A 243,793-nucleotide genomic window follows, 5' to 3' on the forward strand; every position below is an offset into this window, starting at 1 on the left:
AAAAAGATGACAGGACTGAGTCTGTACTGAGTCTGGGACACAGTAAGTGCTCACTCAGTGTATGGAAAAGTGATTTATCACCAGCACAGGCGTCTCCACCCTAGAGTTTATGGATTTGTTGCAGATTTTGTTCCCAATGCTGTCACTAGTCTGCACACCAGGCCCTCCCGGTGGTTCATCCTCACAGCTTCTTTCATCATCCCATCCCAGGAAACTCCAGCCTGTCCTGGTCTTTGGCTTACCCAGAAAGAAGACAAACTGGTTTAAAGTGAAGCGTGATGAAATTCAGTCGGACATGAGGAAGGACTTACCTCGTTGGTCGAAGCCTGGATGGGGTGAGCTGGCAAAGGAAGGAGGAAGGGAGGGCTGGGTTCTTGGGGCGGGGCCCTTGAATGAGCTGGGCACTTCCAGCCCGACTCGCTCACCTCTGGGATTTGGACAAGTGTCTGGAGCCCGGTGGCTCTGGGTTCATCACGTGCCGTGAACTCTCTCTGGTCCTGACACTGGGCTACATTTGTCTCTTCCCTCCGCTGGGACTTGTGCTCCCCTTGACACAGGGTTTGGGGTTTGTGGGCAACTTTGGGAAGATACTGTGGGGTTTTCATGACATCTACCAGCTCCAGCTCTCCCCTGTCTTGGTTTCCCTTTGATGACCTCTTGAGAAGATGCCAATCAGAGGGGGTCTGCCCAGTGCTACATCCTTGGCTCAGGGACCAAGGAGGCCTCCGGGATCTGGGCTCTGGGATGGTGATGTGGAAGGCCCTTGGGGAGAGTGCTTGGCGGCAAGTCCCCAGCACAGACTGGGGGCAAACAGGGATGCAATCCTGTTGCCAGCATTTTTGTTTTGTTTTGGCCACACCACATAGCATGTGGGACTTTAGTTCCCCAACCAGCGATCAAACCTGTGCTCTTGCAGTGGGAGCACAGAGCCTTAACCACTGGGCCACAAGGGAAGCCTTGTGTTCAAAGGGACATCCACTCCACAGGTACAGGAGCCACATGTAGGTTGTGGGTTGGAGCCCTGGTGCCTCCCCAGCCAGGGTTATCAGCCCAGTGGGTCACCCTTGTCCCGTCATGGTCCTTACTTCCTGGACCACTTCTCGCTCCACTGGGGGACTGATGCCAGGCACACTATGGTGAGAAAGCTGCTCATAACCACTCCAAACCTGGGCCAGGACCCTTGCCTGGGCCTGAAATTTAAGGGGGTGCCAACTGCCTGCAATGCAGGAAACTTGGGTTTGACCCTTAGGTCAGAAAGATCCCTTGGAGTGGGAAATGGCTACCCACTCCAGTATTCTTGCCTGGGAAATCCCATGGACAGAGGAGCCTGGTGGGCTACAGTCCATGGGGTCGCAAAAGAGTCGGATACAACTGAGCAACTGAGCAGGTACACACGCAAATTTGGTCATAGAGGTAATGTTTGTCCTGAGAATGTTTGCTGGAACATCAGTGGATTCCCAGCAGTTGTTAAGAACTAACATTTCCCCTAGTGGTAACATTTTGCAAAAGTCTATTACAATGTCATAAGCAGGATCCTGACGTGCTACAATCTTACTAGCAAGTAACCACTTTCTTATCCACTTAAGTGTTTGCAGTTCCTCCTCCCTTTGGTCTCAAAGTAAAACAAAACTCCGCTTATTTCTTGTGCTCACTTGAAAATATTGGTTTGCCCAAAAAGTTTGTTTGGGTTTTTCTCTAAGATGTCATGGAAAAATTTGAACAGGCTTTTGGGCCAACCCAGGAGAAGGTATCAGATGGGACGGTGGAAGCAGGTGCCTTCCGGTAGGACCTCCTGGAGCAATGAGCCTGTTCTCCGTCTTTGCAGCTACCAGCCACACATGGCTACTGAGCAGGTGCAACGTGGCCAGTGCAGTTGAGTTCCTTTTCATTTATTTATTAATACATTTCTTTGGTCTAGGGGGGCTGCTGTCATCCCTACCCCTTTGGAGAATGCAGGTCACAAGACCCGATATCTGTGTTTCACCTCCAGTCCTTGGTTGATCCTCAGTCTGTTTGTCCTGAGCCCCAGCTATATAGATGGTGCTCAATAAATGTGGTGGGACCGGATGAGTGAGTGAGGGCTCTGGATGGGTGGTCTCTCCTGGCCTTCTAATCACCTCCATATGGTTCTGGCCCTGGCACGTGAGACTGGGTTTGTGCTCAATATGCCCATCTGGAAAATGGGTCAGGGCACTGGAGTACCAGGAGACTGGGGTCCCCCATCCTTCACACCTTCACCCCTTGCTGGTGCAGATCCTTGGGTCTCACGCCCCCTGATGGCCACATAAGAGAATTCACCCCATCTGCAGAGGCATGCCACTGGTGGCTCAGATGGTAAAGAATCTTCCTGCAATGCAGAAAACCCAGGTTCGATCCCTGGGTCAGGAAGGTCCTCTGGACAAGGGAATGCAACCCACTCCAGTATCCTTGCCTGGACAATCTCATGGGCAGGGGAGCCTGGTGGGCTACAGTTCATGGGTCGCAAAGAGTCGGACACGACTGAGCGACTAACACAGACACACACACACATGCCACCAGGATGCACACCACAGAGCAAGAGATGGAAGCAGGGCACAGGGACCCAGTGGGAGTTGGAGCACCCTAAGCTCTGCATTTGCTCTGGGTGTCCCATCAGGGAGGAGGCGTCTCAGATGGGGTCACGGAGGTGCAGCCACGGGAGTCACCCGCCCAAGGGCATGGAGCTGATGTGTCCTTAGTTGGAGTGCAGCCTCTCTCACTCTCTCCTCTCTGCCTGTCTTCCTGTCATAAAGGAAGTTACGTATTTGTCGGCTCCACATCCAGAACCACTTTACATCCCAGAATAAACATATATAAAATATATTTGCACCGTGGGCTAAAAAGAAATCCCAAGGGAATAAATGTTTTAATTTGCCATGTCCATGGTTTTCCTGATAGCCAGGGATGGGGGGGTGGGTCCTGCCCACAGAGTAACCATCCTCCCACTGCCTTGGGACCAGGGGGGCATCTCCACGCCCAGGTGTGTCAGGTCGCGTCACCTGCAGGCCAACCTCTTTGGAGTGCTTGTCTGGTCTTGTTTGTTTTGCCTCCTTGCCTGGCGTGTTTGGTATCAGGGGCCTCCCCTGGCTTGGGGAGGAGCCAAGGAGGGGGAACTTCACCTTGTGAAGAATCTAGGGGCCCAGAACCTTCTGTGAGATGAGGACTTGGAGGCAAGGAAGCAGCAGAGGTTGAGGGAGCTCAGGTGACCAAGCCCCAGACCTCCTACTGCTCCAGAGGTGTGAGAGCTCTCTTGCTCACTCATTTGCTCCCTTGCTCTTTCTTCTTTCTTTTTTTAATTTTTGGTTGCACCTTGAGGCATATGGGATCTTAGTTCCCAGACCAGAGATCAAACCTGGGCCCCCTGCACTGGAAGCATGGAGTCCTAACCACTGGACCACTAGGGAAGCCCCAGGAGGTAGAAGATTTATTTTAAAACCCTGCATTGAGGGCCATTCGGGTGGAACTGCCAGTCCTGGTTGCCTGTCATGTTCATTCCCTTCCGTTTATTTATTTATTGAATTAAAAAATGTTGTTTGTTATTGAATTATAAGTTGATTTACAATATGGTGTTAATTTCTGCTGTCCAACAAAGCGATTCAGTTATACAGATATATACAGTTTTTTTTTAAGTCACCACTTTTAATTAATTAATTTGGCTGCCTTGGGTCTTTAGTTTCAACATGTGGGGCTAGTTGCTCTGAAGCATGTGAGATCTTAGTTCCCTGACCAGGGATGGAACCCATGTCCTCTGCATTGGAAGGTGGATTCTTAACCATTAGACCACCAGGAAAATCCCCACATCGTTTTATATTTTTTGTATTCTTTTCCATTGTGGTTTATCACAGGATATTAAATAGAGTTTCCTGTGCTATGCAGTAGGATCTTGTTGTTTATCCATCCCATATGTAATAGTTTGCATCTGCTAACCTCCAACTCCCAACCCTTCTCTCTTCTACCCCCTTCCCCCTTGGCAACCATAAGTCTGTTCTCTATGCCTGGGAGTCTGTTTCTGTTTCACAGATAGGTTCATTTGTGCTGTATTTTTTTTATTTTTTATTTTTGGTTGTGCCGTGTCTTCCTTGCTGCATGGGCTTTTCTCTGGTTGTGGCAAGGGGGGGCTGTTCTTCGTTGCAGTGTGCAGGCTGCTCATCGTGGTGGCCTCTCTTGTTGCAGAGCACAGGCTCTAGGGTGTGAGGGCTTGGGTAGTTGCAGCACATGAGCTCAGTAGTCATGGTCCCCAGGCTCCAGAGCTCAGGCTTAGTAGTTATGGCACATGGGCTCAGTTGCCCTGTGGCATGTGGTATCCTCCTAGACCAGGGAGTGAACCCATGTCTCCTGCATTGACAGGTGGATTCTTTACCACTGAGCCTCCAGGGAAGCCCTGTGCCATATTTTAAATTCTGCATATAAGTGATATCATATGGTATTTGTCTTTTTCTGACTTACTTCACTTAGTATGGTCATTTATAGTTGCACCCATGTTGCTGCAAATGGCATTACTTCATTTTTTTTTTTTTATGACTGAGTAGTATTTCTCTGTGTACATGTACCACGGCTTATTTATCCATTCATCTGTTGATGGAATCTAGGTTGCTTCCATGTCTTGGTTATTGACAATAGTGCTGCCATTGAACACAGGGGTGCATCTATCTTTTCAAATTACAGTTTTACCTGAGTATATGCCCAGAAGTGGGATTGCTGGATCATATGGTAACTCTAGTTTTAGTTTTCCATTCCCCAAACTCCTGAGACAAGCTTCCAGCATGTAGACTGGCTTGATTTTTCCCTTTCATGACTTACCTGGTTATCTCAACACCACCAATCATCACTGCTGTGACCAAGAATTTCATGAAGAGCTTCAAACAACTGGCTGGACTCGGATGAAGCTGTCTTCTTCCTTTCCCCAAATCCAGTCACATCCTCAGATTGTGACCTAATGAGGCTTGTGCTGTCTCTTGGGTGAATCTTCTACTCTACTGTCTAGCAAACTCCACAGTCTGATGAGATGTGAGAACTTAAATGGCCCCAAAATTAAATCCAGACAGAGCAACTGGCCTGGGCTGGGTCACACTTGTTTGGGGTCCCCCTTTGCAAGTGGTCCCCTTAGGATTTCAAGGAGAGGCTGGGGGCTGGCTTCTCAGAAGTGTTTCCACCTTGGGTGCTGGCTGATTTAGGCCAAGTAGAAATAAGAAGCATCAGCCAACAGCTGACCTCATGGTATGGACAAGGAAAATGTTTTCCTCCACCTTCTTTTTTTAAATAAAGACTTTTAAAACAGAAAGAATCATTCATTTATTTGCCTGGGCCAGGTCTCAGTTGTGGCATGTGGGATCTAGTTCCCTGACCAGGGATTGGACCTGGGCCCTTTGCATTGGGAGTGTGGAGTCTTAGCCACTGGACTACCAGGGAAGTTCCTCCTCTACACTCTTATATTTATGAGGGACGGCCTGAGAATTAAACTGATGAAAGATATTTTAACAGGAGACAAAATGTACCGATGTACTAATTTTTATTTTTTCTTTGTAATGTTTAAAAACTTTTTATTAATTTTTGGCTGTGCTGGGTCTTTGTTGCTGCATATGGGCTTTTCTCTAGTTGAGGTGAGCAGAGGCTACTTTTTATTGTGTGGGCTTCTCATTGCAGTGGCCTCTCTTGTTGTGGAACATGGGCTCTAGGGTGTGCGGGCTTCGCTAGTTGCGATTCCCAGGCTTTAGAGCCCAGGGTTGGTAGCTGTGGCACGTGGGCTTAGTTGCTCCTCGGCATGTGGGATCCTCCCAGACCAGGGAGTGAACCAGTGGAGTCCTGCCCCAAGGTCACAGGTCCAAGGCTTGCAACAAGGCCACAGAAGTGGAGCCCAGAGCCAAGGTCATCTCCAAAGCTGACTGAGTCCCTTTTATAACCATTGCCCAGAGCCCCCCCCCCCCAATTTGATGGTTGCCCAGAGATCAAATTGCCAATATCCACTGGTCATTGAAAAAGCAAGAGAGTTACAGAAAAACATCTATTTCTGCTTTATTGACTATGCAAAAGCCTTTGACTGTGTGGATCACAACAAACTGGAAAATTCTTGAAGAAATGGGAATACAAGACCACCTGACCTGCCTCCTGACAAATCTGTATGCAGGTCAAGAAGCAACAGTTAGAACTGGACACAGAACAACAGACTGGTTCCAAATTGGGAAAGGAGTACTTCAAGGCTGTCTATTGTCACCCTGCTTATTTAACTTCTATGCAGACTACATCATGCAAAATGCTGGGCTGGGTGAAGCACAAGCTGGAATCAAGATTGCCAGGAGAAAAATCAACCCAAGATATGCAGATGACACCACCTTTATGGCAGAAAGCAAGGAAGAACTAAAGAGCCTCTTGATGAAAGAAAAAGAGGTGAGTGAAAAAACTGGCTTAAAACTCAACATTCAGAAAACTAAGATCATGACATCCGGTCCCATCACTTCATGGCAAATAGATGGGGAAACAATGGAAACAGTTCAGTTCAGTCGCTCAGTCGTGTCCAACTCTTTGCGACCCCATGAACTGCAGCATGCCAGGCCTTCCTGTCGATCACCAACTCCTGGAGTTTACTCGAACTCATGTCCGTTGAGTCGGTGATGCTGTCCAACCATCTTATCCTCTGTTGTCCCCTGGAAACAGTGAGTGGCTTCATTTTTGGGGGCTCCAAAGTCACTACAGATGGTGACTGCACCCATGAAATTAAAAGACGCTTGCTCCTTGGGAGAAAAGTTATGACCAACCTAGATAGCATATTAAAAAGCAGAGACATTACTTTGCCAACAAAGGTCCATCTAGTCAAAGCAATGGTTTTTCCAGTGGTTATGTATGAATGTGAGAGTTGGACTATAAAGAAAGCTGAGAACCAAAGAATTGATGCTTTTGAACTGTGGTGTTGGAGAAGACTCTTGAGAGTTCCTTGGACTGCAAGGAAATCCAAGCAGTCCATCCTAAAGGAAATCAGTCCTGAATATTCACTGGAAGGACTAAGGCTGAAATTGAAGCTCCAATACTTTGGCCACCTGATGCAAAGAACTGACTCATTAGAAAAGACCCTGATGCTGGGAAAGATTGAAAGCAGGAGGAGAAGTGGACAACAGAGGATGAGATGGTTGGATGACATCACTGACACAATGGACATGAGTTTGTGTAAGCTCCGGGAGTTGGTGATGGACAGGGAAGCCTGGCGTGCTGCAGTCCATGGGGTCACAAAGAGTTGGACATGACTGAGCGACTGAACTGAGCTGAAAGCCCCCCCGATCATTGCCAGCAGACTTCCTGACCACAAATGAGGAAAAGATGCCCACTCCAGTGCTCATTCTGTAGTACCCTAACCAATCACCTAACGGCAATCTTCCAGCAGGAATTTTCTTTGTCTTAAGGCTATAAACATTGGCTACTAACCCATGAAAAGCATTGACTCTCCCTGATCTGTCATGAAGTTAACCCATGGCTCTTGCAGAGCCCTCATCATCTCTGCTCTTTGTTCTTAATAAACTCACTCCTTTCTGAAATGCCTTGTGTCTGAAAATTCTTTTCCAACCCATGTTTGAACTGCTGCCACAGAACCCATGTCCCCTGCATTGGCAGGCACATTCTTATCCACCAGACCACCAGAGAAGTCCCTGCTCTACCCTCTTACATGTATGAGTGGGGGCCTGCAGATTAACCTGACAAAGAATATTTTTAACAGGAGACAGAGTGTATAACTGTATTGATTTGTAATTTTACATGCTTGGGGCATCAAAGAGGTAAATCCCCAAAGGAACAGTGAGATTTGAGAGCTCATATGGACTTCCCTGATGGCTCAGATGGGAAAGAATCTGCCTGCAGTGCAAGAGACCTGAGTTTGATTCCTGGGTTGGGAAGATGCCCTGGAGAAGGGAATGACAACCAACTCCTGGTATTCTTGTCTGGAGAAGTCCATGGACAGAGGAAACTGGCAGGCTACAGTCCATGGGGTCACAAAGAGTTGGACACAACTGAATGACTAACAGTTTGGACACAACTGAACAACTCACACTTTCACTTTCAGACCATCATATTAGAGGAGAGGTGGGAGAGAGAGGCCACTGATGGGAGAGCAGACGAACTTAGGGAAGATAAATGGGCCTTTGGAGACTAGTTGAGAGACATGACACTTTGTGACAAACTCTGTCTGGGAGCCCACTTGTCTTCTCCCACAAGAGAAAATTAGAGTTGACTCTAGGCAGAGATTTATGACAATACAAAGCTCTGTGTTTAGGCAGAGAAGAAATTTCAGGAACTCAGAGCGCTTCAGCTCAGAGTCATTCTTATGCCAGAGTGGCATATTTTTGGATGGCAAAGCCTGATCTCCAGTTGTTATTGTTGTTGTTCAGACACTAAGTTGTGTCTGACTTTTTGCCACCCCATGGACTGCAGCTCACCAGGCTCCTCTGTCCTTTACTATCTCTCGGAGTTTGCTCAAACTCATGTCCACTGAGTCAGTGATGCTATCCAAACATCTCATCCTCTGCTATCCTCTTCTTTTGTTTTCAGTCTTTGCCAGCATCAGGGTCTTTTTCAATGCACTGGCTCTTCACATCAGGTGACCAAAGTGTTGGCGCTTCAGCATCAGTCCTTCCAATAAATATTCAGGGTTGATTCCCTTTAGGATTGACTGGTTTGATCTCCTTGCTGTCCAAGGGACTCCCAAGAGTCTACTCAAGCACCACAATTTGAAAACACCAGTTCTTCTGCACTTAGCCTTCTTTATGGGCCAACTCTCACATCCCTACATGACTACTGGAAAAACCACAGCTTTGACTATGTAGACCTTTGTCGGTCTGCTTTTTAATACTTTGTCTAGGTTTGTCATGGCTCCAGCTGTCTCCTTCCAAGTTTTTTTCACTGCCTCTCCAAATTTTTCTTCAATATCAGTCATTTTTGGTGTGAGTGATATCCCTGTGGACAGCCCCAGTGTCCTAGAGTCGGCCAGGCAGGAGAGAAAATGACCTCTCACCTTTCTTGCCTATGATGTTTTCCTAAAAATTGCTGAACCCCCAGAATGAATGAAAACTCCTGGGATTGGCTATGTAACAGTGCCCTTTAAAGGCCACCACCAGCTTAGACAGGGCTGGGGGTGGTTCAGTGACCCATAAGTGTATAACTCAAACACCCTCCAGGAATGACTGAGGGTCGCCGGAGGAACAAACAGGAAACAAGACAAGGAAGTGAGACAAAAAGGTTGGCGACCTTCCCATGTCACTTCTGCGTCCCAGTGGGCTGAACTTTCTGCCTTCACAGCTAATCTCTCTGCCTTTGAAAAGACTCTAGACTTGAAGGTATGCTGGTGGCTCAGTCATGTCCAACTCTGTGCGACCCAATAACTGTAGCCCACCAGGCTCCTCTGTCCATGGGATTTTCTAGGAGAGAACCCTGGAGTGGGTTGCTATTCCCTTGTCCAGGGGATCTTCCTGACCCAGGGATCTAACCTGGGTCTCCTGAATTGCAAGCGGATTCTTTACCTTCTGAGCCACCAGGGAACTTCAGTTCAGTTCAGTCACTCAGTCGTGTCTGACGCTTTGAGACTCCATGGACTACAGCACGCCACACATCCCTGTCCATCACCAACTGCCGGAGTCTGCTCAAACCCATGTCCATTGAGTTGGTGATGCCATCTAGCCATCTCATCCTCTGTTGTTCCCTTCTCCTCCTACCTTCAATCTTGCCCAGCATCAGGGTCTTTTCCAGTGAGTCAGTTCTTTGCGTCAGGTGGCCAAAGTATTGGAGCTTCAACTTCAGCATCAGTCCTTCCAATGAATATTCAGGACTGATTTCCTTTAGAGTTGACTGGTTTGATCTCCTTGCAGTCCAAGGGACTCTCAAGAGTATTCTCCAACACCACAGCTCAAAAGCATCAGTTCTTCGATGCTCAACTTTCTTGAGGTCCAACTCTCACATCCATACATACTGGAAAAACCATAGTTTTGACTAGATGGACCTTTGTTGGCAAAGTAATGTCTCTGCTTTTAAATATGCTGTTTAGGTTGGTTATAGCTTTTCTTCCAAGGAGCAAGCATCTTTTAATTTCAAGGCTGCAGTCACCATCTGCAGTGATTTTGGAGCCCAAGAAAATAAAGTCTGTCACTGTTTCCATTGTTGCCCCATCTATTTGCCATGAAGTGATGGGACCAGATGCCATGATCTTAGTTTTTTGAATGTTGAGTTTTAAGCCAGTTTTTTCACTCTCCTCTTTCACTTTCATCAAGAGGCTCTTTAGTTCTTCTTCGCTCTCTGCCATAAGGGTGGTGTCTTCTGCGTATATGAAGTTATTGATACTTCTCCTGGCAACCTTGATTCCAGCTTGTGCTTCATCCAGCCTGGCATTTCTCATGATGTACTCTGCATAGAAGTTAAATAAGCATGGTGACAATAGACAGCCTTGACATACTCCTTTTCCTATTTGGAACCAGTCTGTTGTTCCATGTCTGATTGTAACTGTTGCTTCCTGACCTGCATACGGATTTCTCAGGAGGCAGGTCAGGTGGTCTGGTATTCCCATCTCTTGAAGAATTTTCCACACTTTGTTGTGATCCACACAATCAAAGGCTTTGGTGTAGTCAATAAAGCAGAAGTAGATGTTTTTCTGGAATTCTCTTGCTTTTTCTATGATCCAGCGGTTGTTGGCAATTTAATCTCTGGTTCTTCTGCCTTTTCTAAATCCAGCTTGAATATCTGGAAGTTCACAGTTCATGTACTGTTGAAGCCTCGCTTGGAGTATTTTGAGCATTACTTTGCTAGTGTGTGAGATGAGTGCAATTGTGTGGTAGTTTGAACATTCTTTGGCATTGCCTTTCTTTGGGATTGGAACAAAAACTGACCTTTCCCAGTCCTGTGCCACTGTTGAGTTTTCCAAATTTGCTGGCATATTGAGTGCAGCACTTTAACAGCATTATCTTTTACGTAATGCCAAAGGATGTCATAGTCATCAGCAAATGCAGCCCTCCAGTGTGAACCAGTGAGCCCTCAGGGAAATCAGGAAGGAGAAGAATATCTGTTCTCTAGCAGCCATCAGACTGCAGCCACTCCCTAAGGTGAGCCCTGAGGAAAGGAAGCTCAGGATGCTGGCCCCAGATAGGTGAGGTACAAATGAAAGGAATGATTTCAGTGAGCATGACTCTTGCATCTTCCTGTACATAGAAAAGGGCTAAATTCCTTGACTTAGGATATCTGGTTTTCTTTAACAATAATCTTTTGACATTTGGACTACCTGCCTTTTGTTACAAAGTTCTGTGTAACCTGGCTCTTCCCCTCACCTCCTTGGAGCAGTTCTCTCAGGGTTACTTGAGATGGTGTCTCCTGGGCTTGAAGTCCTAAAAATTCCCACCAAATACAACATAATTATCAACTTTTAGGTTGTGAATATTTTTTTAGCCCACAGGAATATTGCAATTTTGTTCCCATTTTCATTGTTTAAAGAACCTCCACGCTGTCTCAGTGGGCTTCCCAGGTGGCGCTAGTGGTAAAGAACCTGCCTTCCAATGCAGGAAACAGAAGAGATGTGGGTTCGATCCCTGAGTGGGGAAGCTCCCCTGGAGGAGGGCATGGCAACTCACTCCAGTATTCTTGACTGGAGAATCCCATGGACAGAGGAGTCTGGCAGGTCACAGTCCACAGAGTCAAAAAGAGTCGGACACAACTGAAGTGACTTAGCATGCATGCGCACTGTCTCCAGAGTGGCTATTCCCAACTGACATTCCAGCATCAATGCAGGAAGGTTCTCATTTCTCCATACCCTCTCCAGTCTTGGTTCTTTGTAGAGTATTTGACAATGGCTATTCTGACTGGTGTGAGGTGATACCTCATTGTAGTTTTGATTTGGATTTCTCTAATATTTAGCAATGTCGACATCATTTCCTGTGATTATTTTTAAAGAGTATGAGTGAAACATCTTGCAATTGACTCTTGAACATTTGCCCTGTGCTTTAATGAACACTCCTAGAACATTCCTTGAAGGTAGGGAGTGTTTACTCACAACCTCAGGAGTCTTCTGAATGTTAAGTGCCCATCAGCGCAGCGATCTTGTTGTTATGGTAAATGGCACAAGGCGGCAGCATTTTGTCATGCCCCTTTTTTCTTTTTTTTTCTGTGCAATTTCATTTTGATCTTATATTGGAATAGAGTTGATTTCCAATGTTGTGTTTGTATAAGGCATACAAGAACTTAATTCAGTCATGCCTAAATGCATATCTATTCTTTTTTGGATTCTTCCCATATACAGAAATCCTAAAAAATACTGAGAAGCAAGAATCAGAGAAGAGAATAAAAATGCAGCAAGAGGTGGTGGAGGTGTTGGAAACAAATGTAAAATCCAAGAAATGTAATCTTGTAGAAGCAGGGCTCTACAAATTTAAATCACGGAAACTGGATTCCGTGTCTGGCTAATGTCACTGAGCATAATGCCCTCAGGCTTCATCCACCTGCAGCCTGTGTTAGAACTGCACTCCTTTCAGACTGGACAACATTCATTGTGTGATGGACCACGGTCTTCTTGTCCATTCTTCTGTCGAGGGACACATGAAATATCTACATTCATCTTCATATCTTGTAATATTTGTGGAATAACTTCAGAAAGTCCCATGATTCAAAAGTCATTCACCATTAACTACTTTATAAACTTTTTCGTTTTGAAATCCATCAAAGCTCAGAAGAAGGGAAGAATGTATGTGAGCTTCACCTGTGTTTTGGAACAAACGCTTTAGGGTATTCATTTTATTCCCATGTGTGTGCAATGCGTGTGCGTGCACCTGTTTGCGGACGTGTGCTATTCGTGTGCACAGTGTGTGTAGGTGTGCAGCGCATATGTGTGCGGGGAGTGGGAGGGAGGGCTGGTAGTGGGTCATGGGCTGGGGGCTTGGGGCCAGAAGTGGGCAGGCAGGTGCAGGTGGGAGCTCCCCGTGGGTTCTCTGCTCTGATGGCATCTATGCCCCACCTCTGCCCACATTCCCGCTTGGAGGCAGCACAGTGCCCAGACTGGGAGCCTAGGAGGTGTCAGCCCACCCTTCCCCCTACCCTGCGGGGAAGCAGGACCTGAGCCCGCTCCACCCAGAACTAACCATCAGGATGGACTGACTGGCTCTCCCCGCCCGACCCTGCAGGAATGTTCTTCCTGGGAGTCTGGGGCAGCGCCTCCTGCTGGAAGCCTGGGACGCTGCAGCCGGGCCACTTCCGGTCTGTCCTTGCAGGACACTGAGCCGCGCTCCACGAGATTCCTGGCTCTCCTCTGGGCCCCGACCACCATGTGGCCGCAGAACCTGGTCACAGTTTCGTTTTGCCCGTTGAAATGTTTAGTGACAAAACTTTTGTTCCGTTTGCTGATGTGGGTGAAGTGTGGAGCCCAGTGATGATTTCTTCTTCAAGAAAGGTACATGTGGGTGAGCCCCCTATCCAAAGATGAGACACCCCCGGTGTGTGACCTGTGCCTCCTGGGAGCGCAGTCCTAAGCTACTTTGAATCTACATGGTAGATTCAGACCTCTCTAAGTCCTGTCTACACTGATTATGTTTAGGTGAGACCGTGTGCTTCTATAATGAGAACATTAACACCTGACCGGGTTTTCTGTGCAGTAGGACATGGAGACCTGGGTAGAGACCCGGCCCAGCCTCTGTCCTGGAAAACTCCATGCCTGTGTCTGAATGTCAGTGCTCAGATGTCTGGGGTCTGGAGCTGAGGTGGATTTCTCTGGGTAATTGTGCTGTTCTCTGAGTGGGGTTCCACGGCCCTCCCAGGGGTCAGTGCTGAGGTAGGGTTCTTAGTCTTTCCCTCTGATAAGTTCACCTTCCCTGGGGTTCATCGAGACACCTCAGGTAGGCTACTTGATTGTTGTTGTTCAGTCTCTGAGTCGTGTCCAACTCTTTGTGACCCCACGGACTGCAGCACACCAGGCTTCCCTGGCCTCCGCTATCTCCTGGTGTTTGCTCAAACTCATGGCTGTTGCGTTGGTGATGCCATCCAGCCATCTCATTCTCTGTTGTCCCCTTCTCTTTCTGCCTTCAATGTTTCCCAGCTTCAGGGTCTTTTCTAATGAGTCAGCTTTTCCCATCAGGTGGCCCAAGTATTGGAGCTTCAGCTTCAGCATCAGTCCTTCCAATGAATATTCACAGTTGATTTCCTTTAGGATTGACTTGTTTGATCTCCTTGCTGTCCAAAGTCGCTCAAAAGTCTTCTCCAGCACCACAGTTTGAAAGCATCAGTTCTTTGGTGCTTAGACTTCTTTGTGGTCCAATGCTCACATCCATACAGGACTACTGGAAAAACCATAGCTTACTATATGGACCTGGCTTGTTTACACATTGGGGGCCCGCCGAAGACCACAGCCATGGTGTCCTGACCAAGGGAACATGTGACCCCAGATTAGGGGTGTATCTGGGGACTGTGTGTCTCACCCCATCTGCGTAGGTCAAAATCATGTGCAGAGGGAGACCATATACACAAAACTAAGAAAAAGGGAAGAATACATGTGAGCTTCACTTGTATTTAGGAATTAATGCTTTTCAGTATCATGTTATATAGGCCTGTGCCTATTCCCTCTTTATCCCTGAGAGGTTCCCTATCCCTGGGGCTCCTGGAGACTCCTTGGGTGAGCTACCTGGTAATTATTCCAATTCACCAGCACAAGCATGACAGGAAGAGAGCAGGTTTACCTGGGCAATTGATTGCAGGGCACATGGATCAGGCAAAAAACCAATGGGCAGCAGGTGAGGTTGCTGCTGTGATCTCCTTGCAGTAGGCCATCCACACTCAGCAGAGACCAGAGCTGCCCCTCGTCTTCCAGCCCAGCGTCTGGTGTGTTTTTGCAGCACCTCAGTGGGATGGCAAAAGACCGAAACTGTCAGCACCAAGGTAGTGTGTTCAACATTATCATGACAGCTGTAAAAACAATTACTATTACATAGAACTGAAGGGAAAAGAGGAGGACTTCTCTGGGACAAGTGTGGGGAAGGAGACTGACCCAACACTTCTATCTACCAAGCCAGGAGGTTACAGGAACTCACTCGTTTCCACCATAGGGGCCCAACCAGCAGAGACCTGGTGTCCTAACCAAGGGCCTTGCCACCCCAGGTGCAGGGTCTGAGAGGGGAGCGTCATCCTAGAGACTGTGGATGTGTGACCCTAGGTGTAGGGTCTGGGGAGGTGGGGTCACCCTGGAGACTGTGGGCTTGTGACCCCAGGTACAAGTCTGGGAGGTGGGGTCACCCCAGAGATTGTGAACATATGACCTCAGGTGCAGGGTCTGGGAGGTGGGGTCACCCTGGAGACTGTGGACATATGACCTCAGGTGCGGGGTCTGGGAGGGGGGTCACCCTAGAGACTGTGGACATGTGACCCCAGGTGCAGGATCTGGGGGTGTCACCCTGGAGACTGGATGTGTGACCCCAGGTGCAGGGTCTGGGAGGTGGGGTCACCCTGGAGACTGTGGACATGTGACCCCAGGTGCAGGGTCTGGGGGGGTCACCCTGGAGACCGTGGATGTGTGTCCACAGGTGCAGGGTTTGGGGATTGTGTGGGTCTCACCCCATCCACATGGGTCTGGATCCTGTACCCAGAGACCCCATATGTGCTCTTTACCTCGGTGTCCCCTCTGAGATTTCCAACATCTGAATTGAGAGTGTTGCCCTGATTAACCTGTGGTCCTTTTTCTTCTCTTCATATAGTTACATTCACATGGGGTCAGGCACCTTTGAGTGAGTTGCTGCTCTGTGTTCTGCTGAGTGAAAGAAAACCTTTGGTGGTGTCATATTAGTGTCATAGTATGTCACATATCTAATTCATACGGTCACCACTGTCTGGTTTCCTCTAGACTGAGTTCATGTAATTTAAATTGTAATTTAATGTTATTTTATATTGGGGTAGAGTTGATTTCCAATGTTTTGTTTGTTTTAGGTGTACATGAACTTGATTTAATTATACACAGATGTATATTTATTCTTTGTTCAGTAGAGTCCCCAGTTCTATTCAGTCAGATCCTTTTTCATTATCAACTTGATATATATTAGTGTATATATTTTCATCCCAAACTCTTAATTTATCTGTCCTTTCTAATTTTCCTTTGATAATCATAATTTGATTTTCTCAATCTGTGAGACTTTTTCTATTTTGTAAATTAGTTCATTGGTGTGAACTTATAGATTCCACCTGAACATGATATCTTAGGATATTTGTTCTTTTCTCTCTGAAAAGTATTTGTCAAATGATAATTTCTTGGTATATCAAAGCTGCTGCCAGTATCGTTATTTCAGTCTGTTTTAAGGCTGAGTAGCATTCCAGTGTATAGATGTACCACGTAGTCTTCATTTTTCTGTCAATGGACAGTTTGGTGGATTCTGTGTCTTGGCTATTGTAATATTGCTGCCCTGAAAATCAAAGTACACGTGTCATTTTGAATGATGATTTTCTCTGGACCTAAGCCAAGGAATGGGATTGCAGGATCATACGTTTAGTGTTTCAAGGAGCCTCCATGCTGTTTTCCATCGTGGCTTCACCATTTACATTCCCACCAAGACTGTGGGAGGATTTTATTCTCTGTACATTCTCTGCGGTAATTATCCTTTGTAGATCTTTTTGACGATGACCACTGTAGCCAGTGAGGTGGTACCTCATAGTTTTGTTTGGTATTGACTTAATAATTACTGGTGTGGACTATCTTTCCATGTGCTTTTATTATTATTTTTACATCTTGTGAGAACAGTTTACCTCTTCAGTCTGGCTTCTTGAAAGTTGACCCTGTTTGAAATTTTTTCCCGATGATTTAACCCAGGACATTTCTTGAGGGCAGGTGTCATTTACAGCCCTCTTGGACTTGTGACTATTACGAGCCCTTTAACATCTGTCTTAAGGTGATCTGAGCCAGCTAATTACTCCCTGTCCCTCCGCCTTTCTTTTTTGGTAACCGTGAGTTTCTATTCTAAGTCTATGAGACTGTTTCTCTTTTGTAAAGCAGTTTATTTGTATCCCTGTTTAGATTCCACAGAAAGTAATATCCTATATTTGTCTTTCTCTATCTCACTTACTACACTTAGTATGATTATCTCTAGTTTCTTCCCGGGAACTGGAAATGGGATTATTTCATCCTTCTTTATGTCTGACTAATATTGCATTGTCTACATGTACCCCATTTTCTGTCTTCATTCATCTGTCCTTGTACATTTAAGTTGCTTCTGTGTCTTGGTTATTGTACCTAGTGCTGCCATGATTGTTGGGTGCAGGCGTCTTTTTAAATTTTGGTTTCCTCTGGATCTATGCCTAGGTATGGGATTGCTGGGTCATTGGGTACATCTATGTTTAGTTTTTTAAGAACCTCCATAATGTTGTCCCTAGTGGGTGTACTGACTTACATTCCCCCCAACAGTGTAGGAGGGTTCCCTTTTCTCCACACCCTCTGCAGACTTTATTGTTGTAGGGCTTTCAATGTGGCCATTCTGATCAATGTGAGGTGATACCTCATTGTACATTTGATTTGCCTTTCTCTAAGAACTAGTGATGCTGAGCATCATTTCATGTGCTTTATGGCCATCTTGATGACTTCTTTGGAGAAATGTGCATTTATTCTTTGGCCACTTTTTATTGGGTTGTTTGCTTTTGTTTTCTATTGAGCTGTATTAGTGGTTTGTATGTGTTGAAGAGAAATTCCCTATAGGTATCTTTGTTTGCAAGAATTTTTTTCCATTCTGAGGGTTGTCGTTTTCTTTTTCTTTGGTTTCCTTTGGTGTACAGATGCTTTTAATGTTTATTAGGTCCCATTTGTTTATTTTTGTTTTATTTTCATGATTCTACAAGGTGGATCAAAAAAGAACTTGAATTTTATGTCAAGGTGTGTGCTCTTTTCCTTAAGAGTTTCATAGTATCTGTCCTTTTATTTAGATCTTTAATCTATTTGGAGTTTATTTTTGTGTATGGTGTTAGGGAGCATTCTAATTTCATTCTCATTTTCATGAGAGGCTAGGGAACCTGCCTGGTGTCCTCCACAGTGGCTGCTCCCAATTTCCATTCCCAGCATCTGTATAGGAGAGTTCCCTTTGCTTTATACCCTCTCCAGCAATTATTGTTTGTAGAATTTCCATCTATGGCCATTCTGACTGGTGTGAGGTGATACCTCCTTGAAGTTTTGAGTTGCATTTCTCTCATATTTTGCGATGTTGACATCTTTACATGTGATTTTTAAAAATAGTGTGAGTTAAACTTACTTATTCAAATTGGCTTCTTGAATGCCTGCTCTGTTTTTAATGTTTTTCTGTTGTCCTCCCCTAGGACATTTCTTGAAGGCAGGTGTTTTTTACTTACTACCCTCAAGCCTAGTGAATATTAAGTACCCATGAGCAAAGGTTTCAAAGTTGTTGTCATGGGAAATGGCCACAAGGCAGCAGCATGTCTTTATGCCCCACCCTGGTTACTGGGGGAACCAGAGCCTCAGGGAAAGTCCTGTTCCTGGATTGTCAATTAGAGTGGAATGTGCTAGAAGAAACACCCAAGGCTTGCATCCCATTCCTTCTTCCTTCCTTCCGCCTCTGCCCTGGACGCATCCCAGTTCCTGCAGCAGCACTCCAGGGAGGGGGCTTTCATCATAGGTGGGGTGACCCTAAGGAAGGAAGCTGAAGGTGGTAACCCCATCACCTGGAGACATGAAGCCCAGGGGGCTTTGCAAAGCTCTTCCAGCCCAGAAGCTCCACATCCTTTGGGTGTAGTAGGTATAGTTTCACTGCACCTACTGCAGTGAAACTGCCAGGATCTGGAGGTTGTGGCTCCGTGCAGAGGGGAACAGAGACGCCAGTCCACGGGGAAGGGCTTATTGACTGGCACATCCTCCCAACCTCCCTCAGCCCCAAGACAGTTCATCCAAGAGACTCAAGCCTGCCCAGGCTTCAGGGATGTGGCAGCAGCCCAGGTCACTAAGGCCTGAAGGAAAGAGAGTCAGCATTCTCTTTTGGTAATTTGTATTTTGTGTTGGTGTAGATGTGACTTACAATGTTGTAGAGTGTGTTTGTGTTTTTGCTTCAGATGTACAGCAGCATGATTCACTCAGGCATAGCCATGTATATGTTCTTTTATTTTTAGATTTATTGCTTTATTTTATTTTATTTTATTTTATTTTTTATAAATTTATTTATTTTAGTTGGGGGCTAATTACTTTACAATATTGTGGTGGTTTTTGCCATACATTGACATGAATCAGCCATGGGTGTACATGTGTCCCCCATCCTGAACCCCCCTCCCTCTTCCCTCCCCATCCCATCTCTCAGGGTCATCCCAGTGCACTGGCTTTGAGTGCCCTGTTTCATGCATTGAACTTGGACTGGTGATCTATTTCACATATGATAATATACGTGTTTCAATGCTATTCACTCAAATCATCCCACCCTCGCCTTCTCCCACAGAGTCCAAAAGTCTGTTCTTCATATCTGTGTCTCTTTTGCTGTCTTCATTTAGGGTCATCGTTACCATCTTTCTAAATTCCATATGTATGCATTAATATACTGTATTTGTATTTTTCTTTCTGACTTACTTCACTCTGTATAATAGGCTCCAGTTTCATCCACCTCATTAGAACTGATTCAAATACGTTCTTTTTAATAACTGAGTAATAGTCTGTTGTGTATATGTGTACATTTTCTTTTTTCTGTTCTCTTCCCATATAGTTTATTATGCAGTGTTGAGTAGGGGTCCTTGTCCTATTGTGAGTTGTTGTTGATTATTTTATAAAGAGTCGTGTGTATATGTTCATCTCCAACTTCTCATTTCCTTTGCCCACCACCTTTCCCTTTTGGTAACCATAAGGCAGTTTGCTATGTTGTGAGGCTGTTTCTGTTTGGTAAAGAAGTTAATTTGTTCCCATTTTTAGAATCCACCTCCAAGAGTTATCCTATGATACTTGTCTTCCTTTGTCTTGCTTACGTCCCTTAGTATGATCATCTCTACTTCCTTCCTTGTTGCTGGCCGTGGCGTGATGTCACCCTCGTTATAGCTGAGGGATACTGGTCTGTGTGTGTGTACCCCACCGTGTTTGCCCATTCATCTGTCCTTACTCACTTAGGCTTCATCCGCGCCTTGGCTCTTGCACACAGTGCTGGCATGAACGTTGGGGTGCATCTGTCTTTTAAAATTATGGTTTTCTCTGGATCCGTACCCAGGAATGGGATTGCTGGGTCCTACAGTACTTCTCTGTTTAGTTTTTCATGACCCTTTGTCCTGTTCTCCTTTGTGGATTTACTGACTTTCATTCCCACCAACAGGGAGGAGGGTTCTTTTCCTCCATTACCTCTCCAGCATTTATTGTTGTGGATTTTCTATGCTGACCATTCTGACATGTGTGAGGTGATGCCACTTCTGATCCACAGTTCTCTAATATTTATAGATGCTGAGTATCTTTTCATGTGCTTCATGGCTATCTCTATGTCTTCTTTGGAGAAAGGTCCATTTAAATCTTGTGCCCCTATTTGACTGGGTTGTTTCTTTGATATCGAGGTGCATAAGCTGTTTGTATGTTTTGGAGAGAAATTCCTCATGTGTGTCTTTGCACATAGTAGTTCCATTATGAAGTTTGTCTTTTTTGTTGTGTTTGTGGTTTCCTCTGATGTGCCAGCGCTTTTAAGGGGAGTTAGGTCCCATTGATTTATTTATTTTTGTTTTATTTTTCATGATTCTAAGAGGTGGGTCAAAGAAAAACTTGCCGCATTTTATGTCAAAGTGTGTTCTGCTTTTTCCCTTAAGAGTTTCATATTATCTGTCCTTTTATTTAGGTCTTTAATCCATTTGGAGTTTATTTTTGTGTATGCTGTTAGGCAGTATGCTAATTTCATTCTCATGACCATTTCTTAAAAACCCTGCACACTGTTCTTCATAGTTCAGTTCAGTTCAGTCGTTCAGTCGGGTCCGACTCTGTGACCCCATGGACCAAAGCACGCTAGGCCTCCCTGTCCATCACCAACTCCCGGGGGTTACCCAAACTCATGTCCATCGAGTCAGTGATGCCATCCAACCATCTCATTCTCTGTCGTCCCCTTCTCTTCATGCCTTCAATCTTTCCCAGCATCAGGGTCTTTTCAAATGAGTCAACTCTTCGCAGGAGGTGGCCAAAGTATTGGAGTTTCAGCTTCAACATCAGTCCTTCCAATGAACACCCAGGACTGATCTCCTTTAGGATGGGCTGGTTGGATCTCCTTGAAGTCCAGGGGACTCTCAAGAGTCTTCTCCAACACCACAATTCAAAAGTATCAATTCTTCGGTGCTCAGCTTTCTTTATAGTCCAACTCTCACATCTACATGACTACTGAAAAAACCATACCCTTGACTAGATGGACCTTTGTTGGCAAAGTAACGTCTCTGCTTTTTAATATGCTATCTAGGTTGGTTATAGCTTTTCTTCCAAGGAGTAAGCATCTTTTAATTTCATGGCTGCTGTCACCATCTGCAGTGATTTTCACCTTTTCACTATCAGTGTGGGAGGGTTCCCTTTTCTTCACACTTTCTCCAGCATTTATTGTTTGTCAACTTTTGGACAGCGGTCATTGTGAACCATGTGAGGAAATACCTCATTATAGTTTTAATTTGCATGTCTAATATTTAGTGATGTTGACATCTTTTTGTGTGGTTCTTTTAAAGGGTGTGAGTTAAACTTACCTCTTGAAATTGGCCACTTGAACTCCTGCCCTGTTTTGAATTTTTTTTTTTCAGTGACACGTAGGCTATTTCTTGAAGGCAGGTATTTTTCACTTACAGCCCCTTGATCCTTGTGCATATTAAATACCCAGCAGCGCTGCTTTTCATGGTGTTGTTAAATTAAAAGGCCACAAGGGGGCAGCACTTCTTCCTGTCCCACTCTTCTTTTTTTCCCCTGTAATTTCCTTGTTATTTTAGGTTGGAATATTATTGATCTCTGATGTGTTTGTTTCAGTTGTACAGATACACGATTCAGTTATGGATAGGTGTTTATTTATTCTCTTTGGGTTCATTTTCCCGTATAGGTGATTACGGTGTGTTCATCAACTTTCTTATGCTCTTCAGTAGTTACTTTTTAATCATCTATTTGATGTATATTACTGTGTATATGTTAATTCCAAACTCTTAATTTCTCCCACTTGTTTCTGAAGGTTGGGGTCTCTGCAGAGGGCAAGAGACACTCCAGGTCCATTGTGGAGGCACACTGCCTGCACATGCTCCCAGTTCGCTCAGCCCCAGGACACTCCAGCCTTGGTACCCAAGCCAGTCAGGCTCCAGGGGTCTGACACCAGCCCAGGTCACTATGGCCTAGGGAAATAGAATCACCATTTCTTTTCCCATATTTTTCTGTTTTTACCCTATGATTTGAACTGGAGTATATAGGTAAATTACAATCTTGCGGGTTTTTTTTTTTCCTTTTCAATCTAATGCAGCTTGATTTTCTTGGTGACCAGAAGTTTCTTTTCTAAATCTATTAGGCTGTGTTTCTTTGGGAAAGAACTTAATTTGTATCCACTTTTAGATTATACCTAGAGGTGATACCATATGATACTTGTCTCTCCCTGTCTCCCTTACTTTGCTTGGAATGATCATCACTACTTTATTTCCTGTGGCCAGACTTAGCATTATTTCCTACTTCCTTATTGTTGAGAAATATTGCATTGTGTACATGTGCCCCATCTTCTGTTTCCATTCATCTGTAATTTCTACATTTAGCTTGCTTCCCAGACTTGACTATTGTACCTTGTTGGGCTGAGATTGCAGGGGTTCCCATGTCTTTTAAATTTTTTATTTTCTCTGGGTTCGTGCCCATGTGTGGGACTGCTGGGTCCTAAGGTACTTATGTTGCAGTGAAAAGTGAAAAAAGAGGAATTTGTTGCAGTAAAAAGAAAAAAAAAAAAGAAATGAGTTTTTCTCTTTCTGCTTCCTGAGAGCAAAGAAGATAAAGGGAACAGTGAGCAGACCTGAACATTCCTAGTTTTTTTTTTTTTTTTAACTTTAGCCACTCCTAATTCTGCATTTCTATAATTAAGTTTGCTTTCCTGCCCCCTAACTCTGCAGGAGCTAAACTTTGCACCTATTTAAAGTCTCCTCTATACTGGGAACAATTAAATCATACTGAGGATAATCAGTCTAATAACACTAGAAAGCTAGGCTGGGTGCCTTATGAACAATGCCAGTATATAGTTTCCCTAAAAAATAAGATTTGGTATGGGACAGACTAAGTCAGATGACAGGTATATACTGGGCTGCACATAATGGAAGTTCTTCAGTTCTTCCTGATGACCTTATTATCACTACCTATATTGCTTTCTATATTGCCTGTTTCAAAAGTGTTGCCCTGAGCCTATTATACAGAGTGAAGTAAGTCAGAAAGAGAAACATCAATACAGTATATTAACACATATGTATGAAATTTAGGAAGACAGTAATGATGACCCTATATGCAAGGCAGCAAAAGAGACACAGATGTAAAAACAGACTTCTGGACTCTGTGGGAGAAGGCGAGGGTGGGATGATTTGAGAGAATAGCATTGAAACATGTATATTATCATATGTAGAATAGATGACCAGTGCAAGTTCAATGCATGAAGCAGGGCACTCAAAGCTGGTGCTCTGGGACAACTCAGAGGGATGGGGGGAAGGGAAGGTGGGAAGGGGGTTCAGGATGGGGGAACACATGTGCACCCATGGCTGATTCATGTTGATGTATGGTAAAAACCACCACAATATTGTAAAGTAATTATACTCTAGTTAAAATAAATGAATTTTTAAAAATTAAAAAAAAAGTGCTGTCCCTTACATTACCAAGTGTGTGACAAAACCGTTATGTAATGCCCCCAGCTATGGTCAGATTCATGACCCTGAAGGGGCTCTTCATGACTGAACCTGCTGACCTTCAACACCCCTTGAAAGGAGTTCAGGGTGGAAATTAGGAATGAGGCACTCTGTGCTTCATCCAGCTGGGCATTTCGAATGATGTACTCTGTGTAGAAGTTAAATAAGCAGAGTGATAATAGACAGCCTTGATGTACTCCTTTCCCAATTTGGAACCAGTCTGTTGTTCCGTGTCCAGTTCTAACTGTTACTTCTTGACCTGCATACAGGTTTCTCAGGAGGCGGTCAGGTGGTCTGGAATCACATCTCTTGAAGAATTTTCCAGTTTGTTGTGATCCACATAGTCAAAGACTTTTGTGTAATCAATACAGCAGAAGTAGATGTTTTTCTGGAACTCTCTTACTTTTTTGATGATCTAACAGATGTTGGCCAGTTGATCTCTGGTTCCTCTGCCTTTTCTAAGTCCAGCTTGAACATCTGGAAGTTCATGGTTCATGTACTATTGAAGCCTGGCTTGGAGAATTTTGAGTATTACTTTGCTAGCATGTGAGATGAGTGCAGTTGTGCAGTAGTTTGAGCATTCTTTGGCATTGCCTTTCTTTGGGATTGGAAGGAAAACTGACCTTTTCCAGTCCTGTGGCCACTGCTGAGTTTTCCAAATTTGCTGCCATATTGAGTGCAGCACTTTCACAGCATCATCTTTTAGGATCTGAAATAACTCAACTGGAATTCCATCACCTCCACTAGCTTTGTTCGTAGTGATGCTTCCTAAGGCCCACTTGACTTCGTATTCCAGGATGTCTGGCTCTAGATGGGTGATCACACCATTGTGGTTATCTGGGTCATGATCTTTTTTGTATAGTTCTTCTGTGTATTCTTGCCACCTCTTTTATTTATTTATTTATTTTATTATTATTATTTTTAATAAATTTATTTATTTTAGTTGGGGGCCAATTACTTTACAATATTGTAGTAGTTTTTGCCATACATTGACATGAATCAGCCATGGGTTTACATGTGTTCCCCATCCTGAACCCCCCTCCCACCTCCCTCCCCATCCCATCCCTCTGGGTCATCCCATTGCCCCAGCCCTGAGCATTTGTCTCATGCATCGAACCTGGAATGGTGTTCTGTTTCACATATGATAATATACATGTTTCAATGCTATTGTCCCAGAACGTCCCACTCTCACCTTCTCCCTCAGAGTCCATAAGACTGTTCTATGCACCTGTGTCTCTTATTCTGTCTCGCATATAGGGTTATCGTTACCATCTTTCAAATTCCATATATATGCATTAGTATACTGTATTGGTGTTTCTCTTTCTGGCTTACTTCACTCTGTATAATGGGCTCCAGTTTCATCCATCTCAATAGAACCGATTCAAATGTATTTTTTTTAATTTGCCACCTCTTTTAATATCGTCTGCTTCTGTTAGGCCCATACCATTTCTGTCCTTTATCGGGCCCATCTTTGCATGAAATGTTCCCTTGGTATCTCTAATTTTCTTGAAGAGATCTCTAGTCTTTCCCATTCTGTTGTATTCCTCTATTTCTTTGCATTGATCGCTGAGGAAGGCTTCCTTATCTCTCCTTGCTATTCTTTGGAACTCTGCATTCAAATGGGATGCATTTGAATATTTACTTTTCTCCTTTGCCTTTAGTGTCTCTTCTTTTCTCAGCTGTTTGTAAGGCCTCCTCAGACAACCATTTTGCCTTTCTTTTCCTTGGGGATGGTCTTGATCACTGCCTCCTGTACAATGTCACGAACCTCCATCCATAGTTCTTCGGGTACTCTATCTATTCGATCTAATTCCTTGAATCTATTTCTCACCTCCACTGTATAATCATAAGGGATTTGATTTAGGTCGTATCTGAATGGTCTAGTGGTTTTCCCTACTTTCTTCAATTTAAGTCTGAATTTTGCAATAAGAAGTTCATGATCTGAGCCACAGTCAGCTTCCGGTCTTGTTTTTGCTGTCTTTATAGAGCTTCTCCATCTTTGGCTGCAAAGAATATAATCAATCTGATTTCGGTGTTGACCATCTGGTGATGTATGGTGACCATCTGTATCACCATACTCAGTGATGGTTTCAGTCTAATGCCTTTGCAAAATGTTTCCTCTTCAAGATTTATGAAAAGGACTTTAAGTTTCTAAATTTCAGAACATAATACTGAACAGAGTAAAAAAAGAATTGAAGCATTATACTGAGAAACCTGAGGACTTCATGAAGCTGTTAACAGAAAGGATTAGTTACACAGAACTGAGTAAACTGGTAAGCATGGTTGTAATTTTATGGTTTTATCTGAAAGAATTATTGGTTTAAATCTGTGTTTTCCAGGTGTAAGAAAAACTTCTTCAGTTCATTATGATTTGCAATAAATAGGTTGGTGGATTATGTCTTTTGGAACATTTATCTTTTTCTCTCTACTTGGTTGATCCTGCCAGTAACATATGCTTGTTTCAAAGATTAAGCTATGTATAAGTGTGTGTGGCAGTTTCAGTACAATGAAACTACAGATAGCTCATTAAGTTAGTTACGGCTCCTTTGACCACTCTATTATTATAAATGGATTATAGCTAGTTATACTAATCATTAATTAAATTTGTTCTTTGTCTTCAAATCATGCTTTGTGTTTCTGCTGCTCTATGTCGTTGTCTGCATTACTTATATCCTGTCTAATTTGTAAGATTGTTGTCTCTTACAGTAACCAGTGTGTAAATCAGGCCTCCGACAAAACTTCTATGACTAAACATTTTAGAAAAAATAATTGTAATAGTGTGGTTTTTGGTATGGGAAGAAGCAACGAGGGAAAGTGTCTCCTGGATTATAGTTAGACAGAATCCAGAGAATTTTAATTATTGATGGAAGCTGGTCCAAAACTTAACATCTGGAGTGAAAAAATCAAGAACTTTTTGAGTGAACTGGAATGAAGCTCCCAGTGCCTTGGGACCAACTTTGATCATGAAAGGTTTCCCAGTAATGGTCCTTCATGAGCTAGAGGGGAAGGCCTGAGAAATGGAATCAGCGATTGCAACCCTTCAGTGGAGCCAGTGTGCCCTGAGAGAGGGGAAGGCCATCTGCCTGGCAGTCCTTAGACTGCAGCCGCTCCAACCACTCCCTGTGGTGAACCTCGAGGAGACTCTGAGAAAGCAGGATGACAGGCCCCAGTTAGCTAAGATATATTAAAGAGATTGAATGAGCCCTGACTCTTGCATCTCCCCATGCATAGAAACGTGCTAAATTTCTTAAGTTGAGATGCTACTTCTTATGTTTAAAGTTAAATATTTCTAAGTCCACAGGTGTAAAGTAGGCACTTTTCCAAGAGGAACAAAGGAAGACGAGTCTCAACGTTTAAAAACACCAGCACCAACGGCAGGCACTCCCAGGAAGATCCATCTGACAAGCAAAACGGCTCCCCTTGTCCCACAGGATTGTGGGATGGACACTGAGACTGGGGATTTGTTACCAGGAAGGGTTAATTTTAAATTTATGCTGGATCTGCTTCTGTGACTTTAATCCTTTTTTGTCATTATAAATATACATAAAGGTCTTCTTCAGGGAAATAACCTAAGTTGCCCACCTGTGAAGGACTGTAAGGAAGTGAAACTAATACATTCCCCTGCCTGAGGCTCACCATTCTAGGGGACATTTGCAAGGATTGAATAGTCTTTTTTTCTTTATTTCCTCACCTGCCCCTCTCATCTCTGATCCATAAAAGAACCTGGCAACCAAGCCCTGACAAGATGGTTATCAAGGCGCTAGCCTGCCATCTTTTTGGTCAGCTGGCTCCTCTATTAAACTCTCTTCCTTGCCACAACCCCTCGTCTCTCAAATTCATTGGCCTGTCTTGCGGTGAGCAGAGCGAGCCAGGACTCAGTAACAGTTGTGCTGCAGTGTACATCTGGTGCTTGTGCCTTTTGATCGATGGTTTTCTCAGGATATAGGCCATGGTGTGAGGCTGTCAGATCCTAGTTTTGATCTCTCTGAGAGGTTTTTTTTCAGGCCTTCGGAGACTGTCCATTATGCTGACTGTTGCCGGTGTATATTCCCAGAAACAGTTTAGGGGTATTCTTTTTCCTCCAGGCTCCCGCCTGCCTTTATTGTTTGTAGATTTGTGATGATGGTGGTTATGACTGGTGGGATTTATTTCCCGTTGTCGTTTTGATTAGCATTCCGGCAGGAATTCGGGATCCTTAGCATCTTGTCCTGTTGTGGAGGTTTATTTTGTCTTTTTTTCTTTTTTCTTAAAGGGTGTCAGGACACTTTAACTTCGACAGTTGGGTTCCTGAAAGTCTGGTGTGTTTGGAATTTATTTGTCCCGTACACACCCCAGGACATTTCCTGAGGGCATCTGTCATTAACAGAATCCCAGCCCTTGTGAACTGAGGTGCCGGTGAACACGAGATACAGTTTTAGTTACAGAAATTGTCCACAAGGTGGCATCAGTGTTAAGTCCTACCTTTAGTTCCTGGGATAGCAGAGCCTTCAACACACGCCCAACTGCCGAAGGATACATCTGGGAAGATCTTGTTTTATACATTGTGAATATATATATATATATATATATTTACACCATTTACATCACACTTTTGATGCAGAAAAAAGAGAAAAAACTGCAACTCTGGGTTAGGACACCTCAGTCCTAAGTGAGGTTGGGTACCTTCTCACCCCACTTGCTTCCTAGGGCTGGGAGTGCCCCATTTTGGTTATGGTTGGGGCCATGAGAGCCTCCTTTGTGCCTCAGCTGATAAAGAAACTGCTTGCAATGCGGGAGACCTGGGTTCGATCCCTGGGCTGGGAAAATCCCCTGGAGAAGGGAAAGGCTACCCACTCCAGTATTCTGGCCGAGAGAATTCCATGAACTGTATAGTGCATGGGGTCGCAAAGAGTTGGACACGATTGAGTGACTTTCACTTTAGGGAAAGTTGTGGCAGAAATTGAAGAGGAACTAAAGAGCCTCTTGATGAAAGTGAAAGAGAGTGGAAAACCTGACTTAAAACTCAGCATTCAAAAAACTAAGATCATAGCATCTGGTCCCATCGCTTCATGGCAAATAGATGGGAAAACAGTGGAAACCCTGTCAGCCTTTATTTTCTTGGTCGTCTTCTTCACCTCCTGCCTTCAGTCTTTCCCAGCATCAGGGTCTTTTCCAATGAGGTGGCTCTTTGCATTAAGTGGCCAAAGTATTGGAGCTTCAGCTTCAGCATCAGTCCTGCTAATGAATATTCAGGGCTGATTTCCTTTAGGATTGACAGGTTTGATCTTGCAATCCAAGGGCCTCTCGAGTCTTTTCCGATACCACGGTTTGAAAGCATCAGTTCTTTGGCGCTCAGCCTTCTTTATGGTCCAGCTCTCACATCCATACATGACTACTGGAAAATCATTCTTTAATTATTAAATTTTGGGCTGTGCTGGGTCTTTGTTGCTGTGAAGGCTTTCTCTAGTTGTGATGCGAGGGCTTCTCATTGCAGTATTTTCTCTTGTTGCAGAGCAAAGGCTCCAGAGCAAGCCCACTTCAGTAGTTGTGGCGAGTGGGCTCAGTAGTTGCAGCTCCCAGGCTCTAGAGCCCAGGCTCAGTAGTTGTTAGTCGCTCCACGGCATGTGGGATCTTCCCATACCAGGGATCGAACCCATGTCCCCTGCTTGGCAGGCAGATTCTTAACCACTGGACCACCAGGGAAGTCCCTAGGAGACTTCTTCCTAACTTGTTTTCCAGAAAAGTTACACCAGGAAATTCCCTTGTCTCTCCCTCGCTGACGTTGAGTAGTATCTTTTAGCATGTCATTTTGAAAGGCAAAAGAAAAAAAGCATCTCATTCTAATTTCCATTTATTACTAATGAAGTTAAACTTTTCCCCTCTTATTTATTGTCTTTGATTTGTTCTTTTGTGATTTTGTTGCTTGTTTCCCATTTACCCACATTTTCTTTTTGATATGTAGTTATTAACCCTTTATTATATACATTGTAAATATTTTCCTACTTTGTCATTTGTCCTTTGATTTTGTTTTCTGATGGCACTTTCATTTTTAGACAACTAGTCTTTAATTGCAAATATTGTATCCTTTTAACTCAAGAATATAAGTGAAAAATAAGAAGGTACATCTCCCTTTAAAGGAAAACTTTTAGCATCAATTTACTCTATAGCAACAAGCAGTCTACAACAGAATGACAACAATGCCCTTGGGAAAAGCCCTTGTGTTTTTAACCCAGAAATTATAACTGTAATCTGCTATCAATTCTAAGTATTACTCCTTCTTTAAACCCAGCTCAAGTCCTATTCTGTCAAGTCTTTTGCAACTGCTCCAGGTGTATCATCCTCTTCACTCTTCTTGAATTTATTTCAGTGAACATCTATTGACTATCTCTGAGTGCAAGGCGGTGAGCCAGGTCTTCTGGGAAGAAGACACAGCCTGCCTTTGAAGAGCTTACTGCTTAGTGGAGAGAAAAACACGTTTGTTACATGTCCAGATGAAATGAATGCCCTATGTGATTTTTAACAGGTAGATTCTAGGAGAGGCACCTGGGAAAATCTTCACAAGGCAGGCTGTGAGAACAGGGTAGGAAAGGGCTTGGAAGCTGGACTGTGAAGATTGAATTTGGGGTAAAGACTGCCCAGTGTGTTTTCTGTTTAGGATATGTGTCAGAGACACAGAAGATAATATTCAAGAAGTAATCTGGGGTCATAGATGGAAGACTTTATATGCTAGTTTGGACTTTATCCTCTGCGGTAGGATGCCATTAAAAACTTTCTTCTTTTTAAAAAGTGGCTTAAATTATTTCATGACTATGAAATTAATAGTGATGTTTTCCCAATTCTCAGTAGTTTCCCAAATATGTGAAGAACAGAACACATGTTAAAGAACCACTCCTAATATTTTTCGGTTTATTGTGTGAGGTGTTCTTTTTACATCCATAGATATATATACCATATATATAGCCGTATATACCATTCTACTCACATAGAATTAGACCACTAACTGTCCCATAGCTGATTCTCCCTTACTGCCTGTTGTAACCAGTGCTGATGTGGTGAATGGGTGGAGGAGGAGGCCCTGGAGAGGTTATGACAGGGTCTTTGTGAGAGATGGTGAGAGTCATCTAGCTAGGGCAGAAAGACAAAGATGGACGACAAAGATGTTTCAGGAGGAGAACTTGCATTGTATTGCTGGTTTTCATTTTTAAAATCACATTTCCTTTGTTGCAATTTTCATTTCCTTATCTACTTTTTATATTTTATTTTCTTAGCTTTTGCAGAACAAATGCTGGGTCCCTTGAAAAAATCATTTCCGTGGTCTCATAGGTAATGGAGCCTCAATCAACTTGGAATTTTGTTGCTGTCCCCTCTCTGCAGGGGGAGGAGGGAGAAGCTTCCCCTGTTAAAGATCGTTATTGATGTATGTGGTTTGGATCCATTCTATGATCGCTGAGAATAGACAGGAATTAAATACTTGCTTGTACTAAATTGCTGGTACAAGCAAAGTTTATTGACAGTGCTTAACAGGCTTCAGGCTCTGAGCTACACAAAGAAATGTGCCCAAGGTCACAGTTAATAATTCGCTGAGCCCAAACTCATACCCCAGGCTGTCTGATTCCAAAGCTCATGCTCATTTACCATGCAAAATTGGATCACCAGTGCTTGAAATTGATGTTCTGTGTGTTTAATAAATAAACTAAGGAAGAAGTCATCAAATAAAAATCTAGCTTATATAATTTATAGCTGTGCATCTGAACATACTCTGCTTTAATATATTAAGTGATTCGTTTACAGTTTGAGGACACATTAGGAGGAGAATGCCAATGACATCCAGGTCCCCAGGGTGCTTTTAAATTTTGGTGCCCTGCTGCCAGTGAGGCCACTGAATCATTTCTTCTAGTGACCCAGCAGTTTCCCAGTAAACATTTCCCAGGAAAATCAAATATGTAATGTATATTTATAGCAAAGATAAAATTCTATAGTGTTTTGATCATGAGAGAAAGCAATAAGAAGGACGTTTGGTTCCTATCTCAGTATCTTAAATTTGGAGGAGGTCAGGGCAGACAGCTCTTTGTATTTTTAAAGTCACATTAGTAAATCAATATAAAATTAAAATCCTTCATAACTGTATTATATTATGTAGGACCATAGAGAAAACTGAGTGTTGAAGAATTGATGCTTTTGAACTGTGGTGTTGGTGAAGAATCTTGAGAGTCCCTTGGACTGCAAGGAGATCAAACTCATCAATCCTAAAGGAAATCAGTCCTGAATATTCATTGGAAGGACTGATGCTGAAGCTGAAGCTCCAATACTTTGGCCACCGATGCGAAGAACTGACTCACTGGAAAAGACCCTGACAGTGGGAAAGATTGAGGGCAGGAGGAGAAGGGGACGACAGAGGATGAGATGGTTGGATGGCATCACTGACTTGATGGACATGAGTTTGAGCAAGCTTCAAGAGTTGGTGATGGACAGGGAAGCCTGGCATGCTGCAGTCCATGGGGTCGCAAAGAGTTGGACACAACTGAGCGATTGAAGTGAACTGATGCTGCATTATGTTACACTGCCTATTCCAACCCACGCTATACGCTCTGAGCCCCATAGAGAGCTGAAGCAAAGGCTTTATGTTTGCAACTGTCTTGTCTTGGCTTCAATAGGCACCTTCCATTAGGCTTAGTCCACAGCCTGTCTCCTCTGCCCCCTGCAGTCTCAGCAGTGCCTTATTATCTTTTAGGAAGAGGAGTGTCTGGGGCCCCAGTAGGCAGGAGCCCCAGGGACATGAGGGGGATGGGTCACCCAGAATGGCTGTAAAGGGACTTCGTCCAGATACCAAGCTTTTGTAGTCCTGACTCCAGGAACAAATCATGTTCTGTTCTTGCTTACAAGCCCAGGGGAAGCAAGAGGGGCCTCTTTTTTCTCATGCCTATGACTTGTTAAGGCTGTCCTCTCTGAGGTTCAAATGAACTTTATTTCTAAATCTTAGTAACAAATGTCAGATCCTTCACCTCTGAGTTTTCATATCTGCAATTCATTTTTCAGGCTGTTTTTCTAACTCCTCAGACTATCACCTGGTTGCTCAGTAGGAAACAGGAGACTTGGCCTATGAGAGCTAGAAAGCTGTGTCCTGGCCAGGCATAGCAGGAGAGGATGCCTTTTGCTGCCTTTGGTCATCCCTTCTTGGGCTATTTTATTCTCATAGGCAAGTTTTTCTTAAGCCCCCGGAGAGAACTTTAGGGGTTTTCACCTGGGTCAGTGTCTACATTAGGAGGGCTTAGTTTGAGAAGCCTGCAAAATGCTGTTTTAACAATTTTCTTAATTGTAAATTAGAGTCCCTGCTTAGGTCAGGGTGGACAGATCAGCAACCCAGAGGCCAGCCTTCCATTCCATTATGGTTACCCGTTCAGATGGGCTTGCAGATGACAGCACCACATGTTTGGAATGTGAAATCTACCCATAGCATCTGGCCTTAGAGATGGACAGGCAGAAATAGCTCAATCCTTCCCTAAACTTTTATTGTACAAGCACACCATGTTTTTCTTGCCTTCCATGTGACAGTATGGGTAAAGGTAGAAAGAATCCTTAGAGATGAACTTATCTAGCTTCCTAGTCACCGTTTCTTAGAGCTCATGAACAGAGAGCTGAAAACACAATAATTTGAAGTAAATGATAAGAAGGGACTGAAAGTTATATGTTGACTGAGACTCTCCCTTCCAGAGGGAATGTGTTGGGGTCTAGCTGAGGTCTGTGTAACAGAGGGAGCAGCAGGGGGTGGGGGGTGGGGTGGGCAGGCAGCCAAAGGGCTAATTCCGGGTCCTCGGGAGATTTGCATGTTTGCCACTTTGAGACCATCAGCTAAGAAGATATTGAACAATTTTATTAACAGTCTTCAGAGTAATAATTGGTGACACTGAACGACAAACAAGAAGCAGGAAGATGAACTGTACTTCTGAGGCTGTGTGGTCTGGGGAAGAAGTCATTAACAATACTGGTTTTACTTATCTGAGCATTAATAAAATACCAGCAGCACTAACTGAAAACAAGGAGGATATACGTCTCTTTTCATCAACCTATGCCCACAATGGCTCAAGCTCCCGGGAGCAAGATGTCGTGTCCTTATCCGTTCGGATATAGCTCTATATTCAGTTAATATTGCTAGTGATAAAATGGCAACAGTTTGTCACACAATAGTGACTTTCATTGCTTTGATTTTTCTTTATCAAAATGGAGCTAGAGGGCACTGTCTACAGAAATTTTTCAGTAGTTATTCAATATGTTCAATAACTATTGATAATGACAAAACAAGAACAGTTTGTCACATGGTAGTGACTCTCATCCCTTTGGCTGGTTCTTTTCAAAAGTGGAGTCAGAGGTGACTGTCTACATCCCTGACTCTCAGTAAACAACTTGAATATGTTACAGCAGGTTATCATGGCTCACTAGCTGCATGATTTCAGAAGCTAGGAGTGAGACCATGGAGAGGGCTGCCTTCCTGGACTTACATAAATATAAACTTCTGGTTACCTTCCCAGATGTTGATCAAATGGAGGTGAGCACAGCATGGTAAACAATACAAACACCTATGCTGACCTTGGAAAACTTCAATTTCAGATAAGAATGGCTGGAGCAAGAGCAAGGAACAAAAATGCAGAGGAATTTGGGGTGCTCTTCTAAAGGAGGGGTTCTGCTTTCCCACCCAGTTTCTGAAACACAAACTATTGAGGGTTTCTCTCTCAGTGGAAAAAGGCTGGAGTCTGCAATTTGGCTCTTCATGCATGTGCTGTATTCCTTCCTCTCTTCTTCCTCCTCCATCTTCTCTTCTTTGGCAGCGATGGTAGAATTTCCTGGGCAAAATAACCCTTTCTTTTTTAATTGGAAAAATCTGGCATAATGTCACAGTGTTCTAATGTCCTCAGAGCTCAACATACTGGCCCTTAGAAAGTTTCCAGGGGAGAGACAATAAGACCACAGTCTGCATAGAGCCTTCTGTGAGGCTGTGACAGTGAAGACAAAACAATCATGTTAATGTTGTCGTTTAGGATTGGGCTTGTTTGCTGCTGCTTCTTTGTGGTAGTTTTTCACTATTCAGTCTAAGTTTTTAAAGGACATTGTGTATGTCTCCATTAAGACAAATTGTTTACATCTCAGAGTTACCGAATTCTATATCCTCTTTGTTATATTCTATTCAGAAGATGTAGTAGGTTGAATAGTGGACCCCCCACCCACCCCCAAAGATATACCTACATCCCAGAACTTGTGAATATGACCATATTTGGAAAAAGCATCTTTGTGAATGTAATTAAGGATCCCAAGATGAGAACATCCTGGATTATCCAGTTGGGTGCTAAATCCAATGAAAAGTGTCGTTATAAGAGAAAGAAGTCACAGAAGAGGAGAAGGCTATGTGAAGACTGAGGCAGAGATTGAAGTGATGCAGTCAAGGAAGCCAAAGCATGCCTGCAGCCCCCAGAAGCTGGAAGATTTGAGGAAAGATTCTCCCCTACAGCCTTCAGGGGACTACAGCCTGGTGACACCTTGATTTTATTTCTTTATTTTATGTTTTTAATTTTTTTTTTTTCCAGATCACATGGCTTGCAGAATCTTAGTTCCCTGACCAGGGATGGAACCCTGGGCCCTGGGCCCTGGAGTCCTAATCACTGGACCATCAGGGAGTTCCCGACACCTTGATTTTAGACTTCTGGTCTCCAGAATTATGAAAGAACGCGTTTCTGCAGTTTTAAGCCACCCAGTTGGTGGTAATTTGTCATGGTGGCTCCAGAAAACTAATATAGAAGGATAGGAGGACCTGGTGGATTTATCCAAACATTGTTGGAATGGAAGATTTCATCCCAAAGTAGCATTCCTCAGGTCTCTAGGACTCAGATAACCCAATGCTGTGATGTGATCTGGCCCAGGCATGTCTCAACTAAAACCCATGGCTGTAGTTGTCAATATGTACATCAAGTTTGGGGAGCAGAAATTCCTTGACAGTATAAAAGTGTCCAGATCTGGAGGAACACTCCTCACTCTGCGAGGTGTTTTATAGAATGGTAGACCAGTAAGGTATTTTCACTCCGCTGGAGAGGAGTGTTTCTTCTTAGTTCGTTCACTGAACTCCCGGTTTGTCTCTACCCCTGACAGACTTTCTCTTTCCCAGAACCCACCACCACCTTTCAGTGCCCGCATCCCTTCGGAGTCATCTGCAATGTGGCATTCCATGTTGTCATCACCAAGCGAAGAGTGTTGGCAAACAAGATGAAACATCTTCATACTTCTAGTTTAAGGGATAAAAATCTAAAGGATAATAAGTGACAGTTCCTCTATACTCTAAACCATAGCCTGGGGGAGAAGACAGACATATAAATGGAGATCTGTAGAAGAATGTGCTTAGGGCCAAACAGAGATCTGCTGGCCTCCTGGGGCACTCAGGGGAGGGAGCACTTCTCCTTGGGAGAAGATTTATGAGAAGACAAAAGGTTTGTGCTAATGACCTGGAACTCTGCAAGCTGAGAAGGGAGAGGCAAGCATTCTCAAAAGAGGCATCAGCATAAGCAAAGACATATAGTCAATTTGTGCAATAGCAGGAAATTCAGGGTAGCAAGAGAGTAGGGTGAGATTGGAGGTGAGTGAGTGCAGAAACACAGAAATCATGATCAGCCAGGCATTGGTTGTGATTCTTCCTCACCCTGGTTATTATTTCTTGAGTCCATCCAGCTCTCTCCATTCCTATGCCAGGCTGCCATCATCTCCAGCCTGGACATCTGCAATGGCCCTCTCACCACCTTGCACTCAATGTCCTTGCTCCCAGTCTGCCCTGATCTCCAGTCCATTCTCTATCAGCAGCCAGAGCAATCCATTTAGAACACTGACCTAATCATATCACTTGATTGTCTTTGTAAAACTCAAAACTATTTTAAATGGCTCACCAAACCCTCTATGATATACCTTCTAATCAGAGCAACACACACGCAAAGGAGCTTATAATGGGAAGCACTAGTGCCCTGATGTGACATTTTCTATCCCCGGGCTTTCTCCCTGCAGAAACTCATCTGACTAGTTCTAGATTTTGTACTTCTGGTGATTACATCCACCTCCCAAGTTTTATGCTTGTGCTGAAGTCTCCAGGCTTATCAATCATGAATGTCCTAGTATAATAAATAAGGGTTTAATTGACTTCTATTACCTTTTGTCTCCTTTCTCCATCCCCAGATTATTCCTGGTTCCTTCTCAGATCTGTTCTGGAACCTCAAAAAATATACTTAAGCCTTAATTTCTTTCTTTATCAATCTAGGACAGATTTGCCTCTAATTTATCATGTTGTAAGATGTGAACATTAGAGCTCCCACCCTACCCTCTGCCTTCCAAGCCCCATGTCTTGCCTCCACCTTGACTTATACATTTGTCATTTGATGACATCTATATTCCATTTAACTGTAGTGAAATCGTCCATATTATTTTAGACTGTGCTGGGTCTTCATTGCTGTGTGGGCTTTTCTCTAGCTGCATGGAGCAAGGGCTACTCTCCAGTTGTGGTGCATGGGCTTCTCATTGCGTTGGCTTCTATTGTTGTGGATCATGGGCTATAGGGTGTGTGGGCTCGGTAGTTGCAGCTCCTGGTCTCTAGAGCACAGGCTCAGTAGTTGTGGCACACAGGCTTAGTTGCTCTGCAGCATGTGGGATGTTCCCTGCCCAGGGATCGAACCAGTGTCTCCTGCATTGGCAGGTGGGTTCTTTACCACTGACCCACCAAGGAAGCTCCCCAGCCCCATGAGTTCTTTTTAAGTTGATTCTAAAAGGCAAAACAATTTTTAAAAATTTTGTGATAACCATGAAAACCCATTCACTGCAGCTCACTTCTGTGCTGTGTTTCATTTTGCTTTATATTTGAGTCCTGCCTTTCTTATCTATTTTTTGTTTCTTTTTCTGGGAGTATAATTGCCTTTTTTTTTTTGCTTTCTGTGGGTTTCCACAGTCATACTCTCCATCCTATGAGATCTCTCCCCACAGCCCCTTTCCGAGAGCCCCCTGGTCAGTCTGCCTGGTGGCTCCAGACTTGCTGCACAGCTCTTGGCTCTCATCCTGGGACTCCCCTGGACTGCTCTCCTGACTTGGACACACTGTTTCTGAGTGTCATACCTTTCTCTCTTTCTCCAAACCTGCTGAAACATGCTATCAAGTAACTTCCTAACAGAAGATGCTTAGGCGGTATTCTTTTTTTTTTTTTACCTTCTTGTTAGGGAAAACTTCAAACATGTGTAAAAGGGTAGAAAACAACAAAATGAGCCCATAATGATGAGTACATGACCCAACAACCGGCTCCAAAAATTGTCAACCCATGGTCAATCTTATTTTACCTATATTCCTAGTCACTTCCTACAAGGTGAAAAGTGAAAGTCGCTCAGTCATATCCGACTCTTTTCGGCCCTATAGACTGTCCAATCCATGGAATTCTCCAGGCCAGAATACTGGAGTGGATTGCCGTGCCCTTCTCCAGGGGGTCTTCCCAACCCGGGGATCAAATGCAGGTCTCCTGCATTCCAGGTGGATTCTTTACCAGTTGAGCCACAAGGGAACCCTCAGTCACTTCCTACACTCCCAGATTATTTTGAAGCAAATTTCAGATATCCTATTACCAGTAAATATTTATGTATATATCTCAAAAAGTAAGGATTCTTTTAAAAAAAATAATTACCATGCCATTAATATATCTAAAAATTAGCTATCATTTCTTAACATAATCAAATAATCAGTCAGTGTTCAAATTTTGATGTACCTAAATGTTTGCTGGTTTGAATTGAATCCAATTACAGCTGTTTGATACACCTCCTGAGTCTTTTTGAATCTATGGTTTCCCCATCTCTTTCTTCCTTACAGTTTATTTGTTGAAAAAGAATTTTTTGTTTATTTTCCTTATAAAATTTCCCACAATCTGGATTTTGCTCCTTGCATTCCTGTTGTGACATTTGACATAGTCCTTTATCTCCTGTACTTCCTATGGATTAGTAATTAAATCTAGAGTCTTGAGCAGATTCAAGTTTGATTATTGTGGATGGAGTTTCATAGGTGGTATCTTGCACTTCCAAAAGTAGGCACATCACATCTACTTTTCTCTCTTTTATAATGTGAACAGTTGCTGATGATCCTTGCCTAGATCCATTATTTTATTGGGGATTACAACATGGTGATATTTTGTCACTCCTTCATTTACTAGGGGGAAGATATCTATATTAGGGAGAAATTTCCCCTCATTTACTATTTAGTTACTCTGAGGTTTCTATGGGAAAAGTTTAATAAATTCCCTTTCTTTCTTTCTTTTCATAAATTTCAAGGAATATATGTAAGATGTAGGCTGTGGATTTTTCATTTATGACTCTTACTATGTTGAGATAGATTCCTTTAATTCCTAGTATGTTGAGTTTTTTTAATTTTATTTTATATTGGAGTATAGCTGATTAACAGAGTTGTGATAGTTTCAGGTGGACAGCAAAGGGAATCAGCCATACATGTATTCATATACATGTATCCCTTCTCCCCCAAAACGCCTCCCATCCAGGCTGCCACATAATGTTGACCAGAATTCCCTGCGCTATAGGACCTTGTTGGCAATCAATAAATTAAATTCCCTTTATCATTTTTCAAAATAATGGGTCCCTAGCCTCTTCCAAAGGCAACCTGTGAGTTTTGAAAATTTTACTCATGAATTTAAACATATTTGATGAGCTTCAGTTTGTTACAGTTATTATCAGTGATGCTCACATTGTATCTTATTTGTCAGTGGAAACTTTGTTCAGGTGGCTCCTGACCCTCTTGACTTCATTCTTCCTTGATATCTGAAATAAGATGTTTCATTTCCATCTTGTGTATAGGATATAAATATATATATATAAATATATATGTATAAGGATATAAATATATATATATAAATCATTTGTCATTGTTACTGGATCGGTCATTTTTCTAGTCCTTTTCAGTAGACAGAGCTGGAAATATAATTTTTAAAGAGAAAAAATACATCATAATACTAAAATACTAAAACTTGTAAATCAAGTTGAAGACTGAGGAATTTTATTTACCTTCAAGGATCTTTTATTTCCTTTCTCCCACACTCAACACAAGGTAAGCATTGTACTTTTTTAAATGTCTAAACATTTCTTTATGCTCCTTTACATTTAATTGACGGCTTCACTTGGCATAGGATTCTGGGTTGAAAATAATTTTCACTGAGAACTTTGAAGACATTGTTCCATTTTCTTCTAAGAAACCGGTGCTGCTAATGAGAAGTCTAATACCATTCTGACATTTTTCTTATGTGCGGTCTCCTGTTCCTCCTCCTTCCCCTCCTCCTCAAAGAGAAATCCTTTCTTTGCAAATATCTCCTCCTCTTCTTTTGTGTAATGCAGCAGAAAGAAATATACATAAAAATTTCCTTACTATTATTGCAAATTGGAAAGAGGTGGTAAACATTGAACTGGAAGGCTTGACATGGTCTCTTAGCATTCTTCCCCTGACCTTTAGCTCCTCTCAGTTCCTGGCATGAGTCTCTCTTTCTCTAGATGCTCTTTTATAGTCAGGATATTCTCATCACCTCACAGCCCACATGGACTTTGTGCCTGGTTAACTCCTGCTCATCTTCCATCTTGGCCCGGGCCTTGACGTGTTCTCCTCTGATCCTTAGCTAGATTGGGTGCCCTCTTACATGTTCCCCTCACAGTCTGTACTTCCCCCATCATCACGTGGCCCCATCTACAGTCATTGCTTGTTCAGTGCCTGTCTTCAGACTCTGAGTCCCTTGAAGTCTCATCTGCCTTGTTCAGGGTTGCCATCCTGCTTCAGAGAAGTTATGTGTGGGCAACAAGAAGCCAATGTGTGGCCAGTGTGGCTCCTAGCAAGCTATGTGATGGCAACGTGGGTGATGAGCTGGAGAGAGCCAGGTTGGGGAGACCAAAGAGGAAGCTACTGCTGGGGCCCACAGGAGATGAAAAGCTCTGGACTACGGCAGTGACACAAGGGTGGAAAGAGAGCCTGGTTGAGGAGATGTTTCTGAGAGTGCAATCAGGATTGGGTGACCCTCCAAACAGAGGTGAGGGAATATGGGTATTCAAAGATAATTCCACAATTTAAGTCTTGTCAGAAGAGGAAAGCAGTGTTGCTGTTTGCTGAGAAATGAAGATTAAAGAAGGGGAAGGTGCAAGTTGAATTTGGACAAACTGAGGTTTCAAGTTAAGAGGAGTTTGTGTATCACCTGGAAGGTAGCTGCGAATGAGGATCTAGAGCTCAAGAGAGATGTCTGGGCTGGAGACATGGGAGTGAGTCATGAGCTTCTAGATGATGGAGGATGTGAGAGTGTGGGAGAGCCCAGCTAGGAAGAAGGTATAGAAGAACAGAAAGGAGTGGGTGGAACCCTGGGGAACCTCAGTCCTGAAGGGGCAGGTAAAGAGGAGTCTGTGGAGGAGAAGAGAAGAGAATGCATAGAGAGGCAGGAAATCCAAGGAAAGAAAGTGTTTCCAAAAATTAGAACATAGGCAGATGGCTAAAGGAGGACAGGAATGGGAAAAGAGTACTCAAGATGGCAAGGGATCTAGTGTGACTTGCACACAGAGACCAAGAGTAGAAGTCAGAGAAGTAATGCGGAGCTTATATCATGTACCACCTTGCAGGCCACTATAAGAACCAGGCTTTTACTCTGAGGGAGGTGGGAGCCACTGCAGGTTTGAGAATGGCAGTGATAGGATCTAACTTGATCATCCATTAAGCAAGAGAACGGGTATTGAAAGTTCATGCTTTGAAGCCCAACACAGTGATAGATAGAGTATGGGAGGAGAAAATTCAGAAGTTGGAGCTGCACTGAAACAAGGTAAACATTTCCATGGGCCAGAAACAGAACACAAACCCATAGCCTCAAGTCACAGACCTGATGGATTCAAAGTCCAAATGCAGTGGAGATACCCAGGAGCTTGGCTTTTGTGAAGTGCCAAGAGTAAAAACACTCCTCACAAGTTTGGGGGGTTAGAGCCTGGCCCACGGTGGGAAGTCAGTGCTGGGATGGAGCTTGTAGAATGAGGCGTATAGTTTCTTAGGTTTGTTTTTCTGAAAAATCAAAACTCCAACTGTGCATGAATTCTACTTTTGTTTATACCTGGACAAATATTTGGAAAGCCATGCATCAGCCAGGGAGTGGAGTGGGAGGCTGGGACAGGGGCTCCCACTCTTGCCTTTTTATGTACTTCTGATATATTTGGCTCTTTTTCACCATGAGTATATACAGTATTGTTTCTCTCCCAGGTGGCTTAGTGATAAAGAATCTGCCTGCCAGTTCAGGAGATGCAAGGGGTGCAGGTTCGATCCCTGGGTCCAGAAGATTTCCCTGGAATAGGAAATGTCAGCCCACTCCAGTATTCTTGCCTGGAAAATTCCATGGACACAGGAGCCTGGCAGGCTACAGTCCATGGGGTCTTAAAGAGTCAGAGCACACGCGCACATATACACTATCACAGAGAAAGTAACAGGAGCTCAATGCAGTGTGGGAGGAGTAAGATCAGAACTGGAAAGAAGCCACTGGGTTTGGACACTAAATCAGTAATAGCCTCAGCAAGCACAGTTTCCTGGGAGATATGGAGAAAAAAGACAAACTGACAGGAAATGTGAGATGCCTGAATGAGTTGACAAGTAGATTTTTCCTTCAAGAAGTGAGACAGGAAAGGGAAGGAGAGAGGTAAGTAGGGGACACAAGGGGGCAGGTGGTCAAGATAGGAGGCTGAGCAGACTTGTGGGTGTTGGCTAGGTAAGGGGGTAGGAGAAGGGAGGAGGAAGGGAGAGATTTAAGTGGGAAAAGGAAGGAATAACTGACATTATAAAAGGGCATGCCCCAAAGAAGGGTTGGATCCCAGAAGATGGTCCAGGCAGCAGTGGTGGACACATGTGTTGGGCTGGGTGAGTCCTGGAGGGTGGGGTGTGGGATCAAGGCTTGGGAAGCTGACTTAGTACCTTCACTTGTATCTGGCCCCTCTGTATTTCTCTGGCTCCTCTGTACCGCAGGAGGGCAGGAACCATGCCTGATTTATCCCTATGGCTCTAGCACATTGTAGACCTCTAGTTAATATCTGTTGACTGAATGAATGGAGTTTCTTTGTAAAGAAGAGGTCAAAGTGTCAGTTGAGTGTGAAGGGTGATGGAGTGGGGAGGAGTGATTGCTGTCTGGAGCCATAGCCATGGGGAATGGGCCAGGGTGGTGACTAGAAACAATCACAGGATTTCTAAGCAACCCTGGGGGTCTGCTGAGCATGGCACCACCAAGAGTGAGTGCTGTCAGGCAGCAGGGCTTGTGTTACTTTTTTTTTTTTGTACAACTCCAAGCCGTGCAGGAGCATGCCGAGAAAGCAGATGGGATTTTTGTAATGTGAGTTGACCTGCTGTCATCCTCTCAGTGGAGGCCTGCAAGAGCTAACGTAGCTCCCCAAAGGCCCTGGCTTCATTCCTAGACAGTGTGCTTGCCTAGGGTGGGCTCATCCTTTGTGTTAGTAACTGCTGGGACCAGAGGAGATTCCTGTGTCCGAATGTCATCTCCGGAAGACTTCTCCTTCCCTCTCCATCCTCACATCCTCTGACCCCTGGCAGTGGGTACCGTGAGTCCCACTAGGAAGCCTGGGCTGAGGGCACAGAATCTGCCCAGGCTGAGTTGGTGGGAGGGTAGGAGTCCGGTTGAGCTGTCAGATGTCCTCACCAGGACTTCAGTAGGATTTTGGAGCCAAGGAGAGCAGGAACAATGCTGTTAGCCAGGACCCAGGGATCTGGAGGCCAACAGAAAACTAACATGCCTGTCACGTGGAGCTGGCTAGGTGGGTGAGACAAATATAAGCAGGAACGAGGTGGAAATTGGCAGTAAGAGACTAGAGCAGGTTGTTGGTACATGGGGATACAGGATTTGGGCTTCAGGATGCTGGTGCTCGTGCCTTTTATTGGACCCCTGACACTGCTTTGCTGAGGGCAGATTCTTAAAGGGGTGGCCAAGTTTGGCTATATGTTATTATCTTAAACATTTTTTATATTTGCTTTCCTGTTGAACTCTGAACTCCAGGAGGCAGTAACTGTGCCTTGTTATCTTCATGGCCACAGCACATGGGAAGTGCTCAGGAAATCTTTGTTGTGTGAATGATGAAATGACCTCAGTGTTTAGCCAGTCTAGGAACTTATAAAATCATAATAGCCTGGACTAGCAGGGCCCTGAGAAGTGAGCCAGTCCTTCCCTCCAAGAGGATTTCATAGATGACAACAAATTTGAAAGGCTTTGTGTCTATAATTTAATCAGAAAAATAGACTCTGTCTCAAATGAATTCGGTATATCTGACCTCGAGTCAGAAGACTAGACTAAGTGAACTCGTGTGACTTCAAACAGCTGACTTCAGCTATTCTCCCCTTCTTTATAACAGGACTCCAATTTTGTTTAGATAGCAATGCACTCAGTCCTAGAGGTTGACCATTATTGTCTATCATATGGGAAATTATTTTGATATTTTGATTCCATGTGGCTTCCAAGTGCTTCATCAAGGAAGCTGTCCAGAGGTCATGAACAAAAGGACTCATAAATCAATTTAAGATGGTCAAATCACTCAGCTTAAGGATTCAGTTTAAAACTTGCAGTAATAAACAAGGGGAAAGAAGTGGGGTACGTAAACCCACTTAGAATTCAATGTGTGTAGAGTAGAAGGAGCATACTGCTTGAATCCTGAGTTCCAGCATTCACATCCTCTCTCTCTCTCTCCTCCAGCATCCTTGCCCACTGACAGTGTGCTTATGAGAAACAGAGTTGAGATTGAACAAAGGGGCTTAGCAAACAGAAGGTGCCCGGAGCCAACACATGCTCTACCAGGGAAACACAGGCGAGTACCTCTGGCTGCAGCTGTAGCATGCGGATGACCCTGTGGGCAGCCGGGGAAGTGCAGAATGGGCCAGAATGGGATGATAATGGGTGTCACCAAGACAGTTAATTTGGGGATGACAGCTGTCAATCTGGCATATAATAGGATCCTTACCTTATAACTTACTTTTTCCATCCCTTTCTATCTGCAAATAACACTCTTGTGTTCCCGTATCCTTCTTATCTATGTTCAACATCCATATGTTTCATTTATTCTAAATCTAGCACTTCTCACAAGTTACCAGCTTACTATCTGTACTTAACAGATCTTATGAATTTTGCATGTTGTTTTTTGTTGTTGTTGTTGTTGTTTTTTCTTCCATTCTACAGGAGATTTAAACATTCTCAATGATACAACCAAAACACATTACGTTAGTCTGAGCCAACCTTTGGCAATCCCCAAACCTCTATGTGGCCATGTGACTCATTTATGGGGTCAATGAGACCCCAGGGGAGGTTTTTAGGAGGCCATCGGGGAAAAATTTTCTTCTTCACCAAAGACAAGGGCAATGGAATGGAATGGAGGAGTGGCCCCTCAAGTCTTTGCCTGCTTTCTTAGAAGTTTTCTGTCTTGTCCCTTCCCCCCACCCCAGCTTGCCACTCCCCACAAACAGAGGATGAATATCTGGCAGACCAGCAGTAGAAGCCAAACAGCTGAGTTATGGGGCCTTGGCTGGTCATTGGCTCAGCTGGATTGGGTTCTATACATTAATCATGTCCTTTATTCTATTTTCATTCCTCAGTCAGCTGGCCCCATCCTTCTCTATGTGTTTCCTTTATTGCTAATTTAGTCTTATTTCTACTCCTAATACAAGTTAGAGTAATTTTTCTCAGCTCCCTCAGATTCATTCTTCCAATCTCCCGGGCCAACCCCTTGGTTCCAGGTAAGACTCCACCTCTCGGCACTCGACTCAAACTCAGTTGTTCCCTTGGATCCCTTCCAGCAGCAGCCTTTTCCAGACCTATTTTGTCTGTCTGAATAAATTCCCCCTAGAGATGTGGTTTTCAGACTTATTTTTAGCTGCAGAAGAATCCTTTGTTGAAATGAAAACCCAATATATAAAGCAGATGGAATGGAGCTGTTTGGGAAGAGGGTAGAGCCCTTCTCCTCCCCACTCTTCCCCAGGGCCCCTCTGGGCCCATTTTGAAAACTATTGCTCTGCAGACCCCTCCTACTCTAAGCTGTACCCTGCCATTGCCTCTCCTGAGTTAACTGTCTCCTTTCCTGAAGTCTTCCTTTGGCACCTTGACCAGAAGGAAGCATTCTTTCTCTCTTCACTTCCCACATGGCCTTTGAAAGTAATTTTTTCCCAAAACTGCAAAATATTTTAACTTCTTCATCTCTGCCTTGAGTATCACTATGTGGAGCCACCTCTCACCTGCTTGTATCTCACCTGTTCGTGGCTGCAGGGATGGAGAACATGCTGAAATGGGCTGCTTATCACTGGCTGTTCCATATGTGAGCATATTAAGTCTAACATTTGTACAGCTTGTAGCTCTCTGGTCACTGGACAGTCAGCATATTTTTCCCAGAGGATTCTTTTGGTCACAGCTACCTTGGGGGAGCTGAAATGCTTCCACTATAGGGAAGCCTGTGCCTACTGGGGAAAGAAGGGGGAGGTAGGGACAGAGCCATGGGAGGAATCTTCTGACAAGTCACATAGAGTCCCTTGTAAACTTGGTATCAACCCCTGTCCTTGGCTCCAGGCCAGGTTTGGAGTGGGGTTTCCTCCCCATTGGGCAGCTCTGGACTATGGGGGTTGCTTCAGAAGCCCCTGTGGACTCAGGGACTAGGCACTTTTGGGTATCTTTGTGGCCCCTTTACTAAGGACACCCTCAGTTCAGTTCAGTTCAGTTGCTCAGTTGTGTCCGACTCCTTATGAACCCATGGACTGCAGCACACCAGGCCTCCCTGTCCATCACCAACTCCCGGAGCTTCCCCAAACTCATGTCCATTGAGTTGGTGATGCCATCCAGCCATTTCATCCTCTGTTATCCCCTTCTGCTTCTGCTTTCAATCTTGCCCAGCATCAGGGTCTTTTCAAATGAGTCAGTTCGTCCCATCAGATGGCCAAAGTATTGGAGTTTCAGCTTCAGCATCAGTCCTTCCAATGAATATTCAGGACTGATTTCCTTTAGGATGGACTGGTTGGATATCCTTCCCGTCTAAGGGATTCTCAAGAGTCTTCTCCAACACCATAGTCCAGAAGCATCAATTCTTCTGCACTCAGCTTTCTTCGCAGTCCAACTCTCACATCCATACATGACTACTGGAAAAACCATAGCTTTGACTAGATGGACCTTTGTTGGCAAAGTAATGTCTCTGCTTTTTAATATGTTGCCTAGGTTGGTCATAACTTTTCTTTCAAGGAGCAAGCGTCTTTTAATTTCATGGCTGTAGTCACCATCTGCAGTGATTTTGGAGCCCCCCAAAATAAAGTCTGTCACTGTTTCCATTGTTGACCCATCTATTTCCCATGAAGTGATGGGAGCAGATGCCATGATCTTAGTTTTCTGAATGTTGAGTTTTAAGCCAACTCTTTCACTCTCCTCTTTCACTTTCATCAAGAGGCTCTTTAGTTTCTTCTTTGCTTTCTGCCATAAGTGTGGTGTCATCTGCATATCTGAGGTTATTGATATTTCTCTTGGCAATCTTGATTCCAGCTTGTGCTTCATCTAGTCCAGCATTTCTCATGATGTACTCTGCACTTAAGTTAAATAAGCAGGGTGACAATATACAGCCTTTACGTACTCCTTTCCCGATTTGGAACCAGTCTGTTGTTCCCGTTGTTCCAGGACACTCTGGACCTCTTGAAACATATGAAGTTTAAGATTCCAGGCCTCTCACTTGTATGGATCCCTTCCAAGTCCTGTTCTTTTCTCATTCAATTACTTCCAAACTTGTACTTATAATTGTGCATCCTATTTTCTCAAAGAAAGCCTTCCACATTCTATAAGCTTCAGGTTCTATAAAGCCTGGATGTGTCACTGGGAATCATGGTCTCAGGGTTCTCCTAAGAGACCCAGGGACTCATGTGCTGTAGGAGGTTCTTCTGTTTAAAAAGGCAAAGATCCCCATCTCCGGGGCTTTCCAAGGCACTCCTAGTACTTTGTGTATGAGGCATCCATGCCATATGTTCTGGTGGAAGGCAGGGAGGTCTAAGTTCTGACTTGCTTCCTGTTCTGTCTGAAGCCTGCAGTCTCTACTGTGGAACTTGAGGTAGAGGACAGCCAGGAACCCATGAGGTCAGGGAAGGGCTGCTTCCTGCTGGTTGTTCCCCCTATGCCACATGACTCCTGCATCCAGCCTTGGTGCAAACTCAGGCCAGTCTCCTGGAAGGAGTTGGAACATGGTTTCTTCCTCCAGGACAGTGGACTCCTGGCCTAGGCCTCAACCTGGCAGTACTGCCATTTGACTATAATTCCTAAATCTGGCTTGTAAGAGTCATGTTTTGCAAAATGGAAGAGTTACCCTGCCTGGTTGGGACTTGTGAACTCTGGGCCTAGGACTCAGGAGGTTCCTTGGATCTGCTCTCGTTTTGGATCATTTCATAGCCCTTGATAACAAGGCAGATGTGAAAGCCAGAGATGGCCAATGATGCTTTAAAAATGGGCAGGGGCACTTTTAGATGCAGATAGTGGATGAAAGCTTCCCCATAGGATTTCTCTTTCTCAATTCCTAACAAAATAAAATAAAGTAGATAAAAATCACAGGGGAAATTTACTGTCAGCAAATACAATGAACTTCAAATTTCGCATCCAAAGAAACAGCCAGAAGATTTTGAAGTGGCAAGAAGCAGCACAGCACATCTCTGCTCTCTACCCTGTCCTCAATGCCCAGAGATTGACAAAACCTTGAACATTCTCCCCAGTTCTCTTGACTCTGAAAAGAAACAGATATGAGTCATGCTCTCATAGTCTTCCTTTCCTGAATGAGTAGTGTTGCAGAGCGTACTGGGGAGAAATAGGGGAAGCTTGGAGCAAGATCCATGGTGCTGACTCAGCAAATGGAAATAAAGACTCTAGAAACAACACTCCAACTTGAGAAACTGATCCAAAGCCTGAGTTATTCTTTCTTGGAAAAGGTATATGGTGTCCCCCTATTCATCCTCATTCAGGTGAGATGAGCCTTGTGCTGGACATTAATCAGAACCTCAGGATAGGAACACGCATAGCTATTTCAACAAACACCACACCCTGCTTTGGCTGAGTGCCTCTCTTCCCCCTGCGACCATTCAGACGACCAGAAAGTGTACAGGCTAAATCCCCAGCCTATTGCTTAGGTCAGAGGGAAAACCAGACTGGTCTCAAACCTGGGGAGATGGTCAGTAAATGCCCTTCTCTTGCCATCATGTTATAGCAGCATAAAGAAGGTCTGGACAGAGCCAGCAAATCTAGATGAAAAGAAATGGATGCAAACACATAGTAGAAAATGATAGATGATAAACAGAGGGAAAACAGTGCCAAAAAAACATAAGGGCTCCTCTCCTCCTCCCCAAAGGAAATTTCTTACAATGGCTTCATATATAAAGCAACTTAATAAGAATATGAACTTAATAAATTGGAGGCTCAAAGACGGGATGATAAAAATAAGAGGACTGGTGGAAAGGAAACAAAATGAGGACAAAACAGCATCATTATAGAACAAATAGATACATAAGAACTAACAAGAAAGAGAACTGACCCCACAGAAGTTCAAATTACTGAATTGGGGTAACTAAACATAGTAACTCTTGCCTGGAAAATCCCATGGACAGAGGAGCCTGGTAGGCTGCAGTCCATGGGGTCACTAAGAGTCGGACACAACTGAGCGACTTCCCTTTCACTTTTCACTTTCGTGCACTGGAGAAGGAAATGGCAACCCACTCCAATGTTCTTGCCTGGAGAATCCCAGGGACGGGGGTGCCTGGTGGGCTGCCGTCTATGGGGTCGCACAGAGTCGGACACGACTGAAGCGACTTAGCAGCAAACATAGTAAACATATTTAAGAAGTTAGAATGAATAGAAATGGAATACGGACAAAGATGATCCAATATAAGAATTAATTGATATCCCCGAAGAAGAGAAACCAAAAATAGAGCTAAAAAAGAATGTTTAATGCAGAAAAAGCAAAACTAAAACTGCTGGTTGAAAGACATTATATTCCAGAAAAGCTTTATTCAGAATGGTTAATACTAAAGCATGTTTTAGTTAAGTTACTGAACTGGAAAAAATAAAGGATGAAGAGTGACTGCTTTAGACACACAAGCAGGAAAAAAAAAAGTCACCCACAAGGGGGAAAATTCAGGCTGGCCTCAGACTTATTCCCTCCAAAAAAGGAACAAAACCTACCACATTCTAGGGGAAAAAAAAGGTGAGACCTAAGAATATTTTGTCCAGCCAGGATATGGTTCCAGTGTAAAAGCAACAGACAGACATGCTTAAACATCCAAAACCCTTCTTGAGAGAACAACTTAACAATGAAATCCAGTCCATTAAGATATGAATTGAAATAAAGATCTTGTAAATGGAGAATCTTTGATATTAGTTGAAGGACCAGTCACTGGTCCTGAATTTATTTAAATCTAGAATGTATACTAAGTAACTAGAACAGAATATGATTATCATAAACTTGGACAATGTAACAATAATATGTAACAAAAGTCAGGATGCAGGGTCAAGAGCTGTGGAAAGATGGAAAGAATCATGAGCGCCAATATACACACAGAAGCATGTAATTAAAATGCATAATTAAAAAAGAACTGACTCCAGCCTCTTAATGTTTTTCACAGTTTTTACTCTAACCTCAGAGGTATATTTTAGGAAGTAATCTCTCTTGTGGTGAAGAAGCATTATTTGAAGCTCAACTTTTCCTTCAGTTTCACTTCTTTAAATTAAACTTCTGTTATATTTGAATAAAATTAAATTTAATTATTAAAATGGCATCTCTATTATTGTCCAGTTCTTACAAGATATCTCTATGATATTTTCTCCTGTCTGTAACTAGGCATAGTGGGCTTTCTGGAATGATATAATATTAAGGTCATTTCTGTGGTTGATTCTGAAAGGTGTATATAGCTGATTATTTTCTTGTCATTTTTTTAATTTTAATTTTTCAATAAATAAACAAATTAAAAATTAAAGAATTAGAAAAAAATTTCAAGCATCTTACTCAACACATTCAGAAACAGATTTAGCAGAGATTGCTACTATCTCCCAAAGTCTACTCTCCTAACATTTCATGGAATTTTTAGCTTGTCACATGATGGCCAAAATAAAGACCCCATTTCCCAGTAGTGGCCAATAGGATATAAACAGACATACCATGTGGCAGTTTCTGGAATCATCTGGGAGTGTTTGCTCATTTTTCTTTATTACCTTCATTCCCTCCTGCTGTCTGGAATGCTGCCTTCACCACATTGGACAGTGAGGTCCAGGCTTTTCAAAGCAAAGCAACGTAGGAGGTATGGACAGAATGTCACATCACCAAGACTGCCTATCTGGATAATGTGAGAAAGAAATGTCTACCTTATTAAAACAAGTAAACCTTATCCTAACTGAGCCACAGACCTACACACACAAATAGAAATTTAGTCTTGATACTGTTTGCATTGTACATCAGTGACGATGGAACAGTAGGTTTGGCACACACATAAACAAATCACTGAGGATCTAAATGCAAAAAAAGTTAATGTTTTATTAGAAGATACAAAGAGAATTTCTTTATGCATTTGAGATAGGGAAGGACTTTTTTTAAAAGGGGGTTTCCCTTGTGGCTCAGCTGGTAAAGAATCTGCCTTAAAGGAGATTTTATGGTGAAAACCATAAAGGAAATAACAGGTAAATTTTACAACATTAACATTTTAAACCTTTGTATGACAAAAAAATTATAAACAAAATTAAAAGACAAGCAACTATGAGGACTGTCAAGTTCAACTTCAGTGTGTTGCTGTGTATGTGGGGTAGGGGCATAGGGATGGTCGATTAAGTTTGAGGAGGGCTGCACAGGGACAATGCATATTACCTTATCAAAAGCTCTGAGGACTTGTACAGAAACATTTTCCTGTATGGAACTAAGCCTTCCACACATACAGTTGTTTAACTATGGGACCACTGTGTGTATATGTGTGTGTAACAGCTATGAAGTTCTCCAGGGTTTCTAAGAAACACTAGGAAATGCTGCCCTGGTGGCTCAGCTGGAAAACAATTTGCCCGCAATGCAGGAGACCTGGGTTTGATCCCTGGGTTGGGAAGATCCCCTGGAGAAGGAAACAGCAGCCCACTCCAGTATTCTGGCCTGGAGAATTCCATGGACTGTATAGTCCATGGGGTCGCAAAGAGTCAGACACGACTGAGCGACTTTTACTATCACCATCAGGAAATGCTGCCTTGAGAAACAGCACTTTGCCTCATGTGAGAAATGATTGCTATATTCAGCTTTGTGTCTTCACAGATAACTCTCCCTCCTTTAGTAGTTCTGACCAGCAGCAGCATTGAAGGAGGATGGGGGAAAGAAGAAGAAGGAGAATGTGATGGAGGGAGTAAAGAAGAGGAGGAGGGGAGAGGAGGAGAAGGAGCAGAGAATGAAGAAGAAGAGGGGAAGGAAGGAGAAGAGGAACAAGAAGGAGATGGAGAAGAGGAAGAAAGAAAAAGAAATTTGAGGTTTGGGGAGTAGATGTAAATTTTCCTAGTAGAGCCGAGCAAACATATCCCAAGAGAAGGAAGTCAGCTGTTATCTGGGCTCTTCCTTCTTACATCCAGCAGCTAGGGCTGCTAGAAGTAGATCATTTTGAAATATGCCCCACTGGGGGGTGGGGGGGAAGAACCATTTTAGAAATAATTTAGGGCAGGTCTCAGAGAGTTGTGATGCAGAAAATGGTAGTTGGGACAGATTTCTTGCCAGTTACAGTGGAGAAAAAGGAAATAACAGATCTGATCTAGGATGATCAATTCAGCACTTAGTGACTCCTCCCCCTCCCCCACCCTCTATGGGTTCTGACATTAGGGCATCTGTCATCTTGACAGGAAGATTTTATTATGCATTTTATTTCAAATATAGTTTAAAGCCCTTTACTTATTTTGTTGTGTTTACTCCTGTGGCAGAGATACTATAAATGAAAGTTGCTCAGTCGTGTCTGACCCTTTGCGACCCCATGGACTATACAGTCCATGGAATTCTCCAGGCAAGAATACTGGAGTGGGTAGCCATTCCCTTCTCTAGGGGATCTTCCCAACCCAGGGATTGAACCCAGGTCTCCCACATTGCAGGTGGATTCTTTACCAGCTAAGCGACCAGGGAAGCCCTAATTACTCTCAATTTTAGGATGAGGAAAGAGAGGCATAGGTAAGTAAATTGCCTAAAGTTAAAAAGATAGCAAGGGATAGAGTCAGGGTTCTAACCCTGGCAGTTTGCTCTAAGTCCAGCTTCCTTAACCACAGCTTTGCTCAGTGCTTGTAGATAACTACAACATAACTTGTGAAACACCATGATAGGGAGGAACAAAGTGATCACTCTGAGTCAGAAAGGACCAGCAGGATCCTTAGTGAGTGTTTGCCCTGGAGAGAAGGGAGGGGAAAGCCACTTCAGGGTGACAGGATCAACTACCTGAAAGTCAGCAGATGGGACAGGGAGGGGCTCCTCTTAAAGCCAGGTGTGCCAAGTCCTCATATGGTCTTTGGACACCTTCAACCAGGACAATTTCCTGAGTCAGAGGGACAGGTTGGGTTGTTTCTCAGGAAACTGTTGGTGGATGGGAGGGGTGTGGAGGGTTGATACATGGGGGATGAGGCCACTGGAGGAGCAGGAGGCAAGCCTTGCTATATATATTTCCAAAAGAGAGCAGAGAGAAAGGCAGACAGAAGGGGAAAAAAAAGAATTTCAGAGGATTTAGAGATGGATTTGATATAGTTAGTGAAAAGGTCCAGAACCCCCTGAGGCCTCTAGCTTGGGCAAAGGTATTCGTTTTCTAAATTTTGTACAGGTTTTGAGCAGTGAGATTAGCAGAAAGAATGTGCATGCATAGGGAGCCGTAGTCCTTTCTGCACAGTGCCCAGATTCCATTAAGACATTTCCCCAAACCCTTGGGGGCAGGAAGGGTGACAGTCACTTGCTATCTGATGTCCTGACTGTCGAGCTCGGCTTTTCTATTGCATGAATCCCGAGACTGAACTGCGCATCCTGAGCATTCGTTGCGCAAGAAGCCGAAGGCTGGTCCCTGGCCCGGGAAGGCCGCCCGGCCGGACGCGCGGGTCCCGCCCTATATGCCGCCCTGGCTCGGACCGGAGCATCAGGTGGGGCCCAGGGTACGGTCATTCGAGGCTGAGGGTCCTCTCCTGCACCCCACGGGCCACAGGCAGTCCGTCGGCACTCTGGCCGGTGGTCCCAGTGCACTGCAGGCTCCGGCCGACCGATTAGAGGCGGCTTGGTGGGGGAGACCCCTAGGGCGCACGCGGCACCCCAATCTCCTCCGCACGGAACGGACTTCCTAGCGCGCGGAAGCCGGACATTCCCTCCGGGGCTCGGCCCCAGCCTCTCGGGGACACGCGGCAGGCCAGCAGACACCGGCCCCGGCCACCGGGCACTGCCCTCCCGGCCCCCCAACTTGGAGACTACAAGTCCCAGCAATCCTCGTAGCTGGCACCTCCCGCCTCGCAGCGGAGACCCCCGGCCATCCCAGCTGAGGGGCTTGGGCTGCGCTCGTGGCCGGACCGGGCCAAGCGGGGAGGCCGGTCCCGCGGGCGGGGGCGGGGGCGGCTCCGCGGCTTCTCCCGCCGCCGCCGCCAAGGGGAGTTTCCAGGAAGTGGCCATATTGGATCCATTCAGCCGCAGCCGCCCGGGCGGAGCGCGTCCCGCAACCGGCTTGTCCCCGTCGCGGCCCGGGTGCTCGTCCCGGCTCGCCCGCCCGGTGCGGAGCTCGCCATGGCGGCCACTGACCTGGAGCGCTTCTCGGTGAGGGCCCTGCTGGGCCGCGGCGCGCGCGGGAGGCGCGGGGCGCGGGGAGGGGGCCGCCCTGCTGCTGGCCGGGGGCGCGAGCCGGGCTGTCAGCGTCGCGCGGCCGGGCCTTGACGCCGGGCGGGCCGGGGGACCCTGGAGCGGGCTCTTCGCGGCGCTAGTCCCGGGTCCCGGGGCGTCGGGCGCGGGCGCCTTTCTGGGAGGCTGGCGGGGTCTCCCTCCTTGGGCAAAGAAAAGCAGACCCCTTTCGCGAAAAGGAGCAGATAAATACCCGCTTGTTGTGGCCCGGTGTGACGACAGATTGGGGCCCCGGGGATCAGAGGGAAGATCCAGGATACTCCGGAGCCCCCTCGCCCTGAGTGTTCTTTGCACGGCTGGGGAGATTCCTGGCCGCGCAGGTGCTGCTGGATGGGCGCAGTCCGTGACGATGAAGCCCTAGGGATCCTAGGGAGTCCCTCGGATGAGCTCAGGGCAGTTGCAGACTTGGGTCCTGAAGACCTTGGCCTGCTGCTCCTTCCCGCTCCAACCCCCGCCCCCCACCCAAGCGCCAGGATCCAGGGTGCGATTCCAGTGGGTGCCTCAGTGGTCGGGTCTGAGGCAGCGGTTCCCCAGGAACTGGAGCGATTCCACATTCAACCCAGTGGATGTTTGTTTGGGCCCCAGTCCGGGGATGCCTTCTGCAGGGGTATCGTCTCTGGTGGTCCCTGCAGAGGTCTCTCTGGGCTTGAGCCAGCCAATAACCAACTTCCCAAAGGCTTTTATAATCTGTTCCCACCCCCACTCCCCCAGGGGAGAGAGGCCTTTTGGGGACTGTATCTCCATGTCCCCCGATGTCTAAGGCTGGATTTGGGTGTGTCTGGGAGATTGAGCTGTGACAGTGAAGGAAACTGTCCTCTTGCTAGCATGTGAGGCCCTGGTCGGTGCTAAGGGGGAGGGAGGAGGGCCCAGGGATGTTGTGGGTAGGGGGTAAATGCTAAATATGTGACTGATAAGGAATTGGTTCTGGGGCTAAATAAGGGATTCAGGACTTATGTAATTAATGCTATAAATATTGTCATCTGAATTTATATATGTAAATTTTCTCTTTAATCTGAAAATACATTTGTTGGTCTATTTTGGAAACATGCGTAACTAAAGCAGGAACTCTTGGTGTCATAATTTTAGACTTGAATGTTTTATGAGGGGGCTGCGAGTCAGTTCAGTAAGTTTAAATACAGGAGGAGCAGATTCAGAGGTTGGGCAAATCAGAGAATCACCCCAGCCCTGGACTCTGAATGGGAATTTATGTACCCCAGGAGGGCTGTGCCTGAATCCCAGCAGACCTGCTGGTTAGCTGGAGACCAGCAGACCTGTGTGTGTTTGCACATCTCTGCCTGCATGCCTGTGCGCATTTTCTGTGCCCAGCTGACCAGAAAGTTATGTCTGGGTCTTGTCTTTCTGTGGCCAGAGGTTGCTCTAACAGTTGGTCTTGCAGGTGGGAGCGGTGTGTAGAGTAACTGGAATCAGACTGCCTGACATGAATCCTAGATTACTACTTGTTGGCTGTGTGACTCTGGGCAAGTTGTTTAACCCCTCAGTGTTCTCGTCTGTATAATGGGATAAAAATACTACCTCCCTCATAAGGTTATAATAAGGATTTAATGAGAGGATCCAGATGAGGTACTTAGAACAGTGTCTGGCACATGATGAAGACACAGTAAATGAAACATGATACTTAGTACCCATGTGGATGTGAAAACTGGCCCTCTGTGTAAGAAGGTAGCAGAGAATGAATTTGCTCTGTTCCATGGCAGCCTCCCTAGGGGCTCCCACCACTACCCACCCAGAGATTATCCTCAGAGGTTGAGCTGAGGGGTCTAGCTGCAGTGCCAGGCAATGGGCTGGAAAGGCTCTTCCTCTTAGATTCCTGTGTTTGCAAGAATTTCAGGTATTATCACCTTGGTAATAATGATAGGCATAGAAAGGGGACCAACTCAAGTAAGGATGTGCAGCCTGAGTTCAGGATGGATACCTTTCACACCCTTCACACTCTGAGCCATCAGCCTCCTGGGAGGACTTGGACATGGTTGAATTTGGGTGGAGACCTTGGGTTGGGTTTGGCCTGAGTCTCAGAGTCTGGACTCCATTCTCTTCTCCTATCTTGTCATCCTGGGAAAATGATTTCTTCCTTTCTCCTGCTGTAAAGTGGGAACAATCCTACTGATACTCTTCAAAGCATTTATGAAGATAATTGCAGCCTGTGACGTATTTGGAGATAAGTTTAGCTGTCTCACCAGCTGCAGGGTTGAACTGGGTGTTAAGCAGTGGCCATGAAGTTACAATCTGATTGAGCTGTGGCAGGCTGACACTGTTCCTCAGGCTAGCTTGGTGGTCAGACCAGCTCAGGAGGGCCTGGGAGTTGTCCCAACCTGGAGCTTAGATGAGCATATGGAGTGATACTTTTTCTTGGGGGTGGGGGAGGGACGTTGCATGAAATGTGTGATTGTAGCTCCCTGACCAGAGATCGAACCCACACCTTCTGCATTGGAAGCATGAAGTCCTAACCACTGGACTGCTAAGGAGGTCCCTGGAATGGTACTTTGAGGTCAATGTGTGCTGGGTTCCTATTCTCCACAGGCTGAGTGACCTTTACATTTTGACTGGAACTTGCTCAATCCTAGATCAGCCCTGTGGTTATGATCAAAATCTCCTAGGATGTGCATGTCTGGGACAGCCCTCTGGGGAGTCTGTTGCCTCTTGCCCTCCTTGGGCAGCCAGATTCCTATCCACTCTTCCTCTGCCCTTCCTCCTTACTGGATCCCAGGACTCTTTTTCTGCCCCAGGGGCCATCTCCTGTGCTTCTCCTGTCAGAATCTCATGGGGGAGGGTTCCAACTCCACGGTAAGGGAGGACTGAGGAGGGGCTGGAGAAAATGAAGATCTGAGGGAGAGAGGGAAGAAGCGTGTGGCACGGCAGCCTGGAGCCTGGCACTCCTCCCAACCAGTCATCCCCCCACCCCCATCTCCATTTTATCCCCAGCACCATCTGTCACTTCCGTTGTCACCCCTGTAATCTTGACACTTTCCCAAGAAGCAGGCTATCCAGGGAATGCCTATTCTGTCCCCAAGGCAAGAGCTGGGGGGAAGGAATGTAGAAAGCAACCCCTCACTCAAGTGGGGCTGTCACAGAGGGGTCTCCCTGTCCTATAAAAATGGCCAGAGACCTCTTTGCTGAGCTGCTCCGAAGGAGACGTGAGAACGGAGCAAGGGACCTCTGTGCAGCTCTCAATGCACATGAGCACCACCTGCAAAGCTGAAGCTCCACCCACTTTCCCTGGGAGGTTGGTCCACCCTGCTCTGCCCCCCGGCCCCCATGGGCATTGTACCATGCTATGGGTGCTCACTTTAGAAAGGTCTGCCCAGGATCTGGATTGGAATGGACCAGAGCAGGGACACTGATGAGAAGGCGCTGGTGATCCAAGGGAGCGCATGACAAGGGATTGACCAGAGTAGGAGCAGAGAGGGTGGTAAGAGGGAGACTGGCCACCGTCTGGCTAACTGGCCACACTGGCTATCAATGCAGGAGAACAAATGGAGGCTGGGAACCCAGGGCCAGATATTTATCAAAAGCTTTGGATGGCAGGGAGGGTGCTGGGTGCTTTGTGTCCATCTTGATGCCAACAGCTGGCAGTTGGGTGAGATGCAAACTCTGGGGCCTGAGACCTACCTTCAGCCTCCAAGGACCCCTTGTGATGACAGAGAGGGAGCCCTCTGAGTTTGGAGCCCAAAGATGAGCTAGGTGGAGGTATGTATTTGGGGCAATAACTACCACGAAGGTTTCTGTGGCTCTGGTCCAGCTACCAGAAGGAAGCTGCTGCAGGATGACGGAGCAAAGGACCTGAGGACTGGCTGGCCTCTGTGTGTCCCTTGCAGCCTCTCCGGTCTTCCTGCCTCTCTGCTGCCAGGTTGGTTCTCTCTTAGGATCCCTAGTCCTGGCCCCCAAGGCACAGGCTTTGCCAGACAACTAGGCATGGAGCTCTGCAAGCAGGAGGGAGACATGTGTGCCTGGGGAAAGGATGCCTGCCAAGGTCGACATGCCCTCATGATAGAGCTGGGGTGTTCTTTATTGGAGCTGTCTGCATCCTCAGGGCTCACGTGAGGAACTGTGGCTGGGAAGAGGTGGTGGACGACAAAGCATGGGGTGTGTGGGCTGTAACATCCATCGTCCTGGGTGGTATTGGGGCAAATTAGATATTCTCCTCTTCAGAATACATGGCTTGTAGAAGGTTCTTGGTCCTTCTCTTGGAAGCTGCATTAGAGGGACAGAACCAGGGGAGGAAGTAGTAAGAGCCTATTTCAGATCACAGGTGCTGGCTTCTTTCTGAAGGCTCTCCTGGGCTTGGGCCACCTGAGGGCTGTGGTTCAAGAGGGGGCTGTGGGCCATGGATCCAAGTCTACTCACCAGACCTGGCTGTGCAGCCTGGGTGTGAGTGTGACACTGCCTGGTGCTGGGGTGAATGGTGCAAGCAACAGAGAAGTATAGCCGTGCTGCCCTCAGCCCCTGCGGGCTCACGTTGCTGCTCATGTAGTTCTCTGTCTCTTCCCAGCACCGACATCCATCCTGGGGTCGGGGGTGGGGGGCATGGTCACCTTTGCCACCCACATTCTTCTTTCCAAAGTTGGGGTCTCATTCATTCACTGTGGAACAAAGGCTACCTCCGTCCCATGATGTCTAGACCCCTGTGGTCATCCCTGCTGCGGGGAAGTCCCCAAGTCCCAAGTAGGAAAGTATGAACACCTGGGCTTCCAGTACCTTCTGTGGCCCAGAGTGCCTTCCCCATCTGCTCTGTGGTGGGATGGACCATTCCCTCCCATGGGAGGCACAGCGCCACAAAGCCTAGGAGCATTTTTGTGTCCTGAGTCTGGGGAGGGCTGGGTGGGCCCAGAGGCCGATAACTGGGTTCTTGGCTTCTCGGAAACCTGATTTTGACGTGAGAAGTGTGAAACAAACCATCCCAAACTACTGAGTGGCAGTCCTGGCTGTCTTTGTGCAGCAAGAAGGAGAAAAGTGCCCTCAGTGAAACAGGGAAGTAGGGAGACTGAAGTTTTGGGGTCAGGGCACTGGGTGGCCTTGGGCTCCTAGGGATAGTTTTGTTTCCAAAGTCCCTTCGCTTCTCATGTTGGGGGAGAGGATGACTGGCCTTGAGAGAGTGACTGGCAGCTTTCTCCTGGGGCCCAACTGCCACCTTGCCATTCTTACTTCTTCTGCTACTGTGCTGGCACCATGAAGGCTGGGCCTGGCCTGTGTCTTCTCCCCAGGTTTGTTGCCGCCATAGGAGAGAGACACTTTGGTTCTCTGGTGTCCTCTTGATTGGGGACAGGTATATCCTGCCTCCGTTCTTCCCTCCTGGTCAGGGTGGCAGTATTCCCCCCCTTCCCCCCACCTCCACCCCACGCACATCCCTGTGGTTATTTCCCGTAACCTTTGACCTGGGTTTAGAGTCTTGCTGTGGAATCCTGGGACTAGAGCCTAAGCCTTTCCTGGGAAAATTCCTAGGATTCCTCTCAGATTCAAGGACAGTTGCGCCGTGACCACGGGTTCTGGCCAGAGGCCTCTGCTCTGGCTATTTAAGGCCCAGGCTGCTGAGAGTGGTGAGAGCCGAGGGGAGGGTGGTTGGTGCCAGGAACATGGGTGGAGGAGGTTCCCAATGGCACAGTGACTCCTGCGTCCACTGCACAAGGACTCTGTAGGGCCTCCCAGAGCTGACTGACGGCCTCCTCCTGGGGCCCAAGTGCCTAAGCCTTCTCCTGGGGAGAAGGCTTCCTGCCTGCCTGTGGGGTGCTCACGGTGGCAGGAACCTGAGGGGAGAGGTGTCCGGAAGTCTAATGCACTTGGAGAGAACTCTGTGGGAGGCCTGGAGTGGGGGCTGCTCTTTGCCTAGGATTTAGGAGCCAAATACTTGGATGGTGGAGTGTTACCTCTACTCCCACCCCAACAACTAACCTCATTTGGGAGGTTGGTTCTCAAGGGGCTCTTTTCACCCATAGATTCTCTGGCTATGTTGGTTCAGACATTCAGCAAGTTCCCACTTCCTTCTGGATAAAAGCCTGTTTCTGTGTGGGCAAGTGCAAGACATGGTTTTCCCCCAAATCCCACCTCTCTTCTTGGTAAAAGGGGCCGCTCCTTTCGGCTGGTGATTGGGACTGCTCCAGAAGGCTCAGACAGCATTTCCTGGTCAGGAAAAGGACGTCCTATTTATCCACTGGGCTGCATAACAAAATGCCATTCTCCACTTTGTTCTGGATGACCGGGCATGGAGGAACGCAGTTAGCCTGAGCAGTTATTATTTTGGTTGTTGTCTTTGATGTGCCAAAGAAATGATGACATAGAAGCCTGGAGCCTGGCTCAGGAGCCAGAAGCTTGTTAGTGATTAGAAGAGGGATAAAGGCCCTGTGGAGTTTCCCATTGTGTGTGTAGAGCTCAGAGCTGCCAACTCTCTCTCCTGGAGCTTTGAGTACAGTTTGAGCCCCCTGAACTGGCCCCCTGGGAGCTGGGTGTGTGGAAAGAGTCAGAAGCAGCTAGGTCTGCCTCTCATCAGAGTCCAGGTTAAGTTGTCCAGCCCAAAGGCTCCTCCCACAGAGCAGCCTCCTGTAGGTCTCCTTGCCCCAAGGGTGCACCCTGGGTGTTTTGTCCTTCCAGGTCACCATCTTGCTGGTTCTGGGGTTGCAGACTGTCAGGCCATGGATCATGTTCAGCCCTCAGACATGTTGAGCTGGGCCCTAATGGTTTTCTCCATTGGCAGTTGTTGCCAACCTTTGAAAACTAGTGGGTTTCACATAAAAATCTGGATTTCTGGATTCTCTTTAAAAATTGGAAGATTTGGCAACATTAGGTCTACATTCCCACAGTTGGCTGGAGTCACGGAACCATAGCCATCATGGACTGAGCCCAGCCTCTGCAGTTCCCCACTGCTCCTGCCTTTCCCCAAGGGCCCCCATGCTCAGCCAAGTCACTGGGTCTTTCGTCCAGCAGAGAGCAGAGTGATGTGGCTGGAAGTGTGGGTTGTGCTGTCACAGCATCACCGTTGAGATTCTGCCTTCACCCTCCTGAGCAGTGCGATCTTGGGAAAATTACTTCATCTCTTGGTGCTTCAGCTGTCTATTTCTACACAGTGGGCATAATATACAGCCTACCTCACAGGGCTGATGGTGGACTAAATGAGATTAGAGTCATAGCTGGTCAGCAGTTGATAACTGTTCCGTGTGATTGTTGTCATTTTTGTTACTATCCTTCACCCATTTACACTAACTGCCAGGCCGCCACAGCCATTTGAGTCTAGACTGAATTGGACTGGGCCCCTGAGGTCAGGGATCTGGTGTCTTCATCTTTTCATTGGCTGCCATCCCAGTACCTGACACCCAGTGGATGGGACCAGTGAGCCTGTGTTTTGTGGCTCAGTGAGTGAGTTGGGAGCATAGTAAGAGTAGGGGACAGTGTAGCTCCGTGTTCTGGAGCATGGGCTTGGCTGCTCTCAAATCCCTACTCTACCCTGATTAGTTCTTTAGCTTAGGTGCACCCCAGTGTCCTTACCTGTACAATGGGCATAATAATAGTGTCTGCCACGCAGGGTGGTTAAGGGCTGTGTAGGAGACTGTGTAAGTTACTTGGCTTAGTCTATACAGGTGTCCTTGGTGGGGTGTTGGTGTCATCATTTGATGTTCATTCTTTCCTGTGGTTGTAACATCACTTTTTTCTTCCCTGTCTGTACTCTCCTTGCTTTCTCTCTGTTCCTCTGTGTTCAGAGTTTCACTTTGGGGACTGTAGCAGTCAGGATATTTTCAGTTGCACGTAATAGATAGCCCCATTCAGCTAGCTTAAGCAGTAGAGGGGAGATGTGGCTGGGGTAGAGGGAGAAGCTGGGGTGGGGCAGATGTTGGCTGTCTCTCCTCTGAGATGTGCTTGGCTCTGTAGTCCTCAGTGAGTGGGCTTCAGTCTTAGGCTGACTCCCCTGATGGTTACAGGATGGTCGTGAAAGTTCAGTCAGGGTGGCTTGCTCCTGCCTGTACCCATCGTGGGATCATGCTGATTGGCTCAGAACTAATAGGACCCAGCCCTGGAGCTGGAGCTAAGGCTTCCCTGACAAATTGCAGGTAACCAATGGGAGATCTGACATTACTTCCTGAGCTGTGGTAGCTGTGTCAGAGGTGCTTTGCAGGCTCCTGGCTCCTCCTGGGCTGAGACCCCACTCAAGTCAGCAGACACACCTGGGCAGGCAGCTTGGAGAGCGTGGTGCACCTTGGGTCACATGTTGTTGCCAAACGTAGGATCAGGGAAGCTGGTGTTAGTGAGAGTCACACCTCAGTAGAGCTGGGAGGTTAGAGCAGTCTCTCGAGACCAGAGAAAAACACTCTGTCCCCATGAGGACTAGCGGCCATTCTCTGTGTGCGTGTATGCGCGTGCTCTGGGGATTGATGCTCCAGGGGTCCCTGAGGCTCCTGAGCAGGATCGATTGCCCCAGGTCTGTGGCCCTTGGATTGACAGAGCGCAGCCTCGGTGACAGCTTGGGGATGGAGACTGCCCTGTACTCCACACACTTCTCCAGAGAGCCCAGCTGCGTGAGGAAGGCAGGTAGGGCTCACTGACCACAGGTAGGCGGACTTGTGTGAGATCCCTGAGTGCTGCTGTTAGAGTTGGGGAAACTCAGGAATAGGATAGCTTCTGAATCTTTGCAAGGACCCTGTAATTGGGTGAGTGCGCGTGCGTGTGGCTTCCAGACACAGCCGACTTGGTGGGTTTTGGCGGCAGACTACAGGATGTTGGACTGCATCCTGATTGTGTCACCCTTGGAAGAAGAGGATGAATAAACACATAGCCTTCTCTGCAAGCACAGCACGCCTTAAATTTTGGAGATTTTCAGTCTCGCCCGAAAAGAAAAAAGCTCTAGACTAACAGCTCTGTCCTCCATTTGATTCTCAAGCTGCCATGAGCAGGTGGGACAGAGACGGAATAATGAAGCTCTGTGTAAGGTGGGCAGATGCGCCCGATGCTGTGGCAGTGAAGCCGTGCTCAGTGATTTATAAATGGTGTTGTTGTCTAGCACGTCGGCCATGGTGGTGGGAGGGTGGGAAGAATGGGAACACTGACCTCCCCCAGCCTGCGGCCCACTTTGAGGAGCTCATGGAAGAGCTGAAAGTCACGATGCATATCAGGACAGCTAATAGTTCGAGGAAATGGGGTCACAGCCAAGTGAGGGGTCTGCAGTGGGAGTACTTAGGGGCCAGGTCAGGGCAGGTGCCAGGGAAAAGGTAGTGAGCTCCAGAGCCCAGGGAGGGAGCTGAGTTTGAAAAGTATATCCAGAGATAACCAGCTGTGCAGCAACCGAGCCTGGGAAAAAGGCCTCAGATGGTAAAGGGCCTGGAATGCCATGCTAGGGAGTTTGGACCTGACCCAGCACATCCTATGCTCCATTTACTGGTTTTGCTGTGGCCACCAATGAGAGGAAGCTGCCTTTAGGGCCTCTTTGTTGTTATGTTTGCAGCCCTGGGGGGACCTGGACTTGATTGGGAAGGTTGTGACTCAGTTCCCTGGGGATAGGGGACTCCAGCTTTGAGAGCAGAGACTCCGTGGAAAGAGGGTCATTGGAGAGAAGAGCTTAGGGGTAACTCTGACTTGTTTGAGGGGGTAGCATGGCTTCCCCAAGGGGCCATGTGAGGTCTAGGCTGCCCGTGTGCACAATTGGGAGTCTTTGATGCAGGGATACTGTGACTGAGCTGGGGAAAGGGCTTGGGGAAGGGGCAGGGTGACTTAGTTAATGAAGGAGAGATGGTTGGGTTTGAGTGTCGAGGGGCTCTGATTTGGAGGAAAGAATGGTTGGAGGGTTCAGGCTGAGATAACAGGCTGTAGCTGCAGAGAGGCTGAGGGACTGCAGATGTTCCAGAGACCCCTGCGCTGGAGGACAGGCAGCCAGGGCCCTTCTGGCTGGTCCTCAGTCTCCTCTGCCCCCTGGGCCTGCACCCACATAAGGGCTGCCACTGTCCTGATCTCTGCCCCTGGGACTGTCTTCAGCTGGGCCTGTTTCCTCCCCTCTGGAGCTGTGGGATGGATGGCAGGATGAGACTCAGACCCATCGTCCTGTCCTGTCCTTCCTCTGTCTGGCTGGCAGTCAGGGCAGAAGGGCTAGGGGACAGAAGAGGTATGTTTCTGCCCTACACGGAGCTGCCTGGGATCTGCCCTCGAAGGGGCCAGACCCTGGAAGGCTGAGCCTGGGAACCTTCCCTCAGGACAGCATTCTACCCCCATTCCCAGGGAAGCAGAGAATCCATACAACTTGGAGCCTGACCTTGACCCTCTGCTTAAGGTCCTGCTGGGTCTTTTTAAAGTGTTGTGGGCCAGCTCAGTGATCCCTGCTCGCTCAGGACCTGCTGCCTGCCTCTCTGGGCAGGCGTCCACATTCTCACCCATAATCCTCTGTCTAAGCAACCAGGACTGAGGCGGGGCTGGGAGGGGAACATGAGCCAGAGCCTGGGAGTCCCTAGAGAGTACCGCTGAGGCCTTGGACTCATGATGCCCCAGAGACTGATCCTGAGACCCAGTGGTGGGTCTGAGTGAGTGCTGGCTCCTTTAGTGGGGCTCATGTGTGCATTCCATGCTTGGGTGCATGAGAAGCAAGGGGTGCCCATGGAGGACTGTGAGCCCACCTGATGGGAGAGCCCCCCGACAGTGTGAGTGTGAGGGGGTCAAGCCAGACCTGCCCCTGTCTGCATCCTGCTTCAGCAGGAGAGGGCCACAGGAACATGCACATCCTCAAATCTTGGCCTTTTGAAATCTTTAAGATCTAGGGGACATCTGGGGCCTCCTCTCAGGCAGGAAGGCAGGTGAGCCCTTGGGGTAGCAGCCATGGACCTGGGGCCTTCTGCCAGGAGACACCTCAGGCTCAGGCATCCCTTGCCAGCCCAGAAGATGCAGAGCCCCAGGTGAAAGGGCCTTTCCCAGGTAGACTCATGGGTCCTGAGGCCCATGGGATTCCCTGTGTAGAAACTTGGCCTGGAGTTGGAGCTCCAGTGCACTCACGATGTGTCCTGAGATTTGCTGAGAACTGACACAAGTTTGAGGGGTGTATTGACTCAGGTTTAGCCTCCCCTCTTCTCAACCCCTCTTCCCCAGTGGGCTCACTGTGTCTCTCTTTTCTCTTTGCAGAATGCAGAGCCGGAGCCCAGGAGCCTCTCCCTGGGTGGTCATGTGGGTTTCGATAGCCTCCCTGACCAGTTGGTCAGCAAGTCGGTCACTCAGGGCTTCAGCTTCAACATCCTCTGTGTGGGTGAGTGTCATGCCTGGCCAGGGGACAGCCTCCACTGAGGACGGACAAAGCCCTCCTGGGAGATGAGAGGCCGCTGTCCTGACTACCTGTTGAGCTGCAAGGGGACCTCCCAGGCAGAGTGACACTTCGAGGGGTCAGGACGAGGCTTTGGTGTGTGTCTCTGCCAGGGTCAAGGATAGAGTTGGAGCCAGGGCTGGACTCAGTTGTCATGAAGAATAAACAGGATTAGGTGCCTTAAAGTACTTTGTAAACTAAGAGTATTTATCACAGTGGTTGGGATCTATTTGTTTGTTTGTTTTAAAAACATGTATTGTTGTTTTTACTATGTGTCAAGGACACTGTGGTAAACCAGACTCTCTCTCCATTACTTGTCATGTAGTAAGAGCTCCAGTACTCATCTAAACAAATACACCCCCCAACAGGGAGGCTCTGGAAGGTTCCATGTGCCTCAGGGCACAAAGAGTTCTGCCAGACCCTCCACAGGTGCTCTGGGAACCCCTTGGAAAGCAGCCTCTCCTGAACCTCCCCCCACTAATTAAAGCTTCATGGAGTTGAGGCCACCCATGACAGGTGGGCTGAGCCACTGGTACCTTTAGATCTCGGCCCTGCTGGCCCCATGGCCTTCCTGGGCCCAGGAGGAATGGCATGCAGAGCAGGTGACCAGGTCCCATTGAGGCCAGAAGAGGCCAGTGTCCATCGGTGTCTCCCAGCTGCCTGGCTCTGCCTCTTCCGCACTCCCGATAGAAACATCTTTCACAACCCACATAGCCATGTCTTATGTCCAGGCCAGCCTTTTGGCTCTTCCTTCCACATTTTATTTCTGAGGCCACTAAGAAAGGAAGGTTCTTGGGGTTAGGGACAGTGAGGGATGGAGTGGGAGGCCTGCCCCTCTCTTGTATGGAGACCAAGGGTGCCTGAGCCCCTCCTGGCCTAGCTAGGAGCCAGGACAGCCCCAGTTCCAGTCTGTGACAGCCCCTCTGCCCACTCCCTGCTCCCCCAGGGGAGACTGGCATTGGCAAGTCCACACTGATGAACACGCTCTTCAACACGACCTTTGAGACCGAGGAAGCCAGTCACCATGAGGAGTGTGTGCGCCTGCGGCCCCAGACTTACGACCTCCAAGAGAGCAACGTGCAGCTCAAACTGACCATCGTGGATGCCGTGGGCTTTGGAGATCAGATCAATAAGGATGAGAGGCAAGAGGCAGGAAAGGCGGTGTCTTCCCCGTCCCTCCACGTTGGCCATGGTTCTAACACTCTGCCCTAGTGCTCTGCACTCCTTGCTGCCCCCAGACAAGTAACCAAGCCCGCACTCCATGAGGTCCATGGGAGGGCTGCCTGGAGAATGTCTAAGATCCTGAGGACCCTGTGGGGGACCAGGAGAAGGGGTCAGCCACCTGTACCCAGGCAGGAATCCCCAGGTGGAAGCTGTTTGTTCTCACAGAGAGAAGGCTGGTGGGCAGCTTGGCTGGGCTCCAGGCCCTGGGCCGTGCGTGGCTCTGCTGTCTGCCTCCCTGTGACGGAGCTGTCTGTAGTTACAGGCCCATAGTCGACTATATCGATGCGCAGTTTGAAAACTACCTGCAGGAGGAGCTGAAGATCCGCCGTTCGCTCTTCGACTACCATGACACGAGGGTCCATGTCTGCCTCTACTTCATCACGCCCACGGGCCACTCCCTCAAGTCCCTGGATCTGGTGACCATGAAGAAACTGGACAGCAAGGTGTGGCCCCCTTCCAGCTGATTCTGTGGGCTCCTTATCCTCCCCGGAGGCGGGATGTGGTGGCTGCATGTGACTGTCCGCTGCAGTCCCCAGGGGCTCGGCTGGCTGGGGGCTTGCAGACAGCTCCCTTGGCTTGGTTCTCTCTGTATCTTCTCTTGTGTCTGTCCCTGTGGCTCCAGCTGGCCCCCGTTGATCTGACCTCTTCAGAGCTCTGTCCTTGTCTCTGGCCCTGGGCACCTTCCCTCCAGCTGAGATGATTCTTATTCTCAGCCTGGTGGCTCCTGGCATCTTCCCCGTCCCCCTAGAGTTACCTCCCCACCTCGCCCCTGTCCCTCTGCCCCTCTGCCCTCCACTCCCCAGAGCATGCCAATTCTCTGCTCTTTCTCTCTCTATCAATTCCTAGTTCCTCTGCTCCCTTCACTTCTCCTGTCCTTCCTGCTATGACTTTCCCTTGGGGTCCTCCTGAGCCCAGCAGAGAGAGGAGAGTTAAGCCCCAGAATTGGAGTAGGAATGAGGAGTGTGTATTGAAAAGGCAACTTCATGGGGATGACAGGAGCGATGGGGGGTTGTGGAGGGTGTACAGCCCCGGGGTCACCTGTCAGCTCTCATGTGACTATGCTCCCCATCTCAGGAGTTAATTTTCACTGTGAACAATGAGATAACTTTGGCTTGGGAGATATTGAGGTCTTCCTGTGGCTACTGCTAATGGGTCATCTAACTTGTGTAGGGGCACAGCCTCCTATTGCCACTCCTGTCAGGCCCCACACTGGCTAAGACCTTCAGAACACTCTGGGTCAAAGCTGGGTAAGCCCACAGGACAAATTTGGAGCTGGATGGAGGTTTAGCAGGGCAGGGAGGGGCTGTAAGAAGCACTGCAACCAATTGTCACAACCTGTCAGAATGGTCCCACCTGGCTGGGTTCAGGCTGGGACTCCACTTGGGAGCTTTGGGAGCAGCTCCATCTCTTTGGCTTCCTGCCCCTCTGCCCAGGGGCGTGACCTGAGAAGGGCTATCCACAGTCAGGGAGCAACTCACCCCTGACACCTCTCCACGATCTTGGCAGGTGAACATTATTCCCATCATTGCCAAAGCTGACACCATCTCCAAGAGTGAGCTCCACAAGTTCAAGATCAAGATCATGGGTGAGCTGGTCAGCAATGGGGTCCAGATCTACCAGTTTCCTACGGATGACGAGGCTGTTGCCGAGATTAACGCAGTCATGAATGTGAGCACTGGGTGAAGGCCTGAGGGCTCTGGGGTTGGAGGGCTTGGAGCTAACCCCCTGGCCACTGTCTTTTCCCTGGGTTCTAGCCTTAGCTCTCCAGGAAAGATGGCTGGGCACCTGGAGCTGGCCAGTCCTGAATCCTCTGGACAGGGGATGGGAAGAATCAGGTATTGGGCAGGTCCTGGCGCTTCCCCAGGTTTAAGTACCCCAAAGTATGAACTCAAGGCAGGGACCTGAAACCTGCAGGATTGAGCAGGCAGGATGCCCAGACTTGGGAACCTGGAAGAGAGGCCCACAGGTCTTTTGAGGGAGCTTCTACTGGCCCCTGGAGAGCCCAAGGGCTGAAAGAATACCCTATAACAAGAGAAACAGGGTTGTGGGTTCAGCCTACTCCCTTGTTTGGAGGTCCCAGCATAATTCTCTAAAGGAGAGCCCGAAAGTGAGCATCTGGCCCCGCCTTGTTCGGGTCTGGGCAACTCCTCCCTGGGGCCCAGGGGCAGCGAGGGTGGGTCTGTCCACTAGCCCATGTCTACTCAGTGCTCACATACACTTGGGCCCCTTTCCAGGCACACCTGCCCTTTGCCGTGGTGGGCAGCACCGAGGAGGTGAAGGTGGGGAACAAACTGGTGCGAGCACGGCAGTACCCCTGGGGAGTGGTGCAGGGTGAGTGTGGTGGTGAGGGCGCGGCCCTGGCTGGGAGCCTGGACTCAGTCCCCTGTCCTGTGTCCTCCCCATGACCATCTGCTGCCTGTCTTCCCTCTGGAGTCGGCCTCTAACACCCCACTGCTGTCCTGCACCCTGTCCCCTCTGTGCTGGTGGCCGGGTCCCTGTCTGATGCCCGCATGCCCTCCACTTCCAGTGGAGAACGAGAATCACTGCGACTTCGTGAAGCTCCGGGAGATGTTGATCCGGGTGAATATGGAGGACCTCCGCGAGCAGACACACAGTCGGCACTATGAGCTCTACCGGCGCTGCAAATTGGAGGAGATGGGCTTCCAGGACAGTGATGGTGACAGCCAGCCTTTCAGGTGACAGCCTGTCTCCCCAGCCACAACCAGACTTGCCATGCCGGCATCTGTTCTAGGGGCTTGGTGAGCCAGGTGGGGAGAGAGGCTGTTGGGACAGTAGCATCCTCCCCTGTCCACGTGATCCCACCCCATCCCACCATAATCCCCTCCTTGGCCTCTTCTCTCTGGGTCTCCACAGCCTCCAGGAAACATACGAGGCCAAGAGGAAGGAGTTCCTGAGCGAGCTCCAGAGGAAGGAAGAAGAGATGAGGCAGATGTTTGTCAACAAAGTGAAGGAGACGGAGCTGGAGTTGAAGGAGAAGGAGAGAGAGGTGTGTGCTGGGCTCGGAGGATGTGTGTGGCAAGGCCAGGCCAGGGAGGGCCCAGGCTCCTTCGGGGCCCACACAGAGCCGGCCTCCCTACCTTCTGCTCCCAGCTCCATGAGAAGTTCGAGCACCTCAAGCGGGTGCACCAGGAGGAGAAACGCAAGGTGGAGGAGAAGCGCCGGGAACTGGAGGAGGAGACCAACGCCTTCAACCGCAGGAAGGCAGCAGTGGAGGCCCTGCAGTCTCAGGCCCTGCACGCCACCTCACAGCAGCCTCTGAGGAAGGACAAGGACAAGAAGAAGTAGGTGGTGGGCTCCCTGCCCCGTGCTGGCTCGCTCTCCCTCGCTCTTACTCATTCTCGCTGGCTCACCATTTTGCTGTCTCCTTTTACTCGCTCTCCCACCTCATTCTTGCTCACCTTTCTTCTTTCAGTGGTGATCTGCACATCTTCAGATATCAAGCGTTCATGCCCACTCTTGTGTTTGTGCACGAGTGGCTCCTCTCCCCACTCTTCTACCCCACACCCTGTTTTTTCTCTATCTCTTTCTCTCTTTCTTCTGCAGCCCCCTCAAGAGCTGGGTGGAGAAGGCTGGGCCACACTGGCAGGGAGTGGCCCCTGAGAGGGTCCTAGGGTCTCAGGGAACGTCCTTCAGGCCAGGAGATGGTCAGGGCCTGGGAATGTCAGCATTTCCAGACAGATTTCAAAAGCTCCTGTGGTTTCTGCCTGGATAGCCGTGATGCCTCCCCCTCAGTCCTGAGGCTGTGGACGTGGGCCCCGTTTTGGCAGGTGGGTGGTAACTGAGGGCAGCGGAGACCTGAGCCCAGCCAGCACTGACCCCCGGACACTGTGGTCACGACCCACTGAAGGAAGGACAGCAGCTCCCTGGAGGGGCTGTGTGAGTCCTACCAAAGAGAGGAGCTGCCCCTCAAGTAGAGGCTGGAGCTGTTCCTCCAAGCGTAGCCTCAGAGGAGAGAGAGTGATGGGAGAGGGGAGGAGATAGAGTGAAGGGGGAGAGGAGGAGGCTTTTCCCAGCCTCCAGGAGTACAGTTAACTTTGGCAAGGTGGGGGCTGCTCTAAGCCTCTTCTCCTTGACATAGCTTGTTTCCATGCTCACAGCTGGAACCCAGATGCCCTGGCTCTGGGTGGGGGTGGGGGGGTGCCTCCCTCCCCTGCCCCACTTCATTCAGTGTCCCCCAGAGCATCTCTCCATGGGGATCCTGTCTGCCCCTGCTTCTCCCAACCTCTGGTCTCTGTCAGGCACCTTCTTTCTCTTGCCAACCTGGAAACTAAGCAGGTATACGCACCTTGGCCCTCCTTATTCTCTTGGAATTCCATTTCCTCCTTGAACGTTTGGGAATGTGTGTGTTCAGGCCGTTCCTTCCTTGGTGGCAGTGGAGCCTTGTGGTTAGGGCCATGTGGTGCATAACTAACTGTGGCCCTGGGGTGCTGCTTGTGGCATTGGCCCTCCCCCTGCCCCCCAGTATTTCATTCCCTAATGATGCACGCATGCATGACACATGTACACTGTCTTACTCTCTCTTGCCCCATCATATACACAGATCCAGACACATCTCCACTAACACACACAGTCTCCGAGACACAGGCACAGAGGCACAGACACATCGAAGTTTAAAAAGCTTCTGCCTGGGGAAAAGACCAGGGGGACAGAACCAGGCATTTAGGAACTGGATGCTAATTCTTGTTCCTGAGGCCTGTCTTCTGCTTTGGGACAGACCCTGTAGTTTCCTTCATCCTGCTGACTGCCCCCCCCTCCCTCCGCGCCCACCACCAGCCATTGGCCCTGTTGCAGCAGATAAGCCCCTGCTGGTGCCCAGCCCCACACTCCTCTCAACTGTGTACATTTCCCTTCTGCTTTGCATTTGCTTCCGGCCCTGGTGCCTGTCTAGATCTTGGTGAGCTTGGTGAGCATGCAGGCTCTGTGAATTGCAACCCATGTGGATTTTGAGCTGGTAGCTCAGAAATCTGGTTTCTCCTGGGAAGCGATGTGCTATTCATGACCCAGTGCTGGCTCCCAAAGAGACTTTGCCTTGCTCCCTGGCAGCTTAGCCCAGGCCATCTTGTTTTTTTATTTTTATTAAAAAAAAAAAAAAAGGCAGGCAGAGTCCCCCAGGAAGTAAGCTATGGAGAAACCACTCAAAAGCAGCTCAAGGACCTGTGGCCAGGTCAAGGTGTTGAGGGCCAGTGGGGGTGGGGTGCAGGCTGGCTGCAGGGGCACCAGGCCAGCTCAGGGTGGGGCTCATCACTGATGTCAGATCTCCCTGCTTTTTTTCATGTGACGTGGGCCTGGAGAACAGGTCTTTTCTGTTTGCTGGACATTCCGGAAAGCTTCAGTCAGTTTGGCCTCTGGGAGAGAGCTCTCTCTCCTCCCACGCTGGCCTTGCGGAGGCCAGGAGTGGGGTGGGTGGGCTGGCTGGGAGCACCCCTTCCCTCTGCCCTGGTCGGGACAGGTCAGGAGTACATTTGGAGGGGAGATGTTGTTTTGTGAGCATTTAGTTGAATGGCTTTGATTGATTGTACTTATTCTTCAAATTTTAATTCATTTTTACAAAATTACTTCCCAATCAGATCTTGACCCCTCAGCCTGGGATGCTATAAACTGAAGTGAATTCTCTGCTTTGCTCATCACAAGTGCCAAACTGACTGTCCTTTCCCAGTGTTCATCTTGCTGTCTTTTGCTTCTGTTTGATTTGGTCGTCTGTGTATCTTTTAATGTGTCTGTTTTTGTTCTGTTTGTTTTATTTTTATTTTTCAGTTAACGCACGCACAGACTTACATGTCAAGAGCGGACTTTAGACTTTCATGTGTTAAGTTGCTTGAGTTACACCTTGTGACCCTTCTCCCATATCATGGTGTGAGGACGGACTGGGAGCCGGTACAGACTCCAGTGTTTACAGCCCTGCTTTGTCCCCCACCCCTACCCCTCAGGCTGCCCGGGCCTGGCGGGCCACCCTCTCTATGCAAACTTGTTAAAGCCATGAATGCTGGAATCCAAAACTGATGAGGTTTATTTTTTTCAGAGCCAGTGGCTGGTCTTCCATTTACAGTGTCACTATTCCTTGACGGAGCAGTTTTGTGTCGCTCTAGCAGAGGCCCCAGCCGGCGATGCTCGGCCTAATTGTTCAACGTCAAGATGGCAACTCATGCAGTGCCCTAGGTGTGGCCACGTGGTGTGGTATACATGCTGCAGAATTCCCCCCACTCCCCTTCATTTTAATTTTTCTAACCTAGAGCTTAATTTCAATAATAACTTTTAAAGCACTTCTAAATTTTTATTTTGGCACAAGCATAAAGACAAATAATACCCCCTCCCATTATTTTCGTAAGTAACACAGATTCCCTGATTTTTAAAAACTAAAAATATCTCTAAACCTTTCTTATGTATAAAATATCCCTATAAAATATAGGGAGAGGTGGGTAATAAACGTCCTGTGATGACAGTGTTTGGGATTTCTTTACGAATGAAAGTGGATCATGAAAAAGGCCACGTTCAGTGTTGTTACTGTGAATGTAAATGGAACAGCAGCCCGAAACCATTATCTCTGTGCCCTCTGAGGTGCTACCTGTGAACAGGGACCAACCCCATGTGTGCGTGTTAAGTGTTTGACTCTTAGCTAAGACCCCCACTCCCCCCCCCCGACTCCGCCCCCAGCCCAACCTTGCATATTCCAAATGTAAAGAGTGCTCAGCGGGAACAGGTTTCTCTCTGGGTCATTCTTTCCTTTTTCCTGGCTGAGTTGCAGAGAAAGAGATGAAGGTGCCTGATGTATGTGAACAATTAAGAAAAAAACAACCAGTAGAGGAGCTTTTTCCCTTTCAGCTGCATTCTTAAAGAGAACCTTCTAAGAAAGTACAGCGTTCTTCTGTTCCTGTTGGTTGGCAAGCCACTGAGACTATCAGGGTTGGAAGTATGGCCTGATAATATGGGATATAAAAAAATGAATAGATGAAGGATTCCACCTAATGTTGAGAAGCACTGTGCTGGGCACAGGCTTCCCAGAGTACCGACAGCTTTGCCCTCAAGGAGCTCACAGTCTAGTGCACTCCCTCGTTGGAAGCCTTAGGAAGCTGTGCTAAAACGTTGTTGGATTGGCAGTTTGTGTTTTTATGTCCTTCATTTTCTTTCCCATAATCGTTTCCTTCTTCCTGCCTTGGCTTGCTTTAGCGATTTCCAAGGCTAGGTTCTGGCTCCCTCCTGACCTTCTCAGATCGTGTTCCATTCAGAGAGGGGTGGAGGGTGAGCTGTATGTATCCACTGAGGTATGACCAGGAGAAGGTGGTCTTTTTCACCTCACCTGGAGCAGAGCAGGTTTTGTTGAGACTCAAAGTGAAAATTCTCCAAAGTTATGCCATGACCATGGGTGGATACAGATTTTTGAGGGGCTCAAACTACTTGAGAAGCCTTCTTAAGAGAACATGAGTATAAAATCAGGTACAGGGCCTTGGAAGAGGCCCTGAGAATTAAGTTTCATTAGCTTTAGAGTAAACCCACTTGTGGTTGTAACTGGTAACTGATGCTTCAGTGTGGGTATCTAAAGCAGATGTGGACTGCAAGTGGCTTAACTCTAGGGTCATTATATGTCTGAAAGTGTACTCAGTTGGATGGAAGTATAACCTTTAAGATAGCCTCTGTCAGCTAGTGTATTTGTGAAGATGAGGCTCAATGACCCAGCAGGCTCAGTTATGTAAGAAATGAGGATTCCTGGCCAATCTGGGGACTCTTACAGTGGGCAGATCCTGTTGTCCATCCACTCCCACCTGCATGTGGGCTGCACCCAGGGCATACTTGGGTGCCCAGAATTGTGGCTGGTTACCTGCCTGCATGCCCCAGGCTTCCAAAAATCTCGGGGGAAACCTGTCCTTGTTACATTTTCTGGGGTCTGGGCTGCCTCCACAGGACCCTTTGACTTTAGTGAGCCTCACTGCACTTTTCTCTCATGCTGTTTGTGTTTAGAATTTTGTCATTTTCAGCTGAGACCAAATTAATCTTTGGTGTACAAGGTGAGCTTAAAAACTTACCATTCATTGTTTAACAAGCTACCCACCTCATGGAATGTGACCCCTGTCTGCAGGATCTGATTTCCCCCTCATTTTTTGTCTCCGTATCATCTGTTGCCATTGTTAGGGCTGTCAGTGGGATCGCTGGCATTTACTATCATGTCTTTCATGAACCAAGTTGATTTTGGATAGAATCACCATATAATTTATTGCCCAAGCTGAGACTTTTGAGAGTGAAAGGAGATTTTGTTAATAATTACGCCAAGTCGACAAGCATAAGCCATGATTGTCTCAGGCAAACTGGGAGGTATGGTCACCCGAATTATGGGTAACCTGAGTCTAGGTGGTCTGTACTTTTGCAGACCGACTCCATATATGTTGTGTATGTCTTTGTGTGGGTTCCCTGTTAAGTGGGGCTCGTGTTACTGGATAAGAGGCCCAAGGGAAGTGTGGCTTGCTAGTCTGTTACGTTAACATGCTTTTCTAAAACTGCTTCACTTGTTAATTCATTTATTCCTTCATTCATTGACTGTTTTTGTTCCTTTCCATTCACTTTGTACTCATTTTTTCATTAAATTTTGCATTTATTTTGAGTTTTTGTGGTGTCTTTTTTGGGCAGTGGCTTTTTTGATTTGACGTTTCCTCTATTAATCTACTGCAGCTGTGGTAAAATGCAGCTTGCTTTTTCCGTGATCTTTGTGGGGTTGATCAGCTTCTATAAGAGTTATGTTTTAATAGCGAATCCTGCCACCGGCATCTGTGAAAGGCTCTTGAATGGGTGTGGGATGGAGGCAAGATAGGAAAAAGAAGTTGCAGCCTGTAGTCAAAGGATCTTTATCAGGCAAGACACGAGAGAAGGCAGACCCTGCCCTTGAAAAGTTTACATCCTTGTAGAGGAGGCTTGACATAGGACAACTAACACTTGAGTTCTTACTGTGTGCTAGTCATTGTTCTAAAGTGCATTACATGTATTAATTCCTCTAATCTTCACAATAATCCCATGATTAGGTACCATTTTCTCCTTTTTATAGGCAAGGCACAGAGAGGTTAAGTAATTACCCAAGGTCACACAGCTCATAAATGGAGGAATTGAGGTTTAAATATTGCTATCCTGTACCCTTATTCCTGTGCAGTTTGACAGTGTAGGTTGGTGGACCTAAGAAGGTTTTGTTGAGGTGGGATGCTATAGTAATAGGCAAATATTTGGTTGAGGAAGGCATGGCAATCTCCAGGGCCCATTTGTCGAGGAGCTTTCTCTGTTGGACACTAGGCTAATCTCTGGGAAGACCAAAATGAGGAGATGGAGGACTAAGCCCAGCAGGGAGACTGGCATGCTGGCCTCCCCAGTGAAGGTCCAGCACTACTCTGCCCCTGGGCAGGCAGATGCAGGGAGGTGGAGTCTTCACCAAGCTTTGAAGGACCAAGACTTTCCAGGAAGCCAGGGGAAATAGGGCCACCTTGGTGGAAGGAACTTGGCTCACCCAAATGAGGTAATATTTGGACAGGTTTAAGATGTGTCTGTGATACTCATTTACTGTGTTCTTCTCTTAGCCCGTCTGCCTCTGAGCCCTGTCCCATCTCTGTTTTCGGCAGTCACAGCCCTTTACCAATCTCTGCCCTCCGTAAAGGGTGACAAATGGAAGATGGATCATGTTCTTATTTCTCCCACCAGAGTGAACCCGTCTCTAATCTGAAGTGGGATAGAAATTCCTAACTGCAGGGAAAAAAATGTTAGAGGAGAGTAAGATAGAACTTAGGGCTCTAAGGCAAGCTTGAATATAAAAACTTAAAAACAAACAAAAACCCCTTACAAGTGGTACTTTGGCAATACGAAAGTTTGCTTCCCCAGAGAAGGGAATATTATTTACAGAAAGATGAAGCAACAATACTGTCCCTTACCCCCATACTGTGGCTCACAGGTCTATCTTCTTCTTTTCCCAAGAGATGGAGAGTTGGTTTAGCTCTGGGGAATGAAGCTTACATCCAGAGCTACTTGGTTCGGGGGGGTCCAGGTAATTCTCACCTGTTTTCTGAAGTCAGAGATAGGCTGAGTTGGCATGGGCCCTCAGGATGAGCCTCTGTTCCACCAATGACAGTGCTGCTCACAGTGGAAGGAAGGAGGCAGAGGAAGCTGAGGCCATGAGCAGCGGGCTGCCCCCCAGCACATTCATTTGTGCTGGACGAGAGGAGAGTTACTGACAGTGTTTGAGAGATTGCATTTCACGTGTATTTGACTCTATCAAATCTCAATGCATGGCATCTAATACATATAAAATAAGACACAGAAAGGATTGAAAGGAAGTCAAGTGTATTTGAACAAAAGCTCCAACAAGCAAATTTGTCTCAACAAAAGGCAGAGATTTGTGCTGACTACAGTACAGACACTAATACGGTATAGCTAGTATTGCAGCTAGTAGCAGATCACCCTCCCCATGGCTTAGCACATTTACAGAGAACTGTTCACTGTGCAAGGATTTCACAGATGACCTCTAAATATGTGGCTCAGTCATTCACATCCCCAGCACTACTTCCACAGTCCCAGCTGGCATCACTGTCAGCTGGACTCCACTGCCTAGAGAATGGCTCCATAGTGTCACTGTTTCCCAGGGGCAGCTGGCTTCTCCCTCACAGCCATGGTAGTGGTCTCTCCCTCCTCCCTGCAGAGTGGGAGCTCACCCTCAGGACCTGCTCATCTCAACCAAAACTCGGGGAGCTGTGTCTTCCCAACACGAGGATCACCTCAAAGTGTCATTTTCTAAACACAAAAATTCCTCTAGTTAAGCCTGTAAACTAAGAGTAACCAAGGAGAAATATGCCTAAAGCGTGATCTGGTTACTGTATATGAAATAAAACACACTTTATGAATCGAGTTCTTACAAAGAAAAGACTTAGATCCTGGGTAAGTCAGGGTAAATCCCATTTCTGCAAAGGTGGGCAGAGTACTTGGGACTTGAAGCCAGCACATGCTCTTGGTACAGGCCTGGGAAGCTGGAAAGACCCAGCCATTTCTGGCAGGTGGAACAGCAGAAACTTGTCTGTCAGCACCAGCTTGGCCCTTCTGCCCTGAGCAAGGCCTGCCTCTGACCTCATAGTCCAGCTGTCTTATAGGCTGATACAGCCCTTGATGAGGAAGAAAAAGCAAGCTGCACTGTAAGCATTTATTCCCTCTCCCTGGTTTCAGGCCCAGGGTTGTGAGGGAGGCGGGAGTCTGAGTTTGATTTATCAGACTACCTTTCCCTTTAGGGATCCTGACCTGTCTTTTTGTGCCCCTCTTTCTTTTTTCTGAAGAATCAGGAGTGTTTTCTCAGTTGCTCTTTCAAGGCCTTCTTGCTTTTTTGTTACAGGATCCATAAAGCCTAGAATATAGAGGAGTCCAAGTCCAGATTTGCCATTTTGGTGTAAAGGGCTCTGGGGTAGGGTACAGATGCTGGCAGGTGAGCCAGAAAGTGCCTGTGCAGGAAGATGACTAAAGGCTTGCCAGTTGCTCCTTTACAAGTTCTTTGCAGTGGTTCCACTGCCTAATACCAACCTGTAATTAAAACAGAGTGGTCATCCTTGAGGCAGAACCATTTTACATTTTAAACAATGAGCAACTGAGTGCCAGAATGTTAGCATGGAGCAATTCCAGGAAGTTCCAACCACCCAACTTGAGAACATTAACCCCACCATCTCAGGGACAACCATCTTCAACCTCAGTAAAAACTGTCATTTTTCTAACTGCACTCCATCTTATGCTGTCCATCCTGAGTGATTCTGACCTCCCAGTACCTACCTCCTAGTACCCTGGTGCCTGGTACCATATAAAGGGTAAAGGGTCTGAAATTTACACTCGCCATTGTTAAGCTCAACGTTGTTTTCTCCTGAGCTCAACATGTCCCCACGTCCTCTTGACTACCAGGGCTGCCACTGAGATACAGCTTTGCTCATTGTCAGAGAAGCCCACTGTGGTGAAGGGAACGTGTACCTAATACTCAAGTCCAGAGGATATGCCGTGTTTGGAAAGCCTAGCCCTTAGGAAGACTCTTCAGAGTCATCACAGCCAGAGTATCTCCTGGAGCCACAAGGGCTGAGAAGGGGCCACAGGTACCCTTTTGGGGGCAGAGTGCATCAGCTGAAGGGGCAAAACTGAGAGCCTGGTGTGGGGCAAAGTTGATGTCTACCTGTGCTTTCTTTAGCAGATCAGATATAGGAGTACAGCAGTCGGGCATGAGCCTCTCCAGCTCTAAGGTGATGATGACCAAGGCCAGTGTGGAGCCCTTGAACTGCAGCAGCTGGTGGCCCGCCATACAGTGCTGCAGCTGCCTGGTCAGGGACGCGACGTGGAGGGAAGGATTCCTCTGAGGCATCAGCTCCTTCACGTGGGGCCAGCCCAGGACCACCAGGGCGTGGAACTGGAGACCGTGGTTTTTATGTTAGAACAGAAAACCCCATACTTTTCATAGATCAATGACCAAAAGTGCAAAAAACAATTTAAATTTTCATCAGGGAACATTAAATGTTGCCCAACCCTTTTCGTTCCCATCCATGGCCCCAGAAGGGGACTGAGGCTTAATACCCACTGTGCAGCCAAGCTCAGCTTCAACCCTGGTGAGAAAAAGACAGTCTGCTTTGTGACATGGTCATTAAGAGCCTAAAGTACCCATTTGACAGTGTTTCAGTTCTGAAAAACAGAAGCATACAGTTCAAGATTTTGGTAGCAGAGAAGTTACTTGTATATGCTCGACATGAGAAGAAACGCTGCCGCTTGGCCACAATGGTCAGTTTTCATAATAGTACAGCCCTTCGTGATTTAATCGTCACGCTTCATAACAGACCAAAATCCCATGACATTTCCACATTACATAATTTTGCCTTACTAACAGAATCCTATCCTTAAGGATGACCATCATTCTCTAACTAAAACAAAGACAAACTAACATGACATTTTTAAGTGCCGGATCAATATGGTCTAAAGCCTCAGTAAGGATTGTGTGTAGGTGAATAAAGACAGCTAAGTGAATGTGTGTAAAGTGCAGCAAAAGCAGACAGATTTTTATGTATTCACAGAATGGAAAGTTAAATATTTTTGCAGTGTGTATTTAAAAGAGAAGCTCACCACAATAGTGCCGTCTAAATATCTTTGTAAAGTTAATGTCCTTTAGAAGCGAGAGTCTGGCGGAACTGTGTTGGATGTAAGATAATATTTCACTCTGCCGTTATGTCGTGAGCCTTGTGGGTCACGTCACCGTGCTGCATGTTTAAGGACGTGTGCTTTGCCGTCCTATATTGTGAACAGCTGTTCCAAAGGCACAATGAGTACAGGGTAGGCTCTGGAAGTTTCTTGTACTTACTATGGACAGAAAGTCCAGTGGTGTCCCGATGTAGAGGTCCCAGTGCAGTTTGTCCAAAATAGCCAGCTCCATCCTGAGGAGCTCATTCGGGGAATAGCCAGAGCCATAATGCTTTATGAAGTCTTTTACGCGTGGAATTAACTGTAAAAAGAAAATAAAGAGGCCAAAGCCCTACACTATGTCATAGTAGCTTTTGTTTCTCATCGCTCGGGACTGGGCATCCATGACCCTAGTAGAGTTGTCTTCCGGTGACCCACCACAGAAAACGCTTCTGAAAGAAAAACCAAACCAGATCCTGGCTATCTGTCAAGTCCCCAGGTAGTTGTGACAGTGTATAGTAAATGTCACATGGTCATCTGCTGCCAGCAGGTCTTGATCCCCAACTGTACTCCAACTCCTACCCAAAGGTGCTTTGCAGGCTGGGACGGTGCCGTCACCCACATTCAGCTGTAAGAACTCACTCAAAGCTTTCCAGCTGTGGACTCTACCCATTCCCGGTTCTAATCACTACCATGATTGAAGTAGGCCTTTGAGCTTCCTGGTCTGCATCAGACAGATTCATTGATAAAACCTCCCAGAACCAGGTAACACCATAGCTGCAAACACATTCCTTTCAGCCTTTATTGAAGGCAGTTCAGTTCTGGAAAAACTATGACTTTTTCCCGGAGAAATTATAAGGCTTGTTTATGAGTAAACATTCAAGTACCAAGTGCATTGAAGACTTGGTCCTACTCTTTTAGATAAACAAAGTATTATATAACCTCCAGAAATAGTTCTTTTAAGGGTTATTTACTTGGTTCTTAGTTGGACAAAAGCATCTTTGCGGGGCACACATTATATTCTAACAAACAGGGTTAAAATAGTTTTTATTGCAAGTTTGGAACTGGACACACCATGCCTTTTTCTGGCCCCTTGGACCTTGAGATCAGCCAAGGGGACCTTGTATAAATGGCAGTGGTTCCACAAAGGGAGAGAGGTTGGAGGGAGGGAAGAAGGGAGGGAGGTTTGGGAAGGATACTGGGAGAGGATCTTCTCCTGAACAGAAGCCATAGAGAAACTGAGAAATTAAGCAAGTCTGAACACTTACGCGGGCTTCTCTTCCACCCACTGCTAGTGGCCCTCCTGCCCGTCCCAGACGAGGGTCCCAGACTCCCTGAAGACCAGTTTCTTTGACACAGGCAAGTCCTTAAGTCTCAAGCAGCTTTCTTAGATGTAGTTTCTGGGGAGTGGCTATTAGGCCATATGGTCTGGGAGGTGGCATCTACCATCAACCAATGAGGCAAGATATATCTGCCAGGAGGTCAGGCTTCTGGGTTTGCTGGGCCAGGACAATTCAGCTGTTCCATTTTCCCATTTGTGGGGCACCAGAATTCCCATGGCTCAGATTGCTGAAGAATTCTTCAGGAGGCCTAGGTTTGATCCCTGGGTTGGAAAAATCTCCTGGAGAAGGAAATGGCAATCCACTCCAGTATCCTTGCCTAGGAAATTCCACAGACAGAGGAGTGTGGCAGGCTATAGTCCATGGGGTCGCAAGAGTCGGACAGGACTTAGTGACTAAACCACCGCCACCAGAGTCTGACAAGCCCAAGGAAGGGACACCAGAGATCCTGGGAGGTGTGACTTTTCCAAAATGCCCATTCCCAAGATCACAGACCTTTCAGGAAACTTGTGTTTCCAATGTTATACACCCCTATACCTCAAAAGCAGCCCTTAATGAGCTTCCAGGGATGCATACCTCCTCTTCTTCATTAAGCTTTGCAGCAAGTCTCAAGGAAGTAATTGTGACACAATGGAGTAAATGCTTTTTAATCTGCAGTATGGAAGAGACACATTTGAGAATATGAGTGCCAGAAACTAACCATAAAGCATCTGTGGGTTTTTTAAGAAATCGAGTGTGGTTTTTTTTTTTTTTAATTTTTAAAAAAGACATTGTATTTATTTGCAGGAATTTAGCCCCATTTTTAGATGTGACCAGTGAAAACCTCCTGGTTTCAGAACCACAGATGACTAGTCAATAGCCCTTTGTTAGAAGACTGACTGGAGGTGGGAAATACAGCATCATCTCAGGGAACACACAGCCTCCTCCTGGCCTCAGGCTGCGAGTATTGGTCCAAACAAGCACACCGACTTCATCGCACATGAGAGTCCTTTCCCAGCTAGGTCCTCTCACGCTCCCCAAGTCGGCCACTGATGGCCACACAACACTGAGCCAGACAGGTAAGGTGGTAGGATTTTCCAAGTCCAGTTCTATTCTTGGAGCCATTGACTTAATTTATAATGTTGGGTTTGAGCACCTGGGGTGGCTCCCTTGTCAGGTAGTAACAGGAAACAAAGGTCAGTTTCCACACCCAACCATCTGTCACCATCCCTCATAACTCCCCTACCTTTACTGAAACTACGAGGCGGCTGAAGATAGTGAGAGCCAGGTTAAAAGTGGTCTGAGAGAAGTCAAAGATGTTCTCAACTCTCAGGAGCCACAACACAACTTCCCTGAAGCCTTCGCAAATCTCCGCCTGCTGGAAGGAGGAGGTGGGGGAGAGAAGGGAAGGTCGTTGGTCTCAGTCCATCAGTGGCTGGACCAGAGGGGTTGTAAGAAGCTCCTTCACCCTAAATAGCGGTCACATAAAAGTGTCTTTCTTGTCCAGTTGTTCCCCCATTCAGACCCACTCCTTCCTGCGCCCGTTTTTTGGGTCTTCAGCTGAATTCCCCAGCTCAAACAAGCCCTCTTCCAAAGCCCTCTAGTGAAGCACCGTTTCAGTGAGATAAGCTGGGGAATCTCGTTTTTCGCCTCGTGAGGGGGACGCACCTGGGGAAGGTACGGGCTCCAGGGTGCGGCTCACCTGGTCGCGGGTGCACCTGGAACCCGGCCTCGTCCCGTGCGCGCGCGAGGGAGGGGGAGGACCGTGCTTCCGGGGGGGGGGGGCCCAGAAGGTACTGGTACCTGGAGTTGGCCACCCCGCCACAGACGCGCCTCGCGGCCCTGGGCCTGCGTCAGGTAGGCGAGCAGCCGGCGCTGGCTGGGGAAGCCTCCCCAGGTTTTCTGCGTGAGCCTGGGCGGGCTGGGGACTGGGGGCTGCGTAGATGGTGCGGGCGGCGGCCCCCGAGCTGCGGCGGGGTCGGGGCGCGCAGCTGGCCGAGCCCGCATTGCCCCCCTCACGGATCTGGTCCACGAAGGCGCGGGGAGCCAGAGCGCATCGCGCAGGCACGCCTCCAAGAAACTTTTCCGGATCGCCGCGGAGAGAGAGATGTTCAACGGCCGCGGGGGGAGCGGACAGCGAAGGGCCACTTCGCCTAGACTTTCGTTCGAACTCTTACCTGGACGCCGGGAGGATCTCACCTCCGAGGCCGAGTTCTGAGGCCCATGCCGCCCTCCGGAAGCCATGGCTGCGTCAGATCCTGGGTCTGGGTCCCGGCTTAGCTCGGCGTTTTCTACCCCAGCGTCAGTGACTTGCAGCTGGGGAAGCCACGAGGCGAGGCGGGGCGGAGCGGGCTCAGCTGGCCCACGCCCCCACCCCTGGCCCTGGGACTGTCCTGGCGCGCGGGGGCCCACTCCTCCCGGCCCTTTGTTCCCGAGGTGAGGGGCGCGGGCCTCGGACGCGGCGGGAGGGAGAGCAAGCAGGTGGGTGAAGGATCCTCTCTATTCTTACTCCACCCCACGCCCACCCACTTAGCCCCTCTTCCGCACCTAAAGCCCTAGCACCAGGCGCAGAGTCCCCAGCCGGGGTGGGGCGGCTGGTGAGCAAGCCGCCCTGGAGAAGGTTATCTATTGAAGGCTGCAAGGTGTTAGGCGCTGGAACTTAACAGTGAACAGAAGAGACGTGGAACTTATATTCTAGTCAGAAAAGAGGAAAAGCTTGAGTAGAATATATGAAAATCCCAGCAATTCCACTCCTAGATATATGCCCAACAGAAATGCATATGTGAACCTACATGTTCACAGAAGCACTATTTGTAATAGCCCTAAACTGGATACAACCCAAATATCCATCAATAGTTGAATGGGATAAACAAATTGTGGTATCGTCAACACGATATAGGGGATACAATACCACATTGAAAAAGAATGAACTGCTACACCCGATAAGGAAGAATCTTACAAACATAATATTGAATGTCGGAAGACAGATAAAAAAGAATTCATGCTATATGATTTCATTTATAAAAAGCATAAAGAAGGGATCCATAATGTTAGAGACAAGACAGTGGTTACCATTGGGGAATATGTGTGTATGCTACAGAAAACTACAGAACATTACTGAAAGAAATTAAAGAAGATCTAAATGAGAGACGTTCCATGTTTATGAACTGGAAGATTTTAATTATTAAAATAGCAATAGTTCCAGAACTGTCTATCAATTCAACATAATCCCTGTTAAGTTTCTAGCTGTCTTTTTGATCCCTGTATCATATCATATACAAAAATAACTGAAAATAGATCATAGATCTAAACTAACAAGGTGTTTTAAAAATTCCTATGAACAACCAAGGAATTCAAAATGACCAAACCTACCTAGAAAAAGCAGATATATAAGCTTCGTAGTATCTAATTTCAGAACTTACTACAAGCCTATGGTAATCAAGACAATATAGTATTGGATGGACATATAGATCCATGGAATTGAATTGAGAATCTGGAAATCAACCCTCATATATGTGACCAATTGTTATTTGCCCAGGTTGCTACAATAATTCAGTGGGGGAAAGAACATTCTTTTCAGCAAATAGTGATAGGACAGATGAATATTCATGTGCAGAATAATGAAACTGGATCCCAATAACATATATACAAAAATAACTCAAAATAGATCATAGATCTAAATGTAAGAGCTAAAACTAGAAAACTGTTAAAAAAGAAAATCTTCATGTCTTGAATTAGGAAGTGGTTTCTTAGATTTGCACCAAATGTACAAGAAAAGAAACAACAAAAGAAAATTTTGGACTTGATCAAAATTTAAAACTTTCATGCTTAAAGAGCAGCAGGATGGCCATGATAAGCAATTCAAGACAACAGCAGGTGGTAGTGAGGATGTAGAGAAAATTGTAAACCTCATACACTGCTGGTGGGAATGGAAATCCTCTTACATTGCTGGTGGTGCAGCCACTTTGGAAAACAAATTGACAGTTCCTCAAAATGTTGAACATTAGAGTTACTAAATGATCCATCAATTCCACTTGTAGTGTATACCCAAGAGAAATGAAACATGTTCACACAAAAACTTATAGCAGCATTATCTATAGTAACAAAAAGTAGAAACAACCCAAATGTTCATCAATTGATTAATAGATAAAAATGTGGTATATTCATACAATAGAACATTATTCAGCCATAAAAAGTAAAGGATTATTGTTATGTGTTACAATAGGGATGATGCTTGAAAATATTATTCCAAGTGATAGACATCATTTCACAAAAGGTCACATATTATATAATTCCATTTATATGATAAGTCCAAAATAGGCAAATCTATAGATACAGAAAGTAAATTAGTGGTTGCCTAGGGCTGGGATGTTGCAAGGGGGAAGGGGGAGTGATAGCTATGAGTAAATGTTTCTTTTGGGTGTGATGAAAATGTTTAAAATCGATTGTGGTTATGGTCACACAACTCTGTATATAGTAAGAATCATTGAATTGTATAAATTAGTGAATCACAATAAAGCAGATATATAGTGTATCTATCATATATCAGAAAGTGATAAGTACTGTGGAGAAATATAAAGTAGGGAGGGAAGATAACAAGGCTGGGACTGAAGATTGGAATTTTGTTTTCTTTTTTAGTTTTTGGCCATACCGTGTGGCATGTGGGATCTTAGTTCCCTGACCAGGGATGGAACCTGCATCCCCTGCATTGGATAGCGGAGTCCTAACCACTGGACCACTGGGAAAATCTCTGAAGGTTGGCATTTTAAGTAGAGAAATCATTGGTAGGGTTTACTAAGGAGGTGATATGTGAACAAAGATATTCTGAAGGCAATGAGGGAGTCAGGCAATATTTAGCGAGGAGCTTTCTAGGCAGGGCCTGGCTTTGGATCTGGGCTTTGTCGCTGCCCATATGTATGACCTTGGACAAGTTACTTAATGGCTCTATGCTTCAGTTTTTTAAATCTGTGAAATAGTTTCTCCTATTTTCTATTAAAATGACTAATGGTACCTATTTCAAAAGGTTATTATGTGAATTAAATTAATAATTAAAAAGGAATTAAAGCACTTCGAACAGTATGCTGACACTAAGTATTTTTATTAGCTCCTACTGCAAGCATAAAAGGCCTTGTATTCTGTCATGAATCCTTGCCTGCAAGGTCAGATGAATCAAGGAGGCCAAGTGGAGCTGGTGGTAGAGGGATAGCTCTCAATAATGAGTAAGAGGGAAGATTGCAGGAAGCAGGGAGAAGGCCTGTGACTTTTATGCTGGGAGATGAGAAATCACTGGCAGGTTATGAATGAAGGCAGTGTTGTTTTAGTTGCTAAGCCGTGTCAGACTTTTTGCAATCCCACGCACTGTAGCCCGCCAGGCCCTTCTATCCGTGGAATTTCTCAGGCAAGACTACTGGAGTAGGTTGCCATTTCCTTCTCCAGGGGATCTTCCCCACCCAGGGATGGAACCTCCATCTCCTGTATTGGAAGAAGGATTCTTTACCATTGAGCCACCAACAGTATTTAACTTATTTTAACACCAGCACTCTGCCTCTTGTGTTGAAAGTAGACTAGGATGGGCAAGGATGCACTGCAAGGAAACCAGTTCTGAGCTGTTTAGTAACGCAGGTGAGAGATGGTGGTGCTCAAAGTGGTCAGATTCTGGTTCTACTTCTGAGATAGAGACAACTAATTCTAGTTCTATAGAAAGACTGGATATTAAGTATGAGAGAAAAAGACTGTGGCTCAGATCATGAACTGCTTATCGCCAAATTCAGACTTAAATTGAAGAAAGTAGGGAAAGCCACTAGACCATTCAGGTATGACCTAAATCAAACCCCTTATGATTATACAGTGGAAGTGAGAAATAGATTTAAGGGACTAGATCTGATAGACAGAGTGCCTGATGAACTCTGAATGGAGGTTTGTGACATTGTAAAGGAGACAGGGATCAAGACCATCCCCATGGAGAAGAAATGCAAAAAAGCAAAATGGCTGTCTGAGGAGGCCTTACAGATAGCTGTGAAAAGAAGAGAAGTGAAAAGCAAAGGAGAAAAGGAAAGATATTCCCATTTGAATGCAGAGTTCCAAAGAATAGCAAGGAGAGATAAGAAAGCCTTCCTCAGCGATCAATGCAAAGAAATAGAGGAATACAATAGAATGGGAAAGACTAGAGATCTCTTCAAGAAAATTACAGATACCAAGGGAACATTTCATGCAAAGATGGGCTCGATAAAGGACAGAAATGGTATGGACCTAACAGAAGCAGAAGATATTAAGAAGAGGTGGCAAGAATACACAGAAGAACTGTACAAAAAAGATCTTCACGACCCAGATAATCACAATGGTGTGATCACTCACCTAGAGCCAGACATCCTGGAATGTGAAATCAAGTGGGCCTTAGAAAGTATCACTACGAACAAAGCTAGTGGAGGTGATGGAATTCCAGTTGAGCTATTTCAAATCCTGAAAGATGATGCTGTGAAAGTGCTGCACTTAATATGCCAGCAAATTTGGAAAACTCAGCAGTGGCCGCAAGACTGGAAAAGGTCAGTTTTCATTCCAATCCCAAAGAAAGGTAATGCCAAAGAATGTTCAAACTACCACACAATTGCACTCATCTCACATGCTAGTAAAGTAATGCTCAAAATTCTCCAAGCCAGGCTTCAGCAATACATGAACCATGAACTTCCAGATGTTCAAGGTGGATTTAGAAAAGGCAGAGGAACCAGAGATCAAATTGCCAATATCTGCTGGATCATCGAAAAAGCAAGAGAGTTCCAGAAAAACATCTATTTCTGTTTTATTGACTATGCCAAAGCCTTTGACTGTGTGGATCACAATAAACTGTGGAAAATTCTGAAAGAAACGGGAATACCAGACCACCTGACATGTCTCTTGAGAAACCTGTATGCAGGTCAGGAAGCAACATTTAGAACTGGACATGGAACAACAGACTGGTTCCAAATAGGAAAAGGAGTATGTCAAGGCTGTATATTGTCACCCTGCTTATTTAACTTACATGCAGAGTACATCATGAGAAATGCTGGGCTGGAACAAGCACAAGCTGGAATCAAGATTGCCAGGAGAAATATCAATAACCTCAAATATGCAGAAAGTGAAGAAGAACTAAAGAGCCTCTTGATGGAAGTGAAAGAGGAGCATGAAAAAGTTGGCTTAAAACTCAACATTCAGAAAACTAAGATCATGGCATCTGGTCCCATCACTTCATGGAAAATAGATAGGGAAACAGTGGAAACAGTGTCAGACTTTATTTTTCTGGGCTCCAAAATCACTGCAGATGGTGATTGCAGCCATGAAATTAAAAGACGCTTACTCCTTGAAAGGAAAGTTATGACCAACCTAGATAGCATATTAAAAAGCAGAGACATTACTTTGCCAACAAAGGTCCCTCTAGTCAAGGCTATGGTTTTTCCAGTAGTCATGTATGGATGAGAGAGTTGGACTGTGAAGAAAGCTGAGCGCCGAAAAATTGATGCTTTTGAACTGTGGTGTTGGAGAAGACTCTTGAGAATCCCTTGGACTGCAAGGAGATCCAACCCGTCCATCCTAAAGGAGATCAGTCCAGGGTTTGGCCACCTCATGCGAAGAGTTGACTCATAGGAAAAGACCCTGATGCTGGGAAGGATTAGGGGCAGGAGGAGAAGGGGACGACAGAGGATGAGACGGCTGGATGGCATCACCGACTTGATGGACATGAGTTTTGGTAAACTCCGGGAGTTGGTGATGGACAGAGAGGCCTGGTGTGCTGTGGTTCATGGGGTCGCAAAGAGTCGGACACGACTGAGTCACTGAACTGAAAAAGACTGTGGTTTTAACCTGATCAATTGTCAGAATCCAGCTTACATTATTGTGATGGACTTTTTAAATTATTTAATGTTTAACAGGGGTGGCGTAGGTACTCGTAGGCGATAGGAAGTGGGAATCAACGTTTCAATTTTGGACATGATAAACTTGAAATGTCTATTGCATGTCCAAGCAGAGCGGTGCTTGTTCAGGGGAGAGTTCGGACAGGAAAGAGGATAGATCATTCTTTCTTTCACAAATATTTACTGAAAACCCACCTTGTGCCAGCTCCTATTCTAGGCTCTGGAGATAATTGTGAGAATACTGACAAAGTTCCTCAGCTAATGGTGAGACAGGTCATAATCAAGTCGGTAATCAAGCACAATAACGTATGTAAAGTGGCTCTTCTGAGGAAACACAATGTACGACTGCTATCGTTGTTTATATTTAGAACATAGCAAGCGCTAGAAGACGGGCAGCGTTGCCGGTCTAAGACTGCCTCCTCTTCCCCCATCGGTGGTAGCCAGATATCCCACCTCCAAATCTGGCAAGATGTCCAGCGGCAGCGGAATGGCAGCATTGCGCAAGCGCAGCCTCAGTCTGGCTTCCTAGGAGACGGACTCGGAAAGGTCTGGCGCAGGCGTAATACAAGAGGCGGAGGACGCCTCGTGCCCGGGGATGGGGCGGGGCGAGCTTGGAGTGCGCCTGCGCACAGCGAGCTCTCGCTAGAGGAGCCGCAGTCTTGGGTGCGCCAAGGTGGTGGTTCAGTAGTCTCTGGGCCGCCTCTCCCGCGAACCCGGCGTCGTTGGACTGCACCCCGGGCGGGGACGTCCGCGGGGCACGGGAGGAAGCCGCAATGCCGGTAAGGAGAGTCACTCAGCTGCTGGGGTTCCTCCTCATCTCTGCGGCCTGGCCGGGTGGCGCGGCCGTTACCATGGAGGCGCGGAGCTGGCGGGCGGCTCGGGTTGGGTGGGGCGGGGCCGAGCCGGCCCCGCCAAGCGGTGTGGGAGCCAGGCGGGTGGGCCCGGGCATGTGGGGATCCACCCGACCCTGGGAGGGGCCCGGAGCAGGCCTTGCCACCTTGGTCGCTGCTGCATCTCGAAAGGCCTGAGGTGCTTGACATAAAGGCGCTGTGTCAGAGGATGCGCTCTCGCTCCCAGCCCTGTTCTCTGGGTAGGGCGTCTAGGAGCGGCCGCGAAGGGTTGGCTCTTGGATGCCCGGTGGGTCTCTGCTTCGTGGAGCCAAGCTCTGGAAGGCAGGAGAGCACGGGTTGTCTGCCCCTACTCCAGGCTCCTGACTCGAGCTGTCATTCCTCTCGTGGCGCTCTAGCTTACAGTGCAGAATGTAATCCGTAGGTGTCTTTGTGTGTGAGGGGGGTGAGTGGTGGGTGATGGTATGCTTGTCTTGTAGGATTTCACAGATTATTATCGTGTGACCTAATAAGGGGGCGTCGTAAGTCCAGTACAGAGTCATGGGGAACACGTCAACTATGGCCGGTTATTTACGTGAGGGGGTGAGTGGTGGGTGGTCGAATGTTCCTCTTGTAGGATTTCACAGGTTACTATCGTTCACTTAATAAGCAGGCGTCGTAAGTCCATTATAGGGTCATGGAGAACACCTGAGCAGTGGCCGGTTGCGAGGCCCTGGGTGATTTATCTTTCTGGGTTCTTCTTTCCTACATAATTAAACTTTTTCTCATGGGGGTATCAGGATGAAATAAGATAATGCGCAAGAGGCTTGAAGGACAGTGCTTGACTTTTAGCATTAAATGCTTAATATTTGTTCCTTGTTGCTTTCTATTTAATTATCAATTTATTCAACAGTTACTGGGCACCAGCCACACTGGTGGCTCAGTGGTCAAGAATCCCCCTGGTAATGCAGGAGAAGGTGATTTGGTCCCTGGTTGGGGAAGTTCCCCTACAGAAGGAAACGACAACCCACTCCAGTATTCTTGCCTGGAAAATCCCATGGACAGAGGAGTCTGGCGGGCTACAGTCTATGGGGACATGACTTGGCTACTAAACAACAACAACTGCATATTAGGCACTGAAGATACAATATTGAGCAAAACCAGCCAGGTTCTTGAACTTGGGAAGAGAAAAGCTTGCTGTGTAGGGCAGAGGTGAAAACCACACATATTTACAGTGATAGGACACTTAACTAAGTGAAGTGGATAGGTCGGCATACAATAGATAGAAGTAGACTCTGGTGAGTTGTTTAAATGTTGCCATGTAGAAATGCTGGCTTACAAATGTCAGATGTCTATTTTTTCCAGAGAATCTGGAGATTGTTATTTTAATGAAATTTCTGATTTTTAAATTTTAGCAACTAACTTTAAAGATTAGATTATAGGAGCCAAACAAAAGACACTTGTGGGCTGAATTTAGCACCTTGACTGAGCACCTGTTTAGAATTTCTCATTTAGATACTGACAGGGACTTTAATCAAATAAGAAGCCCCCCCCCCCAAAAAAAAGTAAAATTGTAACCAATGCAGAAGAAAGAATGGTGCTATCAGGACCTATATTAGGTCAGCTCTAGTCAGAAAAGTCTTCCCAGGTGAAGGAGCTGTTGAGCTGAACTCTGCAAGTTAATTGAAGAGGGTGGAGTATGTTTTAGGCATAAGAAACAGCACCTGGAAAGGAGTGTGGTGAGAGGAAGCATGAAGACAAGAAAAGGCCTAAAAGAAAGCCAATGTGGCTGTGATCAAGAAAGCCAAGCAGAGTAACTTGTGAAATAAAGCTGGAGAAGTGGACATGGGCCAGAACCAGATCTTACAGACCACTGTAAGGATTTTGACTTTTGTCCTAAAATCTGTGGGAAACTATTGCAGAGAGTTGAGTAGGGGAGTGACATAATTAGATTTGTGTTGAAACCGACTTCCACGTAGAGAGCAGACCATAGGGGAACCTAATTAGATGCAATAGTACAGTTTTGGTGGTGGTGGTTAGTCGCTAAGTCATGTCTAATTCTTTGCCACCCAATGGACTGGAGCCTCCGAGGCTCCTCTGTCCTTGGGATTTCCCAGGTAGGAATACTAGAGTGAGTTGTCATTTTCTTTTCCAGGGGATCTTCCCAACCCAGGGATCAAACCTGAGACTCCTGAATTGCCAGGCAGATTGTTTATCGCTGAGTCACCAGGGAAGCCCAGCAGTAGTTAGGAGTCTCTTATAATTCGGGACAAGACAATAACCTGGAATAAGGTGGTGAAAGTAGAAATGGAAAGAAATGTGTTGAATTGATATCATCTATTCCTTGTGAATGACAGTGGCTCATGTTTGTTTCTCTGATGGTTAGAAGAGTATCTGAAAGAGTAGGAATTTAATATCTGTTCAGCTAAATTGTTAAACTGGATAATAATTGGATTATATTTAATAATTGGATTGAATTTTAATATAGATGCTTAATCATAGAATTTCAAAGTTTGAAACTTTATGTATACAAATGTTCATAAGGGTCTAGTCTTTCTTAAAATTTTTCCAAAATATTTTTTCTCTGCCATTAGGCTTTTTTTTTTTTTTTTCTGTCTTTCACTATATAGAAAAAGTAGACTGTATGTGGATATATTATTTGATTAATTTTTTTTTTTTTTTTTTTTACTAATGCATTGTAGAAAAGAACATCGAAAGTCTCAGAGGGCACAGAGGACCTATTACTGGATTCTTGATTAAAGTTATTAACCACATTCACATTTGTTTTTCTATATGCAGGAAACTCAGAGGAATCAAGGACTTTGTGCAGAAAGACAAGTCTCTTATAGACTCTGATTTTCTGCCTGAATAGCATTAACTATAAATGTAAATTAAATTACCTCTTCCCTTATTTGTATTATAAAAGAAACTATTTTTATATCTTTTAATAAGTTTTTCTATATATCTGTAAGATCTTTAATTACGTTTAACAAATAATTATGGAGTGTTTAACGTGTGCAAGGCACTGAAATGGCAAAGGTTTTAAATTTAATCTGTTGAAGGTAAAAGTAAATGTTCTTTTCGTTATTTGTAAATATTTTCTCCACCAGATCAATAAATCAGAGAAGCCGGAAAGCTGCGATAATGTGAAGGTGGTTGTTAGGTGCCGGCCCCTCAATGAGAGAGAGAAATCAATGTACTACAAACAGGCTGTCAGTGTGGATGAGATGAGGGGAACTATCACTGTACATAAGACTGATTCTTCCAATGAACCTCCAAAGACATTTACTTTTGATACTGTTTTTGGACCAGAGAGTAAACAACTAGATGTTTATAACTTAACTGCCAGACCTATTATTGATTCTGTTCTCGAAGGCTACAATGGTGAGTATTTTAGTTTACTTTTAAACAACTTTTTATCAAGTTATTAATAATACTCAGTGAATTCACCCACTGTAATTGTATAATTGAATTGTACAGTTTGAGTTGTAGTAAATACATACAGTTGTAAAACCATCAGTTTTATCATCCCCATAAGTTCTTCTTTGTCCGTTTGCAGTCCTACCCCCAGCAACCATGGACCTGCTTTCTGTCTAGTTTTGCCTTTCTTTAGAATTTCATATAAATCAGATTATATGCTATTTTGTCTTTATCTGTTTTCTTTGACTTGTTCAGTTGTGTTCGACTCTTTGCCACCTCGTGGACTGCAGCATGCCAGGCTTCCCTGTCCTTCACTATCTCATCGAGTATGGTCAAACTCATGTCCGTTGAGTTGGTGATGTCATCCAAGCATTGTGACTCAGGCAATAAAGAATCTGCCCGCAGTGCAGGAGACCCGGGTTTGATCCCTCGGTTGGGAAGATTCTTTGGAGAAGAATTCTCCAGTATTCTTACCTGGAGAATTTCATGGACTGAGGAGCCTGGTGGGCTGCAGTACGTGGGTCTGAAAGAGTCAGACATGACTGAGCGACTAACAGTTTCTTTGACTTAGTGTAATATTTTGAGGGTCATTCATGTTGTGGCATATATCATAGTTCTTTTTTATTGTTAAGTTTTTTTCTATTATATGAAAACACCACCTTTTGTGAACTTTGGGGATTTGAATCATTCCAGTTTTTTGGCTATTAAAAATGATGCTGTTAGGAACATAAGTTTCAAAATTTGTCTTGGATAGATACCTAGGAGTGAAATTGCTTGAGTCTTGTGGTTTATGTATGTTTATCTTTTGAAGAAACTGCAAAACAGGTTTCCATAGTGGTGACTGTACTTCTTTTTTCCCAACAGCATATGAGAGTTCTAATTTCTTTACATTCTCACCAACTCTTAAACTATCATTCTTCTTAATTATAGCTATTCTAGAGGATATGTAGTGGTATCTCATTGTATTTCCCTAATGATTAACAGGATTAAACATCTGTGTACTTATTGGTTATTTATATATCTTCTTGGTAAAATAGCTCTTAAAATATTTTAGCCATTTTAAAATTTGGTTCCCTGTGTTCTTATTATTCAGTCATGCTCTTTATATATTGGATTCATATTCATGATCAGATACTTGATTTGAAAATATTTCTCCCAGTCTGTGGCTTGTCTTTTCATTTTCTTAGTGATGTTTTTTGAAAAGTTTTATATTTTGTTGAAGTCTAGCTATCAGTTTTTCTTTTATCACATGCTTTTTTGGTGACATAGCTCAGAAATTTTTTCCAAACCCAGGACCGCAAAGATTTTCTCCTGTGTTTTTATCTAGAAGTTGTAAACATTTAGATCGTACATTTCTTAAAAATAATTTTATTTGTTTTTTGGCTGTGCTGGGTCTTCACTGCTACATGGGCTTTTCTCTAGTTGTGGTGAGCCAGGGCTACTCTCTAGTTGCAGTGTGCAGGCTTCTCATTGCAGTGGCCTCTCCTTATGCGGAGCACAAGGCTCAGTAGATGTGGCACATGGGCTTAGTTGCTCCACAGCATGTGGGATTCCTGGACCAGGGTTTGAACCTGTGTCTCCTGCATTGACAGGCAGATTCTTTACCACTGAGCCCCTGGGAAAGCCCTCTGGCCCATTTTATTTTTTATATATGATGTGAAGTTAGGGTCTCAGTTTGTTTTTTTTTTTTCTTTCTCTGTCACACTCCCTTTTTTCCCTATCTTGTTTGTGGATATCCAGTTGTTAAAGCATCATTTATTGAGAAGACTGCTCTTTCTCTATTGAATTAACTTGGTGCTTTTGTCAAAATTCAACTGACCACAAATAGGTGGGCTTATTTCTGGATTGTCTGTTCTATTCCATGTCTGTCCTGTTTTAATTACTATAGCTTTGTAAAATGTTTTGAAATTAGGTAGTGTATGTTTTCTAATTTTGTTACTCTGTCAAAGTTGTTTTCACTTTTGTAGGGCCTTTGCATTTTTATATAAGTTTTAGGAACACGTTGTCAATTTACACACACAACACAAAACCTCCTAGGATTTTGGTAGGGATTGTGTTGAATTACTATTCTGACAGTATTGAATCTTCCAACACATGAACATGATATATCTATTTATGTCTTAATTTCTCTCATCAGTATTTTGTAGTTTTTAATTGCAGACCTTGTACTACTTTTGGTAAACTTTCTTAAGTATTTTTTGATGCTTATTGTGAACAGAATTGTTCTCATAATTTTCTTTTGGGAATTGCACATTGTTCATGTATAGAAAATCCCATGGATGGAGGAGCCTGGTAGGCTGCAGTCCATGGGATCACGAAGAGTCAGACACGACTGAGCGACTTCACTTTCACTTTTCACTTTCATGCACTGGAGAAGGAAATGGCAACCCACTCCAGTGTTCTTGCCTGGAGAATCCCAGGGACAGAGGAGCCTGGTGGGCTGCCATCTATGGGGTCGCACAGAGTCGGACACGACTGAAGCGACTTAGCAGCAGCAGCAGCAGCAGCAGCATGTATAGAAATGCAATTGATTATTTTAGACTTTTTAAATTGAGATAAAATTTAAATAACATGAGTAAGTGGTAAAGCATTAGTCATTTTGGTCATGTTTGACTCTTTGCGACCCCATGGACTGTATCCCGCCAGGTTCCTCTGTCCATGGAATTCTCCAGGGAAGAATACTGGAGTGGGTTGCTGTTCCCTCCTCCAGAGGATCTTCACAATCTAAGGATCAAACCTGGCAGGTCTTCTGCATTACAGGCAGATTCTTTACTGTCTGAGCCATCAGGGAAGCCTAATAATAAGTTCACTATTTTAACCATTTTACACTGCACAAATTAGGGGGTTTTAGTTCCTTCATACATGCAACCTGCAACCATATATCTGTTTCTGGAACATTTCCATCACCCCTCAAAGAAACTCTGTACCTATTAGCAGTTTACTCCCAATTCTCTCTCTCCTACCCTATCACTTTCTTTGTGTGTATGAGTTTGCCTCTTCTGGGCATTTCTAATATGTAGAATCATATACCATTTATTCTGGTGTGTCTGGCTTCTTATTGACATGATTTGAAATTTTTTTTTATGTTTTTTGGCTGCACTGGGTCTTCATTGCTGCACTTGGTCTGTCTCTAGTTGCAGTGGCTTCTGTTGTTGCAGAGCGTGGGCTCTAGGGAATGGGTGTTTAGTTGCCCCATGGCATGTGGAATCTTCCCAGTCCAGGGATTGAGCCTGAGTCCCTGGTATTGGCAGGCAAATTCTTAACAGCTGGACCCTCAGGGAAGTCCTAGCATGATGTTTTTGACGTTCATCCATGTTGTTATATGTATCCATACTTCATTATTTTTTTATGGCTAAATGATGTTCCGTTGTCTGGATATACTATATAGTTTATTCATCAGTTGATGAACATTTGGGTTGTTTCCATTTCTTGGCTTTTATGCATAATGTTGCTATGAACATTGTACAAGAACATTGTACAAGTTTTTATGTGGACATATATTTTCAGTTTTCTTAGGTACCTAGGAATATAACTGCTGAGTCAAAAGGCTAACTGCCTTCATGTTGATGTTTGGCAGAATCCAACAAAATTCTGTAAAGCAATTATCCTTCAATTAAAAAATAAATAAAAAAAAAAACCCACACAAAACTGGTAACTGCCAGTCTGTTTTCCACAATGGCTATACCATTTTTACATTCCCACCAGCAATATGTGAGATTTCCAATGTCCGCATATCTTTGCCAAAACGTGTTGTCTTTTTGATTATAGACAATGTAGTGGGTGTGATCTCTCATGTGGGAGCTCATGTTTTTCAACTGATTTTTGTATATTGATTTTGTATACTGCAACCTTGCTAAACTTATTATTTCTAGTAGGCTATTTTTTGGAGGGGGATAAACTCCCTAGGATTTTCTACACATGAGAGCTCATCTGAAAATAATGACAGGATGACTTCTTTCTTTCCAGTCTTTTTGTTACCTGAATTGCCCTGACTGGAATAGAACCTCCGATACAGTGTAGAATAGAAATGGTAAGGGGGGACATTTTTGTATTGTTCCTAATCTTAGGGAGAAAGCATTCATACTTTTACTAATGTGAAGTTTTCTGTAGATTTTTCATAGACACTTTACCAGATTGAGTGAGTTCCTGTCTGTTCTTAGTTTGCTGAGAGTTTTTTTCAGGAGTGTATATCAGATTTTGCCAAATGCAGTTTTTTTTGCACTTAAATTATTTTTAGAAGTTTTTTAATATGGTCCATTACTTTGATTGATTTTTAAATGTGAAATCAGCCATGCCCCTTTGTCATGGTATATTATCCGCTTGTATAATGTTAGGTTTGATTAGCTAAAATGTTGTTTAACATTTTTGCAACTGTGGCCATGAGGGATGTAAGTAATGTAGTTTTCTTGTAATGTCTTTATCTGGTTTAGGTATCAGAATAATGCTAGTTTCATAGAATGAGTTGAGAAGTATTCCCTCCTTTTTAATTATCTGGAAAAATTTGCCTGGGATTAGTATTATATCTTCTCTAAGTGTTTGGTAGGATTCACCAGTGAAGCCTACTAGGCCTGGAATTTTTTTCATGGAAAGGTTTTTAGCTACAGATTGAATTTCTTTAATGGATACAGGAATATTCAGGTTATGTTTTTTATTTTTGTTTTTTTTTAGTGAGCTTTGGCAGTTTGTCTTTAATGGCATTGGTCTGTTTCATCTAAGTGATGGGCTTTATTGGAGGAAAGTTGTGTATATCAATCCTCTATTCTTATGTTAGAATGTAGTGATGTAACCTTTTTCATTCCTGATATTGGTAACGTGTGTTCTCTTTTTCTCCTGATTAATCTGGCAAGAGGTTGATCAGTTTTATTGATCTTTTCTAATTTTTCAAAGAACCAACTTTTGGTTTTACTAATTTTTCTTCATTATTTTTATGATTTTCAATTTCATTGATTTCTTCTTTGATCTCTTTTTTTTCCTCTTACTTACTTCATCTTCTTTTTCTACTTTCTTAAAGTAGAAGCCAAGGTCATCATTTTGAGACCTTTGTTCCTATATAATATAGGAGTTTAATGTTCTAAATTATCCCCTAAGTACTGTTTTAGTGACATCATACAGATTTTGACATAATGTGCTTTCATTTTTATGCATTGCAAAATACTTTCTATTTTCCCTCTTGATTTCTGGGTTATTTAGACATGTCTTAGTTTCCACATGTTTTGACATCTTTCTGTTACTGATTTCTAATGTAATTCCATTTTAGTCAGAGAATATACTCTATGTAACTTGCATCTTTTGTTTTATGGCCCAGAATGTGGTTTATTATTATTCAGTGTTTTCTGTATATCTGAAAAGGATGTATATTTTTGCTATTGTTGGAGTTTTTATAAATGTCCATTAGGTCAATTTGTTTGGTAGTGTTCAAATCTTCTGTGTACTTAATTATCTTCTACTTGGTCTCTTATTGAGAAGGGGGTATTGAATTCTCTATTAATCTTGTATTTCCCTATGTCATTAAATCTGTCAGTTTTTGCTTCATATATTTTGAAACTCTGTGAGTAGCTGCATAAATGCTTAGGAGTGTTACGTTCTCTTGATGAACCTCTTTTTCAGTATTAAATGATTCTCTTCAGCCTTGCTAATATTCTTTGCTCCAAAATCTACTTTGTCTGATATTATTATAAACATTCTCGCTTTCTTTTGATTAGAATTAACATGGTATATCTTTTCTATCCTTTTGCTTTTAACCTATATGTGTTTTTATATTGAAAGTTCATTTCTAGTGGATGGTTGTCCTGGAGGTCACTGAGATCACCCCAGGTTTAATGATTGCTAGAAGGATTCATGGGACTCAGTATATAGTTGTACTTATGGCTTTGGTTACTAGAACAAAAAGGATACCGAGAAAAAGAATCAGCAAAGGGAAAAAGTGCATGTTGTGAAGTCTGGAGGAAATCAGGTACAGACTTCTAAGAGTCATCTCCTAGTGGACCCTCAGGATACACTTAATTCTCTTTGTATTGATTGTGAGAGTACTTGTGAATGTTGTCTGTCAGAAAGCTCTGCAGAGACACAGTGCCCAAGGTTTTTATTGGAAGCTGCTCATTGAGGCACCCTCAGCCTGGCACATGCAAAGATCCCAGACTCTCATAAGTAAAGCAAATGTTTAGTATGAGCCACCATGTTTATACGAACAGTTTGGGCATAGTGAGTCATTCTTAATAATCAGGGATTGGTGGGAACCCTTCCTAAATCTGAATTCCCAGATATCATCCAAAGGCCAGTTTTGAAAGCTGGGCTTTGAAAGTATAGCTGTCCCAGGTCTGCTAAGTTGGCTGTTTTCTGTGCAGCAGCATGTGACTGGTCTTGGGTTTTAGTCCAGTCTTATCTCTGCTTCTTAATTAGGGTATTGGGACAATTTCTATTTATTGTAATTACTTGCTTAGGTGTAAATCTGTCATCTTGCTGTTTGTTTTCTCTTTGTCCCATTTTTCTCTTTTTATGCTCTCTTTAAGATTAATCAAGTGTTTTTATTGTTCCATTCTATCTTCTTTGTTGGTTTATAGCAGTGTATCTTTGTTGCATTTTAGTGGTTGCTTTAGGGTTTATATAAATATTAAATATATTATGGTTTTTCAAGTGATATTGTACCACTTTATGGATAATATAAAAGCTGCCACTATACTTCCATCTCTCTCCTCCTAAGCTTTGTGCTATTGTTGTCATATGTTTCACTTGTACATGTTATAAACTCCAAACCATATTGTTGTTATTTTTGTTTAAACTATCAGTTATATTTTAAAGAGATTTATATTTAAAGAGAAAAATTTTATTTATTTACCCATGTAATGACCATTTCTAGTATTCTTCATTCCTTTGTGTAGATCCATATTTCCACCTAGTATCATTTTCCTTCTGCGTTGAAAATTTTTGTTTAAACATTCCTTAGAGTGCATGTCTATGGGTGATTAATTCTTTCAGCTTTTGTATTTTAAAAATGTTTTTTTTTTGCCTTTGTTTTTGAAGGATATTTTCATTGGATATAGGATTCTAGATTGATGGTTTCTTCCTTTAGTACTTGAAAGACAGTGCTCTTCTTTCTTCTCATTTGAATTATTTTCTGACCAGAAATCTACTTTCATCCTTATCTTAGTTCTTCTTCATGTAACATGTCTTTCTCTGATTGCTTTTAAGCTTTTCTCCTTTGTCACTGGCTTTGTCAGTTTGTCAGTTTGTTTAGAATATGCCTTAATGTATTTTTTCTTCATGTTTCTGTGCCATAGTTCATTACTCTGCTTGGATCTGTGGCTTTCGTCAAATTTGGAAATTTTTCAGTCATTTTTCTTCAAATATTTTTTCTGTCCTCTCCACTTTGGGGGGCCTATAATGACATATATACTTGGCTGCTTGAAATTGTCCCACATCTCACTGATGCTGGTTTTTTACTTTTAATTTTTTTCTGTGTTTCATTTTTGATTGTTGGTATGTTTTCAAGTCTACAGATCTTTTCTTTTACAGTACCTAATCTACTATTATACCTGTTTGTGGTATTTTTCATCTCATACATTGTAGGTTTCATCTCTAGAAGTCCGATACGGGTCTTTGTTGTATCTCCCATCCAAGTTCTTCCAAACTTCCATCCAGAGTTTCCACTGAACTTTATTGCATATAGAGTACAGTTTTTATAACTTTTAAAGACATCTGTTAGTTCTAACAGTGTGTCAGTTGTAAACTAATTTCGATTGATCGATTAATTGATTTCATTATGAGTCATCATTTTGCCTTTTTTTGCAAGCTTGGCAATTTTTGGTTGGGTGTTTGAATTTTACTTTGGGTCTTGGATTTTTTTTTTATTCTATAAGTATTCATGAGCTTTGTTCTGGGATGCGCTTACTTGAAAGCAGTTTCATCCTTTCAGATCTTTTTTGTAAGATTTTTTGGTTAGGACTAGAGCAGTGCTCAGTGTAAGGTTATTATTCCCCACTACGGACGCTAGGCCTACTGTATACTGTGTGTTCCTAATGTCCTGTGAATTATGAGAGGCAACAGATACAGTTCTTGGCCTTTGTGAGTGCTGGGGGCTTTTCCTTCCCATCTTTCCATATGATTCCCTCCGCTACCGCCCATATTTAGATAGTTTACTTATACTTTTGTGCTAATGAGTACCCAGCTGAATACTCGAGGAGGAACTTCTGTAGATCTCTGGAGCTCTTTCTGTGCAGCTTTCTCTTCTCTGGGAATGTGTCCTCCAAGTTCCAGCTATGTTGGCCTCTTTGGACTCTCAGCTTCTTCTCAACTCAGGGAATCTACTGACAGCTACTTGGCTTCTTCCTCCTTCTCCATGACTTGGATTCTCTCTCACGACAGGAAGCTGGGCAATCATATAACCTACCTTACCTGTTTTTCATCTTTCAGGAACCACAGCCCTTTGTTCACTGATGTTCATTCTCTTGAAAACTATCATTTTATATATTTAGTCTGCTTTTTGTTTTACCAGGAGGGTAAATTTGGTTCTTATTCCATCTTTGTTGGGAGCAGAAATGCCACAGGTTGCTAGGGAATCACCCTGAAGGGATGAACGGGGTCGGCGAATGATGCAGCCTCTCACTCACTTGGACTGCATCTTGGCGGAGAAAATGATGCAGTCTCTCACTCAAAGCACTGGGCTGCATGTTTATTTTAAGCTTCAGGTTTTCTTTTATACTTTTACGAAAGCATTAGGTCAGAGGTATGACATCTTCAGTTTCCCTTCACCTATATTTACTGTCTCCATAAATCATTGTTGCCCTTCAGAGTTCCCTCTTAAGTGTCCTTGTGATAACATTGTAACTCAAGTTTGTCTCTGGGCTGTATAATACATTACTCAGTTTATTTCTTATCTCTTTAAATCCTGCTATCCCCTAGTAACTTAAGCTCATCATCTCCTAAAAAGGCCTTTAGCTATTAGTATCTCTAAAATACCTAGTTTCCATAAGCTATAGTAAAATATGCCAACACTACAACATACCTTAAACTTTTAGCTTCTAACTATTCTTAATTATTCCTAACCCCTAAACTCAGCAAACTTCTTTTGCCATAAACATTCCCCTTACAGGCAGGTTTCAGATAACAATGTTTCCCATGGTCTCAAGCTGCAGCCTATGTGCTCATCCTGGAGCATTCTTTGTAAAGATCCTTGAACAAATGTCAATAGTTAACTTTATGGATTATAACATTCTTTCCAGCCAACTCAACCAGAGGAAGGAAAGGACAAGTCAGAATCACAAGACCTAACTTCTTCATCCCGGGACCGTGCCTGCGGGATGAGGAGAGGGGTTTGGGGCTGTACCTCCATTTTGTCAGTAATGCCTATCGCGGCTCCTGACATGTATATGTAAAAAATAAACATAGAGAGTAATGTGTGAATGTCAAGGACTTTCTGCCTGTTTTCTAGTGTATTATGCTGACTGAAGATTGTTGATAGTAAAAGATAGAAAAACATTTTGAAAAAGGACAAAAATTAGAAATGCTATAATATATAATGCAGTTTATTGTGCATTATTCACAAGTAGTTTAATTGTAACTTTTTGGATTCTCAGTAGCAAGTACATAATCCTTCTACCATTTAAAAAAGATTTTTAAAATGAATGAGCTATTTTTAGAACATTTTATGTTTGCAGTAACATTGAACAAAGGACTGAGAGTTCCCCTATGTCCCAAAATGCACAACCTTCCTTGCTGTCAACATCCTGCACCACAGTGGTTACATTTGTTAAAATTGATGACCCTGTATTAACATATCGTTATCCTCCAAGCTCCATAGTTTGCATTAGGGTTCACTCTAGATATTGTACATTCTGTGAGTTTGGGCAAATATACAATGACAGTTATTCACCATTGTAATATCATACACAGTTGTTTCACTCTGTACGCCACCTCTTCATCCCTCCCTCCCCCTTAAACCCTGGCAGTCACTAATCTTTTTACTGTCTCCATAGTTCTGCCTTTTCCAGAGTGTCACATAGTTGGAGTTTTATATGTATATAGTATGTTGCCTTTTCAGATTGAACTTAGTAACATGCACTTAAGTTCCCTCCATGCCTTTCCATGACTTATTAACTCATCTCTCTTTTTTAAATTAACAATAATATTGCATTGTCCTTATGTACAACAGTTTTATCTGCCTACGAAAGAAATCTTGGTTGCTTCCAAGTTTTGGCAGTTATATATAGCTGCTGTAAATATCCATGTGCAGTTTTTTGATGAACCTTCTGTCATTTTAAGTATTAGTGATCGTTAGAAACAAGGAGACTGGGTAAAATCTCAGGCCGTTTTTAGTTTTTAAAAACTAACTAAAAAGTTCATATGAAGGAAATGATAGCATTAGATTTGTTAAGAGTGACATTTAAAAAGTAGAAATTTGGATTCTCATTGCTGAAAATAAGATGAGATTCTTTAATTTTAGGAGATTTGTGGTCCTTCTTTCTCAGTTTTAATATTGTAAATTAGTATCCTTTTATTTTAAATTTTTGTTTTATTCTTTTTTATGGCCGACTAGTGTTCCACTGTATATAGGTACCACGTCTTCTTTATCTGTTCTGTTGTTGATGGACATTTAGGTTGCTTCCGTGTCTTGAGTATTGTAAATAATGCTCTGATGAACATTGGAGCCTATATCTTTTTGAATTATGGCTTTCTCTGGATAAATGCCCAGGTGTGGGATTACTGGATCATATGGTAGCTCTATTTTTAGTTTTTTAAGGAACCTCCATACTGTTCTCCATAGTGGTTATACCAATTTACATTCCCACCAACAGTGCAGGAGGGTTCTCTTTTCTCCACACCCTCTCTAGCATTTATTATTTGTAGACTTTTTAATGATGGTCATTCTTACTGGTGTGAGGTAATATGTCATTATGGTTTTGATTTGCATTTCTCTGATAATTACTGATGTTGAGCATATTTTCATGTGCTTTATGGCCATCTGTATGTTTTGTTTGGAGAAATGTCTGTTTAGGTCTTCTGCCCATTTTTTGGTTGGGTTATTTGGTTCTTTCATATAGAACTGCATGAGCTGTTTGCAGATTAATCTCTTGTCAGTGACATACTTGGCAAATGTTTTTTTGCCATTCCATTTAATTTTGTTTATGGTTTCCATTGTTGTGCAAAAGCTTTTAAGTTTAATTAGCTCCGATTGTTATTATTATTATTTTTATTACCCTACAAGGTGGATAGAAAACAGTCTTGTGATTTATGTCAAAGAATTTTGCCTATGTTTTCCTCCAAGAGTTCTGTAGTGTCTGGTCTTACATTTAGATCTTTAATCCATTTTGAGTTAATTTTCATGTATGATGTTAAGGAGTGTTTTGTTTCTTTTTTTTTACATGTAGCTGTCCAGTTTTCCCAGCACCATTTATTGAAGAGATTGTCTTTTCTCCATTGTATAGTTTTGCCTCCTTTGTCATAGATTAATTGACAATAAGGGTGTGGGTTTATCTCTGGACTTTTCTATCTTATTACATTGATCTCTATTTCTGTTTTTGTGCCAGTACCATGCTATTTTGATGACTGTAGATTTGTCAGATAGTCTCAAATCAGGGAGCCTGATTCCTCCAGCTCCTTTTTCTTTCTCAGGATTGCTTTGGCTATTCTGGGTCTTTTGTGTTACCATATACATTAAAAATTTTTTTGTTCTAGTCCTGTGAAAAACACCATTGGTCATTTAATAGCTATTGCATTGAATCTGTAGATTGCCTTGGGTAGTATAGTCATTTTGACAATATTGATTACTCAAATCCAAGAACATGGTATAACTTTCCATTGGTTTGTATCACCTTTGGTTTCTTCTATCAGTGTTTTACAGTTTTCAGAGTACAGGTCTTTTGCCTCTTTAGGTTTATTTTAGGTACTTTATGCTTTTTGATGCAGTGGTAAATGGGATTCTTTAATTTCTCTGATCTTTTGTTGTTAGTGTATATAGAATTGCAGCAGATTTTTGTGTTTTGACTTTGTATCCTGCAACTTTACCAAATTCATTGAGCTCTAGTAGTATTCTGATAGCGTCTTTAGGATTTTGTATGTATAGTATCATGTCATCTGCAATGGTGGCAGTTTTACTTTTTTTCCAATATGGATTCCTTTTATTTCTTTTTCTTCTCTGATTACTGTATCTAAGACTTCCAAAACTATGTTGAATAAAAGTGGCAAGAATGGACATCTTGTCTTGTTCCTGATTTTGGAGGAAATTCTTTAATTTTTCACTGTTGAGAATGATGTTAGCTATGGGTTTGTCATATATGACCTTTGATTATGTTGAGGTAGGGTCCTTCTGTGCCCACTTTTTGGAGAGTTTTTATCATAAATGGGTGTTGAATTTTGTCAAAAACTTTCTGCATCTATTGAAATGATCATAGGTTTTTATCTTTCAGTTTGTTAATATGGTTTATCACACTGATTGATGTGTGGATATTGAAGAATCCTTATATCCCCAGGATAAATCCCTCTTGATCATGGTGTATTATTCTTTTAATATATTGTTGGATTTGGTTTGCTAGTATTTTGTTGAGAATTTTATGCTCATCAGTGATATTGGAGCCTGCAATTTTCTTTTTATTTTGTGTGGTGTCTTTGTCTGGTTTAGGTGTCAGGACAATAGTGGCTTCATAGAATGAGTTTGGGAGTGCACCTTCCTCGGCAATTTTTGGAAAGTTTCAGAGGTGTTAACTCTTCTCTAAATGTTTGATAGAATTTGCCTGTGAAGCCTTCTGGTCCTGGACTTTTGTTTGTTGGGAGTTTAAAATCAGTTTTAATTATCAGTTCAGTCACTCAGTCATGTTGACTCTTTGCAACCCCACGGGCTGCAACATGCCAGGCTTCCCTGTCCATCACCAACTCCTGAAGTTTGCTCAAACTCATGTCCATCGAGTTGGTGATGCCATCCAACCTTCTCATCCTCTGTCGTTCCCTTCTCCTCCTGCCTTCAATCTTTCCCAGCATCAGGGTCTTTTCCAATGAGTCAGTTCTTCGCATTAGGTGGCCAAAGTATTGGAGTTACAGCTTCAGCATCAGTCCTTCCAATGAATATTCAGGACTGATCTCCTTTAAGATTGACTGGTTTGATCTCCTTGTAGCCCAAGGAACTCTCAAGAGTCTTCTCCAAAACCACAGTACAAAGGCATCAATTCTTCGTCACTCAGCTTTCTTTATAGCCCAACTCTCACATCCATAAATGACTGCTGGAAAAACCACAGCTCTGACTAGAAGGATATTTGTTGGCAAAGCAGTGTCTCTGCTTTTTAATATGCTGTCTAGGTTGGTCATACCATTTCTTCCAAGGAGCAAGCATCTTTTAATTCCATGGCTGCAGTCACCATCTGTAGTGATTTTGGAGTCCAAGAAAATAAAGTCTGTCACTGTTCCATTGTTTCCCCATCTGTTTGCCATGAAGTGATGGGACCGGATGCCATGAGCATAGTTTTTTGAATGTTGAGTTTTAAGCCAGCTTTTTCACTCTCCTCTTTCACTTTCATCAAGAGGTTCTTTAGTTCCTCTTTAATTATTGCCATAAGGGTGGTGTCGTTTGCGTATCTGAGGTTATTGATATTTCTTCCGGCAATCTTGGTCTTGGCTTGTGCTTCATCCAGCCTGGCATTTCGCATCGTGTCCTCTGCATAGAAATTAAATAAGCAGGATGATAATATACAGCCTTGTTGTACTCCTTTCCCAATTTGGAACCAGTCTGTTGTTCCATGTCCGGTTCTAACTGTTGCTTCTTGACCTGTATACAGAATTTCTCAAGAGGCAGGTCAGGTGGTTTGGTATTCCCATCTCTTGAAGAATTTTCCACAGTTTGTTGTGATCCACACAAAGGCTTTGATGTAATCAATAAAGCAGAAGTAAATGTCTTTCTGTAACTCCCTTGCTTTTTCTATGATCCAGTGGATGCTGGCAATTTGATCTCTGGTTCCTCTGCCTTTTCTAAATCCAGTTTGAACATCTGGAAGTTCCTGGTTCGCATACTGTTGGAGCCTGGCTTGGAGAATTTTGAGCAGGAGAATTGAGCATTTTAGGAATCAGTGAACATTTCAGGAATGTTTTGGGTTTTAGTTCTAGAAGGTCTTATAGGTCTTCATAGAACCGTTCAACTTCAGCTTCTTTAGCATTACTGGAGGCAGTGATCAAGACCATCCCTGTTGTAACTTGTAATTGGTCTGTTTGTATTTTCTGTTTCTTCTTGGTTCATTCTTGGAAGGTTGTATATTTCTAAGAATTTGTCCATTTCTTCTAGGCTGTCCATTTCATTGACATATGGTTGCTTGTAGTAGTCTCTTATGATCCTTTGTATTTCTGTGGTGTCCATTGTAACTTCCTTTTCATTTCTAATTTTATTGATGTGAACTGTCTTTTTTGTTAATGCGTCTGGCTAAAGATTTATCAATTTTGTTTATCTATTCAAAGAAGCAACTTTTAGTTTGATTGTTCTTTCTACTGTTTTCTTTGTTTCTATTTCATTTATTTCTGCTTCTCTGATCATTTGATTACTTTCCTTCTACTAATTTTGGGTTTTGTTTGTTCTTTCTCTAGTTACTTAATATACTTTTAAAGTTAGTAATGATCATGTATTTAATCCATTCATAGAAACTGCATTCATTTTATTTATGTATTTTTTTGGCTGTGCTAGGTCTTCATTGCTTTGCATAGGCTTTCTCTAGTTGTGGCAAGTGGGGGCTACTTTTTGTTGTGGTGTGTGAGCCTTTCGTTATAGTGACTTCTCGTTGCAGAGTACAGGCTCTAGGCACACAGACTTCATTGTGGCACAGAGGCTCAGTAGTTGGAACTCGTGGCCCCTAGTGTGTGCAGACTTACATAGCTGTGGCACACAGCCTCAGCAGTTGTGGCTTGCGGGCTCTAGACTGTTGGCTTAGAGGCACACAGGCTTAGTTGCTTCACAGCATGTGGAATCTTCCCAGGCCAGGGATCCAACCTGTGTCCCCTGTGGTGGCAGGCAGATTCCTATCCACGGCACCACTAGGGAAGTCCTGCACTAAGTAGGTATTAATTTTGAGTTAAAAATTTTTTTTTGGTCATTACATACTGGCAAAAATACATGGCCTATGGAGCCAACTGGAATGTGTTCAGATTTTGTTTAAAATGACGTAGAGCAAGTAATTCAACCTCTCTAAGCCTTTGTTTGCACTGGTCATAGCAAACTCCCTCTTCCAACAACACAAGAGAAGACTCTACACATGGGCATCACCAGATGGTTGACACTGAAATCAGATTGATTATATTCTTTGCAGCCAAAGATGGAGAAGCTCTATACAGTCAGCAAAAACAAGACTAGGAGCTGACTGTGGCTCAGATCATGAACTCCTTAATGCCAAGTTCAGACTTAAATTGAAGAAAGTGGGGAAAACCACTAGACCATTCAGGTATGACCTAAATCAAATCCCTTATGACTCTACAGTGGAAGTGAGAAATAGATTTAAGGGGCTAGATCTGATAGAGTGCCTGATGAACTCTGGACGGAGGTTCGTGACATTGTACAGGAGACAGGGATCAAGACCATCCCCAAGAAAAAGAAATGCAAAAAAGCAAAATGGCTGTCTGAGGAGGCCTTACAAATAGCTGTGAAAAGAAGAGAAGTGAAAAGTAAAGGAGAAAAGGCAAGATATACCCATTTGAATGCCGAGTTCCAAAGAATAGCAAGGAGAGATAAGGAAGCCTTCCTCAGCGATCAGTGCAAAGAAATAGAGGAAAACAATAGAATGGGAAAGACTAGAGATCTCTTCAAGAAAATTACAGATACCAAGGGAACATTTCATGCAAAGATGGGCTCGATAAAGGACAGAAATGGTATGGACCTAACAGAAGCAGAAGATATTAAGAAGAGGTGGCAAGAATACACAGAAGAACTGTACAAAAAAGAGCTTCGTGACCCAGATGATCATGATGGTATGATCACTCACCTAGAGCCAGACATCCTGGAATGTGAAGTCAAGTGGGCCTTTGAGAGCATCACTACGAACAAAGCTATTGGAGGTGATGCAATTCCAGTTGAGCTATTTCAAATCCTGAAAGATGATGCTGTGAAAGTGTTGCACTCGATACGCCACCAAATTTGGAAAACTCAGCAGTGGCCGCAAGACTGGAAAAGGTCAGTTTTCATTCCATTCCCAAAGAAAGGCAATGCCAAAGAATGCTCAAACTACGGCACAGTTGCACTCATCTCACACGCTAGTAAAGTAATGTTTAAAATTCTCCAAGCCAGGCTTCAGCAATACATGAACCATGAACTTCCAGATGTTCAAGCTGGTTTTAGAAAAGGCAGAGGAACCAGAGATCAAATTGCCAATATTCGCTGGATCATCGAAAAAGCAAGAGAGTTCCAGAAAAACATCTATTTCTGCTTTATTGACTGTGCCAAAGCCTTTGACTCTGTGGCTCACAATAAACTGTGGAAAATTCTTCAAGAGATGGGAATACTAGACCACCTGACCTGTCTCTTGAGAAATCTGTATGCAGGTCAGGAAGCAACAGTTAGGACTGGACATGGAACAACAGACTGGTTCCAAATAGGAAAAGGCGTATGTCAAGGCCGTATATTGTTACCTTGCTTATTTATATGCAGAGTACATCATGAGAAATGCTGGGCTGGAGGAAGCACAAGCTGGAATCAAGATTGCCGGGAGAAATATCAGTAACCTCAGATATGCAGAAAGTGAAGAAGAACTAAAGAGCCTCTTGGTGAAAGTGAAAGAGGAGAGTGGAAAAGTTGGCTTAAAGCTCAACATTCAGAAAACTAAGATCATGGCATCCGGTCCCATCACTTCATGGAAAATAGATGGGGAAACAGTGGAAACAGTGTCAGACTTTATTTTTCTGGGCTCCAAAATCACTGCAGATAGTGATTGCAGCCATGAAATTAAAAGATGCTTACTCTTGAAAGGAAAGTTATGACCAACCTAGATAGCATATTAAAAAGCAGAGACATTACTTTGCCAACAAAGGTCCGTCTAGTCAAGGCCATGGTTTTTTTCAGTGGTCATGTATGGATGTGTGAGTTGGACTATAAAGAAAGCTGAGCGTAGAAGAATTGATGCTTTTGAAGTGTGGTGTTGGAGAAGACTCTTGAGAGTCGCTTGGACTGCAAGGAGATCCAACCAGTCCATCCTAAAGGAGATCGGTCCTGGGTGTTCATGGGAAGGAGTGATGTTGAAGCTGAAACTCCAATACTTTGGCCACCTGATGCAAAGAGCTGACTCATTGCAAAAGACCCTGATGCTGGGAAAGATTGAGGGCAGGAGAAGAAGGGGATGACAGAGGATGAGATGGTTGGATGGCATCACCGACTCAATGGACATGGGTTTGGGTAGACTCCGGGAGTTGGTGATGGACAGGGAGGCCTGGTGTGCTGTGGTTCGTGGGATCGCAAAGAGTCAGACACGACTGAGCGACTGTGAACTGAACTGAAGCCTTTGTTTCCTCAGCTAAACTGTGGGAATATAAATATTGCCTAGCTCTTAGGATTGGGGAAAATTAAATAGGAATGCATATGAATTATATGACATTGCACATAGCAGATGATCAGTAAATGATAGCTGTTGTGTCTTTTCTAAAATGTGGTATATGAGTTCATGGTATTTTTAGCTCCTTTTAATGTATTAAGTTATATTCATAATGAAAGAGTTTGAAATATTTAGGGAGTTAGAAAAAAATTTACTTTTTTATTCCCACATATAGACATGGCTTAAAATGTTGTGATTATTTTCATTTAAAGTTTGACAATGATGACATTTGTATTAATTGAATAAAAGAAAAGAAAGTGAAGTCGCTCAGTTGTGTCCAACTCTTTGCGAACCCACGGACTGACTATAGCCTACCAGGCTTCTCCGTCCATGGGATTTTCCAGGCAAGAATACTGGAGTGGGTTGCCATTTCCTTCTCCAGGAGATCTTCCCGACTCAGGGATTGAACCTGGGTCTCCCGCATTGTAGGCAGATGCTTTATTTACCATCTGAGCCAGCAAAGAAGTCTCTATTAACTGAATAGAGTGGTAGTAGTTAAGAAACCTTTTTCATTTATGCTGTCACTTCCTAAGCTATCTACTGTACTATCTCCTGAGGAAATCTCACCCAGTGCCATAGCTTCAGTGGCAAATGAATCTTATCCATCCTCCTGCTTGCTTGGCACATCCATTTGAGTGTATCATAGACTTAAAGCTCAGTACCTCCAAACTCAATGCATGATCTTCCCTTTCAAACTGTTATTTCTTTTAGTGGTGTTCACCATCTTAGTACATAGCTTAGCATTACATTCTCTTGGTCAAGCCAGAAATTTGAAAGTCACCCTCAATTTTTCCTTTTCCCTGGTCCCCTTTTGACAAGTTCTTTTCCAGAGTTCTTGATTCTAACTGCTAAATATCTGTGAAATACTTTCCGTCTTTCTCATCCCCTTCTATTGTCAGCATCATCTCTTACCTGGTTAACCATGTCAGCGCTCTGACTGGTTTCTTCACTTCTCCCGTTGCTTTTTTCCAGTTCTTTGTATACAGTATAGACAGTGACTATGATGACACTCTTCTGACTGAAAAATGATTCTGTGTCTTCACTTTGTTTTCAAGATAAGCTCTAGAACCTTAACATGTTCATCACCCTGTGTAATTAAGCCCCTCAATTTCTTTAGCTCTAACTGCATCCACTGTCCTTTTCCATCTCTGTTTCTTCCATTCTGGTCTCCTTGCATTTTTGCAAAATCTCCATTCTCTTTTTTGCCTTTTGCTGTCCATCTGTTTCTAACTCATGCTAGATGGACTCTTCTGGAAAGCCTTCTTTGACCTCTTCCCCTTTCCTTCTGCCTTAGTTTTCTTGCCTAGATTATGTCTCTGACTCTCATGTAGAACTCTGTGTTTCTCATTCCCAACACTCATCTTGCTTATAATTATTTGGCTAATATGTCCTCCCCAAGATGACACATACCATGAGATTAAAGATTGTGTTTGTCTTTGTCATTGTGTTCCTGAGGTGGCATAGCACCATGCCAGACTCAGGTATGTAGTATTTGTTGAATGAATTAATTTGGATATTTAGAAAATTTAAGTTGTACCTATAATTACTTGTAATATATTGTCACTTCTTTTTGTTAATACCCTCTATTCCTTACAGCTGTTACTTAAAACTTTTATTTTGAAATAACATACTTATTTGAGAATTAAGCTGTTTGCCAGGTATCATGTTGGCTTGAAGTAAACTGTTTCATGAGATCAGTGCAGAATAGTTATTCTTCTCCTCATTTTACTATCGAGGAAATAATCTTCGGGTAGATAGTTTCTGAGGTCAAATGTCTGAAAAGTGGCAAATGTGTGGATTCACGTTGAGGTCTTGCTACTCTGGAACCTTTGTTCTTTTGCTGTAACTAGACTACCTTCTCCAATTTAATGTCTGCATTAAGTAATTAACATAAACATAAGAAATTTCTTAGGATTAGCTCAAATGTTCGATTTTGCATTGATCTCATTGGCTCTAGAACTTTAACAGTACTGTGCTCGTGTGGTACACAGTTCATGCTGTAATTGCTGATAATAAAGGAGAAATTTATATTAAAATTTATATTAGAATAAACTTTAAATCTAGGCTAGAAATTGCATCACAGTGTCAAAAGAATTAATTTTAAGAGCTATTGTTCTGTAGCATCAGACTCTACAAAGTGATTGATTCTCTTCATTGTTTTCAGGGACTATTTTTGCATATGGACAAACTGGAACTGGCAAAACGTTTACCATGGAAGGTGTTCGAGCTGTTCCTGAACTTAGAGGAATCATTCCAAATTCCTTTGCTCACATATTTGGTCATATTGCAAAAGCAGAGGGTGATACAAGGTAAAATAATTATTTTCTAATATTGAGAAGTACAAACATAAGAAAGATGTACAACCTTTATAAACATGTTTTTAAAACCGTTCTAATAAATATTTCACTGCTTTTTTTTTTGTATTTAAGAATGATGTTTTCTTTACAGATTTTTGGTTCGAGTGTCTTATTTGGAAATATATAATGAAGAAGTTCGTGACCTTTTGGGCAAGGATCAGACACAGAGGTTAGAGGTAAGGATAATTGAAATTGGAGTACTTTCCAAAGCAAGAGAATGTGTATTAAATTAAGTTCTTTCTTGAACAAAAGGTACTCTTAATGTTTTATTATTTTTGACCAGGAAACTTGATAACATGCTTCAAAAATACAACTATTTTGAACACTTATGCATTGAAAAGTCTTAGTTCCTACCCTATTTCTCCCCACCCTAAGATAACCACTTTCGGTATCCTTTCAGTGTTCTTTATGTAAATACAAATATAATTTTATTTTTACTCCAAATGTAGCACCCTGTATACATTGATCTGCACCTTTCTTTAAATTAAAATTTTTATTGAGATAAATTCACATGCAGTTGTCAGAAATAATACAGAGATTACCCTTGACATAGTTCTCCCCAGAGATAACATTTTACAAAGCTGTAATGAAATATGATATATGATAATCATGATATTGATCTTGATATAATCCACAGATATAATCCATTTGAATCCATTGTTCAAATGCCCCAGTTTTTCTTGTAGTCATTTGTGTTGTATACTATTTTATCACAACATGTAGATTATTATATGCACTACTGCAACAAGGTACTAAACTGTTCCATCTCAAAGGTGCTTTATGTTGCCCTTTTATAATCACATCTACCTCTCTGGTGACCATGCCCCTCTGTCCCCATCCCTAACCCCTGATAACCCTAATCTGTTTTCCAGTTCTACGGTTTTGTCATTTCAAAAGTGTAATGTAAATGTAAATATATAATATGTAACTTTTTGGAATGGGCTTTTGTGACTTTGCATGACTCCCTAGAGATTCATCCAACTTGTTGCATGTATCAATTACTCATTCCTTTTTATGTCTGAGTAATATTGCATGGTGTATTTAACCATTCACCTGCTACATACAGTTTGGGGCTGTTATGAGTAAAGCTGCTATGAACATCCACGCAAACATACGTTGTCATTCTCTGGTGTGAATGCCCAAGAGTACTCCAGAATTTAAAGTCAGAAGTTGTTTTTTTAAAAATTTAATTAATTAATTTTTGGCTGTGCTAGCTCTTTGTTACTGTGCATGGACTTTCTCTAATTGTGGCAAGTGAGGGCTGCTCTCTAGTTACTGTGTGTGGGGTTCTCATTGTGGTGGCTTCTCTTGTTGCAGAGGACGGGTTCTGGGCTGCATGGGCTTCAGTAGTTGCGGCACATGGGCTTAGTTGCTCTGTTGCATGTGGACCTGGACTAGGGATCAAACCGATGTCCCCTGCACTGGCAGGGGGACTCTTTACCAAGTTTTTACAGTGTCAGAAATGTAGGTATTAATACTAATTATGAATGTTGTCACAAATGTTTGTGTTTTTAATCTTTCTTTTACTTGAAGGAAAAACCAGACTTTCTGATTGAGAAACTCTAGTTTGTATACTTTTGGGTAATATATTGGCACTACTTTAATCCTACATCTTAGAAAAGGGGAATGTGAGATTATATGCATAACTCTCAGGTAATCACAAAAATTGTGGATTGGTTCATTATAGCTGATTCACATTCAATACTTTTTCTTTTTTTCCTCAAACTGCAAACTTTTATTTTGTGTTGGGGTATAGCCAATTAACAATGTTGTGGTAGCTTCAGGTGAACAGCGAAGGGACTGAGACTCCATTCTCCCTCAAATCATTATTTTTTTAATTGAGATGTAATTTACATAGCGTAATATTCGTCCTTTTAAAGTGTACAATTTAGTGATTCTTTGTATATTCAGAAAGTTACGCAACCATCACTACTATCTAGTTCTAGGATATTTTCATTATTCCTGAAGGAAACTCCATGCGCATTAGATGTCACTCTCCATTCCCCTTCTCCCTCCTGGTAACCAGTAATTTACTTTCTGTCTCTATGAATTTGCCTGTTCTGAACATTTCATTTAAATGAAGTCATATAGTTGTGGTCTTTTGTGTCTGGCTTCTTTCACTTTTTATGATGTTTTCAAGATCCATTCATGTTTTAGCATGAATCAGTATTTCATTTTTCCTTTTAACATTTTGTAAGTTTTTGTGTGAATACAAGCATACCTTACTTTATAGTGATTCACTTTATTATATTTGTAGATACTGTTTTGTTTTTTTTTTTAAACAAATGAAGGTTTGTGGCAACCCTGCATGGAACAAGTGTGTTCAGCTCCGTATTTCCAACAGTATTTTGCTTAATTAATTCATGTATCTGTGTCACATTTTGGTAATTCTTGCAGTATTTTAAACTTTCCATCAACAAAAAGATTATGACTGGCTGAAGGCTCAGATGATGGTTAACATTTCTTTTAGCAATAAAGTATTTTTAAATTAAGGTACAAACATGTTTTAAACATAATGCTATTGTACATTTATAGTCTATGGATGGTATAGTGTAAACATAACTTTTATATCTACTGAGGAAACAAAAATTCATAGTACTCTTAATTGTGGTAGTCTGGAACTGAACCTTCAGAATCTTTGAACTGTATATTTTTAAAGTTCTCTTGATTATATATCAATGAATGCAGTCATTAGATAATGTGGTAATTCTACTTTTAGGTACTGCTAGACTGTTTCCCACAGTGGCTGTACCATTTTACATTCCTATCAGTAATGTATCAGTATCAGTAATGTATGAGTATCAGTAATGTATCAGTTTTTCCATATCCTTATCGATAGTTGTTATTGTCATTTATTACAGCCATTTTAGTGGGTATAAAGTGTTATCTCATTTGTGGAGTCCAGTTTTTCCATATCCTCATCAACACTTGTCATTTTTTATAGCGATTTTAGTGAGTAGAAAGTGGTATCTCATTTGTGAGCTTGATTTCCTTTTCCCTGATGGCCAATAACATTGAACATCTTTTTACATCATCTGTGTGTCTTCTTTGGAGAAACTTCAGTTCAGATCCATTGTTCATTTTTAATTGGGTCTTTATTTTTTTGTTATTAAATATTAATAATTTTTGATATGGAGCTTCCCTGGTGACTCAGTAACAAAGAATCCACCTGCCAATGCAGGAGGTGTGGGTTCGATTCTTGGGTCAGGAAGATCCCTTGGAGCAGGAAATGGCAACCCACCCCAGTATTGTTGCCTGGGAATTCCCATGGATAGAGGAGCCTGGAGGGCCATGGTCTGTAGGGTTGCAAAAGAGTTGGATACGTTCAGTTCAGTTCAATTTAGTCGCTCAGTCGTGTCCGACTCTGCTACCCCATGAACTGCAGCACACCAGGTCTCCCTGTCCATCACCAACTCCCGGAGTCCACCCAAACCCATGTCCATTGAGTCGGTGTTGCCATCCCACCATCTCATCCTCTGTCAGCCCCTTCTCCTGCCCTCAATCTTTGCCAGCATCAGGGTCTTTTCCAATGAGTCAGCTCTTTGCATCAGGTGGCCAAAGTATTAGAGTTTCAGCTTCAACATAGTTCTTCCAATGAACACCCAGGACTGATCTCCTTTAGGATGGACTGGTTGGATCTCCTTGCAGTCCAAGGGACTCTCAAGAGTCTTCTCCAACACCACACTTCAAAAGGATCAATTCTTTGGCACTCAGCTTTCTTTATAGTCCAACTCTCACATCCATACATGACCACTGGAAAAACCATAGCCTTGACTAGACAGACCTTTGTTGGCAAAGTGATGTCTCTGCTTTTTAATATGCTATGTAGGTTGGTCATAACTTTCCTTCCAAGGAGTAAGCGTCTTTTAGTTTCATGGCTGCAATTACTATCTGCAGTGATTTTGGAGCCCAGAAAAATAGTCTGACACTGTTTCCCCATCTATTTTCCATGAAGTGATGGGACCGGATGCCATGATCTTAGTTTTCTGAATGTTGAGCTTTAAGCCAACTTTTTCACTTTCCTCTTTCATTTTCATCAAGAGGCCCTCTAGTTCTTCTTCACTTTCTGGCATAAGGGTGGTGTCATCTGCATATCTGAGGTTATTGATATTTTTCCTGGCAATCTTGATTCCAGCTTGTGCTTCCTCCAGCCCAGCATTTCTCATGATGTACTCTGCATATAAGTTAAATAAACAAGGTGACAATATACAGCCTTGACATACGCCTTTTCCTATTTGGAACCAGTCTGTTGTTCCATGTCCAGTTCTAACTGTTGCTTCCTGACCTGCATACAGATTTCTCAAGAGGCAGGTCAGGTGGTCTGATATTCCCGTCTCTTTCAGAATTTTCCACGGTTTATTGTGAGCCACCCAGTCAAAGGGTTTGGCATAGTCAATGAAGCAGAAATAGATGTTTTTCTGGAACTTGCTTGCTTTTTTGATGATCCAGTGGATGTTGGCAATTTGATCTCGGGTTCCTCTGCCTTTTCTAAAACCAGCTTGAACATCTGGAAGTTCGACTTAGTGACTAAACAACAATTCTTTATAGATTCTAAATGCAAACTTGTTAACAGATAATAGGAATTTACAAAAATATTCTCTTATGGATTGTCTTTTTACTTTTTTGACGGTGTCCTTTTGGAGCATGCTGTTGCTAAGTCGCTTCAGTCGTGTCGTACTCTGTGCGACCCCATAGACGGCAGCCCACCAGACTCCCCCGTCCCCGGGATTCTCCAGGCAAGAACACTGGAGTGGGTTACCATTTCCTTCTCCAATGCATGAAAGTGAAAAGTGAAAATGACGTCGCTCAGTCGTGTCTGACTCTTAGCGACCCCATGAACTGCAGCCCTCCAGGCTCCTCCATCCATTGGATTCTCCAGGCAAGAGTATTGGAGTGGGGTGCTATCGCCTTCTCTGTTTTGGAGCATAAAAGTTTAAAGTTTTGATCACATTTGCTTTATCTACATTTAGTTTTATTTCTTGTATTTTTTGGCGTTGTACCTAAGAAATCGTTGCTTCATCCAAGGTCACAAAGATTTATGCCTTTGTTTTCTTCCTAAGAGTTTTATAGTTTTAGCTTTTATATTTAGGTCTTCGGTTCGTTTTGAGTTAATTTTTTATATACCTTGTGAGTTAGAGGACCAACTTCACTCGTGCATACAGATATCCGGTTGTCTCAGCACCCTTTTTATTTTTGTTGTAACTGCGCGGCATGTGGGATCTTAGCTCCTCAGTCAGGAATCGAACCCACGCCGCCTGAGGTGGAAGTGCAGAATCTTGAGCACTGGGCTGCCAGGGAAGTCCTTCAGCACCATTTATTGAAAAGACTCTTCCCCCTTATTGTACTTTGCTTTTTTTTTTTTAACTGAGCAGTGGATTGTGACAGTCTTTCCATATAAGTAAAGAGAAATGAATGCTTCTTCATTCTTTTTTTGTCTTTGTCTTTTTTTTTTTCCTTTCTGCCTCATAGTATCCTTAGTATGGACATAACTTTAGTTTGCTTAGCCACCCTGCTATTGATGAACAGTTGGGTTGTTTAAAATCTTTTACTCTTACAAACAGTTCTGTAATAAATAACCTTGTAATTACACCATTTCATACATGTGCAGGCTTGTCTGAGGATAAATCCTGAAACAGGATTGCTGAATTGAGTGGTAGATGACTAGTAATTATTGCCAAATATATTAAGATTTTGGTGTATGAGACAAAAGGTTAGCCTTTAAAATATTAATATTGGAATTTTGATTGGAATTGTATTGTCAATAAAATAATTAGAGAATAATGTGTGTAGAATAACAGTAGAATAGAATATAGAATTGTGGTAGCCTCCATTGTAGAACAGTGTAGAATACACTGAGAATAACAGTAGAATAATAGAATAATTATTATTAAGAAGCTTTTATAATGCAGCAGTAGGCATTTAGTGTAGTAAATGGTGGTAATAGTACATATTTTATTTCATTTAACCTTTCAGCAGTTCAATTTTGTTAATGTAAAAAAATGAAACCTAGAGGAATTTCCTAACTTGCTTGTGTAAGGTAAATGGATTAAGAATTAAATGGTGATTTCTGAGGTTTTAACATCTTAGCTTGAATATTGGCTCTGATCTCTTAAGCAGGTTACTTACCCTCTATGAGCCTTAGGTTTGCCACATGAACATGGAAATAGTATCTACTTCATAGGATTATTGCCAAAGATAACAAATTAATACAAAATTTTAAGATTATTGCTTGACACATAATAAAGTATTTAATAAATTTTAGCTTTAAAAAAATTTACTATATGACCTGAACTTTTGGAGCAATATGTTACAGGCTTAGGTGTTAATATTATTTGAATTTGTTGGACCTTAATGAAGACTTAATCCATAATGATAATGTGTAGACAACAAATATAGAGATAAGTTTCTTTTTTCTTGTCATCTTTGGTTTTGATGGGTCCCTTAATTCTGTGCTTTTTACCTTTTAAAAGTTGATTATTTGTACAGATCATTAGAATAAAAACCATTTGGAAAGAACATTTCCATTTTTATAATAGTAATTATAGATCAGATTTCTCAGAAACAGTCTTGTCAGTGGTTCTCAAGCACATTAGACCCAGTGCTCCTTTTTTATAACATATATTTTGTAATGCCCCTTTGATTATCCTGAAATAAAATTCATAGATGATAAAATCTATCAACACACATAATTTTATTTTATCTTTTTAATTTATTTATTTTTATTTGTTTTGCCATACATTGACATGAATCCACCATGGGTGTACATGTTTTCCCCTTCCAGAACCCCCCTTCCACCTCACTCCCTGTCCCATCCCTCTGGGTCATCCCGGTGCACAAGCCCCAAGCACCCTGTATCATGCATTGAACCTGGACTGGCGATTCGTTTCACATATGATAATTTACATGCTTCCATGCCATTCTCCCATATCATCCCGCCCTCGCCCTCTCCCATAGAGTCCATAATACTGTTCTATTTATCTGTGTCTCTTTTGATGTCTCGCATACAGGGTTATCTTTACCGATTGACTAAATACTATATATATGTGTTAGTATACTGTATTGGTGTTTTTCTTTCTGGCTTACTTCACTCTGTATAATAGGCTCCAGTTTCATCCACCTCATTAGAACTGATTTGAATGTATTCTTTTTAATGGCTGAGTAATATTCCATTGTGTATATGTACCACAGCTTCCTTATCCATTCGTCTGCTGATGGGCATCTAGGTTGCTTCCATGTCCTGGCTATTATAAACAGTGCTGTGATGAACATTGGGGTACACGTGTCTCTTTCAATTCTGGTTTCCTCAGTGTGTATGCCTAGCAGTGGGATTGCTGGGTCATATGGCAGTTCTATTCCCAGTTTTTTAAGGAATCTCCACACTGTTCTCCATAGTGGCTGTACTAGTTTGCATTCCCACCAACAGTGTAAGAGGGTTCGCTTTTCTCCACACCCTCTCCAGCATTTATTTACTGCTTGTAGACTTTTGGATAGCAGCCATTCTGACTGGTGTGAAATGGTACCTCATTGTGGTTTTGATTTGCATTTCTCTAATAATGAGTGATGTTGAGCATCTTTTCATGTGTTTGTTAGCCATCTGTATGTCTTCTTTAGAGAAGTGTCTGTTTAGTTCTTTGGCCCACTTTTTGATTGGGTCGTTTATTTTTCTGGAATTGAGCTGCAGAAGTTGCTTGTATATTTTTGAGATTAATTGTTTGTCCGTTGCTTCGTTTGCTATTATTTTCTCCCATTCTGAAGGCTGTCTTTTCACCTTGCTTATAGTTTCCTTTGTTGTGCAAAAGCTTTTAAGTTTAATTAGGTCCCATTTGTTTATTTTTGTTTTTATTTCCAATATTCTGGGAGGTGGGTCATAGAGGATCCTGCTGTGGTTTATGTTGGAGAGTGTTTTGCCTATGTTTTCCTCAAGGAGTTTTATAGTTTCTGGTCTTATGTTTAGATCTTTAATCCATTTTGAGTTTATTTTTGTGTATGGTGTTAGAAAGTGTTCTAGTTTCATTCTTTTACAAGTGGTTGACCAGTTTTCCCAGCACCACTTGTTAAAGAGATTGTCTTTTCTCCATTGTATATTCTTGCCTCCTTTGTCAAAGATAAGGTGTCCATAGGTGCGTGGATGTATCTCTGGGCTTTCTATTTTGTCCCATTGATCTATATTTCTGTCCTTGTGCCAGTACCATACTGTCTTGATGACTGTGGCTTTGTAGTATAGCCTGAAGTCAGGCAGGTTGATTCCTCCAGTTCCATTCTTCTTTCTCAAGATTGCTTTGGCTATTCAAGGTTTTTTGTATTTCCATACAAATTGTGAAATTATTTGTTCTAGTTCTCTGAAGAATACCGTTGGAAGCTTGATAGGAATTGCATTGAATCTATAGATTGCTTTGGGTAGTATACTCATTTTCACTACATTGATTCTTCCGATCCATGAACATGGTATATTTCTCCATCTATTTGTGTCCTCTTTGATTTCTTTCACTAGTGTTTTATAGTTTTCTATATATAGGTCTTTTGTTTCTTTAGGTAGATATATTCCTAAGTATTTTATTCTTTTCATTGTGATGATGAATGGAATTGTTTCCTTAATTTCTCTCTCTGTTTTCTCTTTGTTAGTGTATAGGAATGCAAGGGATTTCTGTGTGTTAATTTTATATCCTGAAACTTGACTATATTCGTTGATTAGCTCTAGTAATTTTCTGGTGGAGTCTTTAGGGTTTTCTATGTAGAGGATCATGTCATCTGCAAACAGTGAGAGTTTTACTTCTTCTTTTCCAATCTGGATTCCTTTTATTTCTTTTTCTGCTCTGATTGCTGTGGCCAAAACTTCCAAAACTATGTTGATTAGTAGTGGTGAGAGTGGGCACCCTTGTCTTGTACCTGATTTTAGGGGAAATGCTTTCAGTTTTTCCCCATTTAGGATAATGTTTGCTGTGGGTTTGTCATATATAGCTTTTATTATGTTGAGGTATGTTCCTTCTATTCCTGCTTTTTGGAGGGTTTTTATCATAAATGGATGTTGAATTTTGTCAAAGGCTTTCTCTGCATCTATTGAAATAATATAATAATCATATTTTTATTTTTCAATTTGTTTATGTGGTGTATTACATTGATTGATTTGCGGATATTGAAGAATCCTTGCATCCCTGGGATAAAGCCCACTTGGTCATGATGTATGATCTTTTTAATATGTTGTTGGATTCTGTTTGCTAGGATTTTATTAAGGATTTTTGCACCTATGTTCATCAATGATATTGGCCTGTAGTTTTCTTTTTTTTGTAGCATCTTTGTCAGGTTTTGATATTCGGGTGATGGTGGCCTCATAGAATGAGTTTGGAAGTTTACCTTCCTCTGCAATTTTCTGGAAGAGTTTGAGTAGGATAGGTGTTAGCTCTTCTCTAAATTTTTGGTAGAATTCAGCTGTGGATCCATCTGGTCCTGGGCTTTTGTTTGCTGGAAGATTTCTGATTACAGTTTCAATTTCTGTGCTTGTGATGGGTCTGTTGAAATTTTCTATTTCTTCATGGTTCACTTTTGGGAAGTTGTACTTTTCTAAGAATTTATCCATTTCTTCCAAGTTGTCCAATTTATTTGCATATAGTTGCTGATAATAGCCTCTTATGATCCTTTGTATTTCTGAATCAACACACATAATTTTAAAGATATCAGTGTACTGTCCAATTATAATATGAAAGAGAATAATATTACTTTTAAGAAGTACTGGTATTTCAATATATAATATAAATGCTTACATGTAATCATACTCAATGACGTATATAAATAGAGGCATATTTAAATCATTATGACTGCAATACCCACAAATGCAGACGGTTACAAGTATGTTGAATTGGTAATCTAAACATGTTGTTTGGTGTTACTTAATGACATGGTCCTTTACAATAGTATCTAGCTCTTGGTAGAGTTCTGAGGAAAATAAAGTAGTTCTTTCCTTGGTTTTCCTGCATTCCTATAGTATTATTACCATGGGAAAGCACTTTGTCTGTATATGTAAAGTAGAGTTAGGATCTAAATTCAGATAATTAAATCAATAAGTTGTTTTTTTCACCCATGTGAATATCTGGTAGGACATTCAAAGTTGCATGGGACCATTCATGATTGTGACCGTCCCACCTACTTCAGGGTGTTTAGTATCCCAGTCTCCTGCCTACAGATACTAATGGTGTCCTTAACTGAAGCAGAAACTCCCCTCAAGTTTCTAAAACAGTCTGGTCAGGGGAGTAGCTGCCTTCATTGAGATCCATTGTTTTGGTGTCACAAGCTATTTGTTATACAAATTAAATTTCTTTGTTTTTATGATAAAATTTCTTTGCTAGGATTACCATCCAATTTTTAAGAGCTTTCATAAACAAATAGTAGTCACAGACAGTAATACATAACACTCACATTCACGTGCCTCACTTCTAGATGAACTTGCCAGCTCTGACTCAGACTCATGACTGAATTTAAACTGTTAGTTTCTATGAGTGTCTAGACCACATTTAAGTTACCAGGACTCTAACAAAGGTAAAGACCAGGGTCCTCTAATGAGGATCAGTGTCAGGGGTGTCTCTGAGAACGATTAATCCTTTCATTTCCTTTCTCGCCTTTTGGTGGGATCTCCTCCCAAACCAGGACCAGGATCCCCTAACAAGGGTCGAAACCAGAGAGGAAACAGAATTCACACTCATGTATTGAGACTCCCAGGATAAAAGTCAAGTTCATTTTGATGCAATAGCATAAAAACCTTTACATAAGGAATTTTATCCCATTTTCTTTCCCTTTTAAAAACAGTTCTAGTTGAATGTAGGTGTTACAGTCTAAAGACAATTGAGGAGTCATTGTTCATCAGAGCCTAAAGAATATTGAGGCCATGTTGTGTTACAGTTAAATATCATTGTCTTTCTTTTCATCGGAGTACAGCTTAAGATCTTCCAAGTTTGCAAAATACACCTTAGGGAACTACAAGATGGAACATAGCTCTCATTACCCATTATTCTTTCACATGAGTGATGTTACCAGAAACGGAATAGCAGATCAGTATCTGGAGTCTTCTTAGGGTCACAGTTACTTGGCATGAGAATGGGGGTGCAGATGAGCCTTGCTCTAACAGGGAGTTTCTCGATTATTGCTCAGGCAGTGCTGGACAACGAAGGGACTCTCTGATCTGGAATTAAAGTGGTACTGTGCTCAAAACCAGATGACAGAGTCCTACACCTCCCTGCCTCCCAAAAGTAAAATTCCAGTCAAGGCAACCCACTAGGGAAGAATGCCCTGGACATGAGAGGTTGCATCACTTACTAGAGATCTCTTACAGACCAGGACCAGAACCTTGTTTCCTTTACCAGGGAATTGAAAACACCATGGGTCAGTGATGCCATTAGTGGTAAGAACTTGGGGTGTCCCTGAGACAGAAGTGCTCAGGCACCTGCTGAACAAGATCTGAGTGCCACTGTCAGTCGGGGGCTGATGTACAGTGGATGAGATGCCTCTCAAGATGGCTGTCCCTTCGTGGTCACTAAAATTGGTACTGAATCAAACTTAGGTCTGCTTGCCCATCACACAGCAAGGCCAATCTATTGACAGGGGTTTGTGTTGAGGGAAGAGTACAGTGTTTTATTGCATGGTGCCAAGCAAGGAGAACGAGCAGCTCATGCTCAAAAGGCATAAACTCCCTAATGACTGTTTTTCAGGGAAGGTTTTTTTTTTTTTTAATTTGGCTGCCTGGGGTCCTAGTTGTGGCATGTGGGATCTTCATTGCAGCGCACAGACTCTCTAGTTGCTGAGCTTGGGCTTAGCTGCCCTGCGGCATGTGGGATCTTAGTTCCCTTACCAGGGATCAAACTCGTGCCACCTGCACTGCAGGGCATATTCATAACCACTGGACCACCAGGGAAGTCCTTCAGGAAAGGGTTTTTAAAGGCAACATTTGTGTTGAGGGTTGCAGGGTGTTTGACTTCGTTCTGATTGGTTGGTAGTAAGTTAACAGGGTGATGTTTTAGGAATCTTAATCATTAACCTCCTGGTTTAGTCCAGTCTGGGGTCTAGTGCTTATGGTCAGCATGTAGTCATCATCCTCAAGCTGGGCAGGGGTCTTAGTTTCTGCAGAACAGTTCTAAGATATGCATGAGATTGTTGAACATATTCCTCGATGAGGAGCTAGGACTCTGATTATAGATGAACTGTTGTTTCAACTACAAAGAGCAATTGCTTGACTTTTTCTTTAATTTTGTATTCCTTCTCTTCCTTAATTAGTGACTGCTTGACTCAGCTGTTTGGAATTCAGAAAAGGCCTAGCAGACTACATCCTTTTCCTACAAACAAGAAACAGGGAATGTGGAGTGGCTTTTGTACATGGGAGGGTCCTGCAGGGTCCTGTCTTTTTTTTTTTTTTTTTTTTAACTTTTCTATTTTATATTGGAGTGTGGTTGATTTACAGTGTTGTGTTAGTTCCAGTGTACGGCAAAGTAATTCAGTTGTACATGTACATGTATCTATTCTTTTTCAAATTATCTTTCCATTTAGCTCATTACAGAATGTTGAGTAGAGCTCCCTGGGTCCTTGTTGGTTATCTGTTTTAAATACATTAGTGTGTATGTGTCAGTCTGAAACATTTAATTTATCCTTTCCACCCCCCCCACCCCCCAACCTTTCCACATAAACCATAAGTTTGTTTCTGAAGTCTGAGAGAGTCTTTCTGTTTTGTAAATACATTCATTTGTACCTTTTTTTTTTTTTTTTTTAAATATTCTGCATGTAAGCAAATATATTTGTCTTTCTCTGACTTACTCAACTTAGTATGATAATCTCTGGGTTCATCCATGTTGCTGCAAATGGCGTTTCATTTTTTTTAACGGCTGAATAATTTTCCATTGTACAAGTATACAACAGCTTGGTTGCTTCCATGTTTTGGCTGTTGTAAAAGTGCTGCAGTGAACAATGGAGTGCGTGTATCTTTTCAAGTTAAGTTTGTCTCTGGGGTTTATGCCCAGGAGTGGGACTGCTGGATCATATGGTAGGGTTTTGTGTGTGTGTGTGTGTGTTTACTTATTTGGCTGTGCTGGGTCTTTATTTCTGTGTGCGGGCTTTCTCTAGTTGCAGTGAGCAGGGGTTACTCTCTCGTTGCAGTAGGCAGGCTTCTCACTGCAATGTTTTGTCTTTTGGAGCATGGGCTCTAGGGTACATGGACTTCATTAGTTGTGGCGCTCAGGCCTAGTTGCCCCACAGCATATGGATTCTTCCCAGACCAGGGCTCAAACCTGTGTCCCCTCTGGGAGGTGGATTCTCAACCACTGGACCACCAAGAAGTCCCATATAGTAGTTCTGTATTAGTTCTTTAAGGAATCTCCATACTGTTCTGCATAGTGGCTGTACCAATTTACTTTCCCGCTAACGGTGTAGAAGGGGGTTGCCTTTCCTCCATGCCCTCTCCAGCATTTGTTATTTGTAGACTTTTTGATGATGGCCATTCTGAGGATGTGAGGTGATATCTCATTGTAGTTTTGATTTGCATTTCTTTAATGTTGGGTATCTTTTCATATACCTCTTGGCCATCTGTGTGTCTTCTTTGGAAAAATATCTATTTAGGCCTTCTGCCCTTTTTTTTATTGGATTGCTAATTTTTTTGTTATTGAGCTGCATGAGCTGTTTGTATATCTTGGAGGTTAATGCCTTGTTGGTGACATACTTTGTAAACATCTTCTCCCTTTCAGTGGATAGTCTGTTTCGTTTATGGTTTCCTTTGCTATGCAAAAGCCTTTAAATTTAACTAGGTTCCATTTGTTTGTTTTTGTTTACATTTTCATTACTCTGGGAGGTGGATTGAGAAAGATCTCTCTGTGATTTATGTCAGAGTGTTCTGCCTAGTTTTCCTCTAAGAGTTTTAAAATATTTAGCCTTAACATTTAGGTCTTTAATCCATTTGGGGTTTATATTTTTGTGTATAGTGATAGGGATTGTTCTAATATCATTTATTTAATGTAGTTGTCCAGTTTTCCCAACATCACTTATTGAAGACACTGTCTTTTCCCCATTGTATATTTCTGCCTCTTTTGTTGTAGATTTCGTGACCATAGGTACATGGGTTTGGTGTGTTCATGTTTTCTATTTCTTCCTGGTTTGGTCTTGGAAGATTGTACCTTTCTAAGAATTTATCCACTTCTTCCAGGTTGTCCCATTTTGTTGGCATATAGTTGCTTGTAGTAGTCTCTTATGATCCTTTGTATTTCTGTGGTGTCCATTGTAACTGATCCTTTCACTTCTAATTTTACTGATTTGAGCTCTCTTTTTCTTGATGAGCCCAGGTAAAGGTTTATCAATTTTGTTTACCTTCTCAAAGAACCAGCTTTTAGTTTTATTGATCTATTCTATTGTTATCCTTGTCTCTGTTTCATTTACTTCTGCTCTGATCTTTATAATTTCTTTCCTTCTACTGACTTTAGGTTTTGTTTTTTCTTCTTTCTCTAATTGCTTTAGGTGCAAGATTAGGTTGTTTATTTGAGATTTTTCTTGTTTCCTGAGGTAAGATTGTATTGCTGTAAACTTCCCTATTAGAACTGCTTTCATTTCATGCCATAGCTTTTGGATATTCTTGCTTTCATGTTCATTTGTCTCTAGGTATTTTTTGATTTCCTCTGGTTTCTTCAGTGATCCATTGGTTGTTTAGTAGCATATTGTTTAGCCTCCAAGTATTTGTGTTTTTTACATTTTTTTTTTCTTGTATTGATTTCTAATCTCATAGCATTGTAGTCAGAAAGATGCCTAATATGATTTCAATTTTGTTAAATTTACTGAGGCTTTCTTTGTGACCCATTATGTGATCAATTCCTAGAAAATGTTCCATGTACACTTGAGAAGAATGTATATTCTGCTGCTTTTGGATGAAATGCCCTATAAAAATCAGTTGTCTATCTGTTCCAGTGTCATCTAAGGCCTATTTTTCCTTATTGATTTTCTGCCTGGATGATTTATCCATTGTTGAAAGTAGAGTGTTTAGTTCAGTTCAGTTCAGTTGCTCAGTCATGTCCGACTCTTTGCGACCCCATGAATTGCAGCATGCCAGGCCTCTCTCTCCATCACCAGCTCCCGGAGTCTACCCAAACCCATGTCCATCGAGTCGGTGATGCCATCCAACCATCTCATCCTCTGTTGTCCCCTTCTCCTCCCGCCCCCAATCCTACCCAGCATTAGGGTCTTTTCCAATGAGTCAACCCTTCGCATGAGGTGGCCAAAGTATTGGAGTTTCAGCCTCAACATCAGACCTTCCAATGAACACCCAGGACTGATCTCTTTTAGGATGGATTGATTGGATCTCCTTGCAGTCCAAGGGACTCTCAAGAGTCTTCTCCAACACCACAGTTCAAAAGCATCAATTCTTCAGCGCTCGGCTTTCTTCACCATCCAACTCTCACATCCATACATGACCACTGGAAAAACCATAGCCTTGACTAGACGGACTTTTGTTGGCAAAGTAATGTCTCTGCTTTTAAATATGCTATCTAGGTTGGCCATAACCTTCCTTCCAAGGAGTAAGCGTCTTTTAATTTCATGGCTGCAGTCACCATCAGCAGTGATTCTGGAGCCCAAAAAAATAAAGTCTGACACTGTTTCCACTGTTTCCCCATCTATTTCCCATGAAGTGATGGGACCAGATGCCATGATCTTAGTTTTCTGAACGTTGAGCTTTAAGCCAACTTTTTCACTCTCCTCTTTCACCTTCATCAAGAGGCTCTTTAGTTCTTCTTCACTTTCTGCCATAAGGGTGGTGTCATCCGCATATCTGAGGTTATTGATATTTCTCCCGGCAATCTTGATTCCAGCTTGTGTTTCTTCCAGCCCAGCGTTTCTCATGATGTACTCTGCATATAAGTTAAATAAGCAGGGTGACAATATACAGCCTTGACGTACTCCTTTTCCTATTTGGAACCAGTCTGTTGTTCCATGTCCAGTTCTAACTGTTGCTTCCTGATCTGCATACAGGTTTCTCAAGAGACAGGTCAGATGGTCTGGTATTCCCATCTCTTTCAGAATTTTCCACAGTTTATTGTGATCCACACAGTCAAAGGCTTTGGCATAGTCAATAAAGCAGAAATAGATGTTTTTCTGGAACTCTCTTGCTCTTTCGATGATCCAGCGGATATTGACAATTTGATCTCTGGTTCCTCTGCCTTTTCTAAAACCAGCTGGAACATCTGGAAGTTCACGGTTCATGTATTGCTGAAGCCTGGCTTGGAGAATTTTGAGCATTACTTTACTAGCATGTGAGATGAGTGCAATTGTGCGGTAGTTTGAGCATTCTTTGGCATTGCCTTTCTTTGGGATTGGGATGAAAACTGACCTTTTCCAGTCCTGTGGCCACTGCTGAGTTTTCCAAACTTGCTGGCCTATCGAGTGCAGCACTTTCACAGCATCACCTTTGAGGATTTGAAATAGCTCAACTGGAATTCCATCACTTCCACTAGCTTTATTCGTAGTGATGCTTTCTAAGGCCCACTTGACTTCACATTCCAGGATGTCTGGCTCTACGTGAGTGATTCACAATTACTGTGTTACTGTCAGTTTCTCCTGGTTTTAGCATTTGCCTTATATATTGAGGTACTTCTGTGTTGGGTGCATATATATTTATAATTGTTATATATTCTTCTTGGATTGATCCCTTAATCATTATGTTAGTGTCTGTCTTTGTTTCTTGTAACAGTGTTTAAATTCTGTTTTGTCTGATATGAGTATTGCTACTCCAGCTTTCTTTTGATTTCCATTAGCATGGAATACCTTTTTCCACCTCATCACTTTTAGTCTGTATGTGTCCCTAGATCTCAAATGGATCTGTTGTAGACAACATATATGTAGGTTTTGTTTTTGTATACATTCAGCCAGTCCATATGTTTTGGTTGGAGTATTTAAATCCATTTACATTTAAGGTAATTATTGGTATGTATGTTCACTGTGTTGGATTTGTTTTTGTAGGTCTTTTTGCTCCCCTTCTTTTATTCACTCTTTTTTTTGTGATTTAATGATTAATTTTAGTGTTGTGTTTGGAATCCTTTTTCATTTTTGTGTGTATATCTATTGTAGGCTTTTGATTTGCTGTTACCATGAGGTTTTGATATAGTAGTTTATACAAAGAGATTGATTTAACTTGCTGGTCCTTTCCAGTACCCTGCTTTTATGCTCTCTTCTTCTTAACGATTATGATATCATATTTGTGTGTGGGTATTTCCTACCTTTACTGTGTGTTTGCCTTTCCTGGTGAGTGCTTCCATTTGTAAGTTTCTTTTTTTCTATTTGTGTCCTTTTCCACCTAGGGATTTTCCTTGAGCATTTGTTGCACAGCTGGTCTGCCAGTGCTGAATTCTGTTAGGTTTTGCTTGTCTAGTAAGCTTTTGATTTCTCCATCAAATCTGAACAAGAGTCTTGCTGGGTAGAGTATTCTTGGTTGTAGGTTCTTCCCTTTCATCTCTTTAAATATATTTTGCCACTCCCTTCTGGCCTGCAGAGTCTCTGATGAAAAACCAGCTGATTGTCTTATGGAGATTCCCTTGTATGTTATGTGTTGCTTATTTCTTGTTGCTTTTAATATTTCTCTTTGTCTTTATTGTTTGTCAGTTTGATTACTGTTTTGTTTTGGCACGTTCCTTCTTCACTTTACCCTGCATGGGGCTTTCTGTACTTCTTGGACTTGGGTGACTGTTTCCTTTCCCATGTTAGGGGAATTTTCAGTTGTTACCTCTTCAAATATTTCTTCAGGTCCTTCTAGAACCCCTGATGCAAATGGCAGTGTGTTTAATGTTGTCCCAGAGGTGTCTGATACTGTTATCATTTCTTTTCTTTTTTTTCTGTTTTCTGTTCCACAGCAGTGATTTCCAGTATTCTGTTTTCCAGCTTACTTACCTGTTTTTCTATCTCATTTACTCTGCTGCTGATTCCTTCTATTGTGTTTTTCATTTCAGTTGTTGTGTTGTTCATCTCGGTTTTTTAGATCTTCTAGCTCTTTCTAAACATTTCCTGTATCTTTTTGGTCTATGCCTGTATTATTTTTTGAAATGTTGGATCATCTTTACTCTCATTACTCTGAATTCTTTTTCAGTTAGAGTGCCTATCTCCATTTCACTTAGTTGTTTTGCTATACTTTTATCTTGTTTCTTTGTCTGGGACATACTCTCCTGCCGTCTCATTTTGCCTGCCTTTATGTGATTGCTGTTTCCATTCCACCAGCTGCAGGGTTATAGTTACTATTGCTTCTGCTATCTGCCCACTGGTGGATGAGGCTGATCTAAGAGGCTTGTGCAGACTTCCTGGTGGGAGGGACTGTTTCTTGCCCACTGGAGGGTAGAGATGGACCATGTACCTCTGGTGGACAGTGCTGTGTCAAAGGGTGTGTTTAACAGGCAGCTGTAGTAAGATTTTATGCAGTCTGTCTGCTGATGGGTGAGGCTGTGTTACTGCCCTGTTGGTCATTTGGCCTGAGGTGTCCCAGCACAGGGACCTACTGGCTGTTGGGTGGGTTTGGGTCTTGTGAGAAAATGATGGCCTCCAGGAGGGCTCACATCAGTGAGTACTTCCCAGAACTATTGCTGCTAGTGTCTTTTCCACACAGTAATCCATAGTGGCCCCCTGGCTACCTAGGAGATTCTCTAAGACCAGCAGGTAGGTCTGGCCCAGGCTTCTATAAGGTCACTGCTTTTTCCCCTGGATACTGTTCTGCATGAGACCTTGTGTGTGCCCTCCAAGAGTAGAGTTTCTCTTTCCCCTAGTCCTGTGCTCTGTGGGCCTCTCCTCCCAATGCCAGACCCCAGGATGAGGAGCCTGATATGGGGCTCAGAACTTTCACTCTTGTGGGAAGACCTCTGTGATGTAATTATTTCCCAGTTTGTGTGTTGCCCACCTGGCGCATATGGGATTTGATTTTATTGTGATTGCACCCCTTCTATGTCTTGTGGCTTCTCCTTTGTCTTTGAATATAGGATATCTGTTTTGGTAAGTTTCAGTGTTTTTTTTTTTGTTGTTGATGGTGGTGGTTCACCAGTTAGTTGTGACTTTGGTGTTTTCTTAATATGGTGTGAGCTCACATCCTTCTGCTCCACCATCTTGTCTCAGGGTCCTGCTTTATTTCAGAATCATATTCAATTTTTTCACCTTTCATATATAATTTATATATGCTTAGTAATTGAATATAGAATTAATAGCTTGTGATTGGAAATGACCTTAGACTTTGCAGACTGATGCCAGTTTGAAGAATATTTCCCGTCTGCAGTAAGATAAGCATAGAAAGTAAAAGTACATGATTAAAAACTTTCATTGCAATTGGACATTTTCATGACATCCAAGTGCATGATTTTTTTCCAGAGATACCACTTTTCCACATTAGAAATATGCACATTATTTTTTAACATAGATTTTTCTGAGCATTGATATAGACCAGTAATATTCAAATGAAGATTTAAAGCATTTTAACACTTGAATGAAACCAGACCTTATGTGGAAGCCCAATCTATAAAATACATGAAAGTAAAGTTGTCTTTAGAATTTGTCTGGGTCTGAAAAACCCCATACTCACACTGTGGCCCCCTCATTGCCACCACTAGGCCATCTAGGGCTTGTCAGAGCACAGTCTGAAACCCACTGCTTTATGGAGACCAACACATTTATTTACTGCTACTAAAATTAGGAATTAACATATATCCCATGACAGAGAAAAGGCAGTTTTTGTAATGTATAAATATATCTTATAAAAAACTCCCAAATGCTAGTTTGATTTAAAATCAACACCTAGAATTCAGAGTATTTGCTTTTGTGACTTTGTCTCTGATATTGTTTTTTAAACTTTTGTCATCTTTGTCTGTGAGGTCTTACTACCTGTGGAAATGGCTTGCCCCACTGGCAGCCACAGACCTCTACCTCAGTTTCGCTTTATTCTGTTGATTTTTGGAGGTGACTTCTAGTCCATGCAAAATGAATTTTATATTTCTATGTATATTTTACAATTAGTATTAAAATACTACATGTATTTTAGATACACATATCCTAAATACAACCTTCAAGTTGGGTCAAAGTTCTCATAAGGTTACTCACAGAAAGATAATATTTTTACATGGATACCATAGATCTGATTATTTCACTCACCTGTGTGAAATACTCTAGTGGTTTCAAATCGCTGTTAAGATAAAGACCAATAATTAGAGAAGAGCAAATCAAAACTACAGTGAGGTATCACCTCACAGCAGTCAGAATGGCCATCATTAAAGAGTTTGTAAATGCTGGAGATGGTGTGCAGAAAAGGGAGCCCTCCTGCACTGTTGGGCATGTAAATTGGTGCAGCCACTATGAAAAACTGTGGAGATTCCTCAGAAAACTAAAAGTAGAGTTGCCAAGTTACTCAGCAATTCCATTCCTGTGTATATATCCAGTCAGAACTCTAATTTGAAAATATACATGCTCCCTTACCTCTTCTGAACAGTCTCTCAGAGCCATCTGAGAGGCTGTCTCTCGGGCTTAAATCTTCAGTATGTCCACTGAATAAAAACACAGTTCTTGACTTTAGGTTGTGCATATTTTTTAAGTGGACACTAATTTCTTGGTGAAGCAGAGAAGGATATGGATAGAGGGTCCAAGTCAGAATATAAACAGCAGCACTATTTATAGTAGCCAACACATGGAAGCAAGCTAAATGTTCATTGACAGATGAATGGATAAAGAAAATGTGGTGTATATGTGCAATGGAATACTACTCAGTCATTAAAAGGAATGAAATAATGCCATTTACAGCAGCATGGATGAACCTTGAGATTATCAGACTTTAAGTGAAGCAAGTCAGACAAGTACCACAATGTTGGCTTTTTGTAGAATCTAAGATATAGCTCAAAATTAACTTATTTGTGAGACAGAAACAGACTCACATAGAAAATAGACTTGTGGCTGCCAAGGTGGGGGGAGTGTGGGAGGGATGGATTAGGGGTTTGAAATTAGCAAGTGCAAACTATTACATATAGAATAAAAAGCAACAAAGTCCTACCATATGGTACAGGGAACTATATTCAATATCCTGTAATAACCAGAATGGAAAAGAATATGAAAAAGAATATGTGTATATGTAATCTGAGTCACCTTGCTGTATACCAGAAGCTAGCACAACATTTTAAATCAACTATAGTTCAGTAGAATCAAATTTGTCCAATAACTATGCTTAGTCTTATTTCTGCTTGCCTCTTTAGCCAGCTATCCCACCTGTTTCTCCTGTGCTGCCTACTCTGTACTTGGCTTTTGTTTGTTTAGTTTTCATTTTTTAAATTACGTAGTTTTTTCTTATTTCAGGCTTCTTGCACATACTCTTTCATCCTATTCTAACACAGATTGAACCTTCTATTTCTTCATGTCTTAGCTTAAACATCATCTTGGGGAAACTTACCCTGTCCCTGCTTCACTAGCTTAAGTCTCTCCATATGTATTCTCCTGTAGTCTCCTGTATTTTTTTTTTCATGGCATTATCACAGTTAAAATAATTTTTGTGTGTAATTATTTATTTGTATGTTCTCCCTGCAGATTTTTACTTCCACCTTGTAGAAATTCTGCCTTGTTCATCACCCTATCCTCACTATCTAGCAGCATCCAACATGTAGTAGATATTCGGCAAATAACTGTGGAAGAATTGTAGATATATGTGTAAAATCTGTATTTTTTTTTTTTTCCAAGGTTAAAGAAAGACCTGATGTGGGAGTTTATATCAAGGATTTATCAGCTTATGTGGTCAATAATGCTGATGATATGGATAGAATTATGACACTGGGCCACAAGAATCGTAAGTGTGGTGCTTAATTGTGATTAAACAGTTACATGTTGAGTAGTCTGGTTTAGAAGCAAAGTTGGTATGGCACTTTGCACCATAAAGATTGGATTTTTAGGTTTCTTGTAAACCATTTCTCTTTGATTATTTACTGTGTGGAAAGCATATACAAATGAAAGATATCACAGATTGCTCTCTATGCTGTCCAAAATTTTGTTGCTTATTGATAATGCTGTATCTGAGACTCGCATATCACTGTCTCTTGTTAGCTGTAATAATATTGGTAACATTTATTGAGTACTTACCATGTGGCAAGTGCTTGTGCAAATGCTCTGTAAGAATGGTCTCTCTTAATCCTCAGAATGGACTTTATTAAGGTACTAAATTCCTATGTTATGGCTGAGAAAACTGACATTTAAAGTAAATTATCTAAGGTCATATACTAGTTAATAAGTGTCAGAGTGAGTATGTGATTCTACACTGTTAGTCAGCAGTAACCACTCAGCCACAAAGAGGAACGAATGTGAGTTAGTCGAACTGAGGTGGATGAACCTAGAGCCTATTATACAGAGTGAAGTAAGTCAGAAAGAGAAAAACAAATACTGTATATTAACACACATATATAGAATCTAGAAAAATGGTACTGATGAACCTATTTGCAGGGCACCAGTAGACACAGATGTAGAGAACAACAGACTTGTGGGCCACAACAGGGGAAGGAGAGGGTGGGATGTATTGTGAAAGTAGCATTGACATATGTGTACTACCATGTGTAAAACAGATAGCTAGTGGGAAGCTGCTCTGCAACACAGAGCCCAGCCTGGTGCTTTGTGACAACCAAGAGGGGTGGAATTGGCAGAGCGAGGTTGGGAGGGAGGTGATATATATATATATGGGCTCCCCTTGTGGCTCAGATGGTAAAAAATCTGCCAGCAGTGCGGGAGACCTGGGTTTGATTCCTGGGTTGGGAAGATCACCTGGAGAAGGGAACGGCTACTCGCTCCAGTATTCTGGCTTGGAGAATTCCGTGGACTGTATAGTCCATGGCGTTGCAAAGAGTGGGATATGACTGAGTGACTTTCACTTTACACTTCACTTCAATTCATATATATATATATACACACACATATATGTACACATATGTGTGTGTGTGTGTGTGTATATATATATATAGTCATGGCTGATTCATGTTGTTGTAAGGCAAAAACCAACACAACATTGTAAAGCAAGTGTCCTCCAATTAAATTAAAAATATATATTCAGCTTAAAAAAAAAACCCAGCACTATAATGCCTGCCTTTTATTGCTAAGAAAGCAAACAAAGTGGCATTCTTTTTAGTAAGTTTCAAGTTTTTTATAAAGAATAAAAAACTTCTGCAATATTGCTGATCTCTCTCTCCCCACCCCCTCCTTGGCTCAGTACTAATGATGTTCAGTTCAGTTCAGTTAAGTCGCTCAGTCGTGTCCGACTCTTTGCGACCCCATGAATTGCAGCACGCCAGGCCTCTCTCTCCATCACCAACTCCCGGAGTCTACCCAAACCCATGTCCATCGAGTCAGTGATGCTATCCAACCATCTCATCCTCTGTCGTCCCCTTCTCCTCCTGCCCCCAATCCTACCCAGCATTAGGGTCTTTTCCAATGAGTCAACCCTTCGCATGAGGTGGCCAAAGTATTGGAGTTTCAGCCTCAACATCAGACCTTCCAATGAACACCCAGGACTGATCTCTTTTAGGATGGATTGATTGGATCTCCTTGCAGTCCAAGGGACTCTCAAGAGTTTTCTCCAACACCACAGTTCAAAAGCATCAATTCTTCAGCGCTCAGCTTTCTTCACCATCCAACTCTCACATCCATACATGACCACTGGAAAAACCATAGCCTTGACTAGACGGACTTTTGTTGGCAAAGTAATGTCTCTGCTTTTAAATATGCTATCTAGGTTGGCCATAACCTTCCTTCCAAGGAGTAAGAGTCTTTTAGTTTCATGGCTGCAGTCACCATCAGCAGTGATTTTTGGAGCCCCCCAAAAATAAATCACTGCCCAAAATCACTAATGATGTTGCTAACAGCAATTAGAAGTTTGAGGTAAAAGATATGAACATAGAAAGTAAACCTATTTTTTTAAACATGAAACTTTGTATTTTGTATTGGGGTATATAGCCCCTTAACAATGTTGTGGTGGTTTCAAGTGAACAGCAAAGGTACTCAGTCATAGATACACATGTATCCATTCTTCCTCAAACCCTCCTCCCATCTAGGCTGGCACATAACATTGAGCAGAGTCCCATGTGCTGTACAATAGGTCCTTGTTGGTTATCCCATTTGTTTATTTTTGTTTTTATTTCCATTATTCTGGGAGATGGATCAAAAAAGATGTTGCTGTGATTTATGTCTGAGGGTGTTCTGCCTATGTTTTCTTCTAGGAGTTTTATAGTGTCCCTTCTCACATTTAGGTCTTTAATCCATTTTGAGCTTATTTTTGTGTATGGAGTTAAGGAATGATGTAAGTTCATTTTTTGACATGTGGCTGTTCAGTTTTTTCAGCACCATTTGATGAGGAGACCGACTTCCAACATCGTGTGGTCTTGCTTCCTTTGTCGTAGACTAATTGACCGTAGGTTCATGGGCTTATTTCTGGGTTTTCTGTCCTATTCCATTGATCTATATTTCTGTTTTTTTGTGCCAGTACCATACTGTTTTGATGATTGTGGCTTTGTAGTATAGTCCGAAATCAGGGCACCTGATTCCTCCAGCTCCATTTTTCTTTTTCAACGTTGCTTTGGCTATTTGGGGTCTTATGTATCTCCATACAAATTTTGAGATTTTCTTTTTGTTATTCTAGTTCTGTGAAAAATGTCATTGGTAATTTGATAGGGATTGCATTGAATCTGTAGATTGCCTTAGGTAGTGTAGTCATTTTGACAATATTGATTCTTCCATTCTGCGAACATGGTTTATCTTTCCATCTGTTTATGTATTCTCTGATTTCTTTCATCAGCATCTTATAGTTTTCAGAGTACACATCTTTTGTCTCCTTAGGTATTTTATTCCTTAGGTTTATTCGTAGGTATTTTATTCTTTTTGATACAGTGGTAAATGGAATTGCTTCTTGAAATTCTCTTTCTGATCTTTTGTTGTTAGTATATAGAAATGCAGCAGATTTCTGTGTATTAATTTTGTAACCTGCAACTTTACCACATTCATTGATGAGTTCTAGTAGTTTTCTGGTAGCATTGTTAGGATCTACTTATGGTATCATGTCATCTGCAAACAGTGACGGTTTAACTTACTCTTTTCCAATTTGGATTTCCTTTATTTCTTTTTCTTTTCTGATTGCTGTAGCTAGGACTTCCAAAACTATGTTGAATTAAAGTGGTGAGAGTGGACATCCTTGTTTTGTTCCTGATCTTACAGGGAATGCTTTGAGCTTTTCACCATTGAATATGCTGCTAGCTGTAGGCTTGTCATATATGGTCTTTTTTTATGTTGAGGTATATACCCTCTGTGCCCACTTTCTGGAGAGTTTTTATCATAAAATGTGCTGAATTTTATCAAAAGCTTTTTCTGCATCTATTGAGATGGTCATGTGGCTTTTATTCTTCTGTTTGTTGAGGTGGTATTACAGTGATGGATTGTGGATGTTGAAAAATCCTTGCATCCCTGTGATGAATCCCACTTGATCATGGTGTATGATCTTTTTATGTATTGTTAGATATAAATTGCTAGTATTTTGTTGAGGACTTTTACATCTATGTTCATCAGTGGTATTGGCCTATGATTTTCTTTTTTTTGTGGTATCTTTGTCTGGTTTTGGTATCAGGGTGATGGTGGCTTCATAAAATGAGTTTGGAAGTTTTTCTTCCTATTGAACTTCTTGGAACAGTTTCAAAAGGATAGGTATTAACTCTTCTCTAAATATTTGATAAAATTTGTCTGTGAAGCCATCAGGTCCTGGACTTTTGTTTATTGGGAGATTTTTAATCACAGTTTCAGTGCTTGTGATTGATCTGTTCATACTTTCTATTTCTTCCTGGTTCATTCTGGGGAGACTGTACCTTTCTAAGAATTTGTCCATTTCTTCCAGGTTGTCCATTTTATTGGCATACAGTTGTTCATAGTAGTCTCTTAAAATCCTTGGTATTTCTGTGGAGTTAGTTATAACTTCTCCTTTTCCATTTCTAATTTTACTGATTTGAGTCCTCTCCCTTTTTTCTTGATGAATCTGGCTAAAGGTTTATCAATTTTGTTTATCTTTTCAAAGAATCAGCTTTTAGTTTCATTGATCTTTATGATTGTTTTCTTTGTCTGTATTTCTTCTCTGATCTTTATGATTTCCTTCCTTCTACTAACTTTAAGTTTTGTTTGTTCTTCTTTCTCTAGTTGTTTTAGGTGTAAAGTCTGGTTGTTTATTTGAGATTTTTGTTTCTTGAGGTAGGATTTTATTGCTGTCAACTTCCCCTTAGAACTGCTTTTGCTGCATCCCATTATTTTTTGGACCATTGTGTTTTCATTTTTGTTTGTCTCTAAGTATTTTTTTTAATTTCTTCTTTGATTTTTTTCAGTGATTCAGTGGTTGTTTAGTAGAATATTATTTAGCTAAATACATATGTTTGTGTTTTTTAGAGTTTTTGTCTTGTAGTTTATTTCTAATCTTACAGCATTGTGATCAGCAAAGATGCTTGATACGCTTTTGATTTTCTTAAATTTACTGAAGCTCGCCTTGTGGCCCAGCATGTGGTCAGTCCTGGAGAATGTTCTGTGTGCACTTGAGAAAAATGCATAGTCTGCTGCTTTTGGATGGAATATTCTATAAATATGAATTAAATCCAACTCGTCTATAGTGTCATTTAAGGCCTGTGTTTCCTTATTGATTTTCTGTCTGGATGATCTGTCCATTGATAGAAGTGGAGTATTAAAGTACCCCACTGTTATTATGTTACTGTCTGCTGCTGCTGCTGCTAAGTCGCTTCAGTCATGTCTGACTCTGTGCGATCCCATAGACGGCAGCCCACCAGGCTCCTCCATCCCTAGTATTCTCCAGGCAAGAACATTGGAGTGGGTTGCCATTTCCTTCTCCAGTGCATGCAAGTGAAAAGTGAAAGTGAAGTCACTCAGTCGTGTCTGACTCGTAGTGACCCCATGGACTGTAGCCTACCAGGCTCCTTCGTCCATGGGATTTTCCAGGCAAGAGTACTGGAGTGGGTTGCCATTTCCTTCTCCAGTGTTACTGTCTATTTCTTCCTTTATGTTTGTTAGTATTTGCCTTACATACTGAAGTGCTCCTGTGTTGGGTCCATATATATTTATAATTGTTATATCTTCTTGGATTGAACCCTTGATCATTATGGTAGTGTCCTTTGTCTCTTATAACCATCTTTGTTTTAAAGTTTATTTTCTCTGATGTGAGTATTGCTGCTCCAGTTTTCTTACGATTGATGTTTGCATGAAATACTTTCACCCATCCTCTTACTTTCAATCTGTAAGTATCTGTAGGTCTGAGGTGGGCTCTTATAGACAACATATATATGGGTCTTGTTTTTGTATCCACCAAGCCAGCCAGTCTATGTTGGTGCATTTAATCCATTTACATTTAAGGTAATTATCGATATGTATGATCCTATTACCATTTTGTTAATTGTTTTAGGTTTATTTTTGTAGATCTTTTCCTTCTGTTGTGTTCCTGCCTAAGTTCCCTTAACATTTGCTGCACAGCTGGTCTCATGGTGCTGAATTCTCTTAGGTTTTGCTTGTTTGGTAAGCTTTTGATTTCTCCATCAAATCTGAATGAGAGTCTTGCTGGGTAGAGTATTCTTCATTGAAGGTTCTTCCCTTTTATTACTTGGAATATATCTTGCCATTCCTTTCTGGCTTGTAGAGTTTCTGTTGAGAAATTAGCTGATAACATTATGGAATTTCCTTTGTATGTTGTCTTGTTTCCTTTATTGGTTTTGTCTTTAATTTTTGTCTGATTACTATGTGCCTTGGTGTGTTCCTCCTTGGGTTTGTCCTGGGACTCTCTGTGTATCCTGGACTTGGTTGACTTATTTCCTTTCCCATGTTAGGGAAGTTTACAGTTGTTATCTCTTCAGATATTTTCTCAGGTCCTGTCTCTCTTCTCCTTCTAGCACCCCTACAGTGTGAAAATTGGTGCATTTAGTCTTGTCCCAGGGGTCTCTTAGGCTGCCTTAATTTCTTTTCATTCTTTTTTCTATATTTTGTTTTGCAGCAGTGATGTCCACCATTTTGTCTTCTGAGTCACTTATCCATTCTTCTGCCTTAGTTATTCTGCTGTTGATTCCTTCTAGTGTATTGTTCATCTCTATTTGTTTGTTCTTTAGTTCTTCTAGTTCTTTGGTAAACATTTCTTGCATCTTCTCCATTCTTTTTCTGAGATCCTGGATTGTTGTCACTGTCATTATTCTGAGTTCTTTTTCTAGAGGGTTATCTATCCCCACTTCATTTAGTTGTTTTTCTGGAGATTTATCTTGTTCCTTCATCTGGGACATAATCCTATTTCTTTTCATTCTGGTTAGCTTTCTGTGATTATGGTATTAGTTCTGGAGAACACAGGATTATAGTTACTGCTTTTTCTCTCTGCCTTCTGGTGGATGAGGATAAGGGGCTTGTACAAGCTTCTGGATGGTAGGGATTGGCTTTGGGGAACACTAGGTCTTGCTCTGGTTGGCAGGGCCATACTCAGTAAAACTTTAATCCAGTTGTCTGCTGATGAGGGGGCTGTACTCCCTCCCTGTTAGTTGTTTGGCTTGAGGCAACCCAGTCCTGGAGTCTGTAGGTTCTATGATGGGGCTCTTGGCTGCCTCCAAGAGGACTTAGGCCGAGATGCATCTCCCAAGACTGCTGCTGTCTGTGCGCTTGTTCCTGTGACGGGCCACTGCCAACTGACACCTCTGCAGGAGACCCTCAAACACTCACAGGTAGATCTGGCTCAGTCTCCTGTGGGCTCACTGTTTCTTTCCTCTGGGTCCTGGTGCACACAGGGTTTTATTTGTGCCCTCCAAGAGTGGAGTCTCTGTTTCCCCACAGTCCTGTGGGAGTCCTGTAATCAAATCCTGCTGGCCTTCAAAGACAGATTCCTTGGGGATTGCCAGTCCCTTTGTTGGATCCCCAGGCTGGAAAGCCTGATGTGGGGCCTAGGTATTACTGTTCTCCAGTTTGTGGTTTGCCCACCCAGTGGGTTTAAGATTTGATTTTATCGAGATTGCACCCCTCCTACCGTCTCGTTGAGGCTTCTCCTTTGTCTTTGGATGTGTGGGTATCTTTTTTTTGGTGGGTTCCAGTGTCTTCCTGTTGTTGTTTGTTCAACAGCTAGTTGCAATTTCAGTGCTCTCGCAGGAAAAGATGAGTGCACGTCCTTCTACTGTACCATCTTGAACCAGTCTCAGGTAAACATTTTTTTAAAAAAAATTTGTGACTAGACTAGAATCTAGCAAACTCAGGGAAATGAAGCAAAAATTTTCAAAAATCAATTGCCTCCTTAAAAGCCAAATAATAGAAAAATAGAAGACCAAAATTTTTATAGGAAAATGAGCAAAAGATACATGTGAATATGTTGTTCACAGAAGAACTATCCACAGCAGTAAGTATATGAAAGGATGTTCAACTTCACAAGTAATCAGGAAATATATATTAAACAACAATGGGAGATATTTTACTCAACAGTTTGGATGAAAGGATATCCAGGTTGGTGATACTCTGAGTCAGTGGTGATGGGAATATACAGCCTTTTTGAAGGGTAGTACAAGTGTATCTGTTGAAATTTTAAGAATTCAGTCCTTTGACCCACTGTTTCTATTTCTAGATATATTGAATATATTCTAGAAAGGTATTTTTTGATGTGAACAAAAAATACCTTATTGCAGCATTATTTGTAAGAGCAAGAAGTTTGATGCAATCTAATCATCAGTAAAAGAATGGTTATATAAATTATGGTGCAAAAATACTATGGACTATAATGAAGCTATAAAAACAACAGAGTTAAATCTGCATGTAGAGACTGGAAAGACTTTACAGATGTAAGTGAAAAAGAAAGCTAACTAGCAAAATATGTACTGCATTATCCTATTTATATATGTATTAAGAAAGCCACATTATTAAACTATTATATATTTAGGTATTGTGTGTGTGTTCACATGTGTGTATGTGGAGTAAAGAATGAAAAGACATTTAATAGTGGTTACATTTAGTGAAGGGGAAATAAGATTGAAAGAAAGGGCTGTAGGGAGCTTTCTCTTTGCTTTATGTATGTTTGTGTTTTTAAATTTTTTTTGTATTAGGAATATGTTCATGTATTGCTTAATTAAAAAATTTAATGTAATTTATTCATAATAGTGACCAAAACCTTCCATTACCTACTTAAAAATCAATTTAACTTGATATGTGAGATTTGTCCAAGGAAAATGAAAAAATTCTGATGGGAGAAATAAAATGAAAGGAAGGTAAAGAGATTTGAAGACCTAAGATAGCAGGAAGGAAAATAATCTTAATGAACAGATTTAAGTTCAAGAATTAAATATTTATGGTGGAGTGGGAGGGGGAAGGGAATCCTACACTATTGATAACAATGTAAATTTGGTGCAGCCACTATGGAAAATAGTATGGAGGCTCCTCAGAAAACTAGAGTTGGCCATATAATTGAGCAGCCCCACTCCTGGGAATATATCCAGACAAAATTATAATTTGAAAAGATACATGTGGAGAACAGGATGGTGTAGGAGTAGGTATATGTGGAGTACATCTCTCTCCACGGATACATCAGGAATATACCTTCAGACATAGAAGTATATGCAGAACACCAGCTGAGAGTGGACAGGAGTACATGACCGGCAGAAAAGAATGTATTGATTCACGCAAAACTCAGTAGGAGGAAGGAACTAGCGGGAAAAACAGGAGTGTTAGTAGGACCGTACGTGCCTTCAGCAGGTGGGGGAACTGAAGCAGAGGTCCGGTCCCCACATTGAAGCAATTGTCTGAGTCAGAGGAGAAACATTTAAGGCTGAGAGTAAAACAGCTGATCTGTGGCAGCCTAAATGGAATGAGAATCAGTCCTTGCTGCAGCCATACATATCCCAGACGGCACAGCGGCTGGGGGCTGGAGTTTAGGGATTGTGGAGCAGTACCCCCGGCGAGGGCTTCTGTTGACTGCAGAGAGACGGAGGGGATGTGAGGGGGGAGATTATGGTGGGAAATGCCTGAGGAGGAAAGTGGGGCAGCTATGGAAGCAAGGCCATACTGCTGAGTCACGTGTAGGGGGTGGAGCCATCACCATAGCCTCTCTCCCCCACATGCCAGTATGTGCAGCTGAACAATAGAGAGGTTGGCCCATCAAACGCCTGACGCACTGAACTACAGAGTAGGACCCCAGCCAGGGGGGCCCTTCTATGTGCCTGATGCGCCGAACAGCAGAGAAGGACCCCAGGCAAGGACGCCCTCTCCGTGCGTGATTGTGCGGAGCTGCAGAGAGAGACGGGCCAAAGAGGTCTTCTGATCGCCAGCTCCAAGAGGATAGAAAAAAGGCTCTGATAGGGCCATAACTCCTCGGCAGAGGCAGTCTGTGTCCCTGCACACTTGGTGCTGCAAGGGTCCCCGCAAGCCAAGCAGCTGCGCCACCTTCACACTCAACTCTCACTAGGGAACAGCTGCCACAGGCAAAAAAAAGTGTTACGCCTATGCGCGCAGGGTCGCTTCGGTAGTGTCTGACTCTTTGCGACCCTGTAGACTGTGGCCTGCTAGGCTTCTCTGTCAGGGAGGGGGCTTCTCCAAGCAAGAATACTGAAGTGTATTGGCCAATACTGGTTGCCATACCCTTCTAGAGCACTGTATTTCCTGCTGCCCTAGCCCCTGACTCCCCTGAGTACCTGGTGCTTCCAGAACCCCTGCGACCCAAGCAGCTGCACCACCTCCACACCTGGTCCTCACTGGGGTAGACCCAAGTCATCCAGAGCAGCCTCAGGAGCAAACCCCAGTGGATGACCCACATGCAGAGGTAGAAATAAACCCACAATTGAAACCCATGGGCAGTGTAACTAAGGAAGAAGACCCAAAACCCTCCCACCAGATGTACAAGCTGCAGATTAAATCCACATGATCAACTAGGCAGACTCTGTGTCTGTGGAATATATAAAGGGTCATTGAGCGCTCCCACAAAAGAAAACACAATAGTTCTGATAGCTGTGGACACTGGAGGAAAAAACACAGAGAGGAGTAGGACCAGATTAGGATCTGAGCTGCTGCCCCCACAGCAGGTCCAGAGATCAGCACAGTGTTAAGAGGGCATCCTAGGGAGGTGAGGTGGTCTGTGACTCCCAGCAAGGGAAAGGACTCTGACAGCAGTGACTCAAGAAAAACATTTATTATTCTTATGTTTTGACTTATTCTGTAGATTCTTTTGAATTTTTGTCCTCCTTTTTTCTCCCTGCCCCATTGTAGTTGTCAATTTTATTGGCACTATGAAATCTAATTAAGCTTTTGAGCTTTTTTCTTTTCTTTTTTTTCTCAGTCACATTTTTTTATTGTTGTAAACCTCTGCCTCTACATTGGGCTTTTGCAGTTCTGGCGAGTTTTCCTTTTTTCCCCCTTTTAATTAATTTTAATTTTTAAAATCTATTATTATTTTTCTACATTTATTCCCATGTTTGCTTTTCGCACTGTTCTTTTCCCCTTGCTAATCTTTAATATGTATAAATCTTCTTTATCTACTTCTATTTAACTTTGCGTATCTAGTCTTTCTTTCTTTTCCTCTCAACATATTTGGTTGTTTTATTTTCATTGCTTTATACCCCAATTGGCATCTTGTCTTAGTTTTGTTTTTCAGTTTGTGCTTCAGTTAGTTTTGTTCTGGTAGACATAATTTTTGGTTCCCTTTGTTCCTTGGGTCAATCTATTGTACTTTATTTTTGTTCTACTGTTTTGATTTTTGCTTATGGGTATATATGTAGATGTGTATATTCAGTCACACTTTTTATTGTTGTTATAAACCTCTGCATCTGTGTTGGGCTTTTGCAGTTCTGTGGAGTTTTCCTTTTTTTCTTTCTTCTTTTTTTTTTATCTTTTTTATAATTTTAATTTTTTAAAACCTATTATATTTTTTCTATGTTTATTCCTTTGTTTGCCTTTCCTACTGTTCTTTTCCCCTTGCAGTTAATCTTTATATAAATCTTCTTCATCTACCTCTATTTAACTTTGCATATCTATTCTTTCTTTTCTCTCAACATGTTTGTTAGTTTTGTTTTCATTGCTTCATTCCCCACTTGCCACCTTGCCTTAGTTTTGTTTTCCAGTTTGTGCTTTAGTTAGATTGTTCTTAACTGGTAAAGATAATTTTTGGTTTCTTTGTTCACTGAATCAGTCTATTGTACTTTATTTTTGTTGGACTGTTTTGATTTTGCTCATGGGTATATATATGTGTGTGTGTGTGTGTGTGTGTGTGTATTCCACTATTTTAATTATTATTTGCCTGATTTTGTAACTGCCATTTGTTTGGGATTCATCTTTGGTTTCTCACTTTGGGGTATTTATTTTAATCTCACTTAATGCCATAACAAACCACTTGTGGAATCCTCGCTCCTGACCAGAAATCAAGCCCTGAGCCTTTGGAGTGGGAGCAGTGACTCCAAGACCCTAGACTACCAGAGAACTAACCCTAGCGGGTATCAAATAGTGAGAACTCACACAAAGGAAACCACTGGAATACAAGACCCGGCATCACCCAACCACCAATAGCACCCTGTGCAGGAAGCCTCATCTAAACAACAAACCAAACAAAAATGCAAACCCAGTCATCCGCAGACGGGATTACCACCTCACTCAGCCTTGCCCATCAGAGGAAAAACAAAGAAACAAAAACTCAGCACAAATTTCACCCTATACAAAACTTACACGAACCACTGGACCAACCTTAGGAGGGCAGAAACCAAAAGGAAGAAAGAATTCAACCTTGAAGCCTGGGAAAAGGAGACCTCAAACACAATGAGTTAAAAAAAAATAATAATGAAAAGGCAGGGAAATACTATACAAATGGAGGAACAAACTAGAAACACAGAAGTCCAAATAAATGAAGAGGAAATAGGCAAACTACTTGAAAAAGAATTCAGACTAATGATAGTAGGTTTCTTTCAAGGTTTCAAAAACCTTGAAAGAAAATGGAGAAAAGGCAAGAATCAATTAACAAAGACCTAGAAGAATTAAAGAATAAACATGCAGAGACAGACAACACAATTACTGAAATTAAACATACTCTAGAAGGAATCAGTAGCAGAATATCTGAAACAGAAGAATCAATCAGTGAGCTGGAAGATAAAATGGTGGGAATAACTTCTGAAGAGCAGAATAAAGTAAAAAGAATGAAAAGAACTGTGGATAGTCTCAGAGACCTCTGGGACAATATCAAACGCACCAACATTTGAATTTTAGGAGTCCCAGAAGAAGAAGAGCAAAAGAAAGGATATGAAAAATTTTTGAAGAGATTATAGCTGAAAATTTCCCCAACATGGAAAAGGAAATAGCCAATCAAGTACAAGACGCACAAAGAGTCCCGTACAGCATAAACCCAAGGAGAAGCACCCCAAGACACATAACCAATCGAACTAACAAAGAGTAAACACAAAGAATATTATAAGCAGCAAGGGAGAAGCAACATGTGACATACAAGGGAAACCTCATACACTTAACAGCTGATCTTTCAGCAGAAACTCTGCAGGCCAGAAGGGAATGGCAGGATATATTAAAGTACTGAAAGGGAAAAATCTACAACCAAGATTACTGTACCCGGCAAGGATCTCCTTCAAAATTGATGGAGAAATCAAAAGCTTTTCAGACAAGCAAAAGTTAAGAGAATTTAATACTACCAAACCAGCTTTACAACAAATGTTAAATGGACTTATATAGTCAAGAAATACAAGAGAAGAAAAAAGATCTACAAAATGAATCCCAATTAAGAAAATGGCATTAGAGACATATATATCAATAATTACATTAAATGTAAATGGATTAAGTGCTCCAACTAAAAGATACAGACTGGCTGAATGGATGAAAAAACAAGACCCATATATATGCTGTTTACAAGAAACCCACTTCAGACCTAAAGACATATATAGACTGAAAGTGAGAGGATGGAAAAATATATTCCATGCAAATGGGAAGCAAAAGAAAGCTGGAGTAGCAGTTCTTTTATCAGACAAAATACACCTTAAAGAAGATTACAAGAGATAAGGAAGGACACTACGCAATGATAAAGGAATCAATCCAAGAGGAAGACATAACAATTGTAAATATCTATGCATCCAACATAGGAGCACCTCAATACATAGGACAAACACTAACAGATATAAAAGGAGAAATGGACAGTAGCACAATAATAGTAGGAGACTTTAACACCCCACTCACACCAATGGACAGATCATCAAAACAGAAAATTATAAAGAGAAACAAGTCTTAAATGACACATTAGATGAGCTGGATCTCATAGATATCTTCAGGACATTCCATCCAAATACAGAAGAATACACCTTCTTCTCAAGTGCACATGGAATATTCTCCAGGATAGTCCACATCTTGGGTCACAAATCAAACCTCAGTAAATTTAAGAAAATTGAAATCATATCAAACATCTTCTCCGACCACAACGCTATGAGACTAGATATCAATTACAAGAAAAAAAGTGTAAGAAACACAAACACATGGAGATTAAATAACACATTTCTAAATAACCAAGTTACTGAAGAAATCAAAAGGGAAATCAAAAAATTTCTAGAAACAATTGACAATGAAAACACGACAACTCAAAACCTGTGGGATGCAGCAAAAGCAGTCCTAAGAGGGAAGTTTATAGCAATACAATCCCCCCTCGAGAAACAAGAAAAACACAGAATAGACAACCTAACTTTACACCTAAAACAACTGGAAAAAGAAGAACAACCCCCCCCCCCCCAAATTAGTAGAAGGAAAGAAGTTATAAAGATCTGAGCAGAAATAAATGAAAAAGAAATGAAAGACACAAGATTAATAAAACTAAAAGCTGGTTCTTTGAGAAGATAAACAAAATTGACAAACCTTTAGCCAGACTCGTTAAGAAAAACGGAAGAATCAAATCAACAAAATTAGAAATGAAAAAGGAGAGGTTACAACAGACAGTGCAGAAATACTAAGGAGTATAAGAGACTACTATGAACAACTATATGGCAATAAAACGGATAACCTGGAAGAAATGGACAGGTTCTTAGAAAAGTTTAACCTTCCAAGATTGAACCAGGAATAAATAGAAATTATGAACAACCCAATTACAAGCACTGAAATTGAAGCTGTGATCAAAAATCTCCCAAAAAACAAAAGCCCAGGACCAGACGGCTTCACAGAATTCTATCAAACATTTAGAGAATAGCTAATGCCTATCCTTCTAAAACTCTTTCAAGAAATTTCAGAGGAAGGAACACTTCCAAACTCATTCTACATGGCCACCATCACCCTGATACCAAAACCAGATGAAGACAACACCAAAAGAGAAAGCTGTAAGCCAATATCACTGATGAACATAGATGCAAAAATCCTCAACAGAATTTTAGCAAACAGAACTCAGCAACGTATCAGAAAGCTCATACAGCATGATCAAGTTGGGTTTATTCCAGGAATGCAAGGATTCTTCATTATATGCAAATCAATCAGTGTGATATACCATATTAACAATTTGAAAGATAAAAACCATATGATAATCTCAATAGATGCAGAAAAGACTTCGACAAAATTCATCACCCATTTATGATTAAATCTCTTCAAAAAATGGGCATATAAGGAACCTACCTCAGCGTAGTAAAGGGCATGTATGAGAAGCCTACAGCAAACGTTACTCTTAATGGTGAAAAACTGAAAGCATTCCCATGAAGATCAGGAACAAGACAAAGGTGTCCACTTTGGCCACTATTTTTCAACATAGTTCTGGAAGTCCTAGCTACAGCAGTCAGAGAAGAAAAAGAAATAAAAGGAATCCAGATTGGAAAAGAAGAAGTAAAGCTCTCACTGTGTGCAGATGACATGATACTGTATATCAGTTCAGTTCAGAAAATTACTAGAGCTCATTAGTGAATTTAGCAAAGTTGCAAGATACAACATCAATACACAGAAATCACTTACGTTTCTATATACTACCAATGAAAAATCAGAAAGAGAAATTAAGGAATCAATCCCATTCACCATTGCAACAAAATGAATTAAATATGTAGGAATAAACTTACCCAAGGAGACAAAAGAACTGTACACAGAAAATTATAAGACACTGATGAAAGAAATCAAAGACAACATAAACAGATGGAAAGATATTCCATGTTCCTGGGTAGGAAGAATCAATATTGTGAAAATGGCTATACTGCCAAATGCAATCTACAGATTCAATGCAATCCCTATCAAAATACCAACGGCACTTTTCACAGAACTAGAACAAAAAATTCACAATTCATATAGAAACACAGAAGACCCCAAATAGCCAAAGCAGTCTTGAGAAAGAAGAATGGAGCTGGAGGAATCAACCTTCCTGACTTCAGATTATGCTACAAAGCTACAGTCATCAAGACAGTATGGTACTGGCACAGAAACAGAAATGTAGACCAATGGAACAAGATAGAAAGCCCAAAAATAAACCCATGCACCCATGGGTACCTTATTTTTGACAAAGGCAAGAATATACAATGGGACAAAGACAGCCTCTTTGATAAATGGTACTGGGAAAACTGGACAGCTACATGTCAAAGAATGAAATTAGAACACTTCCTAACACCATACACAAAGATAAACTCAAAATGGATTAAAGACCTAAATGTAAGACCAGAAACTATAAAACTCTTAGAGGAAAACATAGGCAGAACACTCAATGACGTAAAACAAGGTCCTCTGTGACCCACCTCCTAGAGTAAGGGAAATAAAAACAAAAGTAAACAAATGGGGCCTGATTAAACTTAAAAGCTTTTGCACAGCAAAGGAAAGTATAAGCAAGGTGAAAAGACAACCCTCAGAATGGGAGAAAATAATAGCACATGAAACAACTGACAAAGGATTAATTTCCAAAATATACAAGCATCTCATACAACTCAATGCTAGAAACTCAAACAACCCAATGAAAAAGTGGGAAAAACACCTAAACAGCCATTTCTCCAAAGAAGACATACAGAAGGCTAACAAACACATGAAAGAATGCTCAACATCGCTCATAGAGAAATGCATATCAAAACCACAATGAGATATCACCTCTCACCAGTCAGAATGGTCATCATCAAAAAATCTACAAACAATAAATGCTGGAGAGGGTGTGCAGAAAAGGGAATTCTCTTATTCTGTTGGTGGGAATCTAAATTGATACAGCCCCTATGGAAGATGGTATGGAGATTCGTTAAAAAACTGGGAATATAACCACCATATGACCCAGCAATCCCACTCCTAGGCATATACCCTGAGGAAACCAGGGTTGAAAAAGACACATGTATCCCCTTGTTCATTGCAGCACTATTTACAATGTCTAGAACATGGAAGCAACCTAGATGTCCAGCAACAGATGAATGGATAAAGAAGTTGTGGTACATATACACAATGGAATATTACTCAGCCATAAAAAGGAATGCATTTCAGTCAGTTCCGATGAGGTGGATGAACCTAGAACCTATTATACAGAGTAAAGTGCGTCAGAAAGAGAATGATAAATATCGTATTCTAACGCACATGTAAGGAATCTAGAAAAATGGTACTGAAGAATTTATTTATAGGGTAGCAATGGACAAACAGCCTTAGAGAATAGACTTATGGACACAGGGAGAGAGAGGGAGAGGGTGAGATATATGGAAAGAGTAAGGTGGAAACTTACACTACCATATGTAAAATATAGCCAACAGAAATTTGCTGTATGTCTCAGGAAGCTCAAACGGGGGCTCTGTATCAATCTAGAAGGGTGGGATGGGGAGGAAGATGGGAGGGAGTTTCAAAAGGAAGGGGCTATGTATATACCTATGGCTGATTCATGTTGAAGTTGACAGAAAACAACAAAATTCTGTAAAGCAATTATCCTTCAATTAAAAAAATATATTGAACAACTTAAGAAAAAAAAAGATAGATGCAACCTAGTATTCATGGCATTAATATTCACAATATCCAAGACTTGGAAACAACTTACGTATCCATTGACAGATAAATGGGTAAAAAAGATGTGGTGTGTGGGTGTGTGTGTAAATTAATATATGTGTGTATATACTAATATATATATATATTTATGTGGTATATAAAGTAATACATGTATGTTTATATTAATATGCGCATGTACACATATATGTACATATTAATATGAATCAATATATATGTATATATACATATAATGTGATATTGCGTATGTGCATGCTAAGTTGTTTCAGTCATGTCTGACTGCAACCCCATGGACCATAGCCTGCCAGGCTCCTCTGTCCATGGGATTCTCTAGTCAAGAATACTGGAATGGGTTGCCATGCCCTCCTCCAGGGGATCTTCCTGACCCAGGGATTGAACCTGTGTCTCTTATATCTCCTGCATTGGCAGGAGTGTTCTTTACCATTAGTGCTATCTGGGAAACCCAGTTACTCAGACTCAAAAAAGAATGAAATAATGCCATTTGCAGCAACATGGATGGGCCTGGAGAGTTTCATACTAAATGAAGTAAGTCAAAAAGAAAAAGACAAACACCATGTAATATGACTTATATGTGGGGTCTAAAATACAGCACAAATGGACATATTTATGAAACAGAAACAGACTCTACTCAATTGCTGCAAGCTGTTCTCTTCTAGGCATTGTAAAATTTAATGTAGGTCACTTTTGATATAATGTCTGTCACATTGGTTTGTTTCCATAATCAGAAAGAGAGAAAAATCACAATCATAAGTAGCATGCTTTACTTACATTGCAAAAATAATACGTATTAAAATATTAAATATGACTTTTTCAAATTAGACTTCCTCTCCCTCTCCAAATTAAAACACTGCTATAGTTTGATTGGATAATCACATAGCTATAAAACTATTCCTATCCTTTCATGAGGTAGTTCCAGTTTAAAAAATACATCCCATGGATAGAATTCTAAAGAGAAAAAAGGTATCTGCTTAAAGATGCTCATATTAGTTTCCTTTATAAAAATAACTAAAATAGGAAACAATTCCAAATATCTCTCAGCAAGGCAATAACAAAATCAATTTTAGTAAAAATTTTAAGTTGTTTTTAATGTGGAAATATATGTAGAGATAATGTTAAGTGGGAAAAAAGATAAAATAAGACCTATGCTGTGGAATCCTAAAATCCTAAAAGAAGATGCTGTTAAAGTGCTGCACTCAATATGCCAGCAATTTTGGAAAACTCAGCAGTGGCCACAGGACTAGAAAAGGTCAGTTTTCATTCCAATCCCAAAGAAAGGCAATGCCAAAGAATGTTCAAACTACCGCACAATTGCCCTCATCTCACACGCTAGCAAAGTAATGCTAAAATTTTCCAAGCAAGGCTTCAAGAGGACATGAACTGAGAATTTCCAGGTGTTCAAGCTGGATTTAGTAAAGGCAGAGGAACCAGAGATCAAATTGCCAACATCCGTTGGATCATAGAGGAGGCAAGAGAGTTCCAGAGAAACTTCTACTTCTGCTTTATTGTATAGTATACCAAAGCCTCTGACAGTGTGGATCACAACAAACTGTGGAAAATTCTTCAAGAGATGGGAATACCAGACCACCTTACCTGCCTCCTGAGAAATCTGTATGCAGGTCAAGAAGCAACAGTTAGAACTGACATGGAGCAACAGACTGGTTCCAAATTGGGAAAGGGTACGTCAAGGCTGTATATTGTCACCCTGCTTACTTAACTTTGATGCAGACATCAATGTGAAATGCCGGGCTGGATGAAGCACAAGCTGGAATCAAGATTGGTGGGAGAAATGTAAATAACCTCCGATATGCAGTGACACCACCCTTATGGCAAAAAGTGAAGAGGAACTGAAGAGCCTCTTGATGAAAGTGAAAGAGGAGAGTGAAAAAGTTGGCTTAAAACTCAACATTCAAAAAATGAAAATCATGGCATCTGGTCCTATCACTTCATGGCAAATAGATGGGGAAACAATGAAAACAGTGACAGACTTTATTCCTTGGGCTGCAGAATCACTGCAGATGGGGACTGCAGCCATGAAATTAAAAAACACTTACTCCTTGGAAGAAAAGCTATGACAAACCTAGACAGTGTATTAAAAAACAAGGCATTACTTTGCCGCCAAAGGTCCGTCTAGTCAAAGCTATGGTTTTTCCAGTAGTTACGTGTGGATGTGAGAGTTGGACCATAAAAAAAGCTGAGCACCGAAGAATTGATGCTTTTGAACTGTGGTGTTGGAGAATACTCTTGAGAGTGCCTTGGACTACAAGGAGATCCAACCAGTCCATCCTAAAGGAAATCAGTCCTGAATATTCATTGGAAGGACTGAAGCTGAAACTCCAATACTTTGGCTACCTGATGTGAAGAACTGACTCATTTGAAAAGACCCTGATGCTGGGAAAGATTGAAGGCGGAGGAGAAGGGCACAACAGAGGATGAGATGGTTGGATGGCATCACCGACTTGATGGACATGAGTTTGAGCAAGCTCTGGGAGTTGGTGATGGACAGGGAAACCTGGAGTGCTGCATTCCATAGGGTTGTAAAGAGTTGGACATGATTGAGCGACTGAACTGAACTGAATTGACGCAGTGGAAATACGTATAGTGTGTTTCTTCTGATTAGATGATTTGAAGTGATGTCAGATTTTTTTTTTATATCGTGGAAAAATTCATAAATTTGATTTTTAAAAATTCATTATTTGAAAGAAAATAGAAAAAGATTATGTACAAGGAGTCACAAATCCTTGCATTTTCCCTCACTGATTTCCATTTACCTTCTTTCATTGAGCTTTACTTTTCCTTATCTATGCAATTTACATTCTAGTTACTTGACTTCTAATATAGCTATTTGCTGATAAAGAGTACCCTTTTAATGTTTAAATTCTAAAATTACAGCTTGCCTGTACATGAATGTATAGTAGGAAAATAATGTTGGTATTGGATGAAATTAACATATTGCTTTTAAAATACTTTGGAATTTAAGGAAAAAACCCATACATGCCCATTGTGAAAAACAAAGCATCTTTTTGTTTGCACAATATATTCATGTAAAACATTTATACACACTCAAATTCTTAGCATATTTTGAATGGATGCTTTTGTTTTACAGAAATAGGATTATACTCTATACTCCTGTCTAACTTTTTTCTCTCTAGTTCATATATTTTGGGTATCTTTCCATGTCATTAAGATCTACCTTATTTTTTTAAGAGACTGCTTTGTAATCCATAGTGTGACTATTCTATTAATATAATTGATTAACTGCTGCCCTATTGGTTGTTTTTGATGTCTTGCTGTTGCAAACGGTTTTACCCTGAAGATTTTTGTTATCATCTAATGTATATATGAAAGTATTCCTGTGATTGTTTCCCAGAATATAATACCATTTAGAGACAGCTGAAACAGAAGTTTATTTTTTGAACTATTTAACATATATTTTAAAGTCAGTTAGTTAATTTTTTAAGCCAATAATACTTGAAATTAAGTATTTTGTTCTAAAAGTACCTCTTTAATATGAAAAAATTAGTTTTTTGTTACCAGCATAAATGTCAGAAATTTCATAGCTAAATACACCTAAGCTTTTGTGTTTTAACCATGTTCTCTAGCTTTTGGCTGTGATGAAATTCAGTATTTTGCATATTATTTTTAGAGGCATTCCCTGTTGTTAATAGTTGTAAAGAGTTTCCTTCTTTTATTCAAGGTTCTGTTGGTGCAACTAATATGAATGAACATAGTTCCCGTTCCCATGCCATCTTTACAATTACTATAGAGTGTAGTGAAAAAGGTGTTGATGGTAATATGCATGTCAGGATGGGGAAGCTTCATCTTGTGGATCTTGCTGTAAGTAAGAGGATGCTAGTTAAGAATAACTCTTGTAGTTTCTTTTTATTTTATAAATGCGTAATAACTTAAGTGAAAAGGAGTGATTATATATATATAAGTTTTATATGTGTGTTTAACTTACTATTAATGATGGACTGTTTCTAACTTATACAGAGAAGTATAATTTTCCATATACTCATCACCCAACTTTAATAGTTCATGTCCAGTTCTATTTCATCTCTACCCTCAGATACTTCTTCGCTTCCAGTATTATTTTGAAGTGAATTCCAGATATCATATTAGAGTTTTTACTGTTAAAATACTTTTCTTTAACTTTGGGAAGAATATTCTATATTTTTTTTATTTTAGCTTTCCTTCTGTCTCTGTTTATTGCTAGGGTTCAGAAAGACAAGCAAAAACTGGAGCTACTGGACAGCGCCTAAGAGAAGCTACAAAAATCAATCTGTCGCTTTCCACCCTTGGTAATGTTATTTCTGCCTTGGTTGATGGAAAAAGCACTCATGTGCCTTATCGTAACTCTAAATTGACTCGTCTTCTTCAGGATTCCTTAGGAGGAAATTCAAAAACTATGATGGTAAGACTTAATTGGTGGTTTAGTTACCATCAGGAAAATTTTAAGATTCTGATTTATGCCAACAATTGATATTCATAACATTTTAAAAACTATTGATTATTTTACTTTTTAAAATTTGTGGTTATTTTTTCTAGCACACCATGTTTGCTAGCCTATAATTGGATTGTTTGGAAACCCATGGGGTGATGCCCTCTTTTGCACAGCCAGAGTGGAAATATGTTCCAGAATTCTTTGATATATTCATAATGGTAGTATTAAGTTTAAGTGTGTTGGGACTTCCCTGGTAGTCCAGTGATTAAGACTTCATGCTTCCACTGCAGGGGATGCTGCAGTTTCCATCCTTGGTCAGGGAACTAAGATCATGCATGCAGCATGGCCAAAATATAAATAAATTTTAAAAATTAAAATGTAATAATAAAAATAATATTTGAATATTATTTATAAAAATTAATTAAAAAATTTTAACTGTATCATGTGTACAGCAAAATATTTTGTGTTCCTAATTCAACAGTGTGCAAATATTGGGCCAGCAGATTACAATTATGATGAAACCATCAGTACATTGCGGTATGCTAATCGTGCTAAGAATATTAAAAATAAAGCTAGAATTAATGAAGATCCAAAGGATGCTTTGCTTCGTCAGTTTCAGAAGGAAATAGAAGAACTGAAAAAAAAGCTTGAAGAAGGTAACGTTTTCTTGAAAATATTAATCTTAATGTTGGTTAAAAATACGTTGTTTAACCAATAAGTGTTCTAACAAAACCACCTATTAAAAATTCTCTGAACCTCTGATATTGATGTTTAAGGGAATATTTTTGCAAAGTAACTTGCTACTTACATTATTAAGCATTTTCACATTAAGCTCAAGTAAAATTATGTGATATTTGTGTAGTGATTTAAAAATTCATTTGATTTAAACCTCCATCTCAGTCCTCATGATCTTTTGTAAAGATTTCATATGACCACTTATTAAACAAGGAATTTTTGTTTCTCTCTATATGGGTGAGTTCTACCATACATGTAATTAGTTATTATGACCAGAGTTCTTTGTGGTAGATATCAGGCACTATTATTTGAAGTAAATAAAGCAATCACAGAGTTATGGGTAAACCTAGTTTGTTGTTTGTTGTTGTTCAGTTGCCAAGTTGCATCCCACTCCTTGCAATCCCATGAACTGCAGCACATCAGGCTTCCCTGTCCACTATCTCCTGGAGTTTCCTCAAATTCGTGTCCACTGAGTCAGTGATGCTATCTAACCATCTCATCCTCTGCTGCTGCCCCCTTCAGTCTTTCCCAGCATCAGGGTCTTTTCCAATGAGTTGGCTCTTTACATCAGGTGGCCAAAATATTGGAGCTTCAGCATCAGTCCTTCCAATGAGTATTCAGGGTTTGTTTCCATTAAGATTGACTGGTTTGATTTCCTTGCAGTCCAAAGTCCTCTCAAGAGTCTTCTCCAGCACCACAATTCAAAAGCATCAATTCTTTGGCACTTAGCCTTCTTTACGGTCCAACTCTCACATCCATACATGACTACTGGAAAAACCATAGCTTTCACTATGTGGAACTTGGTTGGCAAAGTGATACCTCTGCTTTTTCATACACTGTCTAGGTTTGTCATAGCTTTCCTTCCAAGGAGCAAGTGTCTCTTAATTTCATGGCTATAGTCACCATCTACAGTGATTTTGGAATCCAAGAAAATAAAATTTGTCACTGTTTCCACTTTCTCCCCTTGTATTTGTCATGAAGTGATGGGACCAGATGCCATGATCTTAGTTCTTTTAATGTTGAGTTTTAAGCCAGCTTTTTCACTCTCCTCTTTCACCATCATCAACAGGCTCTTTAGTTCCTCTTCACTTTCTGTGTGATAGTGGTATCATCTGCATATCTGAGGTTGTTGATACTTCTCCCAGCAATCTTGATTCCAGCTTGTGATTCATCCAGCCCAGCATTTCACATGATATACTCTGCATAGAAGTTAAATAAGCAGAGTGACAATATACAGCCTTGTTGTACTTACTTCCCAGTTTTGAACCAGTCAGTTGTTCTGGTTCTAACTGTTCCTTCTTGACCTGCATACACGTTTCTCAGGAGGCAGTAAGGTGGTCTGGTATTCCCATCTGTTTAAGAATTTTCCACAGTTTGTTGTGATCCACAGAAATAAAGGCTTTAACATAATTGATGCATTGACTGCTCATGTAAACCTAGTTTACTGTAAGTAAAAATTGATTGCATGGCCTTGAAAGTATGTTTTCATATTTAAATTTGAACATGAGATTCTATTTTGGAAATCTTTTTCTAACAAGATATAATGTTAGAAGTTTAGAAAATTTGAAGACCTTGTCATGAGGGTGAGAAATTTACCAACCATGGTTAGGTGGTCAGTAGTTCCTTGAATCTTCATGCTGTGAGCTGGCTGGCAGAGGGCTCCTTTACATACCTAGTGAATAAAGCGCTCTGAAATTGCCTCTCTTCGGTCTACGGGAAAACTGGTTAAATCAGACGTAAAATCCAGATCCAGACATCACAAACATTTGAAGAAGGTGCTGATTCAATAAATTTGAGTAAGATTATTGAGGAAGAGCTATAATTTAGCTGCCTCTTAGATAATGGAATTTGGTATTTTTAACTGTGACCACTAGGTGGTATTTATAGTCAGTATGTTTCGAAGAGGTAAAATTTCTTAGATTTGTTAGTATTGAGTTCATACCTTTATATTGCTGACCCATTTTTTACATTTTTAAATTGTGTGGTAAAAATATATACTACATAACATAAAATTTACCAGTTTAACTATTTTTGTGTTAAGTTCTGTGGCATTAAATACATTCACATTATTCTGCAACTGTCACCACCATCCATCTCCAGGATATTTTAATAATCCCAAAATGAACCTCTGTCTGTACCCATTAAATGCTAAATCCCCATCCCTCTCTCTCCCTCAATCCCAGGTAACCATTATTCTACTTTCTGTCTCTATGAATTTGACTATTCTAAGTACCCCGTATAAGTAGAATCATACAATATGTCTCCTTTTGTCTCTGGCTTATTTTACTTAGCATAAGGTCCTCAGTAGTCATCCATATTGTGGCATGTGTCAGAATTTTCTTGCATGTGTTTTTTTTTATCCTTTCATCTGTTGATGTATACTTGGGTTGCTTCTACCTTTTGACTATTGGGAATAATGCTGTTATGAATGTGGATGTACAAATACCTGTTTGAGTCCTTGCTTTCAGTTCTTTTGGATATATATCCAGAGGTGAAGTTGCTAGATATATGGTAATGCTAAATTTATTTTTAATAAACTTCATTTTATTTACACTCTTAGGACATTTCTTATAATCCAGTTAATAGAGTTGATCATAGTAATCTAAAAATAGGCAAAAATATTAGAAGAATAACTTTTTAACTTTCATTTTGAAATAATTTTAGGTTTATAGAAAACTCACAAGTATAGCAAGGAGAGTTCCTATGTACTGATTACCCAGCTTCCCCTGATGTTAACATCTTACATAATCATGTAAGATGATTATCACACAAGGAAATTTACAGTGATACAAACTTATTAACTAATCCATAGATTCTTACTAGAATTTTGACAATTTTCTCTTTAATGCCCTTTTTTTGTAGTTCAAGATCCAGTTGTAGATCATACATTGCATTTATTGATAGATGTCATGTCTGTTTAATTTCCTTCAGTCTCTAATTCTTCAGTCTTTGTAATAATGACATTTTTGAAGAGTACTGGTCATATATTTGTAGCATGTTCCTCAATTTGAATTTATCTGTAGTTTTCTCATAATTATTCGCACATTTTCACCATTGAAAGATCTGCTGGAGAAGGGAAAGGCTACACACTCCAGTATTCTGGCCTGGAAATTCCATGGACTGTATAGTCCATTGGGTTGCAAAGAGTCGGACGTGACTGAGTGACTTTCACTTTCACTTCTCATAATTATTCTGCAAATTTTCTCCACTGTGAATTTATTATTTCCTTTGTAATTAATTTGTATCTTGTGGAGATATACTTTGACAATATACCAAACTTCTGTTTCTCATCATACTTTTCTTCCACTAATTTTAGCATCCAGCAGTAGTTCTGTGGATTTGCTCAATGATAATGTTTTCTTCCCATTTTTCTTTCTAATGTTTAGTGTTCTGAATTTTAGTGTAAGTAAGATCAGTCTCGTTTGATGCATTATATACGGCGCTTGGGGCTGGTGCACTGGGATGACCCGGAGGGATGGGATGGAGCGGGAGGTGGGAGGGGGGGTTCTGGAAGGGGAAAACATGTACACCCATGGTGGATTCATGTCAATGTATGGCAAAACAAATACAATATTGTAAAGTTAAAAAAAAAATAAATTTCCAATGAAAGAAAAAAAGGAAGATCAGTCTCCTCTCCCCTATTTGTTTGAGTAATTTTTAATGTCATTATGGACTCATGGATATTTATTTTAGTCCGTGGGTTTATAATACAATAATATTATTTATTTTATTCAAATTATTCCAGCTTTGGCCATTAGGAGATCTTTCAGGGTAGTTCCTGTATCCTTTCAGCATGCTCTCATCAGTTTGTTTGCTTATTTTTTGAGCACTTCCTCACTTCCTGGCACCACGGGTGTTTGGGGCTCATTTTTATATTTTCCTTACCCTGTTCTTAAAATCATCTGTTTCTCCCTGGTTCCTTTCATTGGAGAATGGTATTTAGAAACTAAGATTTAGGCATTAGGTGTACTCGTTGCTGCCAGGGTGTCATTGTTTCTAGACCTGAAGAAATGTATGTTTAATGAATTTCTTCTCTTAAGACTCTGAATTCTTTCCATTTTTTGTTTTTTAGGTTCAACTATTATGATTAGTGTATATTTTACTCCCTCCCACCCAGTTATCTTTATTTTCCTAGACATTTCATTTGTGGACAGTGGTAATTTTAAATAATTACTTTGAAGTTGCCATAGTACTGATTTGCATTAATATTAGCTTTATAATTTCCTTTTTAAAAAATTTTTTTAAATTAACATATTTGTTGTACAAATAAGCCCTTCTTCTATTACTTCATGCGATACAGTCCTAAAAGTGAGATCATGTGTTAGATGACAGTTTTATGGCTCTTAAAATATAAAAAGGTTGAATAAATTATTTAAAATCTTAGAGATTTTCCTGGTGGTCCAGTGGATAAGACTACATGCTCTCAATTCAAAGGGCCCAAGTTCAATATCTGATCAGGGAACTAAGAACCCACGTACTGCACCTAAGCCTGTACGCCATAACTACAGAGCCCACGTGCTCTAGAGCCTGCCAGCTGCAACTGAAGAAGCCTGCACATGGTAGCGAAGACCCAGTGCAGCCAAAAAATAAAGAAGCAAAAGAAATGAGCCAGTGAGATGTGGCATTTATAAAAATAAATAAATAAAATCTTAAACAGAAAACTGAGGAAAAAATGCTTTCCAAAAGTGATCATATTTTTCAAACACTGAAATAATACCTCTAACATGTAACATTTAAAACTGTAAACTAATCACTTGAAAGGTCGGAGTCTAACTTCTCTTTAGGAACTTTAAAAATAGAACCTCTGTATATATCATATCTGTTTCTGAGGTTAACATATCTGATACACTCTCTAGGAATATGAAAATAAGGTTTGTTTAGGGCAGAAAAACTTAATGAAGAAAGTTGATATAGGTGTTTCCTGAATAGGCAATGACCCTGGTACAGAATAAATATCTTTGTATTAAATTTCTGTTCAAGGGGAAGAAATATCAGGCTCTGATATCAGCGGCTCAGAGGAAGAGGATGATGAAGAGGGTGAGGTTGGAGAAGATGGAGAGAAAAGGAAAAAAAGAAGGAGTAAGTTCTTTTCAGTGTTCTAGAAATTAAATGAGATTGCTGCCTAATGATGATTTAACATTCCCAAGGCTGTTGAGTACATGCTTTTTATTTTGCCTTTTTTTATTGTGGTAGCAATTTGAACAGAGGATTTGCCATATACCTGGTTAACTTTGCATTATTTTTTCCTCCTATATTGATCTGTTATTTCTAGATGAATCAGCATACAGTATGTTCTAGTTTTTTATACTACTTAGAATTATAAAAATCTGTGATAGTGGATATTTCATTTTTAAATTTCATGTGGGATTTTAATGTGAGGACTTTTATCTATGTTAGGAATCTGAATATTTTAGGAAGTTAAGATAATGTGATTTTTTTCAAATATGATTAAGCTTTAGAAGTCATTGAATTTTTAAGTAATAAATTTGTAGAAGGATTCTATTATATAATAGCATGTAAAATGTATTTTCTTTATAAAGTGTACTGATCTGTTAATACAGGGCGTTCATTTCCAAGTATCAATTAAAACTGTATATTGTGATAAAAATATAGATGACAGTGCAAAAGAGAGACACATATTATAATGGCCTACATTTCAGATCTTTTTATCTGAATATTTATTTCAGAACTCTCTTCCATTAATGTGGATCATTGTTTTCAAGCTGGTGCATATTTTGCTTGTCTTATTAAAATGTTCTTGTTGAAAATAACTCATCACTGTTTGGTCAAGTGTCCCAAATTTAAAAGCCATAGAGAGTCCTTCAAAAGACAGGAAAAGTATAATTTAGAGCAAGAGTTGGCGAGTAGTTTGCTGGCCAAAATCAGCCCACCACCTGTTTTTGTAAAAATAGTTTATTAAGCAGCCACGTTCATTTGTCTACGTGCAGTCTACAGCTGTCTTCACATGCATCTGTATGGCCTGTGAAGCCTAAAACACTTACCTTCTGTCCCTTTACAGCAAGTGTTTGCTGACCCCTGATTTAGAGAAACGGTTTTGTATCCATACGTATTTTTTCAGAGTAAGCTATTCAGAGCTAAACCAGATGATAGATTTGTTAAAAAATGAAGTTTTGAATTTAGAAAAATGCCACTGCTTACTTACTATATTAAAATATTTAATGGTAACATCTTCCTTCCAGGCTTAGAAATTTTCAAAATTTCAGTAAGCCTTTTAAAGTTTCGCTGTGAAACCTTAAACATATATATCTGATAGTTTGATGATCTGGAGATGACAGAGTGAAATTGGAGACATACCCAAACTGTTTGTTTTAAAGGGTAATTTATCATTCCTATAACTTTAATTGTGCATGACTTTAAAGCTCAGTTCTTTTAGTTTATCAACGTAAGTGGTTTAAATAGACTTACATGTCACCGAGTGACTTATTTTTTATTCTTGTCATTCCAAACCTCTGAATTACTATACTTTAAGTGAATAGTGAGGTTTGCCCACAGTGGATACTTAAAGGGATACAGTTTCTAATTCCCCTATATGGCTTTGTAATTAGAGAATACTACATAGGCTTCCAAGACTGATTTTAAGGGAAAGGAAGTTTTGGTTCTTGAATACAAAACTTGATTGTCCTTTAAAATTCTTTCTCTGTGTATGTGTTCATTTTCTTGTTTCCTCTTTCTTTGGTTCCCGTTGGGCTCATTTCTTTGTCTTCCAGGCAGTAGCAGCAGCAGTAGTTCAGACTCCACATGTTCTGTCATAGAGAAACCTCTGGATAAGTTCTTGCCTAGTGAGTGGTAGCTCTTAAATTCTCTTAACAGAGCTTTGGCTTTTCCATAACTCGTGGGCTTCATTTGAGAGATGCTGCACCGCTCCCTGTCATGACTTAAAGAATACATGTTGGACTTCTCAGTAAAACAAAGCATGTGGTGATTTTTCCTCCCCTCTTCATTGCTTCCAGTTAACCATAATTGTTAAAACATATGCTTAAGCTTATGTTTGAGACAATGGAAGAGAGATTCATGCTTTTGCAGTTGAGATAATGTAAAGAGAGCTAGTAAGCTGTATAAGAGAATAACTCTTATGGTTCCTTTTCATGTTTCATCATACATCCTGGTCAGTGTAAGGGACCTATCTATAATAACAAAATTCTGAATTTCATAAGTTACACATTATATTTGGAAGTACAATGGTGCCCATTATAACATATCTTGTAGTTAAAAAGATTTTATGCTTTGGTGTCCTATTCTTAGGGGTAACTTAAGACCAAAAGCTCCCAAATGAAGAAAAATGTAAAGTTTGAAGCAAGTAAAGATAAATTGAATGGTATTTTATATCAAATGACCATTTATCTCTATTTCTAAATGACCTGATTGATTTTAAGAAGCTTTCTGTTATGATTAGAGAATTCAGATCCACAAGAAATTGTGCAGGATCTGTCTTGACTTATTTCAAATCTAAAGCTTTTTCTTAAGCCATAATTTCATCAATTATTTTGAAAAGTAATATTAATTTTATTTGTATTTTAGTTTCAGAAGAAAAGAGAATTGATGCTTTCTTATACTAGCTTGCAGCTTACTGCTTTTTAAAGCATTATCTATATATTCTTACCTTTCCAAAACTAATAACAAAAACATTTGGTTGTTGTTCTCATGCTTTTAGCTTTCTAGAGGAAAAATTCTCAGAATATTAGGAATTATTTTCTCTATTGTCAGTTCTTAACATTTTTCCAAGACAATTAATTTCATAAGCTAACTCATAAAAGACATGACATTGCTTTAGAAACCATATAGAAGTCTCATTTTGTATTATAAATTGCTAAATGTAAGAAAATATCTGAGTGGGAGGTATTATAATTTAATTTTCTGTTTTAAAATTTTACTTTAATTCTTAAAAAGTAGTTACATGAAAATTTGTTATGAAATGAGTTGTACCTTGTTCAGTTCAAGCAGTTTCAGTTACTCTTTGTGTGCCTAGCGTATGTTAAGTTCTTTGGTTGCACTGTGGGTGTGTTGATGGAAAGATGGTTGCCCCAGCATGTGGTTGCTGTGTGTAACTTGTATGTACCTTCCTTTTTAAAAATATGAATGGCCCTTTTTTTTTTAGGTGTTGTTTGCTTGAATCATCAATTGATCATTTACTTCTATAGAATCATTATAATTACCCTTAACAGTCTACTAATAGATTGAATGCAAGTTTGTTACGGCACAGGTGTACTTCACTTTATGCAATAAGCATTTCTTGAAAATGCTTATAAATCACGTTGGGAAATCAGTTGTATTGGGAGAATTGCTGTCTTTAAAAATTCTTTATTAAGTGCTTTTGTTAGTCACATAATCACTGCAAATTACTCTAGTTTATCTGTTTAGTTGGTTGAAGGTTTTGTGTTTGATTTTCTTAAAGGGGGGCACACCTGTAATGTATCCTTATTAGAGGTCATTGAATTGGGAAATTTTGAAAATGGACAGTGTGACTTTTGCTACTTTTAACTTACTAATTTTTAAAATTGGCTTTATTTCCTGTTTTGCTCTTTTAGATTACTTGCCAGGTCTTAACAGGTTCCCAATTCCATGTCCTCCATTTGTTGCTCAACTGTTATATTTGCAAGTTTGGGAGTCAAAGTTGATTAGAAATATAATCTTTGACTAAATTAATTTTACTATCCTTGCTTAAATTATCATCTCTGATTATGTTGAATATACTTTTCTTTTTGCATAAAACTGCTCTATTTCAGTTTGTATGATGATTTTACTCCTATACTTATACTATAAATAAATGCTATAATACACTTTTCTTTGTTTTACAAAAGAAATAATGTTTTTTCTTTTTTTCCTCTTCATCTCTGTGCATACGCTTCCTGTCTCCGATTTGCTTACTACTTCTTGTTGAAAGATCAAGCAGGTTGGTGTGATTGATTTGCACTCCACATGGTACAATTATTTAAACTATAGAGAACTTTGTTATTTAACCACATTACATTTTTTTAATTCATTTTTTTACAAGGTAAGTGTCTGTCTTTTGTATTTTAAAGTATCTTTCAGCTTTAGCTTTTTTTTTTAATTCCTTTTTTATTAAATTCTTTTTTAAAAAGCTTATTTCAGTTTTTATTAATGAAGGTATTAGGAACATTTTAGTTTCCAAATTATCTTCTTAAGGAAACAATTCTGAACTACTAGCTTGACAGTGACAAACACATTGTATATTCTAGACCTAATTAACAAAATAAACAATAAAAACAAATATATCACCAGAACCACATGGCATAATCATTTCTCTAAATTCTAAAAGACCTACTAAGCCAAATTTTAGACATATAAATGATTTCATATACAAGCATTTTTCTCCCTTTTTTAAAGCGAGGACTCAAATTACTGGTTATGTATGGCCATGAATACTCATGTAATGAAAATGAAGTTAGTTCAGTTAACACTTCCTAAAATTCTTCCCTTTAACTTTACCTTGCCAAAGTTCATCTTCTCAGTTTTGGTGAGGATGTGGTAGATGGGAATTAAAATATTATCACTCCTCTTTGGCTCAGTTAAATATTCTGTGGCATTAACATTCTCTTTAGATTTTTTTTTACCTGAAACTTTTGTGTTAAATTTTTACAATTTTAGAAGGGTTTTTTTTGTTTTTTTGTTTTTTTTTTGGTTTGATTCATTAATATTTTTTTAAAAATCTTAAAAAAAAAAAATCAGAAAGTGACTTTTCATAATATCATGTTTTTAAGTGCCTTATTAGAGTTGATACAAATCCACATTTAGCTTACAGTAAATACAATTCATCAGACTAATTCTGGCTAAAATAATATATTACTTAAATATCAGACTTTTGAAACTGAAACTAACTATGTATATATATGGTCATTTTTATGGAAATGCTGTGAGAACAGAGTAAGATTTTTGCTGCTAAAACATCAGTTTGAAAATATTACCTGAATGGTTTTAAATAAGTGATGCAGTTCAGGCATAGTAGTAATTCATCAGTAGGCATGTGCTTTTGTATATCTACATATATGCATATTTTTTTATTTAGCTGCTTTTTAATGCATTTAGAAACTGTGTATTTTTAACTAATAACACAGTTGCAACCCTAGAAGCCTAAAAAATGAATGTACGTGTGTTGACGGGACCATTTCCTCTATACACATACAGTTTTCACACATATGGTTTTTAACATATTTGCCATTTTTTCTTTATCATAATTTTAGAGTCTAAAGCAAGTCATAATTATTTTAGTGCATACACTTACTTTATACCTGAACTTACACTTTCCCCCCTCAAATTTCTAAGAAATAGTTACTACTAATGGGAAATCCTTTCTAGGAATTCATTGGGAATAAGAGTTAAGTTACTTTTTAATATTACTTTTTAGCAATATAGTTCAGAGTGTTCAATACAGGTGATTGTGCCAAAAAAGCCAATAGAGTCAGGTCTATATCCTGATGTTAGGATGCAATGAATCACACCACACCAAAGCATGAATTTGGATCAGTGCTTTTGTTTACTCTTTTATTTAACTTAATTCATCTTGTGGCTTTAGTTTGCTTTGGACTTATATTTCTGAAGAAGTGAAGGGTAATATATTTTAAACCTTTGAGGGTTTTATATGATTTTAACCCAAAGAATTAAAGCCTGTGAATGATTCATCGTCTTGTGGTTCCTGAAAGAGTTTATTCAGATATATATCTCCATCATCTTTATTTTTCAGTTCTCTTTCCTTGTCAGCATGCAGGGTTAGTTTTTGGGTGGAGACATTAACAGTTTATAAACTCTTCTACACTCTTCTGTGGTCCTTTGGGAAGGAAGTTAAGAATGACAAAAAGCTTTCAGGAGAGCCTCACACAAGTTCTACGAAAAATTTGATTGTTTTTTCTGAAGGAAAGTACATTTCAAAGAAATTGTATTACCAGAAATGAATTATCTTTAATTCGGTTTCATAACGAGTTTAATAAGCTGGTTTTTCTTTTTTTCTTTTTCATTTTAATTTCACAATTTTGAAATTCATTAAATCTTTAATGAACATTTATTATATATATATATATATAAAACATTGTGTTAGGCATTATAATCAAAATAGTCATTTGGAAATTGTATTTCTAGCTGTATTATTTGATAATATTTCTACTTATATTTCACACTTGAAATGTTTACTCTGACTTAGGGAGATTTAGGATCCTGAATTTGACATAATAAGTTATTTAAGTTGTTGATTTAAGATTTGATGATATGACAGCTCAGCAACTAAAAAAATGCCTGGTTAATTACTATGTAAGTTACATAATTAGTATAGCATTACTTCCTTTAAAAGTATGCTGTGAAATAAAATACTTTCAAGTAATTTTATCAAGTAAAGTTTTTAAAAACCACTGAAGATATATTCAGCGTTAAAAACTACTTGATATAAATTCTGTCTGATCTGTGTGTGACTTTTACTTATTCATTTCTTTTAATAATTTTGTGGGAAGGTAAGGTGTTTTGAGAAGCGACTTGATTTTGTACTTGGTTGTCAGAAAAAAGTAAATAATGATATTGCTTTTTTGATGAAATATGTTATTTGGGGATACAGAGATCTTTGCTTTTTTATTTATTTGGTTTTCCTGTTAATCTCTCTCTTTTATTTTTTCCTACTCGTTTCATGTTTCTCTTTTACTTACTTTTGTTCTTAGTTATCACTGCACAGTTGAACAACAGTTTGAATTTAGCAGTTAAAAAATCTTTTAGGAACATAATAAGTAGAAATAAAAAATACTGTTCAGTTGATTTCCTTAAAATGTTGAGATTTGATTTTGTATTCTTGGGGAATGTATCTTTTGAAGGTAATGTGTATGTCTGAAACACTGACTCTTAAGTGATTGTTGCAATTAAATGACTCAAACAGGTAAAAAGAAAGTTTCCCCAGATAAGATGGTTGAAATGCAAGCAAAAATTGATGAAGAGAGAAAAGCCCTTGAAACAAAGCTTGACATGGAAGAAGAAGAAAGAAACAAGGCTAGAGCTGAGTTAGAGAAACGGGAAAAAGATCTTCTTAAGGCCCAGTGAGTATTACTGAATTGAGATGAATTTGTGATTTAAATTTCTGGGTTTTTTCTTATAGTATGCATAAGCAAGAAAATTGAATTGTAATTGAAAGCAATACTACCCAGTTGTGTAATTTGAGAGAGATGTAATTACATTCCTATTTTGAAATTTTATATCTAAATTTTTGTTACATTTGGGTAAATTTAGTAGAATAGTAGATAATTGATGGATATGGTGTATTCTCACTTTAATTAACAGGCAGGAGCATCAGTCTTTGCTAGAGAAATTATCTGCACTGGAGAAGAAGGTAATTGTTGGTGGTGTTGATTTGTTGGCAAAAGCTGAGGAACAAGAGAAACTTCTTGAAGAATCCAACATGGAACTGGAAGAAAGGAGAAAAAGAGCGGAGCAACTTCGTAGAGAACTTGAAGAAAAAGAGGTAGTGTGAATTTTTATTGTTGGTTGATGTTTCATCTGAGGTATTTACTTTTAATAGTGAAAAGCTGAGCGTCTATAATCTTAATAAAATTTTAAAGCTTATCTATGGATTGCTTTGAAAGATAATACTTGCTAAACATTTATATCATTGGTTAAATAATTAAGCTTTAATGAAGAAAATTATTCTGAAGTTCACCACTTTTTGTCATAGCAAGAACGCTTGGATATTGAAGAAAAGTATACCAGTTTGCAAGAAGAAGCACAAGGAAAGACCAAGAAATTAAAGAAAGTTTGGACCATGCTGATGGCTGCAAAATCAGAGGTTGATCTCTTAGAAATTACCTATTATTGTTGTTTGAATTTTTTAGCTTTGATTAAGTATGATAAGAATCCTAAAGGAGTCATAAAGTGTGCTTACAATTTTAAAGAAATAAGATTTTCACCTTTATGTGCAATTTTAAATTTCATCTGTTAAGCTAGTAAAAATAGTTTATTTCAGCCTTAATGTTTAATTAATGTGGTGGAGTAGACAGTGATAGTATTATATTATTCTGTCCATTGTTTTTTTGAAAGAACTGGGTAAGCTTTTACAAGACTTCCTATACTACTGCCCTGTCAGATGAAGTTGTTTTGTATTTAAAGTCTTATTTGTCCTTAGTATTTTCATTGATTTTGATAGATGGCCGATCTCCAACAAGAGCATCAGAGGGAAATTGAAGGCCTCTTGGAGAACATTCGACAACTTAGCCGGGAACTGAGACTTCAGATGCTTATTATTGATAACTTTATACCTCAGGATTATCAAGTAAGTGGGATGTTCTCTAACTTAGATATTAGGTCACTTGGCTGAGGTTAAGGACTAAAGAAATGCAATTTCTAGTTTAATTAGTGGTAAATATTTACATTTCAGTTGTTGCTGATAAAATTTTCTTTAATTCCATCGCATTTCACTCTAGTTGTTAACTTTTAATATATTATTCTCCGTTTGAGTAACTAAGTATCTGAATAAGAATTTCTCAGTCCTTAGGAGGAAGGCCAGATTCATGTAATTCATGTAAAGGCATAGATCCTATTTACTTTTTCAACATTCTTTATCCTATGAATAGGATAAACAGAACTCCTGTGCTAACTTTTTTTTCCTGTTTATGGATGCTAATTCTGTGTGTTTGAGGTAGAGTGGTAAAATAGACATAATATGAAATTTACTGTTTTAACTTTTTAAGAGTACATTTCATTAAGTACATTCACAATATTGTGCAATGATCACTACCATCTGTCTCTAGATAGATGCTAACTAAATACTAGTATAATTTTAAAATCTGAGTCTCTATTATTCTTTTCACCAAATATCTCTTTCCAGTACATTTTAGTAGACTTTAACATTGATTTTTAAATTTTATTTTAAATCTATGTACAGTTTTAAGAAATTTCTCTAAATATAAGCTTTAATTTTTTCTCTTTTTCTTTCTTTTAAATTTTATTTTAAATTTGTGTACAGTTTTAAGAAATTTGTCTAAATATAAGCTTTAATTTTTTTTCTTTTTCTCTTTAATTTTCTTTTCTTTCTTTTCTTTCTTTCTTTCAGAATTAATATTTGGTTCACAGTACACTGTCCTTGATGGTCCTTGGATGGCCTTCTTTTATTTACTTATTTTGTAGCTAACTTGTCACCCAGAACAAAATCTAGGACCATTGTAGTGACCTATTTCTAACCAAATGGTTTCGCTCTCCCCTCATCCATCCCTTTACCTCTTCAAACTCAAGGTATCCACCATCCTGAATCCTAAATTCTCTGTTTCCTTGCTTTTTATTTTTATATAGTTTAATTGCACCTACTTATATTCCTTGAAGGTATATATTTTTAAATTTATAAAAGGGGCATTGCATGTGCTTGCTCAATTGCTCAGTCATGCCCATCTCCTTGCAAACCCATGGACTGTAGCCTGGCAGTCTCCTCTTTTCATGGGATTTTCCAGGCAAGAATATTGGAGTGGACTGCCATTTCCTTCTCCAGGGGATCTTCCCAACCCAGGGATTGAACCCTCATTCTCCTGTGTCTCCTGCATTGGCAGGCAGGTTCTTTACCACTGAGCCATCTGAGAAGCCCAAAAAGAGTATCATGCAATACATAATGTTTTGAAACTTAACTTTTTTCACTTAATATATTAAAACTTTAGTTCCATGTTTAATTCAGTATTTTAAATGTTACTAAATATTAAAAGTAGATCATCTTTGACTCTTTCAAAAGGAAATGATTGAAAACTATGTCCATTGGAATGAAGACATAGGAGAATGGCAGCTAGTGAGTATTAACCTTCATCCTTTTATGAAATAGTTAATGGAATACTTCCTATAGATGGGAGTTGTGCTGGCTACAGTGGGGAGGATGGTTCAGAGGGTGAATCAAATGAGAATCCACTAGGATGGATAAGATGTTTAAAAAGTTATAACACACAGAATATTCAGTAGAAATGGTATTATTGGTTGGTGTGTAGGACTGAATGACCTCTGGGTCTCCCTTTCTGTCCCAGCATTCAAATCATGTTTTGTTCTTTTTAAAAAAAAACATTTATTTATTTATTTGGCTGTGTTGGGTCTTAGTTGCCCCATGGCATGTGGGGTCTTAGTACCCTGACCAGGGATTGAATCCACGTCCCTTGCATTGGCAGGTGGATTCTTAACCACTGGACCACCAGGGGAATCCCTCAAATCATGTTTTATGAGTGTACCTTCAGAATATCTCATAGTAATTTGCCTCATTCATAGTATTAATCGCTAATTAAGATAATTCTCCTCCCCCTTTTTTCCTTTTTTGAGAAATGTGTTGCCTACACAGGAAATAACATGAGAAAGCAGACTCCAGTTCCAGATAAAAAGGAGAAAGATGTAAGAATGCTTTTTTTTTTTTAAAGAAAACAAACTACAGTTGGTTCTTTATAGGAATGTGGTCACTAAATTGTGTTATCATGATATCTGTTAATCAGCTCTGCTGAAAAATAGGCTAATCTTTTGAGAGAAGAAGCTCTAGAATTGGGTGATTATTAGGACAGTTCTGCTTACCTGCAGTCATGGGGGCAGCTTATCATTTCTATACCGCAAGAGGGGCATGGAGTCCTCTTCAGAAACTCTTTCACCACCTCTCTGGATCTTGGGGATTTATTTAGAGACTAGAATGTGTGTCCCTTTCAAAGCTGGTCCTAATCTTAGGTTAACAAGAGAAAGCAGCAGCTTTAGGGAAAAACCAACAGTTTTTCTTTACTACTGAGGAATTTATAATGGGTCAGGGCTTCTTCACCAATGGTTGGTGAATATATTTGAGATATATGGCATTAGAAAAATATATCTGTAGATATTTATTTGGTTTTGTCTCTGGCTTTTTTCTAGGAGTTTATTCAGCATTTTAAATCTTCCCTCAAATCTCTGTGTTAGAATGTCTTATTCCTTTCCTTTACATAGCCCTTTGAAGTGGACCTTTCTCATGTGTATCTTGCCTATACTGAGGAGAGCCTACGCCAGTCCTTGATGAAATTAGAGAGGCCACGGACTTCAAAGGGAAAAGCAAGGCCAAAGACTGGGAGAAGGTAAGAATTGTCTTTGGGTCCCATGAGCCAAAGGCAATGAGATTTTCAAATTAGGTACATTTAAGGGAAATTTAATTAACATGATAGTGAAAGTCACTCAGTCGTGTCCAACTCTTTGCTACTCCATGGACTATACAGTCCATGGAATTCTCCAGGCCAGAGTACTGGAGTAGGTGATCTTCCCAACCCAGGGATCGAACCCAGGTCTCCCCCATTGCAGGTGGATTCTGCAGTGGATTACCAGCTGAGTCACAGGGAAGCCCAATTAACATGATAACTACTTAACTAAATATATTCAAGTCCTTATGTAGTTCGGATTTGAGTAAATAAAGATCTGGCTAAAGAAATAAGGTCTTCTAACTTCTTTAGCCCTCCTGAGTAGTAGAATTTATTTTTAATTTACTTTGTTCTTTCCAAGTGTATAATAAGGCAAATTCCTTGATCTTTGTATTAGTTTTTCTAGTGAGATGCCAATTAATTTGCCTGGTTAGACTCTCAAGATATTGTATTCAACTGATTCATTTTTCTGTCATGAATATTGCCTCAGGAACCTTGATTTCCTCAGTTACCAGTTAAAGAAAACTTCTCTGACTACCTTTCCCTCTCCTTTGTGGTCTAGTTTTGACTCTTGAGTAGTTTAAATGTATTGTAATGTAGCCCAGGGAAACCAGGATATGAAAGTCCTGGGCTGGAGCTTGTTTATTCTCTCCCTTCCTTACATCAAATACTGTTCATCTTATTTAAACTGACTGTAAGTCTTTGGGACTCCTAAAATGATAGGAAATAATAAGCTTGTATTTTTCCCTGCTTTGAGTATCTAGCCTTCACCCTACATGTAACTCAAAAGTCTAAGTTTTAATGTTTTTGTGCTACATGATCTTATAGGCATAACCTAACTTTATAAATTTTGGAAGGAGAAATCAGCATGTTAAAAGTGTACAAATTTTTACATCCTCCAGCATTTAGATGTGAGAAATGAAAAGCTTTTCATATGCCAAAGGAAGCCATGCATGTATTATTAATGAATGAAGCAAATTGGTTCAAAGAAATACAAATTCCTCTAGATCATTAAGTTTTCCACTTTTAATGGAGGTATTTTCCTCCTAACTTTGCAGTTAGTAAAAAAAAGTAACAAGGAAAGTGTGATGATAAATAGTAAGACAATTGGCCTCAATGTAGGAGAAGAATAGACATTGATGTGCTGGGGTAAAATGGAGTAGAACATGGTCTGTCTGAGTAGCTGCTACCTTGTTTCTAGTGAGTTTGGGGAAAGAAGGCCCTTTGTTTCTGGATCTTCCTATATCAAAAGAGAAACCAGAAATAAGGATTATTTACATGAAGTCACTGTTTTTAGTCACTTTTAAGAAACTATTTGGACCTAAAACAGCCAAGCAAATAATTTGATAAGGTATTTGGATACAGTTTTCAGAAGGCTCATTTTAAAATAATGTACTCTTTTGTTAATCTAAAAAAAAAAAAATAATGTGAGTGAACATTAGATGAGCCAAACCCAGCACCTCTGTGTACCAGAATTAGCCTGCTGTATTGTGAAAACAGTAAATGGCCATAAATATAGACAAATATGCACAGTAAATGGTTTTTTGATATTAGGTTACATTACTTGGTAATGTTCAACGTGATGTTCCTCATTAGAAACACATAGTTCAGTGTGCTAAGCAAAACTGCAGTAAACATGATACATTAACGAAGCATTTCCATCAGTTCCTGCACAGTCATCTGCGAGGTGTCGCTTCAGGTGATTTGTGGCTCTGATTTTCACTGAATAAGCTGGAACCTTTAGCACACTCCAGAAGAGATAATCAAGGAGTTCAGATCTGGCAGGCATGCAGACCACTCGACCTGTCCACATTGTCTAGTCTGATTTATCGTTCACTCATTCCCTCATCGCTGTGGGTGGTGGAGTGCAGTGCCATGCTCTTGGACTCACTCTAAGTGACTTTTCCCTAGCCTGAAAAGACAGGCATTAATTGATCTCTTAACACAGCATGTCAAACCTTGACTGGTTTCTAGATTCTCTGGCTGCTTGATATTATCAACTACATAATGTAAAGTGTTTGCACTTTTGTCTTTTAGGGAAGCATTCATGTTTTCTTTTTCTCTTCTCCAAACAGAAAGCGTTCTGCAAAGCCTGAAACTGTAATTGACTCTTTACTTCAGTAAATGTTACAGACTTAAAGTCAAAATAAAAATTAGTGATGTTCTCATGCCTGGATAAAATATTTAATTAAAACATCGAAGACTTTTGTGTAATTTCCAGTAATGCAACTTGTAAATCATCGAGTAAGACTGGAACTAATAATTTGCCTAATAACTTTTAGTCCATATAAAGTTAATATTAACATTAAAATCATACAACTGGTAATTGTTCAAATTGTCATAATTACTTTTTCAACTTATACTGTGCAGGGAAGTTGAAGGAGCAGTTCATACTATTGAGAGCTGCAGTTTCAATGTATACATAAGTCTACTAGTGATTTACTCAACTACTATCTATTTAGATAACTGGATACATATTCAAAATAGAAAAAAAAAAAGAATAAGTCCTGTTTTGCACGTAGAAAGTTGCAGGTCAGTTGTCCTATGGTTTCCTGTTATATATGAATGTATGGGCTACATATCTAAGAAATGATGGAATCCTAACACAGAGCTGGCCTTTTAAAATATATTCTAATTTGTATACTCACATTCATTGCATTTAAAGTATGAGATAGGTGATCTTATTGATCTATAGAACGCTTTTATGATTTGATAGTCTAGAAGTATACATGTTTAAGAAACAAAAGCTGAAAATATGTTTCATCTGGACCTCTGTTGACCTTTTTTGCCACTCTAACTTCAGGTCAAAAATTTTGTTTGGTTTCATGTTTCTTGAAACATTGAATTTGTACCTAAATATAAAGGAGTCACCCAGTTACAGAAAATTAAGAAGCTAAATATTGGTCACTAATATTTGCCTCTATAAGTATTATTTTTTAAATTCACTTTGAAGCTTGATTAACGGATACTTTCCCGTGTCTGACTTCTAAATTTTGATGGAAATTGCTCTGTCTCTCCCAATTGAGAAGTGTCTCCATTTTCTGGAAAATACAACCAAAGCAGGAAAAATACCTTTTAATTCTTTGTCTTTAAAACACTTTATTTTGTCTTTCTTCTTCTTTTATAAAGAAAATATTCTTCCCTGAATTTCTTCCACTGACAATTCCAATTAGACCATACCTCTAAAATAAAAATTATTTTTATTTTATAGTAAAAAAGAAAAGTTGTCATAGATAGAATTATTGTTTTTTTGTTGGCTGCTTGTAAAATTTTTATTTTTTTTAAGTTATGCTACTCTAAAACCACTATGTATATATATATTTATCTTTTATGAGTTTTAAAATTATGTAATCACTCCTGAAACACATTGGCTACACGTTTTAAGACTGCATAAATTAGTAAGTTTGGTGAAATATTGTTTTACAGTTACAAAGCTATGTATAGAATGGGAGTGAAGGTAGCATACTTGTGAATTGTGTAAAAATGTGTCCATAAATTTAAAGTACATTTCAAAGGTGATGTACTAAATATCTTGTGTGTGGTGAATATTTTCTAGGTAAGAAGAATTGGATTTAATAACAGCATTTTCTTTGTGATGTGCAAGATAGTTAGACATTTATAACTTTATGGGGCATTGTTTGGATACTGTGAAGACTTGAGGTGAACTTATGTCTTGTAAAAGCTTTGTGTAAGCAGAATATCTTGGCAGTTATAGATGCACATTTAACTCTATTAGTAATTACTCTAGAGAAATCTTAATTTTACCAGTAGGAAAAAAAATATGACTATGTCTTCTTTTTAAAAGTCCACAGGTCTAGCCTTTAACCATCCATTTAATAGAAAAGGGATAACTTTTGCATTAAGCTTTAAAACATTAAGGAAAATTTAAGTCAGTATCTTAGATTTTTTTCTTTTCCATGTCACTGCAGTAACAAAAAGAAAGCTATAAAAAGTCAAAACATTGTGGAATTTTAAAAATAGGCTGCTTTAGCATTTACATGAGAACTGATATCAAGATTAGATATTGGAGCCAGGCCTGAGTATCCATGTGAAAGCGTGGGAACCTAACGTTAAAGCTCTTCACTTAGCTCCAATCATAGCAGTTCTGTGGTTTCCTCACATTTACTTTGTGTCATTGTCCACAAATGAAATATCTCATAACTTCAGTGTTAGTTTCATGAAAAGATATAGATAAATTTGCTCATTATTTGAAATAAGAAACATTTAAAATGAGTGTCACATATAAATAGGTTATTGAATGTGAATGGCTATTTTTTCTCTTTAATTTAAAAAAGTAATATTTATTAAGAGGAGCCTTGGTAGAATGTTGTTTGTGGTATGTTCTTTAGTAAACCTTGCAAATATATGTAGTAATAATTGGGATATTAAAATATGATAGTATTCCCCATTTTTGTTTAGATTCTTGTGAAGTGTAGGGATAATTAAGGTGGGAGGATTACATCCATGTGTTCCGTCCCACAAGTAGAATCAGTTTGACATGCTATGTCATCTACTTTTTGAGAAAAGGGGACCTTTTTTTGCCCCAAGAAATTTAAGGTTACTTTGGGGGAGAGGGTGGTGCTACTTCAACTGTAACATGTTTTTTTTAATTATGATTATACCTTTAGTTTGTTGTGTTTCTTTTTCATCTTTTAATAACATTTTTTCCTTAACTGTTATCATAAGGAAAGTCCCTTGCTTTTCTGCAGGGCTGTAAACTAAAGGATGGGTAGAGTTTACATTTAAGTGCGTCAGTGTCTGCCCAGTTTATTAATGTATGCATCTGTGTTCCTTTTTAGTTACTCTTTGATCAAAAATGCTAGAAGAAAACATAGATCTTCCTAGTGCCTTTGAACTTCTACTGTAGTCTAATTTAAATCATCAGTAACTTCAATAGCATTACTACAATACTGTATACTGGCCAGAATTACAAATTGTATGATGAGTTTGTTGCATTAATTTCAAAAGCCACACTTTCACTGTATTTTATGTATAAATTGTATTTGTTCAAGTTGTGTATATTGATATTGTATGTATACGTACAGCATGCTTAAGTAAGAAATAAAAATCTTTAGCCTAACGCCTGTAATTGTGGTCTGCTTCTTTACTCGACTTTTTTTGTGTTTGCGTCCATCTTGATCTTAATAAGCAGGTTCTTTGTGCTTGGCATCTCAATTTCATGAGGTTAAGAGAAGCTTGTGTAGTTTTGTACCAGAAACTCTTAGTGTTGTGGGTCTTTAAACAGAAGTCATCATGATACAGAAACCCGGGAGAGGTGTTTTTAAAAATGCTTCTCATTGATAAAAATTTATTTTCACCAAAAAAAAATTTAATCTAAGTTTTATTATCCTTGTCATTAGGTATTTGAGAACAGAAACTTAAAGAAGTCTGTATGGAAAATGTATCTCACTAAAAAGTAAAAGACATTTCTTAGTGGTAATGATATGATCTCTTTCAAAAACTTAATTTGCTTAAAATATCTCAAACCATAATATTGCTTGAATTATTGTTAATCATGCATTCTTTTCATATTTATTGATTATTAGGCAGCCACAAGAAGTTCACAGCGGACATTATGAAGTTTTGATTTGTCGGCAAGTTTCAAAGGATTTCTGTGTGCTTTCTGTATAGAGAGGGGACTCCTCTGGCCATTTCAGATCTTCCCCTCTCGCTCTTCCCAACTGCTTGCTGGTGTAAAACTGCTACACATGTGTAGAATATGAAAATAAGATTAGAGGCCTGCCATAGTGTAGGCAAGAGAATCAGTAGTGCACCAGCGCCCTCGCTGCCGCTCCTCCCCAGTTGAATTCTGGAACTGTGATATTCACTTTCACCAAGCACCACCACTAAGGCACACCCTCAGGGAGCCTGTTGCTGCTTGTGTTGTCAGGATGCTGCTGAGGTCATTGTTCATCCCACCTTCTTATGAAGACCCTTGAGAGTCTCTTTTAAATTCAAGTACTAAAAACAGAACAAAATAAAAATCCCAAGTACCAGCCTGAGGTACCTCAGTTCGGATGTGCCTACAGGAACTGTTAACACAGTTCTGAAGCTGCAGCCTAAACTTAAAGTGAGCCTTCTAAACAAGCTATAACATTATCTGAATGTCTCATTCTTAAGCTGTTTCATTTGCAAAGCAAATCAAGTATTCAGTCCTCCTTCGGAAGTTGAACACATGTGTGGGAAAATGATTATGAAGAGGCTACTTCAAAAAGAACCTGTTTCCTCTCAGCATTTATCTTGGGCTTCCTGTGACCCAATCTTAAAGTTACTTTTATCAACGTTATCAGAACATCACTTTGTCTTACCCAAACACGTTTATGGCTCTGACTAAAGAATATGACAGATCAGACATTCTTCTACACCTGCTCCCCTCCCCCACCCCTTTTTAGAGGCCTGGGGAAATTTTAGTTTTTAATCAAAGACTTTATTTCTCCAGCTTTACAAAGGAATTTAACTGGGACTTTACAACTGAATAAAATATTTCTCAGAGTTGATACCAATCTTAACAAGAGGATATTGCCTAACCCAACCTAAACTGCTAGAGTCATTACAGAAATACTATGTTGACCTTGATTTCTATTCCATCATGGGTTATACCACTCAGTCACCAGGTGTCTGCTGTATTTTCTGTGGACCCATGCATGGCTCATGGCCATATGAATGGAGAATGACATGTTGAGGGCTGTAGCGAAGGAGGGTGAATGGTGAGCTGCCAGGCACAGCGTTCCTCCCTAGCAGCTCACCCAATGCCTAGCACATGTCTATCTGACGGGAAGGTCAGAAAAGTTTCATCCCAGGAGAAGTGCTGTTCAAGGTGTTAGAGCAGTGGAACGGGTGTGGCAAGGCATTCTGGGCAGAAGGAGTAATGTGAATATTGTGTGCATTGGTGGCCTGCTTTTGAAGTAAGGCAAAAGAGGTGGGGACTGATGATCCTGGAGAGGAAAGAGACAGGCCAGGATCCAGTTGTCAAAGAGTTTTCTTAAAGCAGTGAGAAGCCACAGAAGGATCTTAAGGGGGTGACTCACGTTATTTGTGTCTTAGAAAAACAACTGCTGAAAAGATTGTGAAGGATTAGATTCGGAGGAGCTGGGAGAACAGATGATGTACACACCTGTGCCCTGAAGGCTGGGACAGTCACGGGCCAGAAGAGCCAACCTCCTTCTTTCCTTGCTGGCTGTCTTGCGCTCAAGACTGGTACGTAGGCTAAAGGAACCTATGTATCTTTACTTTTCTTTACTGATATTGCATAATAGGTACCTAGGTATGCAGTCAGCACCTAAAACATCTGAACATGCTTGTGTTTGGTTTAATGCTGGATAATAGGAAGCAAGCAAGGAATAGACACCCTAGAGACTGAATGTTGAACTAGGAAGAAGTTGACATGAAGGATGGATCAAAAGAAACACTAGAGCTGAGGAGAAAATTTCTTGAGTGCTCAAGGGCAAAGGCAGCTAACTAGGAGGTTTGAAAACTCCACCTGGGAATGGAGCTCCGATTGCACTGATCACTTGAACCAGGAAATCAACTCCGAGACTCGGGAAAGGGCTTGAGTTGTCCTCAATGGAAGGTGGTAGGAATTGCAAGGCTAACCTTGTATGCTGAGAGGGCAGGCCATGAGAAAACTGTGTCCTGCACTTTGCCCTGAAGTTCTGCATTCTCAGATGATTTGGGCACCCTAAGAAGCTGACCAAGAGGACCTGCCGAGAAGGGTGGAAAAAAGACAGGGCACTGGCTAATAGCAACAAGAGTGGCCTTGGTGCACTTTTATCGGACACTGGCATTTCTGACTTGCGTTTCAGTGAAAATCATTCAACTATAGATTTGAGCAATGTGTTTTTCATTTGCTTATTCAGTAAGATTTATTATCTACAAATGCCAGCTAGAGATAGACTGTGCTCATAGGTAAAAGGTGGAGGTAGCAGGGAGGGAGGAGATCAGCCTGTGCTGTCAGTGTCACACATTCCATGTGTAGACAAGAGGCACGTCCCATGAAGTAGGTGTGGGCTGTAGCTAAGTTTCCTAAGTGAGCGTGCTTAAGCGATTAGCATCTCAACTTTCACTTAATCCTGACGTTTCTCTGCTCGCCCTTCTTATGTGTGTCCTTCTCGGTTCATGTTCTCTCACCCCCTTGGTAAACCCCAGCGCTTACTATTGTATATTTCCATCCATGACAGACAGATCTGCCTGGAGCCTACGTGTGACCCTTCTATGGCCTGCTCTTTGTTCCGACTGCCTTTCTTTTTACCATCCTGGCCTCATACACAAACTATAACCCACAAGTCATATCCTGTGGCAGACTACAGCTCACATTAGCCATTGAATGCAAATGAATTAAAAGTTTTCATTGTGGCCTTAGAAGGCTCCATGACTCTCTTAGTTACTTGTTGCCCTTGGCATGCTGGTATTTTATGTGGGCAGGGTGAAACTGGCTGTGGTCAGGGTGAGACTTTAAGCTTTTGATTTGTTCCCTTATTTTGAAAGGGTTAAAAAGATGTTACATGTTTTGGTATAATTTTAGTACTAGTATTAATTTTTGTCATATGTGTGTGAGCAAGAATGAAAAGAGAATGCTCATTCACTGTTACTAGATCCATATTCTTGCAGACATGTCTTTAAAGTCAAATTTCAATGACTTGACATTTGTTTTTTGCCCTCTAATTTCTTAAAATAGCAACTTCATTGAGATATGTCACATACTATAAAATTCATCCTTTTAAGTATATAATTTAGTGGATTTTAGTAGTTTCACAGAGTTGTACAGCCATTATGACTATCTAATATCAAAGCATTTTCATTACTCTCAAAGCCTGTATCTATTAGCAGTCACTCGGTCTTCTTTCATCCCCTCAGCCCCTAGCAACCAATATTCTACTTTTTGCCTCTGTGGACTTGCCTCTTCTGGGCATTTCTTATAAATGAAATCATACCATATGTAACATTTGTGTCTGGCTCCTTTGAATTAGCATAGTGTTTCAAGGCTTCATCCATATTGTAGCATATGCCAGTACTTTTCTTTTTACTGCCAAGTAATATTTGTATGGCTATACCATATTTCGTTTATCCATTCATCAGTTGATTGACAGTTGTGGTGTTTCTACTTTTTTGCTATAAATGAATAATGCTGCTGTGAACATTTGTGTAGAGATTTTTGTGTGGGCATGTTTTTTCAATTCTCTTGGTGTAGATACCTAGGATGAGAATTACTGGAGTATGTGGTAACTATGTTTAATCTTTTGAAGAATTGCCATACTGTTTTCCAGAATGGCTGTACCACTTTCTGATCATATCAGCAATGTGTGATAGTTCAGTTTTTTCACATCTTCACCAGTGTTTGTTACTGTCTGTCTTTTTAATTTTAGTGCTTTAACTTTTAAACTTTTATTTAATTTGTTTTAATCTTTTGGCTGCACCTCATGGCATGTGGGATCTTAGTTCCCTGACCAAACTCACACCCCGTGCATTGGCAGTGCAGGATCTTAACCACTGGACTGCCAGGGAAGTCCCCTAACTTTTAAACTTTTAAAAGCATTTTCTCACTTGTGCACATGGTCATACACACAGACTTCAAATAGAAAGCCAAAAATCTCCTGCCCTTTCACTGTTCCTTATTCCAAGTCCCATCCTCAACAATCCACCTTCCGTTTTTTTTAGTTTCTCTGGTAGTTACCATTATAATTCCAAGGATTTCTTGATTTACTCACTATTGTTATCCCCCCCGCCCCTACTTTTCACTGTAAAAACTTTCAAACATGTAAAAGCAGAGTAATGCAACCAAACTTCATATACCCCTCTCCAACTACAGTGTTCATCAATTCATGACCACCATGCCAACTGTTTTTATCAAACTTTAGGTATTTTGTGTTGGTTTCTCCATTGAAAAGTGAGAGTCTGCCTTATTTATACTACCCTTTCCAAATTTTTGTAGTAAGTTATTTTTAGATCTGTTACTTTTGCAGTTTTGAATAAATATTTGACTTGTTTATGTTCCATCAACCTTTGGCAATATTGCCGACCTCTCCCTGAGTGAGCTGGGGATATTGGTGCCCCCACCTCTCTTTCTCTTCTTTTGCTCTTTACCTCTTAATCATTTTCAGCTTACTTTTATGTTGTCAGTTTGATAGCATTTACAGTCTGTTCTGTAAGCATAGTTAAGTCTTCCATGCTTTGGCTGTTGGTGGGTTCTAAGACTTGAGACTCAAAAGAATTTACATTATTAGGACTTTAACTCTTGCTTACTGTAGTGCTGTGTAGTGTGCTAGAATTATTCCTCCCACCCCTGTGCTCGTGGACTAAATATAACACCTCTTGTGCCAATAGGAGAGGAATGTTCTAAGCATCCAGTTGACACCTTTTCAATTGAGAATTTTTCGATAATCAGTGTGACTTATGGACTTAATCTGCAAGCTCTTTTAATTATCATTGACATCTTGTGTGGCCTTGTATTCTTTAATCATACCATGCTTTATGTCCTTAATGAGAAAACTTGAGAGGGAAGTAGTTTTTCCTTTTTGACTCACACCAATTTTGGTCTCTTCGGTAAATTGGTTTTCCCAATAGCTGGCAAGCAAATGTAGCCTATGCCATTAAAGTGACATCATGCATCAGATTCTACATATACTTTATTTTATGATGGGTTATAAATATATAAATATGTTTAAAATAAGGCTATTAAAAACTCATAAATTAAAATATTCAGCTTCAACACTTTGAGTATTTCTCCTTCATAATCGTCTTTAGCCTTTCCAAGAGGTCTTTCAGCGTACTTGTTTTGGCTCCATTCACAGAACAGGTCTACAAAAAAAAAATATTAGTTTGCATTGCTAAGTGTTTGAATCTTGCTTGTGCCCGTCTACCCAGGTCAAGCCTGCGCTTGCACTTGCCACTTGAACAGTGATCAAGCCAAGGCTGCCAGTCTGGCTTGACTCTGCTGCTAGGCTAACAGGGTGTAGCTGTTTTTTGTACATGCTACTTATATTCCAGAAATGGCCACTGTGAATCCGTAACTGTCTGCCTTCAGGGTGTGGCCATCCCTGGACAGGTGTGTCACAGCTAGGTGCTGCTCAGGGGCATAACAGGGATGTGGAGGCTCAGACCTGCCCACTGCCATCTTGGGCCTTCTGTGTGGCCACCTGGACTGCTGAGAGACAGATTCAGTCCATTTGCCATCCTGCCCATTAAACAGCAACATAACAGGTTGGCAGCACTTCAGTTGGGAAGGATTCCTACTGCCTACCACCTGGCCACTGCTTCAGTTTGAATCTCAGCTCTACCAATTTATTAATTGCATTGCTTAAGATGAACTACTTAGTTTATAAAAGCTTCAGTTTCCTCCTTTGTATAAAATGGGAACAGTAGTGCCTACTTACTAAGATAATTAAGAGGGTCAAAAGAGACAATGAGTGTAATATCTGCTCCCTGTTCTGTTACCTTATAAATAAAGCAGCATGCCCAGAGAGAGGATGAATGTCCCCAGTTCCTCTACTTGGCATTAAGTAACATCCACTCTTGGCTCTGCCACTTTTCCTACATCATCAGTTCTCCCCTCTTACTAGGTCATTCCCACTGGTATATTGACATGCTCCCTATAGACCTCATCTTAAAAGAACTTCCTTCACTCCATACCTGCCTTCAGCTATTGTTCCGTTTCTCTGCAGCCATATAGAAAAACACCCTAAAGGAGTTTTTCATACTCAGTACCCCTTTCTTTTCACTCCTCCCCACACCTGTTCTCTATGGAACCCACTCTCCTCAGACTTTCATTCCCACATCTCCATCTATGTCAGCACCATCAGTAACCTCCATCATGCTGAGTTCAATGACCATTCTTAGTGTTCATCTTACTTGACCTTTCAGTACATTTGACACACTCCCTCCTTATTAAAAGAGTTTCTTCACTTGCTTTCTGGGATACCGCACACTCTTTGATTTCCTACTTCACTGGCTACTACTCGGTCTCTTTTGCTGGTCCCTTCTCTTCCTGACTTCTATATGAGTGCCTCTGGGCTCAGTCCTTGGATCTTGTCCTTTCTCTGTGTCATTCAGGTCTGTGACTTAAAGATCTTTCTGAGAACTCTTAATACCACAAGTTCTGACCTCTCCCTTAAGCTTCAGACTTTTTCAACAGTCCTATCAGTATCTTCACAGCCTCCAGCCTTGATCACCCCCAGTCTTCCATATCTGTAAACAGCACCAACCGTCCACCAAGGGGCCCAGGTTAGGAACCAGGAGGCCATCTTCTACTCTTTCCATTACCCCGCACCATAGATCTGTCAGCAAGTCCTTCTGGCTCTATTTTCGATCATAGCCAAAATCCAACAATGTCTGCCACTCTTACTCTGCAACACCCACCATCATCTGCAGCTGGAGTACTGTGGTAGCCGCCCAACAAGCCATCTTACTTCTATGCTTACCGCTACTCAGTCTGTTTACCACACAGTAGCCAGATTGATCATTTAAAATCACATAAATCGGGTGGTAGTCTCTGCCCTGCTCAGAACCCTGTGGGAGTTTCCCACCATGGTTGGGGCAGAATCCATAGGCCCTGTGTGGTCTCCTGCTAAAAGCCCCTCCCTTACTCAGATCCAGCCACATTGGCCCTCCTGTTGATCTTTGAACACATGCAGTTCATTTCTACCTTAGGGCCTTTGTACAGCTATTCCCTCTGCCTGGAATGTTCCAAGTTAGTGTTGTGGCCAACTCGCTTGCTTAATTCAAATATCTGCTTAGATGATGTCTCCAACTACTAAATCAGCCCTCTACCTCTTGACCCCTATGTTCTTTACTCCTGTATTTTTCTTCATAGTATTTATCACTACTGGACAACATGCTATATGCTTGTTTGCTTTTCTCACTGACCCATTACAACATTCTGTGAGAGCAGGAAACGTATCCCCAGTGCCTAGAACAGTACCTATAAGCAATACTCACAGAGTCTCAACAAATAAAGTTTGTTGAATGAATGAACAGGCTGATTGAAAATGTACTGCTAGTCATAAGGAGGAGTATTTTAAGAAGTAGTACTGCCATCCATTGGAAGGCAGGCTGTTGGCATAGCCCAGCTTACCTTGCTTGCCAGGCTGCTGAGATTCCTGTCAAGTCCGCTCAGGAATCTGTTCAAGCACATGTGGCTCCTGTAGATACGCCTAAGCTCAGTTGCAGCCCTGCAGAAGGTTTCCTTTTCAGTTGTGTTCTAGAAAGAGAAATACTACAGATAGCCACTGGCCAGCTTGATTTTGAACACTGGAGAGAGAGATTTCCTTTTGATTTCTTCTTTCCAGGGGGACAAGTGGAGAAGGTGAGTTTGCTCACCTGTGGTCCAGCTATTCAGGTTTTCCTGCTGTGTGAATGGATGCTGCTCGTCATGGTAAACAGCCTCTCCCAGTTACTTGCAAATGCAGTAGGCTTTTACCGAAACCTCCCAATTCCTTTTCCATTGGAGGGTTTCATTGAAAGGGTACCTGAAGCAAGTCTCCCAACTAAGTTAATGAAAGACTGGGGTTTGAATGCAGGGTTACCTGCCTACAGCCCATGTCTATTTCTTTACCCCATGCAAGCTCTTCTCTCTGTGGAGGGAGTCTTAGGTACATGAGCTCATAATCAGTCTGCTCTCTCTTACTCCTATAATTTATAGTTTTTGAATCTAGGTTTCCCTGGAAATCCCACATGCTTATTGAGAAAATGAATGTCCATCCTTTGGCCTGGACAGTGCTGCTTTAGCCCCAGCACTCTCCCATTTAGCCCTCCTCTGGAAGGTAGCAGTGTGAGGAGACTGACATGTCTCCACACAGCTGGAGGTGAGTTCCCGGATCAGGGCCAGGTGCCCCCGGAGGTGGGCCTGGGAAGATGAGGGGCAGCTTCTGAGAGAGTGCCGGGCCTTGGACGGAGTTTCTCTAAGGGGCCTTTGGCCTTGATTGTGCAGGGTCAGAACCTCTTTGGAATGCTGGCAGCTCTGATGTGAGTCTGGCCACACGGTTCTTCTCTTTTTTGTGAACCTGGGAGAGGGGATATGTCTCGGCCAGGTCAGGCCCGATGTGTCCTCTCATTCTACTGTAGGACGGAGTCATGGAGCCTGGAGGGTATGTCTTAAGCTTGAGCCCAATCCAGCTCAGATAAACCTGTCTTCAGCCTCTGCCGGGACCTGTTCTCATCCCTTGCCACTCAAAGTGAGGTACATGAAGCAGCAGCATGGACATCACCTGGGAACCTGTTAGAGATGCAGAATCTCAGGCCTCCCTCTGGACCCACTAAATCAGTCTGCGTTCACAGGATCTTCAGGTGATTTATATGAGGAGCTCTGTCCAAGCAGCTTTTTTGGTTCTCCATATTTTTTCTGATTATCAAGGTTTTTACTATAAAAGTTATATGCATTCACCAAAATGAATTTTTTTTTCATCAGCCATCAGCCAAACAGAACTACTATTACAATTTTGGTACCTATATTCTCAGATTCTTTTTAATACTTTCCTTTCAATAGGTACCAACTAGTGATATTCTTTTCTAACCTCTTTACGCTTAACATATAGTACTGGTAATTCCTTAAATCATTCAATAGTATTTTAGAACATGAGATTGAGAGTTGCAGAGGAACCTAGAGCTTATTTGTGCCACAGCTGATCAATCCCCTACCTTTGCATTGTTTTTGCTTATATCAGTACAGTCATCTGTATAGATCTTTGAATTCATCTCTTATTTCTTCAGGCTGAATTCTAGAAGTGCTGTTGATTTTTTAGGGTTTTTCCAGGAAAACCTTGACCCAGACCGAGGCACCAGAATCCCAGACTACAAAAGCTTCCTCTCTGCACTGTGGAGCTTGATGGCCCATGGTCAGGGCCTTTAGAAGGACATGTATATAATGAACAGCTGTGAACCCTCCTGGGTCCTGACTCTAACTGGAAATTTACGAGTAGCACCAGTGTCTCTGGGCTCTGGGAGTCAAGAAACCTCCCATAAATCACCGTTATCTCTGGGGGACGTTGTAGGTGAACAGAGGTGGTGAGGCCAAGAAGACAGATGCTAGCTGTGTATGCAGATGGAGGCAGATGCCTGTGTTGTTGGGGACAGAGGTTCAAGAATGTCAAAAAGAGAAGAGATCCTTTGCTTATTTTTCCATCAGAATCTAATGAGACTTTTCTAAAACTTTGACTACTTTGACTAGGGACTTAGAACTTACACTGCCTCTGTTTTGAGAAAACATCTTCTAAAGAATTTTCAAAAGATTTCTAAAGATGATTAGGAAAGATGATTAGGATAAGTATAGAAAAGAATTTGAATCAAATGGAAATTTGATTTCTTCTTCTTTAAAAGAAGAAATTCTAAAGGCAGTTTTAGTTAAAGGCCTTAATGTTTTAGTTCCATTGGAATTGTAGCAATAGGATGACACTCTGTACCGCCTGCTTTTTCATCTGTTTGTCCAGCTTTCACTGCCTTGAGTATATCTTTCGTAGCTCAGGGGGCACACTTTCAGGAGCCATGTGGACCCTGCAGTTCAGAACTGCTCAAGAAAGAGGCTCAAAAGGGAGACCTGGTTTCTTGCCAGAAAGAAGCCTGCCCCTCCTTGGAGTACAACAGTGGTGGCACACCATTCAGGAGACTTCTGTTCAGGGTTTCTGCCAGAATTCTATCTAGGGTCCTGACTAGCTTCTCTTCGGGACAAACAGATCTATCCTATATGTATTGTATCCATTCTCTCCACCTATGCCCAAATTTAATCAGCCAGTGCTATATGTGAAAAAAGTCCTCTGCTTTCACTTTTAAAAAAAAGATTTGAGCTTTGGCGTAGAGCTCTCTGAAAAATTATGGACTTTTGCACCTTTTGGTAGTAGAAAATGCCTCCAACTAATAGTCCACCAAAGAAGTCCTTCCTAGACCTGCCAGCTTGCTTGCTTTCTACCTCGTTCACCTTACTTCAGAGACACCGGGAGCACTGCCTGCGGAACCCAGCATTTAGATCAGCACATTGTTCCAGCATCTGCCAAGAGCAGGATGCCACCCAACTTGAGCATAATAGACCTCTGGATCTCTAAAAGCACTAAAATTAATATGCTTGATTTTGGAAAGATATTCTTGAGAACACAAGAAAGTAATTTTTCCTCCCGTATAGCACCCTTGTGGGTTTTGAAAATAACAACCTTTCTTTGTTCTGAAGTATCTTGAAAGGTAAGTAAGCAGTGCTGAATCTTTGAGGAAAAGAGAATGGAAAAACGAGATTGTTAATCCAGGAGGAATAGGAAGCAGTTCAGGAGATGGCATGAGATAGGAAAAGTGAAGGAAGGTAGTGGGAACTGACCTGCACCTTGGCTGGGGAGAGGATGGGCCATCTTCTAGAGCAGCCCACAGTGGGGTTGCCCTGGGCTCGCAGTCATGGAGGGTTGATGATTTCAAACCCCTGGCCCCTCTCTCTCAGAATGATTGCTTCTCTACAACCAGTTTTTGCCTTTAATCAAGAGTTATATAGTAACATTTTCCAGTAACTCAAGAGTTGGATTCCAACCAACTTTCAAAATTGCTTTCGAATCTTCAGATGTAGAAACTGAGGCACAGAGAGGTGTAGAGTCTTGTCAAAGGCCACGTAGTTAGTTAATAGGAGAACTGGGGCTGAAGCCACCAACTGTTTCACTTCCAGCCCCACAGTGCTTCTGCTGGGCCTTGCTCTTGGCTTTGATAGCACCCTCTCAGCAGTGAGCCACCCCCTGGAGAACCCAGAGCATGACTCAGTGACTCTTGGCTATTTTATCTCTCTATATGTAAAATATTAAAATAAGATAAAGTATTATATATAAGATATATACATAAAATATTAATAAATGAAATATATAAAGTATTATACACTAGATATGAGATTTTATATATATACATATATAAAATCCTTCCAACCCGCTGTTAGATAGTCTGATACAGGATGAGATTCTGAAGGATAAAATTATATAATACGTATTATACAGTACATATGTTTATATTATATGCTATTATATAATTATATTACAATATTTCATATTATTGATTTTCCGACTCCTGGAATAATCTTTAATGAAAAATGAGATAGTCTGGAAAAGACCGGAAGAATAGTTTTGCTCACGAGCAGGACAGGCCTGCACTCTGGCCCTGGCCAAGTTACCCTCTGGTACACATGGAAAGCAGGTGGTTAGGAGACCACTGGTAAATTGAAGCTTTGGGTTTTTCATTCTCACTTGTGTGTTTCCATGAAAACAGGAACTGATGTGCTGAAAGCTATTGATATGGCTGTAGTCATGTGTTTGTCAGAGAAAATGCACTATCAGCTGTCAAATCTATCTCCTCCCACTGCAGATCGGGGGGCGGGGGTGAGGCGCAGGAGGAGGAAAGGTGAGATGCCCTGGCAGGAGCAGCCGGAGGCAGGGATATGTTGGCCCCTGTCTGACAGGATGGTTCTGGACCGGCCAGAGGGCAGTTGGCAGGACAGAGAAAGCTGAGGGTCTCTGGATAGCCGTGCCCGGAGCTGGTGGGCTGTTAGGTGACCAGGCTGCGGAAGAGGAGGGCCTCTGGCAATACGTTTTCTGTTGCCATAGGAAGTCTCTTAGACAAAATGAAAGCTCTCTCAACCTGTAATCTCAATATCTGTTTTTGTGAGAGTATTTGGTTTTTCAGAAATGCATAGGCCAGAAAAATTCTCTCCTTCAGCAGCATTAATTGAGTGCCTCCTATATTCCAGGTACTAGACCTGGGTTGGGTAAAATCTTAAAGAGCTTTTCCTTGATTGAGGTCTAAATTATGACTACAAAACCCAAGCTTTCTACTATATATCTTCTAAGTCAAGTGAAACCAGAAACACCAAAATGTATTTGAGAATAAAGATCAGAATTCTCAGTCTTTGAAAACATTTCATACATTATAGTTAGTTTGAGCCTGTTTGCTTTCTGTTAAAGAAATTTGTTTAAACACTTGTGGATGCCTCTCTTCACCAAGTCACCCATCTGCCAAAGCAGACCCAGGACAGCTCTTACCTTTGGGGCAGCAAAGACGTCTGCTACAGGCAGCTCCATGCATGAATTCTTGGCCCAGGCAGGAACGAGAGAACAAGAGAGTGAGTTACCTTCAACTGCACAGGGTAAGCCTTGCTGAGCAGCTCTGACTCTCTCAAACTAAGAAAACTTCCTATAGTCCCTCGGGGGGGAAAAAAACACCAGGAGAAAAATCTCCACAGTGCTCACCATCCTACCACCAACCACCGAGTCTCTAGGACCTGTTGTGTTCTTTTCACAGTCTAAGAAATAGGCACAGCATCACCAGAACATCTGGAGAGATGGTGCCAGATAGCTTACTCACCTTTCTCGCTGTGAGGATGTTCAGCGTTTTGATGATCTCTTCTAAGGTAATATCGCGCTTGTGTCCGTGGACGAAGTGGCTGGTACATGCCAGTAAGCAGACCAGCACTGGAATCAGCTGGGAGGTGAGACCCATTAATAGTATCTCTATTTGCACTGACAGTGTGAGACAATTAGTTTACCAGGAGAAGCTAACAATGCAATTCTGATAAAGATATCTCTATATATAGATTTTAAAATTGCTGAAACTGAGGGAAAATAAGTTTACATTGGAAATTTTCATTACACCAGGTTGTCAGTCATTTGGGGCCAATCAGCACCTCTCTTCCAGGAGAAAAAATGCCTCACAAAAACAGGTAAAATGTTCCTGTGAAATCAGACCAGTAGGAAAATGAAACCTTTTTTTAAAATTAACTACAAAGTATCAGCATAGGAAATTACACCATAATTTGCTCTTTAGATTAATCTTATCAGCTTGGGGTTGCTGCTGGCTTTTTACTTTGCATAGAAGGAAGAGGCCACAGGTGTCCGAGTTTGTTTTAGTGCAGCCCTCCTAGGGAAAGATAGAGTAATATCAAGAAAGTTTGACTTGATTAGTATTTCACCTTGGCTTCTTCCAAGTATGGGTGGCATCTGGGAAACTCTCCTTTTGTGGAAAAGCTGATCTGTGGTTCTTTTCTCTGGGTAGAAGGAAAGTAACCGGCACAGATTCTCTCCTGTGTAGCACTCAAACATGTCATTCTTCCACATTTAGGATTTTGGCCAAGGACGTGTAATACGTGGTGGAGCTTTGTTAGGACCATGTCAGGTCCATAGGTCTTTAACAGTAAGGAGGCTCTAGGCAAAGTATGCCTATCCCGAGGTTTCAGGAATGACTCCTTTGAGGGACTTTCCTGGCAGTCCAATGGTTAAGACTCTGCACTTCCACTGCAGAGGACGTGGGTTTGATCCCTGGTCAGGGAACTAAGATCCCACATGCTGTGTGGCAAAAAAATAAAAAATAAAAGTAATTTTTAAAAAAGGAATGATCACTTTGAAAATGGATTTGAAATACAACCTCAGCTAATTAGGGGAAAGAGGACGTATCAGATATTAAACTGATAAGAACAGATACTACCCTTGATCTTAGCCAAAAGGGCTTCCCTGGTGGCTCAGAGGTTAAAGCATCTACCTGCAATGTGGGAGACCTGGGTTCGATTCCTGGGTCGGGAAGATCCCTTGGAGAAGGAAATGGCAACCCACTCCAGTTTTCTTGCTTGAGAATCCCTTCGATGGAGGAGCCTGGTGGGCTACAGTCCACGGGTTCGCAAAGAGTCGGACACGACTGAGCGACTTCACTTTCACTTTCAATTAGGGGAAAAGAGGGACAATGTCACAGATTTGCAAATCAGTTGTCCTGGTCAAGGTGCCACCACTTGTTCTGGCACCTCAGTCTAATTCCCACGGTTGCTGCACACCCCAACCACTGACTCAGATGCCTGTGTCCCAGCACCCCACTGGTTATTCCTCCTTGAGCCCTTCCTTCTCTTTCCTGTCTACTTCCTTTCTGTTGGTTTCTGACCTTCCTCTCCAGTGGTTTCCTCTGGAAGGTCATACAGAAATGATGACTGCTAAGGTCATTCCTGCACTTTGGCTCTTATTTGCAGCAACTTGTAGTCTATGAAAGAATCTGGACAGTTGTAACAGGAAGGTCCTTGGACCACATTTAGGATCCTTCCATTGGGACTGTGCAGCAAATTTGCCAGGCTCAGTGCAGTGACTTCTGACACCAACTGCATGACATTGGGCCAGACTTCCAGGTTAAGGGCACAGCCTCCACAGTACTGTCCTCACTTCATACACTGGCTGATCATTCAGAGGTCCCCATTCCATCTTCACTTCTGTCCAGCTGGCTGCAAAATTGAGTCCCTGCTATCTTCTCGGATTCATAATCTGCTAGAATGACTTACAGAAATCAGAGAAGCACTATACATAAGGTTATAGTTTTATTACACCAAAAGGATACCAGTCAGACTCAGCCAAAAGAAGAGACATGGAGGTTGAGGTCTAGGAGTGTCACAGACATGAAGCTTCCTCTGTTCTCTCCCTGGAGTCAGAACGCATCGCTTCCCCAGCACTTTGATGTGTGACTCCACACAGAATGTGCCAACCAAGGCAGCTCATCAGAGCTTTGGTGTCCAGCTTTACTAGGGTGTCATTCAGTAGATGTGAATGATTGAATCCATGGCCACTTGGTTGACCTCATCCTCCAGCCTCCTCCCTGGAGGATGGGCTGATGACACAACAGCTTAATAGTGTAACTGGTCTCCATCTTGAGTGGCCTTATTAGCATGAACTGTCAGGTTCCACCACAAATAGCAAAGACACTGCTGTAACTTAGACGATCCCAAGGATTTATGGGCTACCTCCAGGAACTGGTGACAAAGACCTGTCAAATTCTTTATTCAAAGGTTTTAGAGGTTACCTCCCAAGAGCCAGGACAAAAGTCAAACTTCTCTGGGTAAGTTCTTTTTTTTATTTTTTATAATACTTTTTCCCCCCAGTTTTATTGAGATACAGTTGACATGTCACTGTATAACATAATGATTTAAATTATATATATCGATATATTGGAGAAGGAAATGGCAACCCATTCCAGTGTTCTTGCCTGGAGAATCCTAGGGACGGAGGAGCCTGGTGGGTTGCCGTCTGTGGGGTTGCACAGAGTCGGACACGACTGAAGCAACTTAGCAACAGCAGCATTTTGAAATGATTACAGTAAGTTTAGTTAACATCAGTTCTCTCATATAGATATAAAAAAAGAAAAAGTATTTTCCCTCGTGATGAGAACTCTTAGGATTTATACTGTCAACGACTTTCAAATATTCCATACTAGAGTATTAATTATAGTCATCATGTTTTATGTTATATCCCCAGTTCTTATTTACAGCTGAAAGTTTGTACCTTTTAAAAAAAAAAAAATTATTTTTATTTATTTATTTCTTTGGGCTTCTCTGAGTGTTAGTTTTGGCATGTGGGATCTAGTTCCCTGACCAGGAATAGAACCCAGGCCCCTTGCACGGAAACTTGGAGTCTTAGCCACTAGACCACCAGGGAAGTCCCTAGTTTTTACTTTTTGATTGCCTTTATCCAATTCTCCACCCCTCCTCCCCCCACCTATGGTAACTAACAATCTGATCCCTTTTTCTATGAGTTTTGTTTTTTTTAGATTCATATATAAGTGAGATTATACAGCATTTGAGTTTTCACGTCAGCGTCTACCTCTGTTATCATACATGGCAGGATTTCCTTTCTACGGACAAATAATATTCCATTGTATATGTACTACAACTTTTAAAATTCATTTGTCTGTGATGAACACTTAGGATGTTTCTATACCTTGGCTGTTGTAAATAATGCTGCTTGAAATATGGAAATGTAAGTATCTTTTTGAGTTAATGATTTTGTTTCCTTTGGATACATTCCCAGAAGTGAAATTGCTGGATTATATGGTAGTTCTTATCTTTTAATTTTTTGAGGAACCTGTATAACTGTTTTTCATAATGGCTTTGCCAGTTTGTATTCCCACCAACAGTGCATGAGGGTTCCCTTTGCTCCACCTCCTTGCCAATGTTCTTGTCTTGTTGAAGTTATTCTAATAGGTGTGAAGTATTATCTTATTGTGGTTTTGATTTGCATTTCCCTGATGATCAGTGTTGTTGAATATCTTTTCCTGAACCTGTTGGCCATTCATATATCTTCTTTGAAAAAGTGTCTGTACAAGTTTTAGACATTTTAAAATGATTATTTGTGTTTTTTGCTAGGGTATGTTTATTTTTTGCTACACAAATAGGGGGAGTTAATGAGAAGGGCAGACTTCCTTCCAGGATAGATAGAGACTTCAGATCCAGATTAGCTATCATTTAGAGTAAAATGGTACCTAGTCCTTTTTTAAGAAAAGGTTCAAGGGGTGTAGAGCACACCTCTAAAGCCTTGAGGTTTGAGGCAGAGCTGGAGAGGAGGAGAGTTCACCAGAATCCCAGCATGTGTGGGAGGCAATAGAAAAACTGTACTTATTGAACAGTTGTTTGTTTTTTTTAACCTTTGCTAAGGGCCAAACCTTGGGCTTGGGTAAAGATGTGAGTCAGAAAAGGAATATAATTTGGTATCCATAGCTCAGAAGCAGAGTACAGCTTCTTTTTTGCTGTTTCAGTGTTGGATGAGGCCAGAGAAAAAAGGATAAACTCTCCAGACTATCAAGAGTGACCAGAAGGTCCCCTCAAAGAGTAGCAGTTAAAAATGGTCACCCTGCCTGCAGGGTGGAACCATGGCAGGAATGCATGTGGCTGAGAGTTCAGAAGCTGGGAAGGTGGGGGCCTGCATGTCAGAAACAGCAGCCAGCACTTAGCCATGTGAGATGAAGGAACCTTTCCCAGCCTGCAGGAGCTATGGGCCAGGATGGCGAGGCAGGTGGGGCAGCACTGAAGTGCCATGTTCCAAAGGACAACATTTGAATCCGCACAGGCTGGGGAATTTGTCTGCCTCCCCCAGTGTTGGGGGAGCCATAATGCTGTGAGTGGACAGAGGTTATACCTTGCAGGTCTCAAAAAGAAAACAGAGTTAAGAACGAGAGAAAGAAAGCAAGAGTGAAAGTTAGTTGCCTCAAGCCACAACTGGGTGAAGCCTGCAGGTTACCTTGACTTCCTGGATTCCTAAGTTTCAGCACCAAATATGATCTCAGGTGGCATCGGCCTGCAGCAGCTTGAAGCCAGTCTTAGGTTTCCCACCAGGTTGAGGTCCAGTCTTGGCAGTAAAAGTGCCAAATCCTAGCCACTAGACCAGTAGTCAGTGACAAGGCCCTGGCCATTTGGCTTTTCAGAAAAAGAATTCCCACAAAGATGTAAAGTAGTGAAACAAGTAAAGTACTTGTTAGGAGGAAAAGAAGTATAGTGTGTGCAGATAGACACACAAGCGGACTCAGAGAGAGAGTCGCTGAGTCTTGCCCTCATGGTGAAATCATTTGTCTTACACTGGTACTTGAACCCATGTGCTGGAACTCAAACCCAGCCAAAATCCAGTTTGGGACTTGAATCCACATGACTGTGACTTGAACCTGGCCACAACCCACAATCTTCCAACGAAGATCACACACCTGGTTTCTGTACTTAATGAAGCTCAGATTCTTTGTGTCTTAGTACATAAAGAATTTAACTAGAGGCAAAGTGATAGACAAGAAGTAGATCTATTAATATAGGATGCTTGTAAGAGATGCAAGGGGGCAGGCGAGGGAGCTATGCCCTGAGGATTAAGTGAGCTACAATTTTATGTGCGTGCTTAATCCTCAGTCCTGTCCAACTCTTTGCAACCCTTTGGACTGTAGCTTGCCAGGCTCTTCTGTTCATGGGATTTTTCAGGAAAGAATACTGGAGTGAGTTGCCATTTTTTTCCTCCAGGGGATCTTACCAACCCAGGAATAAATTTTATAGTCAAAGGAAAGTGGGGGAAGGGAAAAGATGTCTTCTTTGAGTAGACGTGAGTCTTAAATTGCTAACTTCTCCTTCATATCAGGCAGGAGAGTATCTGACCCTATGAGGTCAAACTAGGATTTTCATAGCATTTATTTGAATCAGTAAAGAGATGGTGACATTTTTCTTTCACTTAATGGCCTGAGGCATATCTCATGCTTTTATTTATAAGCAGTCGTTATAGTTAAGCCTGCTTCATGGTGGGGTGTGACTTTTTTTCTTTCACTTAATGACATGGGGCATATAACATACTTTTATTTATAAGCAGGCTTTATGGTTAAGCAAGCCTGCTTCCTTCAATGACATTCCAATAGATCATTAACTTACAGTGGTCTCCCAAAGTTTCTTAGGTTTCACTCTATCTACAGTCCCCTCCTGGGGCTTCTACAGCTATCTATGTAAATGTCTTATCCCTGTCAGAGACAGTTTGAATTACTTTTTGGGGGCATTTCTTTCAGGTTTTCTTTGGCCAATCATTTTGATTTGTCTGGTTCAGAGTCTATATTTGGCATATCTCAGGATCCACCCACCTCTGTGCACACATCAGTTATCCAAAGAGGCCTATGGGTAGGCTGGCATTAGTTAGCATCACTCCTCTTCTGACCTCCAAGGAGGATTTCTGCTGATGTGTAGTTGGAGAGGTCTCCTGACTTCAAGTGAGAAAAGTGTTTTTGGAAGGACCCAGCCTCTTATCTCGATTGTCCTGCTATTCTCCTCTTGGAGTTTTGGTCCATGGGGGGTGAATCTCCTATCAGTGTACCCAGGTGAGGGGGTGCCCATCTTCCTGCCTCTAAATAGTTAGATTAGAGAAGCAAGGGTGTAAGATCAGCAAAAGACTGTTATAATCAGAGGCTCAAGCATGGGTGGGAATCTGGTTGTACAAGGTCAGCATATCTTTGTTATTTTCAGGCTTTAAAATTTAGTATCTTTCTCTTTTTCTGTAATGGAAGATCTGAACCTATTGGTCCCAGACCTCATTCTTGGACTGAAAGGTCTTAGTTGCAGATGCCTGAGAAAAGGAGGGTTATAAGAGAATGGAAACCTCCTCTCAGAAAGTTTTTAATACCTTATGGGATCCAGGAAAACAAGTTAGAGAAACAATTTTCAATGTCCCCACCCATATTGATTGGGTGGATTGTGTGGTGAATTGTCTGTTGAAGCCAGATGGCTTGCTGTCAAATTTTTTCCATGTTGATCTCTACCTGGGAAGGAGTGTTAACGTATGTGCAACAAGAAGTGTTGACGACTGCACATACTTCTCCTCATTCAGTCAACAGATAATCCAGGGCCAGATGGTTGTCAGGTACCACCTTGACCAGCGAATCGACAGACTTCTGTAAACTAGTAAGAGAACTAGCTATAGCAGTAAGAGTAAGAGATAAGTTTTGAAGAACATGTTGGTGAGCATCTACTCCCCACCATGGTAATGAGGTGTACCCAAAGAGATAGGCATGTCCATCTGGGATACCAACAGGTAAATCTCCAGTTACTTGAGTAAACAGTTTAATTTTGAGTTAGTTGAGTAAACAGTCTGATGAACTTGCCCAGTGCTTGGATTCATTTAAGGAGTGGATTGAGAAAGGAGTAATCAAGGCTCCCAGCATACACTGTGTGGACATGGAGTTATTGTGTAGGCAATTAGTGGCCCATGGTTTCTTATCTATTTGGCATGTGTTTGCTGGCAGGGCACAGCAGACTAATTAACGGGCTTAAGAATTTAAGACCTAGCCATTTATCTGGACCTAGCCAACTCACTGGAAAAGACCCTGATGCTGGAAAGATTGAGGGCAAGAGAAGGGGGCAACAGAGAATGAGATGGTTGGATGGCATCACCGAATCAATGGACATGAGTTCAAGCAAACTCTGGGAGATAATGAAGGACAGGAAAGCCTGGCACACTGCAGTCCATGGGGTCGCAAGCAGTTGGATACGACTTAGCAACATCCAGTTCTATTGTTACGGAAATGTTTTCCAGTCATATACTCAGTGTGTTCCATCCACCTCCATCCCAATACCTGTTCCTGTAAGGTGGACCTTTCTTCCTTTGTTCAGGTAGCGAGTTAGAATTTGAGCACAAATAGGTAGCTGGAATTCTGACTTAGGAGGATCCTTTATAAAGTGCTGGGGTGCTTTAATGCCAATTCTTCATCCTCCCAGTTTGATTTCATATTCTCCTTCTGTTGTTAAGGGCAGGATTAGGGAAGAGGCATTATAATTTTCTTTAGTAGGGAAATGAACAGTTCTAATCCTATACATTACTGCTCCGAGCCTTGGGTCTCTGGTAGAACCAATTTCCATCAGGAACTTGGCTAAAATTCCTCATGGGATAGACAGGTTGCCATGGCCCATGATGAACTTAACTTGGGGTAAACAAATCCAGCAGTCAACCAAGTGGAGGAAGCATGAGTTTGTACAACACAGAGTAGAGAGTTGTATGTCCATCCTATAGGTTAAGGGAAATAGGCATAGAGACGCTAAGGCAGTTAGTAGTTTCATAGTAGCACCAGTCAGGGTCAGTCAGTCAGATAGTAGCTACGGGTACTTAGCCTAGGGTCTCAAGTATTTTTTATACTTTTTGAATAGTAGCTTCAAGTCTTGTAGTGGCTCACTCATCTGCCTGGAACTTTCAGGCTCTTCTGGGTCCTCTGGATCCTGTAGAGACTTGGAGGGAGGGGTGGATTCACAGGGATGGCTGGAATGTGGGCCTTGAGGTTCCTGTAACATATCAGTGGAGACTGGTTTGATCCTGGGTGGATGAACCCGGTTGGTGACCCCCTGGAGTTAGACTACCATAGGGGTGCTCAGCAGGACTTGGTAAAGACCTTTCCATTTTGGGAGTCGCTGGTCACCTGGGGACTCATTTTTCCAGGTCTTTAAAAGTACCCAATCTCCAGGTATTACAGCAGTGTAACTGAGACTGTCATCTGAAAAGGGCTTTACTCTTCTGCCATATTCTTATATAGCCTTCTGGACCTGGCCTAGGTTTATAATGTGTTTAAGATGAGCCTTGGTTTCTGGGTCAGCATATCCAGAGTAAGTAATGGTCACCTGTATGTCATTTTGAAAGGGGTTAATTTAGTGGTTATTTTAGGAGCTGCCCTGACCCTCAAGAGAGCTGTTGGCAGCAGACAATACCACGACCCTGAGGCAGGAGGTAGGTGGACCCCCCTTCCATGGAAAAATGATAGGACATTCATCTCCTGTGGACTGAAATTCCTCGATGAGACTAGCAGGACAATTGAAAGAGGAGACGGGTCCTGCGCAGGCCACATATTTCTTACTCTCAGAGTCAGAAGACCTCCCAAATTGCACGTGGGCAGAAAGGCTCCTTGGAGGTCAAAAGGGGAGTGATGCTCAGGCTACCCATTGGCTCTTTGGTCAAATCCATCTTGGCTAAGAGATGCGTACACACTCACAGGAGGATCCTGAGATAAGCCAAATATGGACTGTGACCCAGGCAAATCAAAATAATTGGCCAAAGAAAATCTGGAAGAAATGCCCCATAAAAGTAATTCAAACTGCCACAAGGGCACGACTCAGCGACTCTCTCTCTGAGCCTACCTGTGTGTACTGTACTCTGTTTTCCTCCTAATAACTACTTTACTTGTTTCACTACTTTGCGTCTTTATGGGAATTCTTTTTCTGTGAAGTCAAATGGCCAGGGCCTTGTTAGTAACCTGGTTTAGTGCCTGGGATTTGGTGCTCTTACCCTGCGACCTGGCCTCAGTCTCTGGCAGGGAGCCGAAGCCCTGCTTCAAGCCGCTGCAGGCCAAGGCCGCCCAAAATCAACTCCATGAAGGGTGGCTGTTCTGGAGGCCCCCAGAGCACACAGTGGGCCAGCTCTGGGCCTGTTGGTCCTGGCTGCTCTGCTTTCTTGCTGTGTGGGCTTAGGCATGCCCCTCAGCCTCTTCTGTCTGGTGGGGATCATAGTGGAACTTGTCTCTGAGGTTGTTCTGAGAAATAACTAAGTTAATGTTTTTGAAATATCAATAACTTCAGATATGCAGATGACACCACCCTTATGGCAGAAAGTGAAGAGGAACTAAAAAGCCTGTTGATGAAAGTGAGAGAGGAGAGTGAAAAAACTGGCTTAAAGCTCAACATTCAGAAAACTAAGATCATGGCATCTGGTCCCATCACTTCATGGGAAATGGATGGGGAAACAGTGGAAACAGTGTTTATTTTGGGGGGCAGACCTTATTTTTGGGTGCTCCAAAATCACTGCAGATGGTGATTGCAGCCATGAAATTAAAAGACGCTTACTCCTTGGAAGGAAAGTTACGACCAACCTAGACAGCATATTAAAAAGCAGAGACATTACTTTGCCGACAAAGGTCCGTCTAGTCAAAACTATGGTTTTTCCAGTGGTCATGTATGGATGTGAGAGTTGGACTGTGAAGAAAGCTGAGTGCTGAGGAATTGATGCTTTTGAAGTGTGGTGTTGGAGAAGACTCTTGAGAGTCCCTTGGGCTTCAAGGAGATCCAACCAGTCCATCCTAAAGGAGATTGGTCCTGGGTGCTCATTGGAAGGACTGATGTTGAAGCTGAAACTCCAATACTTTGGCCACGTCATGCGAAGGGTTGACTCATTGGAAAAGACCCTGATGCTGGGAAGGATTGGGGGCAGGAGGAGAAGGGGACGACAGAGGATAACATGGCTGGATGGCATCACCGACTCGATGGACTTGAGTTTGGGTGCACTCAGGGAGTTGGTGATGGACAGGGAGACCTGACGTGCTGCAATTCGTGAGGTCGCAAAGAGTCGGACATGACTGAGCGACTGAACTGAGCTGAACTGAATGTTCTTGAAGTAGTCAGATTAGTGCCCGGCGCCTAGTGAGTGCTGATAGTTAACATTAACCATATCTTTGGTCATCTGGACAACTGTGGTACTTTTACCTATTAGGCAAACTTGAGTCTGGACAGGACCAGTGGAGGTTTTGCCAGTGGCCACTTCCCCACCCATGTCCCTCTTGGATGCATCTCCTCCTTTGAGGCTCCATTCCTGTTTGGAGAGTCACTCTTAGCTGCTCCACTGTGGTCCGTATGATTATTTATCTGGATTCATTACAGGAAACAAATACTGCAGTGGCACCTTATGCAGAAAGCTTTGAATGCAGGAAAGTAGGTATAAAAATGTTGGGAGGTTAGAGGGAAGGCTCCAGGCTGGGTTCAGAACTCTAAAGAGATAGCCTGCAGGGAGGACCGCTACCCGTGAGGCTGCCATTACAGGCCTGGAGCCCAAGAATGTCCTCAGGCTGCCATCCAGGGATCCCAGGACTGCAGCCTCCACTGCCTCCTAGCACCCACAAACTCCTCCAGGGGGAACCTTTCCTCCCCACCCCTAGTCCAAGGGAATGGAAAATGGTGTCCGCACACACCTGCCCCCCGCCTCTCCTCTAGGAGAGCAGTTACACCCACTCTCACTAACTTCAGGAGTGTCTGAGAGCTGTAATTGTGAACATTCAGGGGAAAGGCAGGGAGGGTGAGCAGAGTAGCCTGGTCTCTCTGGACCCTGGCTGGTGATTCCTGCCCCTCCCACCATCCCCGTGGCTCATCCCACCCCAAGCCCTGCTTCTCTTCTGTCAGCTGTGCTGGACAACACCCACAAGAGCCCTTCCAGCTCCTCATGGGCTTCTTCATGGAGACGGGTGATACTCCTCCAAGGGGGTGATGCTTAGTAGAGACTGGAATACATAGGGGGCTGGAGGGTGGGGACGGCGCTGGGGCAGGGGTAGCAGTGAGAGGCCTGCAGAGGGTGGGGGCTCCCTGAGGAACCAGGACAGCCAGGGGACCGTGGGGAGGGGGGAACCAGCTAGAACACTGCAGTCATCCTGTGAGGGAGGGAGCTGGTGTGGAGGGTGAGACGGTGAGTGGTGTGGGTCTGGGGGTTACTCAGCAGCAATAGAATATTCTGGACTCAGCGGGACCCAAGTCTCAGCTCTGTAACTTTTTCTTTGGGTGACCTTGGGAAGGGGTGACCCTGTCCAGGCTTCTCTGTCAAACTGGGAAGATTATCTGAGGTAATAAAGTGTTCGGTGTGCCTTCCATGTGGGAAACCCATAGATGCCAGCTAGCGTTGTAACCTTTATCATTGTTACCATTATCATCATTACTATTAATAGCACTTAGAATTGGCTGAATATGGGGAAGAGGAAGAGGACCCCAGGATTCTAGCTTGGGGAACTGCTGTTTGCAGAGATGGCTGTTGAGGGAGGGAAGGAGGGTGGGAGGTGGCCATGGACTGAGGCACCTGCTGCTGGGTCTGCAGCTCTAAGCTGAGGAGAGCCTGCATGGTAGACAGTGAGGGGATGCCAAGGAAACAGTCCTGCCTGGGGTGGGCAGAAAGGGAAGAGAGGGAGCGAGAAATGACTGTGGCACTTCAGTGACACTGGAGGGAGGGAAGGAAGAAGAGAAGATAGAGCCCGAGAGGGAACCCAGGGAACCCAGGCGTGAGAGCCTTGGAGGACAAGCGAGAGGTCAGCAGTGTCAGGTGTTCCCCAGGGTCAGATGAGATAGGGCAGAAGGGCTTCTGTTAGATTTAGTGATGGGAGATAATCAGTGACATCATGGAGGTGCGTTCTGGAGCGTGTGGGCTCATGAAATGGAAACAGTGGCGTGGATACATTCCGGAAGGCGAGCTATGTTGGGGTATTAGCTGCAAGGGATGGGGGACAACACATGATCAATGATTATTTTTTAAATATGAGCACAGGCTTCCTTTGTAAATGGCAATTCCACTCTTCAGGGTGCTTGTGTGTGTGTGTGTGCGCGTGTGCATGTGTGTGAGTTGCTCAGTCATCTCCGATTCTGTGTGACCCTATAGACTGTAGCCTGCTAGGCTCCTCTGTCCATGGAATTCTCCAGGCCATGCCCTTCTCCAGAGGATCTTCCCAACCCAGGGATGGAACCCACGTCTCCCACATTGCAGGCAGATTCTTTACCACCACCAGGGTGCTCATACCATGGTGCAAACCTCCTGTGCCCTACACCCAATTTGCCACCAAAGTTTCTGCCTTCAGGCTGCAGTCAGAATTGAATGATGTGCTGCCTCAGAGGGGGGACAGGTAGGGCAGAGATAGATGCTGCTGCTGCTGCTAAGTCACTTCAGTCGTGTCTGACTCTGTGTGACCCCAGAGACGGCAGCCCACCAGGCTCCCCCGTCCCTGGGATTCTCCAGGCAAGAACACTGGAGTGGGTTGCCATTTCCTTCTCCAATGCATGAAAGTGAAAAGTGAAAGGGAAGCCGCTCAGTCGTGTCCGACTCTTAGCGACCCCGTGTACTGCAGCCTACCAGGCACCTCCGTCCGTGGGATTTTCGAGGCAAGAGTACTGGAGTGGGGTGCCATTGCCTTCTCCAGAGATAGATGAGTTGATAACTTTTTTTCCTAAGGTTTATTTATTTAATTTTTTGCTTGTCGTGGGTCTTCATTCCTGCGTGCTACCTTTCTCTAGTTGCAGAGAGTGGGGGCAACTCTTGGTTGAGATGTGTAGGCTACTCATTGTGGTGGCTTCTCTTGCTGCGGAACACAGGCTCTAGGCACACGGGCTTCAGTAATTGCAGTGTGTGGACTCAGTAGTTGTGGCTTGTGGGCTCTGGAGAGCAGGCTCAGTAGTTCTGGTGCACAGGCTTAGTTGCTCCACCGCATGTGGGGTCGTCCTAGACCAGGGATCGAACTGGTGTCCCCTGTGTTGCAAGGCGGATTCATAACCACTGGACCACCAGAGAAGCCCATGAGTTGCTAAGTGTTGAAGTTGGGCAATGGATATCTGAGAGTTACTTTTGTACATATTTGAAAATTTTCTATAGTAAAAGATTTTTAAACTTTGTATGGGTAGAAAAATTAAATATATATTTAATATATACATTTATGTACTACATAATATACATGTATTTATAATTACTGTGTATCATATGTAATGTAATGTTGATGTAAATGATATATACAAATAAGTATATATCAGTATATATCTGACTCTGACCTCCCCTCACAAAATGGCAGCCCCTGCTTGCCCCCTAACTACTCTTTTGTCCCCCCACAACACTCACTGTCCCCTGCACATCCTGTGCTCTCTTGTTTGTGCATCCTGGCCCCCCAGTAGAAGTAACCTTGTTTTTTCCACTGTGGGTCCCCAGCTCCTAGAAAAGTGTCTAGCACCTAATAAAGGCCTCAGGAGATCCTTGAATGAATGGAGCTCCATTTCACAGAGTGGGGGGCTGAGACTCTGCCTAAGTCACAACAGGGGAAGTCAAGGGCACGGCTGGGACTTGAGACCAGGGCTGTGTGGACGCTGAAGTCATTGCCCTGAACCCTTGGAGAAGGTGAGGGGGATGGGGTTCTGGGTATAGATCCAGGGAGTACCCCTGACAAGGGGACAAGGAAAGGAGGGAGGCAGGCTGTGAACTTGGTCTTTGCCAAACATATGCTAAAGCAGTCCCTTCTGAAAGAGAGGGAAGCCGGCTGAGGAGGCTGCAGGAGCTGTCCATCTGCCCCCAGGGCACCTCAGTCTCAGAGCTGGGCTGGCAGCCCACCTTTTCCTCTCTCTTCCTGCTCTGATCCCCTTGGCCCCACCTCCAGGCAGGTTGGGCTAGGTGAAGATTCCCAAGAAGGGGACATCTTTCTCTCTGTTTGGCAGTATAGGATCTGATTGGTTCAAGAAGGTCCAGCCTATGTGGGGAATAGTGCAGGACCTCCTGCGTCTCGGTCCCTACAGAAGGCCCCTCCTCTCCTGAGTCAGCTGACCCCAGGGAGCAGTTAGACCTGAGTTGAGGGGTCCTGGACTGGTCCTGGGCTCTGCCTCTCATGTGCACTGCTGGCCCTTCCCAGCCTCAGTTTTGATCAGCTCCTTCATGGACGTGGCATCAATTCCATGTTCTGTTGCTTTATTTTTCTAATTATATTTGTCTTTGTCCCCCAGTGGGAAATGAATGCATGCTCATTATTCATAGAAAATGTAGGAAGACAGAGATTAGAAGAAAGAAAAGTCAATGAATGAGAAACTGCTTTCCTAGTACCATAACCCCTTCTGGCCCACCAGAGGCCATCAGCTCGGCTCTACAGGGGTTGCTACAGCCAGCTCAGGCCTTTCCACCCTTGTAGGTTTCAGGAAGAGCCCTAGGGCCCCCACGCTGGTCCAAGTGATGCAGAGAGCGGAGCTGACGAGAGTTGCTATATTTAATTTTGGTGTCTGCGTCACTGGTGACCACACAGCAGCATCTGCCCAGGCAGCGCGGGCTGGGGGCGTTTCTGAACGATGCTTTGAGAGAATCACTTTCCACAAGAGAAGACACTCAGGAGGGGAAGGGAGAGAACGCAACAGAAAGTGAGGTCGTAAGTAGAAAATTGCTTCTGGGATTTCAAATGGCTTCGTCATGGGGCCCTCCCTTGCTGCCGAGAAATCAGTTGATCTGGGAAAGTTTGTTGCAAACCCTGTGCTCTGTTGCTTTTGGGTGGAGCCGAGAAATGAGTGAAGATAATGAGGCTTTATGACTTTTATTTTTCAGAGTAGGAGTGGGCAGCATGTGTGGGAGGGGTGATACAGCCAACAGTTCTGACACCAGCTTGGACCTCTGGAAAGGCTGGCTCCCTGGCCTGTGTATGGCCAGGCCAGGCTGCCCTGGCTGGACACGGTCAGCCTGGACTTTTCCGGGTCTTCTTAGAAGGGAGTCAGCTCAGGGGAGGAGCGGGTTTTGAGTTTGTTCAAACTGACCAGTGAATTCAGATCATCAGCAGAAGGCACTTCTTCATTGATCATAATGAAAAAGTGATAAGCTGATGGATTCGATAAACCCCAGCCTTCAAGCCGCTTTGTCACAAGGAAACAAGATGTAGGCCCTTGTCCTCCTGGGTCCTGAGCAGTTCAGACGGCCAGCCTCAGAGAAACCCCCGAGGTGACTCGGAATGTTTTCTGACACCTCATCTGAGCGGCAAACAGAGGTGTTTGGCACCAAGTTCACTGGAAACCTGAGTGTGTGTCTCACTTCTCACTTGAGCCCCAGCCCCTCTTCTAGTGAAACCTCCCAGGCCTGGGGTTCCTGGGTTGCCAAGGGGCTCCCCATCCTGGGCCCCACCACTGCATCTCCCTCCCACTCACCAAGCATTCTGTCTCTTCTGATGCCCCTTCTCTCTGGGCCCTGCTTGGGGTTTACCTTGTGCATGAAGGATGTGAGACCACGTGGTTAGAGAAAACTTCCAGCAAGTACCCAGCGGGTCAGTCCCCAGGTGGTGGTGCTTCCAGCCACAAGAGCTGACACATACCTTTTATTTTCTCTTTCTTCCTTATCTCATTCCTGACTGCCCCAACTTTTCTGTTGCCAGCAGCAGAGCCTTGATTCTGTGGCTTGAGATCTGTCATCCTTGGAAACCCCCAGCCCCCTCCGGCTCACTGCGCACCCCTGGAGACCACAGGCCCCTCTGGGGACAGTCTCGGAGGTGCAGGCAGGGAGCTGCGGTGGTTGAGGATGCGGTGCACTGTGGACCCCTAGTGGTGGGGTCCAGGCAGCCCTGTCAGGACTGTCTGTGCATCCCGCAGCCGAGCCCTCCTGAGTGGGTGGTGTGGGAAACCCTAAGGGGTCCTGCTCTAGGTCAGCCTCTGTTCCAGCCTTTGTTCTCGAGAAATGCATGTGGAATTTTCACTGGAAGTCTTTTCATCTTCGTTTTGGACAAACAGTTCAATGCCCTGCTTGAGCAGGGAGGATGTGGGTCAAAGGTGATGCCACCAGAGAATGGATCACTAAGTATTGTGTTAAAAAAGAAAAAAAATCACCCTGGAGAAGGAAATGGCAGCCTGCTCCAGTGTTCTTGCCTGGAAAATTCCATGGACAGAAGAGCCTGGTGGGTTACAGTCCATGGGGTCGCAAAGAGTCAGCTGCAACTGAGCATATCAGCACATACTGTGATGTGAAATGGTTGTTTCCTTTTGTATTCCTACCAGAAGACTTTAGGGCTTCCAATTCTTCCATATCCTTGCCAATATGTTTAGTCTTTTTTAAACTTTTGACTTTTAAATAAATGTGTAGCGTTAAAAAGATCAATCTTCCATAAATAATACTCTTTTTACTTTAAAATCTTCAAATTTCTGGATGAAGGAGGATGGCAGAGATCTCACTCCTACTCCCACCCTGACATTCGAGCTTCCCCCCTCCCAGGGTAGAGCACCCTTCTCCAGGCGCCATTGTTTTGTTGTTGTTCAGTCGCTAAGTTGTGTCCGATTCTTTGCAACTCCATGGTCTGCACCTCATTGTTTAAAGACTTCTTTCTGCTGCTAAGCTTTGAGTACGTGTGGTGTCTTGATCATCACTGTCCCAGGCTGGGGAGGTGCAGGCCTCAGGCAGTCCTCAGCAAATGCCGTGGCACTGGGCAGGTTCTGAGACCTCTTGGGTGCAGAGACTGTCAGTTCCAACCTTGGAAAACCCATGGGACACTCAGTTCCCGTGCCCACTCCCAGGTCTTCCCTCTCTGGGCTGAGCATCCCCATGTCCCTGCACAGTAGATTGTGGCTTCCTCCCTCACCTCTGTCTGGGTGCAAATGAGGGGTTCACTCTATCTGAGAGTGGTCCCCTGAGCAGCGCACTGTGATCATCTGCACCCTGGACAGGTCCTGCCATGGTCTTTGTTGCCTGAATCACGCATGGCATAAACTCGCACTGCTCCTGAGTGACTGACTTCACTGACTGAGCATCACTGTAGATGTTCCCACAGGGTTCTGGGCACCCCAGGAAGTGTGCCTGCCTTCTACTCAGCATCTGAGACTGGTCTCTGATGACTCACCACCTATTGCAAGAAGCATCTTGTGCTTTCAAAGATGCACAGTGTAAACCATGGTTGATGGGAATGCCCATTAGCTGTGGCTTGCTGTGGCCGGCTGCTTCCTGCCCTGCACGTGCTGGCCTTGACTGAAGGAGAAGCAAAAAGACCTGCTTAGGGGAGCAGTCTGACCCAGGCCCTGCGAATTTGGCTCTCCACTCCGGTCACTCCACAGTCCAGGGGCCACAAGTCAGTGGTACTCTTTGTTCACAGAGATGGTGAGTGTGCACTCTCTCATGACAAGAGGTGTCCAGACATTGAATGGGCAGTCCCTAGAGAGTAAGTAGTGAGCTACCCATCAGGGGAGGTGCCCACACAGGCTGGTGAAAATATTATAAAGGTCATGGATTCAGGCCAGATGGCATTTGGACAGAGGAAGGCAGGGTAGTTAAATGTGTGAGCTATGGAGTTGGAGTGAGTTTGGGGTTCACACCCTGGCATTGTTCCTGACCAGCTGTGGGACCTTTGGTAAGCCACCTGCTCTTCCTTGAACATCATAGGGTGATACCAGAAGGCGAGTGGGTGGTGCCAGACAGGCTGTCCACCCATCAAGAGCTGTGGTCATGAGACCACTTCCGAGGTCTCTGCCTGCTCCAGACATCCTCTTTGAACCCCGACACCCTGGCCCATGCTTCCTCAGCCTCCCTGTGGGTGGTGGTGGGGGGACTTCCTCCTGGCCAGGTCTCCTCTCCCCAAGGGGTCTGCTTGTTTTCTTTCAGCCTAGGTCTCCTCCCTCACTCCCCCTCCACTCTATCCTAGGCCCCCTCCTCCAGCTGGCCTGCTTCCCAGAGAGCTCCTCAGAGTTTTAAGAACACAGGCCAGTATCCCCAAAAGGCCAAAATAAAAGGCAAACACCATCAGGTCTCTTGTCACCATCTTTATTTTAGCTTTTAGCTTGACAAAATCAATGAAACAGTTTATTCAGTGACCCCCCCACTCAGTCCACACATACTATATGCAGTGTTCTAGACTTCCATATATTATTAACTCTTTGATAACATATTTTAATACTTAGCTTTAAATACAAGGAAAAATAATAAATTACTTGGTTGAGGGCCCACTGCTGGGTGTCAGACAAGAGTGGCTACTCTGGCTCTCTCTTCTGTCCCCTGCCTTGGCCCCAGGACCCTAGTGAGGTAGCAGAAGTTTGCATACAGTACTTTCTGCCAGGGATTCCTAATGCTCACTGCTTTAGTGCTGGAGCTCCAAGTCTCCAAGCTCTTGGCTCCAAGTTCTGGCAGTAACAGGCCCTCCCAACCCCAGTACAGACAAAAACACTTTTTTAAATAACACACAATAATAAATAAGGCCAAAAAGGAATGTGCCTGGGCTGCTCTCTGCCTCAGTTGTCCCTGTGTAAAGCAGGTGTCTCCTCCACCAGGTGTCTAACAAACACTACAGTTTGTTCTGAGGAGGGAGAGGTCACGTGGGGCAAGGTCCACCCTTGTCCGCTGAGCTCGGAGTCCTGGATGGAGGAGGCCTGCCGGGCTGAGCCCCGGATATCAAGGCACAGGGCAGCTGAAGTTGGCTAGGCTCAAGGCAGGCAGCGCAGGCTCAGGTTTAAGCTAAGGACATCGTATCCCCCCTCCCTAACCCTCCTTTAGTCTCCCCAAGAAATTTCTGACATCTGAAAGAAAAATAAATCTGCAACTTAGATGGTCAGGATCTGCCTCTGCAGATAATAATGCTAGCTTTTCATGTTTCAGTTGAATCTCCCGTTGCGAAAAACGATCCTTGAATGTTTGAGCAGGTCTTTTAAGAACTGGGCCACTTCAATTTTGGTGTCTCGGATGTACTCGCTGGAAACCTGCTGCAAGACAAAGAGGCCAGCATGTTGGTGGGATGCCAGAGTGAGGATGATCAGCATCCATTATTAGGGGCTTTCCATTCACCGGCTGGTTCATTCTTCACAAAAGCCCTCATGAGGTAGGTACTGTTATCACCCACACTTTACAGATGTGGAACTGAATGAAGCTCAGGTAGGAGTTGGGAACCCTCAAGCCCATGTCTTGGAAATCCCAAAGCCATGTCCCTGCTTCCACAGTGGGCCCACCCCTTTGTGGACACATGCCTCAGATGCTCAGGTAGGTTCCCGTGGGGCTCCCAGGGTGAGCCCAGGGCTGGCAGAAGTGGGTGCCAGGTCAAAGGACAAGGGGGCCTTACCTTAGCTGAGGGCTTGTGAGGACAGAGCGCACTCAGCATCCTCTTGGTCCTTTGGATGACACTGCAGTTGGAGATGCTGATCAGGGAGTCCAGGGCTGCACAGTACTGTGGGGGGAAATACCAGGGAGTCAGGTGGCACGTTCAGTGAGTCTGTAGGAGGAGGGGAACTGAGCGGCCCGGCGGAGACAGGTCTGGGTGGTGGGGGAGTCCAGATTATGAGGGGGCAGAGAGTGGCTCTTGAAGCTTGCTTGGAACCCCCCAGTCGTGTGAGCGAGGCTCAGAAACGACCTCAAGAGGGCTGCAGCCCTAGCCATGTCCCCACAGTGTTGGGGGTCCTCACCATGTTGCTCGTCAGGTTAAGGCTCCACACCATGCTGCCATTGCACAGCGGCACCTGAGGGAGCAAAGGAAAGCGAGCTGAGTGCTGGCAGGGTCTCAGGCCAGGCCTCCACAGGGATCAGGCCCCACAAGCATTCCCAGGAGAGCAGGGGCAGACCTGGGACCTTCAGTGTTCCCGAGCTTCATTTCCCGCTCTGCACAGTGGGGGAGACCCACTGTCCAGGGGCTTAGAACTGAGAGAGAAATACTGAGTGACACAACCAGTAAGGGACAAGCCTTGTGTGAAGCTTGCCATAGCCAGGGTGGGAGGACAGGTGACACTGGCTGGCTGACAGGGGGCCTGCAGGGAAGGCCCAGGGCAGGGTAGGGTGAGGGCAGAGGTGGCCAGGCCAATCTGATGGGAGGTGATGGGAGTCTAGTCTGGAAACAACCTACCTTCCGAATTGGGGATACTGCAGTTCATAGCATGGGCACTCTGGTGTCAACCAGTACTGGCTTGAATCTGACTTTTGTCATTTAACCTCACTGATGCTTAATCAGTAAAATGGGGTATCGTACCTGTCTCTTGAAGTGGTTGGCAGCGATGTTATAAGATGTAAAGCCCCAGAAATGGACCTGGCACATTATTACTACTCAGAAAGTGGGGGCCGTCACCACTGGAGAGAGGAGCTGACCCCACTAATGGATACTCCGTAAGAATGGGCTTAACTAAGATGCTGTGAATAATGGCCCCATTATGGTGTTCAGATCTAGTTGGCAAATGCCAAATAGTTCTAGGAGGGTGCCAGCTCTTCTCTTCTTTCCTCTGTTCCAAAACCACTGAGCAGGAGCTGACCACGGCAGGCAGGGCCAGGCCAGGGGAGCAAGTGGTCCCTGGGGGCTCTGCCGTGTTCCTTCATGGGTCCGTCCATATTGCTGCACCTCACCCCAAGCCTGGCTCCTCTCCCTCAAGGCCAGACTCACCTCGCAGTTCTCAGGGCTTCTTCCTTGAGAGCCCTCCACCCCTGCACCCTCAGAGCTGGGACCCTGGCCCACAGGCACTCACCTTCTGGTTCTGGGTGATATTAACCAGCTCTTCAATGAGCTCCTTGAGGGCTGTAGCGTGTGGCACGGGGCTCGGGGAAGTGAGGCCACCAAAGCAGGTAAGAACAATGACCGCAGTCAATAAGAGCGCCATGGAGCCTAGAACAGCACAGGAAGAATTGAGAAGCAGACACGTAGGCTGGCCTAAGCTGAGTGTCTTGTGGCCTTAGCCTCTTGTGGCAGCTTTTATAGGCCCAAGTGGTGACGCCTCACACCCTGGTCTCCGCTTTGTCGGGCACTATCTACAAACCACATCTTTACTCATCTTAATTTTACTTTGTGGAAAATCCAGTGTCGCATAAAGGAAAGAATTTGATTTCTTGTGGACTTATTACTGAGAAGGGTCTAGGGCAGTTTCAGGATCTGGATGAGCTTACTTCAGGGGTGAACGAGAGGACCCCGAGGGCAGCCCGATGTCAACTATGCTAGCTGGAACTCCAGCACTTTTAGCGAGTGCCCACCCAGCTCCTGTCTGCAGATCCCTGTGGGCCACCAGAAATACTGGAGAGACAGTGCTCTGATCACAGTCTATCAGATGTGGGAATCCGGGGGGATTATTTTTTCATTGAATAGTTCTGTTACATTACCAAAACAATGCTTGCTCTGGGTACAAAATTCAAACAGGATAACAGAAGAGTGATGTTCATTTCTTTTAACCCATCTGATTCCCTGTTGCCCCAGTGTGGGAAGGACTGGAATTTCAGATTTCCAGGTCTCCATTGAAAGATCCAGTCAGAAACAGGGATCCGTGCGGGAGCTTTCCTTTGGAAGGTTGTTTTGCTGAGAGCTCGCAGTATGTGCAGCCTGGACACTGGGTGCCACACCCAGCCGTCAGTGTGGGAAACCCTCAGAGGGCGGCGCTCGCAAGAGGTGGACCCAGCCTTCGCCCTGGAGAGGACCTGTTGGAGAGTAACTGTCCCCACTGCCACTGAGACCTGGGGCGACCCCCTCTCTACACCAGTATCTGTGAGACCAACGTGTGCCCTCTGAATCCTCAAGTTTCCCTTGCAGACTGAGGGCTGTGGAGGGTGACTCCTGGGCCTGCCCCTATTCTGGGGTCCCCTGTGGGCAGCCAACTCCCCTGAAGGGACACTGGAAGGGTAGCTATTTCCCTGTTCTCCCCTCATTTCTCTGTAAGTCCTTCAGAAACTCATGCAACCGAGGCCCCAGTATTTGCCTATCGGGTGGTGATGTCAAGCTTGCTCCCTCACCCACTTCCTCCCCTAAGCCAGTGCCTCCCTCACTAGGCCCCCTCTCTGTCTGCTCTGGCTGCCTCGCTGTCCTATGCCAGTGGGGCTCAACCTCCTCACAAGGGTCCTCTAAGGGACACTGGGGCTGTCGCTCCTGCTCAGAAGAGAAAGCCCAGCCTTACCCACCCTCTCCTCTCACTGGTAGCATGGTTCTCACCCTCTCTTTTCTCCCAGGCCCAGGCTTCCCAGCATAACTGCAGACCCTAAGGCCTAGAAGGCAGGCCCTGCCTTTTGTGGCTCACGGGTGCCTGGAGTGCTGCCACCAGCTTGTGAGACCTCAGTTTCTTGTCTGCAAAACAGGGTCAGTAGCATCTCCTGGGGGGGGGGGGCGGTCTCTGTTGAGGGAAGGAGTGGGGAACCACCATGGCCTGCACCAGGATGAGTGGAATGCCCCCTCCGCCCTACGAACAGCACAACCAAGCGGGGAGCAGTGGGCAGGGGCGCCCCCGCGCGTGGGAGAAGGCCCGCGGTCGCAGCGATGCCCCGGAGATAGGCGCCGCCTTATGTAATGGGAGATGGGGCTGATAAACGGGATCCGCGAAGCTTGGGTCCCCTCTGGCCGCAGGCGTCGGCCGGTGAGGGAGGGAGGGGTAGGAGTGCCGACTCGCTTCTCCGCGGAGCCGCGAAGCACCCACTCCTGCCCCCCGGCTCTGGTCCGCGCGTGTTGGAGGCCCGACGAGAGAGTGGCAAGGGTGGGAGCAAGCGGACTGAGCGCCAGGCTGGGTCAGGGTGCCTGTGTGCACCAGCTAGGGGATGGCGCCTATGTCCCCGGGGCAGGGGATCTTGCGGGAACGCAACCGAGCTGCCCGCCCCTCCGGAGTTGGCCCTCCCGGCGAGCCCCTGCTGGCTAGTCAGTCGGACCATGATACTGTTTTGTTTTCAGCGGGGCTCGGTTCACGTCTGAATCGTTGCAATAAACACAACTACAGAAATGCTGCTCCGGGCACTTGACACACGTGGCTTGCAACTCTCCACCAGCTACTGCGTTGAGCCGCCGGGTCTGGCTCTTACAGGAGCAGAACCCGGCACTCAGGGCATGTAGGAGCCCGCCCAGATCCGTGGCCAGGGAAGGGCAGGCTCAGGAGCCTTACCATCCGGCTCTTGCCATAGATGGGACTAATGGGGTTGGGACACCCTTTATTGGGACTGGGACACCCTTCACTGGGACCAGTCTACCCTGCGCGATTCCTTTAACAATTTTTCCCCCCAATTTTGGTTCTGCGTTTGAAAGAAGAGATACCCAGTCAGTAGGAATAAGGGTTAGGGAAATTGTTTTAATAATGTAAAATTCTTAACTTAATAGATTTTCTTTTTTATTAAAGTTATACATGCATGTAATTTTTTAAATCAAACAATTTAAGGAGGTTTATTGTGAAAAATAGCACTTTTGAGAATTTCCCGATTGGTCTGCCTGTCTGGTGAGTGAGCCACTGAGTGCCCTACTTTGTTCCCTGCAGTCTTTTTAGAAGTGTTTGCATAGCTAACAACCTTGGAAGAGATAGCATCTTCCTCTGAAGCAAAAAGCAGGCAGGCTTAAATACTCATTATTAGCAATTCAGGTTGTCTAAGCTCAGACTTATCTTATTATGCCACTCACTGTGTGTACAGGTACCATATGGCTTTCTTGACATTACTCTGTGAGAACTGGGGTTCAGGGAACCTAAGAAAGATAATACTCTAGGAACTTCCCTGGTGGTCCAGTGGTTAAGACTTTGCCTTCCAAGCAGGGGGTGCACATGCCTTGTGGCCAAAAAACCAGAACATAAACCAGAAGCAGTGTTGTAACAAATTCAATAAAGACCTTAAACATAGTCCACATTAAAAAAAAAATCTTAAAAAAAAAAAGAGCTAATACTCTTAATACTTGTGCTTCGTCTAATAAACTGTTCTTTGTCTCTGATCTGGGAGTCCTATGTCTTCTGCCAGCCTCCATGAAACCATGGCAAGCTGACTGGTTAGCATGCAAGTGGGATAAAAATCACAGAGCCTTCAGTTCTGACAAGCAATTCCCCGCCTCCCCATTGGCCTCCAGAGGAACCATGACCGTAACTATTTCTTTTGGTGTTTACCTCCTCCATGTTTCTAGATTTCCTGGTTTTCAGATGCAGGCATTATCTGTGGTTTATAATGAATATTTAATTCTTTCTCCTCCTCACCATCCTTCTTCCATTGCATCATTCCTTTTTTTTCTCATTCTACCAGTATACATAGATCATAATTTGGGTTGGTCAAAAGTTTTATTGTTTACATAATTATGCTAATATATTCTCCATTAAAGCATATAATTAAGATTAATTTTCTCTCAAAACTTTTTTTTCTAATAATAGTAGTCTTATTTGTCCACTTGCTTAGTTTGCATAATGTCCTTCTCAGTGATTTAATCCTAAATTCTCAGCCACTTACATAAATTTTCTTTCAAAAGATTTGGGTAAATCAGTTATTCTCACAATTTCATCTTCCCAAGAAAGTCTCCCCTAGAGCCTCTCTCCTAGAGCCTGCTGACCTGCTCTGACATGGACACTGCCATCTGCCGTGGGAACTCCCTTCTCCTGTCTTCTTTGTGGCTCTCCTATTCCTTGTTTCCCTGGTCTTCCTCTTTCTTAGGAGGAACACATCCAAAAAAACACAGAATTTCAGAAAAGAAGTAATTTTCCTTTAGAATTTTGAACACCTGTGCTATTGTCTCTTAGCTTCCAATATTGCTGTTCAGAAGTCCAATAGCATTTTGAATCCAGATCTTTTCTAACTCTCCTGGAAATTTGTAGGAAAATTTCTTGGTTCCCATGCTCCAAATTTCACAATGATGTTTCTTGATGTGGCTCTGTTTTCATCTGTGATGCCAGACCTAGTGGGCTTTTTCAAACAAACATGTCGCTAAGTTTTAGGAAATTTTCTTTCTTTAAAATTTTTTTTAAAAAATTGAAATATAGTTGATTTACCGTATTTGGTTAGTTTCAGATGTACAGAAAAGTGATTTGGTTGTTCATATAACCTCTTTAAAAAAATCTTTTCCGTTATGCTGTGTTTAAAGATATTGAATATAGTTCTCTGTGCTATACAGTAAATCCTTGTTGACTATCTAATTAATGTATGGTAATGTGTACCTGTTAATTCCATACTCCTAATTTATCCTTCCCTATCCTTCTACTTAGGTAACCATAAGTTTATTTTCTGTGTCTGTGGGTCTGTTTCTGTTTTGTAAATAATTCATTTGTACTGTTTTTTAGATTCCACATTTAAGTGATGTCATAATATTTGTATTTCTCTGACTTACTTCACTTAGTGTGATAATCTCTAGGTCTATCCATGTTTCTGCAAATGGCATTATTTCATTCTTTTTAATGGCCCAGTAATATTCCATTGTATGTATGTACCACAACTTCTTTATCCATTCACTGTCCACGGACACTTAGGTTGCTTTCATGTCCTGGCTGTTGTAAATAGTGCTGCTATGCACACTGGGCTGCATGTATCTTTTCAAATTAGCTTTTGTCTTTTCTGGATATATGCCCAGGAGTGGGATTGCTGGATCATCTGGTGACTCTGTTTTAGTTCTCCATAGTGGCTGCACCAATTTACATTTCCACCAACAGTGTAGAAGGGTTCCCTTTTCTCCACACCCTCTCTAGCATTTATTATTTGTAGACTTCTTGATGATGGCCATTCTGATAAGAAATTTTAAACCTCTTATTATTTTATTTTTAAAAATTATTGTAAAGCCATTGCTGTTTTAAAAAATAATTTTAGTTTTTAGAGCAGTTTTAGATTCTTGGCAAAATTGAGTAGAAAGTATAGAAAGTTTCTATATACTCCTTAATCTCACACATACATCACCAACATCCCCTATCAGAGTACATTCATTACAATTGATGAACCTACATGAACACATCATTATCACACAAAGTCCATAGTTTACTTTAGGGTTCACTCTTTATCTCCTCCTACCTTCAATCTTTCCCAGCATCAAGGTCTTTTCCAGTGAGTCAGCTCTTTGCATCAGGTGGCCAAAGTATTGGAGTTTCAGCTTCAACACCAGTCCTTCCAATGAACACTCAGGACTGATCTCCTTTAGGATGGACTGGTTTGATCTCCTTGTAGTCCAAGGGACTCTCAAGAGTCTTCTCCAACACCACAGTTCAAAAGCATCAATTCTTCAGCACTCAGCTTTCTTTATAGTCCAACTCTCACATCCATACATGACTACTGGAAAAACCATAGCCTTGACTAGATGGACCTTTGTTGGCAAAGTAATGTCTCTGCTTTTTAATATGCTGTCTAGGTTGGTCATAACTTTCCTTCCAAGGAGTAAGTGTCTTTTAATTTCATGGCTGCAGTCACCATCTGCATTTTTGGGGGCTCCAAAAATAAAGTCTGTCACTATTTCCACTGTTTCCCCATCTATTTGCCATGAAGTGGTGGGACCGGATGGGACCATGATCTTAGTTTTCTGAATGTTGAGCTTTAAGTCAACTTTTTCACTCTCCTCTTTCACTTTCATCAAGAGGCTTTTTAGTTCTTCTTCACTTTCTGCCATAAGGGTCATCTGCATATCTGAGGTTATTCTAACTCAATGAAACTATGAGCCATGCCATGTAGGGCCACTCAAGGTGGACAGGTCATGGTGGAGAGTTCTGACAAAATGTGGTCCACTGGGGAAGGAAATGGCAAACCACTTCAGTATTCTTGCCTTGAGAACCCCATGAACAGTATGAAAAGGCAAAAAGATAGGACACTGAAAGATGAACTCCCCAGGTCAGTAGGTGCCCAATATGCTACTGGAGATCAGTGGAGAAATAACTCCAGAAAGAATGAAGAGAGGGAGCCAAAGCAAAAACAACACCCAGTTGTGGATGTGACTGGTGATGGAAGCATGGTCTGATGCTATAAAGAGCAATATTGCATAGGAACCTAGAATGTTAGGTCCATGAGTCTAGGCAAATTGGTAGTGATCAAACAGGAGATGGCAAGGGTGAACGTCAACATTTTAGGAATCAGCGAACTAAAATGTAATGGTATCTCCCTGTTTTAATTTGCACTTTCCTGATGGCATATGATGTGGAGTATCTTTTCACAGGCTTCCTTGCCATATAATCTTCTTGAGTGAAGTGTCTATTAAAGTTATTGACCTCTTTTTAAAATTGGGTTGTTCATTTTCCTATTTTGACTTTCAAGAGCTTTTTGTATATATTGGATAACAGTCTTGTATCTGATGTCTTTTTTTTAATTGAAGGCTAATTGCTTTACAGTATTGTGTTGGTTTCTGCCATACATCAACATGAATCAGTTATAGGTGTATATATATATCCTCTCCCTCTTGAACCTCCCGCCTCTCTTCCCCCTATCCCACCCTTCTAGGTTGTCTCAGACCCCTAGTTTGAGTTCCATGAGTCCTACAGCAAATTCCCACTGGCTATCTATTTTACATATGGTATTGAATATGTTTCCATTCTACTCTCTCCATTTGTCCCATCCTCTTCTCCCTGCCTTCCCATGTCCATAAGTCTGTTCTCTGTCTCCATTTTTGCCCTGCAAATAGATTCCTCAGTACCATGTTTCTAAATTCCATTTATGTGTGTTAATATACAGTACTCATTTTTCTCTTTCTGACTTACTTCACTTTGTATAATAGGCTCTAGGTTCATCCACCTCATTAGCACTGACTCAAATGCATTCCTTCTTATGGCTGAGTAATATTTCATTGTATATATGTGCCATGGCTTCTTTATCCATTCATCTGTCAATGGCCATCTAGTTTGCTTCCATCTCCTAGCTATTGTAAATAGTGCTGCAATGAACACTGGGGTACATATGTCTTTCAGTTATGGTTTTCTAAGGGTATATGCCCAGTAGTGGGATTGTTGAGTCATATAGTAGTTTTATTCCTAGTTTTTTAAGGAATCGCTATACTGTCTTCCATAGTGGCTTTATCAATTTACATTTCCACCAACAGTGCAAGAGATTCCCTTTTCTCTACATCCTCTCCAGCATTTATTATTTGTAGATTTTTTTGACGATGGCCCTTCTAACTGGTGTGAGGTGGTATCTCATTGTAGTTTTGATTTGCATTTCTCTAATAATGAGTGATGTTGAGCATCTTTTCATGTATTTATTAGCCATCTGTATGTCTTCTTTAGAGAAATGTCTGTTTAGGTCTTTTGCCCACTTTTTGATTGGGTTGTTTGTTTTTCTGGTATTGAGTTGCATGAACTACTTGTATATTTTGGAAATTAATCCTTTGTCAGTTGTTTCATTTGCTATTATTTTCTCCCATTCTGAGCGTTGTCTTTTCACCTTGTTTATAGTTTCCTTTGCTGTGCAAAAGCTTGTAAGTTTAATTAGGTCCTGCTTGTTTATTTTTGTTTTTATTTCCATTCTAGGATGTGGGCCATAGAGGATCTTGCTGTGATATATGTCATAAAGTAGTCTACCTGTGTTTTCCTCTAAGAGTTTTATAGTTTCTGGTCTTACATTTAGGTCTTTAATCCATTTTGAGTTCATCTTTGTGTATGGAAGTGACCTAATTTCATTCTTTTACACACAACTGTCCAGTTTTCCTAGCATCACTTATTGAAGAAACTATCTTTGCCCCATTGCATATTCTTGCCTCTTGCCTCCTTTGTCAAAAATAAGGTGTCAGTAGGTGCGTGGGTTATTGTATCTGACATCTTTTGCAGATACATTTTCCTAGTCTGTGGCTTGTCTTCATTCTCTTGACAGTATTTGTACAGAAGAAATTTTTAATTTTAATGAAGTTCAGTTTATTCATTTTTTTTTATGGCTCATGCCTCTGCATGACTCTGGTGTTGCATGTAAAAAGTCATCACCAAACCTAAAGTCATATGTTTTCTCCTCTTATCTTCTATAAGTTTTATAAATTTATATTTTACATTCAGGTCTGTGATCCATATGTGTGTGTGTGTGTGTCTGTGTGTGTGTCACTTGCAGATGTCCAGTTCCAGCATTGTTCATTGAAAAGATTTTCTTTGCTCCATTGAATTCCCTTTGCTCCTCTGCCAAAGATCAGTTAACTATATTTACATGTCTGTTTATGGGCTTTCTGTTTTGTTCCACTGATCTCTTTTATTCTTTTGCTAGTACCACATTGTCTTAATTATTGTAGCCTTACAGTAAGTCCTGATGTTGGGTAGTGTCAGTCTTCCCACTTTGTTCTTCTCCTTCAATATTCTGGATCTTTTGCCTCTCCATATAAACTTTATGATCAGTCGGAAAAATAACCTGTTGGATTTTGATTGGGATTGCTTGAATCTATAGATCAAGTTAGGAAGAACTGACATCTCGACAATATTGAGTCTTCCTATCCATAAACGTGGACTTTTTGTTGTTCAGTTGCCAAGTTGTGTCTGACTCTGTGACCCCATGGATTGCAGCACCCCAGGCTTCCCTGTCCTTCACCATCTCCTAGAGTTTGCTCAAGTTCATGATCATTGAATCAGCGATGCCATCCAACCATCTCATCCTCTGTTGCTCTCTTCTCCTGCCTTCTGTCTTTCCCAGCATCAGAGTCTTTTCCAATGAGTCAGCTCTTCAAATCAGGTGGCCAAAGTATTGGCACTTCAGCATCAGTCCTTCCAATGAATATTCAGGGTTGATTCCCTTTAAGATTGACTGGTTTGTTCACCTTGCTTATAGTTTCCTTTGTTGTGCAAAAGCTTTTAATTTTAATTAGGTCCCATTTGTTTATTTTTGCTTTTATTTCCAATATTCTGGGAGGTGGGTCATGGAGGATCCTGCTGTGATTTATGTCAGAGAGTGTTTTGCCTATGTTTTCCTCTAGGAGTTTTATAGTTTCTGGTCTTACGTTTAGATCTTTAATCCATTTTGAGTTTATTTTTGTGTACGGTGTTAGGAAGTGTTCTAGTTTCATTCTTTTACAAGTGGTTGACCAGTTTTCCCAGCACCACTTGTTAAAGAGATTGTCTTTTCTCCATTGTATATTCTTGCCTCCTTTGTCGAAGATAAGGTGTCCATATGTGCGTGGGTTTATCTCTGGGCTTTCTATTTTGTTCCATTGATCTATATTTCTATCTTTGTGCCAGTACCATACTGTCTTGATGACTGTGGCTTTGTAGTAGAGCCTGAAGTCAGGCAGGTTGATTCCTCCAGTTCCATTCTTCTTCCTCAAGATTGCTTTGGCTATTCGAGGTTTCTTATATTTCCATACAAATTGTGAGATGATTTGTTCTAGTTCTGTGAAAAATACCATTGGTAGCTTGATAGGGATTGCATTGAATCTATAGATTGCTTTGGGTAGTATACTCATTTTCACTATATTAATTCTTCCAATCCATGAACACGGTATATTTCTCCATCTGTTTGTGTCCTCTTTGATTTCTTTCATCAGTGTTTTATAGTTTTCTATATATAAGTCTTTTGTTTCTTTAGGTAGATATATTCCTAAGTATTTTATTCTTTTTGTTGCAATGGTGAATGGTATTGTTTCCTTAATTTCTCTGTTTTCTCATTATTGGAGTATAGGAATGCAAGGGATGACAGCCTTCAGAATGGGAGAAAATAATAGCAAACGAAGCAACAGACAAACAATTAATCTCAAAAATATACAAGCAACTTCTGCAGCTGAATTCCAGAAAAATAAACGACCCAATCAAAAAATGGGCCAAAGAACTGAACAGACATTTCTCCAAAGAAGACATACAGATGGCTAACAAACACATGAAAAGATGCTCAACATCACTCATTATTAGAGAAATGCAAATCAAAACCACAATGAGGTATCATTTCACACCAAAAGTCTACAAGCAATAAATGCTGGAGAGGGTGTGGAGAAAAGGGAACCCTCTTACACTGTTGGTGGGAATGCAAACTAGTACAGCCGCTATGGAGAACAGTGTGGAGATTCCTTAAAAAACTGGAAATAGAACTGCCATATGACCCAGCAATCCCACTGCTGGGCATATACACCGAGGAAACCAGAATTGAAAGAGACGCGTGTACCCCAATGTTCATCGCAGCACTGTTTACAATAGCCAGGACATGGAAGCAACCTAGATGTCCATCAGCAGACGAATGGATAAGGAAGCTGTGGTACATATACACAATGGAATATTACTCAGCCATTAAAAAAATACATTTGAATCGGTTCTACTGAGATGGATGAAACTGGAGCCCATTATACAGAGTGAAGTAAGCCAGAAAGAAAAACACCAATACAGTATACTAATGCATATATATGGAATTTGAAAGATGGCAACGATAACCCTATATGCGAGACAGAATAAGAGACACAGATGCATAGAACAATTTTATGGACTCTGAGGGAGAAGGTGAGGGTGGGACGTTCTGGGAGAATAGCATTGAAACATGTATATTATCATATGTGAAACAGAACACCATTCCATGTTCGATGCATGAGACAAGGGCTCAGGGCCGGGGCAATGGGATGACCCAGAGGGATGGGATGGGGAGGGAGGTGGGTGGGGGGTCCAGGAAGGGGAACACATGTAAACCCATGGCTGATTCATGTCAATGTATGGCAAAAACTATTACAATATTGTAAAGTAATTAGCCCCCAACTAAAATAAATAAATTTATAAAAAAAAAAAAAAAAAGATTGACTGGTTTTATCTCCTTTCTGTCCAAGGGACTCTTAAGAGTCTTCTCCAGCACCACAGTTTGAAAGCATCATTTCTTTGGCACTCAGCCTTCTTTATGGTCTAGCTCTCACATCTGTATATGACTACTGGAAAGACCATAGCCTTGACTGTACAGATCTTAGTTGGCAAAGTGATATCTTTGCTTTTTAACACACTGTCTAGGTTTGTCAAAGCTTTCCTGCCAAGAAGCAATCATCATCTAATTTCATGGCTGCAGTCACCATCTGCAGTGATTTTTAGAGCCCAAGAAGAGGAAATCTGTCACTGCTTCCACCTTTTCCCCTTCTATTTGCCATGAAGTGATGGAACCAGATGCCATGATCTTAGTTTTTTTAATACTGAGTTTTAAGCCGTCTTTTTCACTCTTCTCCGTTACCCTCATCAGGAGGCTCTTTAGTTCCTCTTTGCTTTCTGCCATTAGAGTGCTATCTCTCCATTTATTTAGTTCTTTCATTTCTTTCATCAGAATTTCGTAGTTTCCCTCATATAGATCTCGTACATATTTTGTTAATTATACATAAGTAGTTCATTTTGAGGGAACTAATGTGAAAGTATTTCAAATTTTACTTGTTCATTGTTGGTGATCGACTTTCGTGTATTAAACTTGTATCATGCAAGCCTGCTATAATCACTTATTTGTTTCAGGAATTCCTGTTGATTCTTTTGAATTTTATACTTAGATGATCATGTCATTGACAAAGTTTTCTTTCTTTATTCCTAATCTATTTTCTTTTTTATTTCCTTTTTTTGTCTTATTACTTTAGCTAGGACTTCTAGTATGATGTTGAAAAGCAGTGGTAAGTGGAGGTATCCTTGCCTTGTTTCTGATCTTTGTGAGAAAGCTTAATTTCTCACCATGATGTATGATGTTAAGTGTAGGTTTTTTTAGACATTTTGTTTTTTATCAAGGGAAGCTCCCTTCTATTCTTAGTTTACTGAGAGTTTTTATCATGAATTGGTGATGGATTTTGTAAAATGCTTTTTCTGTATATATTACTATGATCATGTGGTTTTTCTTCTTTAGCCTGTTGATGTGATGAATTATATTAATTGATTTTTTAAATATTGAACCAGCCTGTCATATCTGGGATAAATCCCACTTGGTGGTACTGTATAATTCTTTGCATACATTTTTAATTTAGTTTGCTAATATTTTGTTGAGAATTTTTGCATCTATGTTTATGACAGATATTGATCTGTACTTTTCTTGTAATATTTTTGTCTGTTTTTTTTTGTTATGGTAATGCTGGCCTCAGAGGTTGAGTTAGGAAGTATTCTACATCCATATTCTGAAAGTTATTGAAGAGAATTTCTATATTTCTTCCTTAAATGTTTGGCCAAATTTACCAGTGAACCCATCTGGGTCTGGTGTTTTCTGTTTTGGAAGGTTATTAATATTATTCAATTTCTTTGATAGATATAGGCCTATTCAGATTGCTTGTTTCTTCTTGTATGAATTTAGGCAAATTGTGTCTTTTAAAGAATTGGTTTATTTCATCTAGGTTATCAAATTGTTGGCCATAGAGTTGTTCCTATTGTTCCTTCATTGTCCTTTTAGTGTCCGTAGAATCTATAGTGATGTCTGTCTTTAATTTCTGTTATTAGTAATTTGAGTTGTCTCTTTTTCCTTGGTTTGCCTGACTAGAGGCTTGTTAGTTTTATTGATCTTTTCAAAGAAACAACTTTTTATTTTATTGATTTTTCTCTATTGATTTCCTGTTTTCAATTTCATAGATTTCTGTTCTAATTCTTAATATTTCTTTTCTTTTGCTTACTTTGGATTTAATCTGCTCTTTTTCTAGTTTCCTAAGTTAAAAGCTTGGATGATTGATTTTAGATCTTTCCCTTCTTTTCTAATGTATATTTTCAATGCTATAAATATACTAAGCATTGCTTTCACTACATCCTACAAAATTTGACATTATGTTTTAATTTTTATTTCAAAACATTCTCTTGAGGTTTCTTCTTTAACCCATATATTATTAAGATGTATTTTGTTTAGTCTCCATATTTTGGGGGAGTTTTCCAGCTTTCTTTCTGTTACTGACTTTTAATTTGATTGTAGTTTAAGAAGAGTAGGCATTGTATGATTTCTATTCTTCTAAATTTGTTAAGGTATTTTATGGCCTGAAATGGTGGTCTATCTTGGTGAACTTCCTCTGTGAGCTTGAGAAGAACATACATTCTGCTGTTGTTGGATAAAGTAGTATATAGATGTTTTTATATATGATGGTGCTTTTATATGTCCTTACTGAAGTGTTACTTGCTGAATGTTTCTGTTTCTGATAGATGGGTGTTGAAGACTCCTAGTTATAATACTGGATTCATCTATTTCTCTTTGTAGTTCTAACAGTTTTCACCCCATTCACTTTGATACTCTGTTGTTAGAGGCATACACATTAAAGATTGATATGTCTTCTTAGAGAATTGACCCCTTCATCATTATGTAATGCCTCTTTTTATCCCTGATAACTTTCTGTTTTTCTGAAGTCTGCTCTGAAATTAATATATTATTACTATTAATAAAGCCATTCCTTTCTTTTGGTTAGTGTTGTCATAGTACATTTTTCTCCATCAATATACTTTTATTCTATATATATCTTTATATTTAAAATGGATTTATAGTTAGGCCTTGTTTCTTGACCTACTCTGAAATATTTGGTGCATTTAGGGCATTGATGTTCAAAGTGATTATTGATATGCATGTGAAGTGAAAGTCACTCAGTCGTGTCCGACTCTTTGCGACCCCATGGACTATAGAGTCCATGGAATTCTCCAGGCCAGAATACTGGAGTGGGTAGCCTTTCCCTTCTCCAGGGGATCTTCCTAACCCAGGGATCAAACCCAGGTCTCTGGCATAGTGGGCAGATTCTTTACCAGCTGAGCTACAAGGGAAGCCCAATTATTGATATAGTTGGATTAATTGTTGTTGAATTATAGTTGAATTAATCTATCATAATTGTTACTGTTTTCTAGTTTTTGCCCTTGCTTTTTGTTGCTATTTTTGCCTTTCATTTTTTTCCTGCCTTTTGTGGTTTTTAATTAATTAATCATTTCAGGTGGTTCAATCTTCTCTCCTTTATTAGTACATTAGTTATACTTTTAAAATTTTTTAGTGGTTGTCCTAGAGTTGGCAGTATATATTTACAGTTACTCCAAGTTCACTTCAAATAACACTATGCCACTTCCTGGGGAGTGTGATAGCAAATAACAAAATAATCCTGATTCCTCTCTTCCATCTCTTGTTTCACTGTTGTCATTCATTTCACATATATATAAGCCTGTATGCTTATGTATGTATACCATTATCTATCAGTATCCATCAATACAGGGGATTGGTTCTAGGACCCTCTCTAGATACCAAAATTCACAGATGCTGAAGTCCCTTACAGTCAGCCCTCTGTATTCATGGATGCAGCACTCATGGATATGGAATGTGTATATGTATGTGTTTATTTATATATAACCACATATAATCAAATACATTGTTGTTATTATTTTGAAGAAATTGTTATCAGATCAATTATGAGTAAGAAAAATAAATGTTTTTATTTTACCTTCACTTATTCCTTCTCTGATGCTGTCTTTCTTTATGTAGATCTGAGTTTTATCATTTTCCTTCTCACTAAAGATTTCTTTTATCATTTCTTACAAGTTCAGTCTACTAGCAATAGATTGCCTTAGTTTTCACTTGAGAAAGTTTTAATTTATCCTTCAATTCTGAAGGATAATTTTGCAAGGTACAGAATTTAGGTTGGTGGGGTTTTTTTCTTGTAGCGTTTAAAATATTTCACTTTACTCTTTGCTTGCTTGCCTGATTTCTGAAGAGAAAGAGGTGTAATTCTTATCTTTATTCTTTTATAGGTAAGGCACCTTCCCCCATGCCCAGCTTCTTTTGGAGTTTTTTCTCTTCTTTTATTGAAGTATAGTTGATTTGGGGCTTCCCAGATGGCTCAATGGTTAAGAATACACTTGCCAATGCAGGAGATGTGGGCTTAATCCTTGGGTCAGGAAGATTCCCTGGAGGAGGAAATAGCAACCCATTCCAGTATTCTTGCCTGGGAAATCCCATGGACAGAGGAGCCTGGTGGGCTACAGTCCATGGGGTTGTGAAAGAGTTGGACACAACTTAGTGACTAAACAACAACAGTAGTTAATTTACAGTGTTGTATTAATTACTTCTATTCAGCAAAGTGATTTAGTTATACATATATGTATATATTTTCATGTTCTTTTCCATTATGGTTTATCAGGTATATTGAATATAGTTCCCTGTGCTATACACAGTAGGACCTTGTTGTTTATCCATTCTATATATACCAGTTTGCGTCTGCTCATCCCTAACTCCCAGTCCATCCCTCTCCCACCCTCACCCTTGGCAACCATGAGTGTGTTCTCTATGTCTGTGATTCTGTTTCTGTTTCATAGATAGGTTCATTTGTGTGTGCTCCCCATGACTGGGTCCCCTAGATTTTTTAGTCTCTCAGATTTGACCATAGTGAGCCTCCAGCAACTCATCAGTTGTATTTTAGATCCCACATATAAGTGAGATCATATGGTATTTGTCTTTCTGACTTCACTTAGTATGATCATCTCTAGTTGCATCCATGTTGCTGCAAATAGCATTATTTCATTCTTTCTTTTATCGCTGAGTTGTATTCCATTGTATATATGTACCAAAACTTTATCCATTCATCTGTCAGTGGGCATTTACATTGTTTTCCTGTCTTGGTTATTGTGAATAGTGGTTTTAATCTTTGACTTTCTGTATTTTGAAAATGATATATCTAGGGTATTTGGAGAGAGGAGTTCGGGGTGGGGTATTTATCTTGCTCTGTGTACTCTAAGCTTCCTGGAATTATGGTTTGGTGTCTGACATGAATTTAGGAGAACTTTTCCTTCATTATTGTTTCAAATATTTCTTCTGTTCCTTCTTTTCTTCTTCTGAAATTTTGATTATACATATGCTTCACCTTTCTTGGATATTTTGTACTTTTTTTCTCTCTTTTATTCTCTTCGCTTTTTTCAGTTTTGGTGGTTGCCACTGAGCTATCCTCAAGTTCAGAGATTTTTTTCCTCAGCTGCGTCCAGTCTACTAATAAGCAAAACAAAGGCATTTTTTGTATTGTTTTGTATCTCTAGCATTTTTGGGGTTCATTCATAGAATTTCCAGTTCTTTGCTTACACTGCCCATCCATTCTTGCATCTTGTCTATCCATTAAAGCCTTTAGCATCTTAATCATAATTGTTTTAAAGTCCTGATCTGATAATCACAACATCCCTGCCATATCTGAGTCCAGTTCTCTTGCTGTCTCTTCTGTGTTTTTTGCCTTTAGTATGTCTTATAATTTTTTTCCCGATAGCCAGACATGATGTACTGTGTAAAAAGAACTGCTGTAAATATGCCTTTAGTAATGTGATGGTAAGTTGTGTGTGTATGGGGGTGGGTAGTTTTCTATAGTTCTAGGAGTAGTGCCTCTTAGTCTTTTAGTGAACCTGTCCCTCTGGAACTTCACATGTGCCTGTCAGTCCTCTCACCCTTCAGTGGGACAGAATGCCTAGAGCCAGCTGGAGATGGGAATTTCTCTTAGGCCAGTTAGGCTGTGATAAAACTCCAGCAGATTAGGCTTTGATGTTATGGAAAAACCCAAATGAGTTTTGGCTAACCCAGTAACTTTGAATAGGTATTCCATTCACATGGCTCAAAAGTCAAAATGAAATATATGAAAAAATTAAGTGAACTGCCTCAAACACCCCCACAAATTTTGTTGTTGTTGTTCAGTTGCTCAGTTGTGTTTGACTCTTCGCAACCCCATGGACTGCAGCATGCCAGGCTTCCCTGTCCCTCACCATCTCCTGGAGTTTGCCCAAATTCATGTCCATTGAATTGGTGATGCCATCCAACCATCTCATCCTCTGTTGCCCTCTTCTCCTTCTGCCTTCAATCTTACCCAGGATCAGGGTCTTTTCCAGTGAGTTGGCTCTTTGAATCAGGTGGCCAAAGTATTGGAGCTTCAGCATCAGTCCTTCCAATGAGTATTCAAGGTTGATTTCCTTTAAGATTGGTTTGATCTCCTTGCTGTCCAAGGGACTCTCAAGAGTCTTCACCAGCACCACAGTTCAAAGCATCAATTCCTCAGCACTCTGCCTTCTTTATGGTCCAGCTCTCATATGCGTATATGACTGCTGGAAAGACTACAGCCTTGACTATACAGACCTTTGTCGGCAAAGTGATGTCTGCTTTTTAACACACTGTCTAGGTTTGTCAAAGTTTTCCTGCCAAGAAGCAGTCATCTTCTAATTTCATGGCTGCAGTCACCATATGCAGTGATTTTGGAGCCCAAGAAGAGGAAATCTGTCACTGCTTCCACCTTTTCCCCTTCTATTTGCTATGAAGTGATGGAACCAGATGCCGTGATCTTAGTTTTTTTTAATATTGAGTTTTAAGCCGGCTTTTTCATTCTCCTCCTTTACCCTCATCAAGAGGTTCTTTAGTTCCTCTTTGCTTTCTGCCATTAGAGTGGTATCATCCACATATCTAAGGTTGTTGATACTTCTCCCAGCAATCTTGATTTCAGCTTGTAACTCATCCAGGCTGGCATTTCATATGATATGGTCAGTGTACAAGTTAAATAAACAGGGTGACAATAAACAGCCTTATTTAAATAAGTAATAGGTACTTATTTACTTATTACAATAAGGAGACTTATTGTACTCCTTTCTCAATCTTGAACCAGTCAGTTGTTCCATAGTGACATGTGGGTCCATGTTCTTGACCCACATACAGGTTTCTCAGGAGACAGACAGGATGGCCTGGTATTACCATCTCTTTAAGAGTTTTCCACAGTTTGTTATGATCCACAAAGTCAAAGGCTTTGGCGTAGTCAATGCAACAGAGGTAGATGTTTTTCTGGAATTCCCTTGCTTTCTTCATGATCCATTGAATGTTGACAATTTGATCTCTGGTTCCTCTGCCTTTTTTAAATCCAGCTCTACATCTGGATGTTCTTGGTTCATGTAATGCTGAAGCCTAGCTTGAAGGATTTTAAGCATAACCTTACTATCATGGGAGAGGAGTGCAACAGTCCAGTGGTTTGGACATTCTTTAGTACTGTCCCTCTTGGAAATTGGGATAAGGATTGACCTTCTCCGGGGCTTCTCTGGTGGCTCAGCTGGTAAAGAATCTGCCTGCAAAGCAGGAGACCCTGGTTTGATTCCTGGGTCAGGAAGATCCCCTGGAGAAGGGAATAGCTACCCATTCCAGTATTCTGGCCTGGAGAATTCCATGGACCGTATAGTCCATGGAGTCACAAAGAGTTGGACATGACTGAGCAACTTTCACTTTGACCTTTTCCAGTCCTGTGGCCACCGCTGGATTTTCCAAATTTGCTGACATATTGAGTGGAGCACTTTAATAGCATCATCATTTAGGATTTTAAATAGCTCTGCTGGAATTCCATCACCTTCACTAGCTTTATTGGCACCAGTACCTCCTAAGGCCCCACAAATAACTAGTTTTTATTAGTTTTTTGGTGTATTCTGAGTTTACATAAATACAAGCAACTGTTAATATATGGCTTTATTTTTGTCTTGTTCATACACAAGAGGTAGCATCATATATAACTTCTGCACCTTGCTTTTTCTCACTTTTTATAAGAATATATTTCTATATTCAAACTTAGATTAGGATATTTTTAAATGTTTTGTAATTCTATTATCTCTCTTCTTTCTTATTGGAACTACAAGTTTTTGACAATATACCTCTTGGACTGGTACTCTAATTTTATCTTTCTCTTATTTTTTTATTCAAAATTTTTCTCTCCTCTAGGGTATTTCCATAACATTATCTTCTATGCCAAGGTTGTTATACTCTTCTCTGAATATGTATATGTCTAATAGTACCAAGTTCTTATTTTCATTGATGACTATCTTTTCTTAGCAGTCTGAAATGTTTACTGATAATTGTATTTTTTTTAAAGTTTCCTTCTCCATACGTAGTCTCTATTTCCTCCATGTTTTTTCTTTTAAATGTGTTCTGATTTTTTTCTTTCATGTTATGGAATTTCCTGATCATATTTAATAAGAGTGGAGGACTAAGAGCAGATTTAAAGCCTTCAGAGTGTATGTGTGTGTATGTGTATGTGTGCTGGTGGTGGCAGTGTTCACTAGAGGGCTGTTGTTTTGTTTCAATGGGGGCCCTTCCATACCAGCTTCTTAAGGTCATTTTGTGGGAGGTGGGGCAGCTTCCCCAGGAAAATTCACCATGTCTCCACCTTGGCTGACAGCATTTTGGCAGCCAAAGGTGGGTAGAGGGCTGCACCTGGGGGTCCCAGTTCAGTCACTCAGTTCTGTCCGACTCTTTGCGATCCCATGAACTGTAGCACGTCAGGCTTCCCTGTCCATCACCAACTGCTGGAGCTTGCTCAAACTCATGTCCATTGAGTCGGTGATGCCATCCAACTGTTTCATCCTCTGTCATCCCCTTCTCCTCCCACCTTCAATCTTGCCCAGCATCAGGGTCTTTTTAAATGAGTCAGTTCTTCACATCAGGTGGCCAAAGTTTTGGAGTTTCAGCTTCAGCATTGGTCCTCTCAATGAATATTCAGGATTGATTTCCTTTAGGATTGACTGGTTGGATCTCCTTGCAGTCCAAGGGACTCTTAAGAATCTTCTCCAAAACCACAGTTCAAAAGCATCAATTCTTCAGTGCTCAGCTTTCTTTAGAATCCAACTCTCACATCCATACATGACTACTGGAAAAACCATAGCTTTGACTAGATGGACCTTTGTTGGCAAAGTAATGTCTCTGCTTTTTAATATGCTGTCTAGGTTGGCCATAGCTTTCCTTCCAAGGAGCAAGCGTCTTTTAATTTCATGGCTGCCGTCACCATCTGCAGTGACTGTGGAGCCCAAGTTAATAGTGTGTCACTGTTTCCACTGATTCCCCATCTATTTGCCATGAAGTGATGGGACTGGATGCCATGATCTTAGTTTTCTGGATGTTGAGTTTTAAGCTAAACTTAAAACTTTGTTTAAAGCTTTAAAGTTTAAAGTTTAAGGTTCCAGCATCTGTTAAGGGGGTCCCAGCATCTGTTAATTTTTCACTTAATGCCCTGATTTCAGCAGAGCTAGGCCACACTCAACTGTGCCTAATGTTTCTTGGTTTAGATACCCTCTCCAGAGAAAAAATTCTTCCATCTTCTGCTGGAGTGGCATCACTTAACTTTGAGAAGTGGAAATGGGAATTTAACTGCTTTTTTAGCCACGTTTCGACTTATTTTCACCACTCCCTGTCCAGAGGTGCTTGATCTTATGTCTGTTTCTGAGCATCTGAGGAATCCATACATCAGAGTAGGTCTCATCTTCTCTGTGGTTGGTTTAGAGTTCAGTATTTTGGGGTCAGCCAAGTAGTGTGTCTGCTTCAGTTTGGTTTATACCCTTCAAAATGCTGTTGTTGTTACTTTCTCCCATATTCATGGGTTTAAACCTTTTAAAAATTCAGTTACTCTCATCTTACTGGATTATCAGGTGGGAGTTTTAGGTGTTCATTCCACAGTTTATATTTGGAATATATGTTTTTAAGATAGAGAATTTAGTAAGGACACAAGCAATGAGTAGGAAACACTAACCCTGCACCTTTTTGACCTGTCAACACCTCAGTATCTATTAGCAGTCCTTTTTCGGTGCACATTTATATTTTGTTACAAAAATGGGATTGTGTTCTATATAATTTTTGCATTCTTTTTTTCACCCAAAATATATGAAGAGCATTCTCCAATATCAGTATTCTGTATTTTAGAAAATACACAAAATACTGTGTAAAGTGCAGATATGCAAAGAAAGAAAAAGCCCCCATAATCTCGGCATCCAGCATCACTGTAGTACCTTGGTACTTGTCATTCTAGAAGGTGTATGTGTGTATGATGAGTACCTCACTCCTAAACTAAAAATGAAATCTTTGCCTTTGTAAATATTCAGCCTAGTGTGGAAGACATGTTTTAAGCATATAATTCACACAACAATGTATATGCATGTCATATTGTATAGAATAATCATAGTGCAAATATAACAAAAATTAACATTGGTTTACCATTATCAAGAAACTACAGACCTTATTCTAATTTCAACAATGTTCTCTAATGTTCTTTTCCTGTTCCGAGATTTAACCCAGGAGCCTGCATTGCATTTAGTATTAGTTCTTAGTCTTCTGCAGTCTGTAACAGGTCTTTAGTTTTTCTTATCTTTCATAACCTTGACAGTTTTCAGTATTGATCAGTTATTCTGTCAAATGTTCCTCAATACTACTCTTGATGTTTTCTCAAAACTGAAATAAAGTTATACATTTCTGGCAAGAATATCACAGAAATGAAATTGTGTCCTTCTTAAGTACATGTCATGGAGTTCATAATGCCGGTATATCTTATTATGGTGGTGTTGACCTTGATCACTTGGTTAAACTGGTTTCTACCAAGTTTTTCCACTATAAAGTTACTTTCTCTTCTTAGTTAATAAATATATTGAGATAGTTTGAGACTGTAAAAATTATTTTTCTTCAAATTTGTGTCCACTAATATTAGCACCCATCAGTCGCTGGGTTGTTGTCGTTCAGTTGCTCAGTTGTGTCTGGCTCTTTGCGACCTCCATGGACTGCAGCGTGCCAGGCTTCCTTGTCCTTGACTACCTCCCGGAGTTTGCTCAAACTCATATCCATTGAATCAGTGATGTCATCCAGCCATCTCATCCGCTGTCATCCCCTTCTCCTCCTGCCTTCAGTCTTTCCCAGCATCAGGGTCTTTTCCAGTGAGTCAAGATCTTGTTTGAAATGATTTTTACTGTGGTATTTGCCTAATGGTGGTTTTTCTATTCCCTCTTTTCTTCTGCATCTGTCATTTGTAATTCTGCTATAAAGAAGAGCTGTCCCTTGTTCCTCTTTTCATTTATCTAGTTAAATACTTTATATCAGTATGACCTCATGACTTCAGTTCTTTTGGATATGGATCCTGAAGTGAAATTGCTGGATCATATGATAATTCTATTTTTAATTTTGGGGAACGGTTGTAGTGGCTACATCATTTTACAGTTGTACAAGTACTGCCCAAGCATTTCAGTTTCCCACATTTTCATCAATACATTTTCTATTTTTTTGATAGCCATCCTAATGGATGTGAAGTGATACCTCATTGTAGCTTTGCATTTCTCTAAAGATTACTGATGTTGGATATCTTTTTATGTGCTTATTGGCCGTTTTTATATTCTGTGGGTTGTTATAGAAGCATCCTACTCTTGGTACTTATTTCTATCTTAACTGATTTGGGTTGCTGTTAAAAATAATAACATAGACCATAATACCATAATGTTAATGTATTTTTAACATTAGTGAGTGACTTAAACAAGAACAGCTTATTTCTCAAAATTGTGGAGGCTAGGATGTCCAAGGACAGGGAATTGGCAGATTTGGTATGTGGTGAGGGCCAGCTTTCTGGTTCATAAGTGGCCATCCTCTTGCCATGTCCTCATATGGTGGAAGGGGCAAGGGAAACACTCTAGGATATTTTATATAAGGGCACTAATCTGATTCACTAGGGGTCCACCCTCATGACCTAATAATCTCCCAAATATACCACCTCCAAATACCATCATATTGGTGATTAAGTTTCAACATATGAATTCTGAGGGATACAAACATTCAGTGTGTAGTAGGAAGGTTAGGTCTCTGATTTGAGATCAGTTTTTTCTTTTTAAATGTAAGCATTTACAGCTATAAATTTACCTCTAAGCACTGTTTTCACTGTATCCCATAAATTTGGGTGTTGTGTTTTCATTTTCATTCATCTCAAAATCTTTTGCCTTTTCCCTTGCAATTTCTTCTTTGATCTATTAATTATTTAATAGTGTGTCTTTTAATTTCCACATATTTTGACTTTCCCAAATGTCTTTATGATGATTTCTAATCTCCACTGTGGTAGGAGAACATATTTTTTACAATCCCAATCTTTTCCAATTTATTGAGACCTGTTTTATGACATAACATATGATGTATTCTGGGGAATGTTCTATATCACTTGAGAAGAATGTGTATCTTGCTTTTGTAGCATGGAGTATTCTATAGGTGACTGTTAGGTTTAGTTTGTTTATTGTGTTGTTCAAGTCTTCTATTTCCTTGTTGATCTTCCATTTCTATCCATTATTGAAAGTGGGTTGCATTGGCTGCCTGGGCTGCGGGCGGCGGGGCTGCGGGCGGCGAGGCTGCGTGCTCTTCCCCGGGCCGCTCACTGCAGGACCGACTCCGGTGCCGCCGCCGCCGCCCGCGAAGCCGCCGCCGCCGTCGCCGCCGCACGACGCCCGCCGCCGCCCCTGCCCCGCCGCCGCCGCCTCGGGACCGGCTGTATGGTTAGGCCACAATCTTCAATGAGTAGACATATTCCTCGGTTCTGTGGTGTTCTCGGTCACACATTTATGGAGTTTCTGAAGGGCAGTGGAGATTACTGCCAGGTACAGCACGACCTCTATGCAGACAAGTGAACTGCAGAAATTCATTACTGCTCAACCAAGAAGCCCCCCATAAGACTGGTTAACCTGGACACAGAAGTGTTGAATTGAAATCCACGGAGCATTTTTTTTACAAGAGTTCTGATCTGGATGGGGTAAACCTCAGTGCACTTCCTTTCTATTGCCTCAGTATTACTAGATTGAAGAATTGCTGCTTCTTGTTAAGAGGTTCATTCATTCATTACTCCCAACTTCATACTTAAAAGCACTGAGAATTTCAAGTGGAATATATTGAAGTTGATTGCGTTTCTTTGCATCATTTCTGTATTCAATTTTTTAAATTCTTTCATATCCCTATTGAGTGTTTTTTAACTAAATTAACATGGCTCGAATGAACCGCCCAGCTCCTGTGGAAGTTACATACAGGAACATGAGATTTCTTATTACACACAACCCAACTAATGCAACCTTAAGCAAATTTATAGAGGAACTTAAGAAGTATGGAGTTACCACAATCGTAAGAGTATGTGAAGCAACTTATGACACTACCCTTGTGGAGAAAGAAGGCATCCATGTTCTTGATTGGCCTTTTGATGATGGCGCACCACCATCTAACCAGATTGTTGATGATTGGTTAAGTCTTGTGAAAATTAAGTTTCGTGAAGATCCTGGTTGTTGTATTGCTGTTCATTGTGTTGCAGGCCTTGGCAGAGCTCCAGTGCTTGTTGCCCTAGCATTAATTGGAGGTGGAATGAAATATGAAGATGCAGTACAGTTCATAAGACAAAAACGGCGAGGAGCTTTTAACAGCAAGCAACTTTTGTATTTGGAGAAGTATCGTCCTAAAATGCGGCTGCGCTTCAAAGACTCCAATGGGCATAGAAACAACTGTTGTGTTCAATAAAACCAGGGTGCATGATGCCATTGTTGGGAAGTGGAACCTGAGACAGGATGGAATTTGTCGTACATAGCAGATAGCCCAGTTGACTTGGTGAATAAGTCCGATGAAGCTTCCATAGGAGTGTTGAAAAGCAGTTTTACCATGCCACAGGCCTGGCAGAATTGCAGTCTCTGTTCAGGTTATGATCAACCTATTTGGATACTAGTAAAGAATTCTTGCTGTTCAGCATTTAATATGTGCTTATAATTTGTACCAATTGACCTTTCCTGAAATCATGCAGTATTGAGTCATGTCTTTAAATCTGTTTCCATGCCGGAATCTTACCAATATGTAAGAATTTAGAAAGACTAGGTGCCAAAATACCCAGCACAATACTTGTATATTTTTAGTATCATATAGAACAAATCCCAGGAACTATGAACACTCTGGACCTTATGTGGTTTATTCCTTGCATCATTTCAAACATAGAAAGTAGGGCCTATGAGGTTTGTTTGCTCACAATATGTTTACATCTCCCACACTCACACCAGTATACATCAGATTTGCTCCCTTTTTAATTAACCAAGTCTTAACAGTGATTATTTAATATCTTTCTATAAATTTCATTTTATGTTGTAGAAGGCTTCCATTTTGAAAATCTACATTGTACAGAAGCACATGTCTTTAATGTCTCCAGACAAAAGCCTTACAGTTCATTTTAATGTTTGCACTTTGGGGTGCAACTTACAGGGAGGGCCTGAAAAAAGAATGGGAGGGGGCTATTAAGTATTTTTAGTAAAATGTTGCCTTTGTCTTGTGCAGAACATGTAGAATATGCACTTTAATTTAGTAAATATTTTTTTAAAAGGTAGAAATACTTTGTTACTGTAACTAAAACAATTCTTAATCAAAATTTCTGAAATTCTTGTAATTTTTTTTCATACTTACCTGAAGTTGTTTACCGACTTAGTTTTGTTTGAAGTGTGATTCCCAGCCTCTCTCGCAAAAAAAAGTGGGTTTCTGCTAATGAATTGAGCAGACATTTAATATTTTATATACCTTTTGAGCTGTGTAACTTAATATTTGGATACTTGACAATTTGTTTTATTATGTAATTGATAAAATGGTGATGTGTATTAACATTAGCTCAACCACATATTTATACTGTCCGGGAACAAGTGGTTATAGTTCTGTGGGAGAAATAATTTGTCGGTGTTCACCAGCTTGTAAAAATCTAGTGCAAGAGCTTAAACATTAAATAAATGATGATATGCATTAAAAAAAAAAGAAAGTGGGTTAATGAAGGCTCCAACTATTACTGTTGAAATAGTCTACTTCTTACTTTAATTTTTTCAGTTTTTATTCATACATTTTACATTCATGTATCTATTGTTACCTGCATATATACCTGTTTATAATTGCTGTGTCTTCCTGATGGGTTAGGGCTTCCCTGGTGGCTCAGATGGTGAAGAATCTGCCTGCAATGCAGGAGACGCAGATTTGATCCCTGGGTCAGTAAGATCCCCTGGAGAAGGGAATGGCTACCCACTCCAGTATTATTGCCTGGTGAATTCCATGGACCAGAGGAGTCTGGAGGGCTGCAGTCCATGGGGTTGCCAAGAGTCAGACATGACTGAGTGACTAACACTTTACCTTTTCCTGATGGATTTACTTTTCATCATTATAGAATGCCCCTCTCTGTCTTTAGTAATAATTTTTATGTTAAAATTTATTTTTCCTGAAACTTCCCTGGCAGTCCAGTCAATGGTTACGAATTTGTTTTCATGTGAGTTTGATCTTTGGTTGGGGAGCTAGGATCTCATATGCTTCACAGCCAAGAAACTAAAATATGGGAGAGAAGCAATGTTGTGGCACAATCAATGAAGACTTCAAAAATGGTTTACATAAGAAATATTTTTTAAAAATATATTTTTTTCTTTTGAGTACTATTTGTGTGGAATTTCTTTTTCCATCTTGTATTTTCAACCTATTTATATAAAACATCTTAAACATGTCTCTTATAGACAGCATATAGTTAACTTATTTTTTAAAAAATCTTTCTGCTAACCTTTGCTTTCTGATTGGAGTCTTTAGTCCATTTAGTGTAATGACTGATAATATATGATTTATGTCTTTCATTTTGATATTTGTTTTGTGTCTGTCTCATGCTTTTATTGTTTTTCTTAGTCTTCCTTAACTGTTTTCTTTTGTGTTAGGTAGATAAATTCAAGTACACTAAAGTTCTTTTTTTTCTTCTGCTATAGGTTTTTTGAATTATTTTCTTAGTGGCTGCCTGGGGGTTACAAATTAGCATTTAGTTTAGATGAATACCAACTTAATTTCTATTTCAATAGCTTCTGTATAGCTCAGTCCTTCCTCTTTTCCCCATACAATTATTGTCATATAAATTATATCTTTATACAGTATAAGTCCATCAACACAGTGTCCTAAATTTATTCTTTTAGTTTTTAAAATCAGATAGGAAAACTGAATTATAAACCAAAGTACCTTTATACTTTAATATTACCTGTGTATTTACTTTTACTGAAGCTATTTTTTCATGTGGATTTAAGTCTAGTTTTACTTCATTTCAGCCTGAAGGATTCTTTTAGTATTGCAGGGCCAAGTCTGATGGAGACAAATGATCTTAGTTTTTGTTTATCTAAAAATGTCTTATTTCCTCATGTTTTTGAAGGATAGTTTTACTGGATATAGAATTCTTGGTTACAGTCTTTTTCATTCAGCCATTTTAGTATGTCATCCCAGTATGACTTTTGGTTTCCACTGTTCCAAGAAGTCAACTGTTAATTTTACTGAGGCTTCTTCACTGCTTTCTCTTCTCTTTCCAAGATTCTGTCTTTTGTTTTTAGACACTGGCTATGATGCATCTAAGCGTAGATCTCTTGAGGATTTTTTTTTTTTGAGGTATAATTGACATATAACATTGTATTATTTTCAGGTGTACAACATAATGATTCAAAAGCAGTGTATTTTGCAAAATGATTATTACCACAGTAAGTCTAGTTAAAATCTGTCACCATATATAGTTACAGGTTTTTTTTCCTTATGACAAGAACCTTTAAGGTCTAGTCTCTTAATAACTTTCAAATATGCAATACAGTATTATTAAGTGTAGTGGCTATGCTGTATCTTACATCCTCATGACTTACTTTACAACTGGAACTTTTTATCTTAGAATCTCCTTCACCCATTTCACACACACCCCCATCCTCTACCTTTGTCAACCTGAAATCAGATCTTTTTATCTATGAATTCATTGTTTTGTTTTTGTTTTTAAATAAACTCCTATATTTTATTAAAAAAAAATTTTTTTTGGCTGTGCTGGTTCTTGTGATATGTGGACTTCTCTAGTTGTGGCACTCAAGTCTCCAGAGTGTGTGGGCTCAGTAGTTTGAAGGGTGCTCTCCTGTTGTGGTATGTGGGCTTGGTTGGCCCACAGCATGTGGGATCTTAGTTCCTGATCAGGATTGAACCCATATCCCCTGCATTGGAAGGCAGATTCTTAACCACTGGGCAGCCAGCAAAGTGCCTGTTTTCATATTTTAAGATTTCGTATGTAAGTGAGATCTGTATTTGTCTCTGACTTATTTCACTTAGCATGATGCCCTCAAGATCCATCCATGCAGTAGCAAGATTTCCATCTTTTTTATGGCTGAATTACACACACACACACACACACACACACACGCACGCACATTTTCTTTATCTGTTGATGGAGATTTAGGTTTCCCTGTCTTTATTATAAATAATGCTACAGTGAACAGTGTGGGTATGTATACCTTTTCAAGTTAGTGTTTTTGTTTTCTTCAGATAAATACCTAGGAGTGGAATTGCTGGATCGCACAGTAGTCCTATTTTTAATTTTTAAAGGAACCGCCATACTGTTTTCCAGTGGCTGCACCAGTTTACATTCCCACCAACAGTGCCTGCTTTCATTTTGATATTTGACTCCCCTTTCAAGGGCTCCCCTTTCTCTATATCCTTGCCAACATTTGTTTTTTCTTGTCTTTTTAATAAGTCATTCTAACAGGTATCAGTGATATCTCATTGTGTTTTTGATTTGCATTTCCCTGTTGGTTAATGAAGGGCTTCCCTGGTGGCTGTTAGGAACCTTTTCATGATCCTATTGGCCATCCGTTCTTTGGAAAAATGTCTTTTTAGATTATCTGTCCATTTTTAAAATTAGATTGTTTTACTGCTATTAAGTCTTATGTATTCTTTATATATTTTGGATATTAACCCCTGGTCAGATACATGATTTGCAAATACTTTCTCACATTTACTAGGCTGCCTTCTCATTGTGTTGATGGTTTCCTTTGCTGTGCAGAAGGCTTTTAGTTTGCTGTAGCCCCACTTACTGATTTTTACTTTTGTTGCTTTCACTTTTGGTGTCAAATCCAAAAAATCCAAATTGCCAAGACTGATGTCAAAGAACTTACTGCCTATGTTTTCTTCTAGGAGTTTTTGGTTTCAGGTCTTATATTTAAGTCTTTAATCCATTTTGGGGTAATTTTTCTGTATGGTGTAAGATAGTCCAGCTTCACTTTTCTGAATGTTGCTGTACAGTTTTCCCAGTACCATTTATTGAAGAGACTGTCCTTTCCCTATTTTATATGTTTGGCGCTTCTGTCATAAATTAACTGACCATATATGTGTGGATTTGTTTCTGGGCTGTCTATTGTGTCCCATTGATTGATGCGTCTTTTTTGGGTTTTTTTGCTGTGCCATGTGGCATGTGGGATCCTAGTTACCCCACCAGAGATCAAACCCATGTCTCTTGCATTGGAAGTGTATAGTCTTAGCCACTGGACCACTGGGAAAGTCCCTTGATATGTCCGTTTCTATCAATACCATACTGCTATTTTGATTACTATAGCTTTGTAATGCATTTTGAGATTAGGGGGAACATGATGCTTCCAGCCTTGTTCTTTCTAAAGACTGCTCTGACAATTAAGAGTTTTTCATGGTTCCATACAAATTTTAGGATTGTTAGTTCTTTTGCTATGAAAAATGACATTGGAATCTTGATAGGGAATACATTGAATCTGCAGGTTGCTTTGGGTAGTATTTTAACAATATTAATTCTTCCACTTCGTGAACATGGAATACTGTTGCATTTACTTGTATCAGCTTCACTTTTGTTTTGCCAGTGTCTTACAGTTTTCATTGTAAAGATCTTACATCTCCTTGGTTAAATTTATTCCTGGGCATTTTATTCCTTTTTATTGCAATTGTAAATTGGATTGTTTTAATTTCTCTGATAGTTCCTATTCAGTCCATGGAATTCTCCAGGCCAGAGTACTGGAGTGGGTAGCCTTTCTCTTCTCCAGGGGATCTTCCCAACCCAGGGATCGAACCCACGTCTCTCGCATTGCAAGTGGATTCTTTACCATCTGAGTCACAAGGGGAGTCCAAGAATACTGGAGTGAGTAGCCTGTCCCTTCTCCAGTAGATCTTCCTGACCTAGGAATTGAACTGGGGTCTTCTGCATTACAGGCGGATAGCTATCAGGGAAACCCTAGTTCCTTATTAGTATATTAGAATGGCACAGATTTTTGTTTACTGCTTTTGTATCCTGCACTTTACTGATTTATTAGCTCTACGTTTTTTTTAAACAGTGTTTAGTGCCGGAGAAGGCAATGGCACCCCACTCCAGTACTCCTGCCTGGAAAATCCCATGGATGGAGGAGCCTGGTAGGCTGTGGTCCATGGGGTCGCTAGGAGTCAGACATGACTGAGCGACTTCACTTTCACTTTTCACTTTCATGCATTGGAGAAGGAAATGGCAACCCACTCCAGTATTCTTGCCTGGAGAATCCCAGGGACCGGGGAGCCTGCTGGGCTACCGTCTATGGGGTCGCACAGAGTCAGACATGACTGAAGCGACTTAGCAGCAGCAGTGTTTTCTATTATTATATGATCTGCAGATAGTGACAGTTTTACTTTTTCCTATTAGATTTGGACTTCCAATACTATGTTGAAAAAAATCAGCAAGAGTGGTTACCCTTGTTTTGTGCCCCATCTTAGAGGAAAAGCTTTTAGCTTTTCCCTGTTACGATGTTAGCTATTGGGTCTTTGAGTTTATTCTACTTGGAATTTGTTCAGTTTCTTGGACATGATGATTAATGATTATCATAAAAGTTCAGAACTTTTTGGCCACCAGTTCTTCCAGTGTTCTTTCTGCCCCTTTCTCTTTGCTCCTTCTGGGATTCCTGTTAAGCTTGGTGGGCTTGCTATGTTAGTATGCTTGACAGTGTATCATAGGTCTCGAACTTTCTGTTCATTTTTCTTCATTCTTTTTCTGTTGTTCAAACTAGATAATCTCAGTTGAACTCTTTTAAAGTTCACTGATTGTTCTATCAGTTTAAATCTGCCATTTAGC

At 41.9% G+C, this 243,793-nt stretch overlaps 6 protein-coding genes, 1 long non-coding RNA gene and 1 pseudogene across 41 annotated transcripts; 4 read left to right on the forward strand and 4 right to left on the reverse strand.

The window, feature by feature from the left end:
* Positions 1 to 53,665: 53,665 nt before the first annotated feature.
* On the forward strand, positions 53,666 to 75,823 carry SEPTIN8 (septin 8). 8 transcript variants are annotated; one of them, XM_081500103.1, is made up of 10 exons: positions 53,666 to 53,977; positions 65,814 to 65,934; positions 66,935 to 67,130; positions 67,469 to 67,655; positions 68,719 to 68,880; positions 69,447 to 69,543; positions 69,740 to 69,908; positions 70,087 to 70,219; positions 70,324 to 70,514; positions 72,988 to 75,823. In XM_081500103.1, exons 1-10 carry the CDS (start codon positions 53,948 to 53,950, stop codon positions 72,989 to 72,991), a joined length of 1,290 nt encoding a protein of 429 aa, XP_081356229.1. In that variant the 5' UTR covers positions 53,666 to 53,947; the 3' UTR covers positions 72,992 to 75,823. The 8 variants fall into 8 exon arrangements, with proteins under 8 accessions (XP_081356229.1, XP_081356231.1, XP_081356226.1 ...); XM_081500105.1 differs by having other exon boundaries at positions 53,673 to 53,977; positions 67,475 to 67,655; XM_081500100.1 differs by having other exon boundaries at positions 53,673 to 53,977; positions 73,253 to 73,672.
* A 1,698-nt stretch (positions 75,824 to 77,521) lies between these two features.
* CCNI2 (cyclin I family member 2) lies at positions 77,522 to 83,951 on the reverse strand. 3 transcript variants are annotated; one of them, XM_081500108.1, is made up of 6 exons: positions 83,502 to 83,951; positions 82,945 to 83,073; positions 82,296 to 82,370; positions 80,561 to 80,701; positions 79,391 to 79,621; positions 77,522 to 78,759 (listed from the first exon to the last, which is right to left on the reverse strand). In XM_081500108.1, exons 1-6 carry the CDS (start codon positions 83,940 to 83,942, stop codon positions 78,697 to 78,699), a joined length of 1,080 nt encoding a protein of 359 aa, XP_081356234.1. In that variant the 5' UTR covers positions 83,943 to 83,951; the 3' UTR covers positions 77,522 to 78,696. The 3 variants fall into 3 exon arrangements, with proteins under 3 accessions (XP_081356234.1, XP_081356233.1, XP_081356235.1); XM_081500107.1 differs by having other exon boundaries at positions 82,945 to 83,076; XM_081500109.1 differs by lacking the exon at positions 82,296 to 82,370 and having other exon boundaries at positions 82,945 to 83,076.
* Positions 83,952 to 90,205: 6,254 nt separating this feature from the next.
* KIF3A (kinesin family member 3A) lies at positions 90,206 to 208,776 on the forward strand. 22 transcript variants are annotated; one of them, XR_014056644.1, is made up of 23 exons: positions 90,470 to 90,849; positions 93,519 to 93,792; positions 113,533 to 113,677; positions 113,817 to 113,901; positions 135,416 to 135,521; positions 156,354 to 156,493; positions 156,873 to 157,070; positions 157,582 to 157,756; positions 162,816 to 162,914; positions 169,726 to 169,882; positions 170,124 to 170,304; positions 170,515 to 170,625; positions 170,983 to 171,108; positions 172,552 to 172,605; positions 173,121 to 173,189; positions 173,760 to 173,884; positions 180,986 to 181,138; positions 187,997 to 188,218; positions 191,845 to 192,002; positions 192,182 to 192,368; positions 192,535 to 192,599; positions 194,694 to 194,743; positions 206,849 to 207,230. XR_014056644.1 is itself a non-coding variant. In XM_081500079.1 (19 exons), exons 1-19 carry the CDS (start codon positions 90,641 to 90,643, stop codon positions 176,063 to 176,065), a joined length of 2,253 nt encoding a protein of 750 aa, XP_081356205.1. In that variant the 5' UTR covers positions 90,470 to 90,640; the 3' UTR covers positions 176,066 to 179,021. The 22 variants fall into 22 exon arrangements, 14 of the variants coding, with proteins under 14 accessions (XP_081356204.1, XP_081356211.1, XP_081356207.1 ...); XR_014056637.1 differs by lacking the exons at positions 90,470 to 90,849; positions 180,986 to 181,138; positions 192,535 to 192,599 and adding exons at positions 90,206 to 90,360; positions 205,885 to 206,070 and having other exon boundaries at positions 191,845 to 192,026; XR_014056638.1 differs by lacking the exons at positions 90,470 to 90,849; positions 180,986 to 181,138; positions 192,535 to 192,599 and adding an exon at positions 90,206 to 90,360 and having other exon boundaries at positions 191,845 to 192,026.
* Positions 184,643 to 192,379, reverse strand: IL4 (interleukin 4). Its single transcript, XM_081500126.1, has 4 exons — positions 192,245 to 192,379; positions 191,923 to 191,970; positions 187,008 to 187,133; positions 184,643 to 184,735 (listed from the first exon to the last, which is right to left on the reverse strand). Exons 1-4 carry the CDS (start codon positions 192,377 to 192,379, stop codon positions 184,643 to 184,645), a joined length of 402 nt encoding a protein of 133 aa, XP_081356252.1.
* Positions 193,263 to 193,405, reverse strand: LOC145511867 (U2 spliceosomal RNA; annotated as a pseudogene).
* Positions 208,777 to 210,868: 2,092 nt separating the features above from the next.
* On the reverse strand, positions 210,869 to 213,233 carry IL13 (interleukin 13). The gene is made up of 4 exons (XM_081500125.1): positions 213,102 to 213,233; positions 212,058 to 212,111; positions 211,718 to 211,822; positions 210,869 to 211,364 (listed from the first exon to the last, which is right to left on the reverse strand). Exons 1-4 carry the CDS (start codon positions 213,231 to 213,233, stop codon positions 211,257 to 211,259), a joined length of 399 nt encoding a protein of 132 aa, XP_081356251.1. The 3' UTR covers positions 210,869 to 211,256.
* Positions 213,234 to 233,176: 19,943 nt separating this feature from the next.
* LOC145510046 (protein tyrosine phosphatase type IVA 1-like) lies at positions 233,177 to 238,681 on the forward strand. 5 transcript variants are annotated; one of them, XM_081500124.1, is made up of 3 exons: positions 236,360 to 236,925; positions 236,998 to 237,228; positions 237,286 to 238,681. In XM_081500124.1, the coding sequence occupies exons 1-3, from the start codon at positions 236,893 to 236,895 to the stop codon at positions 237,412 to 237,414; spliced, it is 393 nt and encodes a 130-aa protein (XP_081356250.1). In that variant the 5' UTR covers positions 236,360 to 236,892; the 3' UTR covers positions 237,415 to 238,681. The 5 variants fall into 5 exon arrangements, with proteins under 5 accessions (XP_081356246.1, XP_081356249.1, XP_081356245.1 ...); XM_081500120.1 differs by having other exon boundaries at positions 233,177 to 237,228; XM_081500123.1 differs by having other exon boundaries at positions 233,177 to 236,997; positions 237,091 to 238,681.
* On the forward strand, positions 236,409 to 236,543 carry LOC145510049 (uncharacterized). The gene has a single exon (XR_014056647.1). It is a non-coding gene; the product is annotated as an uncharacterized LOC145510049 (long non-coding RNA).
* Positions 238,682 to 243,793: the final 5,112 nt, after the last annotated feature.

This window comes from Giraffa tippelskirchi, chromosome 6 (assembly GCF_054371585.1).
Source record: "Giraffa tippelskirchi isolate mGirTip1 chromosome 6, T2T-mGirTip1v1.2.pri, whole genome shotgun sequence".
In the NCBI taxonomy this organism is placed as follows: Eukaryota; Metazoa; Chordata; class Mammalia; order Artiodactyla; family Giraffidae; genus Giraffa; species Giraffa tippelskirchi.

What these genes read in the sequence shown, in the direction of transcription:
- SEPTIN8 (XM_081500100.1), top strand. Translation starts at nt 53,948, where the DNA reads ATGCCGCCCTGGCTCGGACCGGAGCATCAG. An exon ending in GGTGACAGCCAGCCTTTCAG is followed by an intron (nt 69,909 to 70,086) that starts GTGACAGCCTGT and finishes GGGTCTCCACAG; the next exon opens with CCTCCAGGAAACATACGAGG. An exon ending in TGAAGGAGAAGGAGAGAGAG is followed by an intron (nt 70,220 to 70,323) that starts GTGTGTGCTGGG and finishes TTCTGCTCCCAG; the next exon opens with CTCCATGAGAAGTTCGAGCA.
- CCNI2 (XM_081500107.1), bottom strand. Translation starts at nt 83,942, where the DNA reads ATGGCTTCCGGAGGGCGGCATGGGCCTCAGAACTCGGCCTCGGAGGTG. An exon ending in GCCTCGTAGTTTCAGTAAAG is followed by an intron (nt 82,371 to 82,944) that starts GTAGGGGAGTTA and finishes TCCATACTGCAG; the next exon opens with ATTAAAAAGCATTTACTCCA. An exon ending in AGCTTAATGAAGAAGAGGAG is followed by an intron (nt 80,702 to 82,295) that starts GTATGCATCCCT and finishes TTCTTTTTACAG; the next exon opens with TTAATTCCACGCGTAAAAGA.
- KIF3A (XM_081500079.1), top strand. Translation starts at nt 90,641, where the DNA reads ATGCGCTCTCGCTCCCAGCCCTGTTCTCTGGGTAGGGCGTCTAGGAGC. An exon ending in GAGAACTTGAAGAAAAAGAG is followed by an intron (nt 170,305 to 170,514) that starts GTAGTGTGAATT and finishes TTTTTGTCATAG; the next exon opens with CAAGAACGCTTGGATATTGA. An exon ending in CAGATAAAAAGGAGAAAGAT is followed by an intron (nt 173,190 to 173,759) that starts GTAAGAATGCTT and finishes TCCTTTACATAG; the next exon opens with CCCTTTGAAGTGGACCTTTC.
- IL4 (XM_081500126.1), bottom strand. Translation starts at nt 192,379, where the DNA reads ATGGGTCTCACCTCCCAGCTGATTCCAGTGCTGGTCTGCTTACTGGCA. An exon ending in ACGTCTTTGCTGCCCCAAAG is followed by an intron (nt 187,134 to 191,922) that starts GTAAGAGCTGTC and finishes TTCTCTTTCTAG; the next exon opens with AACACAACTGAAAAGGAAAC. An exon ending in TCAGCAGCCTGGCAAGCAAG is followed by an intron (nt 184,736 to 187,007) that starts GTAAGCTGGGCT and finishes TTTTTTTTGTAG; the next exon opens with ACCTGTTCTGTGAATGGAGC.
- IL13 (XM_081500125.1), bottom strand. Translation starts at nt 213,233, where the DNA reads ATGGCGCTCTTATTGACTGCGGTCATTGTTCTTACCTGCTTTGGTGGC. An exon ending in ATATCACCCAGAACCAGAAG is followed by an intron (nt 212,112 to 213,101) that starts GTGAGTGCCTGT and finishes TTGCTCCCTCAG; the next exon opens with GTGCCGCTGTGCAATGGCAG. An exon ending in CTCACAAGCCCTCAGCTAAG is followed by an intron (nt 211,365 to 211,717) that starts GTAAGGCCCCCT and finishes TTTGTCTTGCAG; the next exon opens with CAGGTTTCCAGCGAGTACAT.
- LOC145510046 (XM_081500119.1), top strand. Translation starts at nt 236,893, where the DNA reads ATGGCTCGAATGAACCGCCCAGCTCCTGTGGAAGTTACATACAGGAAC.